Source organism: Gopherus flavomarginatus, chromosome 2, assembly GCF_025201925.1.
Source record: "Gopherus flavomarginatus isolate rGopFla2 chromosome 2, rGopFla2.mat.asm, whole genome shotgun sequence".
Classification (NCBI taxonomy): domain Eukaryota; kingdom Metazoa; phylum Chordata; order Testudines; family Testudinidae; genus Gopherus; species Gopherus flavomarginatus.
This window is the reverse complement of record NC_066618.1, coordinates 191647842-191884833: the sequence shown is the minus strand read 5'-3', so window position 1 is coordinate 191884833 and position 236992 is coordinate 191647842. Positions and strand designations below refer to the sequence as shown.

At 43.1% G+C, this 236992-nt stretch overlaps 7 protein-coding genes and 1 non-coding gene across 17 annotated transcripts; 3 read left to right on the top strand and 5 right to left on the bottom strand.

Moving 5' to 3' along the window:
• Positions 1-1458: 1458 nt before the first annotated feature.
• LOC127045624 (acyl-coenzyme A thioesterase 13-like) lies at positions 1459-3799 on the bottom strand. 2 transcript variants are annotated; one of them, XM_050941887.1, is made up of 3 exons: positions 3712-3799; positions 2243-2427; positions 1459-1743 (listed from the first exon to the last, which is right to left on the bottom strand). In XM_050941887.1, the coding sequence occupies exons 2-3, from the start codon at positions 2425-2427 to the stop codon at positions 1587-1589; spliced, it is 342 nt and encodes a 113-aa protein (XP_050797844.1). In that variant the 5' UTR covers positions 3712-3799; the 3' UTR covers positions 1459-1586. The 2 variants fall into 2 exon arrangements, with proteins under 2 accessions (XP_050797844.1, XP_050797843.1); XM_050941886.1 differs by lacking the exon at positions 3712-3799 and adding an exon at positions 3335-3708.
• An 11793-nt stretch (positions 3800-15592) lies between these two features.
• Positions 15593-18605, bottom strand: ACOT13 (acyl-CoA thioesterase 13). Of its 2 annotated transcripts, none has more exons than XM_050941884.1 (3): positions 18478-18605; positions 16870-17054; positions 15593-16370 (listed from the first exon to the last, which is right to left on the bottom strand). In XM_050941884.1, exons 1-3 carry the CDS (start codon positions 18559-18561, stop codon positions 16214-16216), a joined length of 426 nt encoding a protein of 141 aa, XP_050797841.1. In that variant the 5' UTR covers positions 18562-18605; the 3' UTR covers positions 15593-16213. The 2 variants fall into 2 exon arrangements, with proteins under 2 accessions (XP_050797841.1, XP_050797842.1); XM_050941885.1 differs by having other exon boundaries at positions 18483-18578.
• Positions 18606-18913: 308 nt separating this feature from the next.
• On the top strand, positions 18914-37100 carry TDP2 (tyrosyl-DNA phosphodiesterase 2). The gene is made up of 7 exons (XM_050941852.1): positions 18914-19201; positions 19287-19372; positions 29521-29688; positions 31425-31516; positions 31978-32096; positions 35069-35239; positions 36423-37100. Exons 1-7 carry the CDS (start codon positions 18956-18958, stop codon positions 36702-36704), a joined length of 1164 nt encoding a protein of 387 aa, XP_050797809.1. The 5' UTR covers positions 18914-18955; the 3' UTR covers positions 36705-37100.
• An 8198-nt stretch (positions 37101-45298) lies between these two features.
• KIAA0319 (KIAA0319 ortholog) lies at positions 45299-144858 on the top strand. Of its 5 annotated transcripts, XM_050941793.1 has the most exons (22): positions 45299-45582; positions 67507-67671; positions 86516-87291; positions 88339-88534; positions 92003-92107; positions 94897-94994; positions 96326-96413; positions 98374-98466; positions 100166-100298; positions 104618-104846; positions 108287-108410; positions 110008-110158; positions 111421-111569; positions 119462-119613; positions 121144-121282; positions 123349-123508; positions 125675-125817; positions 127789-127911; positions 134980-135070; positions 137554-137645; positions 138875-138969; positions 143732-144858. In XM_050941793.1, the coding sequence occupies exons 2-22, from the start codon at positions 67623-67625 to the stop codon at positions 143792-143794; spliced, it is 3249 nt and encodes a 1082-aa protein (XP_050797750.1). In that variant the 5' UTR covers positions 45299-45582; positions 67507-67622; the 3' UTR covers positions 143795-144858. The 5 variants fall into 5 exon arrangements, with proteins under 5 accessions (XP_050797750.1, XP_050797749.1, XP_050797748.1 ...); XM_050941792.1 differs by having other exon boundaries at positions 110008-110140; positions 137557-137645; positions 138875-144858; XM_050941791.1 differs by having other exon boundaries at positions 110008-110140; positions 138875-144858.
• A 3449-nt stretch (positions 144859-148307) lies between these two features.
• On the bottom strand, positions 148308-148381 carry TRNAR-CCU (transfer RNA arginine (anticodon CCU)). The gene has a single exon. It is a non-coding gene; the product is annotated as a tRNA-Arg (tRNA).
• Positions 148382-148387: 6 nt separating this feature from the next.
• On the bottom strand, positions 148388-167251 carry ALDH5A1 (aldehyde dehydrogenase 5 family member A1). The gene is made up of 10 exons (XM_050941832.1): positions 166952-167251; positions 163676-163759; positions 162903-163073; positions 162055-162171; positions 161410-161553; positions 160292-160435; positions 157651-157809; positions 155291-155460; positions 150641-150699; positions 148388-150444 (listed from the first exon to the last, which is right to left on the bottom strand). Exons 1-10 carry the CDS (start codon positions 167249-167251, stop codon positions 150239-150241), a joined length of 1554 nt encoding a protein of 517 aa, XP_050797789.1. The 3' UTR covers positions 148388-150238.
• Positions 167252-177488: 10237 nt separating this feature from the next.
• GPLD1 (glycosylphosphatidylinositol specific phospholipase D1) lies at positions 177489-217500 on the top strand. 2 transcript variants are annotated; one of them, XM_050941812.1, is made up of 25 exons: positions 177510-177606; positions 180922-180977; positions 183490-183568; positions 189075-189172; positions 191969-192079; positions 192308-192356; positions 193125-193179; positions 194213-194320; positions 198055-198082; positions 198177-198316; positions 199135-199200; positions 201333-201453; positions 203296-203435; positions 204630-204816; positions 206810-206920; positions 208515-208595; positions 209492-209648; positions 211179-211320; positions 213372-213474; positions 213571-213664; positions 214261-214437; positions 214766-214926; positions 215251-215277; positions 215383-215433; positions 216783-217500. In XM_050941812.1, the coding sequence occupies exons 1-25, from the start codon at positions 177510-177512 to the stop codon at positions 216858-216860; spliced, it is 2517 nt and encodes an 838-aa protein (XP_050797769.1). In that variant the 3' UTR covers positions 216861-217500. The 2 variants fall into 2 exon arrangements, with proteins under 2 accessions (XP_050797768.1, XP_050797769.1); XM_050941811.1 differs by lacking the exon at positions 216783-217500 and having other exon boundaries at positions 177489-177606; positions 215383-215889.
• A 3154-nt stretch (positions 217501-220654) lies between these two features.
• On the bottom strand, positions 220655-236618 carry MRS2 (magnesium transporter MRS2). 3 transcript variants are annotated; one of them, XM_050941839.1, is made up of 11 exons: positions 236575-236618; positions 233782-233855; positions 232140-232176; positions 231427-231539; positions 229856-230029; positions 227987-228117; positions 227253-227369; positions 226103-226255; positions 224893-225010; positions 223877-223990; positions 220655-223074 (listed from the first exon to the last, which is right to left on the bottom strand). In XM_050941839.1, exons 1-11 carry the CDS (start codon positions 236582-236584, stop codon positions 222964-222966), a joined length of 1152 nt encoding a protein of 383 aa, XP_050797796.1. In that variant the 5' UTR covers positions 236585-236618; the 3' UTR covers positions 220655-222963. The 3 variants fall into 3 exon arrangements, with proteins under 3 accessions (XP_050797796.1, XP_050797795.1, XP_050797797.1); XM_050941838.1 differs by lacking the exon at positions 236575-236618 and adding an exon at positions 235998-236196; XM_050941840.1 differs by lacking the exon at positions 236575-236618 and having other exon boundaries at positions 231427-231535; positions 233782-233839.
• Between the last annotated feature and the right edge of the window lie 374 nt (positions 236619-236992).

Genomic DNA, 236992 nt, shown 5'->3' with positions numbered 1-236992 from the left:
ATCATCTACTGGGAATGACTGGGAGTCATTCCTATTTTTACCCAGGCACCCCTGGCCGACCTCACCTGAGGCCAGCCATGAGCACTCACAGGATAATGAGGACAGCTATCAGTCCTTTTGTACGGTACCATCTGCCACCGGGGAGGGAAGGAGAGAGGATGCTGCTATTCATTTCCCCAGCACTGCGTCTACCAGCAGTAGACATAGGGTGACATATAAAAAAGTCAAGAAACGATTTTTTCCCCTTTTCTTTCACAGGGGAGGGGGTAAAATGATGACATATACCTTGAAACAACCTGGACAACGTGTTTGACCTACAGGCATGCTTTTCGGGCACTGTGGGATAGCTGGAGTCCTCAGTACCACCTCCCACCCTCCATGAGCGTCCATTTGATTCTTTGACTTTCCGTTACGCTTGTCACACAGCACTGTGCTGTGGACTCTGTATCGTAGCCTGGAGATTTTTTCAAATGCTTTCTCATTTCATCTTCTATAACGGAGCTGTGATAGAACAGATTTGTCTCCCCATACAGTGATCAGATCCAGTATCTCCCGTACGGTCCATGCTGGAGCTCTTTTTGGATTTCGGACTGCCATCACCACCCGTGCTGATCAGAGCACCACGCTGGGCAAACAGGAAATGCAATTCAAAAGTTTGCGGGGCTTTTCCTGTCTACCTGGCCAGTGCATCTGAGTTTGTATTGCTGTCCAGAGCGGTCACAATGGTGCACTGTGGGATACCGCCCGGAGGCCAATACCGTCGATTTGCGGCCACACTAACCCTAGTCTGATATGGTAATACCGATTTCAGCGCTACTCCTCTCGTCGGGGAGGAGTACAGAAACTGGTTTAAAGAGCCCTTTATATCGATATAAAGGGCCTTGTTGTGTGGACGGGTGCAGCGTCACATCAGTTTAACGCTGCTAAAATCGGTTTAAATGCGTAGTGTAGACCAGGCCTTAATGTTGTAGTGTGAGAGCTTTTATTAAAAGTGCACTTCTTGAATTTTTTAATCAGTTAGGTATTTGCCAAATATAAAGACTTACCTATGTTCTCAATGTATTACATTTTCCACTAGCAAAATATTCTTATTTCAGATTAATAATTTAAAATAGCAATACTGCACAAGTAACACCTGTTACTTTAATATCACTTTACAGTATAGGACCAAAAAATGCAGTTGATTAGTTGCTTTGATTTTTGAAAGTTTATGAACTGACAGCCCTGGAGACTAGAAACAGATTTTCATGAGAGAGGTACAATGTGGGGAGCAGAAAGCTTCCCCACACAGTACCACTAGTGAGCCTCAATGCTGACCTTATCTTCAGGTACAGAAATAGTACATTGCTCTCCATGTCTCTTCAGTCCTTGGTCTCTCTACCAAGACTGCAACAAGCTCAGAATTAGTGCCAGTTACAATGTGAACTCTTTTCCACTAGGAATGGGAGTGAGACCAACTTATTTTACATAGATCATTTACTTGCCTTCAGATTGTGGTAACTTGATAAAGCTTGAAATAGAAAAAAAAAAAATCAATGCTAGCTTCTTAAGCACAAACTTTCCTTTTTAGATATCATTTTCTTGTATTACTGTCCTAGGTATAGAGTATGTCTTCCTTGTGCTACAAACTTTCCTGTTGCCTTGTTTGTTACATCCACGCTGGCAAAGGCAATACTTCTTCCTTGCTTCAGAATCTGAGCTGTGATCAATATCTCTTCCTCAATCTTAGCAGCAGACATGTATCTTGAATAAAAAACAGAACAATTGTTTTATACAACAACATGCTACAAATCAGGGAACTTTCATCTGTTTAAAATTATTTTTTGAAGGAGCTACCAGACTTAGTTTGCAGTTAACCCCTTGCACCTTTTCCCAAGCCTCACTCTTGCAGCTTCTCCTCAGGCAGAGTTCACATTAATGTTTCCACTGAAATTCTACGCATGAGAAGATTATAGAATTTGGACTTTGTTACCTAAAAATACTTAGGACATTAAACCAAACATAATAAAAGAGGGAGCTTAAAGAACATTTGACTGCCTCAAACTAGCGTCTCAACCACGTGACGATATTCCCAAACAAGATCTATACTGAGTTTATTAGAAGTTGTTCTTTCAGACTGCAGTTTGTCACTAAAGTGGTAGCTAGATCATGGAAGAAAAACTTAGCAGAATCTGGTCCCTGTTAGTAGAACACATCAAATGTTAAGATTTAACATCTGACAGTAAGCATGTTCAATACATACGTAATGTTCATATCCACACTGACCCCACGCATTCCTCTTTCTGTGTACAACAATGCTGCTGTTGACACTACGTCTACTAGTGTAGCGGTCAAACCTCCATGCAATGTGCCACCTCTGTTTGTGTGCTCCTCCTCTATTTTCATTTCACAAACAAGCTTTCCAGGAGTTGCAGAAAGAACTGTCATCTGAACAAACAGAAATGAGGAACAAAATTCTGTTAATGCAAAATCTCCATAAGGGGAAACATATGGACAATTACAAGTCCGGTGAGTGCTCTCAAAGTAAACAGATCAACTTGAAAATAAATCTTGGTTCAGTTTTTAGACTAATGAGGGGAAGAGAAAAATAAAGGACTAAAACATTATGGTTTAAGTGTCAAGTCAGATGTTTTTATAAATCTCCAGCTGCAAATTGTTTCCCTAGGGAAATACATACCTCCTATAAAAACAAATATGCACACTGTATGCAGTGTTGGGGTGCCATGTTGGTTCCAGGATATTGGAGAGACAAGATGGGTGAGTAATGTATTTTACTGGACCAACTTCATCTAAAGAAGAGTTCTGTGTAAGCTCAAAAGTTTGTCTCTCTCACCAACAAAAGTTGATCCAATGAAAGATATTACTTCATCCATCCTGTGTCTCAACTATGCACTCTGTCTGTGTATTCTAATCATCTTGAGCTTTCAGTAGCTCTTTGAGACAAACTCTACTGAACTCTTATTAAAAATGGAAAGTTGACTTGTCTGACTTTATACCTGACATAAAGCTAATGAAAAGCGTTTGCTTTGCTTTTTCCCCACATGACTGTTGGCTAGCACAGTTGCCAAGGGCATGTCTGTATTAGAAATATTACAGTGGTGTAGGTGCACCACAGTAGAGAAGACATTTAGCTACAGCCATTGAAGGAATACAGAAAGATGTTCTAAGATAAATATTAATACTATCCATCAAAATCATACCGAAAAAAAATCAAGTTCTGCCAAGCCTACATATCGATAGCTACACACAAATTGCTGATACACTTTGGAGGAAGCACTTCTCACATAACAAGCGCTATGCAACTGCCAGGCATCAATCCGACCTACAACTATACCTTACTCAACACCCCATCAAAGTTGGATGAGCTCAGCAGGCTTTTCATCATCTCCCGGAAGGACTGGATCGTGAGGGAGCTCATGGTTTAAAGACTGGCTGCGACGTCCTTTTTCCGCAGAGAGACCGGCACCTGCTCCTGCCACCTGGGAAAAGTCCCTGAAACTGGGAGCATCTACTGAGCTCCGTGGGGCTGGGAGCAGCTGCAGCAACAAGAGGCCGGGTGACCTCTAATACACACGGCACGAGAAGGGGGCTGGCCCGAGCCCACCCCCCGCGCTCTCCCTGGCCCCTCCCGCGAGGCCACAGCAGCCTGGTTCGGCCCCTCCCCGATTCACCACGTTCCACAAGCCGAACGTTCGCGGCCCTTGTTACCACCTTCACGGAGGTCTCGCGCGCGCCCCACGCTGGGCTCGTGGGGTGGGGCGGGGCTTGAGGTCGCTGCCCCCCTTGCCGCCAAGGCCGAGCGCGGAACGTGCGTCTGCTAGCAGGGCTGCGGGGATTGGGTGAGTGCCGCGGAGGCGCGTTGCTTGGGGGTGGCCGGGAGCCGGTGGAGGTTTGTGCGGGACGCGGGGTGCGGGGCGGGCTGGAGGCTGCTGCTGCGCCGGGCCCTGACTCCCGCTCCTTTGCTTCCCAGAGGGCGCTGAACTCCTACTTCGAGCCGCCCGGGGAGCAGCGAGACGTGGGCGGGAGCCCCCCGGCCCGGGCCCCGACGGAGACCTGGTGAGCGAGGCCGCGGAGGGCTGTGGGGGTCGGGGTCAAGCTCGCAGGAAAGGTGACAGCCGAGCCCTGGCCCAGCACCCGCCTCGTCTGCCTGACTCCCCCTTGGCCGGCGCGTTGCAGCTGTAGGGGGGCTCCGCGGCCAGGTTCTGCTTCCCTAGCGTTGTTGATGCTGCTCGTCCCCCGCCGTGAAGCCCCTTCCCAAAGGCGGGGCGAGTCTCAAAATCCACCCCTGTGTGAGGCTCTCGCGCTCTGATAGCCCCCCTCCCGTGCATCGTGTGTGTATCAGTGAGCTGCCTGCCCCTGAGTCCGGTTTGTTTCATATATCCCTGCACAACAGCATAGATACCCACACCTGTAGAATCATAAAATATCAGGGTTAGGGACCTCAGGAGGTCATCTAGTCCAACCCCCTGCTCAAAGCAGGACCAACACCAACTAAATCATCCCAGCCAGGACTTTGTCAAGCCTGACGGTAAAAATCTCTAAGGATGGAGATTCCACCACCTCCCTAGGTAACCCATTCCAGTGCTTCACCACCCTCCTAGTGTTTCCTAATATCCAACCGAGACCTCCCCCACTGCAACTTGAGACCATTACTTCTTGTTCTGTCATTCGCCACCACTGAGAACAGCCAAGCTCCATTCTCTTTGGAATCCCCCTTCAGGTAATTGAAGGCAGATATCAGATCCCCCCTCACTTTTCTCTTCTGCAGACTAAATAACCCCAATTCCGTCAGCCTCTCCTTGTAAGTCCTGTGCCCCAACCCCCTAATCATTTTTGCTGGGCTCTCTCCAGTTTGTACACATGCCTTATGGAGTGGGTGGCCCAAAACTGGATGCAATACTCCAGGTGTGGCCCCACCAGTGCCAAATAGAGGGGAATAATCACTTCCCTCTATCTGCTGGCAGTGTTCCTACTAATGCAGCCCAATGTGCCTGTCACCTTCTTGGCAACAAGGGCACACTATTGACTCATATCAGCTTCTCATCCACTGTAATCCCCGTGTCTTTTTCTGCAGAACTGCCACGTAGCCGGTTGGTCCCCAGCCTGTAGCAGTGCATGATTGTCTTCCATCCTAAGTGCAGGACTCTGCACTTGTCCTTGCTGAACCTCATTAGATTTCTTTTGGCCTAATCCTCCAGTTTGTCTACATCTCACTGGACCCTATCCCTACCTTCCAGCTTATCTACCTCTCCCCCCATCTTAGTGTTATCTGCGAACTTGCTGAGAGTGCAGCCCATCCCATCATCTAGATCATTTACTGAAGATAAAAGCAGCAAAGAATCCTGTGGCACCTTATAGACTAACAGACGTTTTGGAGCATGAGCTTTCGTGGGTGAATACCCACTTCGTCAGATGCATGTAGTGGAAATTTCCAGGGGCAGGTATATGCAAGCAAGCTAAAGATAATGAGGTAAGCTCAATCAGGGAGGATGAGGCCCTGTTCTAGCAGTTGAGGTGTGAAAACCAAGGGAGGAGAAACTGGTTCTGTAGTTGGCAAGCCATTCACAGTCTTTGTTTAATCCTGAGCTGATGGTGTCAAATTTGCAGATGAACTGAAGCTCAGCAGTTTCTCTTTGAAGTCTGGTCCTGAAGCTTTTTTGCCGCAGGATGGCCACCTTAAGGTCTGCTATAGTGTGGCCAGGGAGGTTGAAGTGCTCTCCTACAGGTTTTTGTATATTGCTATTCCTAATGTCTGATTTGTGTCCATTTATCCTTTTCCGTAGAGACTGTCCAGTTTGGCCGATGTGCATAGCAGAGGGGCATTGCTGGCATATGATGGTGTATATTACATTGGTGGACGTGCAGGTGAATTAACCGGTGATGGTGTGGCTGATCTGGTTAGGTCCTGTGATGATGTCGCTGGTGTAGATATGTGGGCAGAGTTGGCATCGAGGTTTGTTGCATGGATTGGTTCCTGAGCTAGAGTTACTGTGGTGCGGTGTGCAGTTACTGGTGAGAATATGTTGCAGGTTGGCAGGTTGTCTGTGGGCGAGGAACACACATGAGCCACACAAACCCCAAAAGTAGAAAGTTATGCTAATTTTAACTATTTAGACTTTTTAAAAACAGCTCTGGTGTAAAGTAATACTATGAAATTAAGCAAGATGATAGTGCTGGGAACAGGGACGTGCCTTTGGCTATCCTTGTAAAAGTCCAGTCCATCTAGATTTGGTAGTTAGAAATTTCTGTGGATTGTACTTGCATAGAGAGCTTATTGGGTGCTTCTTCATTTTCTGAAAGTTTCAATTACATCACCCATGTTCCAAAGCAATTACATAGAGATGAAATCTTCACATAGGGTGGAGGAGAGACCGAAAACGGAAATACTGGATTGGGAAGATGATCATGAATTCTACTGTAGTACTACTGCCTTGTATTGTGTGCACGTCAAAGCCATTATTACTGAGCAAGGCCTTATATGCTTACACAGTTCTCTAATATGGCAGAGGCAAGTGTTATTTACAGTCAAGTTACCTCAAATAATGTCATCTCCATGTGCTTTGAGTCTGCTGTCTGCAAAAATGGGGCTATCACTGCATATGTAACTTAGTGGTTCAGTGCATTACACAGTATAGTACACCCGCTAATGGAGTTACTCCTTCAGCTCAAATAGTCAAGGTCTGTGCTGTGACTCTGAAAACCCTGAGGTTATGGCTACGGCTACACTTGAAATTTTGGAGCGCTGCCGCGGCAGCGCTTTGAAGTGTGAGTGTAGTTGGAGCGCCAGCGCTGGAAGAGAGCTCTCCCAGCGCTGCACGTAAACCACATCCTTTACGGGTGTAGCTTGCAGCGCTGGGAGCCGCACTCCCAGCGCTGCGGCACTGATTACACTGAGGCTTTACAGCGCTGTATCTTGCAGCGCTCAGGGGGGTGTTTTTCACACCCCTGAGCGCGAAAGTTGCAGCGCTGTAAAGTGCCAGTGTAGCTATGCCCTGGGTGTGAATCGCACTGATGAACAATGCAGAGGATCATCTGAATTCACTTGATACTGTTTTTTCCCCTCCCAAAGGTCCTGTGGGAAAGAGTATATGATTATGTAATGAAAGGCAGCATCCTAATGCATATACAAAATGGGAGTACATTAAGATTGTGTTCATAATATTTTAGTGTTTTACTTTGAAATTTTAACTTTTGAGAGTTTTTTATAGTTATGTATATGGAGAAAGTCCATGTGTCTCATGCATCAAAGTAAGTGTGGGAATATGTAAGGATAACTTTCATAGTCCACATTTTTAACCAAATGTGCAAACTGTATAGATTAGCTGTTTCCCTATTTTTAATTGAGCCTAGAATCAAGGGAAGATATCATTCATCCTCCGCTTCCTGTAGAGATTAGGGTTTTTCCTTTCCAAAAAGTATTTCTGGCCTTAAAGCAGCAAGGGCCAGTAGGGGGTTGTTCCTTTTTTGTTGCAGCAGGCTTTCCACTGCCTCTCTGTGCTGGTTACACCCTCCACTGCATTGAGTACTACAGACCTTAAGAAAGCAGAGGGGGGGTTGAGAATTATAAGAGACTTCTTTGAGACGTGAAGACTTGAGGGGGCGGAGAGGGGGAGGAGAAGGGTTGCTGAGAATAGTAGTTTTAATGGAAATTCCAAGTTCTGAAGCCCTGCTTCCCAGTGGTTGGACACCAGAGGAGGATTCCTCCACTTTGGCAATCACTTATGGAGCAGATTTTTGCCAGTAGTAGCACGGTCTTTAAGTGGACTAGTAATACAATTTTTCAAAGTGTAAAACTTAGCTTTTTTACTTGTTTTTTTCCCCCTTAGTGGCAGTTTTTTGTTTTTGTGAAAAAGTATTTTTAGTTTCAGCACAGGAGATCTTGCAAAAACTCATAAGGCCAACAATGGTTACAATTCCCTGCCCTGTTCTAGCAACACCCTAAAGCAGAGGTAGGCAACCTATGGCACGCGTGCTGAAGGCAGCACGTGAGCTGATTTTCAGTGGCACTCGTGCTGCCCGGGTCCTCAAGTTTCTTAACCATTTTCAAAACCTTATTTACTTTACATACAACAATAGTTTAGTTATATATTATAGACTTATAGAAATCTTCTAAAAACCTTAAATTAGAGTAAATTAATGAAGACTTGGCACACCACTTCTGAAAAGTTGTCGACCCCTGCCCTAAAATAATGATTTATGAAGCATAAGCACAGAGCCATTCAAAGATCATAATGTTCTCCCACAACTAGGGAACTACAGAAGTGTCAGCATAAGTTATTAACCCACTTGTACAAGAAAGGGAACTTCAACCTGGAAGCAAATTGGAACCAGCTCTATCCATCAAGACCTAACTAGAATTTAACTGTCCCTACTTGAGAGAGAGAGAGGCAATCACTCATTTTCTCCACTAGGCTGCTCTCAAACTTCTCTAAAGTATGGAGTTCTTAAACTTTCATGATATGGAGATCGCACCTTAATAGAGATGAAGGTCACTTCCAGATACTAAACTTAGGCTCCAGTCCTGCAACTTGCTCTGCAAGGGCAGACACTTATCCTCAGGTCCACTAAAGTCAATGGTGCATGGGTTTGCCTGCAGATTAGGTTTTAGGATTGGAACCCTGAGGCTATGTCCACACTATCCAGCTTTTAGCAACATGGCTGTGCTGCTACAGCCATGCAGTTAAAAAGCATGCAGTGTACCCGCTGTTTGCAGGAGAGAACTTCTACCCACAATGAGCTGTGTTAGTGTTGGTGACAAAGCACTGTTCATGCCAGCGCTTGTTGGCAAAACTCATCTTTTGAGGTGTGTGTCTGTGTTCAACACCTTTGAATAACAAAAGTTTTGTTTTTCACTTGTCAGTGTAGACAGAGCCTAAATTGATAAATAAATGATCAGGCAGAATGCTGCTCTTTTGTGCTCTTGATTAATCTACCTTCACTTAAATTAGTGCATACCTTGTGTTCTTAATTATTTACATGGGGTTTCCATTGAGATGCTGAACTAATAAATTTTCCTGCTTTTACTCCTTCATACTTAAGGACAATGTCAAGGTTGATTAGCCTAAATTTAACCAACTTTTTCTGTCTAGAAACTCTGTAGAATTCTATATGCAGATATTACAAAAATAACATTGTGGGACTCAGAGTGGTAGCCGTGTTAGTCTGTATCAGCAAAAACAATGAGGTGTCCTTGTAGCACCTTTGAGACTAACATATTTATTTGGGCATTGCTTATGCCCAAATAAATATGTTAGTCTCTAAGGTGCCACAAGTATGCCTCATTATTTTTGTTGTAGGACTATTTGAATCAAATATAGGTATGTTTATTTTAATCCTGAATATAATCAGAAAGGCAGGAGTTCCTGAGCTGGAGGAAAGTAAACAGAAACTGGTAAGCAAACTGATAGTTTTCAGACTTTTAAAAGGTCATTATCAGAGTCAGTTGAAACATTCACAGAACACAAGAAATTAATAGAAAACTTCATTTTGACAGTTTCCAACCAGCTGTAATGCCAGAAAAAAATCTTAAGTGTAGGATGCAACTAAGCAGGTTAATCTTGTGTTCCGAGCCATAACTTTAGCTAGACACTTGGGAGGTCCAAAACTATAACTCTCGATCTCTTGGTGTGTTTGCTGTTATAAACCCAGGTAGAAAATAAGCTTTTATAGTAATATTCAAAATGAATTTAAACCATTCAGCTCTGGCATTTTTCCACTTGCTGGTTTGTCATTTTTACTGACATTTGATCTGGTATTTCTCTTTCATAGAGACTTGTTACTGCTATTATATTGAGGTATATATGACTAACCTGCACTCAGTTTCTGGTCTCTACTCAAAATAATTAGTCCCTTATTTTGAGTAATCCCTGCCATTTCAATAGGGGAAACATATTCAGAGTAGGGATATCAGACTCTGAGTGCAATATAATTAAGTGCAAATTCTATTTTATCGAACAGGTTACATGTATAAAGTCAAACTGTCTAAAATATGACAACATTCACATGGTATGCATGAATATCTGTTACACAGCATCTACCTCCTAGAAAAAAAAATCTGAGCTTTGTCACTATAATTCCTATAAAAATTTATAACATCTATGGATATTTAAAGGAAGAACGTAGGTAAGTGAATAAAAATGATCAGACCAAGTGAAACTACTGTGGGCTAATTAGGACAAAGGAAGTGATGAAAACAAGAGGCTTCATGAGTACAGCCAAAGGGCTTCGGTAGCAGTAATCACAAGACAAGTCAGAAAAGCATGAAGAAAACACGAGTGCAGATAAGTTTCTCCATACCTCATTATACATGCTGCTTACTCTAGAGCAGCAGTGGGCAAACTGGCCTGTGGGCCACATCTGGCTCCTGGCTCAGGAGGCTAACCCTCCTCAGCCCCTCCCCCGCTGTTTCCCCTCCCCCAGAGCCTCAGCTCACTGCACCACCAGCACAATGCTCTGGGTAGCGGGGCTGTGAGCTCCTGGGGCAAGGCAAGACCAGGGGTTCAGGAGGCGAAGGGATGGTTGGATGGGGCAGAGGCCCTAGGGGGGCAGTCAGGAAAGTGAGGGGGAGTTGGATGGGACAGTCAGGGGCAGGGGTACCAGGGGCAGGTATGGGACAGGGAGAAGGGCTGGTTGGATGGGGCATGGGTTTCCAGAGGGCAGTCAGGAATGAGAGGAGGGGTTGGATGGGACACGGGGGGGGGGGCAGTCGGGGGATAGGGAGTGGGGAGGGTGGATGGGCCCCCCCCCGGGACTCCTGCCCCATCAGGGAATGGGGAGGGAGGGCAGTTGGATGGGGCAGGAGTCTGGGGAGAACCGGTGGATATGGGGTGGGGACAGGCTATGCCTGGCTGTTTTAGGAGGCACAGCGTCCCCTTGCTGCCCCTCCATACAATTTCCAAAACCTGATGCAGCCCCCAGGCCAAAATGTTTGTCCACCTCTGATCTAAAGCATCCTTTGTTGTATCTATAACAGCCATCTGCGAGGCATGTATTGCATACAGAGTTAACTCGCTTGGCAGCACCTATAGGCAAGCGGGGCAGGTATGATGACCGTACCTGAGATTGCTGATGGAGATGCTGCTGCTGTCGCTTCCCCGGGGCCTGGCAGCATCCTTCACTGCTCCATCAATTGAACGGACACCAACCGGGAAGGGGGGGGGGGCGCGGGGGCGGGCAGTAGCCAGGCACTAGGCCAAGATGCCTAATGTCTTCTTCCTGCTGCTCAATCAGGGAGCTGCTGCTGCCTGGATCCCCAGTGCGGTGGCAGCAGGAGCAAGACAGCAACGGCTGTTCCTCCGTTCACCTTCCAGCAGCAGCAGCTGATGCTAACGCAGCAGCACCGCCTGGAGACACCCCCTGGCGCCGTATCCCAGCCCCACACCAGGCAGCCCAGGGGAAGGGGTGGGGGTGCGCGCAGTAGGTTGCACAGTCAGCCCAGCCCTTGCCAGGGTTCCCAGGGAGAGCTCCGGGAGACCAGAGTAGAGGAGGCGGGGCCCGGAGATGGAACCTGCCCTGGGCTCTCGCAGTAGCGTGTCATGCTCCCGCTCACACTGGCCTCAGGGCCATGCAAAGAGTGGGTAGGTGTCTAGCCGTGTGGGGTTTGGGTGGGTGGGTTCCCGATGCAAGAAGCAGAAGGGTGGGAAGGGGGAGGGTCTCTGGGCAGTGTAAGCGGGAGGCGGGTCTTTCACACATTAAAGCAAATGTTTAAAAATAATGTTGATAATAAGCAGCAGATGTGGATGCAGATTCCCAGCTCCTCACTAAAGTAAGGAGTTACTCACTAAAATAGTCACCATTTTTTTCATGAGATTTCACACTTCCTAAATGTTGCTGCTTTTGTATTTTCAGCTCAATAACTATGGCATGTTTGCATTCAAAATCTGCAGAAATGGGAATTTTCACAGATTCACTCCAAAATAGTTGGTTCATTTTCATTCTTAAATAGGCCCATTTCTGCTCAACACCAGGTCCCATAGAAAACAGACCTGGTTTTGCTCAAAAAAATCCACCTACCTTAACATTTTAAACAAGTAGCTTCACTTTCAAGTAACACAGTGCAAAGAGATTTGAAATTCAAGTATTTAATTATAAATATATTGTATAACTCTGTTCCAACCCACCTACCTGCCAAACCCTCTCTTCTACCTCCCAAGCTCTATTCTGCCTAGTTCTATAGCTATAGTTTCTCTAAAGCACCTATAACTGCTCACTTATGTAAATACTGTATTCCAGTTAAAAAGAGTGCCCCAAAAAGCAAACAAATTTTCATCTTTAAGCATCCAGAAAATTGTCTTCTGCCTTTTTCCTTTCCTTCTACCTCCTTCCTTTCTGTTTTCCCAACTGTAAGCTGGTCCTGGGAAGATGCCATTTCCTGGGGCTTCATACCTACTTTTCCAGAAGACCAACTAAGGCTGGTGCCTGCTTTGTGAGACAGTTAGTAATACAAGTTTTCGAACTGCAATACTGAATTATTGTTAAAAACATCTGAGTGGGGCCTTAGAAGATTAACCAATTAGCATTCACAGAAATAAAATTACAAGCAATATAAAATATGTTGTGCTGCTGGTTTTGCTTCCTAGTTCTGTGATTCTCTGTATTGGCTGTCTAGGCCGGTGTTTTTCAGACTCCTTTTTCTAAGTAAAAAATTATCCTTACATTTACTGTAAAAGAATATATATATTTTTATCCCTGATCAGCCTTTGTGTGTTTTAAGAGGCTGACACAGAATACTTGACCTTGAAAGATAAGGGTGTGTGTGTGTGTGCCTGGAATGAGATTTTCTTGGCTTTAGATTGTAACAAAATGTTCAGTGCCTCATGACCCTCCTGACTGCCTTGGGGGAGGTGTTGCTACACATTGATTGAGAAACACTGGTCTGGTTGCTTTATGTAGTTATGGAAAATTGACTTTACCACCTGAAACAGCTCTAATAAATATGGCAGACGTATTTGTACAAATCCTGCCTTTTTGCGTGAATAATTTTCACTTACACCTCTACCCCGATATAGCACGAATTTGGATATAACGTGGCAAAGCAGCACCATCTGGCGAATCAAAAAAATGACAATGTATTAGATATTCAATTCAGTGATTCCACAGATTTTAAAATCATCAAATTTTGGTGTAGACCCATTTATAAGCTGACCCCCGCTCTCTGATCTGTCATTTTGCCAGAAATATTCGGCTTATGAACGAGTATACACGGTACATTAATTTTTAAAAAGGAGGTAATGGTCATCTTGGAAAAAGTTGCATTTTATATTAAAAAATAAAAAATATTAATGATAAACCTCTATAATACAACTACTACCACTTGACCTCAAACACTTTAAGGTTTTGGCTGCCCCTAAAGTTATTCTGGAAATATTCTTAGCTTCAGAATGGTTGTGAAATTTTCAACATCTCACAACCCTCCTGATTGCATTTTGTGATGCACAGTCCCACCCCTAGAGGTTGAGGCACTGAGAAACACTGCTCTAGCACAATATAACTATACAACTTTCCACAGTGAAAATAGTTTCTTCGTCTGCGCTGAATGAGCTTACTTAGGGTACGTCTACACTACAGGATTATTCCGATTTTACATAAACCCGTTTTGTAAAACATTGTATAAAGTCAAGTGCACGCGGCCACACAAAGCACAGTAATTCGGTGGTGTGCGTCCATGTACTGAGGCTAGCGTCGATTTCTGGAGCGTTGAACTGTGGGTAGCTATCCCGTAGCTATCCCATAGTTCCCGCAGTCGCCCCGCCCATTGGAATTCTGGGTTGAGATCCCAATGCATGATGGTGCAAAAACAGTATTGTGGGTGATTCTGGGTGAATGTCATCACTCAATCCTTCCTCCGTGAAAGCAACGGCAGACAATCATTTCGCGCCCTTTTTCCCTGGATTGGTCTGGCAGACGCCATAGCATGGCAACCATGGAGCCCGTTTTGCCTTTTGTCACTGTCACCGTATGTGTACTGGATGCCGCTGAGAGAGGCGGTACTGCAGCGCTACACAACAGCATTTATTTGCCTTTGCAAGGTAGCAGAGATGGTTACCAGTTGTTCTGTACCGTCTGCTGTGCCATTGTAAATTGGCAATTAGATAACAGTTATCAGTCGTTCTGTACCATCTGCTGCTGTCACGGGTGCTCCTGGCTGACCTTCACTGAGGTTGGCCGGGGGTGCAAAGACAAAAATGGGAATGACCCCGAGTCATTCGCTCCTTTATGTTGTATCTAAAAATAGTCAGTCCTGCCTAGAATATGGGGCAAGTGTCCTAGAGAACCAGTCTATCAGAGAACCAGAGAACATAGCTGCTCTGTGTCAGATCCCACAGAAATGATGAGCTGCATGCTATTCTAGGGGGTGTCCCTGCAACAACCCCACCTGTTGCTTCCCTCCTCCCCCAACCTTCCTGGGCTACCGTGGCAGTGTCCCCCCCATTTGTGTGAGGAAGTAATAAAGAGTGCAGGAATAAGAAACACTTACTTTTTAGTGAGATAAAATGAGGGGGAGGCAGCCTCCAGCTGCTATGATATTCTAGGCAGTACACAATCTTTTCTTTAGACATGAAGTGGGGGGGGGGGGTTTGATGGAAATCAGCCCCCAGTTGCTATGATGAGGACCGTTACCAGCCATTCTGTACCATCTACCAGGAATGACCGTGAGTCATTCCTATTTTTACCCAGGCACCCCCGGCTGACCTAACCTGAGGCTAGCCAGGAGCGCTCACAGGATGATGAGGACAGCTATCAGTCCTTTTGTACGGTACCATCTGCCACCGGGGAGGGAAGGAGAGAGGATGCTGCTATTCATTTCCCCAGCACATGTCTACCAGCAGTAGACATAGGGTGACATATAAAAAAGTCAAGAAATGATTTTTTTCCCTTTTCTTTCATGGGGGGGAGGGGGGAATTGATGACACATACCCTGAGACATCCTGGACAATGTGTTTGACCCTACAGGCATGCTTTTCGGAGACTGCGGGGACTGTGGGATAGCTGGAGTCCTCAGTACCCCTCCCTCCCTCTCTCCCTAAGCATCCATTTGATTCTTTGGCTTTCCGTTATGCTTGTCACACAGCACTGTGCTGTGGACTCTGTATCATAGCCTGGAGATTTTTTCAAATGCTTTCTCATTTTGTCTTCTGTAACGGAGCTCAGATAGAACAGATTTGTCTCCCCATACAGCGATCAGATCCAGTATCTCCCGTATGGTCCATGCTGGAGCTCTTTGGGACTGCATGACCACCCGTGCTGATCAGAGCTCCACGCTGGGCAAACAAGAAATGAAATTCAAAAGTTCGTGGGGCTTTTCCTGTTTACCTGGCCAGTGCATCTGAGTTCGGATTGCTGTCCAGAGCGGTCACAATGGTGCACTGTGGGATACCGCCTGGAGGCCAATACCGTCGATTTGAGGCCACACTAAGCCTAATCCGATACAGTAATACCGATTACAGCGCTGCTCCTCTTGTCGGGGAGGAGTACAGAAACTGGTTTAAAGAACCCTTTATATCGATAAAGGGTGTCGTTGTGTGGACGGGTGCAGCGTTAAATTAGTTTAACGCTGCTAAAATCGGTTTAAACGCGTAGTGTAGACCAGGCCTTAATGTTGTAGTGTGAGAGCTTTTATTAAAAGTGTACTTCTTGAATTTTCTAAGCAGTTAGGCATTTGCCAAATATAAAGACTTACCTATGTTCTCAATGTATTACATTTTTCATTTGCAAAATATTATTTCAGATTAATAATTTAAAATAGCAATACTGCACAAGTAACACCTGTTACTTTAATATTTTACAGTATAGGACCAAAAAATGCAGCTGATTAGTTGCTTTGGTTTTTGAAAGTTTATGAACTGACAGCCCTGGAGACTAGAAACAGATTTTCATAAGAGAGGTACAAAATGGGGAGCAGAAAGCTTCCCCACACAGTACCACTAGTGAGCCTCAATACTGACCTTATCTTCAGGCACAGAAAAAGTACATTGGTCTCCATGTCTCTTCAGTCCTTGGTCTCTCTACCAAGACTGCAACAAGCTCAGAATTAGTGCCAGTTACAATGTGAACTCTTTTCCACTAGGAATGGGACTGAGACCAACTTATTTTACATAGATCATTTACTTGCCTTCAGATTGTGGTAACTTGATAGAGCTTGAAATAGAAAAAAAAACCATCAATGCTAGCTTCTTAAGCACAAACATTCCTTTTTAGATATTATTTTCTTCTATTACTGTCCTAGGTATTTAGTATGTCTTCCTTGTGCTACAAACTTTCCTGTTGCCTTGTTTGTTACATCCACGCTGGCAAAGGCAATACTTCTTCCTTGCTTCAGAATCTGAGCTGTGATCAATATCTCTTCCCCAATCTTAGCAGCAGACATGTATCTTGAATAAAAAACAGAACAATTGTTTTATACAACAACATGCTACAAATCAGGGAACTTTCATCTGTTTAAAATTATTTTTTGAAGGAGCTACCAGACTTAGTTTGCAGTTAACCCCTTGCACCTTTTCCCAAGCCTCACTCTTGCAGCTTCTCCTCAGGCAGAGTTCACATTAATGTTTCCACTGAAATTCTACGCATGAGAAGATTATAGAATTTGGACTTTGTTACCTAAAAGTACATAGGACATTAAACCAAACATAATAAAAGAGGGAGCTTAAAGAACATTTGACTGCCTCAAACTAGTGTCTCAACCACGTGACGATATTCCCAAACAAGATCTATACTGAGTTTATTAGAAGTTGTTCTTTCAGACTGCAGTTTGTCACTAAAGTGGTAGCTAGATCATGGAAGAAAAACTTAGCAGAATCTGGTCCCTGTTAGTAGAACACATCAAATGTTAAGATTTAACATCTGACAGTAAGCATGTTCAATACATACGTAATGTTCATATCCACACTGACCCCAGGCATTCCTCTTTCTGTGTACAACAATGCTGCTGTTGACACTACGTCTACCAGTGTAGCGGTCAAACCTCCATGCAATGTGCCACCTCTGTTTGTGTGCTCCTCCTCTATTTTCATTTCACAAACAACCTTTCCAGAAGTTGCAGAAAGAACTGTCATCTGAACAAACAGAAATAAGGAACAAAATTCTGTTAATTCAGAATCTCCATAAGGGGAAACATTTGGACAATTACAAGTCCGGTGAGTGCTCTCAAAGTAAACAGATCAACTTGAAAATAAATCTTGGTTCAGTTTTTAGACTAATGAGGGGAGGAGAAAAATAAAGGACTAAAACATTATGGTTTAAGCAGCAAAGAATCCTGTGGCACCTTATAGACTAACAGATGTTTTGGAGCATGAGCTTTCGTGGGTGAATACCCACTTCCTCAGATGCATGGAAGGAAGTGGGTATTCACCCACGAAAGCTCATGCTCCAAAACGTCTGTTAGGCCTTGGTTACACTCACACTTTGCAGCGCTGCAACTGGGGTGTGAAAAGACACACCCCTGGGCGCTGCAAGATACAGCACTGTAAAGCGTCAGTGTAATCAGGGCAGCAGCGCTGGGAGCCCGGCTCCCAGCGCTGCACGCTACACCCGTAAGGGATGTGGTTTACACGCAGCGCTGGGAGAGCTCTCTCCCAGCGCTGCTGCTCTGACTACACTCACACTTCAAAGCGCTGCCGGGGCAGCGCTTTGAAATTCCAGATGTAGCCATACCCTTAGTCTATAAGGTGCCACAGGATTCTTTGCTGCTTTTACAGATCCAGACTAACACGGCTACCCTCTGATTATGGTTTAAGTGTCAAGTCAGATGTTTTTATAAATCTCCAGCTGCAAATTGTTTCCCTAGGGAAATACATATCTCCTATAAAAACAAATATGTACACTGTATGCAGTGTTGGGGTGCCATGTCGGTTCCAGGATATTGGAGAGACAAGATGGGTGAGTAACGTCTTTTACCGGACCAACTTCATCTGAAGAAAAGTTCTGGGTACGCTCAAAAGTTTGTCTCTCTCAGCAACAAAAGTTGATCCAATGAAAGATATTAGTTCATCCATCCTGTGTCTCAACTATGCACTCTGTCTGTGTATTCTAATCATCTTGAGCTTTCAGTAGCTCTTTGAGACAAACTCTACTGAACTCTTATTAAAAATGGAAAGTTGACTTGTCTGACTTTATACTTGACATAATGCTAATGAAAAGTGTTTGCTTTGTTTTTTCCCCACATGACACTGTTGGCTAGCACAGTTGCCAAGGGCTTGTTTGTATTAGAAATATTACAGTGGTGTAGGTGCACCACAGTAGAGAAGACATTTAGCTACAGCCATTGAAGGAGTTCTTTTGTTGCTGTAGTAAATACAGAAAGATGTTCTAAGATAAATATTAATACTATCCATCAAAATCATACCAAAAGAAAATCAAGTTCTGCCAAGCCTACATGTCGAAGGCTACACACAAATTACTGATACACTTTGGAGGAAGCACGTCTCATATAACAAACGCTATGCAATTGCCAGGCATCAATCCGACCTACAACTATACCTTACTCAACACCCGATCAAAGTTGGATGAGCTCAGCAGGCTTTTCATCATCTCCCGGAAGGACTGGATCGTGAGGGAGCTCATGGTTTAAAGACTGGTTGCGACGTCCTTTTTCCGCAGAGAGACCGGCACCTACACGCAGCACGAGAAGGGGGCTGGCCCGAGCCCACCCCCCGCGCTCTCCCTGGCCCCTCACTCGAGGCCACAGTAGCCTGGTTCGGCCCCTCCCCGATTCACCACGTTCCACAGGCCGAACGTTCGCGGCCCTTGTTACCACCTTCACGGAGGTCACGCGCGCGCCCCTGCCTAGGTTTCGTGGGGTGGGGCGGGGCTTGAGGTCGCTGCCCCCCTTGCCGCCGAGGCCGAGCGCGGAACGTGCGTCTGCTAGCAGGGCTGCGGGGATTGGGTGAGGGCCGCGCAGGCGCGTTGCTTGGAGGTGGCCGGGAGGCCGGTGGAGGTTTGTGCGGGACGCGGGGCCATGGAGGGGGACAGTGCAGCGGAAGGGCCGCTGGAGCAGCGGCCCGAGGGGGAGAGGGGTCTGCAGTCAGAGCCGCCCTCGCGGCCCCAGGAGGAGGAGGCGCTGTCCCGGCCCGAGGAGGAGGAGGTGGAGACGCTGCCCCTGGCGAAACGCAGGAAGCTCCTGTGCGCCGAGTTCGTCTCCATCACCAGCAGCGACTTGGCCCTGGCTCGCTGCTGCCTGGCGGATAACGACTGGCACATGCAGGTGGGGCCCGGTCCGGGTCCGGGTGCGGGGCGGGCTGGAGGCTGCTGCTGCGCCGGGCCCTGACTCCCGCTCCTTTGCTTTCCAGAGGGCGCTGAACTCCTACTTCGAGCCGCCCGGGGAGCAGCGAGACGTGGGCGGGAGCCCACCGGCCCGGGCCCCGGCGGAGACCTGGTGAGCGAGGCCGCGGAGGGCTGTGGGGGTCGGGGTCAAGCTCGCAGGAAAGGTGACAGCCGAGCCCTGGCCCAGCACCCGCCTCATCTGCCTGACTCCCCCTTGGCCGGCGCGTTGCAGCTGTAGGGGGGCTCCGCGGCCAGGTTCTGCTTCCCTAGCGTTGTTGATGCTGCTCGTCCCCCGCCGTGAAGCCCCTTTCCAAAGGCGGGGCGAGTCTCAAAATCCACCCCTGTGTGAGGCTCTCGGGCTCTGATAGCCCCCCTCCCGTGCATCGTGTGTGTATCAGTGAGCTGCCTGCCCCTGAGTCCGGTTTGTTTCATATATCCCTGCACAACAGCATAGATACCCACACCTGTAGAATCATAAAATATCAGGGTTAGGGACCTCAGGAGGTCATCTAGTCCAACCCCCTGCTCAAAGCAGGACCAATCCCCATCTAAATCATCCCAGCCAGGACTTTGTCAAGCCTGACGGTAAAAACCTCTAAGGCTGGAGATTCCACCACCTCCCTAGGTAATCCATTCCAGTGCTTCACCACCCTCCTAGTGAAATAGTGTTTCCTAATATCCAACCGAGACCTCCCCCACTGCAACTTGAGACCATTACTTCTTGTTCTGTCATTTGCCACCACTGAGAACAGCCAAGCTCCATTCTCTTTGGAATCCCCCTTCAGGTAATTGAAGGCAGATATCAGATCCCCCCTCACTTTTCTGCGGAGTAAATAACCCCAGTTCCGTCAGTCTCTCCTTATAAGTCCTGTGCCCCAACCCCCTAATCATTTTTGCTGGGATCTCTCCAATTTGTACACATGCCTTCTGTAGTGGGTGGCCCAAAACTGGATGCAGTACTCCAGGTGTGGCCCCACCAGTGCCAAATAGAGGGGAATAATCACTTCCCTCTATTTGCTGGCAGTGCTCCTACTAATGCAGCCCAATGCGCCTGTCACCTTCTTGGCTACAAGGGCACACTATTGACTCATATCAGCTTCTCATCCACTGTAATCCCCGTGTCTTTTTCTGCAGAACTGCCACGTAGCCGGTTGGTCCCCAGCCTGTAGCGGTGCATGATTGTCTTCCATCCTAAGTGCAGGACTCTGCACTTGTCCTTGCTGAACCTCATTAGATTTCTTTTGGCCCAATCCTCCAGTTTGTCTACGTCTCACTGGACCCTATTCCTACCTTCCAGCGTATCTACCTCTCCCCCCAGCTTAGCGTTATCCACGAACTTGCTGAGGGTGCAACCCATCCCATCATCTAGATCATTACTGAAGATAAAAGCAGCAAAGAATCCTGTGGCACCTTATAGACTAACAGATGTTTTGGAGCATGAGCTTTTGTGGGTGAATACCCACTTCGTCAGATGCATGTAGTGGAAATTTCCAGGGGCAGGTATATATATGCAAGCAAGCTAGAGATAATGAGGTTAGTTCAATCAGGGAGGATGAGGCCCTGTTCTAGCAGTTGAGGTGTGAAAACCAAGGGAGGAGAAACTGGTTTTGTAGTTGGCAAGCCATTCACAGTCTTTGTTTAATCCTGAGCTGATGGTGTCAAATTTGCAGATGAACTGAAGCTCAGCAGTTTCTCTTTGAAGTCTGGTCCTGAAGTTTTTTTGCCGCAGGATGGCCACCTTAAGGTCTGCTATAGTGTGGCCAGGGAGGTTGAAGTGTTCTCCTACAGGTTTTTGTATATTGCCATTCCTAATATCTGATTTGTGTCCGTTTATCCTTTTCCGTAGAGACTGTCTAGTTTGGCCAATGTACATAGCAGAGGAGCATTGCTGGCATATGATGGCGTATATTACATTGGTGGACGTGCAGGTGAATGAACCGGTGATGGTGTGGCTGATCTGGATAGGTCCTGTGATGATGTCGCTGGTGTAGATATGTGGGCAGAGTTGGCATCGAGGTTTGTTGCATGGATTGGTTCCTGAGCTAGAGTTACTGTGGTGCGGTGTGCAGTTACTGGTGAGAATATGTTGCAGGTTGGCAGGTTGTCTGTGTTCCTCGCCCACAGACAACCTGCCAACCTGAAACATATTATCACCAGTAATTCCACACTGCACCATAGTAACTCTAGCTCAGGAACCCATCCATGCAACAAACCTCGATGCCAACTCTACCCACATATCTACACCAGCGACATCATCACAGGACCTAACCAGATCAGCCACACCATCACCGGTTCATTTACCTGCATGTCCACCAATGTAATATATGCCAGCAATGCCCCTCTTCTATGCACATCGGCCAAACTAGACAGTCTCTACGGAAAAGGATAAACGGACACAAATCAGATATTAGGAATGGCAATATACAAAAACCTGTAGGAGAACACTTTAACTTCCCTAGCCACACTATAGCAGACCTTAAGGTGGCCATCCTGCTGCAAAAAAACTTCAGGACCAGACTTCAAAGAGAAACTGCTGAGCTTCAGTTCATCTGCAAATTTGACACCATCAGCTCAGGATTATTCAAAGACTGTGAATGGCTTGCCAACTACAAAACCAGTTTCTCCTCCCTTGGTTTTCACATCTCAACTGCTAGAACAGGGCCTCATCCTCCCTGATTGAGCTAACCTCGTTATCTCTAGCTTGCTTGCATATATATACCTGCCCCTGGAAATTTCCACTACATGCATCTGACGAAGTGGGTATTCACCCATGAAAGCTCATGCTCCAAAATGTCTGTTAGTCTATAAGGTGCCACAGGATTCTTTGCTGCTTTTACAGATCCAAACTAACATGGCTACCCCTCTGATACTTGATTAATGAAGATGTTGACCAAAACCGGCCCCTGGACTGACCCTTGGGGCACTGTTCTTGATACCGGCTTATCATAACCTTAGTCCCAGATTTGGACCTTAGCGTCCAAAATATGGGGGTTAGCATGAAAACCTCCAAGCTTAGTTACCAGCTTGGACCTGGTACCTGCTGCCACCACCCAAAAAATTAGAGTGTTTTGGGGCACTCTGGTCCCCCTGAAAAACCTTCCCTGGGGACCCCAAGACCCAAATCCCTTGAGTCTCACAACAAAGGGAAATAATCCTTTTTCCCTTCCCCCCTCCAGGTGCTCCTGGAGAGATACATAGACACAAGCTCTGTGAAACTACACAGAGTGACTCCCCCTCTCTGTTTCCAGTCCTGGAAACAAAAAGTACTTTCCTATTCCCCCAGAGGGAATGCAAAATCAGGCTAGCAATCCAACACACAGATCTCCCCTTGATTTCTTCCTCCCACCAATTCCCTGGTGAGTACAGACTCAATTTCCCTGAAGTAAAGAAAAACTCCAACAGGTCTTAAAAGAAAGCTTTATATAAAAAAGGAAAGAAAAATACATACCAATGGTCTCTCTGTATTAAGATGATACAATACAGGGTCAATTGCTTAAAAGAATATTGAATAAACAGCCTTATTCAAAAAGAATACAAATCAAAGCACTCCAGCACTTATATCCATGCAAATACCAAAGAAAAGAAACCATATAACTTACTATCTGATCCCTTTGTCCTTACACTTAGAAACAGAAGACTAGAAAGTAGAAACTACTTCTCCAAAGCTCAGAGAAAGCAGGCAGACAGACAAAAGACTCAGACACACAATTCCCTCCACCGGAAAAAATCCGGTTTCCTGATTGGTCCTCTGGTCAGGTGCTTCAGGTGAAAGAGACATTAACCCTTAGCTATCTGTTTATGACACGCCCCCCAAATTGCAGACAGTGGGGAAGCTCACTGGCGGCGATTTCCTTCTAGAACTTGAAAATAAACAGATTAATACAACACATACACCTTTACATATACTTCTAAGTATATAACTAACAGACTTTTACATTTTAAGAACACTTTTTAACTACTGAATTCTGGGAAACTCTTACGGGAGAGTGCATCAGCAACTTTGTTAGAAGCTCCTGTGATGTGTTGAATTTTAAAATCAAAATTTTGGAGAGCTAAACTCCAACGAAGAAGTTTCTTGTTGTTCCCCTTGGCAGTATGAAGCCACTTTAGTGCAGCATGGTCAGTTTGTAGTTGGAACCGCCGTCCCCAAACATATGGGCGTAGCTTTTTCAGGGCGTACACAATGGCATAGCATTCCTTTTCACTGACTGACCAGTGACTTTCCCTTTTAGACAGTTTCTTGCTGAGAAACACGACAGGATGGAAGTTGTGATCTGTTGCTTCCTGCATGAGCACCGCTCCTATACCACGCTCAGATGCATCTGTGGTTACTAGGAATGGCTTGTCAAAATCCGGGGCCCTGAGCACAGGGTCAGACATGAGAGTTGCCTTAAGTTGGGTAAAGGCCTTTTGACACTCATCAGTCCACTTAACTGCATTTGGCTGGGTCTTTTTGGTCAGGTCGGTCAGTGGGGCAGCGATTTGGCTGTAGTGGGGTACAAATTGCCTGTAGTATTTGGCCAAGCCTAAGAAGGATTGGACCTGCTTCTTGGACCGTGGGACAGGCCACTTTTGGATAGCATCCACCTTGGCCTGTAGGGGGTTTATGGTTTCTCGACCCACCTGGTGACCCAGGTAAGTCACTTTGTTTTGGCCTATTTGACACTTTTTGGCCTTAACAGTTAGTCCTGCCTGCCTGATGCGCTTAAAGACCTTTTTCAGGTGTAGTAGGTGTTCGGGCCAGGAGTCTGAAAAAATGGCCACATCATCGAGGTAGGCAACTGCAAATTCTCCCAGTCCAGCTAGTAGACCATCTACCAGCCTCTGGAAGGTGGCGGGTGCATTTTGAAGGCCGAAAGGAAGGACATTGAATTTATACACCCCCGCATGGGTGACGAATGCTGACCTCTCCTTGGCAGGTTCATCTAGCGGTACTTGCCAGTACCCCTTGGTTAAGTCTATTGTAGAGATGAACTGGGCACATCCCAACTTTTTCAATAGCTCATCGGTGCGTGGCATTGGATAGTTGTCCGGACGAGTTACCGCATTTAGCTTACGGTAGTCCACGCAAAAGCGTATTTCCCCATCTGGTTTGGGTACCAGAACCACTGGAGATGCCCATGCACTGGTAGATGGGCGGATTATACCCATCTGTAGCATGTTCTGGATCTCCCGTTCTATAGCAGCTTGGGCATGAGGAGACACTCGGTAGGGTGGGGTTCTGATTGGGTGAGCATTACCTGTATCAATGGAGTGGTATGCCCGTTCAGTCCGTCCTGGGGTGGCTGAGAACAATGGGGCGAAGCTAGTGCACAGCTCCTTGATTTGTTGCCGCTGCAGACGTTCCAGGGTGGTTGAGAGGTTCACCTCTTCCACGCCACCGTCTTTTTTCCCGTCGTAGTAGACACCGTCAGGCCACTCAGCATCATCTCCCTGGACTGTAAACTGACAAACCTGTAAGTCTCTGGAATAGAAAGGCTTGAGAGAATTAACATGGTACACTTTAGGCTTTAGTGAGGAATTGGGAAATGCTATGAGGTAGTTTACAGCTCCCAGGCGCTCTTGGACCGTGAATGGCCCTTCCCATGATGCTTCCATCTTATGGGCCTGTTGCGCCTTCAAGACCATAACCTGGTCTCCTACCTTGAAGGAATGTTCTCTGGCATGTCTGTCATACCAGGCCTTTTGCTCTTCCTGAGCATCCTTTAGGTTCTCTCTAGCAAGGGCTAAAGAGTGTCGGAGGGTGCTTTGTAGGTTGCTTACAAAGTCCAGAATGTTAGTTCCTGGAGAAGGCGTAAACCCCTCCCATTGCTGCTTCACCAACTGTAATGGTCCCTTAACCTCGTGACCATACACAAGTTCAAATGGTGAAAACCCTAAACTGGGATGTGGTACAGCCCTGTAGGCAAACAGCAACTGCTGCAACACTAGGTCCCAATTATTGGAGAATTCGTTGATGAATTTTCGTATCATGGCCCCCAAAGTTCCATTGAACCTTTCCACCAGGCCATTGGTTTGATGGTGGTACGGGGTGGCAACCAAGTGATTCACCCCATGAGTTTCCCACAGTTTTTCCATGGTCCCTGCCAGGAAATTAGACCCTGAATCTGTAAGGATGTCAGAGGGCCAACCTACCCTGGCAAAGATGTCTGTTAGGGCCAGGCACACAGTGTTAGCCCTGGTGTTGCCTAGGGCGACTGCTTCCGGCCATCGGGTAGCAAAGTCCACTAAAGTCAGTACGTACTGCTTTCCTCTGGGCGTCTTTTTTGGGAAAGGGCCCAGAATATCCACAGCTACTCGCTGAAATGGGACCTCAATTATGGGGAGTGGCTGGAGAGGGGCCTTGACCTGGTCTTGAGGCTTTCCCACTCTTTGGCATACCTCACAAGACCGGACATACTTGGCAACGTCCTTGCCCATCCCCTCCCAGTGGAAGGACTTCCCCAACCGGTCCTTGGTTCTGTTCACCCCAGCATGGCCACTGGGATGATCATGGGCTAAGCTTAAGAGCTTCCCCCGGTACTTAGTTGGAACCACCAACTGTTTTTGCGGCTGCCATTCTTCCCGGTGTCCACCAGAAAGAATTTCCTTGTATAAAAGTCCTTGGTCTATAACAAACCGGGATCGATTAGAAGAGCTGAGAGGCGGTGGGGTGCTCCGTGCCCCCGCCCAAGCTTTCTGAAGGCTGTCATCCGCTTCCTGCTCAGCCTGGAACTGTTCCCTTGAGGCTGGGGTCACCAGTTCTTCCTCAGACTGTGGACTTGGGCTTGGTCCCTCTGGAAGCGATGTAGGTGATGGGGTTGTTTCCGTTGCTGGTGAACCGCTCTCTGCTGGTGCACCTGAGGGTATTTCAGGCTCTGGCTGAGCCTTTTGGGTATGGCTGTCTTTGGCTTCTGCCAGTTCTGGCTCGCTGGCGCCCTCTGGCGTTGAGTTTGAAAATGTGGTTGCACTTGCTGGTGCTGGTTGCTGTTCCAGTTCCGGGCCTGGGACTGGAGATGCTGTGGCTGCTTCAGTGGTAGGCATGGAATCCGGGTCCACTACCTCTGCCTGGGTCTCTGGTAACACAGACGGGGCCTCTGTGGACGGCTCAGGAACAGGAATGGGTCTGGAAGCTTGCCTGGTTTGGCTACGTGTAACCATTCCCACTCTCTTGGCCCGCCTCACCTGGTTGGCCAAGTCTTCCCCCAGTAGCATGGGGATAGGATAATTGTCATAGACTGCAAAAGTCCATATTCCTGACCAGCCTTTGTACTGGACAGGCAGTTGAGCTGTAGGCAAGTCTACAGCTTGTGACATGAAGGGGTAAATTGTAACTTTGGCCTTTGGGTTGATGAATTTGGGGTCAACGAAAGATTGGTGGATAGCTGACACTTGTGCCCCCGTGTCTCTCCACGCAGTAACCTTCTTTCCGCCCACTCTCAAATTTTCCCTTCGCTCCAAGGGTATTTGAGAGGCATCCGGGCCTGGGGATCTTTGGTGTGATGGTGGTGTAATGAATTGCACTCGCATGGTGTTCTTGGGACAGTTGGCCTTGATATGTCCCAGTTCATTATACTTAAAGCATCTTCCATCTGATGGGTCACTGGGCCGAGGTGAGTTACTGGAGACTGGTGAGGTTGAAGGGCAGGGTATCTGTGGCTTTACTTGGGTGGTATGTGGGGTCTTTGGCTGTCCTCGGTTGTAGGGTTTATGGTCTGTGTGCCCCCTGGGGTAATCGTTCCCCTTGACAGTTGCTTTTTTGCTTTCTGCCAGTTCCATCCATTTGGCTCCAATCTCCCCCGCCTCAGCGATATCTTTGGGATTTCCATCTTGTATGTACCGTGTGATGTCTTCAGGAACACCATCCAAGAACTGCTCCATTTGTATGAGGAGGTTCAGTTCTTCCAAGGTTTGAATGTTGTTTCCTGTTATCCAGGCCTCATAGTTTTTTGCAATGTAGTAGGCGTGTTTGGGAAATGACACCTCTGGTTTCCACTTTTGGGTTCTGAAGCGCCGACGGGCATGATCTGGGGTTATCCCCATTCTGTATCTGGCCTTGGTTTGAAAAAGTTTATAGTCATTCATTTGCTGCTTAGGCATTTCAGCTGCCACCTCTGCTAAAGGTCCACTGAGCTGTGACCTCAATTCTACCATGTACTGGTCTTCGGGAATGCTGTACCCAAGACAGGCTCTTTCAAAATTTTCCAAGAAGGCCTCGGTGTCATCACCTGCCTTGTAGGTGGGAAATTTCCTGTGCTGTGGAGCAATAATTGGCGCCGGGTTGTTAGGGTTGGCTGGCACATGCAGCCCAGCTTTTGCCAACTCCAGTTCATGTTATCTCTAGCTTGCTTGCATATATATACCTGCCCCTGGAAATTTCCACTACATGCATCTGACGAAGTGGGTATTCACCCATGAAAGCTCATGCTCCAAAATGTCTGTTAGTCTATAAGGTGCCACAGGATTCTTTGCTGCTTTTACAGATCCAAACTAACATGGCTACCCCTCTGATACTTGATTAATGAAGATGTTGACCAAAACCGGCCCCTGGACTGACCCTTGGGGCACTGTTCTTGATACCGGCTGACAACTAGACATCAAGCTGTAGAAGACTACCCATTGAGCTCAATGATCTAGCCAGCTTTCTTTCCACCTTGTAGTCCATTCATCCAATCCATACTATTTTTTAACTTGCTGGCAAAAATACTGTGGGAGACTGTATAAAAAGCTTTGGTAAAATCAAGATATATCACATCCACCACTTTCCCGATATCCACAGAGCCAGTTATCTCATCATAGAAGGCAATCAGGTTGGTCAGGCACATAAGTCATTACTTTAACTATGTCAATCTAAATTCACATAAGAGATTATCCTGGTGTAACTTTCCCATGTAGACAAAGCCTGATAAATTTTTGCTAAAATTTCTCACAATCAGTTCAGTGTTGTTAGACTAGTGTAGATGGAGCACATGTTGGCAGCAGGAGCACAGCATGTATTTACCTTCCACTAGTGGAACTGAATTGGGAAATATTAATAGAAAAATCTTACTACAGACATAGTCTATGTCTGGGATGTCCTCCCTATTCCAAGTCCTTTTAGAAAATACACTGCTTTGGTTAGCTTTCCACCACTAAGCAAACACCCATGTTCTCATAGCTACATTAAAAGGATGGTGATATGAGTTCACATTATAGTATAACCATAAAATTTAATCTTGGCAGGGAAGTCTTGGAAATGCATGCCCAATATAGCTCGCTCTTACTTTGTCATATCCCTGGAGTACCCACAGCCTCTGGTTTCTTTTCTTTTTATCCAGTTTAGATTGAAGCTCCTTAAGGCATGGATCTTATTATCTTATCTTTAAAGCGCTAAGCATGGCAACAGTGCATAACTTACTAATGTTTAAAAGTTGTAGAGAGGAAATGTTTTGGTTATAGGTCCTATCTTGACAATAAATTTGTTGTGCCTAAGCAGTATGATTAAATCCCATAGTGTCCCCAACTTTCCTAAAAGACCATTTGATCTTGTCTTGCCAGTTTTGATGGGGGACAAGCTGTGCTACAGCTTTACTACAGGAACTTGAATTGGAGCACACCTCATTAACAAGGTTTTGAACACAGTTTGCTCCCAATCCCACAAGAAAACTCAAGTGATACGGCAACACAGTCTGTGTACCACGTTGTAGAAGCATGCTGGTTAATCTTAGTAAAGTTTGTAGTGTAGACAGGACCTTAATCTTTGAAACACAGTAGACTAGGGTGCTTCTTCCAAAAAAATAAAATAAAAAAATTTGGCAAAATACACAGTCATTAATATTTTAGAGGAGGTGCGTACACACAGAGAAGTCAAAGTAGCTTCAGAACGCAGACATATAAAACTAGGTGCCCATTATTTCTTTTTCTAGTATTAAACCTGCTCAAATACTTTCATGTATCCTGAGATTCTCCCTGGTGATTAAAAGGTGTGGAGAGAATTTAAATTAATTGTGTCAAGATGGTTTCCACCAGCGTAACTTAAATCAGAATCAAGTCCTTTTGTCTTGTCTGCAATGAAAAAAATTAATTACAGCTATATACTAAACTCACCAGGCGATTGATGCATATGTTCTCAGTCAGTGTATTTATTTTAGGTGTTTTTAAATTAGAGATTAATTCATGTTAATTTTTGCATTATGTTCAATAATAGGTTTTTAGTTGGGGAGGTCTAAAAACGTCTTGATGGAAGTTACTGCAGGGGAATGCTCTGTTTACTGAAAGCAAAATTTTAAATATTCTTTCTAGCATTGACCTGACTACTGACGTTACTACTAGTAGTTCTGGAGTCAACAGCTCAGACTGCAGGCAACAAGAAGATGATAGCAGGTTCTCTTTACTTACCTGGAATATTGATGGTCTGGATCTGGGAAATCAACAAGACAGAGCTAGAGGAGTCTGCTCTTATTTAGCATTGTAAGTATTGTTATCTCCTTTATAAGTCAGTTTAACATTTAGACTCTGAAGTATCATATCGTATTTGAAGTGTCTATAGGATGTATACCCCCAATGTATCCAAGCACCGAATACAGAAATACTATAATACAGAAATTTGATATGTGTAATCCTAAACTAGTTTGACTAAAAGCTGTAATTTGGTTGGCCAAAAGAGGTTCTGAACCTAATTTCCCAAAATATGCAGGCTTTGGTACTAAAAAGCCTTTTTGCCAACTAGTCACTGTAACATATAACTTTTAATATCAATTAATGCTTATTTTTAAAATATCTAGCTATAGTAATGAGTCAAGAGGTTGAAATAATAGATTTAACATCAGGAAATGCAAATGCTGTGCTTCCAGCGACAGTATTAACTTGACCATGTTGCACAGCTTGCCTTATTTTATGGTGTGTAGTCTAAGACAAAGCATAAAAAGGTCACTCACAAAAGGAAAAACAGGAATACAAAATCCTGATTACATATAAAGTGGCTGAGTTGACCTTACTGTTCTCTTGTTTCCATATTACTTGTAATTTGAATTGTGCAATCTGAACATGAAACATGGGGGTTGCATTTATTTTCAATATTATTTTAAAAATGTTAGCAGCTAAATAATCTCATTACATCGGAGACATTTATTCTTTGCTAAAGTGAGTGGGGTTGGGAACAGGGAGTTCCCACCTTAAAAATGCTGCTGTTCAACAGTCTTCAGTTGATCTATTGTGATGGCTTTGCAGTAGATAACTTTAGAACCATTTGTATAAAATTTAAAACCTAAAATTTGCAGGATAGGTAGAATGCAGTAAAAATTGTGAAGACACACTAGAACTACAGAGTTGATGATTATTTTTAGTTAAATCTGTGCAAACCCGTAAAATGGATGGATTACGCTCATACAGGTGTAATCCTTGCCTGTATTGGTTATCTTAATATTGTAATTTAGCAGTGCAAACTAAACCAATTTAAACAAATTAACCCTTTAGATACACTTAAATTGGTTTATCAGGACAGTTTTAAATTGATAACTAAACTGGTGCAATTTTTCATGGATAAACAAGGCCCTGTTTTCCCTTCATGCAAATTATCCCAGTATCAAACCCTCTACCTGCTCAGAGCATGTTTACATAAAAACAGTGACAAGCTGCTGTCTGTGTCCTGTCTACATGAATGCTCCCAGTGTTACTAGTAACAGGAGAGCCACCCATAGTAGTGCAACAGAAGATTTTAAAAAAAGATCTAGTGTAGACAAGGCTAAGGAGAGCAATTGCCCTTTACCTGTCAGTTTGGGCAGGGAGATATTGGATGTTGATATCACAAAGGTGATGTGTCTTAATTGGACTCTCCTAGAAATCTTAGGACTTCTAAATGTGCCCTGAAGCTATATTTTCCGTCACTAACTTAAATTCTCTCATGTGCATAAAATTAGACAGATGCTGCGAGATCCAGATCTACGTGAGGAAATGAGGCCCCCTTATTTTAGTACCTTGTTGGTAAAATACAGGTTTGAATCTTATTTTTTCCCTCCAAATATGGTGGCATGTTTAAATGCCAACAAATGTGACAGAGCTTCTTTGGAAACCATTGTAGCCACTTCTCATGTTTAAAAAAAAAAAACCCTACACCCAAAACCTTATTCTTTTTATATTGTCATTACAATGTGAAAAACTGTGTCTGTTTTAAAAGTTATATCGTAAACTTGTCTTGCTGATTTCAGATACAGTCCAGATGTGGTGTTTTTACAGGAGGTTATTCCACCATACTTGAGTTACCTACAGAAGAGAGCAGTCGGTTACACAATCATTCCAGGTAAAAAAGGAAGGCCTAAAAAATTGAGAAGTCTGCTTCAAGTGGATAGAAGCAGCAAGAAATGTTATTTTCTACTCGCTGGCTTGTTAATACCCCTCTCACCATTGGTAGAAGCTGAAAGGAAAAAAAAGTAGGGGAAGGAATCAGTGAAATGAATTTCCTTGGCTTCTAAATTCTGGAATCCAGTTTGATGCAAATTATAAATGAATATATTAACTGTCACTTTCTTCTGGCTTTTTTTCTTTTAGAAAGGCAGATTTTAAAATTAAGGACAGAGTCAAAATTAATTCATTTTCGGATCCTTTACTATTAATGAAAATAGCTACATGTATGGATTAGGATAGGAAATGTGCACCCTGAAAAGATCTCTGTGAAAATATATAATTCTTCTGTATGAAGGGATGGATGAATACAGTTCATGCAGCACTGAACTTTTATTTCATTTCCTTATTCCTCTTTAGGTAATGTAGATGGTTATTTCACTGCCGTAATGCTGAAAAAATCAAGAGTGAAGTTTTTAAGGCAAGAAATAATTCCTTTCCCAACAACCTCCATGATGAGAAATCTATTAGTTGTGCATGTAAGTGGGTCACTATATGTTACAAAGCAGTTGAATGTCTAATTTAAGGGGACAAATCTTTTAGTCTGGAGTTAAGGTTGTAAATATGGGTACTAAATTTGAAGGGAAAAAGCATCAACAGGTCATCATAATTTAAGAGAAAAAATAACTTGAAAAGTAGGGCATTTACATTTGAAGTCTCCTATAAAAACACTAAAAGGATGCATCAAACAATTTTAACTGTACTCTCTTCCACATACCCGTGCTTTTAACAAATCATGGTAACCCGAACAACTGTGTATTATATAGGTCACATTACTCCATTTTCTTGTACCATTATCAACCCACCATGTGTCATCTATTCAGAGATTATCCCTCATTTAACCCTCCCGTAACAAGAGAGACCTACAGTGTTGTACCTCTTAGGTTTCATATATATACCAAAGATCTATGAAATTCCACTGCACCTTTTCATTAAATTTTCCCCACATCAGACACTATTTGTTGTTTAGCCATTTAAATGGTTAAACTCCAATCCTGTGGTAAGTCTGTTCTGCTGGGGGCTTCTTAAACCTCAAATACTTTTACCCTTAGTCTGAGTAAGCCAAAAATAGGTATAGATTAAGTTGTCCTCAACTGCTGGTAGAACTACAAAGTATACAAGGTCTAATCTATCCCCACCTGCAATATGCAGTGGTGTTGTAGCTGTGTTGTTCCCAGGATATTAGACAGACAAGGTGGCTGTGGTAATTTCTGTTGTTAGACCAACTTCTGTTGGTGACAAAGACAAGCTTTCAGGCTTACGCCGAGCTCTTCTTCAGGTCTGGCAAATATACTCAGAGGATATGTCTGCACTGCAGTTAACAACCCGTGGCTACCCTGTCAAGCTATTATTCCCACTTTGAACTTTAGCATCCAAAAAGTGGGGACCTGCATGTACCCTTCTAAGCTTAATTTCTAGCTTAGATCTGATAGCGCTGCCACCAACCAAAAATATAGTGTTTTGGTACACTTTCTGTCCCCCCAAAACCTTCCCTGGGGGACCCAAGACCCAAACCCCCGTGAGTCTTAAAACAAAGAAATAAACCATTCCCCCTCCTTTCCCCCTCCCAGATTTTCTCCCACCACTCCCTGGTGAGTTCAGACCCAATCTCCTTGGGTCTTACACAAGGAAAAAAAAATCAGTTGGGTTCTTGAAAAGGAAAGCTTTTAATTAAAGAAAGAAAAAATAAAAATTATCTCTGTAAACCCAGAATGGAAAATATTTACAGGGTCTAAGCTTATACATAGACTAGAGGGACTCCCTCCCCACTAGCCTAAGATACAAGTTACAGCAAACAGAGATAAAATATCCTTCCAGCAAAATACACATTTGCAAATAAAGAAAACAAACAAAAGACTAATCCGCCTTCTAGCTATTACTTACTATTTTGAACGTGAGAGACTGTTTTAGAAAGATTGGAGAAACCCGGTTGTACGTCTGGCCCCTCTTAGTCCCAAGAGAGAACAAAAACAAAACAAACAGCACAAACAAAGACTTCCCTCACCAAGATTTGAAAGTATCTTGTCCCCCGATTGGTCCTTTGGTCACGTGTCAGCCAGGTTCACTGAGCTTGTTAACCCTTTACAGGTAAAAGAGACATTAACCCTTAACTATCTGTTTATGACATACCCAGTGCCAGCTGACTCAGACTTGCAGGGCTTAGGCTGCACGGCTGTTTAGTTGCGGTGTAATTTGGGCTCAGACTGGAGCCAGAGCTCTTGGACCTTGCAAGGTGGACGGATCTCAGAGCTTGGGCTGGAGCCCAAGCCTGAATGTCTACATCTCAATTGAACAGCCCATTAGCCTGAGCCCAAGTCAGCTGGCACAGCCAACCATAGTTTTTAATTGCAGTATAGACATACTCGGAGTGTCATAGCTAAGTATAAGGTGGAACAGATTGTTTAGCGTAAGTAGATAACACGTATTTCAAGGGACCATTCATGGTGAAGTGGCCTGTTAATACCCCTTCAGAAGTAGGGGGATAGGCAGCTGGAGGGGGGCAGGTGGTTGGTGGGTTATAGATGGTTGTAGTAAGACATAAATCCAGTGTCCGTGGGTCAGTCTCTGATTTTTAGTCTCTAACAAAGTTATGCTGCAGTGTTTTTTACCAAACCACCAAAGTAAAGTGTTTAACCTTCATACTTGCCAGACATGATCTTTTTACACAGAGGGAGCATAGGATGGTAGGAAATGAAGGGCAAAGTTAGATTATTTGGGATACCTTAGCTCTGCATTTATATACTTTTAAGAAAACGAAAACCACCCAGATAATGTAAACTAGAACCTAAACTTTTGACTTTCCTGATAGGCAGGTGTGTATTGGTTTTTTAGAATACATCTTGTTAATTTTTTCCCCTTCTGTTACTGATGCATATTTACAACCTTTCTGTCTTCGAAATAGTTGTATATACACCTCAGACTTTTCAGAAAAATATTCTACCTTAATATAAGATAATACATTTTAAATTTTCGGAAGACTTGTTTCACTTAGGTTGGAGTAGAGGTCAGCATTGGCTTTTTAACCGAAAGCCACCTTCAGCGTTAAGCATGGAGTAGTTAGCATGGCTCTGAAATAAAAAGTTGAAAATTCTGCCTTCATAAAGGAACTCTAAACAGGTTGACCTTGTCTTGCTCAGCAAAATTTTAAGATTTTAGGGTGAGGAGGACTTCTTGCCATATATAAGCTGTGAACTGAACCGGATTTGAATTCTTATTTAAAAATCAATGTGTAAGCCTGCTGCTAGTAGCATAATCACTGTCAAAAACCTCACTTATGACAGTAGAATTAGAGAGGCCCAATATCAAGTTGTCAATCACTTCTATTATGTATAACAGCAGTTTTAACAAGCAGAAGAATGTTTCTATTCAATATTTGAACAGTACGTTTTGTCTTTGGCCTTCAACTTTGTTCCATGGCGTATGATTTAATGTTTCTCTCTTTGTCTAACAGGTGAATATATCTGGTAATGAACTCTGCCTTATGACTTCCCATCTAGAGAGCACAAAGGGTCATGCCAAGGAACGCCTAAACCAACTGAGGCAGGTGTTAAAGACAATGCAGGAGGCATCGGAGTCAACTACCGTTATATTTGGAGGGGATACAAACCTAAGAGACCACGAGGTGAATAGCGGTAAACCATTTAGAATTATTTTGAGGACAAACCACCATGGTGAACTCTACTGGGGGTTTTCTTTTCTTTCATTTTATAGGGTACAGTGACTTTTCCCATAAATCAGTTATACATGACAGAGATGTTGAGCTTTCTACCCTCATACTTGTACAGGCGTGCCTCCTAGGGTATTTCTACATAGCAAAGAAAAACACACAGCTGGCCCATGCCAGCTGACAGGACTCAGCTTGCGGAGCTGTTTCATTGCTGTGTAGACTTCTGAGCTCAGGCTGGAACCCAAGCTCTGAGACCTTCCCACCTCATAGGCTACTATTGCTTGGGCTCCAGCTGGAGCCCAGACATCTGCACAGTAATGAAACAAGGCTGAGTAGGTTGGCACATCCAGTCAGGAGTGTCTAGCTGCTCTGTAGACATACCTGTAGTGTCCCTATCCATTAAGTGAAAACGTGAAAGTGGGACAAGTGAGGTTGCTGCCAAGTAGTAGTTTATGCTTGATTGTGCATGTATCCTTTGGAGCAATGTTACAGCTGAAGTGAAATCACAATTAAAAGGAATGGTTGTTTTTCCTCCCCAGTTGGCTTCATGTTGCTCCTCTAAAGAAATACACAGAGTCTGTTGTGCAAGCTGTAACTTTGTGGCACCCAGAATTAGGATATTTCTCATTTTTAGTTGCTCAGTTTTCAGAGATGCTGAGCACCGACACTTCAAGTTGAAATTAGCAAGAGCTGTTGGTGCTCAATACTTCTGGAAAGTCAGATCCTATGTGTTTAAATTTGAGCACCCAAAAATGGAGGGACTGAAAATAAGGTCACTTCTGAAAAATTGTTACCGGGGTTCCATCTGAGGGTGTTTGTGCAACACTAGGCCTTGAGTAATACTAATCAGGTTCAGCCACTTAAAAATGCAGTGGTTTCTTACAGACACTTTGGTTTGGAAAGTGCAGCATGAACAATCAGTATCTTAAGTGGTTTATATTTTTATATTTCTGAAATTCTTGAGGGGCTATCCTATTCTAAATAGTGGTTTAATAGTTGTGATTTCCTGTTGTGGCCAGTGCTGTGCAGAAAAACAATATGCTGTAATATCTAAATTCTAGGTTCAGCAAATGATTGTCATACATATTACATTAAAGGCATTAGTGGGTATAATGTTGTTCCGTTTTTCTCTCTTTAGGTTACTCAAGTAGGTGGCTTACCTAACAATATTTTGGACATATGGGAATTTTTGGGCAAACCAGAGCACTGCCGTTATACATGGGACACAAACTGCAATTCTAACCTGGATGCAAATTACAAATGTAAGTTCCGATTTGATCGCATATTCTTCCGAAGTGCAGCAGAAGGGGAACAAATTATTCCACGGAGTTTGGACTTAATTGGACTAGAAAAATTAGACTGTGGTAGATTTCCCAGCGATCACTGGGGTCTTCTGTGTGATTTTGATGTGATACTATAAAGAAAACCAAAGCTTTTAAAGTCTGTGTATTATTGCAAAAGCTCTTACATCTTTTAACCTTTGGATTTCACAAAAATTAAATTCTAAGCTTATATAAGATTTGTTTTACAATCCTAAGGAGTTACCAACTCATTTAACATCTGCTGAGATGACTGTATAGTAAAAAGCCAAAACCTTTTTATTTTCTTGGTATGCATTCTAGCAGGCTTTTTAAAATATATATTTTAATGTGGTAATAAAGTACAGAAATACAAACAAAATTCTTTTTGAAATGGAAAAGACGAAATCTCAAATATAATCCATCAAAGAATTAAAGCATTGTCATTCACGCTCTTTTTTTCTTTTATCACTTTTTGTTGTAATAGTCTCAATAAATTGTAAATTTTTTAGTGTAAATGTCTTGTTTCTTTCGTGACTAATGCCATAATCACTGTCTTATTTCTCACAAAGCACCTAGTTTCGTCTCACGTAACTCAGGACATTTCAGTGTAATTCAGAGTTCAGTCTTAAAGGATAACAGAAGGATGAATAGATGTTAACAGAAAAAATAGTTCAATAAACTGAAATATTACACAGAATGGCATTAAGAACTGAGGATATTGGATTGTAAACTTCTTCAGTCATCCATCTTACAATAGACATATGGAAGTTATGCTCTTGGGCTATTAAATAGCTTACTTCATCAATCTAGATATGAGGGAGAGGCATATTTTAAACACAAGAACAAATGTTGGTAACTTTTGAAAATTATCTTCTGTAAGATTTCTTAAATTCCTGGAGTGAATTTACCTTTTTGAGCATTCCTCCTTCATATAGTGCACTTCTGCTGCCACATTTTCATCAACAGATGTTCTTTTCTGTGTAAAGCTGGAGCAGTCAAAGTGTAATTGAATTTTATTTCATGCTCTCCAAAAGAGAGAGCAAACAGAAGAGGTTTGTTTTTTGTTTTTAGGATGTGCATAATTTTACCACTTGGAGGACATTTTATGGAAGTACAAAGTATTTAGCTGTGTGATAACTAAAGGCTAAAGTTCAGAATACTGAGTGAAGGTGGAGAACACTATGGAGCTATGGATATAGCCTTTTATTAAATCAGTTTAGCTGAACTTGTGAGTAATGTACATTGTTCCAAAGATGAGGGAAACTTCGGAGGTGGCAAATACCTGCAACATCTCAGAAAAGGGGATGTAAGGGAGTCTAAATTAGTGTTACGTACCGTGAGGGGACAAGAAGCAAGGGCCAGATTTTCAAAGCTATTTAGTGCCTATAAGTGTAGACAGGGAGTTAGGCACCTCACAGGATTTTCAACAGCACCTGCGTGCCTATCTGCATCTTTAGGCAACCAAATACTTGAAAAATCTGTATGTCTTTTTGTGTAAGCACATGCATAGTCCCACTAAAATCAGTAGGATTAGTCATATGCTTAGATGAAACACAGGTATAAGTGTTTGCAGGATTGGGGCCTTAGTCTCTGCTCTGCTTAATGTTCAGGATCCAGATTCTGTTTCTGTGAGGCTCATCCATGAGCTTTGAGGGTATGTCTGCATGGCAGTTAGACACCCACGGCTGGCCAGTGGCAGCTGACTCGGGCTTGTGGGGCTTGGGCTAAGGGGCTGTTTAACCATGTAGATGTTCAGCCTGGGCCTGGAGCCTGGGCTCTAGGATCCTGTGAGGCACCTCAGTTAAATAGCCCCTTAGCCTGAGCCCCAAGAGCCTGCGTCAGCTGGCATGGGGCCAGCAGTACGTGGCTAATTGTAACGTAGACATACCCTGAAAGGAGCAGGGCCTAATATCCTCAGTATTTGCATCTTCCATTGACTCCAGAGGAGCTGTAGGTGCCCATCACCTTAAAGAATCAGACTCTTAATACCTAAAGAAGGTGAGTGATGTAGCTAAACTGCCCTAATTTCTTAGCGCAGACCAGGCCTAACATGCTCAAAACCATGTTAGGTGACCACGTTGTAGCTTAAGGGGAGCCTAGGGGGAGAAACAGTCACGGTGAAGATGACTATTTTAAGGAATTATATACACTACAGTTAAGGCTATGATTTTGTCATGGAATCCATGAAGTCCAAAGACCTCAGTGACTTCAGGATCCCCCTCCCCCCCTGTAGAGGCTGGGAACTGTGGGGTCCCCCTTCTGCCTGAGCTGCCGCAGGTGGCTGGGAGGGACCTTGCAGCTTTGGGCCCCCTTGGGGAGTGGGGGACCCTTGAGCTCTAAGCCCCCCCATGGGTGGTGGGGGCCCCCAGAGCGTTGAGTCGGGGCCTCTGCAGCTGCCCAGCCACTACAGAGGATGTGAGGACCCCATATCTCCCCATTTTGTTATGGATATTTTTAGTAAAACTCACGGACAGGTCACAGGCTTCTGTGAATTTTTCTTTCTTGCCTGTGACTTGTCCGTGACTTCTAGTAAAAGTATCTGACAAAATCTTAGCCTTAAAACTTTGCAGGTCAGGATAATAACAGTGATAAATCTGCTAGCTTGTAATAAGTCTCGTTCACCCATTCGATTGGGGGTCATCAGTCCATTGTTCAAAGCTCTCCTTTGTTAGAAATCCTATCGAGAGATATGGAGCAGGATTGAAGACAAAGAAGTGATGTCACAGTCTCGTTTCCATGCTCTTGGCCTAAATGTATAAATGTTACTGGCAAAAGATGGAGTCTTAGATCACATGTCCTTAATGGACCATTAAGCAGGCTGGCTAGCATTGATGCAAATCTGTCTTGGGGCATGTTTGAGATAGAAGCACATAGCCTATATTTGTAACTTCAGATACAGTGATGATACATGGATTTAAACAGGATAATAATACTTTCCATTGATACATTACATGACATACTTTGTACAAGATTTATTGCAATTTTGTAACAGTGATGACCTGTATTAGGGTCATTAGTTATCTTCCTCTTTATACAGCATCACACCAATTATTTTGACTAAGGCAAAAAAAAAATTTATAATCTATCTGCCTTGATGAAGGATAGTATGATTTTATGGAAGGAAGGAGTGTACTATGTCATTCTAACCTACTTGGAAGCAGAGCAGCAAGCAATCAAAACAAGGCAAGCTTGAAAAAGACAAAATAGACCACCTGAAATACTGCCGTTGGCTTTCAAAAGTTTCCCCAATCACTGGAAAGTCAAAATGAGACTACATCATATAACATAAAAATGAACCCCCCAAAATCCTCCCCATAAAGCTCATAGGCACCTCTGCTGGCTGAACCCAACAGATTATACATAATGCAGAGATTTTACCATCATTTTTGAAATATGGGGTTCTTAAAATTAATTAAATAGAAATTGAACAATCTAACAAAAATAAAACACCTCTAAGTAGTCAAACTGTCAGATCTCACAAACTGAGATACCTGATACCCCCCAAACTTCCTTCTCCATTATAAGAACCATAACCTGTTAGGAAAAAAATCAAATTTTCACTAAATAAAAGCAATACAGTTCAGCAGTGCCAGAGTACCACTTAGTTGTGATGAGAGGTGCACATTAGAACCAAGCTTCCAGAGTAACTCTGAATGTTTTGGAGACTGAACTGTACTGATGTCATAGACTGATTAAATTAAGTAATTCATTGTGGAGGACTGAGTAATCTGACCAACTTCACATGGAATTTTACATTTTGAAGCTCTAGCAGTCCTCAGCTACTTTTACTGCATACAGATCCTCTTATTTCAGCATGGTTATGAAAGGCAGGACTTTGGTCAGCCAGGGAATGTCAACCCAACTTCCACCATCTTCGTCAAAACTGCTTTCTGTCCTGTTCTTCCATTGCACAGCATTTCTGGAGCTACAAATTTTGACTGGGCAATAACTGCTGGCGTTGGATCTCTGCAGTCAGGACTGTTTTCTCTGACCCCTTTGAGTCTGAATGTGACCAGCTGCAACTTGTTCTTGTAATGGGGCCGTGTGGGGGGACGCTTTGTTGAACAATTAAACACATTGAACCAGATTATCCTCTTTGGAGAAAGAGAACACGTAGCAGCAGGAAACTTGGGAATTTGCTTCATTATTGTTTCATTAGGAGGGTGGGATTTGCCCCCTTGAAGGATGAGCAGAGAGTTTGTCCCTCTAACCCTGTGGATGTCTTGGGAGCACTAAGCACAGCTGTCGAGGCCATCCAGAAAGTGGTTGAGCATATAAGTGAAAATTTACTCACGCAACAAGGCAGGTTTTATGCAAATATGTCTGCCACATTTATTAGAGAGTGCACCAAGCTGTTTCAGGTGGTAAAGTCAGGTTTCCGTAACTATGTAAAGCAACCAGACCAGTGTTTCTCCATCAATGTGTAGCAACACCTTTCTCCCCTGCCAAGGCACTCAGGAGGGTCAAGAGGCACTGAAAATGTTACAATCTAAAGAGCCAAGAGAATCTCATTCCATACACACACGTGCACCTTTTCTTTCACACATTATATAGGCTGATCAGGGATAAAAAAAAAAAATTCTTACTTTTACAGTAAATGTAAGGGGGTCATGATGATTTTTTACTTGGAAAAAGGGGCTGTCAAGCTGACGTCTGAAAAACACTGACCTAGGCAGCCAATACAGAGAATCGCAGAACTAGGAAACAAAACCAGCCGTGCAACATATTTTATATTGCTTGTAATTTTATTTCTGTGAATGCTAATTGGTTAATACCCTTAGGCCCCACTCAGATGTTTTTAACAATAATTCAGTATTGCAGTTTGGAGACTTGTATTCCTGACTGTCTCACAAATCAGGCACCAGCCTTAGTTGGTCCTCTGGAAAAGTAGATATGAAGGCCTAGGAAATGGCATCTTCCCAGGACCAGCATACAGTTGGGAAAACAGAAAGGGAGGAGGTAGAAAGGAAGAAAAAAGGCAGAAGACAATTTCCTGGACACTGAAAGATGAAAATTTGTTTGCTTTTTAGGGCACTCTTTTTAACTGGAATACAGTACTTACATAACAGTGAGCCAGTTATAGGTGCCTTAGAGAAACTATAGCTTTAGAACTAGGCAGAATAGAGCTTGGGAGGTAGAAGAGAGGATTTGGCAGGTAGATGGGTTGGAGCAGAGTTATGCAATATATTTATAATTAAATACTTGAATTTCAAATCTCTTTGCACTGTTACTTGAAAGTGAAGCTACTTGCTTAAAATGTTAAGGTAGGTGGATTTATTTGAGCAAAACCAGGTCTGTTTTCTGTGGGACCTGGTATTGAGCAGAAATGGGCCTGTTTAAGAATGAAAATGAGCCAACTGTTTTGGAGTGAAAATTCTCATTACTGCAGACTTTGAATGCAAACATGCCATAGCCATTGAGCTGAAAATGCAAATGAAGCAACATTTAGGGAGTGTGAAATCTCATGAAAAAATGGTAACTATTTTAGTGAGAAACTCCATAAAACAAAAAAATAGTGATTTTTACATAGGTATTAGTTGGAGGCACTTATCCCTAGGACACAGGGATTTGTCATCTGGGCGGGAACAGTCTCTAATCACTGGAGATGGGAGAATTTTGGCAGCTGGTGGGGGAGGTTTGGACCGGGGGCGGGGGGTCATCCTTGAGGACTAGAAAGATTTGGGCCCCCAGTTCATATTTCCAGGGTGCAGGGGGTTGTAAGTGCATGCTGGAAGTCATACACTGACAGACTGGTCTTCAAAAGTGTTGGACCTTGAGCAGCAATATATGTGACCTCCAAGTTGTGTTAGGTAGGATCCTAACTGGCTCCCAAGCTCTCTCTTGTCCTGGTAGGCTCAGCTGGAGATATTGGATTTGGCTCCCTGGCACCTTTCCAGGTGGTCATGTCCATTTCTTTTCAATCTGTGACAAAGTTAGGCTAATATCTCCCTCTTTCCCCACAGCCACCTTGGGAATTTCAGTCAGATGCTGTCTGATCCATTACTCCTATTCCAAATTCATAAATCTGAATCATTATTACAGGCTTAAAACTCAGAGGCTCAGTACCTTAAGATTTTTGCTGCATGTGCTTCCTGCTATTTTATCTGCAGCTGCAGAACCTGGGTCCAGTCAAGTCTGTGGAAAGATAAAACTCTTCTTACGATAATCCTATGTAGGATAAAATAACCAAGTTGAAGCTTGTCAAGGACCAGAGTATTACTGGTGCTGATCATCATAATACTAAATTTTAACCCTCTTGTATCTGCATTCCATCGTCTGTTGAAGCAAAACTTCAAATCCCACCAGGGTCAGCTTGAACCTTCATCCTTTTTAGGTATGCATATACACATTATCTAGCTATCTATGTGTGTGTGTTTTGCACGCAGTTTACTGTCTCTATGGTGTCTGGATGTGACCTTAAAATCAAAGTCCTGTCTGCTTTGGTGAACAAAGTTTACCCTGGTGTCCTTGGGTAAGATTTCTCTTACCACAACTCTTTTCTGCAGGGTACTGTGTGCCAGATGGCTACCATGCTTTACTCCGAAAGTAGCTGCATTTCAATGGTGTCGTGTATATATGGTTTATTAAGTGCTTTGGTATGAGATTTGCTATATTATTGGTTCTATTAAGTATTTGATGTGACAATTTCAAGAGTTGCCATCTCTTGCAAATTTTATCACAAGTCTTGTGCTATCTGGTGGTTTTCTTAAAATCCCAGCTTCTGGAGTCATGTTAATTTGTGAGAATTTCAGCTTTCATTTAATAGGAATAAGTAAGTTTCTTGCCTTCGTAATTATGGAGAAAAGCTTGAAGGCAAACAAGAAGACCCCTCCCCTAATAATTGGGAGGGAGGGGGGCTGGCTCCTGGCTTTTGAATGCCTGAGGTTGGCAATACTGCCAGTACTTTTACAGATGGCAGCTCCCAGAGTGCATTTTGCCCCATGTACATTATTGGACAGTGAAGTAACTAATACTGTGTTAAGATTGATATTTTACATGTACGAAACAGGGATTTCACATAGGGACCCATTCCCCCTTTCCCTCCCACTGTAGTTTCAGTTATGCCCCTCCCCTACCTACCCAGGCTGCTTCCTGCCCCTCCTCCTGAAATAGGGTGACCAGATGTCCTGATTTTATAGGGACAGTCCCAATTTTGGGGGCTTTTTCTTATATAGGCACCTATTACCCCACCCCATCCTGATTTTTTATACTTGCTGTCTGGTCTCCCTACCCTGGAAAACCCTATCTCCCCTGGATCTCTCAAAGGGCAGTAGGAGAGGAAGGCAATCTCCTCTTGTAGTTGTTGCTACACTAAGTAAACTGTGGGAACCCCTGGGGATTCCTGACAGCTATATTCTAGTTGTTCCCCCCTAGACTTAGTGTAGTGTAGCAGTGTAATGGGGGAGGGAGAGAGTGTATGTATAGGAACAAGGGGAGGTAAGGCCATTTTCTCATCCCCCTACTCCCCAAAAAATCATGTGCATGGAGGAAGACATTGCTCTGTCTGGCTGACACTAGCAGAAGATACAAGGTGGAGGAACACAACCACTACGCCCTCTCCCACTTCCTTCCTAGACCCTGAAGACCCAGGGAGGAGGCCTCCCTGTTCTCCTTGAAGGCGGCAGTGGTAAGGAGGTACTGCTAGGGCTGCTGAGGAGAAAGAGGATATAGAACTAAGGGTCCCCCTGAGCCTTGAGTCCCTTGTATTTAAGCTTCCCAGCAAACTGACAGTGTTCACTCCACAGCCACTTCTCCATGAACTGAAATCTGCAGGTTTGGCACCCCTCTGCTCACATCACCCCTGGGATCATGGACCTGACCCCAGCTTGCAGATGTGGGATAATCACCATTACAGTTTACCTTCCTTTCACCCCACATTGGCTTTAATGGTTGTCTGCTGCAGACTGAGCTCTGTTGCTTGCAAGCACCTTTTAAAACCCATCGTTGTCACACGGACACTTCCATTTTTTGTCTTTCAAATAGAGCAGGGGACTGGGAAACCAGGCTTCTGGGCATTACGCCCAGCTTTGTCTTGGTCATGTCATAGCACTGCCCTGTGCCTCAGTGTCCCTGTCTGTAAAATGGGAAGAACAATAATATTTGTCCACCTTTGAAAGGGGGTTGGCACCTTGGAGGAAAAGTCAACCTATTAGCCTAAGTGCAGTTTTAAGCAGGATGCCTCTGAATCAATATCCCCAGCAGGTTTTGAAAACCCAGGACTCTGAGGGATTTATAGCTTGCCTGTTTTTCTTGGGTGGGACCAACTCCCCACCTTTGAGGAGCTGGGAATCTGCATCCACATCTGCTGTTTATTATCGACATTTTTAAACATCTGCTTTATGCGGTGAAATACCCTCGCCCGGCCTACACTGCCCAGAGACCCTCCCCCTTCCCACCCCTCCGCTTCTTGCACCGCGAACCCACCCACCCAAACCCTCCACCGCGGCTAGACGCCCATCCGCCCTTTGCACGGCCCTGAGGCCGGTCTGGACGGGAGCGTGACACGCTACTGCGCGAGCCCGGGGCAGGTTCCATCTCCTGCTCCCAGCGCCCCGCCCCCGCTCCTCTCATCTCCCGGGGCTCTCCCCGGGAACTCCCGGCGAGGGCTGGGCTGACTGTGCAACCGACAGCGCGCACCCCCCGGCTGCCTGGCCCGCGGCTGGGATACGGCGCTAGGGGGCGTCTCCGGGCGGTGCTGCTGCGTTAGCATCAGCTGCTGCCGCTGCTGCTGGAAGGTGAACGGAGGAACAGCCGTTGCTGTCTTGCTCCTGCACCCGCCGCGCTGGGGATCCGGGCAGCAGCAGCAGCTCCCTGACTGAGCAGCGGGAAGAAGACGTTAGGCATCTTGGCCTAGTGCCTGGCTACCGCCCCCCTGCCCCTTCCCTCCAGCGCACACGCCTCTCCTCCCGGTTGGTGTCCGTTCGATCGATGGAGCAGCGAAGGATGCTGCCAGGCCCCAGGGAAGCGACAGCAGCGCATCTCCATCAGCAATCTCAGGTACGGTCATCATACCTGCCCCGCTTGCCTATAGGTGCTGTCGAGCGAGTTAACTCTGTATGCAACGCTTGCCTGACAGATGGCTGTTATAGATACAACAAAGGATGCTTTAGATGCTAGCACTTGTTTGGGCTTTGGAGCTGATGTGTTCAGTGTTGTTTGGGTCTGCGTCGGTGTGTTCAATAAGTACCCCGTGCTGCATAAGCTAATTGTTGCATAGATCAGTTATTTATTTGAAAGGGTTAGGAAACTATGGAATTTCCCATCCCCATCCCCCTCTGGCTGTAGACATTCAATAACTTCCCAGCCAGAGAATGGATGTTCTCCCCTGTTCTATAGATATTGCCTGGACATGTGCATTACTTTAAATATATTATGACAACCAGTATATATTGATTGCAGACCATAAAATCACTTAAAGCTCTCACCCTCCAAGAGTTTCACAAATGTATACTGGTCTAGATCTTGAAAACTAAGACTAATTGGCTGCACTTGTGCATCTCACAGCAACAAGGAAGGAAGGAAATAAATGCTCCTTAGCAAATATGTTTTCACTCTCTGATCTTAGGAAAATACCTCTCCTCTCCTGCTGAATTAGCACACAGCAATATAATGTCTATGTGTAAAGAAATACTAGACAAAGTGGTTTTATTATATGACTGTAAGGGTAATTTGAAAAAATAAAGGAAATGCTATAGCAATTGCTCAGTGTTGGAAATAAAACATTACTATAATGTATGTGCAAATGTGTGCCACCTGTTGGACTAGGAAGAAAAACGGTTAATATGGCTTCACTGCTGTAGTGAGGACATTTCTTTTCAATTTCCGCTTAGGTTAAAAAGGGTCAAAAATGGAAAAGTCTCTTCCAGATGTTGCTTTGGAAGTATGCAGATGTGATGGAGCTGAGAAATCTTGTTACTGCAAATGGAAATTAGTAATTTGATACTGAAGTGTGTGCTTTTGTTATAAATATGTATTCATGTTAAGGTGAGCACTTATATATTTGCTAAGTGAAATGTTTTATCTCATTTCAATCTAAGAAAAAATCATTATCAATAATTTCATTACTAGCAGAGTTTGGGTGCTGTGTAAATAGTAAGTGCTTTACAAACACAAAAAAACATTTTTCTGCCCCAAAGAGCAGTCTCCAAATCAACAATCTTTGGATGAAAAGGTGAGTTGGAAATTAAATGCAATACAAGCCTATTTTTTTTCTTCTTCTCCCAATCCATGTGTGTGTGCATTAATTGTATTAAAGTAGTGCTGACCAGGTCTCTTCTACTACATGCTGTACAAACACAGATTTTATATATATATAGTCCCAGTCCCTGTCCTGAAGAATTTACAATGATAGCCATTTGTGGATTAAACTCTCCAAGATGTACAGCATCTAGCACAAGAGGCCTGACCTGGAGCAGCATAACTATAATCCATATAATAAAAATCCAGGATTGTTACTTCGTGTGTCACTCTGGAGCCTATTATGTCTGTACAATCAGTGTGAAGCAATGGAAACAACTACAAGCATGGTTAAGAGCAGCTTTTGTTCTGAACATCACCAGGCTGAACCATCGCTTTGATTCACCATCATTTACTGTCCAACTTTTAAGTTCTCAGCCATTTTGATTTTACGAATTACCCCATGCGTTTTTCAGCTACAGTAAGGCATGTATCTATGTGTGCCCAGAGTCCTAGACCATTGTAATATCAGAGGTAATTTAACCAATCACAAGTGTTATTCTGCAGCAAATTTACATGCAACCATTTCATTGGGTGTATGAGAGACTGCCCAGATGATGGATAACTTGGCCCAGCTGCCACATCCAAATGCCACCTACACAAATCTCCCAGCACAACCCCCCCAGACACAAGTCAACACATGCAGCAGACGCAATAACCCAAAACATCCCTGTGAAGTCTAGAAGGTCTGTACAGTCAGAGTTAATCAATGGAAATTGCTACAAGCATAGAGGACAACTCGTTGTGTTTAGAATATCACCATGATTCAATCATCACTGAGATTCGTGGGCTGTTACCGTTCAGTTTTAAGTTCTCAGCCATTTTTGGCTTTTTAACACAACTTTATGAATTACACCTGTGCAACAGCATGGACTTTCATCTGCTAGCACAAAGTGTATATATATACTAGCACAAATATATTCCGCTTGTTTGCATAATCCCCATTCATTTATATTAGCTTTTTCATTTGGGAGGTTGACTATTCAAGTGGATATTCGATAATTTTTGACCTGCCTCAGGACAATTGTAATCTCTTATCAACTTTGAACCACACTCATCTTTCATACTCAATAGTCCCTGCAAAAAGGGATAGATTAATTTAATAGCTTAGACAATGTGTGCAGAACTGCACACCTCACAAAGGATGGGAGATGGGGCAAATTGTGTGAAAGGGTGGTGTAAGTGAGAGGAATAGAGTATACACACAAAGCCCTGGGGTTATGTGCTACCCCTGAGTGCAAAGGAAAGGATGACATAGTAAGGCCCTAATTCTACACCATTAAAGTCAATGGGAGCTTTGCCATAGACTTCAGTGAGTGTAGGATCAATCCTAAAAGAGGAATAGCCTAAGGAACAAGAGTGTGTTCTGGAAAGTGCCCTTGAAGTTTATCCTCCCCTCCCCTCCCCCAAAAACAAGTGCTGGACACTCAAGCAGTGAATAAAGCAACAGCCACTGGATGTTCTCATTTCCACAGGGAAAATTACTGGATGCAATTCTGCCTTCTCTGTTGCTTGTGTGTGGTTCCCTAATCAACTGTGTGGGATGCATGTCTGCTGGTGACTTTATCAGTGCTACTATGTGTGTCTTACTATTGCTATGTATCCAGTGGAGCTTTCGTCATGCTTGGCCTCTCTCACATCGGGGAGAATGGCTATCCATTTGGATAATGTGGCGGGAACAGTTGTTGGTTATGCTGGGCATTGCTGCTGGTTCCATGGCATGTTTGCTGCATGGGCATTGCTTATAGAATGCTATTTTCTGAAGGTATGTAACTTTACGTGTTGTGGTTGATTGTTTTGGTATTGTTACTACAGTAACTCCTCACTTAAAGTCGTCCTGGTTAACATTGTTTTGTTGTAACGTTGCTGATCAATTAGGGAACATGCTAATTTAAAGTTGTGTGATGCTCCCTTATAACATCATTTGGCAGCCGCCTGCTTTGTCCACTGCTTGCAGGAAGAGCAACCCGTTGCAGCTAGCTGGTGGGGGCTTGGAACTAGGCTGGACTGGCAGCTCCCCATCAGCTCCCCACTCCCCTAAGTTCCCTGTGCAGCAGCCGCCCAGCAGGTTACCAATTGCCAGCAGTTCAGCTGTCCCTCCCCCTACTGCCATGTGCTGCTCCTGCCCTCTGCCTTGGAGCTGCTCCTGGGAGCCTCCTGCTTGCTGTGCAGGAGAGGGGAGAGGAAGGGGGCTAATGTCAGGGTGTCCCCCTCCCTTCTTCTCCTGCCCCCCGCTTACCCGCTCTCCATATAGAGCAGGGAGGGAACAAGACAGGGCTCAGGACAGAGAGAGCTTGCGGGCTGCAGCTGTGGTCTCAACTTCCTGATTTTTTTTAAAGGCAACGTACTTAGAGGGGTGTCAGCGTACTTAAAGGGGCAATGTGCATCTCTCTCTCTCTCACCCACACGCAGAGTGTGTGTCTCTATGTCTCTGTCTGCCATGCTATCTTCCCTTCCTCCAGTTATGCTGCCTCGTAGATTGTGAGTCTACGTTAGCTACAATGTGTTAACCCTTGAGGGCTCAGCCGAATGCTAGTTCATCATTTAGCAGTAAGGCATTCCCTGGGAAATATCCCACCCTCTTCCACCCTGTGATTTCACCACCTCAACCAAGCTTCACAATCATCATTGCTGTGTACAGTATTAAATTATTTGTTTAAAACTTATACTCTGTGTGTGTGTGTGTGTAATTTTATTTTTATATATATATATACACATATATATATATATATACACATATATATGTGTATATATGTCAGCACTTTCCAGAACTTAAAACTGAACAGTAACAGCCCACGAATCTCAGTGATGATTGAATCATGGTGATATTCTAAACTCAACGAGTTGTCCTCTATGCTTGTAGCAATTTCCATTGATTAACTCTGACTGTACAGACCTTCTAGACTTCACAGGGATATTTTGGGTTATTGTGTCTGCTGCATGTGTTGACTTGTGTCTGGGGGGGTGGGGGTTGTGCTGGGAGATTTGTGTAGGTGGCATTAATGTAAATGGGGGTGGGGGGGTAGGTTCCAGGGAAATTTTTTTCACCAGACAAAAAGCTATTTTATATATGTGTATATATACACTATGTGTGTGTGTGTGTGTGTGTGTGTGTGTGTGTGTGTGTGTAATTTTATTTTTTTATATATATATATGTGTATATATATATATAAAAAAATAAAATTACACACACACACACACATATATATATATATGTGTATATATACACACATATATGAAATAGCTTTTTGTCTGGTGAAAAAAATTTCCCTGGAACCTAAACCTCCCCCCATTTACATTAATACTTATGGGGAAATTGGATTTGCTTAACATCGTTTCACTTAAAGTTGCATTTTTCAGGAACACAACTACAACGTTAAGCGAGGAGTTAATATACATTGTATCCTTATTAGGATCATAAGGATTGCCATGCTTGATCAGGACAACAGTCCAATATCCTGTGTCCTACAGTGTCCAGTACCAAATGCTTTAGAGGAAGGTACAAAGCCCCATAATAAACAATATGTCAATGTAAAAAGTTACTTCCTCAACTGAGGCAGTTAGTGGTTGGCTTATTCTTTGATAATTTGTATCCTTATCTATTTTAATGGCATATATTCCTGTTATTTTTTACAAATGTCTAATCCCTTTCTGAACGCTAGTAATCTCTTTGCCCCAATTATATAAAGTGGCAGTAAGTTCCACAGGTTAATTATGTTTTGAGTTTTAAAAAAAAATTCCTTTTTTAATCACTGCCAAGGGCACATCCAGCTCTGGTTATGGTGCTATGTGATTTGTACCTGTGGATAGCCCTTTCTTTAGCTTCATTGTCTTCAAATAAACACTTTTGTTAATCCTACATGCCTGTGGCTATTTATGATGTGACTGTTGTTTTTGCTCCAGTTGGTTGACTGTATGGATCAACTGCTTCCTTGCCTAACCTCTGAACACCCACATATTCTCCATTTTGCCCCTCAGAATGCTGTTGTGATATGCATCTCCTGCCACACAGCACCAGTGCCAGTGGAGTCAAATTCATTTTCAGTTCATTCTACAGCATCTCCCAAAACCCACTGGTATATTACCAGCTCTCTGAGGCCACTCCTGGAACTGCTTACTACCTACATGTGGGGCACATCTTCTTTTGCCATGCTGTGTTGCTTATTGATAGTAGATGGTGCTTTATGTATGGCTGTCAATCAAGCCCTGGTCACCATGGATATCTTCATGTCCTCTGTCTTGTCCACTTGATCATGTTTATTATAGTTTTGCAGCCTTTTGGTAAACTGCAAAATGTCCTAAGACCAGCAGGCTCTATGCCAATGGCCCACCCCTCTATTCACTGCACATGATGTGATTTACTCTTTCAGGCAATCTGATCGTGGAGCACATTGCATATAACATTTTCCATACTGTGTTTCATGTTCCAGATTTGGGATGATGGGGAATACTGTCCATTTTAGCCTTGAAAAACTGTCAGAAAATTTACTATCACAGGCATGAGATATACTTCTGTAGTCTTTCCCAGGATAACTGGTGATAATGAATATCATAGTGATATTTTACTTATAACAAAGAGAAACAAAAGATACGTGCCCTGGTTGAGTGAGCGAATGAACTTTTTTTGCCAAGGTAATGTATCTAATCTCTCTCCCTCCGTCCATACACAAACTCAGACTCGGAGCTCGAAAGGTATGTGTGAAATCCAGCTGAGACAGGAGTCATGTCTAAAAGCAGCTTCAAGGAACTATAAGGATGGTGGAATAAGTATGTATGTCTAAGTTACAGGATTTTGTTTTTGCTGGCAATGCCCTGCAATATCAAAGCAATCCTGTACTGAGACTTTTCTCCTCCAGATCATTTGACTCAGCCTCCATCATTGGATCGATGGTCCATATTTTTAGCGTCAAATATAATTTAAAGCTATGCAGGCAATAGTACGTAATCTTACCTTAGTCACATGAACCTGTCTCAGCCAATCAGACTGTGACTGGCCATTGAAGGCTATAATAAATATGTATAATTATGTACTTAACGTAACTTCAGAGTCTGTATTTTACAACATGAATCCTTCAGTGCACTCCCTTAATATAAAAAGTTGATCAATTCCCTAAAATTAGGAATATTCATTAGTTGACAGGTGCATATGGCTTTGAATACCAGAAAATGGTTGCTCATATTTATTGAGCAAGCTATATGTTGTCTGACATTGTCAAATAATAAAAATGACATAAATCATCTTACGTTCATAAAAAGAGGAACCTCACTTTTATATTTAAAATGAGATAATTGCCAGAAAACTTCTGCATTAAAATGTCAGTTTTACTGCAGAAGTTTTCTGGCAGTTACCTCATTTTAAATATAAAAGTGAAGTATTTCATATGTAAACCCCATCAATGTTTGTAGTATTACTGCCAATACCATTTTAAAGTAAAAGCCAGAATGTTCTTGAATTGCTGACACTTCAAACTGAACTAGAAAATAGTGATCACAAATCCAAAAAGCAAACAGCTCTATCTCTCAGGCTAAAATGTTTGAAAGTGTGTAATTTTTTTGGATGCCTCAATTTTGGGGCACTCGCCCTCTGATTTTCTGGGTGCTCAGCACTTCTGCAAATCAGGGTCTAGGAGTCTCAAATGGGGTGCTCACAAACTCAGGCATCCAAAATAGGTGACCACTCTTGAACATTTTGGTCTTGACAGGTAATGGAGTGTCAGTCAAAAAGTAGGTTTGCAGATAAGTAGTTGATTGGTATGATGCTTCCTCAATGTGCCCAGAACTGTGAGTCACCTTATCACTCACCTGCCTTTGATGAGAGGAAGTTTTGCTTGGGCTGAACTGGGTGTGAGCTCCATGATACCAGCAGTCAGTTGGCTTTCACCCTAACAAGTATCAGAGGGGTAGCCGTGTTAGTCTGGATCTGTAAAAGCAGCAAAGAATCCTGTGGCACCTTATAGACTAACAGATGTTTTGTAGCATGAGCTTTCGTGGGTGAATACCCACTTCTTCAGATGCATGTGGTGGAAATATCCAGGGGCAGGCATATATATGCTAGCAAGCAAGCTAGAGATAACGAGGTCAGTTCAATCAGGGAGGATGAGGCCCTGTTCTAGTAGTTGAAGTGTGAAAACCAAGAGAGGAGAAACTGGTTCTGTAGTTGGCAAGCCATTCACAGTCTTTGTTCAATCCTGAGCTGATGGTGTCAAATTTGCAGATGAACTGAAGCTCAGCAGTTTCTCTTTGAAGTCTGGTCCTGAAGTTTTTTTGCTGCAGGATGGCCACGTTAAGGTCTGCTATAGTGTGGCCAGGGAGGTTGAAGTGCTCTCCTACAGGTTTTTGTATATTGCCATTCCTAATGTCTGATTTGTGTCCATTTATCCTTTTCCGTAGAGACTGTCCAGTTTGGCCGATGTACATAGCAGAGGGGCATTGCTGGCATATGATGGCGTATATTACATTGGTGGATGTGCAGGTGAATGAACCAGTGATGGTGTGGCTGATCTGGTTAGGTCCTGTGATGGTGTCGCTGGTGTAGATATGTGGGCAGAGTTGGCATCGAGGTTTGTTGCATGGATTGGTTCCTGAGCTAGAGTTGTTATGGTGCGGTGTGCAGTTACTGGTGAGATAACTCTAGCTCAGGAACCAATCCATGCAACAAACCTCGATGCCAACTCTGCCCACATATCTACACCAGCGACACCATCACAGGACCTAACCAGATCAGCCACACCATCACTGGTTCATTCACCTGCACATCCACCAATGTAATATACGCCATCATATGCCAGCAATGCCCCTCTGCTGTGTATATCGGCCAAACTGGACAGTCTCTACGGAAAAGGATAAATGGACACAAATCAGACATTAGGAATGGCAATATACAAAAACCTGTAGGAGAGCACTTCAACCTCCCTGGCCACACTATAGCAGACCTTAACGTGGCCATCCTGCAGCAAAAAAACTTCAGGACCAGACTTCAAAGAGAAACTGCTGAGCTTCAGTTCATCTGCAAATTTGACACCATCAGCTCAGGATTGAACAAAGACTGTGAATGGCTTGCCAACTACAGAACCAGTTTCTCCTCTCTTGGTTTTCACACTTCAACTACTAGAACAGGGCTTCATCCTCCCTGATTGAACTGACCTCGTTATCTCTAGCTTGCTTGCTAGCATATATATACCTGCCCCTGGATATTTCCACCACATGCATCTGAAGAAGTGGGTATTCACCCACAAAAGCTCATGCTCCAAAACGTCTGTTAGTCTATAAGGTGCCACAGGATTCTTTGCTGCTTTCACCCTAACAGTCTCCTCAGGACTGTGCCAGACCTTACTTTGCTTTGCATGTTAACGATAGGTGCAACCAAATCCCCAAATTCCTGCATGATGACTGGACACTCACAGAAATTACCAGATAAGCTGTTCCCAAAGGAATAGTGAACACACCAGCTTCTACAAGTCAAATGAGGATCAGCTCCAATATAACATCACAGCAGGGAGATATATTTATAGTGAAAACAATTATCAGTTTATTATCAAAGGCTAAGATTTGAGAGATAGGAAGGATAGAAATGGAAACAGAAATGGTTACATATAAAACAAAAAGTATAACACTGTTCCTAGAGTCTAAACTTAACTTTAACAGAATAAACCTTTGTCTAAAGTAGTTTCTCTCATCTAAAGCAATCTCCCAGCATCTCCAATCAACATGGCTGAGATCCCCCTTTCATGAATGCAGAAAACACTGTTCTGTTTGCTTCGTCAGTGAAGGATCAAGATGTATTTTGTCTTCTCCTTGTATCCCCCAAAGTTCATTGTTTTGTCCACAGAATCAGGATGGTTTATTAGTTGGTATGCTGGCTCCATGTTGCCTTTACATCCTCATGTTGACATTGTCATGGTCTTCCATTATGTTGGCTTACAATACCTATTTTACCTGTGACCTGAGGCAGGCAGGTGAATATGCATCCTTTGTCTAGTCAAAACCTGCTTGACAACCCTGCTTTGATTCAGACTTTAAAACACATTTTCCGGTGTGCATACACACAACTCCTTAAATAACATCCATCCATACATTTCATAACAGTTAAGATCAGAATGACTTATAAGTTTTTATTAGAGACTTTTCTTGACACTCTTTGGATATCTACTATGAAAACAATGTGTTAGATGTGGTTAGTTCGTCAAACCTGTCAGAAGATACAGTTGCAGATCAGCAAACCCTGTGCCACTTGGCATTGGGGGGTTCTTTAGATCACAGTCAGACATTATATAACAGTATTGCCAGCCCTAAGTGTTCAAATGAGTTGGGCTCCAAAAAATCATGACATTAGCTTAAAAATCATGGGTGAAATCCTGTCCTGTTGAAGATGAATGGGACCAGGATTTCATCCCCTGAGATTTTACTTTTAAGATGTTAAGTATTGGATTCTTTTTATTTGCCTTCTAGCTTTTGAGTCTTTAGGATGTGTGTTTTCTAACTTTTCCCCTCAGCCATGAAGACTAGAAACTTTCTTCTTTTTCTTTCTTTTTTTTAAATGAAGGCTAAGATTCTGACATGATCACTTGATTTCAGGATTCGTGATCAAATCATGAGAGTTAGCATAATTGAGTAACTCGTTTTTGTTACTTAATTGTAAAAATATGATCTTAGCTGCAACTTAGTCTGTGTCCCTGAGTGAAATTTTGATTGCATTTAATAAAAGATCCTGTAAACCATTTTGACAATATAAAAGCACGCCAAAAGAAGTACAAAAATACTCTAAAGTAATCTGATCAGAGGTAGTATTTTTAATATATAATATATGCAATATGTAAATATATATATTAAATATATCTATTAAAACACTACTTAGTTCAGATTTTATATATATGTAGAGAGAGTTTTTTCTTTAATTTAGTATTCATGAAAGGTATCAGTCTTGGAGACTGAGACTTTCTGTTCATGCACAGGATGGGAAGCGGCAGTGCAAACTTCCCTTTCCCTGTCCCACAAATGTGTCCCAATATGACCTGCAAGACCTCTAATATGAAAGGGTAGTTCACTCTCCATCCTCATTTAGACTTTGGCTTCTGTGCTGAGGGAGGCAGCCAGTTGTGGCTATTGGTTTTTGTGATGAGGACCCATCTACTACGAATTGGACCGAGACCATGTCCATGCAGCCTCATCACAGAGACCACTGATCAGCCATCGGACAGTCATGGCTTTCAGCACTGCAAATATGAGCTGGATTCATACCAAGATCAACCAAGAGGTTGTCTGTCCCATTAGCAACTCCTTGAAACCTGTTTTTTTTTCTCTCTTTAGTTTGATATTGACAATACATTTTGAAAATTGACAACTGTATTCCCCTTTATAATGAATATTCAGCAATGATACAGAGAACTAATAGGAGATACCATTTTCATACAAAAATCAAGAATGTGTGGAAACCAAAAGATCTGTTGATCACAGTCCCAGCTGATCATAACAATCCATCAGTTTTTGTCCTCAGGTGCCTCCCTTCTAAGATTAGGATTTATGCCAAATGAGGATTCAAAGTACTTTGGCATCTTTGAGTCTCATATTGATGCATTTATTGAGTTCAGCTTATTTTTACCACATTGCATGAAGTGCTCTGGCATGTGCATACACTAAGTGCTGTGCAAATGATATCTGTATTGCAGTTTAAGTGGCAGCAATCCTGAATGATTTTGACTTGTTTCCAGTCAATATAAGTCACAATGTGGTGTAAATTCTGATGCTGACAATGGCACTTTAATTTTTCATCAGAGCAATTACACCGTTCACTGATACATTTTTTTTTAACTGTTCTTGGTACTGCATAATCTTTAAAGTGTCTCATTATTAGGAATTCCTTTGTTGTTTGCTGTATCTGCAGAAATCATAACAAAGTCATTTGTTACTCAGGTAGCTATCATACCTGCTTAATATTGTACAGTAAAATGACCCTTTAAATGAATCATTACTTTTCTGCTTTAGCTGTGTTACTTGCATTGGATAGCAGTGATGAGTGTTTGGGCATATTACACAGACAAGTGATCCTGCAGTCCTTCAGTACAACGTAATAGGGTATTTTTAACTGAGTAGTTTGTTTTTTGTCCCCATAATTACTTTTTGTAGGAGTTCTGAATTTGACTGACAAAATTGACTAGAATTAGACTATAATAACCTATAGCAGTTATTAAACAAGACATACAGAACTTCATACAAATTGAACAGACAAAGGATCAGAATCACAGATATGTACTGAAGTTGCAATAAAGAAGGTTTTGTCTATAACCTTGGGTCCCAATTTTCAAAACCTACATAAGGGAGCTGTTTTGCTTAGGTTTCGAACACCAGTAAATCTCATTGTCTTCAACAGCAGTTGTTGATAGTTTGAAAATTAGCTCCTTTATTTAGATGCTTAATATTTGACACCTAATTTGGAAATGTTTGCCACTGTTACACCATCCTTTTGGCATTAGAATTATGCCTGCTTGTGCCCCGGATAATTTCCTTGTGATACTAGTGGTGAGTGCTGCTGTCATGGTTTTTTCCCTTCTCTTCTGTGGTAGTCAGAGATGCCAGGGGTTACTGTAATGGTGCAATTGGTGGAAAAGTTCTACCTGGGGTAACCCTTCTTTTGAAGGATTTTTTAATGCTATATTTAATGGAAAGATTCAGTTTGAAATTGTTTTTTGTTTAAAGAAAAATCAGGACAGTCTAGTATCAGAGGGTAGCCGTGTTAGTCTGGATCTGTAAAAGCAGCAAAGAATCCTGACATGCATCTGAGGAAGTGGGTATTCACCCACGAAAGCTCATGCTCCAAAACGTCTGTTAGTCTATAAGGTGCCACAGGATTCTTTGCTGCTTTTACAGGACAGTCTAATAAGTAGGAGGTTTCATCTTCTGTATCTTCCTGTTTTGGGGAAGGGACATCATCAACATGAAATCTAGGGGTATGGCTACACTTGCAGCTGTACAGCGCTGGGAGTTACAGCTGTCTTCATATGGCTGTGTAGGGAAAGCGCTGCAGTGTGGCCACTCTGACAGCTACCAGCTCTGCAGTGTGGCCACATTTGCAGCATTTGCAGCACTATTGGGAGTGGTGCATTGTGGGCAGCTATCCCACAGAGCACGTCGTCCCATTTTGGCGCCGTGGGTTGTGGGAAGGGGACGGAAGGCTGCGGGTCATTCCGCTTTCTGTCCCAACGCCCCGTGATGCATCGCTTCACATCCCAGCAGTCACTGTTTTTTCCGTCCACGTTTGGTGCCATTGTGACTCTCCCAACGGTTTCTGTGCAGTGCGATTTCTGTGGGAAATGGAACCCGAGCTGCTGAGGAGTATGCTGATGAGTCTCGCCAGCACATCACATTTGGCAGTTGAGCTATTCCTTCAGCTCCAAAGTGACAGTGAGGAGTCCGACGATGATATCGAGTCGCCTGACGCATATGACACTAAATTGTTTGTGGCATTCATGGAAATGCTTAGCACCGTGGAACGCCGCTTTTGGGCTCGGGAAACAAGCACTGAGTGGTGGGATCACATCGTCATGGAAGTCTGGGATGATGAGCAGTGGCTGCAGAACTTTTGGATGAGAAAAGCCACTTTCATGGGACTGTGTGCTGAGCTCATCCCCACCCTGCAGTTCAAGGACACAAAATTGAGAGCTGCCCTGCCAGTGGAGAAGCGGGTGGCTATTGCAGTCTGGAAGCTGGCAACTCCAGACAGCCGCTGATCGGTCGTGAACCAGTTTAGAGTGGGAAAGTCGACCGTTGGAATCGTGTTGATGCAAGTTTGCAGGGCCATTAATCACATCCTGCTAAGAAGAACCGTGACTCTGGGGAACGTGCAGGACATTGTGGATGGCTTTGCACAAATGGGTTTCCCTAACTGTGGAGGGGGGATAGATGGGACTCTTATTCCTATTCTAGCACCACCCCACTTAGCATCCAAGACATTAATTGGAAGGAGTATTTCTCTATGGTTCTTCAGGCGCCTGTGGATCACCATGGGCGTTTCATTGACATTAACACAGGCTGGCCTGGAAAGGTGCATGATGCACGCATCTTTCGGAACACTGGCCTGTTCAGGAAGATGCAGGCCGGGACTTTTTTCCCAGACAGGAGCAAGGACCGGTTCAACTACAGGCTGAGCCGGTGCTGAATGACTGTGGAGTGTGCTTTTGGCCGTTTAAAAGGGTGCTGGCGATCTCTGTATGGGAAGCTAGACTTGGGGGAAAGCAGCATCCCCGCGGTTATTCCATGTGCTGTACCCTCCATAATATTTGTTAAGGCAAGGGTGAAACATTCAGTCAGGAATGGACCTCTGAGGTTCAACGCCTGGAGGCTGAATTTGCACAGCCAGAGAGCAGGGCTACTAGAGAGGCCCAGCACAGGGCTACAAGGCTTAGGGATGTCTTGAGGGAGGAATTTGAGGCTGAAAACCAACAGTAATGTTTGGTGCCTTGCACAGGAGTGAAGTGCAGTGGTTACAATGTTAGTAGGAATCTGTTTCCTAAGATGATTTGCAGTGCCTGTTTCTTTCCTGGGCTACGGTATCTTTCACTTTCTGCAGTAATAAAGACTGTTTTCAAAGCCAAGATTTCATTTATTGAAAAGAAAATAACTTTCTTGACAGACACACAACTTTTTGGGAACCTAAAAGGGCAAGGGGCTGGGGTGGTGAACTGTGCAGTCACAGGTTTGAATATGTCCTCTCTGGAGTGCTGTGCAATGACTGCTGCACTTCAGGATGCCTATACTGCATGGTGATGGGGGTTGAGTGCAGAGGGTAAGGGTCGTAGTTCTCAGGGTTGGTTGGTGAACGTACAGGTGTTGGGGGCAGTTGGTGGTGGTAAGACCCTGGATGCTGGGGAAGGGGGTTTGTAGCTGACATTGGGGCACAAGCGAAAGAGCTTTGGGATGAGAGGGTGGGGGGGGGGGCACGGTAGTGCTCTGCCTGCAGGGCTACGAGTGACTAGATAGAGTCCGCTTGGCGCGCCAGGATGCTTATCAGCTGCTTTGTGCTTTTCATCTTAGCTGCTGCGTTTCTCTGGCAGATCCTGCTTTCCCTTTCCCTCCAGTCCTGCAGTTTTTTCCTCCAGTCCTGCAGTTTTTTCCTCTCTCTGGCAGAGTGATCCATAACTGCTTTCAGCATGTCTTCTTTGCTTCTTCGCAGCTTCTTCCTGAGGTTTTGTAGCCTCTGAGCAGTCGATGATACGGGCAGTCCAGTAGTCAAGGACACTTTTCAAAAGGCAAAAATGGCAACAGTTAACAGAGGCAGCATTGTTTATAATCTCACCCAGACAGTTATTCCCACACAGTGAAGGAGTTTACAGTCTTCTATTTAGCATACTTTTCCCATACCAAACAGAGCGCACATAACCCACAGGAGCCACGATATGGTGAGTAAAGGGTACTGTGCTTTGGGGAAAGCAAACTGCTGCAGGGAGCACCTCCAGTGAACAGTCTCCCAACATTTTCCACAGGAGTTAATCCTGGAAGCTATCTTGCTGCTGCGGGTCACCTAGGAAGGGGGAATGATTGCTTCAGGGCTGTGCTGGGGTTTCTGTGCATTGAGGAAAGCAAGCTGCTGCAGGGAACACCTCCAGTGAACAATCTCCCAACATTTTCCACAGGAGTTAATCCTGGAAGATATCTCGCTGCTGCGGGTCACCTGGGAAGAGCGGGAGAGTCTTCTACAGCAATGCGGATTCTGCCCTGGCCCCTATGCAGCTTGCCTGTGTGCAGCAATGGTCCCCCCACCCCTCGCGGCACAGAGGCATGGACGCGTTAGCCTGACTGGGACAAGGACCACAGTGGCTCTCGCTGTAAACTTGCGCAAGCTCATTGCCCACGCTCTGGCTGAAACTTTTGAAGAGATTACCGAGGCCGATTACCGTGACGTGATAGACCACATCAATGGGCTATTCCACATCTAGGCATGCATGCATGCAGCCTTAACCCCCCCTCCTCTCCCAAAACATTTCCATCCTGAAGATAAAAGCCGCTTACCAGTAACCCGCTCCTCTGCTTGTCCTTCACCAAGTACCGGCTGCTGCGACTGGCTACCTTCCTTCTGGCTTGAGAAGAGCTCCTGGCTGCATGCCTCCTGGGACTCGGGGGTGTCTCCCCCCACCCCAGCACCCTCAGTCTCGGTTTCCTACCTCCCCTCCCCCTCCTCCTCCTCCTACGCCTCTCCGCCATCCTCCCCCCCGCTCTGAAGTGTCCATCGTGGTCGTCAGATTGGCAGTGGGGTCACCCCCAAGTATCACGTCCAGCTCCTTGTAAAAACGGCAGGTCGTGGGGGCAGCGTCGGAGCGTCGGTTTCCCTCGCGGGCTTTGCAATAGGCACTCCGCAGCTCCTTCACTTTAACCCAGCACTGCACCGCGTCCCAGTCATGGCCCCTTTCCAGCATGGCCCTTGATATCTACCCATAGGTATCGTAATTCCTACGGCTGGAGCACAGCTGTGACTGCACAGCTTCCTCCCCCCAAACACTGATGAGGTCCATCAACTCGCCCTTGCTCCATGCTGGGGCTCATTTGGCACGTGGAGGCATGGTCACCTGGAAAGATTCACTGATTGCACTCCACACCTGGCTGAGTAAACAGGAAGGGGATTTTTAAAATTCCCGGGGCATTTAAAGGGCGGGTCACCTGAGGCCAGGGCAGTAGAGTTCGAACTGATGAACAGAGTGGCTGAACAGGCATTCTGGGATACCTTCGAATACCTCTGGAGGCCAGTAACAGCGCTTTTGGTGGCCACACTGGCGGAGCAGCGCTGCATCACCAGCGCCGCAATCGTTATACCCCAGGCAGAGCAGGAGTACAGCCAGTGCTGCAGCCAGGGAGATGCAGCTCTGTATGTGCCTTGCAAGTGTGGACTGTGAATAAGTTGCAGCGCTGTAAACCCACCACCAGCGCTGCAACTCTCCAGTGTAGCCAAGCCCTGGCTAGTTTAAAAAAAAACGTGTTTCAGATATTACTTCTACCTGTTCTTCTTCTGGCCTCATAACCCAAAGTATGCAGGGTTCCTGGCAGTGGAAAATCTTCCCTGTGGTGATGTTTACTCCTGGAGGAATTCTGTATCCCTGCATGTTCACAGAATTCATGTTCCCCGCAGATTGCTTTGCTTCCCCACAGAAAAATGACTTCTGCTAGGGAAGCAAAGAGAAGCCACAGGATCGGTCATGTGCCCCTCCCTGGCAATGCAGGCAGGTTGGTTCAGGCACCTTGGGCAGCCAGTAGAGACGTAAATTACTGCTGGGGGTGAGGGGGCAAGGTAGTCGTGTGTGTGAGAAAGAGACTCTTTCCCTCTTGCTTGGTATTGTGGCATGCTTGGCGTAGAGGGGCAGGACTTTGGGGTGTTTCTGAGGAAATAGGCGTGGGGCAGGCTCTCTCCCCTCAGGCAGAGCAGAATGTAGCAGTCTGGCTGCTTAGTGAATTGTTCCCATTGTCTTTGTGAATTCCTGCAGGAGTATAAAATAGGTGTAAAAGTTTTAAGGCTCCTTTACATTGCCTGAGTGGTGTAAAGGACAGTATGGCCTTATAAATGCTTATGGTGCTTTACTGGTTAGAACTGGTATAAATTTTTGACTGAAAAAAAATCCTATCAAAATGTGCTCCGTGAACTGTTTGCTACTGACTTTTCTGGAGAAGGTCCGTAGCTAATATAAATTGTGAGTTTTATTCCCCATCCCTCACTTGCTCTTCAGTTGCCTATGATGTAACCCTGAGCATATGGCTACATATATTTGTTGACTAATACATAGAAATAAAGGGTCAAATCTGGCTGCATTACTATTGGGCAAGAGGGTTTGAGGATTTTCCCCAGTACTCCCCACCCCCATTCTCCATCCGTTGGATTATAGTTTAAATATATTACCAAACCAGCGTGATTATATACCGTTATTTTAACAAATAAAATCTGCAAAATTCTGCAGAATTTTAAAATATTATCTGCAGAATTTTTAATTTTTTGGTGCAGAATTCCCCCAGGAATAAAGTTGTTGCTAATGAGCAAGGTATTCAGAGTCCTGTCATTCCACTGGTAGGCAGTCTGCAGTTCTCTAGAGCTGCTCTGTGACTATCCTAACCATACCCTCTTTCCAGTCTTTGATTATTTTACCTTCAAGGAGAACTGTTCTCACAGCTGATGCAAATACCATCAGTACCAACAGTGAACTACATTTCAAGATTCTGAGCTTTCCTGTATGAGCCTGACTGAGCCCAGTGGGAGTTTTGTCACTAATGTCAATGGGAGGAAGATAGGGCCTGGATATGGTGCCTTATGCTATATTCACCACTCTGCAGACCAAGAATTCAGATATCCCTAATCTAGGTAATCCCAGTCTGTACAATTTTTTATTGTTCTAACCCTGGGGTAATTTATATATAGGGAATGTTAATGCTTGGCTGGTCCCTTCCTCTCTCTAACAGCAAAAATGATTTTAGTCTATGTTAAAACCCAGGAGGTTTGAAATACAGAGAAAGGTTCTGCGGGAAATTGAGTTGTTGTTGTTTTGTTTTTTTGTCCTCTGAACAGTGGTGCTGGGGTCTGCCCTGCTGCTGAGCATGTTGAAAAATCACGAAGTGGAAATGTTTGTTTCAAGCTGCCAGATACAGAATTCCATTTGAATTAAGTAAAGCTGAAAGCTGGCTCAGAAAAAAAAAGTGGTTTTCAATGTAAGGCAATGTATATTTTTACTGTCATATAAATTTTCATAAAGTCCATTTTAAGCAGCTCTTCCTCTGAAATGTGATTACACGTCTGACTTAAGCTGATGAAAGCCAAGAAAATTCAAAGTTAATGCTGGCAGCATTATCTTCTCTATTCCCATCATTATGAAAATAAAAGGGCTCAGTGATGTGTGAGTGCAGGACAGAGATTCAGCTATAATACCAGATCCCCTGGCTTTGTGATTTTAAACCAGACTTTTCATTCACATCATTTTTTAAATACATGCATTTATTGATTTATCTACATCAAGATAAGTAAGCTCTGATGTAGGGTGTCTGATGTCACTTGTACGTAGACAGTGTAATATCGTGGGATAAATCAGAGGGGTGAGGGTACATGGTATTCCTATGAAAGAAAATAGTTTCATTTTAGTGGCATATGTCTGCAGAACTTGCTTAACCTCGGAATCCTTTCCCACAGCTACACCCTGCGTTCCTCTGGAGAGTGTTCATGGACCCAGTTATTTAGACATTTAAAGTCATTATTATTTTTAAACAGATGTTCTATTTTTTTAATGGAGGAAAGGCTGCACTCTTAGTTTTAGCATTATACACATTTTGGATCTGATATTGCTCCCACTGACATCAAAGGTAGTTTTGCAATTGACGTCAGTGGGAGCAGGCTTTGGCGATTTTGTTACATAGAAAGTAAATAAAAATAGTTACTTATCATCATAAAAAAGCACTGAGTGAGGCAGGTGGCCTGTAGGGTAAAAACAGTCTGTATCATAATGCATATGCAAGTTGGATGAAATTAAGCTTGTTGCCTTTTTAATGCTTATCTTTGACACCTTACTTTCATATTTATAACAAAGGTTTATAGAAACCTAATTTTCTAGAAAGATACAAATTCTGTTGTATAAACAACCCCATGTTCCACAAGCATCATAAGTAGGGTTTGAATCCAAGAGATTCAGCAGTGCAAAGATATTAATAATTTTTGCTAAAGCAATATCTATATTAGTTGGCATCAGCATCAAGCTGTTAACCTCTGTGAACCAGCCACTAAAGGGGGAATATAGCATAGGTGCCAACTTCTGCTCGCGCCGCTTGGTGCTCGACCCCCCTGCCCTCAGTCCAGCCCCTTCCCCAAAGTCCCCACCCCAACTCCACCTCCTTCCTGCCCCTAGCCCAACCCCTTCCCCAAATCCCCGCCCCATCCCCGCCTCCTCCCCTGAGTGCTCCACGTTCCTGCTCCTCCCCGCTCCCGGTGCTTGCTGGGCTGCCAAACAGCTGTTTGGCTTTGGCAAGCGCTGGGAGGTAGGCAGAGGAGTGGGGATGTGGCGCGCTCAGGGGAAGAAGCGGAGGTGAAGGTGAGGGGGGGAGTTCCCCTTGGTTGCTCCAGCCCCGGAGCACCCATGGAGTCGGCACCTATGGAATATATTACAGTGAAACAATGGGTTATGTATACAGGAGGGGCTCCATTTTGAAGCCATCTTAGAATTGGCATATTATTTATGAGACGCAGTGTAGCTAAGTCTTGGGTCTTCTGTATTAGAGACCTGAATTCTGTTCCCAGTTCTGCTGCCTGATACGGCCTTGTGGAACCCTTACTTACTTCTTCTGTAAAGTGAAGGGACTGATGCTTACCTCCCTTTGGGGGGAAGGGCGTAAGGCCTTGCTTAATAACTCTGTATACTTCACAATCCTTAATATTAATTCCAGTCAGAAGAATAGGTGAAATTTCACCCTTTGTTTTGATTTCCAATCCAATGCACCTTCCCCTAGGCCAGAGGAGCATGTGTCCAGTCCATCGTAAAGAGACACCTCTGATTTGTGGGACTGCTTCAGGAAATCAGTGAGGGGTGGAGAGCATACCCAGAGGTTAGATTTGTAGGATCAAGCTCCTAATAAGTTCTACTGCACATGCACAAATGGCGGTTTTCTGTGGCTCATGACTTGTCCAGTTCTGGATGGATTTTTAACAGCACAGAAAAAAATCTTTCTGACTCTAGGAACCTATCCCTCTGCCAAATTGCAAGTTTCTGTTTCAAACCCCGAGGTGCTGGGGATTTTTTAAGTTGGAATAATTGTTAAGGTTGGCAAAATTTCCTGTTTTTCCCTAATGTTATTCTCAAAAACAGCTGAAACATCCCAAGGAATTTAAACCTGAAACAGAGACCAAACATGGAAAGTTTCAGTCCCAGTAGTTAAAATTTGAAAAAGTTATAAGTAGTTGAACTTTGGGGTTATAATAAGAAATGGTTGGCAACTTTAATAATAGGAATTGCTATCCCTAGCTCCTAAAATATAAAATGGATTAAATAATAATTGCTTAGCTTATAGGTGTCTTATGAAAATTAACTAATGCTTGTAAGTGTTTGGAGATCCTTTGGAAAAAGGTGCTGCTTAAGAACAAAGTATCATTATTTTCATTCTCAGTTAAGCATGCTGGACCAGATTAATTCCTAATATAACTTCATTGCCCTATGTGGAGCTACAGCTGGGTTGAATTTAGTTTATTTGAATAATTACAAAAACACACCCCAGCTTTGCACAAGCTTTTGCTGATGCTAGTCCTAGATTAAAATAAGATTTTTTTTTGTTTAATAGTTGACGCTTACCAAGGGGTGGTCAGAGTGGGAAGAAAAAGTGGATTAATACATTTTCATCCTGTTTCTAGGAATTTCTTTTGGAGGGGGAGTTGTAATTGCAAATATCAAAACACTCTTAAGCATAAAGTAGTGTTATTTTGTGACAGATAGTTGTTCTTTCCTTGGTTTTATATCAGCTGAATAAATCAGAATAACGGTTTCCATGCTTGGTGCCATGGATTCTCTGTAATAGTGCGTCTCTCAAAAAGGAATTTTATTGCTTGTTTGGTAGAATTAGGCTTATAAATGCCAAACAATATTTTAAAATGAGTGTTGGGCTTCTGAAAAGTGAATAACCTTCCACAGTTTTGCAGGCAGCTTGCCATATTCCCTGCTTTTCACATTTGGGACTTGAGATTCTCAGCAAAATGTTTTTCTTCTTTAACCTTCCCCTTCTCCAAAACTGCAGATAGTTTGTAGGGACCTTGGAGATTCTTCCTTTCCTAATGGATTGGTGCTGCATGGCCACTTGGATTCTATGTGGAGCAGATGAAGTCCAGCTGGAATCTGGAGCGGTTTCAATATCTACCATGTTTAGATCAGCTTGTGTAAAAGAACCATGTCAAAACAGTCTCTTCTTCCTGTATTTCTCCTTCTTTTGTATCAGGTCAGTCACTTGCCAAGTTGTAAGGCGCACCTCAGTAATCAGCTCAGTGACTGACTTGTAAAGGTAACAAACTCCAGCCATTTGCTGACTACCAAAGGAAACTAGCTGTGATTCTCTGTACTTAAAGGGCTATACCCAAGCTAAAGGTTCAGCTCCCTTTCCTTATGGGGTATGCCTCTGTATCCTTTGTATGCGTAGTAGATTGTAGCTAAATAAAACTTGTTTTTCCTTCTCAAATGGGATGTTGGAATTAGTTCTTCCCCATTAAGTCCATATGTTAGTTGCTTGAGCTTCCTGGAGGAACTTTGACAGTCCCGAGAAGAAAGGTCGTCTTCCTGAAAATCTCAAAGAGGCCCTTGTCTGCCTTACTCACACAAGAAGTCCCATAAATTAACAGACTTATCTTTTGAAGCCTGGAATTTTAATACTGAAGGTGTTTTTAATGGCTCCACAGTGAAGGTTGCATTTCACTTTCCACTTATGCAGAAATAAACTCCCTTTGTTCAATAAGTGCATAGAGGGGTTACTGGTGTTTTGTAGATACAGGAACCCAAGAGTGTAGGCTATTTCTGTACCTTCAAAGCACAACAGTTACAGGTAAGTAATTTATTCTTCGTTTTGCCCAATCTCCTATTTCATCCATCACACAGAAGCTGGGGAAGTAATTGTGAAGGCTACATTTATCCTCTCTGCTTGTGCTGTGACACTCTAAAATGCTAATGTCTGACCTATTTCTTCCTCTGCTGCCTTTTACAGCCCTTCAAGGCTCCAGCTAGATACTAAACAGTATTAGAGGAAACCTACACTAAGGTGACATATCATCTCCAAACAGCTGGCCAGAAGCCTGGTTGTCACTGCCTGCCTGGTGTAGAATGGCATTTGAGCTCGGCACTCTGTTCTTGTTGCTGTGGGCAATAACAGGTAGGAGTTTACTTCTTATGTTAATGTCTGAATCGTGCACAGTGAATGAAGAAAACGTTACTGATTTTTGTAATAAGAATAGGCTGAGGAAAGGAGACTGTTGCTGTTCCTCACTAAGAAGAGTTCTGGTGACATAACAATTCTATATCTGATAGCAGAAAGGGGACTTTATACAGAGACTGTTCAAAACTGATTTCTGACCACTACAGATAGGGTGCAGGTGAGGGTGGATGAAAGGTTCCAAGAAACCTTTCCTTATCTATTCTGGGTCAGCCATAATTAGGTACATGTGCTGGGGTGTGCAAAGGGAACGGAGCACTATAAGAGGCATATCTAGGTCTGGGCAGGGCCATATGCTCCAGCAGCACTGTGGTAGAGAAAAAGCACTGACCGCACCTGTTCTTTAGGAGTAGGTCCTCACAGGTGCCCATGAAAAGCACAACGTTTTGAAGGATGAATGCTTTCAGGCATCAGAGCTGAGGCCTGATCAAGCCACTGGTGGATGGAAAATAAAGATGCATTTTTTTTCAGGTCAGTAGAATTTCTTTTCAAAAAGACATAGTTTAGGGAAATGCTACCAATTCTCTCCCACCCCCAACCACCACTGGTGACTTTTTTTTTTGTTAGCTATAAGCAAACAAATGAAAAGTAGTAGAGATTCTCAATACTACCTGTTTATCATCCATCATTTTATCTCTAATGTTGGCAGTGTTAGCACAGACACTACAGAATAAAGGTCAAATGTACATATAAGGTCTTTATTTTGCCAGAGAGCTAACAGTTTTTGGAATTGTGGCTGTGGAGATACTGGCAGAATCTACATTATTGGAATTCAGTAAATTAATAGAAGAATTATTTGGACTCCAGCAAGTCTTTTGAGATGCAAGGAGGATTAGCTGCTTAATAAGGGAGATTCTTGCTAGTATGCCTAGTTTTAATAAAACTGCTGAATATGAGAATGAGATGGCATTAACTCCTGGACATTTTGGTGGTGAGTCTAGAACCATCCTCTAGAACACTGTGGAACGGTCGTACGGTATGTCCATAGAGGGGAAGATGTGCCTGTTTTTGTATAGTAAACAGTGGATGCATGTGTCTATTCATATAGTCAATCCTATTTAAACCATATTTGACGTCCTGATATGTGACCCACACTGGTATTCTTTGGTGAAGAAAATTTCAGTGGGAGCTTATTGTGTGTAAGGAATAATGAATTTGACTCATTAAGAGTGTTACCAAATTATAGGAGTGTATAGTAATGTTTCTAGTTAATTATTACTAGGCTAAAAAACCCTTCATGATATCTAAAAAGACTTGTTCATTAATTATATCTTGTTAACCCTGTCTCAATTATTTTTCCAAACCAAACCTGTTACTTATCTCTCGCATCATAGGGTATGTATTCCAGACTTCTCTCTGTCCCTGAGGCAATAGTTCTGAACAATAAATTAGGGGTTAACGAATGTTGTTTGTGTGCCTTCCCTCCTCTGCACACTTCCATTAACTTTGGTGGAAAAGTCAGAGACTCTAACCCTTTCAGTGCCCTGCCAAGACAGTTCAGTAAGGGTGTGGTTCTGTGACGTGCCGTACTCCCGAACTGAATTGGAGAGTGTTCAGCATCTTCCAGGAGATGCTCATTGTAACAAGTCAATGTATGCTCACTCTCTGTGACAGTGACATAGCCTTTTGTAATTCCTTCAAAGTGAATTGTCTGTGGCTCAAGAAGCTTGTTAGATTTTTGTGCTAAAATTTTTAGCTTTTCTATCTCTGATTCTCTGAACTAGTGATCCTTCTAAAGAACTGTGAAGTATGTTGCATTTTCCTAACAGTCCTAAGCATGGATTTGTTAAGTCTTCCAGGGCTATTTGAGCTGACTCTTTCACTAGCTCGCTTGATTTTGCATGATAAGGGCTTGATGCAGTATGCTTGAGAGAGAATAGTAGTTATTGGAAGGTGCTAAAAACCAGTCCTCTCCTTTGTCAGAGGCTTTGAGATGAGCTACCCTGACCTGTACACTGGATGGTTCTATTTGTGTTTTTTATTAGTTGTCTGAATTAGATTGGCGTGGCTGTTTTTCGTTGAGAGCATTTTTGGTTTTTGTAAAGGGAACATATAACAGCAGACACTGAGGTCAGTGGGTACTGACCCCTGCTGTGTGACCTTAAGTACACACTTATGTGACACTGACTCATGTGATGAACTTTGACCCAAGTGTGGCAATGAATATTGGTGTCTTACTGTCACTGCTATGTATCATGTCTTTGACACTCAGCACCTCCTATCCGTGGGTCAGCTGACCTCATGAAACTCTGGTTGCAACTTATAATTTCTCCTTATATCTCACTAAGGCATGTCTACACTACAATCTCAAACTGATGTGTGTGTGTCCTTGTTGCCAAGAAGGCTAACCGCATATTGGGCTCCATTAGTAGGAGCATTGCCAGCAGATGGAGGGAAGTGATTATTCCCCTCTATTTGGCACTGGTGAGGCCACCTCTGGAGTATTGCGTCCAGTTTTGGGCCACCCACTAAGAAAGGATGTGGACAAATTGGAGAGAGCGCAGCAGAGGGCAATGAAAATGATCAGGGGGCTGTGGCACATGATTTACAAGGAGAGGCTGAGGGAACTGGGCTTGTTTAGTCTGCAGAAGAGAAGAGTGAGGGGGGATTTGATAGCAGCCTTCAACTACCTGAAGGGGGGTTCCAAAGAGGATGGAGCTCGGCTGTTCTCAGTGTTGGTGGATGACAGAACAAGGAGCAATGGTCTCAAGTTGCAGTGGGGGAGGTCTCAGTTGGATATTAGGAAACACGACTTCACTAGGAGGGTGGTGAAGCACTGGAATGGGTTACCTAGGGAGCTGGTCGAATCTCCATCCTTACAGGTTTTTAAGGCCCGGCTTGACAAAGCCCTGGCTGGGATGATTTAGTTGGTGTTGGTCCTACTTTGAGCAGTGGGTTGGACTAGATGACCTCCTGAGGTCTCTTCAAAGCCTAATCTTCTATGATTCTATGACTTACAGCCACGGCATTAATTACTGTGGTGGCTGATGTTCACAGTACCCTCCTCCTGTCAGTGGTGCTCATCCTCGCTAGGAGCACTTCCACCGACTGAAGAGGGACAGTGTGGGGGACTGAGGGCCAGGGCTCTCAGCTCCGTGCAGTTCTCGCCTCCCCACTCCCATCCGAGCTTTGATCTCGCCTCCGGGGGGATAATCTGCACCTAAAGTCCAGTTGGCTGCCATGCTTCCAGCGGGGAGTCAGCATCCTGGTGGGCAGCAAGGCTCCCAATGGGGAGCCCAAGCCGGGAGCGTTGGCCTGGCTGGGAGCCAGAAGCCAGCTTTCTTTCCGGGAGCCATGAAATAGACAAGAATGATCACCAGTATAAGGAACGCAGTGTCTGCAGACATACGCCTTATGCTTCTTATAAAGGTGGTTTTATTATGTCAGCAGTAAAGGGGAGTTACATTGGTGGGAGGAGCACTTCAGTGTGTTCACCTCCACTGTTTTGTTGTTGAAAGCTGACTTTTGTTAACAAAACTGTAGCCTAGACAAGGCCTTAAGTATGTATGAGTCTCTTATAATGTAGTCCAATGTTTCCCAAACTTGGGACGCTGCTTGTGTAAGCCCTGGGCAGGCCGGGCTGGTTTGTGTACCTGCCGCTTCCACAGGTCCGGCCGATCATGGCTTCCACTGCTCTAGGCCAATGGGAGCTGCTGGAAGTGGCGTGGGCCGAGGGACGTACTGGCCACCGCTTTCAGCAGCTCCCATTGGCCGCGATCAATGAGAGCCGCAATCGGCAAGACCTGTGGATGCGGCAGGTACACAAACCAGCCCGGCCTGGCAGGGGCTTTCCCTACACAAGCAGCGTCCCAAGTTCGAGAAACACTGATGGAGTCTATTGCCACTGATATAAATCCATTAATTGATAAAATCATTTTATGTTGAATGAGGTCTAAATTATTCTGGCCATGCTATCAGGAGTGGTTGTGCTAATGCATTCCAAAATTGATTATATATTTATTTTATATCTCATAACTATAAAATGCCATTCCAACTGAACTAAAGCAGGGAATGTACAGCTCTCTCATTGATAAAGACAGCATGCATTGGTTACCATCATAGACACAACTGTTTAGTTGACAGTGCAATATATTGGATTAAATTCAGTATGACACACTTGCAGAGGCATACTCCAACCTGGCATCACAGTGATCTTATAAAATCATTTTATTGCAATTCATTTCCACTGGCGTAATAAAGCTCAGAGGTGCCATCATGTCTGACTTGCAATATTCAGCTATTGCATTTTCACGCTGTGCTACTTTGTTCTGAGATTAGCCTTTATAACAAAGATAGTCACAATTACAGATGTTGTAGAACTCCCATCTCCTTGCTCTGGGCAATGCAGCCCTGTGTGCATAAAGCAACCTCTCAATGCCATTTACAAAGGTGCCATTTCTCTGTTTAATAACACACTTCCCCTGAGATTTCTACGAGCTGTGAGTTCTCAGTACACTATTGCCAACCTTATGTGCTCAAAAATCGTGAATCAAACCCCAAAATATCACAATGAGACTAAAAATCTAGTTTCTTTTGATTTGCTTTCTGATTTTTGACACATTAGAATCATGTTTTTAAAACTTTTCTTCACAACTGCAGAGCCCAGAAACTTTGTTTTTTAAATGAAAGACAGGATTTTCATGAAACACATGATTCCAGGAGCTGGGGCTTTAAGAAAAACTCCAAATATGCCAAGAGTCACAATAAAATCCTGAGAGTTAGCAAATGCGTCATTCTCTTCTGATCAATTATTTTGTAAATATGGCACTTTCCTCTGCAACTCCTCTCCTTTCTTCATTTGTGCAAAGTCATAGCAGCTGACTCTAGTGAGTCAAGTCTATTTTTATAGCTTTAGCATTGTGGAGTCAACATAGCTTATTGAGAGGGGCCTAGAGTTTATTCCTACTTGAGATCATCAACAGAATTGTTTACTCTCCAGTTCCAATGAGGTACAGCTGTGCAGGCCTGCTGATTGCAGTGAGGTTTCACAAGTGTCACTGAGGGCATAATTTTCAAATAGTGGGATTGTCCAGCACAACAGCCAGTATAATTTAACCCAAAAGCAACAATTTAAGAGTTTGATGATGTCTGGAGAGGAAAAGAACCCAGCTTGACTTTCAGGGTCTAGGTTGTATGTGCAGGGCTTGGAAAGACCAACTTTTTACTTGTTTGAGTTTGGTATTATCTCTTGATAAGTTTAATAAAACCTGAACACCACAATCCCATTTTAGAGTCACTTTTCAGAACAGAACTGCACGTGAAGCTATTTCCTCCTCTGGATTTCATGGTGAGTCCTGTCTCTGCAATCTTTTTAGGCTATAGGATTTCAGGGAGGGACTGTCTTTGTCTATGGGCTTTGTACAGCACCTAGCATATGGACATATTTTAAGTATATTTCAAATTGAATGAATTACTCACCATTCCAAAAAAAAAATTATATCTATTTAAGGTATTGATGTGGCCCCTGTTATCTGAGCATCTCACAATCTGTAATGTAGTTACCTTCACAACACTCTGTGAGTTAGGGAAGTACCCTTATCCCCAGTTTTACAGCTGAGAAATCGAAGCAAAGAGAGTGAGTGATTTACCCAGGGTCATACAAAAAACCAGTAGCAGAGCAGAGAACTGGACCTATGTCTCCCAAAATCCTGCCCAATATTACATAGGGATACAGGGGATGAGGTGGGTAAATAGCCTTTTCCTTCCCAGAGCACAGCTGCAGGGAAAGATTCCCACCAAGTGGTCAAGAGAGAAATCAAATCAGTCTGCTTCTTGATTTCTCAGCAACAAACAGGGATCCTGGCAACCTGTGAAATGAAGATGAACCATCAGGATCAGTGAACCAATTAGAGAGGCTCAGCAGCTGATCTTGGGCCCTATAACAGAATTGTAAACATCCTGCAGACTGCAGCTCTAATTACTGTAAAAGCTTTGCAGCCCATTGTTTGTAAATCTAATTGCAATACTCTTGGTTTTGTCCACGTGTCAATGATTTGCTTTTATATAATTTTAGCATTTTTCTCTATTTGCTCTTCCCCTCCTCCAGTGTTTAATCTGCAGTTAGAATGGTCTCTGAAGCAAGAAACAGGCCTTCTGCTTTCCCTGAAGTATCTCTGTGTAAAAGCTTACAAGATTTCAGGGAGGGGAAGGCTCTAAATAAGATGAAAGCAGGCTGTGGGTAGAGAATGAAATCATATTCCTTATGTACAGAGGTGTACGCCATCCCCTCAGAAACTCATGCAGTGCCACTTTAGATTTTGATGAACTTCTGGATAATTTGGCTTCTCTGGTTTTGAGGATAGTGATTTTTTTTTATAGATCCCTGCTAAGGCTGCTGGAGTTAAGCCTTTGTCTGCATTTATGTTATAAATCCTATTCTTCAGAGGCTTATAACTCAGCTGTGAAAATTGGCTCTGGCTTGAAAGTTGGAATTAAAGTTCTCATCTTGGGAGACAGCTATTTTTTTTTTAATTTATTTCCAGAATCTCATCAAAAGTGTCTCAGCCTTTTATGATGCTGGAGAAGGATAGCATAATACAATATTTTGCACTTCTATTGCATCTTTTCTCTCAAAGGCTCCCAAAGCTCTGACCAATATAAATGTACACATAACACCACTAAAATGCAGCCACCTCTGGATGTGGAAGCCAGCCAGCCCACAGCACAGTGGTGTGGGGAGAGGAGATTTTGGCACAGGATACTGGGGCAGACCCCACCTTACCCTATCCTTACGAAAACTAACACTGGATCTTCCGTATTCATGTAGTTCGTGCCCATGTGACCTCAGTTAAGGTCTATTTCAAAAGATGCTCATGTAGAAAATACACAGAATTGAATTTGTCTACCCTGGAAGGATAAAGAGATGAGTCATTCCTTTGAGGATTTGAATTTGTGACTCCAGCAAGCCGGGGGATTGAAAACTAGCTATGCTATAAATGGCTGGAAACAGCCACTCAGTTAGAAATACCTGTTTGCAGTTTCAGCTTGTTTTTCTTCGGCATTAGCAGAATTCCTACCTACAACTTTAAAATCTAAGGTTAGCCTGGCTGAGTAGTGGCAGCATGGCCATGCTTGGGCTTTGAGTCTGTCCCATGTTTCCCACAATGGCAGGAGCCAGGAGCGCTGTGTGTGTGTGTATGCTCAGTCTCCAGGAGATGGGACTGCTTTGATTTGTTCCCCTAAGATCTCCTCTTCCACAGCCAATTCTGACTGGCTATGGTGAGGCCAGGGCCAAGAATGCTGGAGAGGGAATAAGTGGGATGAGGGGGAATCTCAGAGCATCAGATTGACATCAAATCAGTTTCTTAAAGGGACGGGGGTTAAAATTGACCTGCTCTTCCTTATCAGTGGTTCCCCTTTGCAGTCCTTAACGGCTGGATTAGTTCCATCTGATATTTCTCACTTAAAATACCGAAAACTCTCCTGCTGCACAGCTCACTGTTAGACCCAATGACCAAACCAGTCCATGTGCACTGTCATCGTAATCATGCAAGGGCTTCCATCTGCCCTATAAACAACCCTGATAACCTCCAATATATCACTGTATAATCACCAGGCCACACACAATTTGGTGCCTAGTAAATTACCACAATCTCCATGCCATTCATGCCTCAGTTGGCCTATGAAACCCGACAGTGAGAGAATAGGAAACCTCAGTTAGTTTTTCCTGGAATCCTTCTGCCCAGTTCAAGCATGCTGTCCCATGCTGCTCAGGTAGAAAGATCGTTGTTATGATTTCAGGCAGTGAGGGCAGAGAAGTAAAGCAGGAAGTGTGTGGAGCAGGGGAACCTTGCAGCTCAAAGAGGGATTTGGGGGATTCCTTATAAGTGTTAGGTAATAAAGCAAGTCCTCACTCACCTCTCCAGCACCCGAGTTCGTGCGGAGTTGGTATGGGGCACACAATTCTGTCAGAGACCAGACACCAATGCGTTGATCAACGGGCTCACACTATCCTTAGCTCTAAAAAGCTTTAGATTAAGTGTGGCCCCTTTATTAGGGGTGAGCATCAATATTTATACACAGAAGTAAACAAAGTGATTAACAAAAGATAATGGTCATGCATAATCAATCAAGATTTTACAGGAAAAGCAAGTTTAACAAGTAAATGCATAGAGATAAAGGCTAATGGCTACTTAATAAAGGGGGTGTCATGAGTAGTTTGCAGGTCAGTGCTTTGTTCGATAAAGGGTTCAGAAAGGATTATGCAGAGACGGCCAGTCTGGGTGTGTTTTGGCTCCCCAAAGTTCACCAAAAGTTTAGACCCAACATTCCTCCATTTGTAGCTTTGAGATAACTATTAATCAAAAAGCTACACCCTATTTCAAGATCTCAAGGGCCGCTTGGCAATTTCAGCCTGGGCCAATTCGAAGAGAGTAAGGCTTTTAGCTGAAGTGGGAAAAGAATAAACTGACTTACATGAGTTTATGAGGGAGGGGACACACTGAATACAGCAACACAGTATTATAAGGACTACTATGGCCCCAACAACACCCACCAAGAGTTTTTTTTTTTTTAACCCACCCAAATCCGGGCAGCCAATTTCATAAGGCTCCCCACCAATCATAAGGTGGCTGGCCAGAGGAGTAGTTTTAGCCATTTCCCTTAGGTGTTTGGTACGTTGAAAAGTGTTAGAGTAGGTGTCATTTACAAAAACACAGCATTCTTCATAAGCAGAAAATAAACTAAAAAAGCACAAAAAAAAAACATACAGTTGTCAGAATAAAGGGTCCTCTCATTTTTTTCGAGTCAATTTAAGTCTAATGTCTGAGAGAGGTAAGCTGGTCCACTGGTCGAAGGCAGTGTCCTCAGTGGTGACAAGAGCTGCTGGTCCGTCACTGTGGTCCACTACGGCTGGCTTGACGTGGGAGTGGTGGATCCAAGATTTGCGTCCTTCCAGGAACACTGCAGTCTGGGTTGTTAAAAGAACCTGGTGGGGTCCAGTAAACCTTGGCTGGAGGGTGTCGTCACGAACGAACTTTTTGGCCCAGACGAAGTCCCCTGGTTGGAACGGGTGGATCTGTTCCTCCAGCGGCACGGTCTGGGAAAACTGCGAGGCTTTCCAAAGGGTACGGAGGCGAGCCTGTAGGGAGACAAACTGACACACGGTTAAATGATCCCCTCCCAATAGTGAAACATCAGCACGTGGTAGCGCCCCGCCTTTGAAAAGGGGGGGTGTTCATAGAGCAGTTCAAAGGGGGATAATCCCAATGCGCGGGTTGGGCGAGTACGAAGGTGAAACAGGACCAAGGGAAGTACCTGAGGCCACTTTAATCCTGTTTCCTGACAGTATTTAGCCAATGTAAACATAAGTTCCCTATTCATACGCTCAACTTTCCCGCTAGACTGGGGGTGGTAGGGTGTATGAAAGGAGTGTGAAATGTTCTAAACGGCCAAGGACATGACCAGTAAAGTGAGGTCCGCGATCTGAGTCGAGCACAAGAGGGATGCCAAAACGGGGTACAATATCTCTAAGGAGAATTTTCGCCACTGTGGCAGCAGTACAATTAGCAGTAGGAAAAGCTTCGACCCAGGAAGTCAGAGGGCAAACCAAAACAAGGAGGTGCTTTTTCCCAAAAGCCTTTGGCATATCTGCAAAGTCAATTTGAAGATGTTGAAATGGAGCAGCAGGCGGAGGTCTTCCACCCTTAATTTTGTTAAGAGGCGGAGCAGGTCCATTACGCTGACATGTGCTGCATGCTTTCACTATTGATAGGCAATAGGGTTGAATGCCTGGAGCATACCAAAAGCGAGCGATAGTGTCCACGAGGGCGTGCGTGCCGTAGTGACCCCCTTTATCATGGTGCCAACGAACTGCCACGGGGTATGTGGAGCGAGGGAGGCAGGCTCGGCCATCTGGCATAAGCCAGGTCCCTTTGACCAGAGTGGCCCCGAGGCTCTCCCACGATTGTAGTTCAGCAGCGGGTACTGGTACGGGGTGCGGTGGAGTAAAGGAGGAGGCTGCAATAGCCAATGTGGGCATGGCTAAAGGTAAGGTGGCAGCCTTCTTAGCGGAGGCGTCAGCCAGGGCATTCCCACGGGTAACGGGGCTACTATCTTTAGTATGGGCCCGGCAGTGAACTACAGCCAGGACAGAGGGTTTTTGGAGGGTGTCCAAAAGCTTGTGGATGAGGGGGAGGTGCTGAATGGGTTTACCGGCAGCTGTCTGGAAACCTCGAAACTTCCAGAGGTGGATATGACAATGCACAACTCCAAAAGCATATTTGCTATCAGTAAAAATGGTAACGGTCTTACCAGCGGCCAACTGGCAAGCTCGGGCCAGGGCATAGAGTTCAGCGGCTTGGGCTCCCCAGTTGCCTGGCAGTGAGGCGGCCTCTTGAATGTCCCATTCAGAGGTGACAGCATAACCAGTGAAACGCTTGCCATCAACATAGAAGGAGCTTCCGTCCGAGAAGAGGATGCAATCGGGGTTGTCCAGTGGCACGTCAAACAGGTTGTCTCTTATCTGTAAGATGCTGTAAACTACTTCCACACAGTCGTGCTGATCCTGGAGGACTGGCAGGTCAGGAAGCAAGGTAGCTGGATTAAGGGGTCCACACCTTTCAAAAATTAGGTTAGTGTCTTCTAAGAGTTCGGCCTCTAGCTGTTGCTGACGATGGGCCGAAAAGACTTGGGTTGTGCCCCTACGCAGAAGGGCTGACAAGGCATGAGAGGTCCAAACCGTGGTAAAATGACCCAGGGTTAGGCTCTTTGCCTTTGTGATCAGCAGGGCAGCTGCTGCCAGAGTCCGGGTGCAGGATGGGGTTCCCTGAGCGACAGGGTCGATTTGCTGAGAGTAAAAAGCAAGCGGGAAATGGTGGGGCCCGCTCAGCTGGGTAAGGACACCACTAGCAATTCCGCCCCTCTCGTGGACAAAAAGGTGAAAGGGTTTGCTGTAATTGGGGGGACGGAGAGACATGGAGGAGGCCACACTGTCCTTGAGTAACTGAAAGGCTTGAATAGTGTCCGGGGACCACTACAAAGGGTCAGGAGCAAGGTTAGCAGTGAGTCGGTGGAGCGGTTTGCTTAACTCCCCGCAGGACGGCAACCAGGGGCGACAGAAGCCAATTAATTTTAAGAAACCTCGAAGTTGTTTCTTGGTGTTCGGTAGAGGGCAGTTTTGAATAGTCTTTATGCGGGCTGGGTTCATCTGTCTTCCCTCTGGGGTTAACAGGAAGCCCAGATATCGGACCTTTTGTGAGACCCACTGAATCTTTTTAGGGTCTACCTTGTGGCCTCTGGTGTGTAGGTATAATAAAAGTGCCTTACCATCGATGCGGAGGGCAGCTTTTTCGCGATTACCTAATAGGATGTCATCTACGTATAGGACCAATGTGGATCCCTGCAGACTGGTGAAACCTTCCAAGTCATGGCGGAGGCACTGGCTGAAAATCGTGGGGCTGTCTCTGTAGCCTTGAGGGAGTCGTTGCCAGACATAACTTTGTCCCTCCCAGGTGAAACCAAAGAGATACTGAGAGTCTGGGTGCACAGGAATGCTGAAAAAAGCTGATTTTAAGTCAATAACAGTGAACCACTCAGCATCCCAGGGGATTTGGCTGATGATAGTAGCTGGGTCAGGAACTACTGCATGAAGAGGGACCACATACTGATTAACAACTCGTAGATCCTGTACAAAGCGCCAACGAACAGGGTCTCCGTCCTTTTTAGGAGGCTTTTTGACAGGCAGTATAGGGGTGTTACAGGGAGTGCGCTGAGGGCGGACTAGCTTTTGTGCAATGAATCCCTCGATAATGGGGCGGATGCCCTCCCGGGCTTCCAGCGACAGGGGGTATTGAGGGACTGACGGGGGGGTTAAGGAAGGCTTCACCTGAATCCTTACGGGCTCTGCCGAAAGGAGCAGGCCAACATCAGTGTCAGAAATTCCCCAGAGGGTTGGAGGCAAGTCAGTGAGGTCAGGGGAGAGAGAGGGGGGTGTTTCCCAATTACCCTGAGTAGGGGCCGAATCTCCTAACACTGTCATCAATAATCCTACCCCTTCAGGAGTGCATGTTAAAGTAGCCTCAAGCTTACAGAGTAAATCCCGGCCCATCAAAGGGATCGGACAAGCTGGGGAAAAAAGAAAACGGTGAGGAAAACATTTATCAGCATAAACAACATTCAAAGGCAAAGTGAGTTCCAGAGACTGTGGGTTGCCCTCCACCCCAGTCGCAGTTTTAACCTCAGAGGATAGCCAGGGAGAGGGGGCATGATTTAAAAGAGAGAAAGTAGCCCCAGTATCAATGAGGAAAGAGACAGGCAGTCCCTGGACTGAAAGGGTTAAACGAGGCTCTTTGCTGGGAGGGGAGAAAGTGAGAAAGGAGCCGGCTAAAGACATTAAGGAAATAAGACCATCACATTGTTTGTCTTCGCCCCCGGGGTACCGTCATTGAGGAGGCTGAGTTTGCTGCAGCTGCTGCTGTTTCCCGTAGTTGATCCAGGCCTGGGGAATGGGCTGAGCTGGTGGTGCACCTGTAAAGGCATCTCTCTAACTATACTTTTATTACTCGCAAGAGATTTGACGGGGACATCCTCTGGGCTATCCTCGGGGGGGGCATGCACCCTGCTGTATCTGTTTGGACATTAGTCTAGTAACTACTCCTCCCGAGGTTTGCCCCTCCATTTCCTCCTCATCCTTCTGCAGAAATTCCAATTTGGGATTCTGCAGATTCCCCTCTGCTACATGGAGAGAGTCCCCCTGCGGAGGAATAGGGGCAGGTGCAGAGGGGACCAGCTGACGAGTCAAAACACGCCGTGGTCTACACCCTTCATCGAAATAACCTGGAGGGGGTTCACTCTCGGGAGAGTACCTGACTGCCATAATTTTTAAAGATTTCCACAGCTCTGCTGCTGTGTCCCAACAAAACCAGTAACATAACTGTCCCGGATGGTCTTTTTCGATCAGGCTCTTTACTCCTCTTAAGGCAGCCTGTTCGAAAGAGCCATACGAAGGCCACCTCATCTCCGGGTCGGCCAATACCGCGGTATACCCAGTCCAATTCCTTACACATAGTGTGTACAACTTCTTCCTAGACATTCCTGTCTGTACTGGGAGTTTCCCTTCGTTCCATAACTTATTTACAATCCCCAACGGACTCTCAAGAGGCACGCTAGTCCCTTGACCCATGGTGTCTGACAGGAGCCCTCCAACTGGCGTTTACCCTGCTGTCCAGTACACGACCCCTCAATATTGAATTGGCTGGGAGAAATCTCCTGTGGCGCCTTGCCAATTCATATATGAGTGGTCTGACCACTGGACAGAGGTACCGCACCAGAAGGAATCCCGGACGAGCCCCCAAATTGTTAGGTAATAAAGCAAGTCCTCACTCACCTCTCCAGCACCCGAGTTCGTGCGGAGTTGGTATGGGGCACACAATTCTGTCAGAGACCAGACACCAATGCGTTGATCAACGGGCTCACACTATCCTTAGCTCTAAAAAGCTTTAGATTAAGTGTGGCCCCTTTATTAGGGGTGAGCATCAATATTTATACACAGAAGTAAACAAAGTGATTAACAAAAGATAATGGTCATGCATAATCAATCAAGATTTTACAGGAAAAGCAAGTTTAACAAGTAAATGCATAGAGATAAAGGCTAATGGCTACTTAATAAAGGGGGTGTCATGAGTAGTTTGCAGGTCAGTGCTTTGTTCGATAAAGGGTTCAGAAAGGATTATGCAGAGACGGCCAGTCTGGGTGTGTTTTGGCTCCCCAAAGTTCACCAAAAGTTTAGACCCAACATAAGGAATAACTTTACTCTACAAAGGGACTGTAAAAATGGTGCCTTTTTACTCAACAGATCTGCTCCCTGCACGTGTATGAAGAGCTAAGTCTGCTGACTTTAGTGGGGGGAAAATTGTCTTTATTAATTTGTCCTAAAGTTAGCCCAAAACAGCTCTGGGAGTGTGAGATTATTCTTTTCTGGTTTACACATTATCAACAGAATTATTAACATCTGTGATAGGGCCACTTGTGCAACTCCATTATCTCCAAATTATGTCCTCAGTTATGCCTGAGCAAGCCTGCTGTAGTTATAAGGTAGCACAGATGTAGGTATATTTGGCCTACAGCAGAACCTTTACTGCTGGTGATGCTGCATGATCCAGAAAGCTCACAGCATGACTGCAGTGCTGGCGAATTAGGAAAACCATCTTTTTAACTGTAAACTAAGCACACATGATCTGCAAGTCATTCAGGCACTATAAATGTGGAACTGCATGATGCTGTTTTTGCACAGTCTCTTTCCAGAGTGGAATGGCATATTGCTTTCTGACCACAACTGACTTTAGGCACAGTTTTTAAAAACTGCTTAATTTTATGCCTGCAGTCAATTGGGGTCACAGTTTTGCAGGCCCAAGTGTTAAAACTTGACCATCTAAGTACCTAATTTTTCAGCAAGTTTCTTACAAATCAGATAGACAGACATCAAAATTCTCTCACTTGGGACCACTGTGGAGTGCAGATGGGAAAACTGGAGATCAGACTGAGTTGCCTTTGAAAGCAGGGCTTTCATATCCCAGTTGAAACCAACCAACCAACCAAGAATGTAGTGCTGAGGCTGAAACTTCATCCTTGCATCATCCAGTTGTGCCCAGTTACTGCTTCAGACTCTAAAGTGGGCCAGTTGGTGCTCCCACTGAAGCTGGTGGAAAAGCTTCCATTGACTTCATGGGGCTTTGGCTTAGGCACAGTAGGCTCAATTGTTCCTTGTCAGGAGTGATGCATATCACTGCATTTTTTGAAAAATCCGCTCCCGTGCATCCATACGGAAGGGCAGCTGTTGACTTTCCAAGACACTCAGGCCAGGTCTACACTATAAACTTACATGGGTATAACTGTCGCTCAGGGGTGTGAAAAATTCACACCCCTGAGCAACACAGTTCTACTGACCTAACCCCTAGCATAGACAGCACTATGTCAGCCAGAGGGCTTCTGCCATCAATATAGCTAGCGTCTCTCGTGGAGATGGGCTAACTCTGCTGACGGGAGAAGCGTCTTCACTGTAGTGCTATAATGGCACAGCTGAACTGTTGCATCTTTTGAAGTATAGAGCTTCCCTCGGTGATGCATGTTGCTCAATGCTGAGCACCACTGAACTTCTTGAGCTGATTTTTCCATGGTCAGATTTGACACTTTTTTTGGGGGGGGAAGGGGGGCAGGGAAAGGGAGGGTTGGCCAGATTTAACATTTGCGGGAGCATGGGAGTACTCGGCATGTCTGAAAATCAAGCTACCTACCTGTGCTGTAATGCTTAGACATGACCGAGTGAATGCCTGCTTGTGCAGGGGAAATCGTAAAAGCTCTAAAACACAGGTGTTCAACCTGGGGGCTGTGAACAGGTCCAGGAGGGTCGTTTGCTACTCTTCCTTTCTGAATGAATGAATTAGAAGGGGTCCTGAAACTTCTGCTTTTGTGACATGGAGAGACAGTATGAAAAAGATTGAGAATCACTGATCTGAAACAACTACTGCCCTCAGAGAGGCCCAGGGCTGGGTAGAGCATGGAGATTGAAATATATTTTGACAGGTAAAACTGATCCATGCTGTACCTATGCTGTGGGTAAATGAAGGACTTCAATCTGTCGGAATGTCAATACATCACGTTGCATTAGCATAAAGTTCACTTATAAAAATATAGGCCGTGGTTTTCAAAAGTAACAGTTGAGCAGAGGTCTGTCTGCCCAGGAGCCAGTGCTGACTGGGGATACCATACTTATCCTTGCTCGTTCACTAGTACAGCAGAGTAGGATTTGATCCTTAGCTTGAATCAGGGCCGGTGCTTCCATTAGGTGACCCTAAGCAATCTCCTAAGCCGCCAGGATTCGGGGGGCAGCATTTTGTACAGTCCCCACAGATTCCGCTCCCGTTGCGCCGCCGAAGAAGGATCCTCCGCCGACGTGCCACGGAAAACAGTGGCAGGCAATTGAGCTACTGCCGACATTTTGGCAATGGCTGCCGCTGTCGCCTGCGGCATTTTGGCGGAGGGTCCTTCTTCGGCAGTGCGACAGGAGCAGAACCAGAAGCTCCCGTGCGCCCTGTGGGGAGTGCGCAAAATGCCCGTCCCACCCCCACATTCTGCCTAGGGCGCCAGAAACCCTGGTGTCACTCCTGGCTTGAATGTCAGATCCCTGGTTGTTTTCTTTCTGCCTCTTTTACCATCACCAGTGATAAAGATTCTGTCATCAGAACTCAGCTGACGCTTTTGTCGATGCATGATGCAGAGTGAAATCCAGCTCACTCTTCCAAAATTGTGTTCTGCAGCACTAACAGTAGCATCCTGGTTTCATCAGTTAAGTCAGGAAATCTGACTCAAAACCATGTTAATAAGAATGTGCCATTTTTACATAGCAACTGGATTTTTGAGGAGACTATATACACAAATAATCAAATCTGAAGAGGAATATTTTTTTACACTAGAGCAAACTTGAAACATAATTCCTTTTACAAAAAGTAATTGACTGACCTAAGTATTGTCTTTATTTGTGCTCGATTGAAAACCCCCCCCCCCCCCCGCTTCATCCTACAGCGTTGTCATAATCCTGCATTCATGACCTAATAGTCTCTTGTTATGGAAATAACTGTGGAGTCACACATGTCACTGCAATAAAGAAATAGTAGTAAAGAAATGTTGTGTTGGAAGGAGCAAGCTCCTGGGAGGAAGCAGGAGCTAATGATTAAAGCAGGGGACTAGGAGTCGGATTAGATTCCATCCAGGTTCTTGTACCATGCCCATCACCTTGGTATCTGAGCACCATCATGTGGTTCATTAAGTGATGTGACTAACATCTGACATATGTGGTGCTTTCCTTCTTTCTTACCAGAATGAAAATGTGTGTGTTACTTTTTAAAATCAAATTCAAAAAGTATATATGTCACGCTGTCTGGAGTGGTGCAGGACCATGTCTGGGTGACTGCCAACCTCAGGGCAGACTGTCAAAAGCAGGGAAGACACCCCAAACTAGTTGTATGTTCTCCAATTATATTTCACGAACCAAGTAACAAATGTGAACTCCTGAAGCACTCTGACAGTCTCACAATGGAGTCACAGTTTTTTTGGGCACTTCAGTCTATCTTGCTGCCCAGGGGGAGGAGGGGTGGCTGAGTGGGGGAGCAGGGACACATGGGGATGGGGGAGAAGGCGTGGTTGATTGGGGGTGCAGGGACACGGGGATGGGGTGGAGGGGGTGGCTGAGTGGGGATGCAGGAACGCATGGTGGTGGAGAGAGAGGCAGCTGAGTAGGGGTTCAGGGACACATGGAAACAGGGGAAGGAGGGTGCAGGGACAATTGGGGATGGGGGCAGATGTGCCTGATTGAATGGGAGAGGCTAGGGGTCAGCCAGGGTCTACATGGGTGAGGCTCCCAGACTCCCTAATAATTTCTCCTTCCCCTCCGCCCCCAAAGCCCCCCGTGTTCCATAGTTCTCCTCACACCCAACCACCCTCCAGGTTTGCTCCTGCCCATCAATTACTTCCATTTCCTTCAGCTCCTCTGTTACCTCTGACTCCCCCAAGCTTTTCCACTGCTTCTGAGGGATGCTTGAAATATGTTTCTGTATTTGAGTAATAATTCATTTAAACTACAAATTCTTTATTAATATGCCTAGTAAGGAATCTATTTGTCAAAAAAACATTTCTAGAATCTTTTTTGGTCATCTGTATTGTTACAGACATACTTGCTGACAGGTATTTGGAAATAAATTACCAAAATTGAAAGTGCCATGATTATATTGGCAAATAAAATATGCAGAATTCTAAAATATTGTGTACAGAATTTTTAATTCTTTGGTGCAGAATTCTCCCAGGAGGAGGAGTTGTAGTAATCTGTCAGCAATGAATGCCTTTCAGGGCTAACGTAGGTTGACCCTGGGGATCCCTGCTTTTGTTTCCTAACTCCAGTCCTTTGAGAGTCCAAAGAGCAAAGAGATGAAGCATTTTCATGTCAGTTCTCTTTATTTCCTTCTTCCAGAATTCAAGCTAATGGGACGAGCTTCCTTGCACGTAGCACCTTCCCAGGTGTGAGAGGGCCATTAACCCAGTCTTTGTATGGTGATGTTTCACAATAGCCCACTTAGTTTTGATAATCCTCCTTGATGGGCAGGTGAACCACTCCTCCTGCCTGGGTTCACAAGTTCAGAGCAGGCATTTTTACAGTTATAAAGCAAAAGTTACATACTACCTTATAGCATGGGATACAGACATTACAAGTAAAATTAATGCACACAGCAACTTACAAGCATTTTATATCGCCTAAAGACTGAACACATCTTACAAGTCTAACACCTGTCTTAAACAATATTAACATACATGTGAGCTGGTCTGGTTTCCAGCTCTGAATGTGTCAGTGCTCAGCCAACGACTACAGCCTTGGCAAAAGCTGGCATCTGGTCTACTAGTGTCACAACATGTATGTTGTGCCATCAGGGTTCTTATGTTCCCTGCTCTGCTACTAGCTTGCTGTAGGATGTTCGGTGAGTCATGTAACTTCTTTGCCTCAGCATCTGTATTTGTAAAATGGGATAAGAGATACTTTGTAAGAAGCTTTGAGACCCTTGGATGAGAAATGCTACCTGAATGTAAAATATTACTCTTAATGCACACACATATCTTCAAGAATTAGCAAACCCTGTAAGGAAAATAATGGTGAAATTTGTGCATGGTATAAGGATTTATAATTAATCTTAATATGGTTTACATTTTTGCCCTTGTATGAAAAGTCCCTCAAGGCATGATGGCAACTTGTACAGCTGTGTGATTGTAGTTCTCTGCCTAATGTCAGCATATGTTGTTTCAGGGTATTTCTGTGAGCAGTGCACGGAAGGAGCCACGTACTCGGACGCAGTGATATCTCCTAATTTAGACACCACTAAAATTATGAGAGTTCCCCATGCCATGTCGATGTCAGACTGCATAGCGGCTTGCTGCGATCTTTCGGGTTGTGACTTATCCTGGATGTTTGAACGGCGCTGCTACATTGTGAACTGTCAGCATAAAGAAAATTGTGAACCCAAGAAAATTGAAACAGTGAAGTCTTACCTTACGTTTGTACTTAGGCCTTCTCAGAGGCCAGGTGCATTGTTAGGGTATGGACAGGTGCTGCCAAATGTGGCTCACTCTGTGGGACTACAGGGTGAGCCCTCTGAGGAAGTGAGTCACCTGAAGGAGCTGTCTCTGCTGAGTAAAGATCACAGCTTTGAGGAGATACCTGAATACACTGATGACTACAGGGACTTGGAACAGGACCCCTTTCAGCTGAGCATCAAGCACAAACAGAAAGCGAACACGGATTACATGGACTGGGGCCTGATGGTGGCCAGTGAAAATGGCTTCAACTCTACAGTAGCTGATACCGAAGAAGACCATGAGGATTTAGCTGAAAAGCAGAGGGAAGGCAGTAGGCTGGAAAATCTCGTGATTAAAAGTGGGTCCAATTCAAACTCTGTTCCTGTTGAACACGCCAAGGAGAAGCTGCCATCTCTCGCTGAGATGACACCATTCCCAGTGGAGTCCACTGAGAGCAAAGCAGCTAGACAGCCACCTGTACAAGCCAGTGACAACCTTGGGAAAGAGGTAGGGCTGCCTCAAGATTCCAGAAGTAGTAGTGAAGTGTGCACCATAATGTTCTGCTTTGTAGGCCCTTTTCAAATCAAAATAGATTAGTATAGTAGCCCGAGAGGAAATCAGTGTTTCATTGTCCACTGCTGTCACATGACAGTATAAGAAAAGAGTGTGCTCCTTGCAAACAAACAGCCTTTCTCCTGGCTAGCGTAATTGCAATGCAATGCAACTTAGGTCAAGGGAAGACACTCAGATAGCTACCAAACAGTAAGGAGTAAAGCGTCTGGTAGTTGGGTATAGGGATCCCAGTTTAAACTTTCAGACTTGTGTACGTGGATCAGGGTTACAGTGTGTCTGTAAGCTATTCTGGCTTTCTTGCCTTCAAAAAGCATCATCCTTTAACAGCAACATGCATTCTAATGTGCACTAAGGCAAAGCTATCTAGGGGAGTATGCACAGGGTGGGGACTCCGAAATTCCTGCGTCTTAATCCAGGTCATGGCACTATGTCAGTGTGTGGCCTTGTCCAAGTTATTTCAAATCCCGGCTTCTGTTCAATAAAATAAGTCAGTGTAATGGGTATACTAATACTTTCCTATGTCCTTGGTGTGTTGTGGTGATTTATTAGTAGTTGTGTATAAATGTTAAGTATTAACGGACATTACATGGTTACAGAAACACTGCTTTTAACCCTGGAAGGTTGGTCAGTGTTCAGGTATTTATCAGTAGATAAGGATCGTTATCCACAAAAGTGGACATACTCCCTGCCCTGAAAAGCTTAGTCTTAATTTAAGACTAGACACAAGTGAATGTGACAAACTATATGTTAATAGCCATATCCTTGTATTCTGCATGTGGAAACTCCTGTTGAGGTTGAAAGCAGTTTCTTAAAAATATGATGGGAGAATGTGGGCCTTCATTGGTAATGGTTTTTCTTCATGTTCAGGATATCCCAATGACACACATCGCTGGGCTTAGTTCATGCATTATATATAATGTATTTCTGAGTAGGAAAAATGATTTATTCATAATAATTGTACCCTTACTGTTTCCTTTATAGGTTCTAATGCCTTCCCATAATCTTCCTTCAGACAATCTGGAATCTACCCAAGCTATTGCAGAGAGAACTCAAATCCCAACAACAGCCCCCTGGAGTCTGACACAAGATGGGATCACACCACTTCCAGCTAGTTCTGTCATCTCTCAGGCCACTGTCACACAGCAGCTCCCATCTCCCACCACTGCTGCCAAAGCAGGTAACTTTTTTCTTCAAGGAGGAGCTTTTAAAAATAAAATGAGAACTGTTGACTCCTCCTAAGGCAAATAGCCCTACTCTGATGCCCAGACAGTGCTGACACTGAGTGCCATGTTGGTGGCTCGAGTCACTTCTGATTACCAACTTCAATGGGGCAGTGCAGGTTTTATACCAAAACATAGCTTATCAGCACTTTAATATGGTGACACAGGTTGCATGAAGAAAAACCCTGAAAGCCAGAGTTCATTGGTTTATCTTTGGCAATGGATAGTATGGAAATGCTTAGAAGGCGGTCTCAGTTGAGCAGCACTGGTTGTGAAATGAGCCTTCAGAGGCGAGCAGGCTAATTTAGCGTCTCACTGCAAGCCTGGCCCCGTTTGATAAAACTTTCTTACTTTGGGTATATCTACACTGCACTCTGAGCCAGGTCCTGGGAGACCCAGACTTGTGGACAGTGTTTCCAAGCCCATACTTCAGTGTCCACACTGCATTGTAAGCCTGGGCTTACAGTTGCTGGAACCGGGTCTCACAGCCAGGATATCACATCCATATTGCACTACTCAGACCTTCTGACTCGGGTACTTAGCTTGAGCTGCATCCCATGCTGCAAAATGACAGGCTTGTACCCAAGCCACAACAGTACTTGGGCTCTGACCCAACCCCCAGCAGTGCCCTATGTTTGCTGACCTGAGTCAGATTGGTTTGCTTGTGGGCAGCAGTGGGGCTTGGACTCAGACGTGAGTTAGAGCCCAGGCTTAGTTTGCAGTATGTACATTTACTCCCTACCTGCTATGGAGAGAACGATGATAATGTCAGTGTGCAAACATATTTCCAAAAGTCAGTGTCTTGCTCGACTGTTAGAGGGAAAAACTTGAATTCAGCATGGAGGAGAATGGGAAGAAGGGGAAAGCCTGAATGTGTGCTGTTTGCTCCACTCTGCTCATGGGAGTGCCTGGCAGAAGAGCCTGGCACATCTCAGTAGAGCCATCAGGGCAGGGATTTTTGGAGAATTTCTCTTTTGAGCCAAGAGTAGCCAGCCTGGACCCAAACACACAGAAACGCAGGACCCTGAAGCAGGTGTCAGTCCCCCCTACCATGACAAAGGGAAAAAAGCTACAAAGGGGCCCCCTGAGCAATGAGATGAGCCCCACCTCACAAAGTGTGTGGCTTCAACCACAGGCCAGGCAGCTTTTTCCCTGCTCCCTCCTGCCTCTCCTCAGTAGCATCCAAGGGATGGGGAGGGCTGAAGAGGACTTAAAATGGGACTTGGAAGAAGTCAAGGGGCAGGTAGCACTGAACCTCCCTCCCCCTAGTGTTTCCTCAGAGCTGCATCTTTACTTCATCATTTTAAGATTAATCAAGTGCTGCCATAGAACCGCAATGTGGTTCTTAACGCACTGACTCTGCATCCCTTTGAACCCCTCAGAAAGGTATCCCTGTATTTCCTCTCCACCAAGGATGCTTTCCTGATGGACATCACCTCCACCAAGAGAGTGTCAGAGTCTGGGGCTTTGCCTATTGAGAAGCAATATAGCACATTCTACAATGAAAAGATGGTTTTCAAAAAGCCCCAGCCTGTATCCCAAAAACTAACTCAGTTTTTCAGAACTGAAGAAATTGTGATCCTGTCCACACAAGAGAGAAGTTCTGGCATACATTGGATGTTCATGGAGACCTCAGCTCTAAATCAGTTGCATACAGGCCTTTTGCAAATTCTGTGCTTGATCTGCTCTCTATCATCCAAAGAAAAGAGCATCAAAATCTACTATTTCAGGATGGTTGGGATAGTGCATATATCAAGCCTTTCAGACAAGAATATCTCCAGCAACCAGCATCAAAGCCCACTCGCTCGGAGTGGTAGCAGCTTCCCAGGCTGAGAGATCTTCTGCACCAGATGATGTCTGCTGGACATATCTGCTCAAAATTTACAAATGACATTTAGACATCAGCAAATGCAGCCTCTGGTAGCAGGGTGCTCCAGGCTGCGGTCTCTCAGTATTGGGGAAGGATTATAAAACCCTGGGTATATATAGTTCTGTTTAACTGAACCCTGCCTGAAAGTGCACTACTATACAAATCCCATTGGTTAAAGGATCTGTGGACCTTGTAGATGGAAAAGTGGTTTGAAGGAACAGAGGAAGGACTCTTTGTGGCCAAGAAGTGAAAGACTGTTCCTAGTGGGAAGGCAGCATGAAATAAGATGCAAAGCATACTGTCACCTGTTAGCCAAGCTGTGTGTTCCATGTTCTCCTGCTATTTTCATGGACTTTGAAAACGTGATGCTATGAATAACATATTAATCATGCCAATTGCGGCATCATGCCAACCTGTGAAAAGTACACAGTTGGTGGAAAAGTGAGCTCCTATTGCATTAGTAAGTGTTGTTACTTTATTTGGTGTAATCTTTTTTAGTTCTGACTTGGCTGGTTGTGATTTCTTTGGAATGCTTCCAAGAAGCATTAGAAAGCATTCAGAAGCCTGTTATCAGAATAACAGAGAGCTGTTTGACTGATGACTCAAAAACACATTTGATTGAATTTAGGGCTGAATTGTGCCTTTAAGCACAACAGACACAGCTGGGTTTGGTGATCTGTGTAGAGCTATAGAGGCAGAGCAGATGCAATCAGAGGCATCCTGCAGAAAAAGAGAGTGCCTCTGGGCATGCTAGGGAGAGTGCATGCAGCAGTAGCACTTACCTGTAAAAAGAGTCAGCACTGACCTCCGGGTGCTAGCAGGTCTGCAGGAACTGACTTCTCCGAGTCTGCCTGGTTATGCCTCTCTTGAGATTTAGACTGCTTCTTAATTTGCTAATTTGGTTTCTGGTCTGTACTTGGGAAACATGAGCAATGGCTTTCTGGAAGCATCATGTATGGAGGGTTTGGAGGCTGGAGGAAGCTTCCTTTACTCTCTGCTTTCTGTAGTGCACATTTACAGGGTTAGACAAAATGTGGCCCTTAGTTTGCTGCTTATGTTCCCTCTATAGGTATCAGATGGAAATGGAAAGCTAGTGACTGGGAAACTTGAGGAAAAACTACATATAGACTGAATGCAGCCATGCTCACGTTCTCATACATGTCCTTTCTAATTCACCACTGTTACCCTTTAGTGTCCCAAATTTCCATACTTTTATTAAGGAAAAACACGTTGGTACTGTGGGGGGAAAATTATGATTTTTGTGTGTTCAAAGCAAAATGACTATACATGGTATACTGGAAAAATCACCAATATCGATTTTAAAACAAAAATGAGTTAATTCTGATTTCAGCTTCAGGGGGCGCTGTTCTCAAGTGTAAGCTGGTGAGAGAAGATTAATCCGTAATCAAATTTATCAAGAAAATGTAACTCTTCCCTATCGTTCCCCAGAAAGTTGTCAGATGATGTACAATAAATATGCAATCCCTATTACAATTTATTTTTCAAATCATTTTCCCCCTTATTCTGTTTTTTAAAAATGTAATACTTTTTTCAGATATAGTAAAAGAACTCGTGGTGTCAGCTGGAGATAACTTACAGGTGACTCTACCAAAAAACGAAGCTGAACTCAATGCCTTTGTTGTGCCACCACCCCCAACAGGTGAATTTAACAATGTTTTCAAACAAGGAGACATAAAATATTGACACATGAACACAGCTTGGCTTTGAGGCTGTATGTACAGCCACAGCTAGGAGGGGACCCGAGGGTCAGAACTTTTCCTTTTAATCTGCAGAGACAGTTCTCTGTGGCACCAGCTGCGGAGGGGCATTTCAAAGTGGGCTTTAGAGATTAATGGAGGAATGGAAAACCTGCCTTGTGAAAGGAGACTCAAAGAGCTTGGCTTGTTTAGCCCAACCAATAGAAGACTGAGGGGAGATATGATTGCTATCTATAAATATATCAGAGGGATAAATACCAGGGAGGAGAGGAATTATTTAAGCTCAGTACCAATGTGGACACAAGAACAAATGGATATAAACTGGCGATCAGGAAGTTTAGACTTGAAATTAGACAAAGGTTTCTAACCATTAGAGGAGTGAAGTTCTGGAAGAGCCTTCCAAGGGGAGCAGTGGGGGCAAAAGACATTTCTGGCTTCAAGATTAAGCTTGATAATTTTATGGAGGGGATGGTATGATGGGATAGCCTAATTTTGGCAATTAATTGATCTTTGACTATTAATGGTAAAGATGCCCAAGGGCCTGTGATGGGATGTTAGATGGGGTGGGATCTGAGTTACTACAGAGAATTCTTTTCTGGGTGTCTGGCTGGTGAGTCTTGCCCACATGCTTAGGGTTTAGCTGATCGCCATATTTGGGGTTAGGAAGGAATTTTCCTCCAGGGTAGATTGGCAGAGATCCTGGGGGTTTATCGCCTTCCTCTGCAGCGTGGGGCATGGGTCACTTGCTGGAAGATTTTCTGCACCTTGAAGTGTTTAAACCACAATTTGAGGACTTCAGTGGCTCAGATATAGGTTAGGGGTTTGTTACAGGAGTGGGTGGGTGAGATTCTGTGGCCTGCATTGTGCAGCAGGTCAGACTAGATGATCATAATGGTCCCTTCTGACCTTAAAGTCGATGATTCTGTGATTAGTGAGTGTGGTTTTTGTGTTGAGCATGCAAATTAATTAACCATCTCCTCCTCTGGAGCTACACTGATTTACACCAGGGAGGATCTGGACTAATGTGTCCACTCACACTATCTGCTGGAAACAAATTTAGGCTGAGAACAGTAAGATGAGCTTTTCTTAATGCTGTCAGCTCCTGGTGCAAAGAATGAATTCTTTGTGCATGAATGTTTAGCACCAGGACAGTTCAGGAGCTGGTATCAGTGACAGTGAGGCAGAGACGCCTGGGGCCGGGGGGGGGGGGGGGCAAGTGTGGCAATTTGCCCCAGGTCCCCATGAGAGCTTTTTGGGGCCCCTAAAGTGGGGTCCTTCACTTGCTCCAGGGGCCCTGGAAAACTCTTGCGGGGCCTGGGCCCCAGGAGCTTCTTCCGCTCCAGGTCTTTGGCTGCAATTCAGCGGCGGGGGGTCCTTCCGCCCTGGGACCCACCGCCGAAGTGAGGAGATACAGCATGTTGAAGCAGCTTGACACATACTGTATGGAGCAATGATTCAGATCAGACTCAAACATCAGAAGTTTTCACAGGGGAGAGAGGTAAATAGTGGGGTCCCAGAAGGATTTGAGCTGGTACCCGTGCTGTTCAACATATTCATAAAAGATCTGGAAAAAGGGGGTGAGGTGAGGTGTCAAAATTTGCAGATGATACAAATTACCAAGGGTAGTTTAGCCCAAAGCTGACTGAAGAATTACAAAGGGCTCTCACAAAACTGGATGATTGAATTTCATCTGCCATTTTCTTGCCCAGTGTTGATAAATGCAAAGTAATTCACATTGGAAAACATAATCCTAACTATCCCTGCAAAATGATGGGATCTAAATTAGCTATTGCCATTCAAGAAACACATCTTGGAGTTGTTATGGATAGTTCTCTGAAATCATTTGCTAAATGTGCAGCAGGAATCAAAAAAGCTAACAATATTGGGAACCATTAGGAAAGGGATAGATAATAAGGCAGAAAATATCACAATGCCACACTATAAATTCATGGTACGTCCACATCTTGAATACTGAATGCAGTTCTGGTCATCCCATTTCAAAAAAGAGATGTTAGAATTGGAAAAAGTACAGAAAAGGGCAACAAAACTCATCAGGGATACGGAACAGTTTCCGTATGAGGAGAGATTTAAAAAAGCTTAGAAAAAGATGACTAATGGGGGATATGGGGGAGGTCTATAAAATCATGAAGGGTGTGAAGAAAGTGAATAGGAAAGTGTTTTTTACCCCTTCACAAAGCACAAGAATCAGGGGTCACCCAGTGAAGTTAGTATGCAGTAGATTTAAAACAAAAGGAAGCACTTCTTCACAAAACATGCAGTCAAGCTGTGAAACTCGTTGCCAGGGGATGTTGTGAAGTCCAAAAGTATAACTGAGTTCAGAAAAGAATTAGATATGTTCATGGGGGATAAGTCAATCAATGGCTATTAGCTAAGATGGTCAGGGACGCAACCGCGTGCTCTGGGTGTCCCTGTGCCTGTGAGTGCCAGAAGCTGGGACTGGATGACAGTGGATGGATCTCTCGATAATTGCCCTGTTCTGTTCACTGTCTCTGAAGCATCTGGCATCAACCGTGGTCTGAAGACAGAATACTGAGCTAAGTAGACCACTGGTCTGACCCAGTATAGTCGTTCTGACATTTTTATTAAGTCATTGTTTCTGACTATATTATTTTGCATTGTAGACATTCAACCTCATTTCATTGTTTCCCCATATGTCTGTATAGTTGTTTATATTGAAGGCAAGGTAATAAATACGATTTTTCACTCTCAGAAAGAGCCTACAGCTATGAGTGGAGCTTGATAAGTCACCCTGCAGACTATGAGGGTGAAATGGAGCAGAAGCATACACGGAAACTGAAACTCTCTCAAGTAAGCGAGATTGGGTCATTACAAAACCTAAACCTAATTTCCCCAATACTAATTTCCCCCTACTATTACTCATACCTTCTTGTCAACTGTCTGAAATGGGCTACTCTCGTTACCACTTAAAAAGTTATTTTTCCTCCCTTGGTATCCTGCTGTTAATTGAATTATCTCGTTAGACTGACCTCACACTTGGTAAGGCAACTCACATCTTCTTATGTATTTATACCTGCTCCTGTATTTTCCACTCCATGCATCTGATGAAGTGGGTTCTAGCCCATGAAAGCTTATGCCCAAATAAATTTGTTAGTCTCTAAGATGCCACAAGGACTCCCCATTGTTTTCACTCTCATAACCGCTGCATGAGATATTTTTTTTCAGTCTGCATTGGAGGCATCTTTGATTTGGTATGAGTACTTCAGTTATGCTTCTCTCAGCATGTTGTCAGATTGGCTTTAGGACTGTTGGCTTATAAATCAACTCTAACTACTATCCAAAAAGCTACACGCTCAGCTAATGTAAATCAGCAGAGCTCTACTGAAGACCGTGGAGCTGTTACATGTTCAGTTTACATTAGCTGCGGATCTGGCCTAACGTTCCTCAACAGAAAGAAAAAGTTGGTGAGCTATAGTGTTAGAGTGAAATGGGACCCTCCTGTCTTTGTAATTTATAAGTTATGCATCACAGAGAAGTTTATTCTTGTTTTACCGACTGTCAAGGTTCCCTTGTTTCCTTTGTCCTTGTCAGAGTCTTCACTAGGCATATAAAGTTTTTCAGAGGAGTCTGATGATCTTTTAGGTTAGGGGTTCTCAACCTTTTTCTTTCTGAGGCCCCCCCAACATACTATTAAAAACACCACGGCCCACCTGTGCCACAACAACTGGCTTTTTGCATATCAAAGTCAGGGTCAGCATTAGGAAGTAGCGAGTGGGGCAACTGCCCTGGACACCACACCACCAGGGGCCCCATGAAGCTAAATTATTCAGGCTTTGGCTTCACCCCCAGATGGCGGGGCTTCAGCTTTCTGCCCTGGATCCCAGAGAGTCTAATGCTGGCGCTGCATGGCGGACCCCTTGAAATCTGCTTGTGGCCCGCCAGGGGGCCTCAGACCCCTGGTTGAGAACTCCTTTTTAGGGCAAAGTAAATGTGTCTTAAGTGGCTCCTTCTCAGTCCCCACCGCTGGGCAATGACCAGCACACTTTGTGCATGCCTTTATAGATAGAGGCCTGGATTTCAAATCGCTTGTTTACAGTCTGACGGGCAAATCTTTAAATGTTCAGATGATCTCTGTGAAATTCCTGTCTGTAACTGGAAACACTCTCTTTTCTATGCTTCAGCTGTCAGTAGGCCTCTATGCCTTCAAAGTGACTGTTTCTGGTGAAAACGCATTTGGAGAAGGATTTGTAAATGTCACTGTCAAACCAGGTAAATCAGTTTGCTGGAATAGTGACTAAATTTTTCAACACAAGAGCTCGTTTACCACCTTTTTAAAGCTTCGTTAGTGGGTTAAAAGAATAACTAGCCGCTCCCCCCCCCCCACACGCACATTTGTATCCAGTCCCACACATTTCTTCAGGGAACCTTTTTTTCTAAATTGAATTAAGTGCAGTGTGCAGAATCCCAAGCTGTTCGAGAGCTCTGTGCACCTATGGAGAGGGGCTTTACTTCACCTGTCTGTCTCCCTATAGACCCCACTTCCACCCACTCACCCACCCAATAATGAACTGTTGAGGGCTGGACTGGCCCCTTCCACAAGTTAAAGCAGCCACAGCACTGATCTAACTTAGGCCATTTGGAACAGAATTCAAAATGATCTGGACAAATTGGAGAAATGGTCTGAGGTAAACAGGATGAAGTTCAATAAAGATAAATGCAAAGTGCTCCACTTAGGAAGGAACAATCAGTTTCACACATACAGAATGGGAAGAGACTGTCTAGGAAGGAGTATGGCAGAAAGAGATCTAGGGGTCATAGTAGACCACAAGCTTAATATGAGTCAACAGTGTGATACTGTTGCAAAAAAAGCAAACGTGATTCTGGGATGTATTAACAGGTGTGTTGTAAACAAGACACGAGAAGTCATTCTTCCGCTTTACTCTGCGCTGGTTAGGCCTCAACTGGAGTATTGTGTCCAGTTCTGGGCACCGCATTTCAAGAAGGATGTGGAGAAATTGGAGAGGGTCCAGAGAAGAGCAACAAGAATGATTAAAGGTCTTGAGAACATGACCTATGAAGGAAGGCTGAAGGAATTGGATTTGTTTAGTTTGGAAAAGAGAAGACTGAGAGGGGACATGATAGCAGTTTTCAGGTATCTAAAAGGGGGTCATCAGGAGGAGGGAGAAAACTTGTTCACCTTAGCCTCCAATGATAGAACAAGAAGCCATGGGCTTAAACTGCAGCAAGGGAGATTTAGGTTGGACATTAGGAAAAAGTTCCTAACTGTCAGGGTAGTTAAACACTGGAATAGATTGCCTAGGGAAGTTGTGGAATCTCCATCTCTGGAGGTATTTAAGAGTAGGTTAGATAAATGTCTATTAGGGATGGTCTAGACAGTATTTGGTCCTGCCATGAGGGCAGGGGACTGGACTCGATGACCTCTCTAGGTCCCTTCCAGTCCTAGAGTCTATGAGTCTATGAGTCTCCAGTGTAGGACTGCGGGAGCACAGTGCACTCTAACCTAGCATCCTTTCCCCTGCCCTGCCCTACAGTGCCCCAGAAGGTACAGCAGGTATTCTAGGTATTCTGCCTGTGCTAGCTTTATGTCACTAGGGCATTCCCCTACATCAAGGGAATTCCTCGATACTCCAATGGGGTGGCCTTAAATCCACTTTGTGTTGTTAGAGTGGCACAAAGGGGACTTGGCCTGGCTAAGGGTCTGGACCAGTAGTGGTATATGAGCATATTGTTCTTTCTCCTTAATCACTCGCAGTCTGGATCCTAAAATTAAGGTTAGAGGGACTGTTGTTTTACAGACCTGCAATATGGCTCTAAAACTGCATGGATTACTTCATGTATCCAGCAAACTGCATTGCGACTCTCAAAATTTGCAGGAAATCAATTTTCTGGTGGTGGTAGACAATAGATTGAGCAAAGCTGAGCGACTTTTTCCTGTTTAATTATCTATCTCATAGTTCTTTAAGAAAACACCATTTTAAGTGCATTTTAACTTCTCACCATAGAAAATAATATATTGTTAAGTGCAAAGTTTCTATCTGATTTCACACAAAACCTCCATTATTTTCCCCACTGCCTAAGCATTAATCTTCCTGCTCACTGGTTGGATGTTGATTTGCCTATAGACTTGACAGATAGCAATCTCAGCAGAATAGAGTTCTATGCACAGGTCTTCTTTAAACATAGTTTTCTGTTCCTCTTTTTCACACAGCAGTCAGAGTAAACCAACCACCCGTGGCAGTTGCTTCCCCCAACGCACAGGAGGTGTCTTTGCCTACAACTTCTACCTTCATTGATGGCAGTCGTATGTACTGGGCAACTCTTTGGTTTTTTGCTATGATCCTTATATAGAATTGTAATGTTGTTTCTTATGGATAGTAAATTTAATTTATTACCACCATCTCCAACATATCATATGTAGGAGCCTCGGTATTATATGTTTATAACATTACATCCTCTATCTCTGTTCTGCTGATGAAGTGACACTTGGTTATGATGTTTGTCAGGAAATTTGAGCCCCATTGTTTCTGTTCTAGTTTTTGTTTACCTTTATTTTTTAAAATATGAAAGCTTCTCTCTCTAGATCCATTTTCAAGTGGAAAGCAACGTGGGCATAGACTTTGGCCTTAATTCTCCACTACTTTGCAGTTATTTATGCCTGGGAATGTGAGTTGAGAATGCTATGAAATCAGCAGTCATTCACTCTTACTGGTGGTGGTGTTTTACAATCACTTTGCACAGGGATAAGCTTCTGATCCACCTAGGTCCTTAAGACATGCCCAATTTCAAGCATGTGAGTGGTCCCACTGAAGTCGATGAAACTACTTGTGGTTAAAGTTAGGCATGTGTTTAAGTACCTTGCTGAATGAGGGCATATATGACTAAACAAGGTTCATGGCAGGAGATAATCAGGCTGAACATATATAAGATGTGAGGCTGAATTAAGTTCGTTATGGAATAATCCACTCTTGAGCTCTCACCCTTTTTCTTTCCTTCTACTTTCTTCACCCACGGAAAGCTCAGGCAATCAGATTTCACATAATCAAATTGCATGGGGAGGCTGGGAAGATGAAATGCATCCTCCAATTTGGGGTCAGGGTGCAGGGCTCTGGTGCAGCCCCCTCAGCTGCTTCTCCACTTGAGCAGTGTGTTGGGGGCCATTGGACCCACCAACATGCTAATCTCATAGCCTGTCCTTCCTCCAGTTCCCAATCCCATTGTCATCCATCATGCCAATCTGTTCAGGGCCAGTATGGAAATCTCACCATGTAACATAGGGGATACTGAGACCTCTTCTACAACCTCTTTTCTAGCTGCTCTTATTCTTCACAGCTCCAGTGTTGAGTTCGGCAGGAGCCTTCAGAAAGCTTGCCGTTGCTCCTTCTGCTTTGTGTTGAATGTCACTCTTCTTCATCATCATTTGAGCCGTTCTTTCTGTTTTGGTGTTATTTAATCATCAACCCTTGGGCCCCAATCATGCAAACACTTCCATACTTGCTTAACTTTGCATGCACAAGTAGTCCCATTGAACACAAGCCAATGGAAATACTCACATATTTTAAAATTTAAGCAGGATTGAAGTCTAAATAGATAGCTACCCTAAGTGCTGGAGTGGAATTACCTATGGTCTCTTTGGTATATTATATCCTTTCATGATTTTTTTTGCCTTTTAAAATGGAATAAGGAAGCTAAATATACCCCCTCCTAAATGTAATTGCTGTATTATACATTTACATATTTATAGACTTGTTGCCATTTAAAAAAATCAACATTTACCTCAACATAACCAGGAGTTATCTTATTCTAAGTATAGGGAAATACTGCTGTGGGTCAGATGTTGTGGTTTAATACCTGTCAGCAAATTGAGATTGCTCTGGGTATTCATGTGTGTGTGAACATATCTGAAAAGATAAATATAGAAAACCAATTAAAGTTTTTAATATGAGTTTTTAATGTTCATCGTGTTAATACTGGACTCTGGTATTTTCCTTTAATTGGTGTAGAAAGTAGAGATGACACTAAGATACTGAGGTACCACTGGGAGGAAATTAAAGGTCCCTTGCGAGAACAGAAGGCATCAGCTGACACACCTGTTTTGCATTTGTCTAACCTTGTTCCCGGAAATTACACTTTCCGGTAAGTGGGCTGCTTTCCCTCCTCCTGTGTTTCAAACCTCACATCATGATTTTAATTCAAGATGTTTTTTCTTTTTGTATATCCTTTGGAGCAAGGACCAGCTTTTTGTTCTGTTTGCACAGTGCCTGGTACACTGGGGTTCTGATCCATGACTAGAGCTCTTAGGTGCTACGGTAATACAAATAATAAACAATATTCTTTGTGGTGGTGTTTGCCTCCTCAAAAAGAGGGCTATGTCTTTAGTTAATTATTCCTCTCAGTTTAGCTTGTTGCAGAATCTGAGGGAGTAGGATGATGCAGAAACACTTACATGGATTTCACAAGAGTGACATGTTGCAGCAAATCAAAATTTGCTTTTCAGCGTGGTATTATGCAAAATGATCTATCAGAAACTCAACACCCCTCCCGCCTAATGTTTTCTATAATTGAGGAGAGACTATTTTCATTTCATTATTTTTCATTCTACAAGTTGGCAAGTGTCCTTGGTATCCCTATGTAGTCAACTGTTGTTGTCCTGCTCTAGAACTAACTGTACACAGAATGGGATTAGGAGACTCATCACTGCAAAGCACTCTGGTGAGTCAATATTGCAAGAATCATTAACTTCTTCAGTAAAGCCTTTTCACTGTTACCATTTGCCCCCCAGCATAGCCTGCTGAAACTGAAGCCAATCCAGGTTTCTGTGCAACAGCAGAGATTGCCATTGTAATTCTAGTGCTTGTTCAGGATGATAAATTCTCCATTTTCTAGAAACTTTTAGTTTAGGGCCCAATCTTGCACTCCCTTTATAGGCAGAACTGTCACGGACTTCAACAGGTGATTTGCCTGCTAATGTGAGCCCTAAATTTGATATGAAATCAATTGTTATAAAATTGCCTAATAACGTAACATCATTGAGGTGTTGGAACTTAGAGTTCACGTACGTGTGTGTAAAGTGTGGTGCTCTGTGCAAGCTTTGTGTGCTAATACTTGCTTTGACATATAGGTCCATATTGTGTTCTCAGTTATGCAGATGGAAGTCTGGAGTCGCTCTAATGATTTCATGAGATACTCCATATTCTCAGGGGTGTAAATGGAAATTGACCCATTGCTCATATTGGGGATGCTTCTAGAATGCCTTCTGAATAAGGATCTTAAAGTGCTCTTCATACAATAATGAATTGAGTCTCAGAAGACCTATGTCAGGTGACCATTTATTATACCCACATACAGGTGGGGAAACTGAAGAACAGGAACTCCTCACTTAAAGTCCGGTTAACCTTGTTGCGATGTTAAGTTGCTGATCAATTAGGGACCATGCTCGTTTAAAGTTGTGAAATGCTCCCTTGTAATGTGGTTTGGCAGCTGCCTGTTTTGTCCACTGCTAGTTGCAGGGAAGAGCAGCCTGTTGTGGCTAACTGGTGGGTGATTGGAACCAGGGGTGGACCAGCAGCCCTCCTATCAGCTCCCCACTCCCCTAAGTTCCCTGTGCAGCAGCTGTCCCTCCCCCGCACTGCCATGTGCTGCTCCTGCCCTCTGCCTTGGAGCTGCTCCCAGAGACTCCTGCTTGCTGTATGGGGGAAGCAGGGGCGGCTCTAGTTTTTTGCCGCCCTAAGCACGGCAGTCGGGCAGCCTTCGGTGGTGCGCCTGCGGGAGGTCTGCCGGTCCCGCGGCTTTGGCGTACCCGCCGCCGAATTGCCGCCGAATCCACAGAACCGGCGGACCTCCCACAGGCAAGCTGCTGAAGGCTGCCTCACTGCCGCCTTCGCAGGGACCAGCAGGGCTCCCCCTGCAGCTTGCCACCCCAGGCACGTGCTTGGAGCACTGCTGCCTGGAGCTGCCGCCTGGGGGGGGGTGGGGAAGAGGGGGCCTAATTGCAGGGTGTCTTCCCCTCCCTCCTGCTCCTGCACCCTGCTTACCCCAACCTCCCTAGAGCAGGGGGGACACATGAAGGAGGAAGCTTCTAGGCCAGGGGTCGGCAACCTTTCAGCAGTGGTGTGCCGAGTCTTCATTTATTCACTCTAATTTAAGGCTTCGCGTGCCGATAATACATTTTAACGTTTTTTAGAAGGTCACTCTATAAGTCTATAATATATAACCAAACTACTGTTATATGTAAAGTAAAGAAGGTTTTCAAAATGTTTCGGAAGCTTTATTTAAAATAAAATTAAAATGCAGATCTTATTAGTTTAGTGTGATCCTTGCCCTTGCTTTTCCTTGCTGAGTTTTCCAATGTCTGGTGGCACGTATTTGGATACTTTAAGCTGCACACAGGCTTCTGAGTGATCAGCTGTTAACCAGCTGGAACCCCAGATTGGCAACTGAGGTGAGTGGAGCTGGCGGCTAGTAGGGCTGAGCAGGACCTGAAGCTGTACCCTGTCTGGCAGGGGGCCTGCGCTGGAACTCCAACTGGAAGCAAGGTGACTGGGGCTGCGGCGGGGACCCCAGCTGGCAAGGGACCAGCAGCTGGAACCCCAGACCGGTGGTGGGCTGAGCGGGTCAGCCCACCGCCGCTCTGGGGTTTCCACCGCCAGCTCCTGCCAGCTGGGGTCTCAGCCCGCTGCCAGCTTGGGGGAAGGAACGTCAGGCCAGCCGTGGGTGCTGAGAGGGACCGGCGGTGGGACCCCGGCTGGCAGGAGCCGGCAGTGGAAACCCTAGAGTGGCGGCAGGCTGAGCGGCTCAGCCCGCCCTGCTCTGGGGTTTTGGCCTCTGGCTCAATCAGGCTGAGCGGCTCAGCCTGCCCTGCTCTGGGGTTTTGGCCGCTGGCTCCTGCCAGCTGGGGTCTCAGCCCGCTGCCAGTCTGGGGTTCCTTCCCCCTGGGCAGCAGCAGGTGCTGAGTGGGACCAGCAGTGGGATCCCGGCTGGCAAGGGGCCAGCAGCGGGAACTCCAGAGCGGTGGCGAGCTGAGCCACTCAGTCCACCCCGCTCTGGGGTTTTGGCTGCCAGCTCCTGCAAGCTGGGGTCTCAGCCCGCTGCCGGCCTGGGGGAAGGAACCCGAGGCCAGCAGCGGGCGCTGAGTGGGACCGGCAGTGGGATCCTGGCTGGCAGGAGCAGGCAGTGGAAACCCCAGAGCGGTGGCGGGCTGAGTGGCTCAGCCCGCCGCCGCTCTGGGGTTTCAGCTGCCGGCTCCTGCCAGCTGGGGTCACAGCCTGCTGCCAGCCTGGGGTTCTTTCCCCCAGGCCAACAGTGGGTGCTGAGTGGGACTGGCTGCGGGACTCCAGCTGGCAAGGGGCCAGCAACGGGAACCCCAGAGTGGCAGCAGGCTGAGTGGCTCAGATGGTCCCTTGTGCCATAAAAAATTGGCTCGCGTGCCCCCTTTGCCATGTGTGCCATAGGTTGCCGACCCCTGTTCTAGGCAGTAGCTGCGGTCTCAGCAAGCTGATTTAATTAACTTAAGCCTGGGGTCAGCTACTTAAAGGAGAAATGTGCATTTTTTTCTCTCACACACAGGGTGTGTGTCTCTGTCTGCCCTCCCACCTTTCCTGCTGCCTTCTAGAGTGTGAGAGTTAACCCTTGAGGGCTCAGTCAATTGCTAGTTCATCTGAGCTCAGTTAAAGATGTGTTCTGATACCCAGTGAAGAGCACGGTATAAATGCCTAAATCAGGTAGCTTTACCTCAGAATTTCATTCACTTGTAGATTTATATATCAATCGTAATTTAACGTAAAATGGAATTTCCATTTTGTTGTTAGCAGTAATATAACTTCTTTGTTTTAGTATTGTGACTTAGCCTCCATTGACATTGTCTTCAAAAATTTTGGATGATGCTAAACCCCACTAAAGTAAATAATTTTAGTTCCTCAAAGGAAAAAGAGGGCACTATGAACCTAAATTACTTCACCTCTGCTGTGTCTGGTATCTAATTTCAGAACTTCTCAAACAATCTTTTCTTCAGTTATTAACAGGAATTAGATGGGGAGCTAAATCCTTGGGTTCTTACTCATAAGTGTTAGGAATTTGGGACTTGGGATGAAATATCATCTCTGTTGAAGTCAATGAGAGCTTTGCCATTGACTTAAATGGAGTCAAAATTTCACCTATGGTCCAGAACAGGGAGATTTTAAAAAATTCAGGTATATTTTCAGTATAGTGGAGGCAGTGTTTGAAAATCATTTCTGCATCATTTACCTAAAACCTGAGTTTAGGAATCTGGATTTCCTTTGTAGCAGTTGATAACATTAAAAACACTTTACATCAGGGTGGGAATGTGCTCTTGACTTTGCTTTGTTTTAGGTGTTATTTTTGCCATCTCCTGTTGCAGGAGAAACATGGGCATCTGAACTCAGAACTTGGCAGAAATCCAAACTAATGGATTTTCAATATCCTTCTTCCTCCTGTAGGTTAACAGTAATTGATTCAGATGGAGCAGCTAACTCCACAATTGCATTTCTGACAGTCAACAAACCAGTGGATTACCCACCCATTGCCAACACAGGACCAAATCAGGCAATAACTTTGCCCCAGAACTTCATCACGCTGAACGGAAACCAGAGCAGTGATGATCATGAGATTGTCAGCTATGAGTGGTCACTTAGCCCCAAAAGTAAAGGCAAAGTAGTAGCAATGCAGGTAAGCTTACTTCTTGTTTAATATCAAAAGCTTGTTTTATCTTTGCTTCTAATTTCAGCAAATAAATACCTAGAAATTGTCACTCACCACATTTGCTGGTTGTTATTTAAAACATATTGTTACTCCTTTTGACTCATGCAAAGTATGCAGTTCTTGTATTAAATTCTTTTTAGAGTCTGGAAATCTTGTTTTTATTCCTTTTGGTGTTGTTTTAATTTATTTTGGCCATCTTTGATTTCTATGAGCAGCTCCATTATTTGTTCCCTCTTGGTTCAACAGGAATACCAGCTCCCAATTTCTCTCCTTGGATCCAGCTGTTAACAGCAGCATTATCCCTTCTGACTCGAGCATTTAGGGTCTTGCAAGTTATTTCCATTAGGAGGAGAAATTGATGGTGGAGTCAGGTATTTCTTAGACGCAATCCTGTTTATGTACAAAGAATGTACGCAAAGTCCTATTTCCCTGAACACAGTAGGGACAGATCAGAGGACTGTTTCTTTGTTCACATTTGCAAATCTCTTTCCAGACAGCACTCTGCCCACTCTCACTTGGCTTTCTTTCAAGGGCCACATTCTAAGGTGACGAGTCATCCCTAAACTAGAGTCTGATTAAGCCTCATGCACTGACAGGGCCAACTCCAGCTTTTTTGCCGCCCCAAGCGGCAAAGAAGGGGGGAAAAAAAAGAAAGATAAAGCCGCGATCGGTGGCACTTTGTCGGCTGCGCTACCATGGTGCTTCATTCTTTAGTGGCCGGTCCTTCCCTCTGAGAGAGATTGAGGGACCCACTGCCGAATTGCTGCCGGAGACCTGGACGTGCCGCCCCTTTCCATTGGCCGTCCCAGGATCCTGCTTCCTGCTCTGGTGCCTGGAGCCATTCCTAATATCTCTACGGAAAAGGATAAATGGACACAAATCAGATATTAGGAATGGCAGTATACAGAAACCTGTAGGAGAACACTTCAACCTCCCTGGCCACACTATAGCAGACCTTAAGGTGGCCATCCTGCAGCAAAAAAACGTCAGGACCAGACTTCAAAGAGAAACTACTGAGCTTCAGTTCATCTGCAAATTTGACACCATCAGCTCAGGATTAAACAAAGACTGTGAATGGCTTGCCAACTACAGAACCAGTTTCTCCTCCCTTGGTTTTCTCACCTCAACTGCTAGAACAGGGCCTCATCCTCCCTGATTGAACTAACCTCATTATCTCTAGCTTGCTTGCATATATATACCTGCCCCTGGAAATTTCCACTACATGCATCTGACGAAATGAGTATTCACCCACGAAAGCTCATGCTCCAAAACGTCTGTTAGTCTATAAGGTGCCACAGGATTCAGTCTGCTTAATGTCACTCCAGGACTTAGAATTTTCCCCTATCTGCCTTAGTCTGCTCCAGCCATTGTCTTGCTCCAGCCCCATTGTGGTTTCTGACACACATTACCAGTGCTTCCCTTGCTGGCTGCTTCTCCCACAGAGAGAGAGGGGGCTTCAGCAACAATACCCAGCCCCCTATCTTTGCATTCAGTCCCCAGTGAAACCCCCCACCTACACAGATCAGCTTCTGACCAGCCTGGCATGTGGCCTATCGTTTGTATGGTGGCTCCTATTGTTTCAGCTCTCGATCACTCCAAAAATAAGCTTAGCTGCTCATTACATTTGTCATGAATAGAATGCAGCTTTTAGATCCATCAGCTTCAGTCCCTCAACATTCATCATAGTAGTAGCTTCCGCTCTCAGTAAAATTGTACAGTCGTATTAAAGTTAAGCCAATTTACTCTATTAATTTTTATGGCTGTTTCCCTTTTAAGAACTCACTTTAATGAAAATTATCCAGGGCTTTTTGCACTCTGCAAGGCCACAGATCTTAATTCTGCAGTGAGTTGACTGACTTAATTTCCAGATCAGCTGAACCACAGAAGCCACTTTTGAAGGATACGTGGGCTTGTCCATGTTGAAAATAAGGATGTTTCAGGGCTTGCCTACACTGTTTTTGTATCACTATAATTATATTAGTTTAGAAACTGATTATAATTAAATTGGTACAAACCCTTCATATGGACAGAGTTATTCCCATTCATATAAGCAGCTTTCTACTGCTATAACTGTTCATAATAGAAGGTTGCACTTATTTTAGCTATATTGATTTCTAAATTGATTCAGTGGTACAGAAACTGTGCAGACAAGCTCTCAGTCTGAGAAATTGGATGTCTGTACAACCTGTAACTATAGCTCTGGGAGTTACTACAGCTCAAAGCAACTCTCGTGTGTGAATGGGACACTGGCTTAATAAATCTAATGGGCTCGTCAATTATCTAATGCTGAAATCTGAGGGCATGTTATAATTTCTGCTCAAGAACTGGGAATAGCCTTCGTGGCTGCAAAGCTGAGGATGTGGACTGTTGCATTTGCCAATAGCTGATTTTTAGTACAGAAATGAGCTCTGGTTAATTAATAATAAAAATTACACTTTATATAGTTTTAAATGACATCTTTATTCAAAGACATAGATGGTGCTGCGTCATAATTTGCTATGGTAGGCATTGTTATGAAGCCACAAATGATCACTTATTGATATGGTGGTTGGGAGGTGAGCTATAATGGGCCCTTTACCCATTTATATTTAAATATCAGATTACCATTAATTGTGAGGTAGGCCTTATGAGAGAGCACCTGATGGGCAATTTACCTCTAGGACCAAATCCTGATCCTACTAAAGTCAGTGACATAACTTATTATGATATTAGTGATATTAACTTCAGTGGGCCCAGGATTTGGTCTTTCTGTATTCTAAATATTTTCTTTCACTTCTAGTGAAAATATCAATAATGTACAGTACACAATATAATGTTATTAGATGTATTTTACTGATATTAAATAGATACCCAAACCTATATTATCTTCCCAGTATGAATACAATCAGATCTGTTTTTGCATTTTAATGACATTTTAGTTAAACTGTGTGTTCATATTAACTGAGAGAAGCTGTTCTTTTTACAAGTACTACATTTAAACAGCTTTGCCATGTTTAAATAAAAAGACATATCCGCCAGGAAATGAAACAAGTTGTAATAATAATGATGATAATTTAACTTGTTAATTATGAATGTAAATGTCACATGGGCTCCACAAGAAATTATTGTTGTTCATTGCCATTGTTTTCAAAACAATCAGCAATTATAACAAAATAAGAAATTTATATTTGACTACAAATGAAATACTACTGTCTGTTTGTATAAGAGAGTCTGAATAGTGTATCTGAAATTTGCTTTTAAATCTATTTTTCCCTTGAGACACATTTGAGCAGACAAAATATTTATTATTGTTATGAATTAAAACTGTTAGTTGGCTACTATACTAAGTTGTATTGTTTAGACTATTTTGTACCTTTTTATTTTTCTTTCTTCATTTCCTGTAATCCTCTATTTTACCTAATGACTAGGGAGTGCGGACTCCATACCTCCAGTTATCTGCAATGCAGGAAGGAGATTATACATTTCAGCTGACTGTTACAGACTCAGCAAGACAGCGATCCACAGCTGATGTCACTGTGATTGTACAGCCTGGTAGGTAGACTGGAAACAGCCTTAGCTTTGTAGCTGATACATCAGCATCATAATTACAGCTGTTCTTGAAGGCCCTTCTTACCTGAATTGCTTCTGCATTGAATCTCTCAGCTGGCAGACAGAGTATCCAATGGTTGCTGCATCAAAGACTCTCTTGCTTTTTCTTTTAAACGTGAACAGCAAAGTAAAAAATAAAAATAGACTACAGCACGTCTGTCTGTGCTGAAAGCTCCCACTAAGCAGACTGCATAAGGCATTCAGCACAACTGACTTTTGGAAAGTTGAAATGCAGTTCTATGCTGAATTTCCTGCACAGCCAGGCCGCTTAGCAAGGTTGTTAGGCACATAAATCAGTGCTTTACTCAATTTTCGTTTTGCTCTGCAGTTCACCTTCAGGATTTATTTTGTGGTTTGAATTCTCAATAGGCTTGTTCGGTAAGTGTTGCTGGAAAACTGCACTATGAGTGTTCAAAGATTTCCCCTTTCCAATTATCTTCTGGATTTGAAGCTGACTGGTGGACACCCCAAATGGTCCAGGTCTCATCAGATGTTCATGAAGGTTTTCTCTGGGTAAGGCGCTTGCCAGACTCTAGGCCCCAGCGAAGTGGAAGGGTCCCAGAGTTTGGGCTGTAGCCCAAGCCCAAATGTTGACACCAGAATTAAACATCCTCATAGACTGAGCCACATGAGCCCAAGTCAGCTGGCACTGGCCAGCCACAGGTTTTTAATTGCCATGTAGACATACCCTGAGAGTAGAGATCTATGCAGATGACCACGGTGCAGTAAAGCTCTGCTACAGCTGTTTACTGCAGTGATCAGGAACACAAATCCCAAATGCAGCCCATGTCTGTGCCTTTAAAATTGAAAATTTTGGTCTAAGGATGACCCAATATCCTGGGAAATGGGATCGTGACTGTGACCTAAATGTAAGAGCAAAGATTGAAAGAAGAATCATGTGAAACCCATTTCCATATTAAATGCTCAACTGGCATAAATTGGCATAACTCCATTGAAGTCAAAAGCATTTTGCTGATTAAGATCTGGCTCAAGGTTCCTTCTTTTATAATCAAGGGCCATATTCATGTTAGTGAAGTCAGTGGACTTCCACAGGGCTGGATGAATCTGACCCCACATGACCACTAGGAGCATATTTAAGTGGAACACAGATAAAGTAGGAAAAAATACCCCGACGCTGATGGGGCAAAGCATTTTTAAATGTTGTGTATGAGAAGATGCAAAAGTTCTTTAAGTGTGATTGTGCCAGGAAAAATGACTGTAGAAATCACACTTGGGAGGCAGAGGAGAACTCCACATGCCCTGCCCCATTCTGAGCACTCCCTTAAATGCCAGACAGAATCTGTCCCACTATAGGGTTTCTGCAGAACTACTTACTAACAGCCTGGAGGATCTTGCAGACTCTTTTATAAACCAGACCCTGGGGATCCTTGCCTTTATATTCTTTGAGCAAGTGTGCGCAGCTTATCATATAAAATCTAAATCTCTGTATTCATTGAAAATGGTCCCAGTGATTGATAACCCCAATAAGTGACTGATTAGGAAATATGTTGTTTGTTTTTTTTTTAAATTATTTTTACAGAAAATAACAGTCCTCCAGTCGCGGTGGCTGGTCCGGATAAGGAATTAACATTTCCAGTAGAAAGCACTACACTGGACGGAAGCAAAAGTCATGATGACCAAGGCATTGTTTTCTATCACTGGGAAAATATCAGGTATCTAGTAAAAATGAGGTTAGTCCAATTGCTTGGCTGAAAGAGTATCCAACCCTATTATAAAGGAGATGCAAGACGGAGAATAGCTTTGGGGTTCATGCTGCTTTGCTTGGTGGAGGATGGGATGGAAACTTTATGGAAGTGAGACTATGTAAAGGGTTTAAACAGAGCAAACTAATGCCCCACAATGTTGACTGGAAAACCCTTCAGCCTCTTTCTTTCACTGTAAACCAGCCCTGATCCTACAAACACTTACAAATTTGAGTAACTTTACTCACACGAAAAGTACCACTGTTTGTACACAGCCAGGAAGATGGTGGGAGGAAAGGAAGGATCGTGTTCGAAACCTGTTCTGATACTGGGTCCCTCTGCCTCCCCACCTCAACCAAAATATGAAAGCAAAAAGGTGTTGGATTTCCTGGATGCCATATAATGCTGTTGCATCTGCGTGCCATTCTGCGAAGTGGGATTAGCAGCATGTCTGGTAGTGGCATATAGGAATGTCAGATCCAACTTGAAAGCCTGTGAGATTTCTGCCTGCGTCCTGTAATGAGTCATGGCAGATTAGTACAAACGAAAGTTTGTAAAAAGAGTGGCAGGAACTCGCCCATCTCCCTTAAAAAGTGAACAAGAGACTTGCACATAGTAAAGTACACAGTTACCACTGGATGTTCCTAGACTTCTCTGTGAATACAGGGGACTGAATGATAGCTTAAATCCCCAATATGTTTGAGTCAAGGCTTTCATCAACAGACTGCACTGAACTGTTTCTGTGTTTAGGTATTTTAACTTTAACATCTATGGACAGTGATTTACAATATTTTACAAAATTTTGTAATTGTATTTGTATCTAGCAAGTGACCAGATACTTAATAAAAAGTAACCAATACGAACTCAGTCAGCTATCACGCTTGTGAGGCAGCAGGCACCTGATTTGCTGGCACTCCTTATATTTAATGACTGTGTGGCACTCCTGTGATTACAGCAAATGTGTCCATAAGTGGTCTTGAAATATTAAAGCAAGAGAGTGGGAATAAGTATTCCTGGATTCTTTTCCTGCTCGTGACTTGATGTGTGACCATGGGCATGCCTTAGTGTGTCTGTAAAACAGGAATAAAAATTCAAATTCTGTGAGCCATTCATGCCTGGTGTAATTCCAGTACAGTCAGTGCTTAATCACTGTGGTTATAAGTGCTTCATAAATGCAAATAGAATGAATGACGGAGTGACACCAAGGGGAGAATTTGTCCTGATTATTTTCCTGTGGTATTTTGTTTCAGTGGGCCAACCACTGTGCAAATAGGAAACACTGACAAAGCAGTGGCAACTGTAAGCGGTCTACAGGTTGGTACCTATCACTTCCGACTGACCGTGAAAGATTACCAGGGATTAAGCAGCACAGCTACACTCTCTGTTACTGTGAAGGAAGGTAAGCCAAATCACCTCTTCATGTGCAAACCACTGTGATTATGTTGATTATTTAGAAAATGGGAGGAAATTAGTACAGAACTAGATTACACGTTTGGTTTCAAGGGAACTCGAAGACACTTACTGGACTAAAACCAATATCTTATCAAGAGATATTGTTTCTTATGTGACTGTAATATAATTACTTTTAGGACTTTCTTTACGTTCATTACATACACAAATATGCATGTATTAATTGTTTAATAAATGTCCACGGGAATGTGTTAACCTCAGGATGTATCCTTTGTGAATAGAGTAATATTGCATTCTCACAAAGAGTTAGCAGCCGCTGCCTGTGTAGTTAAAGTAATACTCAAGAAACACAGGCTCAAGTACCAGCTAAAATCTCATAGTAAGTACATGTTTGTTCATCTGTAGGACAGAGATTGCCCCACACTCATCCCTGCAGAAAGCCTTGCTGTAGTTATAATGTGGTTTGTCTGCTGTCCAGCACTATGTGACTGGAGTGGCCCAAATACAAGGCTGGAGAGAAATGCAATCTACACTTCACCCTGCAGTTTACATTAGTCTTTAATAGAAAGATGCAGAGGGTGGGAGTGGCTAATTCCATCATCTATTGTTCCCTCTTGGTCTGAATATCTAGGGGCTGATGATCTCCATGGGCTTGCATCCCTGTGTTAAAGATGCGCTCTGTTCTGTTGCATGCAAATCAGCTGAGGCCCTTAGTGCAAAATTTGCTTGTGTGAATTCTACGAAGTTATTTGTTTGTAGCCTTACCTGCCATTGCACTCTGTAAGTATGGCACTTTCTAAGGCTACGTCTACACTACAGGATAATTTCGAATTAACATAAACCGGTTTTATAAAACAGATATTATAAAGTCGATTGCACGCGGCCACACTAGGCACATTAATTTGGCGGTGTGCGTCCATGGTCCGAGGCTAGCATCGATTTCCGGAGCATTGCACTGTGGGTAGCTATTCCGTAGCTATCCCATAGTTCCCGCGGTCTCCCCTGCCCCTTGGAATTCTGGGTTGAGATCCCAGTGCCTGATGGGGCAAAAATCATTGTCGCGGGTGGTTCTGGGTACAGCCCCACCCTTCCCTTCCTGAAAGCAGGAGACAACCATTTCGCGCCTTTTTTCCTGGGTGAACTGAAAGCAAACGCCATAGCACAGCAAGCATGGACCCTGCTCAGATCAATAGTGCAATCGTGGACTTTGTAAACACCTCGCGCATTCTCGTGCAGTCTATGGTGAACCATGAACTGCAAAGGCAGGCAAGGAGGAGGCAGCTATGGCAGCGCGGCGATGAGAGTGATGAGGACATGGACACTGAATTCTCCCTAACTGCGGGCCCCTGCGCTTTGGAGCTCCTGCTGGTAATGGGGGAAGTTCTACCCAATGAACGCCAATTTTGGGCCCGGGAAACAAGCACAGACTGGTGGGACCACATAGTTTTGCAGGTGTGGGACGATTCACAGTGGCTGCGAAACTTTCGCATGCGTAAGAGCACTTTCTTTGAACTTTGTTACTTGCTTTCCCCTGCCCTGAAACCCATAATACCAAGATGAGAGCAGCCCTCACAGTGGAGAAGCGAGTGGCAATAGCCCTCTGGAAGCTTGCAACGCCAGACAGCTACCGGTCAGTCAGGAATCAATTTGGAGTGGGAAAATCTACTGTGGGGGCTGCTGTGTTGCAATTAGCCAAAGCAATCATTAAGCTGCTGCTACGAAAGATTGTGACTCTGGGAAACGTTCAGGTCATAGTGGATGGCTTTGCTGCAATGGGATTCCCTAACTGTGGTGGGGCGATAGATGGAACCCATATCCCTATCTTGGCACCGGAGCACCAGGGCACCCAGTACATAAACCGCAAGGGGTACTTTTCAATGGTGCTGCAAGCACTGGTGGATCACAAGGGACATTTCACCAACATCCACGTGGGATGGCCAGGAAGGGTTCATGACGCTCGCATCTCCAGAAGCACTGTTCTGTTTAAACGGCTGCAGCAAGGGACTTACTTCCCGGACCAGAAAATAACAGTTGGGGATGTTGAAATGCCTGTCGTTATCCTGGGTGATCCAGCCTACGGCTTGATGCCATGGCTCATGAAGCCATACACAGGCAGCCTGGACAGTGGTCAGGAGCTGTTCAATTACAGGCTGAGCAAGTGCAGGATGGTGGTAGAATGTGCATTTGGCCGTTTAAAGGCTCGCTGGCGCACATTACTGACTCGCTCAGACCTCAGCCAAACCAATGTCCCCTTTGTTATTGCCGCTTGCTGTGTGCTCCACAATCTCTGTGAGAGTAAGGGGGAGACCTTTATGGCGGGGTGGGAGGCTGAGGCAAATCACCTGGCCGCTGATTACGCGCAGCCAGACACCGGGGCGATTAGAAGAGCTCACCAGGAAGCAGTGCGCATCAGAGAAGCCTTGAAAACGAGTTTCATCACGGGCCAGGATACGGTGTGACTGCTGTGTTTGTTTCCCCTTCATGATCCTCCCCCCCTTGATTGACTCATTCCCTGTAAGCAACCCACCCTCCCCCTTCGATTACAGCTTGCTTAAGGAAATAAAGTCACTATCGTTTAAAAAGTGTGTAATCTTTATTAAAAGTCATTCCCTGTAAGCAACCCACCCTCCCCCTTCGTTTAAAAAGCATGTAATTATAAAAAGAGGAAGAGAATTAACAAGGTATCCCGGGAGTGGTTTGGGAGGAGGATAGGAGAGAAGGAAAAGGCCATTAAGCACATTTCAATGTAATGACAGCCTTTTGGTTGGACTCTCCACGGGGGTGGAGTGGGCTGGTGCACAAAGCCTTCCCCCACGCGTTCTTACACGTCTGGGTGAGGAAGACTTGGAATATGGTGAGTACTGAGGATGGTTAAACATGGGCTGCAGCGGCACTCTGTGACCCCGCTGCTCCACCAGACGTCGGAGTATATCAGTTTGATCACGCAGCAGCTCCAGCGTTGCATCCCGCCACCGCTGATCTTCCTGCCTACACCTCTGATCTTCCTGCCGCCACCTCTCCTCTCGAGCGTCTCTCCTATCCTCACGTTTGTCCCTCCTATCCTCATGTTGGTCCCTCCTGTCCTCACGTTCACTGGCATCTTTCCTGTACTTTGCTACCACGTCCTTCCGCTCCCTCAGATGAGCTCTTTCATTGCGGGTTACTTCCATGATTTCAGAGAACATTTCATCTCGCGTCCTCTTCTTCCTCCGCCTTATCTGAGCTAGCCTTCGGGATGGAGTAGGGAGGCTTGAAAAATGTGCAGCTGCATGAGTGGGGGAAAATAGGGAGAGAAGGATTTAAAAAGATACATTTTACAGAACAATGGTTATAGTCTTTCACAGTGAACAACACTATTCACCTTACATAGCACATGTGATTTCACTACAAGGTCGCATTTGGAAACTTTTAATATTGAGTGCCTGCGGCTCTGGTGTTACAGATCTCACAGACGCAGGTCTGGGCATCACAATTCAGCTTCCATGCAGTCATGGTAAGGCACAGCTTCTCCAGCGTTCATATACACAGTTCCCTTTGCTGCTTCTTTCCTGTTAACAAGCAGCAGCAGACACCAACCCCTCCCCTCCCCAATCCAATTCTCTAGAATTGCTTTACCCCTTCCCCCACCGCATGGCTGGTATCATGGAAGATCACTGCTAATCACCCCCTTTTTCCCCCCCCCCCACTGCGTGGCTGATAGCTGGGAAGATTCCTGCTGGCCAAATGCTAAAAAGCTCAGCGCTATCCTTCCTCCCCTCCTCCCGCTTTGCTACGCGCAAGGAAGAGTTTCTTTTAAGCAACAGCCCAGTAGGAAAATGGCCATCTCTCCGTCCCCTTACTTGAATTCCTTAATTTCAGCCAGGTTACCATGAACGATATCACTCTGCTGAGAATAACAGAGCAAGATAAAGAACGGATGTTTCTTGAATGCCAGCAATCACCGGGACCATACGCAGCTATGCTTTGTCATGCAATGATACCCGATTACTTGCTACATGCATGGCGTGGTAAAGTGTCCTACCATGGAGGATGGAACAAGGCTGCCTTGCCCAGAAACCTTCTGCAAAGGCTTTTGGAGTACCTCCAGGAGAGCTTCATGGAGATGTCCCTGGAGGATTTCCGCACCATCCCCAGACATGTTAACAAACGTTTCCAGTAACTTTACTGTGCGAATGCATCCCAAGCCCTCATGGCAAATCAATCATTAAAAAACGCTTGCTTTTAAACCATGTTTTTATATTTACAAAGGTACACTCACCAGAGGTCACTTCCATGGCTTCACTGTCTGGGCTAGTGGCTTGGGAGGGCTGGGAGGGAAATTTCGTCTGGGTCACAAAAAGCTCCTGGCTGTTGGGGAGAATGGAGTGCTGTGTGCTCCCTGCAAGCTCATCCTCCTCTTCCTCCTCCTCATCTTCCCCCTCCGCTGAATCCTCATCCATGGTTGAGATTATAACCCCCACCTCGGAATCCACGGACAAGGGGGGGGGGTAGTGGTGGCGCAGCCCCCTAAAATTGCATGCAGCTCAGCGTAGAAGCTGCATGTTTTTGGCCCTGACCCTGATCTTCCGTTTGCTTCTTTGGTTTTCTGGTAGGCTTGTCTGAGCTCCTTCACTTTCACTCTGCACTGCACTGAGTCCCTGCTATGGCCTCTCTCCACCATGGTCTTGGAAATTTTTTCGAAAGTTTTTTCATTTCATCTTTTGGAACGGAGTTCTGTTAGCACTGAATCCTCTCCCCATATAGCGATAAGATCCAGTACCTCTTGTGCGGTCCATGCTGGTGCTCTTTTTCTATTCTCAGGAGACTGCATTGTTACCTGTGCTGATGAGCTCTCCGTGGTCACCTGTGCTGGTGAGAGCTCCACGCTGGCCAAACAGGAAATGCAATTCAAAAGTTCGCGGGGCTTTTCCTGTATACCTGGCCAGTGCATTAGAGTTCAGATACCTGTCCAGAGCGGCCAGTTGTGCACTATGGGATACCGCCCGGAGGCCAATAACTTCGATTTGCAGCCACACTAACCCTAAATCGATATGTTAATATTGATTTTAGCGTTACTCCTCTCATTGGGGAGGAGTACAGAAATCGATTTAAAGAGCCCTTTAAATCGATATAAAGTGCATTGTAGTGTGGACAGGTACAGCGTTAAATCGATTTAACACTGTTAAAATCGGTTTAACTGCATAGTGTGGACCAGGCCTAAGCAACAGAGCTGGCTTTAGTAACAAAAATGTGTTTTTAATGCTTTTTGCTCTGGCTAGCACTGCAGCACCAGCATAGCTGGGGGAAGATCTGGTCTCTCTTCTTCATGTGCATCATCAACAGAATTGTTAAGTATCAGAGAGGTAGCTATGTTAGTCTGAATCTGTAAAAAGTGACAAAAAGTCCTGTCAAGTATCAGAGGAGTAGCCGTGTTAGTCTGGATCTGTAAAAGCAGCAAAGAATCCTGTGACGCCTTATAGACTAACAGATGTTTTGGAGCATGAGCTTTCGTGGGTGAATACCCACTTCATCAGATGCATGTAGTGGAAATTTCCAGGGGCAGGTATATATATGCAAGCAAGAAGCAAACTAGAGATAATGAGGTTAGCTCAATCAGGAAGGATGAGGCCCTGTTCTAGCAGTTGAGGTGTGAAAACCAAGGGAGGAGAAACTGGTTTTGTAGTTGGCAAGCCATTCACAGCCTTTGTTTAATCCTGAGCTTATGGTGTCAAATTTGCAGATGAACTGAAGCTCAGCAGTTTCTCTTTGAAGTCTGGTCCTGAAGTTTTTTTTGCTGCAGTATGGCCACCTTAAGATCTGCTATTGTGTGTCCAGGGAGGTTGAAGTGTTCTCCTACAGGTTTTTGTATATTGCCATTCCTAATATCTGATTTGTGTCCATTTATCTGTTTCTGTAGAGACTGTCCAGTCTGGCCGATGTACATAGCAGAGGGGCATTGCTGGCATATGATGGCATATATTACATTGGTGGATGTGCAGGTGAATGAACCGGTGATGGTGTGGCTGATCTGGTTAGGTCCTGTGATGGTGTCGCTGGTGTAGATATGTAGGCAGAGTTGACATCGAGGTTTGTTGCATGGATTGGTTCCTGAGCTAGAGTTACTATGGTGCGGTGTGCAGTTGCTGGTGAGAATATGCTTCAGGTTGGTAGGTTGTCTGTGGGTGAGGACTGGCCTGCCACCCAAGGCCTGTGAAAGTGTGGGATCATTGTCCAGGATGGGTTGTAGATCCCTGATGATGCTTTGGAGGGGTTTTAGCTGGGGACTGTATGTGATGGCCAGTGGAGTCCTGTTGGTTTCTTTCTTGGGTTTGTCTTGGGTAGGAGGCTTCTGGGTACATGTCTGACTCTGTTGATTTGTTTCCTTATTTCCTCGTGCGGGTATTGTAGTTTTGAGAATGCTTGGTGGAGATTTTGTAGGTGTTGGTCTCTGTCTGAGGGGTTAGAGCAGATGCAGTTGTACCTCAGTGCTTGGCTGTAGACAATGGATCGTGTGATGTGCCCGGGATGGAAGCTGGAGGCATGAAAGTAGGCATAGCGGTCGGGAGGTTTTCGGTATAGGTTGAAGTTAATGTGACCATCACTTATTTGCACCGTGGTGTCTAGGAAGTGGACCTCCCGTGTAGATTGGTCCAGGCTGATGTTGATGGTGGGGTGGAAGCTGTTGAAATCATGGTGGAATTTTTCCAGAGTCTCCTTCCCATGGGTCCAGATGATGAAGATGTCATCAATGTAGCGTAGGTAGAGAAGGGGCTTGAGTGGAGGAGAGATGAGGAAGCGTTGTTCCAGGTCGGCCATAAAAATATTGGCATATTGTAGGGCCATGCGGGTGCCCATAGCGGTGTCACTGTCCTGTGGCACCTTATAGATTAACCAACCTATTGGAGCATAAGCTTTCGTGGGTGAATACCAACTTTGTCAGATGCATGTAGTGGAAATTTCCAGAGGCAGGTATAATTATGCAGGCTAGAATCAGTCTAGAGATAACGAGGTTAGTTCAGTCAGGGAGGATGAGGCCCTCTTGTAGCAGTTGAGGTGTGAACACCAAGGGAGAAGAAACTGGTTTTGTAGTTGGCAAGCCATTCACAGTCTTTGTTTAATCCTGAGCTGATGGTGTCAAATTTGCAAATGAACTGAAGCTTAGCAGTTTCTCTTTGAAGTCTGGTTCTGAAGTTTTTTTGCTGCAGGATGGCTACCTTCGATCTCCCTGGACATACAATAGCAGATTTAAAGGTTTACCGAATTCCAGTTACACATCCAATCGGTGACCTGTGACAACTCACTGAAGGCAAAGGAGCTGCACAGGTATTGCTGAGGGCATAATTTGAAGACAACGTGGCTTCACAGGTGCCCCTGAGGGCCTCATATGAGCTGTGGAGGCTGTACAAGTGGTGGTGATCAAGAGGAGAAGAACCCAGCTTGACTCTCAGATCCCAAGTTGAGTTTATGAGGCCAGCACTTGTGGGAAAAAGATATTTTCCCTTGTAAACTGAGATAATCTAATCTGGAAATTGAGAGACAATATAGAACCCCACAGTGTCATGTTTACAGGGTCAATTTTCAAAGTGGGAGTACCCTTCAATAGTAATCCTGTTAGTAATGCAGCTGTTTTTCCAGACTGTAGTAATCCTGAGATCAAATTCAGCCCTGCCTTAACTGCTTCATTGACATCAGTAGAATAGTCTGCCTTCTCTCACTGGGGCTGAATTTCACCTACTCCCTTGCTGACACTTTTGAACAGAATTATTTTTCTTGTCTTTGACTGTCTGAAACTCAGAGGATTGTACTATGGAGAGGCTGTGTGTGTTTCTCTGCAGTTATGTATCAATTATATCTTGCACCTTTTGAGAGAAAATCCTCCTGCTTTACTGTCTTTGTGGTTAGAAAACAACATTCCTCCCCGGGCTAATGCAGGAGGCAAACACGTTCTTGTGCTTCCTAATAACTCTATTACATTGGATGGCTCACGATCTACTGACGACCAAGGGATTGTATCGTATCTGTGGATTCGGGATGGCCAGAGCCCAGCCGCTGGTGTAAGTATTTACTTGGGGACAAATTTTTCCCTCTCTTGCATGCATGCAAGTCCTCTGACTTCAATGTACCATGCTGGCAGATGTGTCCAGTCAGTTGCTATAGGGTTTGGTGCTACATCTGGTTTTATTTCACAACTCTATATTAATAAACTGGTACAAGGGGTAAATGGCACTTTAATTACATTTGCAGAGTATACTCTGTTCAGAGGGCCAGAGCAGTGAGGACAGAGATGCCAAAGACACTAGATAGAGAGCTTAGAAATATGGCCGTGTGATAGTAAAATGAGATTCAGTCTGGGAAAAATGCAAGTTAATGTGCCAGAGGGAAAATAATGTGAAATGCAGATATTCAAAAAGGAGGAAGATCATTGGAAAGCAAAAGTGCTGATAAAGCCTGAGGAATGATGGAAAGCAGCAAATCAGATATGAACTTGCAATGTGAGATGGTATAAGAAACCAGTCTGGTTTTATCCTCGACCAAAGAGCTGATGATCTAGCTCGACAGGACGCTGGTGGAACTACCCCCAGAATGTTGAGTGTGGGTCAGAGCTCTTTGGTATCAGAAAAATGGTGACAAATTGGCAGGAACTGAGGTGGGGGGAAATGATTATGGATCTGAAGGGAGTGATTTATGTGAGAACATTACAAGAACTAAATAGGCTTAGCTTAACAACAACAGAGAGTGATAAGTCTGCATATAAAGGGCATAAACACCAAGGAAGGAGAGGAATTGTTTAGAGTCCAAGGAAGTAGAATTAGGAATATTAGGATAAAATTGAAAAATAAAAATATAGACGGAATCTTCTGTTTTCAAACAGATGTGCATCTAAGTACTGTATGTCTGCCTTGAACACACAATCTCCTTTTACTAGCTTTATCAAAGGTGACCACACTGCATGGGCATGTACACAGCATTAAGGCTATGTCTGTCCTGCAACCGGAGGTGTAATTTGCAGTTTTGTGCAGACATACCTGTGCTATCTCTAATTTAATTAGCTTGCTAAAAATAGCAGTGAGAAGGCGCAGAGGTGTGGCTTGTACAGTCCATGCTGAAACCCACTGTGCTGTGTCCTCAATGCTATTTTTAGAGAGCTAACTGGATTAAAACTAGCATGGGTATGTCTACACAAACTGCAGATTACACCTCCAGCTGCAGTGTAGACATAGCTTAATTAACACCTCCCATCCTTGCACTGGTCCATTGTAAACCCTGGGAATCCCGGGAAGGATTCTTTCAGGGTGGTCTCTTTGGTATTTGTTTTGAAGGTCCAAGGGCAAGCTTTGTGGAGGATTCTCCGTTGCAGACAATTGTTAAATCAAGATCAGATATTTTTCTAAAAGATGTGCTCTAGGAATTATTTTGGAGAAGCTCAATGGCCTGTGTTATACAGGAGCCCAGACTGGATAATCACAGGGTCCATTCTGGCCCTGGAATCTATGAATTCACATTCTGCAGCTAGATTGATGTACAGCTCGCAAGCTTCTGTTCTCTCAAGGAGTATAACCCTCTGCTGCTATCTTTTTTTGCAGGATGTGATACATGGCTCAGACCATGAGGCAGTTCTGCAGCTAACCAATCTTGTGGAAGGACTCTATACTTTTCACTTAAAAGTCACAGATGCTAAAGGAGATTCAGCTGTTGACACTGCCACTGTTGAAGTGCGGCCTGGTATGATCATTAAAAGGTCATCTATAAGCTGTGTATACCTCCACATTCTTTTCTTTGCTGCTGGCAAGATCCTGTCAGGTTAAAAATCATGGGTCTGATTCAGCACCGCCTTGCTTTGTTGTTTACACCTGTTTAAAGTGGGTGTAAAATACCATCATCTGAATTCTCCCTTTACATGCATTGGTGATACTATTGTATGTCCACTTTGCACAGGTATAAATGCTCGCACCCTTTTCAGTCTGTGGAGGATCAGGCCCCATAGTTTAAAAATAGTTGCTTTCCTGATTATATTACAGGTAACACCTTTTCTTTATTAAGACTGAAAGATGTATCTACATTACTTATTTTCCATTATTTGTTTAGTTTTGCATTTCAGTCAGTTTGGACAAGGTAAAGGGACCAATCACTTTTACTTTTAGTCACTTACCACTCAGTTACACTTCCTGGTTCTCACATCCAGTTGCCATGTTTGGGTGCAAAAATGTTTCTGCGGAATCTTCGTTTGTTTAAATAAGACTTCATTTCAGTTGGAATTCTTTAATAGATATAAATTGAAATGTTTTCTCTTGCTTTTAATTTTTTTATACAACTTATTTAGGGATGGAGAGTTTTGTGATGAAGGCATCGGGCGGGTATTTGGGAGATCTTTATTTTAATCCTGATTCTGCCACGGATTGCCTGTGTGATTGTGGCCAAGTCACTTAGCCTCTCTGCCATGTTTTCTTGATCTGTACAATCAGGATAATACTTACTATGTCACTGGGTTGATGTGAGGCTTGTGATGTTTGTAAAGCCCCATAGGAGGGCAAAATATTATTATTACCTGTTTTGTTCATTCCCTTTGGGGCACCTGGCATTGGCCACTGTCAGAAGACAGGATACTGGGCTAGGTAGAGTGCCCCAATATGGCCATTCTTATGTTCTTATTATATTTAACAAAACCTACAATTATCGAGTTAAATTTGCCTCAAAAATGTGTTGAGCTTTTCTGTCCCAAGTTTATATTCCTCATTTAGACTCACTTTAACACATGCTGTCTCAGTAATGATGGATTTAAGCACATGCTTAAGTACTTTTCCTGACTCTGGGTCCTGAAGACCGATGAGACAGCATTTAGGGAGGCTTTTAGGAGAAGGTGACATCAGGCTTGTTTTACATGGATCACATATAAATGAGTGTGAGTTCACTCTGGGAGTTTTAAGCACTAAACTCAAGCACTGTGACTTAACTCAGTGGCTCTCAACCTTTCCAGACTACTGTACCCCTTTGAGGAGTCTGATTTGTCTTGCCTACCCCCAAGTTTCACCTCACTTAAAAACTACTTTCTTACAAAATCACACATAAAAATACAGAAGTGGCACAGCACACTATTGCTGAAAAATTACTCACTTTTTCATTTTTACCATATAATTATAAAATAAATCAATTAGAATATAAATATTGTCCTTACATTTCTGTATATAATATATAAGCAGTATAAACAGATCATTGTCGGCATGAAATTTTAGTTTGTACTGACTTCACTAGTGCTTTTTATGTAGCCTGTTGTAAAACTAGGCAAATACCTAGGTGAGTTGATGTACCCCCTGGAAGATCTCTGTGTACCCCTGGTTGAGAACCACTGACTTAACTACCTGGGTCGGGCCTCTTTATACATGAGCAACCCCTGCAGGGCAGCTGGTGAAGAGACTTGGTATTAGCTGAAAAGGTTCATTGATTCTCATTCCTGTCTGTAGAAACAGTGCTGGATTGTAACTAACTGGGGTAGAAGGTAATGAGATAGAAACTTAGATATTCTGGTATGTTTCAAAATTAACTAAGTACCCTTCCAAATTACCTTCCCCCATAAAGATCAAGGTTAGGGGAACCTGTGTTAATAATCACGCCCTTCAGTCAATACTGAAATGTTTACAAAAAGAACAGGAGTACTTGTGGCACCTTAGAGACTAACAAAGTACCACAAGTACTTCTGTTCTTTTTGTGGATACAGACTAACACGGCAGCTACTCTGAAACCTGAAATATTTACCAGTCTCTGGAAAAAAACTGTGTTTTTTGTTTTCTCAGACCCTAAAAAAAATGGTCTGGTGGAGCTGATTTTGCAAGTTGCAGTTGGCCAGCTGACTGAGCAACAGAAGGACACCCTGATGAGACAGCTAGCAGTGCTGCTGAATGTCTTGGATTCAGACATCAAAGTTCAGAAGATACAAGCCTATTCAGATTTAAGGTATGCAGATATCAGGATGTGTAGGATTATGGAGGTGACAGCTCCCCTGTGACATCATAAAATAAAAGTTAAAATATTGTAATAGATGCTAATGGATTGCATGTTAGGGGTCACTTATGTATAAGTACCTAGGGAAACTCTACAGTAACTGCACACAGAGAGTCATTAAGGGATATTGTGCGGCTTAAAGCACTCTTCTTTGTCTGGACTGTTAGACCTTTCTGAGTTTATTTGGCGTTGCAGAGAAGCTGCACAAAATTGTTGCACTATCTTTTCCAAATCTTGCAGTCCAAGGGGGAGTACTGGACGAGGGGTTTCCGAGGTGAAAAGTGATGAGGCTGAGGGAGGAAAAGGCACCAGAGAGAGAGGCAGCCCAAGATAGTTGCTTCTTGGGACAGGGCTATTGAGCTTTATGTGAGCTTTTTGCAAAAGGGAGATGTCTATGTGCCATTTTTTACCAGCTCTCTTCAAGGAACCAAGACTTGTATACATTTTATAAATAAGCTACACTAAGGCCAGATCTACACTAGAAACTTTTGCTAATTTAGCAATGTCAGGGATGTGATTGTTATATATAATTTTTTTATGACAACATTTCTATACTAGCAAAAGCCTTACTATAGGTGCAGTTATGAGGGCATAAAAGTGCTTTTGCCAGTATAACTTATTTTGCTTGAAGAATTGATATAAGTTATACCAGCAAAATACTATAAGCAGATTTTCCTTTCAAGATGGCTTTTTTCACTGACAGTATTTTGTGGGGCTGCAGGATGGCAGAAGTTAGATTTTAAAAGACAATTTTTACTTTTCAAAACTAGTAAATGAGCTCATGATTCTTCTTGCCTCTGCCAAAGCTCATCACTAGTAGCTTTTTGGCAAGCTGCATGGAAGACTAAAGAGAAGTTGAGAGAGATTTCCCTGGAGCATATGTTTTAGCAATAGAAGTTCTTCTACAGGTGGTAAAATCACTGAGGTAGGAATCTGGAACTGGAGAACCTCATTTTAAAAAAGGGTCTCCCTGCAGACCCTTCTTTCACATCTTTCCCTCTATTTCAAAGAAACGCATTTATTTATCTTGATGTCTTTGTTTAATTTACTGTCTTTTGTCCTTCCAAAGGCTAAATGGAGTGAGACAGACAAACTGTCACAATAAGCAAATGTTTCATTAAACAAATGTACTTGTCTGGCTGAGGTCTGTATGATCAAAGCTACTTTTTGTTTCCCCTCTTAAAATTTTCGATGCCTTGGGTGCCTTAGATGGTTTTTCACAATCAGTATTGGGGACCTCACCCCCTGGGTGAGCAGAAGCTCACTAAGCACGCTCAGCAGTCTACCTGGCTTCTGAGTAGCCTGAGGAAGTGTGTATATATCAGGGTGGGCAAACTTTTTGGTCTGAGGGCCACATCTGGGAATAGAAATTGTATGGCGGGCCATGAATGCTCACAAAATCGGGGTTGGGTATGGGAGGGGGTAAGAGCTCTGGTTGGGGGTTCAGGCTCTGTGGTGGGGCTGTGGATGAGGAGTTTGGGGTTCAGGAGGGTGCTCTGGGCTGTGATCGAAGGGTTTGGAGAGCAGGACGGGGATCAGGGCTGGAGCAGGGGATCTAATACCATCACTACAGTATTTCAAACCCCAATGACTAATTTCCAACTAAAAGACTCCACCCCACACCCCAGAAAACCCCCAAAGCATCCCACCCAAATGCAGCATAACATGACATAAAGGTTTTAGATGGGCTCTCTCTTAATTGCCAGTCCCCCAATACCTTGATCCAGTCTTCTGATTGACTGCGGTGGGTGCTGGATCAGAACTTAGATGCTTATGGGAAAGCACAGTGGGGTGAGGGAGAGGGCTTTGAAATGAGTCTGGAAGTTTAACAAATGGGAGGACGAGGGAAGGAAGAATGTGTCCCCCTCTCCTCAGCTTTCTCCCATGAAGCTGAGAAGCTGGAGAACTGTTATTGCTCCTGAACTGAATGGTAGTGCAAAAGCCATGTCACTGTGATGAATTTGCTTAACTCGGTGGCAGATTAAATAATATCTATACACCAAAGACAATGATTTTAAACTTATAATTTCCAGAGTATGGGCTCCTACAATCAAACTGAAAAATATTAGCTCCTTGGACAACATAAATCTTAATTTTATTTGTGCGTTCTCTCTGCAGCACAGCGGTTGTATTCTATGTGCAGAATGGGCATCCTTTCAAAGTAATAAAGGCTTCAGATGTCGCACGGATGCTGCACATGCAGCTGCTAAAGGAGAAGGCTGACTTCCTGCTTTTTAAAGTTCTGCGGGTTGACACAGCTGGTACGTTCTGCCTGCTGCTTCCTATTTCTTGAGTTTCACAGCCATCAGAATATTAATTAGCATAGCAACATTGAACAGTATGCAGGACCTTCCTTTCTGCACCATTTTGGATTTAGTTTTCTGAGTGATGAGGCTGATAATGCTTGAAATATCTAGGACAGACTTTTGCCAGTTACTTACTCTTTGCCACTTGTATCTTTAAAAGGAAAGCATGATGGCTGTCAATCATTATATAACTAAGGGTATGGCTACACTTGCAAGTGTACAGCGCTGCCGTGGGAGCGCTCCCACGGCAGCGCTTTGAAGTGTGAGTGTGGTTGCAGTGCCAGCGCTGGGAGAGGGCTCTCCCAGTGCTGCAGGTACTCCACCTCCCCGTGGGGATTATCTTACAGCGCTGGGAGCTGCACTCCCAGTGCTAGGGCACTGTTTACACTGGCGCTTTGCAGCGCTGTAACTTGCTGCGCTCTGGGGGGTGGGGGGTTCACACCGCTGAGCAAGAAAGTTGCAGCGCTGTAAAGCGCCAGTGTAGCCAAGGCCTATGGCTTATTTACTGTATACTAAGAAACTTACCATGTTGGGAAACCATATTATAACACTGTATTATCCCAGCTGTGATCTAACACTGTTCTTACTCTGTGGATGGGACAAACCAGGCTGTAACCGTAATATAGAATTTGTGTTATATCCCTTATTCCTTTGAAGTTGTTACACTATTCCCCAATGGAGTTATAATATGATTTGTTCCTACCTCCCCAGGCAAAATGGTCAGGCCATCATTGTATTATAACACAGTCCCCTAATGTGGTAAATATTGTAGTGTAGACAGGCCCCTCGTGTTTCTTCATAATGAGAGAGATCTTTTCACAATGATAGTCGGGCTTTCAAGCCAAGTTTCAAGTTTTTAATCTGCCATAAAGTCGCAGTGCTGCTGGGAAATAGAACACTTCGTGACACTGGGGCATTACAGATCTGAATTTGTTATAATTTATAGCCAAAGGGCAGGTTTTTTGTAAGATCAGAATGCAAGGGGAGGGATATAAACTGTAGCTCTAAAATAGTCATTGATTAATAGGTTTTATTTTTGAATTTACTCCCTGAGGAAAAAACTACAGCTGTTATACGGTAAAAATTAAGTGATTTTTTTTTTTTTACTTTGAAATAGAAGAAAACGAGGTATAATTTTCAAATTTGTATTCACTTAACCTGCTATGTAACTAAAAATTTTCAGGCAAAAAAAAAAAACTGCTGCAAGTTTTATGTATTTTTTTTGGAAAGCAGTTTATTTTGACTGTTTTATATTTTGATAAAATGCACACATCATGCTACCTCTTGGTACATTTCCAACATTTAAAAATTAACTATATGAACGCTGTGCCCTAAGGAGTTCTGATGCTACATTTATTTCAGGTATTTGTATGATGATCATTATGGTGGTGTCTGGGAACATTCATATTTCTCAAATACTCAGGTATTCTGGAGACTATACACCATGGAATTACCAGTAAATAATACATAAACAAATAAAACTGAACTCCCTGACCCAGGTTGATCTCCAGGTCTAGTGTCAGTAAATTAACATTGGCTACCTGGCTGACTATTCAGTTGGATAATATATTTTCATCTTTGTGATCCCGCCCACCAGGGTGCTGTGCCTTTAAAGTAAATCGGCCTAACTCAGACCCCCAACAAATGACTGGACGATTAGGAACCAGCAGTGGTTCTGTTTATCAGTGACAGTAAAAGCAATGATTTGGGGTATATTTGTCTACCAATGATTCATGGAAACACATCAGTGAAATTTCCACCATTGGATTTCTAAGTGACCTTTTCATTAGTCAGTCTCTGCACTGGAGTTGTGGGCAAGAGAATGCATCATGCACTCCCTCCCCCCTCCATTAATGCCTCAACAGAGTGTGTTTTACAAGTGGCCCTTTTACACTGTAATTATCTTCACCTTTGTTCTGTTCTTAGTCTGCCTTTTAAAATGCTCTGGACATGGTCACTGTGACCCCATCACAAAGCGTTGTATTTGCTATCAGCTGTGGATGGAGAACTTGATCCAACGTTACCTGAATGATGGAGAGAGTAATTGTGGTGAGTTTGGATGGCATTGTGTGGGATGTTCCAAGAATGATTCCCCTTTCCTGTGTGTAGCAGTTCTGTAAATGTATCTATGAATATTATGCATACTCAAAAACAATGAACAATACACCTAACTGTTCTTTCAGAACCAACCAACCAAACAAGGAAATGCAGTCATATGACATGAGAGAAGCAAGTCCATATGGGCTTCATCCTGCATGTTGCCAGGCACTTTAGCCCAGTGGCTCTCAACCTTTCCAGACCACTGTACTCCCTTTTAGGAGTTTGATTTGTCTTGCATACCCCCAACCCCAAGTTTCATCTCACTTACAAACTACTTGCTTACAAAATCAGATACAAAAATATAGAGGTGTCACAGTGCACTATTACTGAAAAATTACTCACTTTCTCATTGTTACCATATAATTATAAAATACATCAACTGGAATATAAATACTGTACTTACATTTTAATACATAGTATATAGAACATAAACAAGTCATTGTATGAAATTTTAGTTTGTACTGACTTCACTAGTGCTTTTTATGTAGTCTGTTGTAGAACTAGGTAAATATCTAGGTGAGTTGATATGCCCCCTGGAAGATCTCTGTGTACCCCCAGGGATACAGGTACCCCTGCTTGAGAATCACTGCTCTAGCCTGATCCATCAAAACACTTTGGGACCTGTTTAACTTGAAGCACACAAACAGTCTCATTGACAGCAGTAGGACTTCTCATGTGCTTAACTAAAGCATGTGCATAATTGCCGGATGGGACCAGAGTGCTCAGCACCTTACAGGATTGACCTTGATGTAACTGCTTCTTTAAAGGGGAAATTATTTTTATGTAACAGGCAAAGCTTAGAAAAAAAGACAGAGATAATGTTAGTGTAAACTTTTGTTACTTGGTAAAACTTGCTAATGTATACTGGAGATTTTCTGCATTTCTTTTCCCCCTTGACTGTTAAGATTTATTTTTACCCCAAACAGTTTGTCAGAGTTGCATTTTGTAAGGTACAGATCGCCTCACTACCACTAACTGCAGTCAGAGTAGAGGGAACTCAACAACTTGCAGGACATCTCACAGGCCTGGCAGCTCCATGTGTGTGCTATGACCCCATTACTGGCATTAGCAGTTACATGCACAGAAGGAAGGAAGAATACATCTCACAGTTGGAGTTGTATTACTTGTGGAAATGGAGAAAATTAGAAAATGAATAACAAAAAAAAAATTAGGGGGCTCTCTGGCTGTTCAGGCCCTCAATATTACACTGTGGAAGATGATCTGCATCAGAGTTTAAAATGACTGAGAATCTTCTAAATAATACTAGACGTCATTTAAAAATTTTTTTTTTTCAAATTTTGCATAATGGTTTTAGGAGAAAAATATAAAAATAGTTAAATGTTACTTCTGGGACATTCTGAAATTATTTTGGACCAGATGGATGTTTCTGTAGATAACCCTGGTACTGCACCTCCAGTTGCTTGAGAGTTTCTGATTTCTGCTCAAGTTAAGAGGAACAACACAGCGATAACTCACCACAGCATTCGGGCGGATGTGTTTTGTGCATCATGTTTTAATACGGTGGCCTAGATATTTGAAGCAGTAGCTACAAAATGCTTGTGTTTTATACTAAACAGTCTGGTCAGTTTTAAAAACTTCGCTTTTTTTATTTGACCACTTTCACTGTTTTTTTAATTGCATTAATCTCACATGTATTACAGTTACCTCTGGAAAATAGAGTTTAGTTGTCACTGGTTTACATTTTATGGTTTGACAGGACTATCACTTCTTTGTTAGGACACCCCTTTGACATCCTATTTGAAATCTCCTCTACTATACTTAGTTTTAATAGCCTTAATTTAATTAGAAAATTTTAATAGCATTAGTTTAGCCAAAATGCAGTTCTGTTCTTTGCATGGGACAGAGTCTCCTACTCTTATGTTGAGAAATACATTACTCCTCAAGTAGTCTGATTAATTTCTATAGGATCGCTTGAGGAATAAGATACTGCTCCCCATGAGCAAGGGTCTCAGAATCTGGACCCATGTGTTTGTACATAGTGTTGCCAACTGTCTAATCACACAAACCCAAACACCCTTGCCCTGCCCTCTGCCCTGCCCCTTCTCTGAGGCCTTGCCCACTCCATCCACAGGGTTGGTGTGCAGGCTCTGACCTGGGGCTGAGGGATTTGGAGTGTGGGAGAGGGCTTTGAGCTGAGCCTGGGGCAGGAGGTTGGGGTGCAGGAAGGGGTGAGGGGTGCGGCTCTGGGAGGGAGTTGGGTTCAGGAGGAGGCTCTGGGTTTGGGCAGGACGTTGGGGTGCAGGAGGGATCTCCCTGATCCTATATGATATTTTGGGGGTGCAGGAGGGATCTCCCTGATCCTATATGATATTTTTTTCTTAACAGCACACTATCATCAATCACATGTCCTGTCAGAGCTGTATTGTACAGAAGGTGCATAAAGGTACACACCTCACTTGGGTGAAATGCCCAAGCTGGAAAGAACCCAGTTTGACTTTCAGATCTCAGGCTGAATTTGCTCGGCTGGCAGGAGAAAAAATATATTTTACTTACAACCTGTGACTATTTGATCCGGAAGTCTAAGGGTATGTCTACACTACGGGATTATTCCAATTTTACAGAAACCGTTTTTTAAAAACAGATTGTATAAAGTTGATTGCACGTGGCCACACTAAGCACATTAATTCGGCGATGTGCGTCCATGTACTGAGGCTAGTGTCGATTTCCGGAGCGTTGCACTGTGGGTAGCTATCCCATAGCTATTCCATAGTTCCTGCAGTCTCCCCCGCCCATTGGAATTCTGGATTGAGATCCCAGTGCCTGATGAGGCAAAAAACATTGTCGCGGGTGGTTCTGGGTATAGCCTCACCCCTGCCTCACTCTTCCCTCCGTGCAAGTAGCAGACAACCGTTTCACGCCTTTTTCCCTGAGTGAACTGTGCAAACACCATAGCATGGCAAGCATGGACCCTGCTCAGCTCAAGACAGCAATCATGGACGTTGTAAACACCTCGCGCATTCTCATGCAGTCAGTGCTGAACCAGGACCTGCAAAACCAGTCGAGGCGGAGGCGGCTACGGCAGTGCGGCGACGAGAGTGATGAGGACATGGATACTGAATTCTCTCAAACCGTGGGCCCCTTCGCTTTGGAGATCCTGCTGGTAATGGGGCAGGTTCTAGCCGTGGAATGCTGATTTTGGGCCCAGGAAACTAGCACAGACTGGTGGGACCGCATAGTGTTGCAGGTGTGGGACGATTCCCAGTGGCTGTGAAACTTTTGCATGCGTAAGGGCACTTTCATGGAACTTTGTGACTTGCTTTCCCCTGCCCTGAAACGCCATAATACCAAGATGAGAGCAGCCCTCACAGTGGAGAAGGAGTGGCGATAGCCCTCTGGAAGCTTGCAACACCAGACAGCTACCGGTCAGTCGGGAATCAATTTGGAGTGGGAAAATCTACTGTGGGGGCTGCTGTGATGCAATCATTAAGCTGCTGCTATGAAAGGTTGTGACTCTGGGAAATGTGCAGGTCATAGTGGATGGCTTTGCTGCAATGGGATTCCCTAACTGTGGTGGGGCGATAGATGGAACCCATATCCCTATCCTAGCACCAGGGCACCCAGTACATAAACCGCAAGGGGTACTTTTCAATGGTGCTGCAAGCACTGGTGGATCACAAGGGACGTTTCACCAACATCCATGTGGGATGGCCGGGAAGGGTTCCTGACGCTCGCATCTTCAGGAACACTACTCTGTTTAAACGGCTGCAGCAAGGGACTTACTTCCCAGACCAGAAATTAACAGTTGGGGATGTTGAAATGCCTGTAGTTATCCTGGGTGATCCAGCCTACCCTTTGATGCCATGGCTCATGAAGCCATACACAGGCAGCCCGGACAGTAGTCAAGAGTTGTTCAACTACAGGTTGAGCAAGTGCAGAATGGTGGTAGAATGTGCATTTGGCTGTTTAAAGGCACGCTGGCGCACATTGCTGACTCACTCAGACCTCAGCCAAACCAATGTCCCCATTGTTATTGCTGCTTGCTGTGTGCTCCACAATCTCTGTGAGAGTAAGGGGGAGACCTTTATGGTGGGGTGGAAGGCTGAGGCAAATCACCTGGCCACCTATTACGCGCAGCCAGACACCAGGGCGATTAGAAGAGCACACCAGGAAGCGGTGCGCATCAGAGAGGCTTTGAAAACCAGTTTTATCACAGGCCAGGGTACGGTGTGACTGTTGTGTTTGTTTCTCCTTGATGACCCCCCGATTTACTCATTCCCTGTAAGCTACCCACCCTCCCCCTTCGATTACCGCTTGCTTCCTAAGGAAATGAAATCACTCTCTTTTAAAAATCATGTATTCTTTATTAATTAATTATAAAAAGAGGGCAAGAACTGACAAAGTAGCCCTGGTGGGGTTTGGGAGGAGGATAGGAGGGAAGGAAAAGGCCACTAAAAAAAGTTCACAATAATGACGGCCTTTTGGTTGGGCTGTCCACTGGAGTGGAATGAGCGGGTGCACGGAGCCTCCCCCCATGCGTTCTTAGTCGTCTGGTGGGTGAGGAGGCTAAGGAACATGGTGAGGGGGGAAGGTGGTTATACAGGGACTGCAGCGGCACTCTGTGATCCTGATGCCGTTCCTGAAGCTCCACCAGACGCCGGAGCATGTCCGTTTGATCATGCAGCAGCCTCAGCGTTGCATCATGCCTCCTCTGATCTTCCTGCTGCCACCTCTCATCTCGAGCGTCCCTCCTATCCTCACATTGGTCCCTCCTGTCCTCACGGTCACTGGCATCTTTCTTGTACTTTGATACCACATCCTTCCACTCATTCAGATGAGCTCTTTCATTGTGGGCCACTTCCATGATTTCCGAGAACATTTTGTCTTGCGTCTTTTTTTTCCGCCGCCTTATCCGAGATAGCCTTCGAGAGGGAGGAGGGAGACTTGAAAAATTTGCAGCTGCAGGAGGGAGGGAAAAAAGGGAGAGAAGTATTTATAAAGATACATTTTACAGAACAATGGTTATACTCTTTCACGGTGAACAACACTATTCACCTTGCATAGCACATGTGATCTCACTACAAGGTCGCATTTTGCATCTTAATATTGAGTGCCTGCAGCTTTGGTGTTAGAGATCACAGACGCAGGTCCAGGCATCAGAATTCGGCTTGCATGCAGCCATGGTAAGCCATTGTCTTTCGGTTTTTGCAGCCTTCATATATCCAGTGCCCTCTTTTCCCAAATAGCAAGCAAAGCCCATTGAGTGCTGCTTCTTTCCTGTTAACATGCAGCACCAGAACTGCCCCCATCCAATTCTTTGGGATGATCGCTTTACCCCTCCCCCCACCATGTGGCTGGTAGCAGGGAAGATCCCAGCTAGCCAAACGTGAAAAAGTTCAGTGCCAATCCCCCCCTCCTCCCCCTGCTTGGCTAAATGCAGGGAAGGATTTCTTTTAAGCCACAGGCAAACAGCCCAACCATCTCTGTCCCCTTAATTAAATTCCCATATTTCAACCAGGTTACCATGAACGATATCACTCTCCTGAGCATAACACAGTGAGATAAAGAACGGATGTTGCTTGAATGCCAGCAAACACTGGGACCATACGCAGCTAGGCTTTGTCATGCGATGATACCAGATTACTTGCTACATGCATGGCGTGGTCAAGTGTCCTACCATGGAGGGCGGAATAAGGGTGCCCTGCCCAGAAACCTTCTGCAAAGGCTTTTGGAGTACCTCCAGGAGAGCTTCATGGAGATGTCCCTGAAGGATTTCTGCTCCATCCCCAGACATGTTAACAGACCATTTTCAGTAACTGTACTGGCTGCGGATGCTTCCCAAGTCCTCAGGGCAAATTAATCATTAAAAAACACTTGCTTTTAAACCATGTTTTATATTTACAAAGGTACACTCACCAGAGGTCCCTTCCATGGCTTCATTGTCTGGGATAGTGGCTTGGGAAGGCTGGGAGGGTACTTCTGTCAGGCTGAGAAAAAGCTCCTGGCTGTTGGGAGAACAGAGTGCTGTGTGCTCTCTGCAAGCTCGTCCTCCTCTTCCTCCTCCTCATCTTCCCTGTCCGCAGAATCCTCAGGCAAGGCTAAGATTACCCCCACCTCGGAATCCACGGACAGGGGTGGGGTAGTGGTGGCGGACCCCCCTAGAATTGCATGCAGCTCGGCGTAGAATCGGCATGTTTGCGGCCCTGCCCCGGACCTTCCGTTTGCTTCTTTGGTTTTCTGGTAGGCTTGTCTGAGCTCCTTAACTTTCACACGGCACTGTACTGAGTCCCTGCTGTGGCCTCTCTCCATCAAGGCCTTGGAAATTTTTTCAAATGTTTTTTCATTCCGTCTTTTGGAACGGAGTTCTGTTAGCACGGAATCCTCTCCCCATATAGCGATCAGATCCAGTAACTCCCGTGCGGTCCATGCTGGAGCTCTTTTTTGATTCTCAGACTGCTTAGTTACCTGTGCTGATGAGCTCTGCGTGGTCACCTGTGCTGATCAGCTCACCACGCTGGGCAAACAGAAAATGAAATTCAAAAGTTCGCGGGGCTTTTCCTGTCTACCTGGATCTGGCTCCAGATTGCTGTGCATCTGACTCCAGATTGCTGTGCAGAGCGGTCACAATGGTGCACTGTGGGATAGCTCCCGGAGGCCAATACCGTTGAATTGCAGCCACACTAACCCTAATCCGACATGGCAATACCGATTTCAGCGCTACTCCCCTCGTCGGGGAGAAGTACAGAAATCGGTTTTAAGAGCCCTTTATATCGATATAAAGGGCTTCGTTGTGTGGACAGGTGCAGCATTAAATCGGTTTAATGCTGCTAAATTCGGTATAAATGCATAGTGTACACCAGGCCTAAGTCTCAGCATTCAGCAATGGTAAATAGGGACCCTAGTGTTGTCATTTTTACAGATTCCCTTTTAAGTGAACAACTCTCAAGTTCCAGTCAGTCTTAATGAAAAATGAAGCCGCACTCCACCTCATGGGATCAGTTACTGAGACAGTTACATTCATAATACCTTTGCGCATCACTCTCTTGTTTTATTTTCTAGAATGGAGCATACTCTACGTGACAGTATCCACTTTCATTTTGGTTGTGCTCATGGTGAGCTTAGCGTGGCTCTGCATCTGCTACTGCAAGAGGTATGTGTTTTGTATCGTTTTCAGTGCAGTGTGTTTAAGCATGACTTCACTGCACCTCAGCATTAAACCATTCTGCTCTTCTCAAACACTCTACTGTCCTCTGTAGATATTTTTCTATCTTTGGGTTTATATACTTACCCCACTGAGAAGTAAGACCTGTCCTTTGCCTGAGGTGCTCCTTGACACATGTTAAAAATACAGTTATAAAAAGAGACTACTGCTGGAACCACCCACCACTTCTCCACCTAATAATTAACATATATCCTAGCCCAGCAGCTGAAAACATATTTAAGATCTTTAAAATCCTCCCACTAGAATCTTCCCAGTCTCTCACACCTAGATAAAGCCGTATCTCCTGGAGGTCACTAAACTAGGGCTGTTTTGGACCTGGAGGAAGAAAACTCTAAAGCAGAGGGTACTTCATGGAGAATGGCTATAGCTTGGCAGGTTGGGTCTGGCTTAGATCCAAGGAAACTAGTCTGTGCAAAGTATGCTAATGCTATCTATCCCAGGAGTTTCTCCCTGCTTCCAACTCTTTTTTTTGTCTGCCTTGTTAATATGCTTTTTCTGATCTCATTATCAGTCTCAGGTGTGGTTACACTAGAGAGACTACACTGATTTAGCTCTATCAGCATCACTACGTCAGCATACTGTAAAGCAGCCTACTCTGATGGAATGGATTTTTTTCCATTCGTGTAGGAACTGCAGTAGCTATGAATGACAGTAGCTATGGACAAAGAAGCATTCTTCTGTCAACATACCTGCATCTGCACTGGAGGTTAGCATAGCGGTGGTCCAGGATGTGATTTTTTTTTTTCTCGCCACTTCACTGACACAGCTATGTCGACCTAACTTTTAAGTATAAATCATGTGTCAGCAAGACAATCAGTAATTTTCTCCCAAGTAACGTATTTGTCCACTTGGTCCTTGCTGGTGCAAGTCATTGGTGTGAATGTTTTGTTGCCCAGTAGAGAGACAGTTTGTTTTGATGAAACAAAAAATGAATTGTCTGGGTGTTGCATCCGACAAAGTGGGTATTCACCCACGAAAGATCATGCTCCAATACGTCTATAAGGTGCCACAGGACTCTTTGCCGCTTTTACAGATCCAGACTAACAGGGCTACCCCTCTGATACTGGGTGTTTCGTCTTCCCCACAATGACATTTTGGTGAGACGTACAGGATATTGTTTGAAAAGCTGTTCCCCTTGGACTGCTTTCTCTGACACTGGGGTGGCCGGTGTTGGACCTCCGAGACTGGCATGTGGCAGGGACTGGTGGAACTCCTGCACGAAACTGGGGCTCATCTGCCTCTGTGACTCTGTCCTCATTTGCCTCAGACTCTGCAGAGGGCATCTGACTGGTCCAGAGATCGACGTGGAGAGAAGGGGCAGGGACTGTGGAGGGGGGGCAGAGGTAGGCGATATCCTTGGCCCCATGGAGTTTATACGTAAATGATGCATGGCTTCCAGGGACTGGATTGTTTTTTAGATAGCTTTATTGACATCTCAGATTAAGTCAGCCTGTCTGGAGAGTGCGGAGTCCAAGTTATTTTTATTACTGTTTATTTATTTAAATTGCAGTAGTGCCCGCTACATGCTTATCAAATGGGGGAGGTCAGTCCCTGCCCTGAAGAGCTTATCATATAAAAAAGACAGACAGCAGAAAGGTGTGGGAAAGGGATGCAGCATACAAGCACAGTGATCAGTGATAGTAATGCACATCCTGTTAGATATGTCCCTGATTGTACATGCTAAAATCTACTCCCCATTCCTCCTTCTTACCATTCAACCCCTCATCTTCCCCCAGGCAGCAGTTCTCCACTTCCCTTCTAGTGTTCTTATTCTCTCTCAGACATTCAGCCCCTTCCCCCCATGTAAACGAGCAAGTAACTCCTAGGATAAATCCATTACATAAATTCATAGGAGATGTAGTTCCTGTAGGTGATGTGGGAGACGTGAACCTTGAGGAAGGATTTAAATGAGGAGACAGTTGTCTTTGCAGACCAGAGTGGTAGGAGGATTTCATGCGTAGGTGGAAATCTCCATTTTGATTGGTTTGGTTAGCGATGAGCCCAAACCAAACTTGGTGGAAACCCACATCTGAATTCTGCTCTTGTAAGGGCTAAACCAAAATGCTGGGACTGGACACACCCCCAAGCTTTGGGAAAATTTTGTCCTGGAACCAAACTGTGTGCCTCAGGCCCATCTCTAGGTAGTGTAGAAGTCTGTTCCCTAGTTAAGCAGGCCCACTTTTGCCCATTTTCTGCATATGAAAGAAAGACTTGCACTTTGTGGTGCAGATTCTGCTCCCATTTACATCAGCATCAATCAGGTGTGACTCTTGAAATAGGTGGAGTTACATCTGCGTAGAGATACTGTGAGAGCAAAATTGGCCTCTTTGACTGTCCCTGTTCAGTGTATGTGTGTGAATTTATGTACTGTGCATGAGAACTTGATTTACTGGTGGTAACTTTCCTTTTAGCAGAAAGAGGACAAAGATAAGAAAGAAAACCAAATACACTATCCTAGATAACATAGATGACCAGGAGAGAATGGAGCTAAGGCCCAAATATGGTAAGATTTATTTTTTAATTGGGACCTTTCTTAGAAGTGGATCATTAAACTCCTATGTTTGTCTTAATTTTTGTTTAAGTTGTTTACTACTTCTCATAACACAAGAACTAGGGGTCACCAAATGAAATTAATAGGCAGCAAGTTTAAAATAAATAAAGGAAGTATTTCTTCACACAACGCACAGTCAACCTATGGAACTCCTTGCCAGAGGATGTTGTGAAGGCCAAGACCATAACAGGGTTCAAAAAAGAACTAGATAAATTCCTGGAGGATAGGTCCATCAATGGCTATTAGCCAGGATGGGCAGGAATGGTGTCCCTAGCCCCTGTTTGCCAGAAGCTGGGAATGAGCGACAGGGGATAGATCACTTGATGATTACCTGTTCTGTTCATTCCCTCTGGGGCACCTGGCATTGGCCCCTGTCAGAAGACAGGATACTGGGCTAGAGCCAGTATGGCTGTTCTTATGTTATGTTCTTAATTTTATAGCAGTTAGTTACAAAGTTCTTTTCCATATGTATATTCTTCATTTTAAAAGAAAACATGAAAACAACTTTTAACTTAGTAACACGTTAAAAAAAAAAACAACTAAAACCAAAAACAACCCATCCCACCCCGCTTTTCTAGCTAATACATAGCAATGTTGCATGGCCCAAATATGTCCCATTTAACTTCAATCGGCTTTGGAGCATGCCCCTAGTTAACAGCTTCCATTTACAATGAAAGGCCTTTAATTTTAATTTCCCTCATTCTAATTGGGGGGGAAACTTTAAGTGCAGTGGAGGAAAACCTCCTAAGCAATAGACATCCTAAAAAGTAATAAATTCACCCAGGAGCACAGACTTTTCGTGGTCAATCTTAGAGCTGTATGTGTGGGTAGATTTAATTGATTGGTTCAAGCTGTTAGAAAGTACTGTGCTGCGTGATGAGATGCTTTAAATGAATTGTGATCATCTGTAGTAAAATAAAGGCAGAACAAGGCACAATGCACAATGCACCAGCTGTTCAGGTAGTTTCAATATGTAAATCTCCATTGTGGTCAATGGAGTATCTGGCCCCCGATATTTAGTGTGTGTTTGTATAATTTTTAATATGGATGGTGGTCTGAATAGTTACTCTTCGAGGCAGTGCAGCAGAGCATCACTGACTTTGCACAACACTACACAGGGGAGAGGTTACTAAATTTAAAAGTAAAACTTTCCAGAGAATCTTTTGGTTTGTTATTTTCAGGTATAAAACACAGAAGTACAGAACACAATTCCAGTCTGATGGTTTCAGAGTCCGAGTTCGACAGCGACCAGGACACTATCTTCAGCAGAGAAAAGGTTGAAAGAGAGAATCCTAAGAACATCATGAATGGTTCTGTCAAAAATGGAGTTTCCTTTACCTATAGCTCGAAAGACAGATAATTGAATGAGTGTAAAATGAAAGGACGTGCTGATTTGACACACCAAGAAAGTGTTGATCCACCTTTTGTTTTTCAAAATCTAAAGCTTCCTAAAATGTATCCTAACAGCAGATGAAGTAAAATTCCAGTATAGTGATGGGCGGGATTAAACAGTCAACTAACTCTTGTCATTGGTGTAAGAAGCACATTTAATTCCTCCTTTGCTCTGTGCTGAACATCTATGTATAAGTGTCAGCAGACACTTTTCCTATAACAGACCAATGAATCACTGCTATAACCCCAGCCAGGCGTGTTCTGTTACTAACAACGGTGACTGTCTGAGGCTGTGTCTTTACTTTGTTTCCATCACTCGGAGGAGCACTGTTATGTTACGTAGCTAATGTAAAACAGTAAAAGCCAACATTCAGTTTCCTTTCTAGCTGCAAAGAGGAGAGTTTGGCTACAAGCTCCATCTTCATATACAGTTAAGTTGGATACAGAAAGGGGAGGTCCATAAATAGCATTTTTAATACATAGTATTTGCCTCTACGCTCTGCTTTAAGACTGTGGGTTTTAGGATAGCACTCCTAAGGTGAAAATGCCTCTGTTTTTAAGGGATGTTTACTATCTAGCAGTTTCTCTTAATCAGCTACAAGCTAATGTGATACGTTTATATCCAGTACAAAGCATATGTCCCCTATATTTACGTCGAAAAAATGACTGCAGCAGAGAAATCCTGCCTTTTATTCTCTTCCATTATGATGACTGAGGCTTGTATTTCTGTTCCCTCTGGGGCCTGAAGACCCAAGCCAGGGGTATGTAATAAAGAGGAGAGGGGCAGGGAGGACTTAGCAGGAGGCATGCAGATGTTATGTGTCAAGCACCCTAAACTTCCTTTGGCTTAAATGGGAGTTTAAGATGCTCAGGACCTTCCAAGATTGGACCCTTAATGCACTTAAATTGAGATGGACACTAGAATATGTCAGTGGGGAGTGTTAGAATGTGTCAAGGCTGTTACTGAGCAAAGGCTTGTAACAAAGAGCTATAAGAAGCAGGAGCTTTGATCACATAGTAAGGATTAGTTAGGGCTGACTGAAACTTTCTCTTGAATATTAGAGGGTTTTTTTGGTTTACTCTTTGCTAGGGAGTTGGCTGTCTTGGGTCAGGAAGAAGGGCAAGACTCTCTGAGTTTTGAGCTCACTGTTGTTCATAATTATTGTTCAGCACCCAGGGGTGCCATATTTGAAGCGCCCTATCACATCCTCGAGATCTGTATAAGGAGAACCCAGTTTATATGTGGACTTCATTTGTTCATGGCTACGGTATGCTTAACTTCAGTACCCAGGAAGTTAATGGAGCAAATAATTAAGTAATCAATTGGCGAAGACCTAATAGGTAATAAGGTGATAAGTGACAGCATGGAGTTGTCAAGAACAAATCATGTCAGACCAACTCAGTAGCTTTCTTTTGACAGGGTAACAAGCCTTGTGGATGGGGAAGCAGTAGATGTGGTATGTCTTGACTTTAGTAAGGCTTTTGATACTGTCTCACATGACCTTCTCATAAATAAGCTAGAGAAATACAACCTAGATGGAGCTACTATAAGGTAGGTGAATAACTGGTTGGAAAACTGTTCCCAGAGAGTAGTTATCAGTTGTTCACAGCCAAGCTGGAAGGATATAATAAGTGGGGTCCCGCAGGGATCGGTTCTGGGTCCAGTTCTGTTCAGTATCTTCATCAATGATTTAGATAATGGCATAGAGAGTATACTTATAAAGGTTGCGGACGATAGCATGCTGGGAAGGGTTGCAAGTGCTTTGGAGAATAGGATTAAAATTCAAAATGATCTGGACAAAGTGGAGAAATGGTCTGAAGTAAATTGTATTTGTCCTTATTGAATTTCATCTTAAGTACTCCATTTAAGAAGGAACAATCAGTTGCACACATACAAAATGGGAAATGACTGCCTGTGAGCTAAGAAGGAGTACTGCAGAAAAGGATCTGGGGGTCATAGTGGATCACAAGCTAAATCTGAGTCAACAATATAACACTGTTGCAAAAAAAAGCAAACCTCATTCTGGGATGTATTAGCAGGAATGTTGTAAGCAAGACATGAGAAATAATTCTTCCTCTTTACTCTGCGCTGATTAGGCCTCAACTGGAGTATTCTGTCCAGTCTTGGGTGCCACATTTCAGGAAAGACGTGAACAAATTGGGAAAATCCAGAGAAGAGCAACAAAATAACTAAAGGTCTAGAAAACATGACCTATGAGGGAAGATTGGAAAATATAACACCAATACATAATGATGGGTTACAAATTAGCTGTTACTACTCAAGAAAAAGAAACCCAGTTTTTTCAAAGTGCATTATTTTGCTATTATCAATGTTGAATTTCATCTGCCATTTTGTTGTAATTTTTTGCAGTCAGCTTTGGATTTAACTATATTGAATAATTTTGTATCATCTGCAAACTTCGGCACTTCACTGTTCACTCTCTTTTTGCAGATCATTAATGAATATGTTGAACAGCGCAGGTCCCAGATCCTTCGGGGACCCCGCTGTTTACCGCTCTCCATTGTGAAAACTGACTATTTATTCTGACCTTTTGTTTCTGATCCTTTAACCAGTTACTGATCCGTGAGAGGACCTTCCCTCTTACCCCATGATTACTTAGTTTCCTTAAGAGCCTCTGGTGAGGGACCTTGTCAAAGGCTTTCTGAAAATCCAAGTACACTGGATCACCCACATTCACATGCTTATTGATGCCCTCAGAATTCTAATAGATTGATGGAGGCATGACTTGCCTTGATCAAAGTCTGTTGTCTCTTCCATAACAAATTGTTTTTATTTGTGTCTGATCATTCTTTTCTTTACTATAGTTTCTACAAAATTGCCTGGTAGTGACATTAGGCTCAATGGTCAAGATCTCCTTGGATGCCCTTTTAAAATATCAGTGTTAAATTAACTATCTTCCAGTCAGCTGTTGCAGAGTTTCAGTGATAGGTTACATACTACCGTTAATAGTTTTGCAATTTCATATTTGAGTTACTTCAGAACTCTTTGGTGAATACCATCTGGTCCTCGTGACTTATTACTGTTTAATCTTCTATTGACACATCAATGTGGGATAGTACTTCCGATTTTGTGGTAAAAAAAGAATAGCTCTGAAGTCGGTATCACCCCCACATCCTCTGCAGTGAAAATCGATGCAAACAATTCATTTAGCTTTTCTACAATAGCCTTGTTTTCCCTGAATGCTCCTTTCACATCTTGGTATTCTAGTGGTTCTATTGTCTATTTGGGAGGCTTCCTGCTTCTGATATACATCAAAAAATTCTTACCGTTAGTTTTTGTGTCTTTAGCAAGTTGCTTCTCAAATTCTTTTGTGGCCTGCCTTATACTTGAACATGTTACCTGTCAGAGTTTGTGGCACCTTCCTACTACCTTCACTAGGATTGGACTTTCAAATTTAAAAGGATGCCTTTTAGCCTCTGAGGGCCTCCACTGCTCTGCTGTTTAGCGATGGTGGCATTCTTTTTGTCCTGTTGTTATTTTTTTCTGATTTGTGATATAGATTTATTCTGAGCCTCTGTTATGGTGTTTTTAAATAGTCCTCATTCTGCTTGCAGGCATTTGACCCTTGTGACAAATCCTTTTGATTTCCATCTAACAAGCATGCTCATTTTTGTGGAGATCTCCTTTTTAAGTTAAATGTTAATACCTTTCTGGATCTGAGAATTTGTGATATCAAATATTAATATCCTCAGTGGTCCTTAAGTCTAGCATGACTTTTTTGTCAGGCATTCAGGACTGAATATAACAAGCCCTGAACTTTGGATCAGTGTAATTTTTATTTCTAGTAATGCTAATTCCTGGAGTCTCTGCCCAGGCAATTCCCCGAACTGGGAGGGCATGGCTATTAACTGGTAGGGTTAAATGTATTGGTGGAACTGAGTGGGGAAGTTTGCCTATTTTTATGGACTGTGCTGGACTTGAAGCACTCAAGATCCACTCCGACAGACAAAATAAAAATATTAAAAATGCTCCAGGGTGCTGGGAACTACTCAGAAAATTCCCACACCTACTATATAAGCAGCTGAGGGTTGAGATGCCAATGCTCTACACAAAAGCATCAATACCTTAATAAGGACAACCATGGCAACTATGTTCTTGCCCACATCCCTTCGAAGTTAAGCCCTGAGTGCGGTTGATATATTGAAGATTCTCACACTCCTTACTATAAGAGGCATTTAATAAGTCCACAAACTAATTGTTGCATATGGGGGCATCCATACTTACAGAACATCAAACTATGCCACTATAAGCAAGCCAGCCCCCCTTTTTTTTTTAACCTTGGCAGACAAAGTGCTTCTTCAGTATGAGGTGAAATTTAGCTGGACGTGTCTGACAAGAACAGTAAAAGCAAAGCCTCTTGTCTTCTAATTCAACCCCGGAGCTGTTGCTGATTTTAACTGTTGTTTGACGGTCATGACCAAGTTACATTTGACAAGCCCAGTTATCTCATCTCTTGTTTCACACTTGTCAGATATATTTCCAACTCCCTTCTGGGAGGACAAAAGGAACTTTAACAGCCTCATTGTTAAGTGCACCAGATACAGCTGTAGTTCAGGCACCCCCCACGTCCCTGTGCTGCCAGACATGCTTGCCTATGTGATGCTATTTTTATTTTATTCAGCAGATTGTCTTGAGGAAATGGAAGTGCACATGTTCATGCAGGGGGACTCATCTGCAAAGGATTTAACAGCACAGTGTGTATTGTCTCCATTCTTTATTCTACTCCTTCAAACCTGAGAGCAGCTCAAAAATGCTAGAGCTTAACATTCCTCAGACAGCTCTGGCCTTCTTCAAACAAATCACAAGCCAAAACCTTCAGGCCCCTCATTTAAGTAAAATTCCTGACAAAGTTTGTGGGTGCATTGCCTGTATAATGAGTGTGGGTTTTGGTCTTTGCTACGTTGATGATAATGGAATAAGTTATAGTGACCTTGAGTTTGGGGTGGCGATGGTGCAGAGAAAATAACTGTCACCTGCTGGACAATTTATAGAAGACTGGTCTGAGAAACAGAGATGAATGGTGAGCATCCTTCTAGGAGAAGGGCGAGTGGGATAAGAAAATGGGGCAGGGAGGTCCTAAAGCATAAGGGAGAGTTGTACTTAGGATTCTGGACACAGTTCAGTCAGAGCCAGGTGTAGCAAGGGAGAAAAAAGTCCAAGCGTTTTAAACTGATAGTACTTTAAATGAAAATACATTTCCCTGTAGCACAGGCAGTGAATTAAGTTCAGATCAGCCACAAGTCAGTACTTTGCCTCTGTATAGAAGCATAATGCCCTGTGTGTGGGTGAGCTGTTGCAGACTTTCTAATAGGAATCTGTCTCTAGAAAATGTTATATATTGCAAATGATAATATATTATAACTGGAACCATTTCTGAAGTGATACTATTATATTTATGTAGCCTTCCTAATAAAGATCTGTCTTTCCTTCTGTGAGGCTCAGTCATGTGTCCTTGTGGATGTTGCATTCTTCTCTATCTGACGTTCAATTCTGAGATCAGAGCAATATAGTAAATACAATTACCTGCTTTAGCTTTTCTGTTCATATGCCAAACCATAAGAGTTAATTTAATTGTTTTTGACCCTTTGCACTGAGTGGCAAGGAAAATATAAGAAATAGGAATGAGTTCAGTATATTGAAGAGGACAAAGAGGCCAGAAACTCAAATGATAATTGCAGCTCTCAGAGAGGGCCTGTCTATACTAGAACTGTGCAAATAACTAATTTTGTTGATTTGCTAGCAACTACATAAAAATTGGGGGGGGGAGGGGAATGTTTTGAGTCAACCCAACAATGAAATTTTTGAAAGTTTTCTGTTAATTGAAGTCAAAGATTTCATTTTGTGAGACTGAGCATTTTTTCAGGGGGAGGTTCAGAGTGTTTATTAACATCTTTAATAAAATTGACAGACACTTCAAATCAAAATGTTTTACCAGCTGTTTAAATAAAATCTGCTTTCTTTTTCATGAGCAAAGTATTGTTATAACAGAGTGCCCTTTTCAGATAAAGGGAATAGCCCCAGCCATCCCTCTGGACATGTGGGTACAAATTGCAGCTTCATGCCTTGCTACAGGTAAGAGGATGGACTAGTTATGATTCTTAAGTGTTCTGTATAGTGGCATGGCCTGTAGCCTTCAGAACTGTATAACACTTAAGCAAGCATAATCCTGCTTCTCCATTTCCTCAGATACTAGGCATTTCCAGCTCGGCCAGGAGTTCTGCACTAAGGCCAGCTGCAACAAGTTTTGTCCATCCTAGCATCGAAAAGTGACTTCGTTAAACAATGAAAACATAAGATTCCCTATTTTGCCTCAGTTACAGATTGTATTTGTTTAAGTAAAATGTCCTAATTGCCAGCTGTGCAAGCTCAGTCTGAGATGTGAAAACCAAGTCTTGCTCTCCTTTTCCACATGCCATTGGCTATGTTCTACCTTCATTTACACAAGTGCATCTCCATTGTTTTCAAGAAGATACACGTGTAGTTAATTGTCTTCCACAGGGTTGCATTTGATCCTGTAGCTGTAACTTTTAATTAAAATTCTGATGATAAAAAGAAAGGAACAAGACCACAGCTTCCCCATAGATGCTGTGTCTCCAGTACTAAAAGGAGTAAATAAATCCCCCACTTTTTTCATCTATCACTACAGCAGCCAGTTATGATGCTGAAAACACCCTGGGAACAGAACTGCTGACTCAGAAGGAACTACTTTTACAGCCATAGTTTCACTCTGTATTGTACTTTCAGATAGGAATATGTTCAGGTGATCAAGACAGCATGACCTGATCCAGTCACTTGGAGACAAATGCTGCCTCAAAGTTTCCTAGGAAAAGGGGTCTTGTATAGGAGATGCTACAGATAACAGCTAAACTTTAGCCTCTGAGTTGTGTATGCCATACTTAATTCTCTATGAAGTTTGTCTGCCCAACATCTCAGCAGAGGGAGAAACAGAATGTACCTTATGTCATCAAATTGTAGGGTTAGGGCCAAAGTCATTTCCCTAGGGCTACCCCAAATGAAAATGGCCATTATAAGATGGAAGGCTATCCTAGTGCCAAGTCACTGATTACTGAGCGTTCCCTATTCACAGGATTGCAAAATTTCCTACATGGAACACCTGCATGATGGGATGAAGAAACTTACTAGTTCTTATTTCAGACTGGTACCCTAGCAGACAAGCCCATTGACAAGTTTCACAAAACTAAAGTGTAGAAACTGAAATATGTCTCTATGAAGAGGGCAGATTTTCCAAGCTTTCCTTAGGACGTGAATATGCAGCAGAGTGCAAGCTACTTGGCTCATGTAAGATAGTTGTTAGACTTGTACACATCACTATCAAATCAAAGTGCAGTGTAACATGCTAGCTATTTTCTCCAAGCAGAATTCAAGTTCTGACAGATATCAGGCAAATTTTACACATTAACTACTACAGCTGCGTCTACTATTATAATCATGCTGTGCCACACAATATGGCAATACACTTTATTGCCTCTGCAGGACCAACTTTCTGGGAAGCCTTAGGATCAAGAGCCTCCTTCACTTACTTTGCTCAATTGAACTAAGTTGGTTAAGGCAGTATGTTGGTGGGGAAATGCGTTACTTAAAGTAACTTACTGAAAAAGCATTCCTAAGGTGATCAGAAATGTTCTTGTGCCTGCTGGGGAGAAAAAACAATGCAGACCTAAAAAGCTACTGGGTGTAAACTCTTGTGACAGGTCCACCATCCTGACTTGAAGAATGCTTGATGTATTATTAGTCCCTAACCACCCAGGCTATTGAGAATATTTATTACCTAGTATTTGTAAAATGCTTGAAGATGCTCAGATGAAAGACAAATATGCAAATCGTTGCCTTTTGAAGTGATGCAACTGTTTGATAAATTCAAGAGTTTGCCATGTGGTGGTCTAAACTCTGACACTTACAAAACTGCCTCTGTTGAATGTACATAGCATGCATTTCTTCCATTGTTTGGTTTATCTGAAATAAATGAAAACAAATGCAAATCTATGGAACCTGGACTTAAACAGCAATTGAGTATTAAATAGCCTAATTAACTATCATCAATTTAACACAGAAAAAGTGAATACCCACACTATCCAATGCTTTCACAGGTGTTAGATATTTATTTGAAAACAGTTCAGTTTCTTTGCTAAGTAGTATGCGTTATTTGAACACCCATATACATTACATTAGAAAAACGCTAGACAATGACAAACTAATCATACACAAACTAAAATGTAATATTTCAAGTATGTCTTTTGTTAAAGGATCACAGTTTTTTATGAGTACAACATTTGTAAGAAAGATCCATTTGTGCTCTTTGATGTAGACATTACCTAGACAACCATACATATTCAAGCACTGGTGTACAGGCATGGAGGAAAACTTGACAAACTTTTTTTTAAAGTTAACCTAAGATACTGTTACAGTTATGTAACAAAAGGTTTGTGCTTCCTGTTGTCAGACACAGTTTAAAGATAGATATATTATGATGGGTAAAGAGTAAAAATTTACTCAAGTTTTATTTAATTCTATTCAGAGAAGAAAATCCAGCCTCAAAACAAGACACCAAGATTTTAAGACAACCAACAGTGTTGCATCTGACATGGAGGCAACCAGTCAGAGCAGTGCAATTTGAGTGCCTGGCTGAAATGACAGATGGGTCCACCTGTCTAAGGTACTTAGAAAACTGCCTGTGTGCTTGCTGTATTTAAGCTATTGTACTTTGGGATGTAGCAAGTACTGGCTGTATTTTTGTGCAGCACTCTCTACTGAATAAGAAATGGATGAGTAAAATACCTTGTTCTAGCTGCCCTACTGTCATATATGCCAAAACACAACACTCTCAAATCAGGGTGCTACGTATGCTCAGCGGCAAGAGTTTAAAAAGTGGTTAATATAAACAGGCACATCTGTTGTCTCCTTATTAACTCCAAAAGCACACACTGCAGTTGATAAAGCCTCAGAGCCTTCATTTTTATATGTATTGCATTCATAGAATCATAGACTATTAGGGTTGGAAGGGACCTCAGGAGGTCATCTAGTCCAACCCCCTGCTCCAAGCAGGACCAATCCCCAGATTTTTACCCCAGTTCCCTTAATGGCCCCCTCAGGGATTGAACTCACAACCCTGGGTTTAGTAGGCCAATGCTCAAACCCCTGAGCTATCCCTCCCCCCCAAAAATAATAAAAGCCATACACGAAGGCAACACTGGGAGTTGAACCCAGGATCTCCTATTTAGGAGGCAGGTGCTTTAGCCAACTAAGCCATGGTGCCTGCATTAGGGACTTCTGTAAGGGCAACGAGTGTCCTTTCCAAACCCCGTTTGTGGCATCACTTCAGCACAATGCACTCATGCATTTTACATAGACAGTAAGGAATGAGCTCCAGCCACACCCAGTGTAATACAAAAATCATCTAAACATTTAAAATGTTGAGTAGCAATCAACACTACTCTATGTGCGCTTGAGAAGGCTCTGTGAAGCTCTGCTCCACCTTGCTTTTCTGTTAATCCTAAGTGTCAGTCCAAAAATAATTTCCCCCTACCTTGGTTTAATTGAATACCTTTGCCTATTTGACAGGGTACATTCATCTAGAGAGAGCGGCCAGCTCACTTTCATTCTGTAATTAAATGTAAAAGTCTGGCTAAACAGCAGTTAGCCAAAAAATAAAAACACACAACTTCTACTTCCCAGCCTCTGAAAAGCCAGTTTAAAATTTTCTATAGGATCTTCTGAGGAAGTTTAGTTTGGTGAACAAAGTGCTTATTTTAGGTCAAAATAATGTTAATGCACCATTATTTGCTTCACATTAAGGAACTTTTACATCACCTTTTAATGATGCTTTCAGTTGAGGCTACTTGGACTAAGGGGATGACATACGAAGTCTACCTCTGAAGACCTATACAATCCTTAGTAGGTTGTAAGTTAGATGAGTTTGGGGTTTTGTTCCACTCCGCAATGGACATCTGCCCATGTGACAAGGAGCCCAATCCAGGGCCTGTCAGTATTTAAGGCACAAAGCTGCAGGAGCAGTACAGCCTGCTGAGGATCTGTAGCTGAGCAAGCTAAAGTGGCTCTTTGAAGGAGTGGGAGGAAAGTACTCCTTGAAAAAGTTAGTTGGCAACATTTATGTTGATGACCATCCTCTTACCTGTTCCAGATGGCGTCATACTGGTCTTGCACAGGGGAATGAATGCATTTGTATTGTCATGTGGAGCTCATTTACATAAATCTTGCCCCCCACCCCGAACAGCTCAGCAGAATGTCCCTGCAACATGCATACAGTCCTCGCCTTCCTCTGCCATACACTAAGCTAGCCATCCCCCAAGCTCCACTGATTCATTGTGCAATCAGTTTATACAGACTACTGCAACTTACAACCCTTGTTTATGTGGTAGCACAGGTTGTGTATCTGTTCCTCAAACGACTAAGCTCTTAGGCAGAAGTTAAGATGTCTGCTCTGGAGAGGGCCAAAGCTGCAACAGCAAGTAGTGATGCCATTAGCAGTGTTGCATACTAACACAGCTGTGCACTAGCCTGTAAGAATGCCTGCTCCAGCCATTACTACTAATTCCTCCCCTTCACAAGCACCAAGTTCTCCTGCAAACTGTAATAAAAGTAAGCAATTTGAAAAAGTTATATAACAGCCTTAGCAAGCTGAGAATTAAGTGCGTATTTGGCACAAAACCATGAAGGACAGGCTACACTCCCCACCCTTCTCCACTCCCTACACAGATGCTTGAATATTAGGAGAGACGGCTGAGGGGAATTGCCGGTGTCCTCCAGAACAGGAATTATGATCTTCATTATGCTCAAATCTCCAAATTCTTCCTGTTTACATAGGGTAACCCAAATAACAGAAGCTATTGCTCCCTGCTCCCTCCCACCACCACCACCAAAGAGGCACTGACATCCAACTATTGGGTATTAACTAGATCTACGTAACTAGTAATATTCATGTTTTACAAGTGTCAGCACAGAGCTACATGAAACACCTCTCTCTGCATTTACTCACACAACAGCGTTACTTGGAATTGAAGAGGATAACAGCCATATTAATATATAGACAGTCCACCTGAATCAGGCCATTGTTTTCCAGGCCTTTGTGGATTTGTGCAATTTTTGCAAATTATTATAAGCCTCCAAAACACACATACTTTATTTCTAGGTACTCATCAATACCATATTTTGAACCTTCTCGTCCCAAGCCAGATTGTTTCACACCGCCGAAAGGGCACTCCACTGAGGACACTATTCCTTCATTAACACCAACCATTCCAACCTCCAGCTGCTCTGCAACTCTCCAGATCTGGGCTGGGTCTTGCGAATAGAAATATCCTGCCACATGAATGTAAAAATATATTGTTAAAATAGAACAAAAATCAAAAGGACATGGCAGCAGAAGGTTTTGGGGAAGGTGCTTATTAGCAAACAGAAATAATCAAAATGAAATTCTTCATCTCATGCAATTGCAACACTAAGCTCAAGGTTGTAGCTGCAGAGTGGTGTATCTGTCTGAAAAGGGAGACCGTACCTGCTAAACCCACATTGGCTGAATTTGCTATAGCAACAGCTTCCGCTTCAGTATCAAACCTGCCAATATAAAGAAACAGATACCAGTGAGATCTGCAATCAACATAGCGGGGTGGGGGGGGAGTAATCTTTACTGCCTTCCTGTTCTCTGGATACTGAGGGCTTGGCTACACTGGAGAGTTGCAGCACTGGTGGTGGGTTTACAGCACTGCAACTCACTCACTGTCCACACTTGCAAGGCACATACAGCGCTGTATCCCCCTGGCTACAGTGCTGGCTGTATTCCACCTCGGCCTGGGGAATAACGACTGCAGCGCTGGGGATGTAGCGCTACTTCGCCAGTGTGGCCACCAAAAGCGCTGTTATTGGCCTCCAGAGGTATTCGAAGGTATCCCAGAATGCCTGTTCAGCCACTCTGCTCATCAGTTCGAACTCTACTGCCCTGGCCTCAGGTGACCCGCCCTTTAAATGCCCCAGGAATTTTAAAAATCCCCTTCCTGTTTGCTCAGCCAGGTGTGGAGTGCAATCAGTGAATCTTTCCAGGTGACCATGCCTCCACTCGCCAAACGAGCCCCAGCATGGAGCAATGGCGAGTTGCTGGACCTCATCAGTGTTTGGGGGGAGGAAGCTGTGCAGTCCCAGCTGCGCTCCAGCTGTAGGAATTACGATATCTATGGGCCGATATCAAGGGCCATGCTGGAAAGGGGCCATGACCGGGATGCGCTGCAGTGCAGGGTTAAAGCGAAGGAGCTGTGGAGTGCCTACTGCAAAGCCCGCGAGGGAAACCTCCGCTTTGGCGCTGCCCCCACGACCTGCCGTTTTTACAAAGAGCTGGATGCGATATTTGGGGGTGACCCCACTGCCAATCCGAGAACCACAATGGACACTTCGGGGGGGGGAGGAGGAGGAGGAGGAAACAAAGAGTGAGGGTACTGGGGTTGGGGGAGACACCCCGGAGTCCCAGGAAGCATGCAGTCAGGAGCTCTTCTCAAGCCAGGAGGAAGGTAGCCAGTCGCAGCAGCCGGTACTTGGTGGAGGACAAACAGAGGAGCGGGTTCCCGGTAAGCGGCTTGTATTTTCAGGATGGAAATTTTTCGGGAGAGGAGGGAGGGTTAGGGCTGCATGCATGCCTAGATGTGGAATAGCGTGGGCAATACGCTTGCGCAAGTTTATTGGGAGAGCCACTGTGGTCCTTTTCCCAGTCAGGCTAACGCGTCCATGCCACTGTGCCACGAGGGGTGGGGGGACCATTGCAAGACACAGGCAAGCTGCATAGGGGCCAGGGTGGAATCCGCATTGCTGTAGAAGACCCTCCGGCTCTTCCCAATTGACCCGCAGCAGCGAGATATCTTCCAGGATCAACTCCTGTGGAAAATGTTGGGAGACTGTTCAGCGTAGATGCCCCCTGCAGCTGTTTGCTTTCCCCAACGCACAGAAACCCTGAGGATAGTACAGCCCTGAAGTTATCAGTCCCCCTTACTCACCATTTTGGGGCTCCTGTGGGTTATGTGCGCTCTCTTTGGTATGGGAAAATTATGCTATTGTGAAGAATGTTGCTCCTTCACTGTGTGGGAATAACTGTCTGATATAAACAATGCTGCCTCTGTAAAGTGTTGCCTTTTTTGCCTTTTCACAAGCAACCTTGAGATCTCGGCTGCCCGTGTTATCAACAGCTCAAAGACTCCAAAACCTCTGGAAGAAGCCGTGAAAAAGCAAAGAAGACATACTGCAAGCAGTTATGGATCACTCTGTCACAGAGAATCAAAAAGTGCAGGACTGGAGGGAAAGGGAAAGCAGGATCCGCCAGAAAAGCGCAGCGGCCAGGAAGAAAAGCACAAAACAGCTGATAAGCATCCCGGCGCGCCAAGCGGACTCTATCCAGGCGCTCATAGCCATGCAGGCAGAGCACTACAGCATCGCCTCCCCGCCCCGTCCCAAAGCTCTTTCCCTTGTGCCTCAATGTCAGTTCAAAACCCCCTTCCCCAGCATCCAAGTACTTACCACCACCAGCTGCCTCCAACACCTGTACATTCACCAACCAGCCCTGAGAACTACGACCCTTACCCTCTGCACTCAACCCCCATCACCATGCAGTATAGGCATCCTGAAGTGCAGAAGTCATTGCACAGCACTCCAGACAGGACATACTCAAACCTGTGACTGTACAGTTCCCCACCTCACCCCCCTGCCCTTTTAGGTTCCCAAAATGTTGTGTGTCTGTCAATAAAGTTATTTTCTTTTCAATAAATGAATTTTTGGCTTTGAAAACAGTCTTTATTATTGCAGAAAGTCAAAGATACCTTAGTCCAGGAAAGAAACAGGCGCTGCAAATCAGCTTAGGAAACACAGATTCCTACTAACATTGTAACCACTGCACTTCACTCCTGTGCAAGGCACCAAACATTACTGTTGGTTTTCAGCCTCAAATTCCTCCCTCAAGGCATCCCTAATCCTTGAGGCCCTGTGCTGGGCCTCTCTAGTAGCCCTGCTCTCTGGCTGTGCAAATTCAGTCTTCAGGCGTTGAACCTCGGAGGTCCATGCCTGACCGAATCTTTCACCCTTCCCTTCACAAATATTATGGAGGGTACAGCACATGGATATAACCGCGGGGATGCTGCTTTCCCCCAAGTCTAACTTCCCATACAGAGATCACCAGCGCCTCTTTAAACGGCCAAAAGCACACTCCACAGTCATTCAGCATCGGCTCAGCCTGTAGTTGAACCGGTCCTTGCTCCTGTCAAGCTTCCCTGTATACAGTTTCATGAGCCAAGGCATTAACGGGTAAGCGGGGTCTCCAAGGATCACAATGGGCATTTCGACGTCCCCTACTGTGATCTTCGGTCTGGGAAAGAAGTCCCTGCCTGCGGCTTCCTGAACAGGCCAGTGTTCTGAAAGATGTGTGCATCATGCACCTTTCCAGGCCAGCCTGTGTTAATGTCAATGAAACGCCCACGGTGATCCACAAGCGCCTGGAGAACCATAGAGAAATACCCCTTCTGATTAACGTACTCGGATGCTAGGTGGGGTGGTGCCAGAATAGGAATATGCGTCCCATCTATCCCCCCTCCACAGTTAGGGAAACCCATTTGTGCAAAGCCATCCACAATGTCCTGCACGTTCCCCAGAGTCACAGTTCTTCTTAGCAGGATGCGATTAATGGCCCTGCAAACTTGCATCAACATGATTCCAACGGTCGACTTTCCCACTCCAAACTGGTTCCCGACCAATCGGTAGCTGTCTGGAGTTGCCAGGTTCCAGATTGCAATACCCACCCACTTCTCCACCGGCAGGGCAGCTCTCAATCTCATGTCCTTGTGCTGCAGGGTGGGGGCGAGCTCCTCACACAGTCCCATGAAAGTGGCTTTTCTCATCCAAAAGTTCTGCAGCCACTGCTCATCATCCCAGACTTCCATGACGATGTGATCCCACCACTCAGTGCTTGTTTCCTGAGCCCAAAAGTGGTGTTCCATGGTGCTGAGCATTTCCATGAATGCCACAAGCAATTTAGTGTCATACATGTCAGGCGACTCGCTATCATCGTCGGACTCCTCATCACTTTGGATCATAAGGAAAAGCTCAACTGCCAAATGTGATGTGCTGGTGAGATTCGTCAGCATACTCCTCAGCAGTTCAGGCTCCATTTCCCACAGAAATCGCGCTGCACAGAAACCGTTGAGAGAGTCAAGATGGCACCAAACGTGGACGGAAAAACAGGGATTGCTGGGATGTGAAGCGATGCATCACGGGGCATTGGGACAGGAAGCAGAATGACCTGCCCCCTCCGCCCCCTTCACACAACCCACAGCGCCAAAATGGGATGAGGTGCTCTGTGGGATAGCTGCCCATAATGCACCACTCCCAACAGCGCTGCAAATGCTGCAAATGTGGCCACACTGCAGCACTGGTAGCTGTCAGTGTGGCCACACTCCTGCGCTTTCCCTACACAGCTGTACGAAGACAGCTGTAACTCCCAGCGCTGCACATCTGCAAGTGTAGCCAAACCCTGAGAAGCAGCCTCACTGCCAATGGGACAAAGTGAATGTAGGTTTGTTCTCCTTGGTATATTTCTAGTGTTTATTATTTAATTTTCAGTCTCAAGCCAGGGTGCTTTTGCCATTTCCCTTGAGTTACATGAAATTTTAAAATGTGTTAATACTTGTCAACTAATGTGGTTTAAACACGCCATTCACTTCCTTGTCTAGACAAGACCTCACTATTGAGAAAGATTAGTAAATCTTCCCCCCATTGAGTCCTACCAGGTTCAAACATACTGGGGGAGGGGGAGGGGGCGCCCGCGGGAGAAAGATCTCAGAGAAAAAGACTGCAAGAGAGGAAAAATTGTCCCAAGTGTACTTTGGATCAGAGAAACAGAGAACTATTAGGTCATGTGACAAAATGCAAACGCTCTCAAGTCCCTTAAAGGAGTATGAAAATTGATGGTCTTTACTGTTATCCTCCCTCGTTAAACTGGTGCCATTTTACAAAAAAATAAAATCAGAGAGAGAGAGTGAGTGAGTTAATCTCACCAGAAGCCTAAAAGACCTAAACAAAATCTGTATAATAATGCAGATTGTATAATTATTCACATGAAATAAATATTTTTTTGAAGTTTACTAAACTCTATGTTAATCTGAAGAATGGATTATCTTACTTGATAACTGGTGCTAAGGGACCAAATGTCTCTTCTTGCGTGCAAAGCATATTTGTTGTGACATTGCTGAGCAAAGTAGGCTCAAAGAAATTCTTTCCAAAGCTGTGTCGTTTCCCTCCTGTCACAATGGATGCTCCTTGAGAAACCGCATCGCTAATGTGTCTCTCCACCTGAGATGAGCAAAATAAGAGATACTCAAGCTAGCATTTAGGGTAAAGGTTTGGTCTACTTTTCCTTGAATACATAAGACTCCCCAAAATTAAACAGGGCATTAGACAAAAGGAGTTTATGCTGCACCTTATTTAGAGGACTGAGACATTGCTTAAAACCTCCCTTTTTGCTGAATTTCATCTCTCTTCCTGAACTTAACCTGAATTTTAGATTTACACACCAGATCACTTGCAATACAGGGCTGCAATTCAGTAAAGATTTACACACATGCTTAACTTAACGGACATTTATTAGTCCTGCTGAAGTGAAAGGAAATAATGGCAGCATATAATGTTAAGCACACGTGTAAGTCTTTGCAGGATCAGGGCCACACATTCATGGTCAGCATCGTCAGAGAGAGATACAAAAGACCGTGTAGTGCTTATCTATTGACAGAAGAAAACTATCCTATCTCAGGGCTTGTCTACACTGGCAATTTACAGCACTGCAATTTTCTCGCTCAAGGGTGTGAAAAGCGCCAGTGTAGATAGTGCTCCAGCGCTGGGAGCTGCGCCTCTCATGGAGGTGGTTTTTTTAGAGTGCTGGGAGAGCTCTGCCACGACTACACAAGCCATGTTAAAGCACTCCCAGTGTAGACTAGCCCACAATAGCAAGTTTTCAAGATGGGAGTGGAGAGACCATATCTCCATCTATACTCTGACATGGACAGAACGCACTTTAAACAAACTTCTATGAACACCAGCCAGAGTGGACAAAAACTGATGATTTCTTTTTAAAACATGGATTTTTTAAAAATTTAAATCAGATTTTTATTTTTAAAAACAATTTGAATTTATGGTAACCTACAGTAAGGCCTAAACTTACTACAATCTATTCAAATCATTTAAAAAGATTAATTAAAAAAACCTACTTTATATGAGTGACTCATCTGCAAATTTTTGTAAGTTAAAGACTACTACTTTTTAAAATGTAAACAGAATTGGGGTCAATTCAAGCTTTATAAATATGTCAATGTCATAAGGTGCATTAAATATCTATATTATTTTCAATCTTTACAACAGAGTGAATGGTGGTATTGACATTTTTCCTAATACAAGTACTTTCAGTTCCTGTTATACAGAAAACCTTTTTCCTTTATTTTACTTTTGGATTCAGTTTAGCCAGCTGGGGCAGAGAATATATTTTCTTCCTTTGGATTAGTTCATCCAAATTAAGAAACCAACTGGGAGTTGAAAAAGTTGGAAAGCTTGTGTTCCTCTTCCAATCTATGAACAATAAGACAAAAAACCCCACGTGGGAGAAGATGAACTCTACTAATTCTAAAAAGCTGAAGGAGATGGGGCCAGATTTTCAAAGATATTTAGGCACCTAAAGATGCTGATAGGCACCTAGTGGGCTGAAGCATCTTCACACAAATTAGGAATAAAAAATCATCATCTAATAAATAAATGCAATGCCACTCCTCCTCAGTGCCACTTAACATACATTTATTCAGATTCTTCAACTACTTATATAAATGAGAATGCACTTTTCTTTAGGAAAATACCTAAAAAGTACAAATGCAAAACAAAATTAAAAGTCACCCTCCACATTCAGAGCCCTCAATAGTTTTAGCATTAATTTGTTTTTCTGCTTTGTTTTTATATGCAAAAACAGACTGTTCAAAACAAAAACTCTGTCATGCTACCTAGAGACATGAATACACCCAATACAACTCCCACAGTCTGTTAAGCTTTTGCAAATGTTCTCCAGAAAAATACCAATCAGAATATAATTAGGAATAAAGGTTTGCTCATGGTAGATTATTCCCTTTTCTTTTCCTAGTTTAAAAAGGCAATGATGGCTATAATTACTCCTGTTCATATCATTGTGGGCTTTGAGGAGAGAATATTTTCTGCAAATACAGAGAGACAAAGTGGGAGAGGTAATATCTTTTGTTACAGAGCTCTTCTTGAGATCTGGGAAAGGTACGCTCAGCATCAGAGCAAAATGCAAGGTGGAACAGATTGTTTAGCGTAAGTAAATAGCATATCTTGTAAGGGACCATTCCAGTTAGAGTGAGAAATATAGTCTTACAAAACCGGTATTAGACAAAACTGGGTATACAATGTGTTTAATACTTCCTAATAATATAAATTACAATTTCAAAAGTGAAATCAGCATATGTATACACACACATATACACATACCTTTCCCACTGCTTTTTCATTAATTAATGGCCCCTGGGTAGTTCCTTCATCAAATCCATTTCCTACACGTAGCTCTCTTTCAATAGCTTTGGCAAATTTTTCCACAAATGCATCGTGGATCCCTTTTTGCACCAAAAAACGGTTTGTGCAAACACATGTCTGAAAACAAACATGAAAGAATAACAAAAGACAAAGCTTAGTGCTGTTTCCACTTTTTACAGAACAGTAACTGATTATCATTACAATTCCTTCCATGCCTTCTCTTCACCTACATAGGCTGTTACCAAGGTTTGCCCTTCTCTCATTACAACACTCTGAAAATCAAACACTAACAAACTGGAAGTGTTTCCCTGAAACACCCCACCCTGTTAGCAAGTGTGGATCCTGCTAGGAAAAGGTTAAGTGAGTGCTGCTGATTCTCTGATACATGTATCTACCAGGATACCAGGGAGGTGCAGTGAGAGTTATTCTCTAATCAAAGGATATGGGATGTGTGTTAAGTAGCAGACTCCACATCTAAGCCAAGGTAGGAGCTGACATTTCTGTTATCTTGTTATTGTTGTCTTTGATAAGATAGCCAAATCCCACATGAAGAAGGAGAGTCTGAATTTTACAAGTTGGATTTGTAGGTTGGGGGGAAGAACACCTGTTCACTCTGACCCTTTGTTCTGTCCACACCCTTCTCTCCTGCTACCTTAATTACTACAACCTCTTGCTTGATGTTCTCCAACACATAACTGCTAAAATAATATTCCTTTGCAGGTCAGACTGCATTATCCCCCTTTGAATCCCTTTGGTAACTTTCTACATCAAGTCTAAATTCTTTACCCTTGCATATGAGATCCTACACGGCTCTGTCTTGGTTTATATCTCGATTCTTGTTTCATGTTGTCATGTCCCCATTCACCACTTTTGGTCTAACAAAGATTCCAGCCAGCCTCATTACTTTACTCATTTCCTTCTCCCAAGTTAGTCTTTGCATTTTCTCTCATGCTGTCCCCTCACTTTGACTAGTGAAATTATTTCATGCTAATCAGGCCCCTTTCAAAATTCACCTAAAACTTGCTTCTTCTGCAAGGTCAATGACTACTAAGCCACACCAGTCATGTGCCTTCTCCACATCTTCTAGGCAGTGTGCACCTCAAAACAACTATTGTCTTTAATGATGCCAAGTGCACTGAACTCCAATGTAAGTGCCAACTACTCTGAAAAGTAACTCTAAAAATGGCAGATAGATTTTTGCCACATTTGTTTGTCTCCAAACTATTTTCATAATCAAACGTGCTCCATATATAAGCAGAGAAGCGTTTTTGAACTGCCAGCCTTGCAAACTCAACCTGGGCACACAACACCATTCACTGTTTCTCCCAAGATGCTGCCGATATAATTAACACTTAAAGCAACGTAGAGAGTGCAGGACAGGTGAGGGGTTGGTTGTTTTTTTCCCGCTTGACTAAGATCTTACAGGATTGGCTCTAAACCAATTTAGTGAGCTGTACACGCTCTGTTTAGGTGCTAATGACAGCAACTGTGTCTGGGGAGAAACACTGAATGTTGACACGTAAAGGAGGAATTATTTCCATCTCTTTATCTTAAACTGTTTGTACCGTTTATAAACTAACCCTGAACACATATGCACAGATACTGAATGGTTAAGGATAGTGAACTTGATTTTAAAAACTTTTCCATCTGGTTAAACACTTTCACCATATGCTATTGCTCATCCTTCCCTCATTTCCATTTTGTATATGTCTAACTCAGGTATGGGACCTGACTTGGTTACAAGAGTGGTTCCTAACCACTGGCACTCGAGACTCGTGACTGGTATTCAGGCTAGTGGCTGCCATTGAAGCCTCTGTTTTGGGCCTGAATGTACCTTATTCAATTATCTGAATATTAAGCTACAACACAGTTCAATCCTCTGAGAAAGGGGGTTGAACAGCCCTCAGTTCCAATGCAAGTTTGATTACACACAACTGAACAAGGGGCACCTGGTGCCAGAACAGAGGCTGGATTTCAGGTTTGTCATTAAGGTAGGGGACAGAGAAGTTACTGGTTCCAGGAAAAGGGATATGGGGACGTGTCACTACTGAAAATGACTTCTCCTGCGTTCCTTGCACACCACTAACTCCACTGGGCATCCTAAGGGCACAAGGAATACAGGATTAGGTGCACATCCTTACAAACAGGTTTGGTTGCCTAAAACTTATGAGCCACTAATTTTAAATGGAGCTAAATACACTTTGTAATGTCTGCTTTAATGGCCTGAGAGTTGTCTTAACTCTGTTCCCACTCTTCAGGAATTCATGTGGGTTTACTGCCTATGAAATGTCCATATGACAAAATCATCTGCAACTGATACCCTTGTTGGCAGTTTCAGCAGAGAGGCCACTAAACTGGCATTGTAGACTCATCTTCTCAATACTATAGGTAATGACTGAACTGCGTTGCCATGATAATGCCGCTATCTGTGCTTTATCTGTTCAGTGGACAGGGGACTTTGAAGTCTAGGGCTGTAAATCCAGCAGCTTTCCTTTCACAAGCAAATAAAGTTAGGCAAAAATAGCTTAATCACAAAAAATATGGCTCTTTCATGCTCCAAAAGGTGAAATAGGCAAGGTAAAAAAAAAAATTCTCTCACCTGCCCCGAGTTTCTGTATTTAGAAGCCAGAGCTCCTAAAACAGCTTGGTCCACATCAGCGCTGTCAAACACTATAAATGGAGCATGTCCTCCGAGCTCCATGGAAACCCGCTTTACGGTGCCAGCAGCATGATGCAGCAGTACCTACATGTATGCAGCAGACACCAAATAGGATAAGTGTGTAAGTAATCAGTTCACTAATGAATCAGAATTTAGAGGCAGGGGGAACTAACTCTGGTGGAGGGTGACCTCCCATAATGAACCTACAAGTTCATCACAGAGCCAATAGTCCCTCTTTTCCATTCCCTTCCCAAAGCAGGCAATCCCGTCCTACATTGAAGTCTCCAATGGAAAAACTCCCATTGACATTAATAGGGCCAAGATTTCATCCAGTTACTTTGTCCAGCCTTTATTTAACTAGAACTCAAGGAAGAGCTTCTTCTACTTTCCCTTGCAAGATCATTCCACAGTTTAATAAAACTTGCTGTTAAGATTTTTCTCCTAATATCCAGTTTAAAATTTTCCTCTTCTCGCTGTCATCCCATTCCTCCTCAGACCATTTTAGAAAATGCCCCTTCCTTGTTAAGGGGAATCTTAACCCATCTTAACCCACACACTAGTATCTTATTCCTCAAATAGTCCTACTGATTTCCATGAGACTACTCGCAGAGTAAAGGGAGTAGAATCTAGCCTTAAGTAAAGGTTTCACCTCATTAACCCTTCCCCTCTTTCAGTAATGCACTTCATTACTGAGCAGCACATTCTAACATGTTCCCATTAGAGTTAAGTCATCACATAACCTGAAACAGCAGTTTCTGGAGCTGAACTTTCCTGAGTAACTGCTCTTCATCGTGTTACAAACTGCAATGATGCACATTACCACTACTCTAAAAAGCCAACAGATACCAGATTAAATGGACAGCAATTCAAGGAAAAGTACTTAACAGGATCAGGGATTTGCGTGAAGCACTCAACAGCCAGAAGGGAAAAAAGTTTGTTGCAGTGTGAGGAAGAACCACCCCAAAGGAAAATGTTCTATATACACATTTCTCTCCTCAAAACACTTCCCCTTGCTTTTCAATAAAAACCCTTCAAACATTCACTGTCTTGTCATGTACCTTTCCTGTAGCAGTGGAGCCAGTAAAAGATATTTTTGCTACCAAAGGATCAGTGCACAGAGCCTCCCCCACAGCTGGGGTTTGTTTTTGGGAACAAGGGACAACATTATATACTCCTGCTGGAATTCCAGCCTGGTTTGCAAGCTGCAATGAGAAACAGTGAATATGCAGTTACAAAATAATATACTTTGTATAAGGATCAGTTAGGTAATATTTTTATATTCATACATGTATTTGTAAATTTGCTCTGAAGACATAAGCACTGAGTCAATGAGAGCTGAGGGTGCTCAGCACTTCACAATATTGGGCCCCATAAACATTACATGTTGGCATTGCTATTTACACACAAATAGGCTGTTGCCGACATCAAGTAAAGCAAAGATATTCAAAGTTAAACCTGTCTTTTGCAAAGCTAGGCCAATGGTGGAAGATACTTGTACTATGCCCATAATATATTCCAATGTTTTTATTTATTTTAAAGGTAACTATTAAATCTAAACCACCTGCTTAACAGAATACATTTGTACTCTCTCAGTGTGAGATTGTGGCCAAGTATTATGGTTGAATGCCACTTCATTTCCTGTTTACAGATTGCTACTGTAAGATACAGTCCATTGCCAGTGTAATACCAGCGCAAAAGCTCACCTCAGCAAGTGCTAATGCTGATAATGGTGTGTCTTCTGCAGGCTTCACCACCACAGTACAGCCTGCTGCCAGAGCTGCACCAACTTTTCGTGTAATCATAGCACTGGGGAAATTCCACTAGGTGGAGAGAAATATACAATGAAAAATCAGAAACGCTGCATACTTCCCTCTATTCCCAAATAACTGGCTATTTTTGCAACTTCCAGCAAGAATCAAAACAAACCTTGTATAAGAATGAGAGTTTGCTTTACTTTCACAATTAAATACTTTTCAAAAACTGAAAAGGGGTGAAGAGGTAGCCTTTATAAAAGACGGTGTATATAATGCCACTACCAATTATCTTATGCTCTAAAAATTCTAGTAATTAAATGGCAGAGAGATTTCTATATCAGTGAGAAACTGGTACTGCCTATACTAACTCAAAAACTTCAACCTTTTGGGGGGGCACCTACTGCTAAGAGTAAGTGGAGAAAAAAAGATATGAGGAAACAAATGTGTACCCCTAGGAACATGAAAACCAAAAACATGACATGTATTTTCAGTATGAAGACGCCATTATTTGTCTCATGATACTAACTCAATGAAGAAACACATCCAGACTAGTGCTGTAACTTTCTCATATCTTATCCAGAGCCTGCGCTCTGTCCTACATGGCCATGCAGGGATGTATAGCACAGCCAGAACAAATGAGTGGGGAGCAGAAAAAGGCCCTTCTTTTTTGTGGAGGGAAGGAGATTCAGTGGGGGTTTCTCCTGGGCAATGGCGGTCTCTGCTTCCCCTATTCTCAGAGCTGAGCTGAAAGCCCTAAATTAATCCTTAATCAGTCTGACAGATTCAGCTGCACTTACAGGGGTGATAATGGCTGCCACTCCAACAGGCTGTTTCAGCACCAAGAGCCTTCTATCTTTCACAGAAGGTGGAATGATGTCACCATAAATGCGACGAGCTTCTTCTGCAAACCATTCCAGGAAGGAGGCAGAATAAAGAACTTCACCTTGTGCCTCTTTCAGAGGCTTCCCCTATGATTAAATCACAATGCAGAAATACTTCAAAGAGACCAAAGTGATTGAAAAAAGTCACATAGGTCATTATTTTTACTCTTATTATTATTTGTACACCTGTACCTCGATACAATGCGACCCGATATAACACGAATTTGGATATAATGCGGTAAAGCAGTGCTCCGGGGGGTGGGGGCGGACTGTGCACTCCGGTGGATCAAAGCAAGTTCGATATAACGCGGTTTCACTTATAACGCAGTAAGATTTTTTGGCTCCCGAGGACAGCATTATATCGAGGAAGAGGTGTATAACCATGACACTTAGAAGCCCTCATCATTGTGCTAGGCACCGCAAATGGCACTTTGATTCCAGGTTACATACATTTCGGACAGAGTCTGAGCTAAGGATTTATAGGAGTCTTCCCATTACTTCAACAGGCTTTTTAAATCAGGCCCTACATGGTAAATTCTGTAGCTAATCTATCTTTCTTGCTTGAGGCCTGGGAGTTGTGGGTGCATACTAACACTCAGGATAAGATCCTTTGTTGACAAAGGGGTCCTTTGCTAGCAAAGAGGCCTGAAAGATGCTGAAATTAGTACATTTTTACATGTAAAACTCACATTCTCTGCAGTAATTATCTTAGCAAGGTCATCTTTATTCTCCATCATCAAACTGTACCATTTGCGAAGCAACGCACTTCTCTCCTGGGCAAGGAAAAAAATATTTTAGCAAAGCTGCCATTGTTTTAAACACAGATAAAAATGTTACTATACTGAATTAACTTCATACTTTACGTATAAGCGAATATGTGCTGTTCAAACAGAAAAAAGGTAACTGAGCAAGGATGACATGAATTCAAAATTGTATTGGAGGACTAGTGATGCCAGTAACTTGTCTCTGACAGCACCAGGTGCTTCAGAGGAAAATCTTTCCAGAGTGGAAGTTTCTTCCTCAAGTTAATTGGTAGATTATATCCTCAGGCATGAATGTTTATTTCTGTGTGTGTGTATTTTATTTTTTTTATATATATATTCTCCCCACTGTGTACAGGTCTACCTCTTTTGAAACTAATAAGCCCTTGGTCTCAATTTCTTGAGGAATCCAGTTTCACATGCTTTAGATGTATGAAAAGAACTACTTGCTTAGAAAACAGTTAATGAGAACAGAAGGACATGCTTTAAAAAAAAAAACAACACTTTTTCTAAGGCAGTGGCTCTCAATCTTTCCAGACTACTGTACCTCTTCAAAAGTCTGATTTGTCTTGTGCACCCCAAGTTTCAGTTCACTTAAAAACTACTTACTTACAAAATCAGATATAAAAATTAGGGCTGTTGATTAATTGCAGTTAACTCACGCGATTAACTCAAAAAATTAATTGTGATTAATCGCAGTTTTAATTGCACTATTAAACAATAGAATACCATTTGAAATTTATTAAATATTTTTGGATGTTTTTCTACATTTTCAAATATATTGATTTCAATCACAACACAGAATACGAAGTGTACAGTGCTCACTTTATATTTTTGATTACAAATATTTGCACTGTAAAAATGGTAGAAGAAATAGTATTTTTCAATTCACCTCATACAAGTAGTGCAATCTCTTTACTTGAAAGTGAACTTACAAATGTAGGAATTGTTTTTGTTACATAACTGCACTCAAAACCAAAACAAGGTAAAACTTTAGACCCTACAAGTCCACTCAGACCTATTTTTTGTGCAGCTAGTTGCTAAGACAAACAAGTTTCTTTACGTTTATGGGAGATAATGCTGTACACTTCTTATTTACAATGTCACCAGAAAGTGACAACAGGTGTTGGCATGGGACTTTTGTAGCTGGCATTGCAAGGTATTTACATGCCAGATATGCTAAACATTCGTATGTCTCTTCATGTGTTAGCCACTATTCCAGAGGACATACTTCCATGCTGATGATGCTCGTTTAAAAAAACAATGATTTAATTAAATTTGTGACTGAACTCGGGGGAGAATTGTATGTCTCCGACTCTGTTTTACCTGCATTCTGCCATACATTTCATGTTATAGTAGTCTCGGATGATGACTCAGCACATGTTGTTCATTTTAAGAACACTTTCGCAGCAGATTTCACAAAACACGAAGAAGGGACCAATGTGAGATTTCTAAAGATAGCTACAGCACTCGACCGGAGGTTTAAGAATCTGAAGTGCCTTCCAAAATCTGAGAGGAACTAGGTGTGGAGAATGCTTTCAGAAGTCTTAAAAGAGCAACACTCTGATGTGGAAACTACAGAATTTGAACCACCAAAAAAGAGAATCAACCTTCTGCTGATGGCATGACTAGGATGAAGAAAATGAACATGGATCGGTTAGCTCTGCTTTGGATTGTTATCTAGCATCAGCATGGACGCATGTCCTCTGGAATGGTGGTTGAACATGAAGGGACATATGAATCTTTAGCACATCTGGCACGTAAATATCTTGCAATGCTGGTTACAACAGTGCCATACAAATGCCTGTTCTCACTTTCAGGTGACATTGTAAACAAGAAGTGGGCAGCATTAGCTCTTGCAAATGTAAACAAACTTGTTTGTCTGAGCAATTGGCTGAACATGAAATAGGACTGAGTGGACTTGTAGGCTCTAAAGTTTTACATTGTTTCGGTTTTGATTGCAGTTATTTTTTGTACATAATCCTACATTTGTAAGTTCAACTTTCATGATAAAGAGACTGCACTAGAGTACTTGTGTTGTTGGATGAATCGAAAAATACTATTTCTTTTGTTTTTTAGAGTGCAAATATTTGTAATAAAAAAGAAATATTAAGTGAGCACTGTACACTTTGTATTCTGTGTTGTAACTGAAATCAATATATTTTAAAATGTAGAAAACATCCAAAAATATGTAAATGGCATTCTATAATTGTTAAACAATGTGATTAGTTGCACAATAAATTGTGATTATTTTTTAATTGCACAATTAATCGCGATTAATTTTTTAACCGCTTGTCAGCCCTAATAAAAATACAAATGTCACAGCACACTTTTACTGAAAAATTGCTCACTTTCTAATTTTTACCATATAATTATAAAATAAAGCTATTGGAATATAAATATTGTACTTACACTTCAGCGTATAATGTATAGATCTGTATAAACAAGTCATTGTATGAAATTTTAATCTTTACTGACTTCCCTAGGCAAATAACTAGATGAGTTGATATACCCCCTAGAAGACCTCTGTGTAGCCCCAGAGGTGTACCTGTACCCCTGGTTGAGAACCACTGTTTTAACGTATGTGTAAGGTGACCTGTGGCCTTCAAGCCAGTTTTAAAATTTAAAGCACCACCTACTAACAGCCTCCACTAACCCTCCTTCTGTATTTCATATCGACAGACCTATTAGAGGCAGTACCTAGAGGCCTGTCAGAACCTCCCTGGCTCGCATGCTGCTGCAAGGCACCAGTCCCAGCCCCACGGCGCTTCTAGGCGAAGTATGGGATTAGATACACCACCCACAAGAACAGAGGCAGCTGAATCAAGGCCGCTGTCGCTCTTTATCTGAGCGCAGTCCCCTCTGTGCAGCATTTGCAGGCAGGCCCCAACCCTGCACGGGGCTCTGCCCACCAGGGGGGCAGCCAGCCTGCTTCTGCTGCAGACTCACAGCCTCAGACGCGGCCGTGCTCTGGGCGCACTTGGAGCGTAAATCACACTCTGCCAAGGCCCTGCCGTGCCCCGCTCGCCCAGGGGGGCCCGGCTGCAGCAGGAGCCACCCTCCCCCAGAGCCAGAGCTCCCCGCCGGGCCCCCGCTCCATGGGGCTGGCTCCTCTCCCCTGGGCCGGGCTCTCCCCGTCTGCCCCATCGCCGGGGGCTCTCCCCTGGCCGGGCCGGGCCGGGCCCCGCCCCCCGGGGCTCTCACCTTGGCGGGGGCCGCGCTCCAGCCGGGCCCGGCCTCCCATGCGGCTCTCACCGCGGCCCGGGCCTCGGCCACGCCGCAGTCCGCCACCTGCCCCAGCTCGGCGCCGCTGGCCGGGTCCAGCACGGGGAAGGCGGCGGCCGCCTGCACCCAGCGGCCTCCCACGAAGCCGCCCGAGCGCACCAGGGAGCCGGGCAGCCGCGGCGGGGCCGGGCCGGAGCCGCTGCGCCGGAGCGGGGCCGGGAGCAGGCGGTGGGCCGCCCGCAGCAGCAGCGGGGTCCGGGGGAGCCGCCAGGTCGCCATGGCCGCCGAGCAGCAGGGCCGGGGGGAGCGAGGGGCCGGGCGGGGCTCTGCTGGCAGCCAGGCGGTCTGCAGCGGTCGGCCCCGGGGCTGGGTGCGGCACAGTCCGGGAGCCCCCAGCTGCTCCCCAGTTGGCAGGCCTGGCCCTGTGCTTGCTCGAACAGTTACCGGTATGCAAAGGGCTGTAAGAAACTACTGTTGTTAAAAAACTGCTACCTCATGTTGGAAGTGCCTAGATAGCAGTTCGTCCCCTGCACTCATGGCAGGAGGAAGTCTTATCTAGACCATTCCTGCCTGACACTTGTTTGTCCAACCCGCTTTTAAAAACCTCCACTGAGGGAAATTCCCTTCCCTAGGCAATTTATTCCAGGGCTTAACCACCTGCACAGTTAGGAAGTTTTTCCTAATGTCCAATCTAAACCTCCCTTGTTTCAATTTAAGCCCATTGCTTCTTGTCCTATCCTCCGAGGTTAAGGAGAACAATTCTTCTCCCTCTTCCTTGTAACAAACTTTTATGTACTTGCAAATGGTTATCATGTTTCTGTCTTCCCTCACAGGTCATGTTTTCTAGACCTTTAATCACTTTTGTTGCTCTTCTCTGGACTTTCTCCAATTTGTCCACATCTTTCCTGAAATGTTGTGCCCAGAATTGGACACAATACTCCAGTTGAGGCCTAATCAGCACAGAGTAGAGTGGAACAATTACTTCTCCTGTCTTGCTTACAACACTCCTGCTAATACATCCCAGAATTATGTTCCCTTTTTTTGCAGCAGCATTATGCTGTTGACTCATATTTTTCTTGTGATCCACTATGACCCCCCTAGATCCCTTTCCACAGTACTCCAGGAAGGCATTTCCTATTCTGTATGCATGCAACCGTTTGTTCCTTCTTAAATGGAGTACTTTGTATTTGTCCTTTTTGAACTTCATCCTATGTACTTCAGACCATTTCTCCAGTTTGTCCAGATCATTTTGAATTTTAACTCTATCCTCCAAAGCACTTGCAACCCCTCCCAGCCTGGTATTATCCACAAACTTTATAAGTATACTCTCTAAGCCATTGTCTAAATCGTTGAAGATATTGAACAGAAACGTATCCAGAATTAATCTCTTCAGGATCCCACTCATTATGCCTGTCTAGCATGTCTGTGGACCACTGATAACTGCTCTCTGGGAACGGTTTTCCAACCAGTTTTGCACCCACCTTATTGTAGCTACATCTAGGTTGCATTTCCCTAGTTTGTTTATGAGAAGGTCTTGCAACACAGTATCAAAAACTTTACTAAAGTCAAGATATACCACCTCAACCACTTCCCCCCATCCACAAGGCTTGTTATCCTATAATTGAACATCATCAGGTTGTTTGATACAATTTGTTCTTGACAAATCCATGCTTACTGTTACTTATCACCTTATTTTCTTCTAGATGTTTGCAAACTAATTGCTTAACTATTTGCTCCATTATCTTTCTGGGTACACAAGTTAAGCTGACTGGTCTGTAATTCCGCGGGTTTTCCTTATTTCCCTTTTTATAGCTTGGCATTATAATTGTCCTTTTCCAGTCTTCTGAAATCTGTCCTGTCTTCCATGACTTTGCAAAGATAATTGCTAATGGCTCAGATATCTCCTCAGTCAGCTCCTTGAGTACTTGAGGAGGCATTTGTGATGTGAAGACATCTAATTTATCTAAGTAATTTTTAACTTCTTCTTTTCCTGTTTTTGCCTCTAATACTACCTCATTTTCATTGGCATTCACTATGTTAGATGTCCAGTCACCACCAACCTTCTTGGGGAAAACTGAAACAAGGAAGTCATTAAGCACCGCTTCCATTTTCACATTTTTGGTTATTGTTCCCCCCCCTCCCCCCGTTGCATAATGGGCCTACCGTGTCCTTAGTCTTCCTCTTGCTTCTAATGTATTTGTAGAATGTTTTCTTGTTACCCTTTATGTCTCAAGCTAGTTCAATCTCATTTTGTGCCTTGACCTTTCTAATTTTGTCCCTTCATACTTGTGTTATTTGTTTATATTCATCCTTTGTAATTTGACTTAGTTTCCACTTTTTGTAGTACTCTTTTTTGAGTTTTAGATCATTGAAGATCTCCTGGTTCAGCCAGGGTGGTCTCTTGCCATACTTCCTATCTTTCCTCCACGGGGGGATAGTTTGCTCTTGCACCCTTAATAATGTCTCTCTGAAAAACTGCCGTCTTCAATTATTTTTCCCCTTAGACTTACTTCCCATGGAATCTTACCTACCAGCTCCCTGAGTTTTGCTACAGTCTGTCTTCTTGAAATCCATTATCTTTATTTTGCTGTTCTCCCTCCTACCAGTCCTTAGAATCATGAACTCTATCATTTCATGATCACTTCCACCAAAGCTGCCTTCCACTTTCAAATTCTTAACCAGTTCCTCCCTATTTGTCAAAATCAAATCTAGAACAGCCTCTCCTCTAATAGCTTTCTCCACCTTCTGAAATAAAAAATTGTCCCCAATATGTTCCAAGAATTTGTTGGATAGTCTGTGCCCTGATGTATTATTTTCCCAACAAATGTCTGGGTAGTTAAATTCCCCCATCACCACCAAGAACCTAAGGTTGTTCTTATTTGCTGACTTGTCCTACTTTGCTAAAAACTACTATCTGATGTAGCTAATTCCTACAGATGGGAGTTTCACACACCCTATAGTGTAAGAAACTGCTGTCTGTAGGAATGTGCTACCTGTAGCAGGAGAGGTAGTGAATTGTTACCATTAGCAGTTACTGATACATATGGTTGTTCTTATGTGCTGACTTGTCCTAATTTGCTAAAACTTGACAGTGATGTGGGATGGAAGCATAAAGTGTTCAGCTTCCAAACACCCCTGTCTGGATTCCTTGTAGTGGGATGCGGGACATGTGGAGGATAATTTAAACTCTTAATTTCCTTAGGGTTCCCCTTCAATAAACTTCTATGCTGGTGCAATCTCTGACTATTACAGTTCGTCAACTCAGCAGGCAGTCACAGGCAGCAATGCACTTGTCCTGTTGCCTTGACTGAGAAAGGTTTCTGATCAAAGGGAGCGTAGATTTCAGCAAGCTCCTGGGGTAATATCTCACTGGAGATGAAAGGGCTTGTTCAGAAACAGATTTTGAAGTCTGTAGGGTAAAGATGAGCCAGATGGGTTTGTCTCCATGCAGCTACATTTTATTCTCTGGGGGCTGGATAGAAAGGTGAGACAAGTATTTTGGATTTCCTATTTCCCTTATTGAGGACCATCTATGCTCATCTGAAATTTTTCCTGGCAGAAGCAGTTCTTATCTATTTATTATAGGGTCAAAATATGTCTGCCATCACACAGAGGCATTAGTGGTGGTGGAGGCGAAAAGTGGACCCAAAGGTCCTCTCCCTCCCCCTTACACTCCCATGCATGTGGAAACCATAATGTTGCTGCTGCCTAAATTCCCTGATGGCAAACGGATAGGGATAGAAGGCACTGCCAGTTATAGTGAACACCCCAGAAGAGCAATGCACTGTGTGGCGTGTGTGCTGCTACACTTATTCTGTAATGGTGACGGCAACCCTCATTCCCCAGTGCTTCTGGTGGCCCCAGGGCTTCCCCTGTCTTCCACCAGAACAGACACCGCTCCTACCACCATTGCATGAAGATGCACCACTTTCTCTTCCTCCACACCATTTAGGGTGACCAGAGAGCAAATGTGAAAAATCAGGACAGGGAGTGGGGGGGTAATAGGAGCCTATATAAGAAAAAGATCCAAAAATCGGAACTGTCCCTATAAAATCGGGACATCTGGTCACCCTAACACCATTGCTCAAGCTTTAGAGTCATAACTGAGCCTGCAGTTGGTAAGGTGCTCATGATCTCTATAAAACATGATATAGGATAATTATAACTGTTGCTACTGAGGATTTCGAACTCAGACAAACCTTAGTGGGGAGGCAAAGAGTTCTGCTGAAAAACTGGTCTGATGTTTTTGCTGAGGTGAATAGCTCTTTAGAGGTTCAGGCTTCTCCCATGAACAAATGAGCCAGTGAAGCAGCCTAGCAAAATAAACCTACCTTGCTATTTACATTAAGAGGATAATTGATGCTGAATACTGCATTTGACAGAATGTGATATAAACAAATATCGCACAGAAAAAATATTTCACTGCAGTGTTTTCCACAGAAATTGAGATTAGGGTATGTATTCGAAAATACAGGAAGAGAGGCAAGGACTGATGCGGTGTGAGACTGTTAGGACAAAGGTGGGCTGTATGGCACCATAGTAAAAACTGAAAAATATTTCATGATCATTTTATTAGATTTAACTCTTGTTTTTAAATCATCACACAAATTAGAGTTGGCTAGCCAAGCCTACTATGAAGCACTATATCAGGGGTAGGCAACCTATGGCACGCGTGCTGAAGGCGGCACACGAGCTGATTTTCAGTGGCACTCACACTGCCCGGGTCCTGGCCATCAGTCCGAGGGGCTCTGCATTTTAATTTAATTTTAAATGAAGCTTCTTAAACATTTTAAAAACCTTATTTACTTTACATACAACAATAGTTTAGTTATATATTATAGACTTATAGAAAGAGACCTAAAAACATTAAAATGTATTACTGGCATGCGAAACCTTAAATTAGAGTGAATAAATGAAAACTTGGCACACCACTTCTGAAAGGTTGCTGACCACTGTACTATATCTACATCTTTCTTGTTGTAATTTTGCACAACTCTGTTAATTAACTTCTCAAATGCAGTGCATTCATTTTCGGTGGCTTCTCATGTGTTAGATACTTCCAGTCCTTCATGATATGTTCATGATCAGGCAGAAGGCGACTTCTTTCAGAACACAAAATTCTATTCAATGAGGAAAAAGAACACTCAGCTGTAGCTGTTGTGACTGGAAGTAGAAAGAGATGAATTCCTACTTCTTTCATCCCAGGAAACATAGCACAAAAATTGGATCAAACCATTAGTGATGATAAAGAAGAAGTTGAAATCAAATCTACATTCATTCATCATATGATATTCCACTCTGTGTTCAAATTCTCTATTCTGTCCTGATCACGTGGCAGCCTCATTGCTTTTAGTGCCTCACTCCACTCAACTGTCAGTGCTTTATAAGATAGGCATCTGTAAAAGCTACGTAGAGGTTGATGGAATCCAAAAGTTGTAGAGATGTAAGAATTGAGTCAGTGTACTTTACTTTTTGAGCTGGCTTAACAAACACTACTTGGCCTGGGCTACACTAGCGGGGGGGAGGGGTTTCAAATTAAGATATGCAACTTCAGTTACTCTATTTGCATAGCTGAAGTCGAAGTATCTTAGTTTGACTTACCTAGCCGTCCTCAGGGTGGCAAGTCGACTGCCACGGATCCCCTGTCAACTCCGCTTATTCCTCCTGCTGAGGTGGAGTACGGGCGTCATTTCGGGGATCAATTTATCGCGTCTAGACGAGATGTGATAAATCGATCCCCAATACATCGAACACTACCCACCAATCCGGCGAGTAGTACAGAAGTACCCTTAGTCTTCTTCATTTAAGGAGTTAATATAAGTGTCCTAATTAGTCAACTTCTGAACTGAAGTCTTTGCTTCTTCCAGTGTGTTTTCAGTAGATATCTCTCAGATTGATCCAAGTGTAGCTTCCATTGCTGGACAGAGATCTATTACTGTTGTAGCAGATGCCTAGATGGCATTGTATAATGACGCAAATGGTTTCAACAGTAGACTTACAAGACAGAATGGTGATTGTGTTCTCTGAACTTAGTAGCAAAAGTAGTCCACTAGCCTCACTAATTAGATCCATCCCATCTTGGCAGATACTTTCCAAAGCCAATAATAATGGTTGCAGTAATTTTAAGGCAACAGCCAAGGATCACTCATGAGAAAGCCAGTTGATTTTCACAGGATGGACTAATTTGAACTTCTGTCCCAATATTTTCCAAGACATTCAGTCCTTTTGGACTCTTGCTGAAAAAGAGTATAATGAAGACATTAAGTTTATAGCTTTTTAAATGCCTATTGAAGATTCTGCATCTTGTACTAGTGCTAGTAGTAGATGACCTCTGCAGTGTGTATTGGAGAGATTAGAGTTACACTTTTCTCTGAGCAAAGCTTGTACTCTACTATGTCTTCCAGAGAAGTTTGCAATCTCCATCAAATACACATGCAGCCATCTGTTTCGGGTTCAATTGATAAGCATTTAACCCTTCCAAGATGTGGGTTGTCAGAGATGCAGACGATGTGTCTCTATAAACTGAACATCTAGAAATTCATCTACTGATCTACCACTGATATCAAGATAACATAGGCAGTGACTTAATGCTTGACACCCATTTCCATTGGTGCATTCTTCACCTATGTATGCACATTTTCTGAATGCGGTAAGAGAGTTCTTCACTTTTTCAAGTGCTGAGTCTTTCACTGTTGCACTGCATACTTCTAACCAGTCAGTTGAGTTTCTTGCAGAAAGATAGTGAGCATTTGCTGGTCTTGGTTGAAACCAGTGTCCAACTTCCGGATTAACAAATGACAATGCACTTAACATTGGCCTCCAGCCTGTAGTGTGTGGTATCTGTTGCTTAAAGAGAAAGTATGATGTGACAGCCATGTTTGTTCACATAAACTGTGTTGTGTCTCCAGCATTCTTAACAGCCTCATTAAGTACTGCTAAAATTGGCTTTGACAATGACTGGCTTGTAAGGCTTTCTGCATGTTGATGCAGTCCAGAGGATTGGTGTTTTTCAGCTTTTTCACATAGTTTGTCAGCATTGGCTTTGCTGATCAGTCTAGCAAAACAAGTTCCTCCACTTTTACTATATAAATTATAGTATGCTCACATCTTGAATACTGTATGCAGTCCTGGTCGCCCCATCTCAAAAAAAAAGATATATTGGAGTTGGAAAAGGTACAGAGACGAGCAACTAAAATTATTAGGCATATGGAACAGTTTCCATATGAGGAGAGATTAAAAAGACTGGGGAACTTTCTGGCTTGGAAAAGAGACTGTTAAGGGGCAGGTTGGGGGGGGGGGGGTTCTATAAAAACTTGACTGGTGTGGAGAAAGTGAAAAGCTCCCTCACATAACACAAGAACTAGGGGTCACTCAATGACATTAATTGACAGCAGGTTTTAAACAAACAAAAGGAAATGCCTCTTCACACAACATACAGTCAGCCTGTGGAACTTTTTGTTGTGAAGGCCAAAACTAGAACAGGATTCAAAAAAGAACTAGATAAGTTCATGGAGGATATGTCTATCAATGGTTATTAGCCAGGATGGGCAGGGATGCAACACCATGCTCTTGAGAACTTCTGTTTGCCCGAAGCTGGAAATGGACGACAGGGAATAGATCACTAAATAATTGCCTTGTTCTGTTAATTCCATTTGAAGCACCTGGCATTGGCCACTGTCAGAAGACAGAGTACTGGGCTAGATGGACCATTTGTCTGACCCAATATGGCCGTTCTTATGTAAAAATTAATTATAATAAAAATGATTAGTACAGAAACTCCTAAAACACCAGCCAAAATTGATCACTTGGGCAACACAGCTCTGTCTGCTGGATACCTAGGCAGAGTAGGTGAGTTCCTGTAAATACAGTCTGGTTCTGAAGCCTTCCCCCCAACCCTGGCTCATCACTATCTGTCAGGGTAGAGCTCATTCAGACCTTGCTTACAAATCATAATTTTAAATTATAAGGTTGGCCAACATTGCTGAAACGAATGTGCCAACATTGTCAGAAAAAACAACAACTGTCTTTGTTCGTACTTTTGTTCATACTTTTCAAGCCTATTATACTTTTTCAGGTACAAGTATTTTATCATACATTGTATATGCTTTTAAAGTGTATATTAATGTTCCAAGTTCAATTCAAATTTTCAACCAATGACAAAATTGGTAACACTGCTGTAACTAGCTGACCAGTGTGAGGGTGTTGGGGAAATTCAGGGGGGATGTACAGCCCCCTGGGGGGATGTAGGGAAGGCCCAGTTTCACTGAATTAAGTCTCCTGCTGCAGCACCTCAGTAGGTTACATCAAAGAGGAACTGCAGTGACTAAGCATTTGGATGCCTGTGCCTTTAAGAACTCAGCCCTGGGAAGCCCATGCTGAGAGGTAGTCTATGGGAGGGGAGATAAAAAAAAACCCCTCTGTTCCTCCCCACCCTATTTTTTTGGCTAAACACTGATGTCTCAGTCCACTATGGTAACTGTTACCCCCTCTCCCCCTGCCTGTGCTTGGGGTTTTGCCCTCTGTTACTCTCTGGCAGTGCCTCACACCTACGCTTAACTCTGTCTCCTTCCCCTCCCCCCATCCCTGATTTTGCTTTCAGCCCCTATCCTAACCCCACTTCCAGCTGCTTGACCTCCCCAGCCAGTTTTCACCCCCTGCTCAGACCCTGGCCACCTCCCTCCTCTGATTTCCCCCCTTTGCCCCTTTTTAACTCCTGTAAAAAGCAGTCAGCAGAATCTTATGGCTAATAAGGGCAGGGTGAAGGGCAATGGCTTCAGCAGATGTTACTGATCGTGCTCAGTTTGTGTGAACATGCAAAAAAGCCCCTCTGATCAAATAAAAAGGCCCCTCTGCCCACCCACCCTATTTTTTTTTTTTGCCAAACACTGGTCTCAGTCCACCGGGGTAACTGTTACCCCCGCTGCCCCTCCCTGTGCTGGGGTTTTACCCTCTGCGACCCTCTGGCAGTGCCTCACCCCTCAGCTTAACTCCATCTCCTCCCGCCCCCCATCCCTGATTTTGCCTTCAGCCTCTATCCTAACCCTGCTTCCAGCTGCTTTACTCTCCTGACCAGCCAATTTTTGACCCTCGGTCACGCCCCCTCCTTCAATTTACCCCCTTTTAGCCTCTGTAAGAAGCAGTCAGCAGAATCTTATGGCTAATGAGGGCAGGGTGAAAGGCAGTGGCTTCAGCAGATGATACCTACCATGCTCAGTTCATGTGAGCATGCTCACTACACCCTAAGTAGCACATTCCTACAGAGAGCAGTTTCCTACGCTACACCTGTGCTGTTCCCAGAAGTACTGGAATGTCCTGCGGTCTGGGAACATGTGAGCAGCCACTCTAGTAGCTATTCTGCACTAGCTGTTTAGGTTAATCCACTTCCAATAGCAATTGCTATTCTAGGCTTTTGCTCTGTGTAGACAAGCCTTAACGCTTCAAAAAAAAACAAAGCTGAGAGTTTTACCTATATCACCTGACTCCAGGAGCTCGGGCTTTACAAAAAAACCAAATCAAATATTGTGATACTGGCAATGGTGGCAACACTCCTCTACCCTCAGAGTCCACATGAGTTTGTTGCTGCTGGAGCAGAGATCTGGGCTTAAGGCTTTGCAAAACGTTACACCCAAACCTCTAATTAGTGCCCCAGTGCCATGGATTTAACTTGAGATGTTCTGCATTGTCCTGTTAAACACTTGTGAGTAAAGTTAAGCATTCATATAAGTCTCTGCAAGATCTGGCCCAAAGTGACTTTTTCTTTGTGACAGATTTTAAAATGGGACCAACTTTGCTCAAAGTCTTGTGAAACTTTTGACAAACCTGAGCCCCAGTCCTATTGGACTCCATGCAGGTACCAGAAACTGAAAATACTCAGCAAACACTTTTACAAGCTGTATTACAAGAGCCCACTCAACTCTTAGTGGAAAACAACCTAAACACCAGTTTTACAAACTTCCTGGGTTATGGGACCTAAACCACAGGAATATACATGCCAGTTGTTAGTGGGAGGAGTGATAATAAGTTCTATGGTTTCTCACCTCAAGCCTCGTGAAACTTGTAACTTATGTTGATTTCAGCTAAAAAGTACCACTTTATAATATTGTGTTAGTCTTCTATAAAATTTGATTTATACGCACAAGACAGCTGTATGCCATACTACAAATATTTTTGAATGACCCTTTTTATCTTACAATGATATCTCTATTTAAAATACAGATGTGAAGAAGATCAAGTAATAGACGTTACCCTCCCATAGTATAGAAATGCTACAGATTTCAGGAGGGAAAGATCCTGTAGTATAGATTTCTTTTGCCGTTGGTCATAAAAGACATCCACTCTGATGTAAAAGATAAGTGCTGATAATGATTAACATCAAACTGGAAAATGGGGGCATTTCAAATAAACTGACAGTTTAGCCTCTGTGTCAGTGACATGCTTGAAAGGAGAGAAATATACCGTAACCTACATTTCAAAGGTCACAGTAATACTGCCCCTAGCATTTTCAAAGCCATGATTTATGTGCCAGTGTATTAGCAATATGGATGGTTTCAAGGTTTGGTCTGTTCTGCTGATTATAGTTTACAGTCTGTGCCAAAGATGTATGCTGTGTGGTATTTCAACACATATTGAAATAGGTAAGATACATACAAAATATGCATTTTAGCATAATATTTTAAATTGCTTGCAAAGGAAAGTGGATACAGGATTGGATAGAAAATCGGATCACTGGAAAGTGAAGGACAGTGATCATGCAAATTCCATCTTTCTTAGACTAAATAGCAGATATGAATGTCTGAGTATATATCCTGTCTGGAGCTTGTGCTGTAGCACTAGTTTTCCTGTTTATTTTTATGTTGGGTGTTTAAATCAATGTGAATTCTTTTATCTTCTAAAATGTGTGCATCATGTAATTGGAATGTTTGTATTTTTGTCTATGGATCTTATCCAAAAATGGACTGGTTTGCAGAAAGAAGAGAAGAATTAGCCTAATGCTTAACTTCACCAATGCTATCATCTTTCTGATCACAGAATATGGGATATTTAAATTACAACTGATTTTCTCGGAAATAATTTATGGCTTATTTATATTTCTGAATGTTCTTTGTTGCTACATGAGTGTCTTAATTATATCAGCTTTCTCTGTTCAAATTGTTTTTAATAATACTGTACATTTTCAAAGCACTGTATATTAACTTGTTTGTAAAATAGGTAGTGAAGTATGATGCTGAATTTGTCATATAAAAATAAAAGTGCCAAAATCTCTGTTGTACTTTTATTTGAGGTAGGTAAATATCCAGTTAAGCTAATGCCAAATAACATTATGCAACACAGAATCAAGGAGAGATGGGGCAAACTGGAGTGGAGGGCAGGGAAGAGGAATTATAAATATTTTTGTTTAAATTTTTAAATAAATTCATTTTATTGCATCTGCTTTCTGTAAATATTCTACTAAATGGGTTTACTAGCAAGAATATTAATGGAAACAGTGAATTTTAAGTGAATATTGCAGAATGTTCGCTCACAACAAATTTTTAATTCATTATTTGTGAGTACTTGCACCAGAAATCCTGACTCTTAGTATTCATCTTAACCAAATAGGGAATAAAAACATAGCATGTGGCCTTTGGCCAATCAAACTTTCAAATTTCAAATATTTGCAGTTGTGAACAAGTTACAGACTAAGATTATGCACAGAATTTATTCAGGTCCAGATTGTGCCCTCTTATAGTGTGTAGTACTGTAGGCTGGATCCTGCAAAGACATATGCAGATGCTTAACTTTGTACACCATGAGTAGTCCCATTGAAATTAATAGGACAACTCATAGTGCGTAAAGTTAAGTAGGTGCATACATCTTTGCAGGATGTAGGGTTAAGGTGCTTACTGTGAATAAGGATGGCAGAATCTGGTCCTCTGTCAGTAACTTGAAATAACAAAATTGAGATAATTCCAATCTGCTTGCAGAAAATTCAGAGACAAAATTTGACAGATTTATCCAAATTAATCCACTCATTCTAATCAAGGACAAAATTGATATATTTTCCAAATTAAAAAAAGGCTACATTTATTTAACCTATTGATCATGATTACCTGAGTAATGTTCCTTATAATTTGCTACTGGGTCACAATTTTGTCTGAAAATACCACTCATTGGACCCAATCTTTCTCCCGCTGATGTCAAGCCTGTTATCACTGAAGCAAATTGGAGTTCTGCCATTCACTGAAGTGGTGGCAGGACTGGACCCATACCATAGTTAATAAAGATATCCAGTGCTAATGCAGGTAAAGACATTTCATTTCCTAAGCCATTTCTAGTTTACAGATCCATGAGTTACACATTCTAGAAAACAAACCTGGCAGAAATGGAATTTGATTTCATATAACATCTTTCATGTTCACATTTCTCAAAGGACTTTAAAATTAATTATGTAGTCAAAATGTTGACTAAATTTGGTGCAGGTAGCAATGCTTCCTTGCACTCTGCTTGCTCGGCCATACAAAAAGATGTGCATGGACAAACATATACATCTGAGTGGAGCTCCATTGAAGTCCATTCTTGGGGCTCTACCATTGTAAAGATCTGTTTGCATAGAACAATTTGAAGAATCAATATATTTGATTAATCATGTTTATGGAGGAATAGAAGAAATAAATTGCCAATCCAAGAATTCCAGGCACTGGAAATTATATCTCTTCTTTGTTTAAAATATAGAACTAAGAAGTTGGAAAGGCCTATTAAGTCATCTTGTCTACTCCCTTGCTGATGAGAGATTGTTCCCTAAAGTATCTGTGGGTGCTTTGTATACTATAGTTTTACATTAATAGTCAAAATGAAACCAGTATTCATAGCAAGAATTGAATAGCTGGTGGGTTTGCAGTTTGAACCAAATCATTTTGCAGAGAGAATATATGTAAATAAATTGTCTCCAGGGATTATCACATTAACACAAGTCAAATGTAATCAAAGTTTGAACAATATTTCACTTTAAAATAGTGATGTCCATTTATTTTATTCTATAGTGTGATGCTTGCCTAGTAAGTACTGCTTGGCAATGTGCATGCCTAACTGATCAGTGAGTGAACACTGTCTTTACTTTGCTGATTGCAGATTTTTGTTTTTCATGTATGGTAAAAATTAATCAAGTAGTTAAACATTAACAATGGGTCACAGGTTATATCTGATCCAATACCTTAGGGGAACAAAGAAACTTAAATGGTATATCTATAATAAGAATTAATTAAAATTACAAGAATTACTTTCAAACTCAAATTCCAAGTAGCCTATCTAGTGGTACCTAGAATTTTGTGGAACATACCATATCAAAGCTGTGTGAATGAGCATTCCATTCCTTAATTGTGATAGTCTGGGCTAGGATGTAAGGAGACCCTTTGTTGTGTTATGGTACTAGGCTGGCCAATGCAGCTTGTGGTTTCTGGGAACTGGAGAGCCAAGGAGAACAAGGTCTCAATCTGTGACCAAAAGCATCAAAGAAATATTTATTAAAACCGAGTACTATCTATTTGCTATGAGTAGAGAACATGTCATTTACCACATGGGAAATGTCAAGAGGAATGATGTTCTGTATGCCAATGCCGGTTGTATTATAAATACACTTCAATTCATTCTAGCACCTACATTTTGACAAAAAGAACAGGAGTACTTGTGGTTCCTTAGAAACTAACACATTTATTTGAGCACAAGCTTTTGTGGGCTACAGCCCACTTCTTTCCATTCTATGCATCCGATGAAGTGGGCTGTAGCCCACGAAAGCTTATGCTCAAATAAATGTGTTAGTCTCTAAGATGCCACAAGTACTCCTGTTCTCTTTGCGGATACAGACTAACACAGCTGCTACTCTGAAACCTACATTTTGACAGTACTTCTAACTAAAGCTGGGCCTAGCCACAATACTTTTAAGTTAGTTTTTAATATTATATGTTGTTTTTCAGCACACCGAGCTCTGGAATTTTTCAGTAAACATGAGGGGAATGTTAAATATAGAAAGGTAAGGAAGTATATTATTGCTTAATTGCATATATGTTGTGACAATTTCCTCTGCCCACTTTTTGTCTATTTGTCAATCTTCAGACAGTGAGCTCATCAGATTCACGCCTTTTCTGTGTGGAAAGTGCTCTGCCTATGCTGCACGCAACCGAAAATAAATACATAATAACTACCATTAGGTATACACTGTGTAGTTGTACAGAATTTTTTCTGCTTGTATTCTTGCAACTGTCTTAAATTAATTAGCATTCCTCTTGAGGTAGATGTCTGGAGGAATTAATCAATTACTCCTGGAATGGAGATTTAACAACAAAAACAAATAACAAACAAAAGTCAAGTTTGTGTTTTCATCAGCCACATGTAATATCACTTCAGATTAGAGAAAAGGTTCATGTAATTATAGCACACTCCTAGAGCCTTACCGCAGCCAGAAAAACACTTTAAGCATGTGCTTCTCTTTAAGTATGTCTGAGTAATCGCATTAAATGTGTGCATACATACTTGTATATACAGTAAAAGCTTTGTTATCTGGCATGTTGGGGAAGTTGGAATTTTTGATTAACTGGCACCTCCTGTTAACTAAGAGTTATACTTACCAATGGAATACCAATTTTCAAAGAATTAGAATACAATAAAATGAATAAAGTAGAAAATAGTAAACAGCTACTCACCAATCCAGTAGTAGTAGTACTGCACTACAGAGTGGTTGGTTTCTTGAAGCACTTAGGTGCATTCAAGTAAAGATTTCTATACAGTAGGTTATCTTATGACGCTACATATCACTGTGGCCTGCACATGACATACACCCAGATCACTAAAAATACACTTAGCACTAAAACTATACTGACATAATTTAATCTTTCTCTGATGATTCAGAAGGCACTTCACGATCTTGCAGTGCATCAGGGTCATCATTATCAACATCAGTTATCATTGTAGATGTAGAAGGTTGGGCTGAATCTGTAATGACCCTATGACACACTCTGGAAACTGCTTTTTTGAATAAATCCCTGATATCAGCTTGATTACTTGTCTTCTGCCTCTTTTGCATAAGAGTAGAGTGCAGAATGTGCAATTGCATAACCTCCTGAGCAGTATACTAGTTTCACTTACTAGATTGAAGATTTGTATTGGTAGATATCAGTAATGCCGGTTAATAGAGCTTTCTGATTGATAACGGTGTCGGATAACACAGCTTTTACTGCGTTTAAAGTGCTTTTGGTATCCTTCAGTGCAATATAAATGTTATTATAACATTTAGGGTTGTCGAGCAATTAAAAAAATTAATCGCACGGTTAAACAATAATACAATACCATTTATTTAAATATTTTTTGACGTTTTCTACATTTTCAAATATATTGATTTCAGTAACAACACAATGCAAAATATACAGTGCTTGCTTTTATTTATTTTTATTACAAATATTTGCACTGTAAAAAAACAGAACCACCCAAAAAGAAAATCGGCCTGCTGGTGGCATCTGACTCAGATGATGACAATGAACATGCATCAGTCTGTACTGATTTGGATTGTTATCGAGCAGAACCCATCATCAGCATGGACACATGTCCCCTGGAGTGGTGACTGAAGCATGAAGTGACATATGAATTTTTAGCACATCTGGCACATAAATATCTTGTGATGCTGGTTACAAAAGTGCCACGCAAATGCCTGTTCTTGCTTTCAGGTGACATTGTAAACAAGAAGCAGTCAGCAATATTGCCTGCAAATTGTAAACAAACTTCTTTGTCTGAGCGATTGGCTGAACAAGAAGTGGGACTGAGTGAACTTGCAGGCTCTAAAGTTTTAGATTATTTTTCTTTCTGAGTGCAGTTATGTAACAAAAAAAAATCTACATTTGTAAGTTTCACGATAAACTGATTGCACTACAGTACTTGTATGAGGTGAATTGAAAAATACTATTTCTTTTATCATTTTTACAGTGCAAATATTTGTAATAAAAATAATATAAAGTGAGCACTTTATGTTCTGTGTTGTAATAGAAATCAATATATTTGAAAATGTAGAAAAACATCCCAAAATAGTTGATAAATTTCCATTAGTATTCTATTGTTTAACAGTGCGATTAATCACGATTAATTTTTTAATCACAATTTAATTTTTTTGAGTTAATCATGTGAATTAACTGTGATTAATTAACAGCCCTATTTATATTATTTGGTCTTTTCTCAGAGTATTGGTTTTACTTAAGTGTCTGTCCAATATTTTATTTTTTGTTATATAATGTGAAAATTTTTGTTTTGTTTTGTGTGTTTGTTTTTGAAATCACTACAATATAAACCAGTTAGTTTAGACTCTTTTTTTTTCCTGCCTCACCCCTAATCTTGTAAACTGAAGTAATGTATTTGACTATTAGTTTTACTTTGGCAATATCTTGCTGAAGTGTAAATGTTCTCTTTGACTCATTGCACCTTAAGTGTTCACTATAACCTTTTTCTGTTGTCATTAATTGTATTCGGATTTCTTGTTCCCTCATCCTTTCCTCTCCCAGTTGTTACTAAACCACCAGGATGCATTTCAGGCTGGGAGCCTTTATCCTGATGCCTTTTATCCTGTTATCTGCCGGAATGGTAAGAAGAGGATTTATTATAGTGGAGCTGTAGTTAAAGTTAAGAACAATTTCTGTTTAAAGATAGATTTCTAAATGCTCTAAAATCTGCGTAGTTACTCGGATTGCTTTGAAATTTTGTGGCTTCCTGGAGCTTTGGGTGGGGATAACAATCCACATTTGGGGTTGTTTGAGCAAGGGGTTCCTCAGACACAATCCTCTGAAAGAATCAGCTCTTAAAATTCACAGATTCTACTGACTTTTTGGGCACGTGTGGCCTCTAAAGTTCTCCTGGCGTAATGGGGCACAAAAGGGAAGGTGAGCTGAAAATGGTGGCAGAAGTGGGGGGAGAGACACTGTAGTAAGGTGCATGTCCGGGCCTGTCTAGTTTTGGCCCATTGCCCTCTCCAATCAGTCAGGAATGCTTCAGCTTGATGCAACACCAGTGTTCTTTATTTACAGTTGTTTTCCCACCACAACTTTCCACCTATGTACGAGTTTCGCAGCCAACTTTGCCAAGGGCAGGCCTGGCCAGTAACAGACCAGACGGTTCCCAGCTCCCTCTGTGCCTGGTCTTTCTCTTCCCCCCACACTCCTCTGGTTTCCTCTCAGCCTTTATAGCCCTGGCTAATGAGGCTGGAAGATGCTGCCCGTTACCAGGCAGATGCAGGGCTATCCAGCCAGTCCCAATCCATTCCCCTAGAGTGGGGCTGGAGTGGCAGGGGCTGATTAAGTGCTTCTCACTCAGCACCCTGTCACAGACACATACCAGTCTTCTCTTAAGTTAGGTCTACACATCAGTATAACTTAGGGGAGAGTGAATAATCCACACCCCTGAGAGATGTAAATTACACCAACCTAAGCACCAGCATGGACAGTGCTATGCCAGCTGGAGAACTTCTTCTGCCAACACAGCTGCCACCTCTCACAGAGGTGGAGTTAAGCCAACAGAAGAGCTCTGTCCAGTTGACTTCCAGTGTCTTCACCAGAAACTCTACAGCGGCGCAGCTGCAGTGTAGACATAGCTTATCTCATGACTGTTTGGGGGCCTATTTGAAATAAATTTGAATCTTAATCCTTTTTTTTAGAGAACGAAAGTCCATATAAAAAAATTACTACTACAACTGGCATTGTTGGTACCAATAGCTAAGTCTTCCCATGTTTCCAATTCATCTCCCCTGAAAAGCAAAAGGAAAATAGTAGGCAGTGAAAATCATCTAGAAGACCCTGTCAATTTTGTTACCATTTATACATAAAATCATGTTCTTTTCATCCATCTTCTTTCTGGATTCTAGAAAATCTATTTGCTCTCTTTCTCCCCCAATAAAAGAGCTGCACTTGGATAGAATTCAAAGTTACACTACTAGGCACTGTAAAATTAACTCCCAGAGCATTACATCGACATACAGAATTTGCTTTCCTGGCTCAGTATTAGATGAGACCAGATCTGAATTGTCCAAGTCAAAGTGAGGCCAGAGATTGATACTTAGGGTGACCAGATATCCTGATTTTATAGGGACAGTCCTGATATTTGGGGCTTTTTCTTATATAGGCTCCTATTACCCCCCACCCTCTGTCTCTATTTTTCACACTTGCTATCTGGTCACCCTATTGATACTTCAGACGAAGACCTAATCTCCCCACACAAACTGATAATACAGGTCTGTCACATCTTACGCGCATTTAACATGCACGATTTCAGCTTTACGCGGTCAGGGAAAAAAAAAAGTGTGGGCGATTCCACCAGCGTGAGATGCGAATCTGCTGTTCCCACTAAAATATTTTTTGGGAGACTTGACAGCAACAGCATGTCTTTAGGCCTGTGATAAGGTTCTCCCCTGTAATAACCCTGGAGGGTTAGCAAAAAAAAACAAACAAAAAAACCCAACAGTTTAAATAGTGTGTATGCCCCAGAGTGAGTGTGAGATGGGAGAAGCGAATCTGCTGTTCCCACTACAGTACTCAGTCCCCCTGTGTCTCTCATACTGTGCACATCTCACCGCCCTGAGTGAGATTCTACTGTACCCGTACTGTTTAAAGATACTGTACGGTATGTATTTTTCATATAACATGGCCCCTAAACGCAAGCCACCTACTTCATCTGGTGTTCAGCCGAAGAAACAGCGATGTGTTCCAATGCTGGATGAAAAACTGGCTGTGTTGGACTTATTGAGAGATAGTATGTCCATCGCCAATGTGGTGCGTAAATATGGCCACAATGAATCTAGCATCCGGGCCATCAAGATTCGAGAGAGAGAAATTCGTCAAGCCGTGGCATCAAGTGCTCCAGTAACTGCTAAGGTGACGAGCTAAGTGCGTGATAAGACTTTAGTGAAGACTGAAAAGGCATTAAACTTAAGGCTGGAAGACATGAACCGTAAATGTGTGCCTATCAATGGCAACATGTTGCGAGAACAGGCTCTTAGCATCTATGCGCTGTTCAAACCTCCCGCCAAAGAGGGACAGCCTTCTGATAAGAAGGAATTCAAAGCCAGCCAAGGTTGGCTTAACAGTTTTAGGAACCGCTTCAACCTCAAAAACATGCTGACTACTGGTGAAGCTGCATCTGACAATGAGGAGGCAACAAAAGCCTACCCCGAACAATTAAAGAAAATCATAGAGGAAAGAGGCTATCTTCCAGAACAAGTTTTTAATGCTGACCAGACTGGGCTCTGTCGCAGCCCTAAAGCCTATGCTCAAACACGGCGTCTGTTTGGCCAGTTGTCGGTCAAAAGGTCACATTGGTACCATGTGCAACACCGTAGTGCGGTGTGCAACATTATAGTGCCGTGTGCCTATTCCCACTCTTTTTCCCTGGTCATCTAAGGGTCAGACTAGTGCCATGTGCAAAATACCAGTGCCAGAATCTGCAGGAGTATCCGCAGGCTAGCTGAAAGGCCTGATCACCCTTTCAGCCAGGGTCTCCTCCAGATTTAGTCGGCTTGGGTTGTGTCGATTTACTTTCTTTTTTGGATTATTTTCCAATCAATTCGTCATGCCCTTGGTGTCTGTACTGCTGGTCAGCTGCGCCTCGAGTGTGCTGTAAATACTCTGTTTTGTTTAGCCTCTTTCCCTTTTTCCCTCCCTTACTTGATACCAAGCTGTGTATATAGTATATAAAAGTTGAATTGTTGTATTGATTGCTATTTTGGTTAATTGTTGTATTTTACAATATTCGATTAATGTGCGCACAGTTTACTTAGTTTTGTGTAACTGTTCTGATTTTTAGTGAGCAGTTGATTATAGACTGCTTGGTTTTTTGTTGTTGAATGTAAATAGATTGTTTCAGGTTGTGTGTATATTCTTGTTCTGATAGTGTTGTTAGTTGGTAAAAGTGCTCCTCCCCAGCCCAAGTTGCAACTCATTCCCCATTAATAAACAAACAGTTGGTTTTGAATTACAATCTGTTTTTGTTTTGATTTTCCTCACTCAATCAAATCCTTACTCGAACCTACATTGGTCTCGGACAGGCTTTTCTGGAAAAAAATGCCCACCCGCACTTACATTTCGAAATCAGAAAGACAAAGCCCTGGCTTCAAAGCAGCTAAAGACCTCGTAACTGTGTTGCTTTGTGGCAATGCAGCTGGGCATTTAATAAAGTCGGGCTTGCTCTACAGGGCTGCAAATCCCTGTGCCCTAAAAGGCAAGAACAAAAATCTCCTCCCTGTGTTCTGGCAATCAAATTAAAAGGCTTGGGTGATGGCAGTAGTATTTCTGGATTGGTTCCACAAGTGTTTCATTCTGGAGGTCAAGCAGTACCTTGAAGAGAAATGACTTGACTTTAAAGTGTTGCTGATCGTAAACAATGCTCCTGGCCACCCTGCGGCACTCCGGTTTGTGCATAACAATACTGAAGTCATCTTTCTCCCCTCCAATACCACCTCCATCCTCCAACCTCTCGACCAAGCATGGGATTTTGATTAGCTGTTTCATGGCCACGTACACGAGGCTTACATTCTCAAGGATTCTTACCGCTATGGATGCTGATCCCAATGTTAATGTGATGGAGAGTTGGAAGTCCTTCAACATTGCTGATTGCATCACTTATATTAAACAGGCAGTGGATGCAATCAAGCCTGAAACAGTCAATGTATGTTGGCGAAACCTATGGGAAGACTGTGTGAGTGATTTTAAGGGTTTCCTGACCATTGACAAAGAAGTGAAACTCATTGTTCAGGTGGCCAGGCAAGTGGGTGGTGATGGCTTTGTCGACATCCTCAAGGAAGAAATTGAGGAATTAATTGAGGGCCATAGAGAAACATTGACTAACGAAGAGTTAAAGGAACTGATAAAATTGTCTACAGAAGATGAAGATGATGATGAACAGGAAGAGCCAGCAACTTGGAATCTTCATAAATTTTCTGAAGTGTTCCAAGCAGCAAAACACTTGAATGATTTAATTTCTGAATATAATCCTTCTATGGAATGAAGCCTCAAAATCACATGTAGTATTATGGATGATTTGAACCAAGAAATGTTTGAGGAGCTCAAGAGACAACAGTGACAGTTGCCAATCACCGTGTTTTTAAAGAAAAAACAACCAGCAGAAGCAGAGCCCACACAATCAACTTCTCAAGCTGACCCAGAGCCAACCACTTCATCTACGACTTGCTCTCCATCACCCAAGCCTGGTCCATCGTCTCCTGGATCGACATCAAGCCCTGTCGACTCAATTACAGTGTTGCCAGGGGAAAAGGAAGACTAATCATTGGAGTGTGTACAGTACAAGACTAGCAAGAATATCCAGGATGACTGGTGACTGTTCAGGTTTACAGTACTGCACTGTACTCTACTGTTTTCATTTTTTATTCTTTCATTCTTCCATCTCTCTGTTATGTTATTAAAATACTGTAAAATTATATTTTGCATATGTAGTCTTTATTTTATACTGTACTGTACATTGCTGTATACAATACATAGTACTGTACAGGGTTGTATATACAAAACTGTACTTTATGGGTGATTTAAGGGATTTTCAAGGTTAATTTTGACTATACGTGATTTTCACTTTATGCACTGACTGTGGAACATAACTCCAGTGTAAGATGCAACAGACCTGTATACCTAATCAGTTTTGCAATCTTGTACACAGAGATGATGGCCGTTTCCTTCCAGACCGCTGTGGCAGTCAGCTCATGCCCTGAAGCATGGGATTTTGATTTGCCTGGATTTCCCACTAGCTTGTCTTACCATAAAATCCAGTGCATTCATTTGGCCACCAGCCTCTCTCTTCACTCTGCTAGACTTCTTCCCTTAAGGTGTAATATACTTTTCTGTACCTCACTTACTCATAAACCATGAGGGCGGGGGTGGGGGTTGGAATAAGGCTTTCACATGTTTCCATGAAAAAAACGGCAGGTAAATGTAGTATCTGTTTTGACAATATAAAATATGCACAAATGCTTTTCAATGACTCTTGGTACAATAAAATGTTTCAAAAGTAACGTTCTTTGAATGTGCAATTGAGCAGAAATATAACGTGTGGAGCAGTTCAAATCAAGGTATAATTTTGTTTTTTGATGTTGCAGGAATATTTCATTATATTTCTGAAGACACTCACTGGGCACCATTTCTCAACACTAGTATCCATTACATCAGGAAGAAGTATCCTCAGCCTTGGGAGGAGGTAGGAAAACCCCTTGAATTTGCATGGACTTCATAAAGCCTCCACCAACCACCTTTGTCAACCAAACAGTATTGCCAACTTCAAGAGATCAAAAGTCATGAGACAGACCCCCAAAAATCACAAGATTAAAAAATAAATTATGTTTTTTAGGTTAGTCTTTTGATATTTGAACTCCCCTGCCCATCCCCAGGGTATGTGCATGTTGCCCACTCTCCGACATGTACTAGATAAGGTGATTTGGCCCCATTACAAATACTCTCACCCCCACATCTGCTCGTCTCCTGCCCAGCAATTAATCCTGTTCCGTAAACCCCCGTCAGTTCTGTCATCACCATCCCATCAGTTCAGTGCCCCATCCCCTCAACCACCACCGCCCTCAGTTCATCCTCCCAGCACTCACTCCCATCTGCTCAGAACCCACCATCAGAACAGCCCCATCAAGCCCAACTTTCCTCACCTCACCCCTCCAGCTTCCTCCAGGCGATATTTCAGCTCTCCCAGCCTCACCTCTGCTCCTTTTAGGATTCTTTGCCCTCCCCAGGCCTGGTGAGGCTGCAGTGGGGTCCCCTTTCCCACTTCCTAGGCTGTCAGTTGGAACCTGGTTGCCTGGGGCTGACAGCAATTTCAAAGTAAAATTAAGTCTCACTCATGATCTCGGGATAGAACTCTCAGATTTCAGTGTGACTGGGGTCCCAATGGGGGCCAGCTGAGGTCACTCAGTTAGGGTGAACGGCAAAGGATGGGGCAGATAATCCCCAAAGCTGGTGGATATTTTTAATACTTAGATTTACCAAGCCAGCACAAAACAGTTTCTTTATTACCTCACTGGTTGCCCAGATACCAACAACACAGTTTTCTTAAAGTAACCCAGCCTCAGGCCTCCATCCAGGTACCCATGTTAAATATGATGAAGATTTCTAAAATCTTATTTCATCATATAAAAGAAAAGGTATTACCAATCCCAAAGGATCAGAAACATTACCTCCCAGGGTTAATGAATATTCTAGATCTTGCCCAAATACATGCTACAGACAATTCTTATTAACTAAACTAAAATTTATTTAAAAAGAAAAGGGAGAGAGTATGGTTAAAAGATCAATATACATACAGACATGAGTTCAATTCTTGAGGTTCAGATACATAGCAAAGATGGTGAGCTTTGTAGCTGCAAAGAGTTTCTTTAAAATTTAGTTCATAGGTTATAATCCAATGTCCAATATCATATCTAGGGTGTACCAGCTTAACTGGGATCTCATCCTGCAACTCAAACTTCACCAGATGAAGCTTAAACAGATCTCAGATAAAAAGGATCAGGACCCAAGGAACTTTTATACAATTTCAGGTCTTCTTTGACAAGTTGGAGTCCTTTGGGGAACAATAGGTAATCAGGGCGTCTTTCAAGTCGGTCCATCATCGGTACTTAGCTATATGAATTAACATAAGACAATCGCCCGTTCCTCCACCATTCACTGATGATTTGCTATACATTTCAAAGAGAGATGAATACAGAGCTCTCCCGTGTTTACACTTCATTTAAATGCTAGGATGTTCTTTTTATCTTTGAATTATCAGAATACAGCATAGACAGGGGCTGCTGATTACATTGTTGACCACTGTCCATACATATGTAAATACACAAAAACACAAACGTTATCTCCCCACATGTCTTTAAGGGTTGAATTTGAATAATTTATTTTGCAGGATGTTTAACCCTTTCTGGCCACTCGTCACAGTCAGGGTTGTTGTTTTTTTCCAGCCACAGCTGGATCATATCCTTTGGGGTCATATCCTAGTCCTTGCACCCTGGAGAGTTTGCCAGTTTTGTAAAATTTTGCCAGCCTTTGCTCAGGAGAATCCAGTAATTGCAATAGCAATGTAAGGCATTTTATAGGTCAGCTCTGAAGTGCATTCCTAAACCTCGGAGGTTTGAGAAGAGCTTGCGCAGAGGCTGCCAGCATTTTCCCTGGCTCTGAACAGTACTGTTCATGTGGACTGTTTAACTTTTATGAGTTGTAAAGTTGTTGAGGGGGAAAATCTCTAAAAGTGATCATGGTTTAGGGAAGACCACTGATTCCTGAAGAAACTCAACCAACACTGCTGAGGAGTGTGTTCACAAATAACGTCACAACTTTTTGCCTATGAAAGTTTGAAATAAACTTCTAATTAGACATAAGGTGGGACTTCATATCATATTGTATTACAAGTGGATATATCTATTTCTAAGTGACAAAGGAATCCCTCTGAAATTATTCAGTGCTTTATTCTTCTACCTTTATGTTGAGTAGTGCTTGCACAGGTACGCCATTGTTTTGTCTATGACACTACTAGCATAACTATGGCTAAGTGGGCTCAGTATTGAAGGATGCCATCGTGCCGAATATTCTGTCCCTGATCCAGCATAGCACTGATATACTTAACTCAAAGCAGATGAGTAGGCCGACTGATGTCAATAAAGTCAAGCATGTAACTCCATAGTCTTGGAACTAATACAGTACTTAATGTTAGGCATGTAACTAAATGCTTTGCAGGATCAGGAACAAAGATCCCAGATCCTTGAAGGTATTTAGGCTCCTAACTGCCAATGAAATCAATGAGAGTTATGCACCTAAATACCTTTGAGGATCTGGGCGAAAGTTCTCAGCACCTTGCAATATAGAGCCCTTAGTGAGAAAGGGTTGCTGAATTGTATCCTTATTAAATGCACTAAGCAGATGAAATGCTAATAACTTTTTTTAAAGATAGTGGGGCTGTAGTAAAGTGATTGGGCATTACTACGTGCATATTCTTGTTGTTTAGGCTACAGAGAAACTGGTGGCATTCCTGTTTGGAATTGCCTCACATATGGTGGCAGATGTGAGCTGGCATAGCTTGGGCATTGATCAAGGATTTCTAAGGACCATGGGAGAAGTAAGTGTACATCATTTTGTTGGTTAATCATACCTGTAGATATTGGTATTGATAACTTGTATTTACAAATAGGCTTTTAACCCAGGGGAAAAATCTAGGTCTCTGACCTTGGAAAGACTTACACGCACTGTAGTGTCACTTTACTTGTCCTTTTCTGTTTGTACCAAAGGATGATCAAAATTGGCTTATTGTAATTGGTTTTATACACGAAATATTCTTTTTCTCCAGATTGATTTTCATGGCTCATACTCAGATGCTCATCGTACTGGTGATTTTGGTAATTTTTATTTTTACTGATATGAACCAATGAGGTCCCAGTCCCTTTGTGAATACCAGTGTAGTGCATAGTCAAATTATGGGGATGATTCTGCCCCTTCCCCCCCACCCCCCGTATGCTGATCTGATGCTGTACAGGAGTCAGAAATGAGCCACAAGGACCCTGTCCTGTCTCCCTTCCACCACCCCGCAAACCCTGGTGTAGGACCCATGTGGATGGTGGCTGGGAATGGGAAGGGTGATTGCTAAACTGTTCATCACTATGTAGAGTCTGGGCTGCAATGCAGATGTTGTAAATTAAAGTAGTGCCACTTCTCCCTCCCTGTCCTTTTGGCTCCCCTTGGCAACAGATTCTGGATGGCCAGATTCTGCATAAAATCACCTTTGCCCTCTCACCCTGGTGCTGCAGCTGCTGTGCATCTCTCAGAAGATAGGCTGCAGAACCTGCCATTCCTACTTAAAGCCAAAATGTAAGCAGGAGGACTTCAAAGTTAAACCGAGTCACTGCTCCGATTTTAAATATGATAATGCTTTTATCATGTTCTGGAAATGCAGAATGCTTATCCGCTTTCTCTCTTTCAAGTGTACCACCAACATATTCCAAGTCAGAAATATTTACATACCTGAAATGGAACTCTACAATATTGACACGCACAGGCGCCATATGGAGTACTGCCAAGGCCCAGTGATAGATACCTTTTAAAAAAAGAAATTGATGTTTTGTGCTAATATAGTAAAGCTGATTTTTAACCCCTCTCTCTAAATGTAGGAGGTGACGTATTGAGCCAGTTTGAGCTTGATTTTAGTTACCTGAAAGCAGACTGGTAAGAGCACTGTGCTTAAGCTGTCAATGTTTTGAAGAAATACTCTCATTAATTTTTGCTGCACACATAACACAGTGTAGATGATAATTTCAGGATGTTCTAATACAATAATATTTGTTTGTATTATTGTAGCACCAAGTGGCCCCCTGAGATCAGAAAGTCATTGTGCTAGGCACAGTACACACGCAGAGCAAGAGATAGTCCCTGCCCTGAAGAGCAGCCAAAGGGGAGGGAGAAAGGAAGTAGTAGTATTCCCATTTTACACAAGAGAAAACTGACACACACAGATGAAGATATTCACACTGATCACACAGGAAACCAACAACTACAAAAATAGTTTGCTGGAAAGTCCTAGCCGTTCTTTATATAACTCAATGGCAATATCTTTATAGGGGATACCTCTGTTTAATTTAGCAATTTTTTGGTGTTTTTATACAAATTCTTACTAGTTTTTGTAGAAATAAAAATTTGTGGTTGTCAGTATTTAAGTATTTTTTCATTGCATAATGAATCATAAAGTGGTCCTATTGGTTATTTTATGTCCCATAAATTAAACATCGCTAAGAGAAGATTTGAAATTCGTATCAAATGGACACTTGCTTCAATTAAACATTGTAAATCAAGAGTAATACATCATCATCAGGTACATTTAAAAACCAGTTTTAGACATTTTCTTGTAACTTACAACTCTCAGGTACAATATACTTATTTAACAATTACACTGAAACTTTGGTTATGTCATATTTTGTGTGACTAGGGTGAAGTTCATCCCAATGCAGAAGATCCTTGTCCCTGTTTAAGCCCTGTCATAGGTCTGTGTGGAAGGTGGGGTAGGAACGATTATGTTAGCTCTGAATAGACTGTTCCCAGAAGGGCGAGGGGTAGGCTGGGGACAGGTCAGAGGAGAGGACACAATCCAAGACTAGTCATATCTACTAGACAAGAATCCCATGGAGGGACTTATATAAAATGTATTGTGTTTTATTGGATTAAATGGGAAATATTAGTTCTAACACCTCAGTATTGTTTTTAGGTATGTACCAGTCAAAGACCTGCTAGCTATCTATAAGGAATATTATGGCCAAGAAGTAATAACTGAAGGCACAATTATTGACTGCACTTACCTGCTGTTTCTCGAATTGTAAGTCACTGAGTTGTGAACTTCTTATTTCACAAAACATATGGGGAAAAATTATAATAACTTTCATAGTAAATTACTGAACCTGCATCTCTACGTTAGAGATGACTCAAACTCAAACTTCTCTCCCAAACACCCTTGAGCTTTGGGGAAATTTGAAATGAAGGTTTGGATCTGTGTCCAAGTTTCACAGTTACATTTTATAAATAGATGAATACAATAGTTGGGCTGTATGTCTTAACAACATAAAGAGGCCTGCGTTGTGAGGTAACAGCAATGTTTTGAAGCATGGCCATGTTGTGACACTCCAGCAGTAAAACTCTGATCTTCTTCAATGAAGAGCGCAATATAGATGCATAGCTATAGCTAGCTCACTTGCCCACAGGCATTGACACCAATGCAGGCACTTCCAGAATACTACAGGTCTGAAGGATAGGTAGGGAAGTTGTCCCTCTTAGCTCAGAGAACCTGAACTGTGGTAATGACTACTTTAGAATATTTTGAGTCTCATAGCTATGTTCATTAATTCAATTATTTACTAACTGGCTATGTCTATACTATCCAACAGTGGCGGCTGCATATAGGGTATATGTAGCCACAATGAAAAGCAAGCTGCATCCACGATGCCGTGTGTAGCTACATGTGTCAGTGAAAGGCTCTGGCAGTGGAGAAAGGCTTCAGCAGCTCCCCCACTGCCAGAGACTTTCACTGCAGCAAGTAAAGGCTCTGCCAGGAAAAGGCAGGGGGGAAAGAATGAGCCTGCTGCTGCCGAGCCTTTCCTCACTGAGGGTATGTCTACACTACAGTATTATTCTGATTCTACATAAACCGGTTTTGTAAAACAGTTTGTATAAAGTCGAGTGCACGCGGCCACACAAAGCACAATAATTTGGTGCTGTGCGTCCATGTACCGAGGCTAGCGTCGATTTCTGGAGCGTTGCACTGTGGGTAGCTATCCTGTAGCTATCCCATAGTTCCCGCAGTCTCCCTCGGCCATTGGAATTCTGGGTTGAGATCCCAATGCATGATGGTGCAAAAACACTGTCGCGGGTGATTCTGGGTAAATGTCGTCGCTCATTCCTTCCTCCGTGAAAGCAACAGCAGACAATCATTTCGCTCCCTTTTTCCCTGGATTGCCCTGGCAGACGCCATAGCATGGCAACCATGGAGCCCGTTTTGCCTTTAGTCACTATTACCGTATGTGTACTGGATGCCCCTGACAGAGGTGGTACTGCAGTGCTACACAGCAGCATTCATTTGCCATTGCAAGGTAACAGAGATGGTTACCAGTCGTTCTGTACCGTCTGCTGTGCCATTGTAAATTGGCATTGAGATGACGATTATCAGTCGTTCTGTACCATCTGCTGCTGTCATGGGTGCTCTGGGCTGACCTTCGCTGAGATCAGCTGGGGGCTCAAAGACAGAAATGGGAATGACCCCCCGGTCATTCCCTCCTTTATGTTGTATCTAAAAATAGAGTCAGTCCTGCCTAGAATATGGGGCAAGTGTACTAGAGAACCAGAGAACACAGCCTCTCCGTGTCAGAGCCCCAGAGATCCCGCAGAAACGATGAGCTGCATGTCATTCTAGGGGGTGTCCCTGCAAGAACCCCACCCGTTGCTTCCCTCCTCCCCCAACCCTTCTGGGCTACCATTGCAGGGTCCCCCCATTTGTGTGATGAAGTAATAAAGAATGCAGGAATAAGAAACACTGACTTTTTAGTGAGATAAAATGAGGGGGAGGCAGCCTCCAGCTGCTATGATAGTCCAGGCAGGATATTAAACGGTGGGGGGGAGAGAAGCCCAGCACCCCGCTGCTATGATAGTCCAGGCAGTACAGAATCTTTTCTTTAGACATGAAAGGGGGGGTGCTGATGGAGTTCAGCCCCCAGTTGTTATGATGAGGACGGTTACCAGCCGTTCTGTACCATCTGCCGGGAATAACCGGGAATCATTCCTATTTTTACCCAGGCGCCCCCAGCCGACCTCACCTGAGGCCAGCCAGGAGCACTCACGGGATGATGACAAGGACGGCTACCAGTCCTACTGCACTGTACCGTCTGCCACCGGGGAAGGGAGGGGAGAGGATGCTGTTGTTCAGTGCAACAGCACTGCCTCTACCAGCAGCATGCAGTAGACATACGATGACATTGAAAAAAGTAAATAAATGATTTTTCCCCTTTTCTTTCACGGGGAGGGGGAGTAAATTGACGAGATATACCCTGAACCACCCCGGACAATGTGTTTGACCCTACAGGCATTGGGAGCTCAGCCAAGAATGCAAATTTCTTTTGGAGATTGCGGGGACAGTGGGATAGCTGGAGTCCTCAGTCCCCCCTCCCTTCCTTCATGAGCGTCCATTTGATTCTTTGGCTTTCTGTTACGCTTGTCACACAGCACTGTGCTGTGGACTCTGTATCATAGCCTGGAGATTTTTTTCAAATGCTTTGGCATTTCGTCTTCTGTAACGGAGCTCTGATAGAACAGATTTGTCTCCCCCTACAGCAATCAGATCCAGTATCTCCCGTACGGTCCATGCTGGAGCTCTTTTTGGATTTGGGACTGCATGACCACCCGTGCTGATCAAAGCTCCACGCTGGGCAAACAGGAAATGCAATTCAAAAGTTCGCAGGGCTTTTCCTGTCTACCTGGCCAGTGCATCCAAGTTCAGATTGCTTTCCAGAGCGGTCACAGTGGTGCACTGTGGGATACCACCTGGAGGCCAATACCATCGATTTGCGGCCACACTAAGCCTAATCCGATATGGTAATACCGATTTCAGCGCTACTCCTCTCGTTGGGGAGGAATACAGAAACCGGTTTTAAGAGCCTTTTATATTGCTATAAAGGGCCTCGCTGTGTGGACGAGCGCAGCGTTAAATCGGTTTAACGCTGCTAAAATCGGTATATACGCATAGTGTAGACCAGGCCTGAGAGTCTTTTCCTGATGTGGGGAAAGATGTTAACTGTGGAGAGACACTGGGACAGTATACTGCTAAAAATAGCAGTGTAGTTGGGGAGGGAATGCTTTGGCAAGTAGAGAGCCATGTACCTACCCAAAGGCTTCAGGTTTATCTTTACTTTATTGGTCTAAGGAGTGCCTCACCATCTCCACTGCTATTTATACCTGTACTGCAGGCAGTGTAGGGGTACCCAGGGCCGGCTCCAGACCACAGCGCGCCAAGCGCGTGCTTGGGGTGGCATGCCGTGGGGGGCGCTCTGCTGGTTGCCAGGAGGGCGGCAGGCAGCTCCGGTGGACCTCCCACAGGCTTGCCTGCGGAGGGTCTGCTGGTCCTGTGGCTCCGGTGGAGCATCCGCAGGCACGCCTGCGGGAGGTCCACCGGAGCCGCGGGACCACCAGACCCCCCTCAGGGAAGCCTGTGGGAGGTCCACCGGAGCCGCGGGACCGGTGAGCGGCAGAGTGCCCCCCCACGGCGTGCTGCCGTGCTTGGGGCGGCGAAATTGCTAGAGCTGGCCCTGGGTGTACCCATAGTTGTGCTCAGTTGCAGAGCAGTGTAGAAGGCACAAATATTAAGAAATGCAATAAAGATCACAATCTCTGATTTTACAGATCTTATTATGATATAGTAACAAACAAGGAAATATCTCAGCATTACCGTTCTTAAAGTTGGATAAATACTGGGTTATTATATAGGGGTCCACAAAGGCTTTGAAATGGGTTATTTTCATATTATTTGTTAATGAAGCACATTCATCTGAAGATTATTTATTTTTGCAGGCATGGAGAAATGCTTGCTGTTGCCAAGGTAACTTATTTTTTTTCTTGTTAGCGACTAGGTACATATTAACGTTAAGATACACTGAACCATTCCACTAATTATACTGTGTTTTGTTTCGTAGCTTTTCCCATCATATGCTATCAAATCTCCATTTTTGGTGGAGAGGTTCCAGGAGTATTTCCTTGGAGGACTGGATGACATGGCATTTTGGTCAAATAATATTTTTCAGCTAGCAAGCCACATGTTAGAAAATGGGACCAGGTGAGATGTTGTTTTATGTGTTAGGATGCACCTCTTATGATACTACAGTAAAGTCAGATAAATTACCTTTGCTGTATTCAAGTTATGAAGTCTGTTTAATTGTTCTTAAGGAAGCAGGCCTAGTTCCAGAATTGGAGCCTGAAACTGAAGACTTTGCTTACTTAGTTAGAATGCAGTGACACTAAGGGCCCAATCCAACTCCCAGTGAAGTGAGAAGATTCTCATTGAGTTCAGAGAGTTAGAATGAACCTTAATTGTCTAAGAGTTGCAAGTTCAGGCTCGTATTTGGCTGGTATTATTTTCATAGAAAACTTTATCACTATAATATCACTTACACAAATATTTCACCTTTGCCCTGGTAGGTTTACAATCCTTGCTGTGGAGAGCAGACCTCAGACAATTGTACTGTTTGTCTATATGAATAATATTGCTGAATGTATATTGGAAAATGGTGTTGGAAACATCAAATCATATAATCTGTTGTGTTGCATGCTTGAAAAGTGTCACTTTAGTTAAAAACACTTTACCTACCCAAAACCACTTACCTTTACTAGGATTAGCAGGTTATTAGTGCCAAAGTAAGTTGTTACATAATCACACATGACATTCTTATGGATTCTAAATAATTCATCAACAACTTAAAAAAATACAAAAGGAATTTCTGAGGAATATAACAATGCCCTAATTTTGAATAAACAAGGGCTATTGAGGGAGACAACCTCACTTCCCAGAGGAGGAATCTGTATGGATGAAAGGTCTATTTAGTTTAACTTCCATTAGAATAAATAAAAAACTGTGTGTTTTCAATATTTCTTCAGTGGCTGCTTCATGCCTGAGAACCCTCTGTTTATAGAGTGCAATGGGGAGCACAATAACAGCGACATGTAAGTATAATCCTGAAAGCTGCGAAGATTTACTCTGAAAGAAGAAATGTCCATTTGTGTGGAAATCCAATTACATGGGTAACCTATCGAGATCCCTCACTTCTCCTTTTTGGAAAAACTCTACTTCAGGGGAGAAATTTCTTCATGTATGAAGAGAGATACTTGTTTGATCTTTCCTTTGAGGTAAAATTAGGCCCTCCCCAATCCAAATAATCTTGTTGCCAGTGTTTAGGGTATGGAGTAAGCACTCTGCCCCTCGGGACTGTTGTTCCAGCACCTGGATTGGCGTAGGAGTGCAACATCTGCACACCCATGCATGAGGTCTGGTGGCTCATTGGCCATACGCCTGTCTTTCACACAGCTAACGTCAAAAAGTCCTACTGTGCTGGTCTATGTGCTATCAAATGGAGTATGGAGTATGGAGTTCAGCTCTGTAGGACACTGGAGCCATTCCACACAGGGGCGGCTCCAGGCCCCAGCACACCAAGCGTGCAGGTGGATGCCTGCGGGAGGTCCACCGGAACCGCGGGACCAGCAGACCCTCCGCAGGCACATCTGCGGGAGGTCCACAGGAGCCGTGGGACCGGCGACTGGCAAAGCGCCCCCTGCGGCGTGCCGCCATGCTTGGGGCAGCGAATTGGCTAGAGCCGCCCCTGATTCCACAGCTAATTTCCTGCTTGTGTTGTGTGTGGCCTCTACACTACTGGTGAATTCTCATTGAACTGAAACTGCAATGAGTCAGACCTAAGTACATCAGAGACACAGGAGTTAGTCAAATTTTGATCATAAGAATTCAGATCATTCCACTAAAATCCACGCTCTAAGGGGTATATTTTTATTCCAAGAATTCATAATTAAATCCTGGGAATTACATTCAGGATACATCTAAAATTCTGACCACATATTCAGTTTAGATAACAAAAAGATTCAGAGTTTTCTCAGCCTGTATATCTGAAGTTTTCATATGTAATTCACTTCAGTTTGCATCTCACTGGTACTGAGGCAATGTAGTGGTGTGGGGCAGCACAGCATAGAGAAAGGGTCACAGAGAGATAACAAGTAGTGGGGAGAGAAAAAGAAAATTGATAGAGATAGAGAAGAGAATCAGCAAATAGAAGTAGTGAGAGAAAGAGAGAAAGCAAGATGGCAAAGGAGTAGGAGTTTCCTTTGAGGGCTGTGCTTCCCATTTGTGCATAAACCTCTTCACCCTCACTAGTAAACAAACAACTAATGCCCCATGCACAAACTGAAAAGGACTGGGGATTTTTGCTTGGCAGGTAGATATGGTTATAAATCTCACATTTTGGGGAAGCCTGGAGGTCTGAGAGCTGCCCTTCCTTTATCTTATCACTTTGTTATTTTGGATGTCAAGTGAGAAGACATTAGCTTTTTTTTCATATTTTTCCCTTGCTTGCTTCCAGTCTTAGTCAAGGGAGACAATTAAATGTTCTGTAACCCTAACTTACATTCCTTGCAACTCCATTGACTTCAATAGAGTATAAATTGGAGCAGGATTTGGTCTAATATGTGTATGGCAATGGATTTACCAGTCTGAGGAAAGGCAAGTAGAGTATTTTAGAAATATATTCTAGTTATAACATTAACAAATCATTTATTTGCTTGCATTACTGCTCTAGAGATCATTAATAACTCATAAAAGAATTTGTATGCTTATGGCTTTAAAAGAAAAGAATTTCAATACCCCAGTTCAAGTGACTAGTGTACAATATCACAATTCAAATCCATCTGTAGAAAACATAGTTTGAATGTTGTTCTTACACATTTATAGTGTATCAGTAAAATAATACTGGTGATGAGGGGAAAACACCTAGTGAGACTGATGTAATAGGTAATACTAGATTCTCAGCTGCTGTTAACTGGCATAGTTCCACTAATTTCAATTAAGTTAAACTGATGTAACTCAGTAGTGAATCTGGTTCTAAGATCTTTTTATTATAAATTTGGGTAAATGGCCATCTGAATGGCATATGGCATGATCTTTCAGCTTTTCTCATTATGTAATCATGACATAAAATCTTCAGTTCAGTCATTAAATTGCATTTAATGGGTTTATCTTGTTAACAGTCCCCTCAGCAACATTTCTAATTATTACTGCCTCTTTACCTCAACAGAATTAAACAGTCCAAAGAGGAACAGCACAAGAGCGTGATTTCTTCACTCACTAAAACAATTGAAAAGAATATAAATTATACGGAGAAAGGAGTTTATTTCAATATGCAATCCTGGGCAACAGTAAGTATTTTTAGATCAATAGTGCAAGGGGAGATAGATGGGCCATGAAAAATTTGGATCTGCCATAAATTGTTTTAGTTCCTCGGTCTGGTACATTGCAGGATGGAAGAGAGTCTCCAGGGGGGATGATAGCATTTTACACATGTGAACAGCTGTTATATTGTTGTATATAATGATATTATAGTATGTCTTTGGCCACATCCACACTACAGAGTAAAATCAAAATTAATAAAATCGATTTTATAAAACAGATTTTATAAAATCGATTTTACGCGTCCACACTAGGGCACATTACTTCGGTGGTGTGCGTCCATGGTCCCAGGCTACCATCGATTTCCGGAGCGGTGCACTCTGGGTAGCTCAGTAAAAGAATGGGACCAATAACTTCGATTTCCGTCCACACTAACCCTAAACCGATTTAGTAATATCGATTTTAGGGTTACTCCTTTCGTTTAGCTGGAGTACAGAAATCGATTTTAAGACCCCTTAAAATCGATTTTAAGTGCCTTGTAGTGTGGACGGGTACAGCGTTAAATCGATTTAACGCTGTTTAAATCGATTTAACTCTGTAGTGTGGACCTGGCCTCTAATATTTATGCTTCATAGCAGCAGCTGGTCACCCTCACAGGTCAAGAAGGAATCCTACTCTTAGTGCAGTAGTGCATTCTTGGCCAGTTGTGCTTTAGATTTGTTAGGGTTCTGCCTCTGTCTGAAGCACCACTAGGGACCTGATCCAAAGTCCACTGAGTCATATTCATGGGGGAATGTTGTGTCACTGCATGTGCATAGAATTCATGTCCCCTGCAGATTTCTTTGCTTCCTCACAGAAAAATGACTTCTAACAGGGAAGCAAAGGGAAGCTGCAAGAGCAGTCACACACCCCTCTCCAGCAGTGCAGTCAGGTTGGTTCGGGCTCCTGGAGCAGCTGGTTGTAATATAAATCACTGCCGGGGGAGGTGCTTGGCAGTCATGTGTGTAGAGAGAGACACACTTTATCCCTCTCACTCACTATTGCAGCATGCTTAATGTGGAAGGGCAGGGCTTCGGGGTGTTTCTGAGGAGGTAGGTGGGGGGTGGACTCTGTCCCCTCAGGTTGAGCAGAATGTAGCAGCCTGCCTGCTTAGTGAATTGTTCCCATTGTCTTTGTCAATTCCCCCAGGAGTATGAAACAGGAGTAAATGCCTTAAAGCACCTTTACTTTGCCACAGTGGTGTAAAGGACAGTATGGCCTTATAAATCCTTATGGTGCTTTAGTGATTAAAACTGGTCTAAATATTTGGACTGAAAACATTTCCTATCAAAATGTGCTCCATGAACTGTTTGCTACTGACCTTTCTGGAGATGGTCAGTAGCCAATTTAAATTTTGAGTTTGATTCTCCAACCCTCACTTGCTCTTCAGTTGCCTATAATGTAACCCCGAGCATATGGCTGCATATATTTGTTGACTAATAACTAGAAATAAAGGGTCAAACCTAGCTACATTACTATTAGGCAAGGGGTTTGGAGGATTTCCTCCAATGCTCCCCACTTCTAGTCTTCATCCATTATATTTTAGTTTAAATAAATTACCAAAATAATAGAAACGAGTGTGATTATATTGTGTTATTTTAAAAATATAATACGCAGAATTTTAAAATAGCGTGTGCAGAATTTTTAATTTTTTGGCACAGAATTCCCCCAGGAGTAACTGAGATCAATGTAAAGACCCCCACTGACCTGCATGGGGTTTGGATCAGGTCCTTATTTGTTCAGAGTTCCTGTTGGTAAGGAAAATACACTATGGGTGTTTGTGTATGTTGTATTGTTATTCCCATATTTCTTGAATTACTACTTTCTTTCAGAAATCCCTCCACTTTATTAATAGTGCTTTTGCACAGAATGTCAGGAAAGTGTTTGCAGTCACGCATCAGCAATCCTCTAACCACGTCTCCAAGCCCACAGCCTCATACTTTCTGAAATCACCCTATGCCAGGCTTGGATGGTTGGTGCATATTTCTCTCTCCTTTCTCTCCTCATTTGTGAATATTTTAAGCAGCAGTTAAAGTATTAAATCTTTATTCCTTGAAGAGATTTTAAAGATACAGTTATGGGCCATGTTAACCAGGATGTAAATGCTGTCAGCTGCAGAACAACTTACTTTAGCTTGGCATTCCTGTAAGGTATTGAGATATGGAGCCTTTTTGACTTTGGGGCACTGGTTTACTGCTGACCTCATCCATACTGGTTGAAAGTCATGATCAAAGTTTGATCCAAAGCAAAACCCTGGTTCCAGATAACCCCAATTCTTGGAAATGTTCAGATCTAGATCCAAACTTTCTGGTTAGCCCCTTTCTAATGAACAAGACCAAAACTAAATCTGATTATGTACAAACTGTGTGAAAGCTTGGATCCAGATTTGGGTCTGGATCTGAACAACATGACTTGGGGCTATCATTACCATCTGATGACCATTTAATAGCCTATGTGACATGAATAGGTTGTTCCAGTTGATACTAACTGGTATTCTTGGTAGCATTTTTAGTAGAGAAATGAAGGACTGAATCAGCATGGAGAATGATACCTACCCTCTCTCCTCTCCTCCATCCTGATTATGGCAGACATGCAATGGAGAAGAGAGATGGAGGAAGTTTGCACTGGTGCTAGTCTTGCTGTATCTGCTCTGGGACCAGAACTGGAGACTTTAGTCTCCAGGGCTGTTAACTTCACCAGTATTTAAAAAAAATTACTAAATAAATGCCAGTTTGTTCTTTCTCTGTCAGCCTCTGTGAGTGCCATCAAATAACTGAGTCTCACCAAACCAAGTCAAATGAACAGATCAGAAATTGGGGCAGAAATTGGGGCAGATGTCAGCAGCACTCTGTCATGCTTCTTTGTTTGATGCTGCTTGGTGGCTGCTAAGTGGTACAGTTCAGTAAATAAGAACACTGTCTGATGGCAATCCATGCAGATCACAGCAATGTTAATAGAAGCTGCACCTCAGAGGCTCTAATCTGTTTAGTTCAACAGAATAGGTCTGAGAGTCAATAAATTTAAATCACTTGGAAAATGGCTTTACAGACTCTTAGTATTAAGAAATGGTGAAAGTGACCAGTTAGCTTTGAAATGTGAATGTTTACATTTGCTGAACCAATGTGGCAACTGATGCTATGCTTTTGTTTTCTCCTTTGGTATACAGGGCAATGGCCTCAGGTGACTTAAACCAAGATGGTTATGAGGATCTAGTGGTTGGAGCACCAGGATACAGCAGATTGGGCCATGTTCAGATAGGACGGGTGTACATAATCTACAGTAATCCATCAGGTTTGCCTCCAGTAAACATGGATCTAGACAAGGAAGCAGATCAAGTGCTTGAGGGTTTTCAGGTGGGGAATCAAGTCACATAATTGTCATTTAAAACAATTTGCCTCTTTTTTTTATTAAAAGGTCAGTGCTCTGTATCCTTCCCTTGACTGATCAGTGGTGCTGTTAATTTTTTTCTCACAAAGAGTTGTCATGGTTTCTGAAATGTCTCTCCCGTAAACCAGGATGTTATGTGCATTTAAAGAAAAACAATCCCTGTTATTATGAAAGATCCTTGTGGCTGAATTAAAGATGATCTGTTTACTCTTCTGTCCACCAGGCAAAGTAACACTAAAACAAACTGGGACTCTTAACTGACACTAGGGTGAAGTCCCTCCATGCCAAGGAATCTATACATGGCTACCGGGCCACTGCATAGTTGGGCCGAAAACTGTCCTTTGCTTCTTTTTCTATATGCTGGGCTATTTATCTTAGTTTTTCTATAGTGCCTCTGATTGTAGTAGCTATAATACTGCTTAGGCCATTGGAGGAGCTGGGAACCCCACAACTTATGAATTTGAGTCTTGAGAGCTCAGTACCTATTTCCGCTGGGCTTGGGGAGGATGAGACACACATTATTTAAGTGCTATACATGTTTAGGAATCTCCCACCTACTTGTTGGAGTGTTCTTTGTGGATTCACATCTCCTCAGGATACAAAACAGAATAGGAAGTCACATAAATTACTCAGTTTCTATTAGCAAGAACGAGAAGTCCTTGTGGCACCTTAGAGACTAACAAATTTATTTCAGCATAGGCTTTTGTGGGCTAGAACCCACTTCATCATAAACATGGAGTGAAAGTCATTAACAGACTTAAAAGTGGCAATTCGTCAACAAAAAACTTCAAAAACAGACTCCAGCATGAAACTGCAGAATTGGAATTAATTTGCAAACTGGACACCATCAAATTAGGCCTGAATAAAGACTGGGAGTGGATGAGTCCTTACAAAACCTAATTTTACTATACTAATTTCCCTTATTGTTACTCACATCTTCTTGTCAACTGTTTGAAATGGGTCACCCTCGTTACCACTACAAAAGATATTTTTCCTCCCTTGGTATTCTGCTGTTAATTGAATTGTCTCATTAGACTGATGCCTCGCCCTGGTAAGGCAACTCCCATCTTTTCATGTACTATGTATAAATATACCTGTACTATATTTTCTACTCCATGCGTCTGATGAAGTGGGTTCTAGCCCACAAAAGCTTATGCCCAAATAAATTTGTTAGTCTCTAAGATGCCACGAGGACTCCTTGTGTTTTTTCCTGATACAGATTAACATGGCTACCATTCTGAAATCTGTTTCTATTAGGCTTACTAATAGGGCAGTTTAATAACAATGCAAATGGTTTATGTGAAATGCTTTGCTAACATGTGACAGAGGGTGGTGAGTGACTTTGGCTTGAGATTGAACAGTAGGACTAGATGATGATATATTGAGCAATATAAAGATCATGCTTTGTTGTAAGCATCTTACTAAGAAACAGAAAGACACACTCACACACCCTTTAAGTACAATAGTGTCTAAAGCAAATATGTTTAAGTCCTGAGGTGTCTTCTGCTTTTTTTTTTAACATAAATATTATTGATTCACAGACAGGATGATAGTAACAGTGGGTGTTCTAAGCATCACCTAAATGATAAACAAAAGCTGAGAAGAGGATGTAGCACAAGTGTCATAATGAGATTAACAAGCTGAGACCAAACATGTTATGTTTTTTTTTAAACTCCCCCTCCCTATCAAAACAAAACAAACCACTCCCACATGTACTCACTTCAGCTATTGCTACTGTACATCTGTACAGGACAATCTGTTTATTCAGCTGCTCTTTTAAGAGTAAATAATACTGACAATCTAAGAACTATGAGATGGTTTTTTTGTCAGTTCTGGATTTCCAGCTGTTTCATAGGATGTTTGTTCTAAAAAAATTTCTTGAGGAGGCAAATGCCAAGATTTTGTTTTATGGTTTTTAAATGTTACATAGCTGCATGAGTGTGACATGTGTCTTCTCAGCCTTCAGGCAGGTTTGGTTCTGCCATAACAGTACTGGACTTCAATGAGGATGGAGTACCAGACGTAGCGGTGGGAGCACCTTCTGTAGGATCACAGAATCTCACTTATACAGTAAGAGCCCTTTATTTAAAACATCTGGTTTGTTTGTTTATGTTCCAATATCAGCATTAAAGAGAGAATCCCTCACATTACTCAGGGTGAATAAGCTGGCAGCTTGCTGGTGGTTCCCAAACTGGATCTTGTTCTGTAAACACGGAGGCCTTGTCTACACTGTAGGAGATTGATCTAAGTTACACAACTCCAGCTACATACTTAGCAGGGTCTACACTATGCTTTGTCGATAGGAGACAGAAAAATGCGGACCATATGAATTCTGTGCCCCCACATGGGCGCAGAATCCCCCCAGGAGAAATATGCATATGGGTTCAGCCCCTTTTCCTTATCTGAACTTCCATGCCCTACTTATGTTGGAGTTCCAACTTTCTATAGGTTAATTAACTGGGTATATCATATTCATGAGCATTTATGTCAATCAGTTGCCATAATATTACTGCTGTCAAATCTTGTGAGTTTCAGTTAAACATATTATACGTATTGCTTAAACATATCTTCTTAAAATATCAGTAACTTACGTGATTTCTCACTTCACACATCAACTGACTGACTTTTATTTATTGCTATGTTTCGTCTTGTGAATTAAAGTCACTTGCCTGTCAGTTATTTATGTCAAGGCCTTGATTAGTTATGCTAAGCTGTTTTACATTACAGGCCCTAAGCCTGTTGATCCTCTACTTGTGTTTCAGCCTCAGTCAATACTTGTACTTTTCCTATACATGCAGCTGGCTACATAGGCCATCTTCACCCACCATTCATAGAGCTGACATACTGCATCAGATCTTTCCTAAAAAGGCATCTAAGGCACGGGGCCCTCTTGGGCGCGGGGCCCGATTCTGGGGAATTGGGGGAATCGGCCTAAAGCCGGCCTTGCCTATATTCTTCCAGTCAGTGTCATCTTGCAGTGGGATAATGGCTGCTATGTTTACATGTGGTTTGGTTGCCAGTATTGCTTTATCAATACAAACTACAGCCCAAATTTTCAAACTTGACGGCCTCAACAGAGGCACCTAGATCTATATTTGAGTGCTTAATTAATGGTCTGATTTGTCAGAAATGCCCCGAGCAGCCCCCATTTAAGTCAATGGGTGTTCCAGCTGCTCAGCACTTCTGGAAAATCAGGTGGTGCTTATTTAGTTGCCTAAATATGGATTTAAGTGCTTACATTAGGCCTCCAAGTTTGGAAAATGTGATACTACACATCTCTTGTTGCCTACATACAGTCTGTACCATTGCCTTAAGTTACTGTGAACTACACTGCAAGCTGCATGAATGTTTTATTTATATTAACGATATTGCCTATTGTCCTTATCAAGTAACATAATGAAAACTCCCTTATTTGTTGAAAGGAGCATGTTGATTCTTCCCTTCCCCCTTCCCCCCCCCCAAATCTAGATGGCTGATTTGGTCATCACATTTCGTTCTTAGGTTTGGGGTGGAAGACACAATATCCTGTGTGGGCTCTGATGGTAAGAAAAATGCAGCCTAACTAATGGTCTTCACAGAATTAGTAGTTTCTCTAACTTGTACTATTAAGTCCATGCTTGGCATTGGTGTATACATTCTCAAAGGTTTCTCCCCCACTGTTTAGGGTGCTGTGTATGTATATCTGGGAAGAGGTATTACAGGAAGAGGCTTGTCACCTTGGCCAAACATTACAATAATTTGCCAGGTACAGTACATTTAGCAGTAAGAAGGACAATCCAAAACTGCAGAATTGGGGACAGAAGGAGGGGGGCAGATCACCATACCATTTTATTCAGTATTGTCCTATCCTTTCAGGCTGTTGTCTAGGGGATGCATGAGACAGGCAACCTAATTTTTTAGTTACATAGGGACCACAAGGTTATCAGCGACAGTAGAAAGGAAACATGACACAGTTCATATGACATGGAAAGTCAAGTGCAATAACTGCTATTTAGAGCCTTTTTCGTAAGGCTTCTGTTAAGATAAGTGGTCTATATTCTGCAGACCTTCAATTAAGTCCAGGACCAGAGGTTAAATTTTACTACCACATGCTTCAGGACAGTATCCCTAAAGTCAAATGGCAGGAGGAGGCGAAGCGGGGAAACAGTTTGTCCACACTGCTATTCTCAAGCCTCCAGTACTGGGGATACTGTAGAGATGTTGGCCCAGATCCTCAAAGGTATTTCAACACCTAACTTCTATGAAATCAGTGGGAGTTAGGTGCCTAAATACCTTTAATGATCTGGGGCATTGCTATCCCCTTACTGCTCACCATGAGAAAGGATGTCAAAATCAAGCCCTATAATTGCATTTGTCAGAGGCCACACATTAAAAACAAATGCCTCATTGTACTTCAGTCTTGTCTCTTTGCTGAACTGTTATGTCTCTTTGAGTGCATGTACTCCAGGAAATGGACTCCTTATTCTCCAATTATTTTTTTTAAAAAAACCAAACAACTTGGTTACAAGATGGGAGGGTGATTGATCAGGAATATTCAAAATTAACTCTTTAGAAGAGATCTAAAGTAACATAACAAAGCAAGTAGACAATTAAATGCTGCTTTGCACTTTAACGTTTTGTTTGAGATATTGTCTCTTGCAGCACACATTCTGTAACCTTGGCTGGTCACTGCTGGCTGCTGATATTGATGGGGATGGAAAGTCTGATCTGGTTGTTGGTTCTCCTTATGCACCTGGCGGTGGGAAGCAGAGAGGATTTGTAGTTGCATTTTATTCTCACTTCAACAGGAGTGACAAAGGTAATATTTACTGAGTAAAACTGACATTTCCATATTTTATGTGGCTATATTTGTGGTTTTAATTTGACACTTTTGTTTTACTTGAATCCTTTGTTACGTGAAACCTGAGCAACCTATTAGTTGTCGCAGATTCTTGAAAGGTTTATGTGCACTCTGTAATTAAAGAAATAAATACATAAAAATAGGTTTATAATATTTATATTGCCTTACCTGGATTTCTACTATCCCAGCTGAAGAAAATTTAAAATTAATTTATTCCTGTATTTCTGAGTATTTGATGATGGATTAACAAATGTCAGCCTAATAATGCAAATAATAGTGTAAGTGCCTTGTATGTTAAGTAAGTAATTTTGCACAGACCTCAGCCTAATTGTATAAATATTAATTCCAAGGTTAGTGCACATAATTCCCAATTCAAGGCAAATAGAAGAGTACATCATAAAAATGGGGGTAGGGGAAAACAGTCTCCTAAGAATTTAGGCCCTGGACTTGCAAACACTTGAGCATGTGTATAACTTTACTCAGATGAGTAGTAGTGCCATTAAAGTCAACAGCAAGAGCTGTTTAATGCTTGAAGAAAACTACAGAACTTGGCTGTGAAACAGAAATGAATGGCCAACAGTGTGGTAAGAATGCTTATCAGCCAGTGCTGCCAGGTAGTGATGGTAGCCCCTTGCATCAGGAGGGGTCTAACTGGATTTTCTCTCAAATTGGCAAGAGCCTGAGAATATCACAAGATTATTCATTAGTGCCATGCTAAGAGCTCCTTCATGTGGCAAAAGGGGAATGCTGCAAGTGAGCACTGTAACTAAAGGGTATGGGTCAAACTGGATTATTATGGGATGGGAAGAGACATGAGCTAGAAAAAGAGGTTGACGCCTAGAACTGGAGAAAGTCAGTGTGAATATGTAGGGGTGCAAAACTTAATCAGATGAGGTTTGGTTTTTGCATAATTAAATTTAGATCAGAGTCCCATTGTTTTCAAAACTGGTGTTTGTAGATGGGGAAGGCTTTCAGCTAAATTGGACTAATTTTGATCCATATCTATTTCAAATAAGGATGGAAGCAACTCGGCAATGGTTTTGAATTCACAAAACTTTGTCAGTTGAAGTCTGCATAAAACCAAAACCCAGGAGTGACTTGAAATAATCTATTTGAACTTTGGATTCAGATAAATGGCTTCAGTTTTATCTCCGTTCTAGTGAAGACATTTCAGTTCCATTCAAACTGGTTCAATATCTCCTGTATACCTGCCTTTAGAAGTTGAAAGCATCCCATACGTCATGTTTGGGTGACTTAGAGCCAAAATTTCACTACAAACACAGCTGCTGAGTACTGCTTTGCCACCAAATACAGTGTATTATGAAATTAGTAATCACTGGTACCATACCATGGGAAGAGTAACCCGATCAAAACAAAAGTGTCTATTGCTAGATTGAAATGTGGTATATTCTAGAAACTGAAAATCCATGTTCTATCCTTGGTGAACATCCCGACTTAACCGTTGTCTGGTTTTATCCTATCTGTCAGGGCTGCTGTCAGTAGAAGATGCCAACTGGATGGTGAAGGGGGAAAAGAACTATGCCTGGTTTGGATATTCACTTTTTAGTCACCAGTTGAAGAACAAAACCTTACTGCTGATTGGAAGCCCTACCTGGAAGAGCTGTATTGGGTGTGTTTCTCTTTTATTTGGGAGTTGTACATGATCGTAACACAGTTCCTTTCACAACCTGTGTTTTTTTCCTATAGTCTTTAAGATCTATAGTAGAATAATATTGTTTCAGTAAGTTTACCTGTGGAACTCCACTCTTTGGGGACAATAATAGTCGTATTTAGAGGAAACTTCAGATTAGCAAATTCAAAATTTTACCTACCTTCTCCTTAACTCTTTTTACAAAGCAGTTGGTTTTTATTGTAAGTATTCATCAAAAACAAATTATTTGGGGTCTTTTTATAATTTTTAAAAATGCCAGCAGAGTGGCAGTCCTGATCCTACAATGGTAATTATCTATACTGAGTAATACCTACAAGCCTCATGACCGGGGTCCCATTGTGCTAAGTGACGTACAAATATAGAGGTGGAAAAGGTCTCTTTTCTGAAAGATCTTACAGTAGAACCTCAGAGTTACGAACACCAGAGTTATGAACGGACTAGTCAACCACACACCTCAATTGGTCCTGGAAGTACATAATCAGGCAGCAGCATAGACAGCAAATACAGTTCAGTGCTGTGTTTAACATAAACTACTAAAAAAAAAAGGGGGAAAGCAGCATTTTTCTTCTGCATAGTAAATTTTCAAAGCTGAATTAAGTCAATGTTCAGTTGTAAACTTTTGAAAGAACCACCATGTTTTGTTCAGAGTTGAGAACTGTGACGGGTTGGATCATGGAAACCCCCTTGGGGCTGCAAACTGATGTGCCAAGATTATTTCTGCCTCTGCTTTCCTTGCCAGCGTGGGACTCCAGCACCCTGTCTTGTTGAGCCAGACACGCTAGTCTGCTCCAACACAGACCCAGGGTCTGAACCACATGCCCCAAAGCTGCAGACTTAACTGAAAGCAGGTTAAGAAGTGTTCCTGTCTTTAACACGCAGATGCCCAACTCCCCATGGGACCCAAACCCCCAAGTAAATCTGTTTTACCCTGTATAAAGCTTATACAGGGTAAGCTCATAAATTATCTGCTCTCTATAACACTGATAGAGATATGCAGAGCAGTCCCCACTCCCCCTCGGTATTAATACATACTCTGGGTTAATTAATAAGTAAAAAGTGATTTTATTAAATACAGAAAGTAGGATTTAAATGGTTCCAAGTAGTAACAGACAGAACAAAGTGAATTACCAAGCAAATTAAAATAAAACACGCAAGTCTAAGCCTTGTACAGTAATAAAACTAAGTACAGATAAAATCTCATCCTCAGAGATGTTTCAAGAAGTTTCTTTCACAGACTGGACACCTTCCTAGTCTGGGCACAATTCTTTCACCTGGTACAGCCCTTGTTCCAGCTCAGGTGGTAGCTAGGGGATTTCTCATGATGGCCGCCCCCTTTGTTCTGTTCCACCCACTTATATATCTTTTGCATAAGGCGGGAATCCTTTGTCCCACCCCTCCTTCTCAATGGAAAAGCACCAGGTTAAAGATGGATTCCAGTTCAGATGACATGTCACTGTAAGACTTCATTACTCACTTGCCAGCACACATGGATACAGGAAGACTTACAAGTAAAACAGAGACATCTACAGTCAATTGTCCTGGTTAATGGGAGCCATCAAGATTCCAAACCACCATTAATGGCCTACACTTTGCATAACTACAATAGGACCTCAGAGTTATATTTCATATTTCTAGTTTCAGATACAAGAGTGATATATTCATACGAATAGATTGATTGCACTCAGTAGATTATAAGCTTTGTAATGATACCTTACAAGAGACCTTTTGCATAAAGCATATTTTAGTTACATTATATTCACATTCATCAGCATATTTTCATAAAATCATATAGATTGCAAGGTCACAAGAACAACCTCCATTCCTGAGGTGTTCATAACCTTGAGGTTCTACTGTAATTCTAATTAGAAACAAGAATGCAAATAATTACCAGAACAGCATTTTGCACATAATAAAAGAAAACAATATTCTGCATACAAGCAATGCTGTATGTATCTACAAAATACATTTCAAGTTATTATTTTGACTGAAAATAATATTGTGTGTTCTAGTCTAGGTTGCTACAGCTCATTGGATACCAAACAGAGTGTTGGAAAGGTGTATGGATATAACCCACCAAGCACACTAAGCTGGTTTTCCGTAACTGGAGACATGGTAGGACCTTTTCTTTAGTATGCTGGGAATTTACACGTATGAACTACGTGAAGCAAAATGGTATTCTGTGCAACTGACATGTTTAACAATGAACAGGACCGGGGCAAACTGGGTTCATCGCTGGCCAGTGGCTTCATGTCTGTGGTTGGAATTCCAAGAGAAGTGTTGGTGGTGGGTGCACCTACCTCTGGTATGTTGCTCTGGAAACTGAAACACTTTAGCTATGCAATATATATATATGTCTCAAGTGAATGGTAAACTAAGCTAATTACAGCAAGCTATAAAATGGACTTAATAGCCACACTGAATTTATGAGTCTATATATGATGCTCTCCCTATGGATATCCTAAAGTGCACGGTATACTTTCCACAGCCCCATCTGCCAGAGCCTCAGATAGGTTTAGGGTAAGATTTTTGTATGGAACAGACTTTTGTTAAGTGTGTTCTCAACACATTATTTATGTAACTGATTCATTATTAGGCCACAAATTCCCTGGCACCAATGACAGCATAATTAAATGGTCAAGAGTCACTATATAACTTAGGAGCACACGCTTGATACGTGTTCTTGAACACTGATTTTTTTTTCAAAGTAGAACTAACATTGTAACTGGAGTAGAAATAATGAACTATTTGATAGCTTTTTGTAAAGTCAGTATGTTTTCATTTTGTTCATATATTTGATAATGCCAGTATTACCTGCTGTTAGTACACTACATGTACTAAGCCTATTCCTGTGAGTGTACACATCTGAGGGTCTAATTCTGTCACCCTGGCTTCTTTCAGACAGCACGTCTAGGATTGTATTTATATCCTCAGTACTGCACCAAGCTGGAACTGTTCTGATGTATGACTTGACAGATGGTGCCAAACCTTCTTTGCTCAGCACTTTCAGTGGGGACAGGAGGTTCTCTCGCTTTGGAGGAGATGTACACTTAAGTGACCTGGACAATGATGGACTAGGTAAAACAAGGGGGATTTAGAGGGTGTGGGTGAAGAGATTTTTACTTTGAGCAAGAGTAGACTTGCCTCCTACATTGTCATATAAACTCAAAACACATCCCACTTTATAGATGGATTTAAACATTCCAAGACGCTTTACAGCAGAAAATCAAACAATTCAGTCATAAGTCAAGAAAACTTACTTAACTTTATCTTTATACTATGGACAGTTAGTCATTAATGTTCATAGGAATTACTGTATACAGACCAGTGTAAATGCCAGCTCATGTTTTGGTCTAGTACGATTTCATCTTGACATCATATATCCTCTTTCTGTGATTACTTACAGATGAAATTATTGTGACATCTCCTCTGAGAACTGAAGACATCACGTCTGTACTGTTTGGAGGGGAGGCTGGACGTGTGTACATCTACAATGGAAACCAGACCACCTCTGGTCATGTGACAGACAACTGCAAATCATGGACTTCTCCTTGTCCAGAGGATTCGGTAAGAAAACTTATCAGTAAAACCAGGAGGCAACATAATGACAACTAAATAATTACATCCACTGAAAAGAAAATAATAGACTGGTATCCGGAGTCAAGTTTCAGTAAAAACTCCATCTTGTTGCCTTCATCACACAGCAACTTGCTCAGGTTCTTAAATCTAGGTAATTTGGCTCCTTTTTTGGGTTCATGAGCAACCTTGCACAGAGTTCTGCAATGTGGGAGTAAGGCAGTTTTAATGCATGAGGCCTTTAGTCTGCAAGTGAAATACACTCTAAGAAGGTGGTTCTACTAACAGCTTCTCCCCTTCTTTCTTTTGTTTCAGGCACAATATGTACTAATTTCTCCTGAAGTGAGTAACTGGAAAATCAGTGGTTGAGAGAAGGAAAAAATTTAAAAAAACACCACATTCTTTAATTAATGTTCTCAGAGCATAATGAGCAATCTCATTTTACAGGAAAGATCAAGGTTTGGGAGCTCCATCATCACTGTGAAATCTCCAGGAAAGGTGAGAGAAATGAACATCACTCTTGTCTGCCAGCTTATTTCTTGCCAACACTTGTCTGTGTCATTTGCATATATTACTTAGCATGGCACCATTCCTCTGAGATCCCAAAGTGCTTTACAGAAGCTAATCAAGCTTCCCCATTAACCCTCTGGGCCAATATTAACCCCATTTTTAGAGTGGGTAAAATGAGGCAAAGAGGCCACAGCTGTCTAAATTTCGGCACCTGAAAAGGAATCCACTTAACCCCCCCCTCCAAACTTGCTCTTAGCAACTTGCCCAAGTCAGTTTGGAAAATGTGTCTGCAAGTCGGCTGCAGACTTGACTCAATCATGTGTTTTAACCACTAGACTACACTCCAACAGCCCGTTATAAGCAGTGTCGATACTCATGACATACTGTAAAACTGGCTACTGGGCAAATGATTATGGTCAGTATATATGCAGTCTTCTATTTTAGTCCTTGCCCTGATAATCTTGGAGGGCCTTCATATGCCCCACTCCTCTCTGGATGAAGATATGGGCCTTTGGAGGGAGACAAAGTCTCTGCCTGCATCCAGAGGTGCTGGAACAATTTGTATAGTGGGGGTGGCCGAGAGCCACTGAACCAAACTGTGAACCCTGTATCCGATGGAAACCACTTCAAGCCAGGGAGTGCTGCAGCACCTCTGTACCCCTAGTTACAGTTCTATGCCTGCATTTGTATGACACAAATGTTTGTTTTTTCATTTGCCATTACTCTGTACTTTGAGGTTGGTTCAGTGGCTGCTCATATAAATGGACTCCAGCACTTTGGGGTCCTTCCCATTTTCCTCATTGTCAGTAATCATTTGAGGAGATGATTGTTCATCTCTGCAGTGATCCCTACCCAAATGTTGGTTGGCCTCACCCACCAAACAGCCTTTAGAAAAAAGCAGCTGGAATCTTAACTGCTTCCAGCCTAAGAGAAAGGGCCATTTTTCATGACAAACACCTTATGAAACAAGCACCATTCCTGGCTTTCATTAGAGAAGGCTGGTCTACAAGCAAATGTTTCCCTTTTCTTTTTCAGGCCTTGTCTACACTAGAAAGGGTTTGCTGCCATAGACATACTGGCTTAACCCTTGTAGCAGAGATGCAGCTTAGAGTGTTTTTGCCAGTATAGTTTATATCAGTTCCCTGAATAAATATGCTATACCAGCAAAAGGACTTTGTTGGTGCAACTATGTCTGTGCTAGGGCTTTTGCTGGGCATAGCTATATTGGTTGGGGGGGAGGGGTCCCCTCTCCCTGCCGCTCCTGACATAGCTATGCTGGCAAAGTCTCCTCAGTGATGCAGTTGAATTTTGTTAACCTCTGTTTTGTATCTTTGCAGAGAGAAGTTGTAGTAGCTGCTGAGAGAAGTTCGGTGAAAGCTAGACTTAGTGGAAGGCTTTTTATGTATACCCTTTAAATGTTCTTTTGTTGAGTTTGGGTACATGCCTGTTTTCAGTGGTGGATTCTCCCTGGATCTATGGTGTTCTCTTTCACGCCTCCCCGTGCCATGCTAACAAACTAGATGGTCAAACAGGATGTAGCTAAAAAGAGGACGGAAGCAGCAGAGAGGGAATTGGAGTTGATTGGAAAAATAAATAGATGGGGAATACTGTCACGATCCATCCATACAGCTTTAGAGTTGAAAACCAATTAAAAACCTCTATCCATGTAAGTCAGAAGGCTAGATAACTCCGCCACAGACAAAGTAGCACGACGGGAGCCAAAACATTAACCTAGCATCAATTCAACTTATGAGGGAGGCTAGTTCCAGCAGATGTATTTGGCTGTGTAAGGAAAAGCACAGAATGCCTAGTTGATGCAATCACTTAAATACGTGCCATATGATGGGGGCTAATTTAGCTAAAACTAATCAAGAAAGAGATCTTGGATAGTTCTCTGAAGATGTCCATGCAGTGTGCAGCAGCAGTCAAAAAAGTGAACAAGATATTAGGAAACATTAAAAAAGGGATAGAGAATAAGATGGAAAATATCTTATTGCCCTTATATAAATCCATTGTATGCCCACATCTTGAATACTGCGTACAGATGTGGTCTCATCTCAAAAAAGATATACTGGCATTAGAAAAGGTTCAGAGAAGGGCAACTAAAATGATTAGGGGTTTGGAATGGGTCCCATATGAGGAGAGATTAAAGAGACTAGGACTTTTCAGATTGGAAGTGGAGACTAAAGGGGGATATGACAGAGGTATGTAAAATCATGAGTGGTGTGGACAAAATTAATAAGGAAAAGTTATTTACTTGTTCCCATAATATAAAAACTAGGGGCCACCAAATGAAATTAATGGGCAGCAGGTTTAAAACAAATAAAAGGATGTTCTTCACACAGCGCAAAGTCAACCTGTGGAACTCCTTGCCTGAGGAAGTTGTGAAGGCTAGGACTATAAGGGGGTTTAAAGAGAACTGGAAAAATTCATGGAGGTTAAGTTAATTAATGGCTATTAGCCAGGATGGGTAAGGAATGGTGTCTCTAGCCTTTGTTTGTCAGAGGGTGGAGATGGATGGCAGGACAGAGATCACTTTATCATTACCTGTTAAGTTCATTCCCTCTAGGGCACTTGGCATTGGCACTGTCGGAAGACAGGATACTGGGCTAGATGGACCTTTGGTCTGACCCAGTATGGCCATTCTTATGTTCACAAACACCTTTAACTCTGCTGTTGTATGCCTGCCCAAACTCCTCCTGTACACTAGCACCCACCATATACTCTCTACCTTACACCATGGACATTTCTAATACAGCCAACAAGCTCTCCAATCAGCACCCACTGCTCTCCAGCCCACCCACTTATCATCCAGACACATGAGCAGCTTGGGTCAGATGTGGTGGTCCAGGCACATTGCAGACAGAGCAGGTACAAAGGGGGTGCATAGGTAACTAAGTTCACCTTTGCCCCACATTTTGCTCCTTGCCTTCCAGCAGCCTTATACTGGCTGCTCAGTGCCCCAAAGGACTAAACTAGACCATCCAAGGACCAACATAGCAACACCTTGGCTACAAGCTCTGTGCCAGCAGCAGGGATAAGGACTTGGCATAGGACTCTCAACACAACACGTGCAACCCTCTTGTGTTAAAGTAATGCTCTCTGGGCTGGATTGATTGGCACTGCAGTGATTGTCTGCCAACGGCATTGCACTAAGTGGTGCTGCTGGACCAGATCATCCGCTGTCTGGTTGCTTTATCCTCCATGGAAAGACAGTTCCTCAGCTTTTCTTCTTATCCCACAACCGTGCATCTTATTTTCCAACTGCAGTCCAGAAACCACCAATCCTGAGGCTGAAATATAATCTACTCCATCCACCCTCCCCTTCTGCCAGGGACCAGAAATCCCATTGTACTTCCTGTAGTCTACTGCCTGAGACAAGCAGGAGACTCCAACTTCGGGCAACAGTCCACACATCCATTTTTGTCCCATCCACTCTACACAGCTCAGATAGGAGTACCCCATTCACAGAGCCAGGACAGTATGCTACCTGCCTAGAATGTTACATTGATTCTTGGCATTGACTTCACTACAGATGAAGTTGTGCTATAAAGGTATGCCTGATAGGTGGATGGTGGGCAGTTGCAAAGGGTTAGCAGCAGCTGCATGGTAGAGAGCAAGCCTAGGGCATCCTTAAGGATAGCACTTGTCTGTTGAGAGTCTCAGGGAAGGTATTTGTTAAGGAAGCAGGAGGTCTGCTTCAAGGGGAAGAGAAGGGCAAGGAGCTCAAGGTTGGACTCCACTGTTCCTTATGTTTTTATGTAGAACTCAGTGACTCTGGTAAGTTAAAATCCTGCTCTTATTGTTAATTATATTATGTGTTCGACTCATGAGTAGTGTGGTTTTGAAGGGGTACGTTAATGCTGAGCATGTATCCATATACAATTAAATGACAAACTTAAGCAACAGCATATGATCTCGTCTGTGGGTTAGGTCTGCAACCATTGGTGGGTGTATATGTGGGGGAGGGGTCAGAAGCTATGACACTATGATAAACTTTTTTGTGTGTTACAAGCAAATAGCAAAGTACTGGAGCATTTTAAACAGTAATCATCGTCTTTGGAAAATATACATAAGGCAAAATCTTTCCTACTTTCTCAGTGTTTTCAGGAAGCAGTTTTAAAGACGCTTCCAGCTCTTGATAATTCTAGCTTTAAAACAGAAGATTAAAAGCTGAATTTTAGATTTATACTTTTTTGTTTTTACTACATCATCATTTGCCAAGGCATCCGTTCTGGGCATAATTGTTTTAACCTGCCTAAATAAAGCAATAAACATCAGAGCTAGCAAGAACCAGATAGCTGGACAGCATAAATGAAGAGATGGGGTGGGAGGGAGAAGGGGAGAAAGTACTTAAACAAGGGCTCTGTGAAGATAAATAGGAAGAGAGCATGTTGTGCTGAACATTTCAACCAGCAACTGTTTGAAATTTGTTTTGATAAAATAGGAAAAGAAAATGACACCCACCCTTTGGGTACGTCTTCACTACCTGCCGTATTGGCGGGTAGCAATCGATTGCTCGGGGATCGATATATTGCGTCTCATCTAGACGCGATATATCGATCCCCGAACGCGCTTATATCGATTCTGTAACTCCACCAAGCCGAACGGAGTTGTGGAATCGACAGGGGGAGCTGCGGACATCAATCCCGCATCTTGAGGAGGGTGAGTAATTCGATCTTAGATACTTTGACTTCAGCTACGTTACTCACGTAGCTGAAGTTGCGTATCTAAGATCGATTTTCCCCCATAGTGTAGACCAGCCCTTTGAAATGCTCTCTGGATGAGTGATGGAAAGCGAGGTGTAGCTGGAGAACTATAAGGCATCAGGGTGGGTGAGCTGAACGCAGTGCACTTTTCCTCCCATAGGTCATTATTTTACCTTTTTCCTTATTGACTCTTGCTCTTAACACCTTCCTTGTTAGGATCCCAAGCCATCCTGCACTTGCCACTTTTGAAAGCACATCCCAGTCGTCAACAAGCCTGATAGAAGTAGTCAGGTGGAGGAGAGCCCAAATGATTGTAGGAGGCAGACTGACAAGCTGGGGATTGCCTTATTTAGGTTCTTTACTCTCAGCCCTAGAAAACACTAGGCTTTTTTCGGTCAATTGTGTTGTAAAGAAAATGAGTGAAGTTTATCCAAGCTGAACAGACTCCTCTTACTGTTAAGTCAGCAAAACCAAAGAGGACAATTTGCCAAACACAAGGATAAAACCGGCTGCCATTTTATTTGAGAGTCCTGGGTATTACAAACAAAGTGCAGCTTTGTCAACTACACTTAATGCAAACTCTTAATCAGTTGATAGTGGGGTTCACAGGTCTGATTCAGTGCAATTTCACTCAAAACCTTATCAACCACCACAGGCTTCAGTTTCTCACTTCTGAGCTTAGAATTCTGTTACCACACCTACATTTTGCAGTGTGACTGAGCCAGGTGTTAAACGTCCAATGGTTTTCTGGACTTGGGTAACTCCCATGACATAGATGCAGCCCTGTAAAAGAACTAGTGGTCTTGTTTTAAATGCTTTTAATATACATAAGTCAATTAAGTACAGATGAAAGGAGTCAAAATAATGCCCTGCAGCTACAGAGAAAATACAGCTGGGGAAGCAACAATGCAAGTTTTTCCAATAGCCCTGTCAATGTATTTCAAACCCTGGCCTGAAGGGATCATTTCCCGAGTCAGAACCTCAGTATCCATACCCATTCACTCCTTGCCCTCTCTGGGTATGCCAACATTAGTTCTCAACGTCATGGGTGTTTGCATATTGTGAACAGTTTCCCACTAGGAGCTGGATCAAGACCAAACCACTTCCTAAAGGTCATTTGACAACCAGTAGATGGTAATGACTTGGCCACTGGGGATTTCAACTGCCATCCAATCCCCTACTATCTAGTAGAATACAGAGAAAGAACAGTGCATTATCCTGTAAGATGTTACGCTTTGAAAGTGTAAGGATACACAAACTTAAATCAGTTAGCTGATAATCATTAGATGCCACACAGGATTTTACTTTGAAAGACCATAGGCTTGCAGAAGTATAACAATTTCTGAACTCTTTAGTTTCCATTTTCTGTTCACCTGAGCATTTAATTACACTTTTGCTGCTACAATAAATTTTTCAGCCTGTCAGGTGGGCAGTGGTTTACACAATATTTAAGTTGTTGGCTAAAGAGCTACCTTACTGTACTTGGCACAGGTGTAAGTGTTCCCATTCTGATCTAGAAGGGTTTTACAGTCACTCTGCACAGTGGAGTAAGGCCCTCAGGAGAGGCAAATAGCAGGTGGGTGGAAGTAGCAGGCATTTAACTCTTCCACCATCACAGGAATCAAATCAGCACTTTTTTGATAGTCAGACCTGATCTTTGTATCCCTTAGTTACGTAACTTTGCTACTACCTCCCATTCCCCTGACCTGCAGAGAGATTTCATCCCATATTTGCCCCTAATCCCACCCAACATATGCAGTAATGAAACCAGCTGCAAGACAACTGCAGTATGCTGCATGATCCTGGTCATCTATGTCTTCAGAAAGAGATAAAAGGAAACAAGTCAGGTCAGGAAAAAAGTCTGACTTTTCTTTTTCAAATGGGAGTTGGATCAGGCCCTAAGGTAAGTTCTTACTAATTGAATAAGGAATTGTTATACTACACGTGTCAATACATCTAGTCAGTTACAACTAAAAGTGCAGTGGTTGCATGCTTGAAATGTGCATCTGCTACCAGTCTGAAAGGGCCAGCTGTTTTGATTTTAAAAACCCATTTGGGCCTGATTAGACCTTGAATAGGTGAGCACTGGACATTCAAAACTTGTTTATTTTTTAACAGAAACAAAGCAGTTTTCTGTATTTGTTGGTCTGGCTGTGCTGGTTTAGTGCTCTGCAAGAAATGCGAGTTTGATTCTCCTGCTTCTGGTATTCTATTCTCCAGAGAGTGAAAGCAACCTTGAAAAACTAAAGGAAAAAAACAACCACCTTACGTTAAAAAAAAAAAAAAAAAAAAAAAAAAAAAAAAAAAGCCTAAAGTTTGGCTCTTATCTCCAGCTATCAGCTCCTGAATGAGTAGCCTGATTTTCAAAAAAATCAAACCAGCTCCTATTGAGGACAAGTATAGCAGTTTTTGTTTTTAATGTTAGTCTCTATCTTTAGTACTACTGCCCTAGGCTGAAATCTTATCAACACCTAACTAATGAAGGCTGGGCCTGAGCAGTCCTTGGATGGAAGACCTCAAACTGTGAGAGCCTCAAATTGCAAACTGTGCATCATGCTGTAGTCTAGCAAAATCCTCTAGTGTAACACATGAGGAAAAAAAAATTAAGGATCCTATGGGAATCTTCTCTCTGCATTTACTGACTTTTGTGCCATTAAAATATCAACCTTAAAAACATTTTTGTGCATAAGATATAGATTGACACTCTATGAGTTTAAAAATTCTTAATTATTACTATAGGGAAAACAGTTGTGCAAGTGTGTGTACAGTTTGCCATGTAACAAAAAAAAGCCACTTGCTTTCTCCGGTTCTATCGATTTGTCAGCGTGCTTCTGCTTGACATAAAGGCTTCTGTTTTAAAGTCATTTTTTACTTCAATCTTTCCAGCTGTTGGATGAGTTTTTTTCAGCAACGTGGGCACCTAGGCAAGTCACAATGATGATTATTTAAAAAAAAAAAAAAAAAAAAAAAAGGGGGGGGGGGAGCATACAAGTGCCAGCCAGTTCTCAGGAAGCCTCCTTTGCAGTGTCATCAAGCTTTGAAAAGCTATGAAAGTCAGCACAAAGGATTCTGGAGTGCATCTGAGGAGGAACAGCTGGGTCAGGCTGCCCCCCTGGCACCAGGCCCCAGCACAAGTGCCACCCTCTCTTTTTCTTTGCTCTTTAGTCTAGTCTTTTGTTCTTGTTCCCCACCCAGCTCCCCGAGATCTTTGCTATCCAGGACTTATTTGTTTATAGCTCCCCCTCTCCAGCACCAAGCTACCTCTGGATGGGGAAGGGACGAGTGGGTGGGATGCGGGGAGTGGAACAGCAGCATGGCTGAGTTGAATGCCACAGAAGCAGAGAAAGGATGGTTGCAGCCATGTATATGTGAGCCGCTCCTGTTACCAGTTACACTAAAGGCAGCTTTCAAGGGATTGCCTGCCTCGTCACTTCTGGCAGCAGCAAATACTTGCAGCGTGAAGCAGGGCATCTTAGGTGTCAACTTTCCTTTGCCCTGTCCTGTGCTCCCCCTATGCCTGCTTAGGGAAGCCTACCCTACCACCCTCCCAGGTTGGGGGACATGGATTTCACCAATTACTTCCATAAAAGTGGAAGTTGTGTCCTGTCCACCCCCTCTTGATCACATCCATTACAAATTCCATAGTACACACTGAACACAGGAAGTAGCAGTGGTACTATGCACACAGAACGCAGTGGACCTCTTTAGCCAGCCATACGTACTTGGGGAGGTAGTGAAGGTTCTAGATGTCGTCCAAGGAATGAAAGCAAACGCCGCCAGATAAGGCCGCTTCCCAAAAACATAATCCCGGTCACCAGCCAAAATGCTCTGTGGTCCTAGCAATGGAAAAAAAATAGCCATTAATCATGCAGCTCTTTCTGTGGAAGAAGGGTCCTCAGTGGATTCCCTCCCATATCTCTAATTTAAACCCCTCTCCATCCCCTCCAAAGACTCCACAGTATGGTGAACTTCCTTGGCTGGGGAAGATTGGCTAAGATTCCAGGTTATTGCAAGGCAGAGTGATCCACTTGATACACCATCATTTCCAGAGCACTGGTGTGCTGGTCTCTGGACTTCAGTGTTCCTCACTACCACACTAGCCCATGCACGGTTCGTTTCGAAGACAGCTCTTGTTTTTACCAAGAATTTAGAGATTTCCCCCCCCCCCCCCCATATTTTTTGTGTGAAGATGGCGATGAGGGAAGGAAGGGGAAAGAAGAAATCTCTTCCTTTTTAAGGTAATGCATGTAAGTGTGATAGCTACCAGCAATCTAATTATTTAATTTACAGTGGAGTCACAGCTCCACCATGAAGTCTAGAAAATTATTTAACTGATTTACACCTTTGCATATGAAAGCGACTCTAATACAAACTCCAAGACCTTTCAGAAGTATGAATGGCTGAACATTACCATGCCTATTGTCAGCCACCATGCCCAAGTACAGTATTGTCCTCCCTTTTCCTCCTGGAATATTACTCTTCCTGATCATCCAGAAGAATGTCCTGCAGCAGAGTCATAACTGAACAAGCCATGAACTAATTCACGACAAAAGAAAGTCATTGCACTAAAGCTGGGATCAGTGGGCCCAATTCTCTCACTTTACACCAGTATAAAACTGGAGTCTTATCAGTGAAGAGTGTTATACTTAACAGAAAACCTGGGTTACGTCAGGTGCATTGGTACCTGTGTTGTCTGTCAGTAGTTATAAAATCAATTCTAAAGAGCAGTGGTTCTCACCTCTTCAAAGGAGGATTCCAAGTTCATACCAAAGGCTACTCCAATCAGTCCAAAAAGAGAGAGAGAAAAAGTCCCCATGGTCAGCTGTAAGTTCAGTCTCATCATCACATTACGGTGGCTGAAGAAGGGAGAAAGATTTAGGAGATGAACACAGATGTTTACTTCCTGTCTAGTAATAAAGTTTTATGCAAGATGCACTACATCAGAACAAATTGACAGAGCAACTCACACCGGTATTAGGCAACACAGAAACAAGAGCTAGTGTGTCAGGTGATTTTTCTCCAAAGAGATGTTTTGAAACTGCAGCAGCAATGCACCTCTCAGGAAGCAGACTCTGCTTTGCAATCAGCAGGATTTATGACATCTGGTCACACCTGTTATAAGTATGTGTGTAAAGTAACAGTAAAGTTTATGGAAACTTACATTTTGTTTTCTTTCCATTAACTATAGGAATTTATAAATGATTATTTAAAAGAAACATTTACTGTTACCTTGCAAGTATACTTACAAAGAAGCAGAGGGTCAGAAAATGCTGTGGACTGTAAAGCAGAGTCTACTTTGGGGCATTCCACATCTACCTCTTCTCAACTCTTGCTGGTCTCCAGATGGAGTGTCCACTCCGAATGCTTCTTGAGGTAACTCCCCACTTAAGGAGGAGAGAATATCACACACTGCTTTTCAACAGTAGCTTATATGATACCCTTCAAGATGTTCAGACTACAAATTATTTTTAAATACAGAAAACTGAAAAAGTTGATTAGTGCGTAATAACAAATTTCAGCCTTTTTATTTACAATAGTTTAGTCTTAATAAAGCTAAATACTTGAGGCAAACTAAGCTGATTACTGTACCATCATGCTTAGTGCAGATGAAACATTTATTGGATAGCAGATGTGACCCAGGAAAACCAGGGGCATGTTCTTGAAGGCAGACACCAACACTTAAGCGTAACCTACATTTAAGAGTCAATTAAAGTTTCAGTTTTGCTGCATTACATAGCAATTCTTCACAAATAAGTTATATTTTCCCCATGAACATCTGGGTATTTCTTTTAACTATTACCTCCCCAGAACCACAAGGAATGAGTGCCTCGAGTCTTGGTTCCCAATGTCTGCTCTCAGACTCGAATTCAAAAAAGGGTAAACCAGCACATATTTCTGCAAAGCTTCTGGCAGTATAACAAGTAGTATGTGTCATAAGAATAGTTAACCTGTCCAGGTTGATGAAGATGACACTTTCAGAATCATCAATCAATACTCTGAGTTCACGTGCTTCATTAGCGAGATCTTCGGCTTGTCTGTAATAATTCTCCAGCAGCAGCTCCATTTCCTCTGCATGGTCAATTCCAGACATGCTCTCCTCACTGTGAGCAACAATTTATATTTTCTAGTTACGGATCAGCAATGTGCTTATCAACAACGTGTTTACATGTTCTGAAGCATGGGCCCAGAATGAAGTGACAAGGGAAAAACTCTGCACGAGTCCTATTTGACAACAATGCTGCAAAATCCAGTTAGGCGCATGGGGAACTTCTGCTGTTACAAAGAGTGTCATCGAAAAGAAGGTACGTGCTTTTCCAGTGTCTATTAGCTGAAGAGCAAAAAAAGTCAGTTACTTTGGTCAGTAAAATGGGTAACATTTGCCATGCTATGAACATGCACAGGCAATGTATAGATATTAGTGTCCCAGCATCACATTGTGACATTTTTAAGGGAGACTGTTAATTTTCTGGTGCCCTCAGATGTGGAAGTTGACAGTGATGCTGTTAACACTCCCTTCTGTTCCCCCATACAGTGAAGTCTAAGTTGTATACATAATATTGAAATCTACTTGGCACTTACACGTTTTTAGTTGCACATCGACAATAACTGAAGCATTTTAGTTGAAGCATTTTGTGGACACAGGAACTGATGACAGCAGGGTAATAGTATGTGAAACTGCTGGCACTATCCCCCTTCCTGAAGTTGGAGAGATCTCAGTCCTACCGGATGAATCATAGGTGCCTGGTAGCATCCACAAGGCCCAGAGCACCTAGCCAGTCACCTTCTCTACAACAGGCATACAAGTTTCTGGAGTTAACTTTTTGGATCTCTCTTTTGACTAGGCAAACAGTGAGGTCTCTGAGAGCCATGATAGCCCTCTTATATTTTTAAGACATCAGTAATGCTGCTAACACTATGCTCAGGCTGCGATGGGATATAACACCTTTTAAAAAGAGGTAAAGCATTATGGTTTAAAAACACTGTATAGATCTTTTTTTTTTTGAGGAGAGGGCAGAGAAACAATCTAATCTGGTATTCAGGTTGTCTTTAGACAAGACACATTTTAAAAAGTGTTCTGGATTACCCAACTTTACTTACAATACTTGTGGATCTGTCCATTTAGTTAGACAGAGCTCTTCTATTAATTCCTCTTCATCTAAGATTTTCAGGATTGTTTCTTTGAAAACTTTAAGATCTGTTTCTAATTCTGACAAACTAAAGAAAAAACAAACAGGCATAAGCAATCAGACAATCCCATTTGCATTACTGTAGAGAGGTAATATTTTCATTTTCCCTGGATCTTGCCAGAATGAGTCACCGGAGAAGAGTTTCTTAGAAAATTTAAATCCCCATTTTGCATTTAGCCAGGATACTGGTCCATTCTGGGATCAACTGCCTCAAAATCACCAAAACCTTAACTGAAAAGGATTTAGCGGTGTATTCTGGGCATATTTCAAGGGTTCATGAGCACTCGGAGAAACAAGTAATCTGATTCAGACAATTGTATCGTTTGTTCTATTGACACATAGCATAGCCCAATAAGTTCACGTGTACTCAGATGGTTTGAAGAGTGGTTTCAGCTCCTGTTTTTACATTACAATGAAAATATTAAATTGCCTAGTACTAATTTTTTTGCATTATACACAGTTTTAGAAGGTGGACTACAAATCCCAAAGCGGGATTTCATTTTTTTCCAAACTAGATAGTTCATACATTTGAATTTACAATAACAAATAAATTGCACAGCTCAAAAGTAAAGTTTTCTAGGAAATGTATATTGTACACAATTTTCTGAAGTTCAGCTATGCTCCCCATTGCTTACTCTTATTTACCTTTTGCCATTTTGTAGCAAAATGTGTAGTTTACTTCTATCCACAGACAGTAGCTTGGGATCCACTAGAGCTTCCAGCGTCTCAATGATCTGAGGTTGCAAAACGTTAAGTCTCCCTTGCAGATTGCTGATCTAGATAATAACATGATCCTTCATAAGAATTAAAATAATCCTTTTAGAATGGTTGGGGTAACTGACTCCTCTCACTGAACACAGAATTCAGTGTTACACTGTTCACTATGCAATCTACTTTTTCAATACGCAGGAGCTACCTGGAATACAGCTAACATTGACAAGATAAAAGTTTACCCACCGCAATAGTTTTTTAACTGGGGCTGGGGCCAGGGGAAGTGATACCTTTCCCTAGCTGGGGCAGGGCCACAGGAGAGGTGCCTCTCTCCACCTGTGCAGCCCTTGATAGCCTGCTGCACAGCTTGGAGGGAGCTTAGGTGAAAGCTTGGAGACTGCCGACCGCCATCCCAAGGCTGAAGCCCGAGCCCCACAACCCCTGGGAAGGTAGGGAACTCACTGGCTGTCTGCTCTTCCAGTATTCATTGATCCAACCCCTGCTGATGGCCCTGGGGGACAAGCCACTGCTTAGCTCACCCACCCAGTCACTGCCCAGGAGGCTGTGGCCACAAGAAAACCCCCTGGTGATCGCATTCGAGAAATGCTGATCTAGTCTGACCTACTGCATAATACAGGCCAGAGAAACTCCCCCAGTAATTTCGACATCAAAACGTAACTTTTATGTTTCAGCGTATATCTGTCAATCTTGGTTTAAAAACTTCAAAGCGATGAAGAATCCATCATGCCCCTTGGTAAGTTCTTTCAATAGTTAATTCTCCTCACTGCTAAATGTTTGCCTAGATCCCACATAACCAAAACAACCAACCAAGCTGTCATAAACAGAGAGCTAAGGGTTAATGTCTCTTTTACCTGTAAAGGGTTAACAAACAGGGAACCAAACACATGACCGGGGGACCAATCAGGAGACAAGATACTTTCAAATCTTGGTGGAGGGAAGCCTTCGGTTTTTTTGGGGAGTTTTGCTTTGTTCTCTCTGGGCTCTGAGAGTGACCACACGTACCTACAGGCTCTCTAATCTTCTATTCCAATTTTGTAAGTATAAAGGTAGAGGCGATATAGTCTTTTTATTTCTTTTCCTTTATTTGCAAATGTGTATTTGGCTGGAAGTATTTTAAATTGTATTTCTATTGGAGGAGGCTATTTCTCCAATTTCTTAAGCTGACAGACCCTGTAACTTTTTACCATCTATATTGCAGAGATAAACTTTTACCTTTTTTCTTTCTTTTTATTAAAAGTTTTGCTTTTAAGACCTGATTTTTTCCCCTTGTTGAGGTTCAAGGGAATTGAGTCTGTACTTAACAGGGAAGGAGAAGGGAGGGGAAGGGTGGAATCCCTTTGTTTTAGATTCACGGAGCGTGAATCTGTCTCTCTCTCTCCAAGAGACCTAATTTCTCTGTGTTGTGATTCAAGGGGTTTGAATCACTGTAATCTTTCAGGGTAACCCAGGGAGGGGAAGGCTGACAAAGGCAACAGTGAGGAAAGGGGTTTACTTTCCTTGTGTTAAGATCCAGGGGGTCTGGGTCTTGAGGGTCCCCAGGGAAGGTTTCAGGGGGACCAGAGTGTATCCAGCACTTGAATTCCTGATTGGTGGCAGCTTATCAGATCTAAGCAGGTAATTAAGCTTAGGGGAATTCATGCTAGTACCCATATTTTGGACGCTAAGGTTCAGAATTGGGAAAGATACTATGACAAGCCCAAAGCAAACCCAAAATATTAAAATTATACTGTCATTCCCATGAAACAACATTTTCAAAAGTAGCTAAAGTAACCAGAAGCTCACCCAATATTGCAGTATTGCTTCTATGGCTCTAAATTCAAAGGGCAAGGAATATGTAACTAGCTGACCTTCTCCAGACAGCTGAGATGCAAGTTCTTGGAACAGCCAGTGCTCCATATTTAAATTGCGATAATCTAGTATCAGAAGAAACTCTGGTGTTACCACAGCCTTCAAAAACTGAAAAAGAGAATGCAGTTAGGCAGCCAGCTAATACTTTATGAAGGTTTCTAATTTTCTCATTGCCACTTTATCCATTTCAGAATTCAGTTTTCTATAAAACCACTTCCCATAAGGAGACTTATGATAAGCTTTGTTTTTTATTTACCTAGATTTTTATGCCATACTCGTGTGCAGGGTACCCAAGTGTCTATCTTCCACTGTCATTCCCCCCACAACCCCTGAAGTATATGGAACAGACTGACATTGGAAGCACTTCCTTTAGTGTACTCGAAGAGGCCTCTGGTGTTACTGGAGGACAGGAAGAAAGAAAGATTCTCCAAATTTTTTAGCTGTGCTCATCCTGTGCCTCTAAAAATTTTCATCATGCCCACAAAGGGAAAAATTTTGGCACTCCTGAATAGAGATAGCCGTTCTACAAAGGACAAGGAGCTCATTATTATGAAGTGCAACATGAAGTGCTTCTGCTTGCTAGATATTCAGTGCCAGGGTTATCTGTAAGGACAGATGGATAATATATGCAAGGCCACAGATAGCTAGTATTAAAAGGGCCCTCGATCTCACTAGAACATGACTGAATTGGCAACTGAGGGTTTGGCTACACTTGTAGCTGTACAGTGCTGGGAGTTAAAGCTATCTTCGTACAGCTGTGTAGGGAAAGCGCTGCAGCGTTGCCACATTTGCAGCACTGTTGGGAGTGGTGCATTATGAGCAGCTATCCCAGCATTCAAGTGGCTGCAACGTGCTTTTCAAAAGAGGGGACTGGGGTGGAGTGTGACAGGGAGCATGGGGGAGGTGGAGAGAGAGAGTGGATTTTTGGAGCCGACATTGTGTCAGCTCCCTGCCTTGCAAATTCCGACCATTTCTCCCACCCCTCTCTCATTCACTCTTAAATACAAATAGCCTTCAGACCAGATAAGCAGTTGCAATGAGGGACTCCCTCCCCCCTGCTGTTTCTCTTCTCAAGCAAACACTAGCTGTGTTTGCTTTTTAGATAAGTGGCTCCGGGAGCCCTGAGTTCACAACAAAACAAAGAGAGGCATCAGAACAAAACAAAGAGTTCTTTAGTTAAAAGCATTATGGGAAAATTCCGGAGGTCAGTTACAGCGTAGTAAGATTAATCACTGTTTACACTGGCGCACCAGCGCTGTTCTCTTTATTCCTCTCGTCCATGTGGAGTACAACCAGCGCTGTAGTCAGGAAGATACAGTGCTGTATGTGCCTTGCCAGTGTGGACGAGGAGTAAGTTACAGCACTGTAAAGCCACCACCAGCGCTGTAACTTACTCCCCGTAGCCAAGCCCTGAGACATAGTTCAAGTGTATTTTAACATCTATTGACACCTATAAAGAGATTTAAGACCTACTGAAGTTAATGAAAATAAAAATATCACTTTACCTCCATTCTAATGATAATCCTGTTGTTTCTAGTTGCAATGCTCATTAGATGCTGAAATCTTAGATCTCGAGCTTGAAGACCCAGTTCCTGGTACAATTCTGTTTTCTTTCTTTCTACCAAGAAGACATTTAAAAAGAAAAATCTTATCTGGGAAAAATAACGTGTTTTATAATTATGGATTAGTCTGTTTTGCAGTCCCAGATAGAAACTAACTTGATAGTACTTCCCACCTTGATCATCTAATATAATTCTGTCTAACACAGCAAAATAGTCATAACTTGGGTAGAAGAGAACTCCCTTTGTTTATTAATAAAGAAAAGTCTAAAAGTAACCACAACAACAGGCAGAGACAGTAAGTTTCATGTTAGAACACTTTAGCAAAGCTCATGTCAAGCACGTGTCATGTCACAAAGGTATCCTAAGAAGGAAAAATATACTGGTGGTGGACTGGGACAAAGAGGAAAAGGATGAAAGCAAAACACAACCACACAAGATGGTAGTCATATTGCTTAATGCACCATCGGAAGGTGCTCAGATGAATGTGGTGTAAGAGTTTGTGTAGAATAGACGAGTAAAACCAAGGGAAATGCTGCAACACTGACAGTTATCTAAACCCATGAAAGCTTCTTGAATTGAACCAGTATAAATTTCCACTTAGAAAATTCTATATTGCACAAAAGAGCAAACAGGAAAAGAAAATGAAAACTACCTACCAAAAGAGGTAATATTTCCTTCTTTGTCAAATTTCATCTAAAGGGGGGAAAAAGAGAAAAAAGAAAACACGAGAAGTAGGTATTTTGTTCTCAAAAAGCTGCTATAACATACAGGAAAGGAGTTGTGTGAAATTGCTTATATTTGCTTTGAATTCTAGTGGGGGTGAATCAGTCCACTTATTAAGGAGGGGCAAGTTATGCTATCCTGTCGTCTCTGCTAATACTTCTCAGGTAATTATGAATGCCTTAGACAATGTATTTCAGGTCATTTGAACATGTGGATGCTACACATGGTACTCGGAAAGCAACACCTATTAAAATATTTTTCAGACATACACCAATTAAGTTCATAACTATATCTTTGGCTCGCACTGATAGCTACTTCCCAGGAAGAATTTTTTTTTAAACAGAGCATGAGATTTTTGTGTTGGCACAAGAGGGGCTCTTTACATTTTGTGTTTCAGATTTTGTTGTTTCATCTTGTGTTGTTTTAACTGAACAATTTACAAGGCAAAGGGCAACAACAGTGAGGGGCTATTAACTCCCTGATTTTTGAATGGTATTTACTGTGTAATTCCACTACGTGTAAGTGAAAGAATAGATAGCATGCTAATGTAACAAAGCAAAGAATAATTTGTTTCTAACACCTTATTTACTTTTCATTTATATTCCAGGGTATTAACATAACATGAGTATTTTCTGTAAACTTAAGTCATTTTATTGGAAAAACTGCAAGAATTGATTTGATTAAAGCTTTTGCACTCTTGCTTTGAGATATGTAGCTTATTCAAGAGCTATTCATATTTTTTTCTTTTTAAAGCTAGTAGCAGTATGTAAGAGGAAACAACTATGTGGTTCTCATTGTAGCATCAGGACCTGTATGTTTAGCAATGCTCTCAGCTGTCTGCTTTCATGTGGGATCACATCATCTCTCAGCTGCACACCTCAAAAAGATATTCTTCCTTCAACCATTGGCTGTCCTGCATTGCAGCTACCACACTCCATGACATTAATACAGCGGTCCCCAACGCAGTGCTCGCAGGGCATTTGTGTGTGCCTGCCTACTGACAAGGGAGCGCTTCTGCCGGACAACCCACCGCAGAGGAGCAATGCCAAGAAGTGTTGCCGCCAAAATGCCACTGCTTCTTGGCAGCATTTCGGCGGCAATGCTTCTCAACGATGCCGGTTCTTGGCGGTATTTCGGCAGCTGGGCGCCTGCCACACTCTTCTGGGAACATGAATATACTATTGCAACAGAAAGGTTGGGGACCACTGCATAATGAGAAAAAAAAAAAAGGCAAAAATAGTGTATTTTTAATAGAGAAAGCATGTATTTTACAAAAATTCTTCAACAGTTAAACTGTCTCTTCATGATTAAATTGTGAGTTAACAAGAATTATCTTCTCATAAAAAAAATATCTTGGCATTTTGCTAGCACATTATAATACTCCTGTTGCAAATATCTCGACATAAACATAACTTTCCTTCAAATCAGGGTTTTAAAAACAATTATTTAGTAATATCCACACAATATGAACACATCATGGACAACGACCAGTTCTGTCAAATAATAGTTTGAGAAAAACACAGGCTGATTAGCTTGGAAAAACTGTCCTTTGTTGAAACCTTTCAATATACTTACCACTGCAAACACAGGGACTACGCTGGCTAAGGTGGCTTGAGAGGCCTCTGTCGCTGAGTGTCGACCCAGTTCATCTGCAGAAAGACACACGGCAGTTATAATTTTCTATTACCAGAACACGGTCTTTTGATAAATACATACTTTTTTCTTCTCTTGCACACTAAGTGGAAAACTGTCATAAAGAACCCAGTTAAATACAATTTTGCTTAAAAAAAAAAAAAAACCATACAAACAACCCAACTGATTTAAGAGGCACCGTCAACTTAAAATCTAATAGAAATAAAATTCCTTGAGCCAACGTTTGTGGCTTTACGACTAGTTTTCTTATTCAGAATGTTTCTCCTCGTTGTGTGAAAGACCCATATGAACAGGAGAAACTAACTATACCTAAAGTACCATCAAGTCTGCAAAGTAAACACATTTCCTTTCCACCTGTTTGTGGTAATCTTGTTTTACTTGCAACAATAATAGGTAAAAAAATAGAAATTAGATTAAATTGGAGTATCCTTTAAGAACACAAAGCAGCTGCAATAAAGAATAACACTCCAGTCCTACAATGAGCCCTGTGCAGCTCTACAAGTCTACCTGCATGAAGTTGACTGCGGGGACTGGGGCCTACATTTGTTGAACAAATGAGTTATTAGTGCACTATGGTAATGAATAATAATACCCAGTTTTTAGATATTGCTTTTCAACAGTAGATCTCAGTGCTTTACAAAGCAGGTCAGTATCATTATGCCATTTTACAGATGAGAAAATGGAGGCACGGAGAAGCAAAGTGACTTGTCCAAGGTCACCCAGCAGGCCTGTGGCAGAGTAGGGTATAAAATGGAGGTTTCCTGAGCCAGGCCAATTTGGGTCTATCTGCTAGGCCACTTCCCCTCCTTGCTTAACAGAAAGGCCCTGCAAACATTCACATGCTCTGTGCATAGTAGTCCCACCGACTTCAGCAAGACTCCCCTTTGTTTCAATGTAAAAAGTGAAAAGAACAGGAGTACTTGTGGCACCTTAGAGATTTACAAATTTGTTAGTCTCTAAGGTGCCACAAGTACTCTTGTTCTTCTTGGGGATACAGACTAACACGGCTGCTACTCTGAAACCTGTAAAAAGTGAGTAAGCGTTTGCAGGATGGTAGGCCTTAATCTGCGTTTCATACTGCATGGGCTGTTGGTAAATGACTGACAGGCTCAGCCAGAACTTCAAAGGAGCAGTATGTCCATTTTCTTAGTTAGCTGTTAATTACGTAGACATAAACCCATTTGTGGTTTAGTTGGATGTTACTGGAAAAGGAGTTTGGAAATTACAGCAATGGCCGTAATCCTGCCACTGACTGTGGGGGGTACACCCCTATGCCTCAATTGTCCCCACTACACAGCTCCCAAGCAGTCAATTGCAGGATCAGGTCCACTATTTACAATTAGGCACCTAAATAAAAGCAGCCTACTTTTCAAAGAAGCCGAGCACCCACAACTCCAAAATTCAGGCCATTTACTTAAGGTTTAGGCACCTAGAGATGAAATTCTGGCCTAATACTTCAGGAAGATACAAAAAACTTGTAAGTGCCAAATGGATTCAGAAACTAACTAGTGTCCCAATTTTATAGGGGCAGTCCTGATATTTGGGGCTTTGTCTTATATAGGTACCTATTTCCCCCCTCCTCCCATCTTGATTTTTCCACACTTGCTATCTTGTCCCCCTAAAACACACACTGAGACTTATTACTTACCTACTCCCTGGCACCATTTCCAGGCCTGAACAGGGTAGAACAATAACTGTGCACCCCACAGGGTAACCAGATACCAAGTGTGAAAAATTGGGGCAGCGGGGTGGATGGTAATAGCGGCCTATATAAGACAAAGCCCCAACTATCAGGACCCCCGGTCACCCTAGGAAGTGGAGACCCGTGCCCGTGGCTTTAAGGCTTGCTCAGTGGGGTGAGCACTTTGCTGTAGGATTAGCACCGCTGTGGGTTTATAAACGCCTCTGCCCGCGGTGCGGCCAGTCCCTGCCCTGCAGCCGGCTCTCCCTACGCCAGAGCAGCCGAGTCCCGGGGCGGGGAGTAGGAAAAACGCCCAGGGGCTGCACCGGGGTGACGAGAGAGGGTAAATTAAAAGTTGGGCCTTTCGCTCCGGGGCCGATCCGCCTCCCCCCCGGCCAGGCAGCGAACAGGGCCGGCTGCGCCGTGTGCGGTGCCCGCCTCCCGGGGCACGACTTACTTGCCCAGCGCCACGGCTGCCCGCGGGGAGCTGCGGCCCCTAGCCGCGGCCGGCGCTGCCCAGGCCCGTGCGCGGCGCAGCAGGGCCCCCCGCCGCCGCTCAGCCGCCGCGCCCCCCACGCTGCTGCGAGCAGGCGGCGGCAGCTGCCCCCCCACCCGTAGCGGCCCGGCGAGGCGGGGAGGAGCCAGCGGCGGAACATGGGTCCGCTGTGTGGGGGGGGGTCTCCCGGCCGCTCGCAGGCCCCAGAGGCGCCCGCCCGGTTGCACACACGCGGGAGGCGGAGCACAGGGGCGGGGTCTCGTGCTGCAGAGCCCCAGTTGTGGGCGGAGGCAGCCCGCTGGCTCGCAATGCCGAACCCGAGGTCCCCGGGTGTGTGCCCTGCAGGGGGAGCGCCCCACTGCCTTCTCCGCGCCGATCATTTACTACTCCGTAGCCCCGGGCCTGACCGCTCCTAAAGGTAAGGGGCTGACTGGAGCCCTTTGGCCAGGCGAGGAAAGCCAGGCACGGAGAAGTTGAATGACTTGCACAAGGTCACACGGTGAAAGTTAATGGCCCCGCTGGGCGGGAGAGAACCCACCTGTTCGCATCTCGCGCTTGTGCCCTCTCCAGCAGGACTGGGGGTGGGAGGAGCACCTGACAATGACATGGGATGCTCTTAATTTTTTCCCAGTTTGAGTTCAGCACAGCTTTTTTTGCCCTAACCAAACCACCTGTGAGCACACTGATAGCTGAACAGGAACAACTCTGTGTGGGAGGCCCTCAGTAACCTACCGCTCCACTCCCATCACCAAATACTGCTTTTTAAATATTCTGTTGTGTACAAAGGTCTAATGAAAATACTGCAAAGGAATTCCCTTTCTTTCATCTGCACTCAAGCCACATACACCTCTACCCCGCTATAATGCTGTCCTCAGGAGCCAAAAAATCCTACCCCGTTATAGGTGAAACTGTGTTATATCAAACTTGCTTTGATCTGCTGGGCCCCACCCCGAGCT

What these genes read in the sequence shown, in the direction of transcription:
- LOC127045624 (XM_050941886.1), bottom strand. Translation starts at nt 3,418, where the DNA reads ATGAGCTCCCTCACGATCCAGTCCTTCCGGGAGATGATGAAAAGCCTG. An exon ending in TTGATGGGGTGTTGAGTAAG is followed by an intron (nt 2,428 to 3,334) that starts GTATAGTTGTAG and finishes CTGTTTGTTCAG; the next exon opens with ATGACAGTTCTTTCTGCAAC. An exon ending in AGTGTGGATATGAACATTAC is followed by an intron (nt 1,744 to 2,242) that starts GTATGTATTGAA and finishes TTTTTATTCAAG; the next exon opens with ATACATGTCTGCTGCTAAGA.
- ACOT13 (XM_050941884.1), bottom strand. Translation starts at nt 18,561, where the DNA reads ATGAGCTCCCTCACGATCCAGTCCTTCCGGGAGATGATGAAAAGCCTG. An exon ending in TTGATCGGGTGTTGAGTAAG is followed by an intron (nt 17,055 to 18,477) that starts GTATAGTTGTAG and finishes CTGTTTGTTCAG; the next exon opens with ATGACAGTTCTTTCTGCAAC. An exon ending in AGTGTGGATATGAACATTAC is followed by an intron (nt 16,371 to 16,869) that starts GTATGTATTGAA and finishes TTTTTATTCAAG; the next exon opens with ATACATGTCTGCTGCTAAGA.
- TDP2 (XM_050941852.1), top strand. Translation starts at nt 18,956, where the DNA reads ATGGAGGGGGACAGTGCAGCGGAAGGGCCGCTGGAGCAGCGGCCCGAG. An exon ending in GTCTGCTCTTATTTAGCATT is followed by an intron (nt 29,689 to 31,424) that starts GTAAGTATTGTT and finishes TGCTGATTTCAG; the next exon opens with ATACAGTCCAGATGTGGTGT. An exon ending in CGGTTACACAATCATTCCAG is followed by an intron (nt 31,517 to 31,977) that starts GTAAAAAAGGAA and finishes ATTCCTCTTTAG; the next exon opens with GTAATGTAGATGGTTATTTC.
- KIAA0319 (XM_050941789.1), top strand. Translation starts at nt 67,623, where the DNA reads ATGGCATTTGAGCTCGGCACTCTGTTCTTGTTGCTGTGGGCAATAACA. An exon ending in CTCTGTTACTGTGAAGGAAG is followed by an intron (nt 111,570 to 119,461) that starts GTAAGCCAAATC and finishes CTTTGTGGTTAG; the next exon opens with AAAACAACATTCCTCCCCGG. An exon ending in CAAGCCTATTCAGATTTAAG is followed by an intron (nt 123,509 to 125,674) that starts GTATGCAGATAT and finishes TTCTCTCTGCAG; the next exon opens with CACAGCGGTTGTATTCTATG.
- ALDH5A1 (XM_050941832.1), bottom strand. Translation starts at nt 167,251, where the DNA reads ATGGCGACCTGGCGGCTCCCCCGGACCCCGCTGCTGCTGCGGGCGGCC. An exon ending in CCCTTAGCACCAGTTATCAA is followed by an intron (nt 150,700 to 155,290) that starts GTAAGATAATCC and finishes TTATATTGGCAG; the next exon opens with GTTTGATACTGAAGCGGAAG. An exon ending in AGCCAATGTGGGTTTAGCAG is followed by an intron (nt 150,445 to 150,640) that starts GTACGGTCTCCC and finishes TTCATGTGGCAG; the next exon opens with GATATTTCTATTCGCAAGAC.
- GPLD1 (XM_050941811.1), top strand. Translation starts at nt 177,489, where the DNA reads ATGTGCCAGTGTATTAGCAATATGGATGGTTTCAAGGTTTGGTCTGTT. An exon ending in TCCTGTTATCTGCCGGAATG is followed by an intron (nt 183,569 to 189,074) that starts GTAAGAAGAGGA and finishes TTGATGTTGCAG; the next exon opens with GAATATTTCATTATATTTCT. An exon ending in CTTCAACAGGAGTGACAAAG is followed by an intron (nt 209,649 to 211,178) that starts GTAATATTTACT and finishes CCTATCTGTCAG; the next exon opens with GGCTGCTGTCAGTAGAAGAT.
- MRS2 (XM_050941838.1), bottom strand. Translation starts at nt 236,196, where the DNA reads ATGTTCCGCCGCTGGCTCCTCCCCGCCTCGCCGGGCCGCTACGGGTGG. An exon ending in TAGTCCCTGTGTTTGCAGTG is followed by an intron (nt 232,177 to 233,781) that starts GTAAGTATATTG and finishes TCCCCCCTTTAG; the next exon opens with ATGAAATTTGACAAAGAAGG. An exon ending in TGGACAGATCCACAAGTATT is followed by an intron (nt 226,256 to 227,252) that starts GTAAGTAAAGTT and finishes TGTTGCTCACAG; the next exon opens with TGAGGAGAGCATGTCTGGAA.